At 38.5% G+C, this 288,358-nt stretch overlaps 2 protein-coding genes, 1 long non-coding RNA gene and 1 other non-coding gene across 5 annotated transcripts; all 4 read right to left on the bottom strand.

Annotated features, from left to right (window-relative positions):
• Positions 1 to 6,678: 6,678 nt before the first annotated feature.
• On the bottom strand, positions 6,679 to 18,545 carry C4H17orf58 (chromosome 4 C17orf58 homolog). Its single transcript, XM_043964681.1, has 5 exons — positions 17,964 to 18,545; positions 11,983 to 12,423; positions 9,816 to 9,899; positions 9,131 to 9,322; positions 6,679 to 8,238 (listed from the first exon to the last, which is right to left on the bottom strand). The coding sequence occupies exons 1-5, from the start codon at positions 18,040 to 18,042 to the stop codon at positions 8,048 to 8,050; spliced, it is 987 nt and encodes a 328-aa protein (XP_043820616.1). The 5' UTR covers positions 18,043 to 18,545; the 3' UTR covers positions 6,679 to 8,047.
• A 9,566-nt stretch (positions 18,546 to 28,111) lies between these two features.
• On the bottom strand, positions 28,112 to 28,184 carry TRNAR-CCG. The gene has a single exon. It is a non-coding gene; the product is annotated as a tRNA-Arg (tRNA).
• Positions 28,185 to 64,983: 36,799 nt separating this feature from the next.
• On the bottom strand, positions 64,984 to 66,659 carry LOC122753635. Of its 2 annotated transcripts, none has more exons than XR_006356295.1 (3): positions 66,543 to 66,659; positions 65,911 to 66,149; positions 64,984 to 65,408 (listed from the first exon to the last, which is right to left on the bottom strand). It is a non-coding gene; the product is annotated as an uncharacterized LOC122753635 (long non-coding RNA). The 2 variants fall into 2 exon arrangements; XR_006356294.1 differs by having other exon boundaries at positions 64,984 to 65,243.
• Positions 66,660 to 81,939: 15,280 nt separating this feature from the next.
• On the bottom strand, positions 81,940 to 276,679 carry BPTF (bromodomain PHD finger transcription factor). The gene is given in 43 exon segments (XM_044003306.1): positions 81,940 to 83,973; positions 85,737 to 85,923; positions 96,196 to 96,280; positions 97,737 to 97,929; positions 102,106 to 102,449; positions 111,796 to 111,819; positions 111,821 to 112,011; positions 112,464 to 112,557; positions 120,575 to 120,643; positions 120,645 to 120,801; positions 120,803 to 120,840; positions 120,843 to 120,962; positions 120,964 to 121,005; positions 121,007 to 121,262; positions 121,439 to 121,567; positions 121,700 to 121,814; positions 121,817 to 121,873; positions 121,876 to 121,927; positions 123,766 to 123,978; positions 129,441 to 129,454; positions 137,300 to 137,408; positions 138,490 to 138,641; positions 142,602 to 142,854; positions 144,373 to 144,415; positions 144,769 to 144,919; positions 146,030 to 146,158; positions 147,430 to 147,554; positions 155,045 to 157,433; positions 158,001 to 158,264; positions 161,451 to 161,586; positions 162,691 to 162,820; positions 170,124 to 170,255; positions 170,751 to 171,106; positions 171,646 to 171,833; positions 174,703 to 174,888; positions 198,202 to 198,390; positions 198,942 to 199,154; positions 206,031 to 206,254; positions 216,218 to 216,729; positions 216,731 to 216,796; positions 216,798 to 217,007; positions 217,009 to 217,043; positions 275,995 to 276,679. Coding segments are annotated over 43 exon segments (9,294 nt in total). The 3' UTR covers positions 81,940 to 83,936.
• Between the last annotated feature and the right edge of the window lie 11,679 nt (positions 276,680 to 288,358).

Here is a 288,358-nt window from a genome sequence, read left to right as displayed (position 1 = left end):
ATAGATATTTCATCCTAGACCTTGGATAAATTACTTAATGCCTCTGGGCCTTAGTTCCTCATCTGTGAAAAAAAAGAGTTGGATTGCCCAGTTTTGAAGGTCTGATCCAACTCTCTCAGTCTATGATCCTAGCTATGGCCTGTGTACAGGCACACCTGTGAGAGATGGGATAGCGATGCCGGGACTCTTGTCCTTTAGTCACTCAGTCGTATCCGATTCCTAAGGCACCATGGATCACAGCACTCCAGGCCCTCCTATCCTCCACTATATCTCAAAGTCGGTCCAAGCTCATGTTTGTGGCTTCCATGACACTGAGACTGTAATCACTCTTTAAACTTCAAAAATCCAAAATCATAGGAAGATCTGGAATAAATGGTAAAAGACAACACTTTGCTCCCCACCAATCACCATCCTAGAAACCAGAAATGGAAGGAGCACCTTGAGCATTCATCAGCAATGGAACTTTTCCTATCAAAAAGAGGAAGCTGGGAAGCGATCTTGGTACCATCCCAATATGCTCGAATAGTTTGGCTGGAGTACATAGTATAGTATTTGCAAAAGGAAGCAATATGAAATCAGTCTGGAACTGTGTAATGAAGCCAGACTGTGAAGGATTTTTAAAAATCCAATTCAGTTTTTTCAATGAACAGAAATCTACTTTCTTTCCCTCCTACTCTCTCTCCCTGCACATTAAGGGTTTTAAATACCAAGTTAAGGAATTTGTATTTTATCCTAGAGATAGTAATAAGACACTTAAGATTCTTAAGGACCTAGTCAGAGCTGTGCTTTAGAAAGATCATTTTATTTTATTTTATTTTATTTTATTTTTTAGTGAGGCAATTGGGGTTAAGTGACTTGCTGAGGGTCACGCAGCTAGTAAGTGTTAAGTGTCTGAGGCCGGATTTGAACTCAGGTACTCCTGACTCCAGGGCCAGTGCTCTATCCACTGCGCCACCTAGCTGCCCCTAGAAAGATCATTTTAGCAGCTATGTAAAAGATGGATTGGAAAGAGTCTGAGGACAGGAAAATCAGTTAGGGAGTCCAGGTAAACAATTATTGAGGTTCTGAACCTCAGTGACAGCCATGTGAAAAGAGGACAGAAGCAAGAGAGACCAAGGAAACAAAATGGCCTTGGTAATGGATTAGAAATGGATCAAGGGGCAGCTAGATGGCGCAGTGGATAGAGCACCGGCCCTGGAGTCAGGAGGACCTGAGTTCAAATCCGGCCTCAGACACTTAACACTTACTAGCTGTGTGACCCTAGGCAAGTCACTTAACCCCAATTGCCTCACTAAAAAAAAAAAAAAAAAAATGGATCAAGAGGGGGCAGCTAGGTGGCACAGTGGATAGAGCACCGGCCCTGGAGTCAGGAGTACCTGAGTTTAAATCCGGCCTCAGACACTTAACACTTACTAGCTGTGTGACCCTGGGCGAGTCACTTAACCCCAATTGCCTCACTAAAAAACAAAAAACAAACAAACAAAAGAATTGGATCAAGAGGGAGAGGGAAAGAATAAAATAAAATAAAAAATTTAAAAATAAAGAAAAAGGAGGGAGAGGGAAATGTCAAAGATGGATCTGGTCATGACTCTGGGTGATTAGAAGGACGGTGGAGCACTCAATAAAATAAGAAAGTTTGGAGGAAAGACTGGTTTAGGGGGAAATTTTAATGAATTCTGGTTCAGAAATGTAGAGTTTGAGATGTTTCTTTAGCTTCCAGGGGGCAGGCATTTGATGCTGCCAGAGAAGAATAAGCTTGGATATATATGTTTGGGCGTCATAGACATAACATAGACATAACCTCTAGAAGCTAAGATCACCAAGCAGGTGAGAAAAGAGAAGGCAGGACAAAGCCTGAGGGTGTTGTCACCTGTTCTCTGGTTGTAGACATGGGTGATGATCAGAATTGGAACCATTCACTACAGCAGATTGAACAGGACTTCATTCTCTTCAGTTCCTCTATTTGACACCAAAGAATTTTCCAGATGAGCAATTAGGCTCATATGTCAGCATATATGTACAGACACTATGAAATGAATTGCATCAGTCATAGCTGAAGGGCCCCTACAACACAATGCAGCAAAGAAGACTAAGGAGCAATCACCCAGAGAAGAAGAATACTGGGAGAGACCAGGGTCACAAAAGCTAAGAGAAAAAACATACCCAGTAAAAGAAATGATCAGCAGTGTCAAAAGCTGCAGACAGTTGGTCAAGAAGGATGAGGACTCAGAAAAAGGACATTAGATTTAGCAATTTAGATTGTTAGTGACCTTGGAGACAAAGCACTTTCAGTCAAGTGTTGTGATTAGAGGCCAGATTTTCAGGGCTGAGAAATGAGAGGTGAGGAAGCGGGGGCTATGAATGTCTTCCCTCTCCCGGCCCCCCCCCCCCACTTCCCTCACGAATTTTGCAGTGGAAGGGATTAAGGGAAGAGAAAAGTAAGATGATAGTTGTAAGAGATGGCAAGATGAACTAAAGAGGTTTTATGGATGAATAAAATGGCATGTTTGTAGGTAGCAAGGACAGATGGAAGAATGGAAGATAGGGAGTTAAGGTGACAAAAATACAAACTTCCAGAAGGAACAGAAGGGAATGGGATCGAGGGTACCAACTGACCTCTTATGCTAGATGGCCTCAGTTTTCTCAGTAAAATAAGAGATGGGGGGCAGCTAGGTGGCGCAGTAGATAAAGTACCTGCCCTGGATTCAGGAGGACCTGAGTTCAAATCCGGCCTCAGACACTTGACACTTACTAGCTGTGTGACCCTGGGCAAGTCACTTAACCCCCATTGCCCCGCAAAAAAAAAAAAGAGATAAGGTTCTCTGTTAAGAGAAGTTTCAGGAGAGTAGTGTATTGTAGGAGGCTTGAGGGAAGAAGAGGTCTGGAACAGATGCTTTGGGGAGTATGTTAGAATCATCAGAGAAGAATAAATTAACCATACCCCAAATCCCTTTGCTTGTGGTGTGATGGAAAGAGACCCAGGTGTCCCTACTTGCAGTCCAAGGTTGTTTCCACCAACTCTCTTGCTAGTATTTATATTGTGTAAGTTTTGCTAGAGGGCTTAAAAGGTCAGTCTAGTCATGTTTTCTAGTACTTTCCAGATACTTCTGCAAGTCTTTCAGAAGGAATGAGTAATAACAAACACTGTCAAACTAGTTAAATACTCAATTAAGACCTCAAAAGATTTGTGATATTTCACCTCTGCACCAAGGCAAATCAGTCCCCCCACCCCCCCAATACAACAATATAAACTCATTGAGGGTCATAACTGTTATTATTCAATTGTTTTCAGTCGTGTTTGACTCTCCAGCACCCCATTTGGGGTTTTCTTAGCAAGGACACTGGAGTGGGGCAGCTAAGTGGCACAGTGGATAGAGTACCATCCCTGGAGTCAGGAGGACCTGAATTCAAATCCATCCTCAGACATTTGACACTTACTAGCTGTGTGACCCTGGGCAAGTCACTTAACCCCAATTGCCTTACCCCCCCAAAAAAAACAAACAAAAAAAGAAAGGCACTGGAGTGATTTGCCATTTTCTTCTCCAGCTCATTTTACAGATGAGAAAACTGAGGCAAATAGAGTTAAGTTATTAGCCCAGGGTCATACACCTAGTAAGTGTCTGAGACTGGATTTAAACTCAGGGAAATGGATTACTATCAGTGAAAGGCAAAAGTTCATCAGAATATCTTTGTCATTGCTATTTGTACTGCCTTAATATACAACCTTGTACAATCCAAGTATGTGATGCAAACTGAGGTGCTTTTATGTAGACTGCTTTATACAGTCACTCAAGTAGTATTCTATTCATCTTGCAGAAGGAAGGACTTCAGCTGAGACTTTAAAGAAGCCAGGAAGCAGAGATGAGGAGGGAGAGAGTCCCATGAATGGAGTATAGCCAGTCAAAATCTTCAGAGTCAGGAGATTGAGTATCTTGTGTGGATAACATCAAAGAGGGCATTGGCATTAGATTGAAGAATAAATGGGAGGAGGGCAGCTAGGTGGTGCAGTGGATAGAGCACCAGCCTTGGAGTCAGGAGGACCTGAGTTCAAACCTGGCTTCAGACACTTGACACTAGCTGTGTGACCCTGGGCAAGTCACTTAACCCCAATTGCCTCATATACAACAACAACAAAACCAAAAACAAGAATAAATGGGAGAGATGGAAGGTGTAAGAAGACTAGAAAGGTAGGAGAGGGCCAGGTTATAAAGGACTTTAAATGCTAAACAGAAGATTTTAGATTTTATTTCTATTTGGAGGTAATAGGGAGGTACTGGGGTTTATTGACTAGGGAAATGACATTGTTAGATTTGCACTTTAGGAGGATTGGGGCTGCTAGATGGTACTGTGGATAGAAAGGCCTGAGGTCAGGAAGACTTATCTTCCTGAGTTCAAATCTGACCTCACATGCTAGCTTTGTGACCCTGAGCAAGTCATTTAATGCTGTTTGCCTCAGTCCTTCATCTGTAAAAGGAACTAAAGAAGGAAACGGCAAACCACTATAGTATCTTTGCCAAGAAAACCCCAAATGGGGTCATGAAGAATCGGATATAACTGAAATGACTAAACAACAACAACTTAGGAAGATCACTTGATTTTTGAGTGATTGGGTGGACTGGAATGAAGAGACTTGAGACAGGGAGATCGACCAGAAGCCAATGTCAATAGTCTAGGTGTGAGGTGATGAGGGTTTGCACCAGGGTGGTGGCAGGGTCAGAAGACAGAAGGGGACATATATGAAAGATGTTGAATGGGGGTGGGTGAGAGAGAGTGAGGAGTCAACAATGTTACCTAGATCACCAAACCTAAGTGACTGGGAGGATGGTGACAGTAATAGGGAAGATGGGGAGGGTTTGAGGGGGGGAAATAGTGAGTTCAGTTTGGGATTTGTTGAATTTAAGATTTCTCCAGGGGGGCAGTTAGGTGGCACAGTGGATAGAACACCGGCCCTGGATTCAGGAGGACCTGAGTTCAAATCTGGCCTCAGACACTTGACACTTACTAGCTGTGTGACCTTGGGCAAGTCACTTAACCCTCATTGCCCTGCAAAAAAAATAAAATTTTAAAAATTTTAAAAAAGATTTCTCCAGGATATCTAGTTTGAAATGTCTAATAAATAACCAGAGATGTGAGACTGGAGGTCAGGTGAGAGGTTGGGGCTGGACAAATAGATCTGTGGGTCAGCTACATGGAGATGTTAATTGAAACCATGAGCTAAAGATTTTAGCTCATCAAGTAAAATATTACAGAGGAAGAAGAGAAGGCCCAGAACAGACCCTTGGGGGGACCTCCTCGGTTAGTGGGTGTGACCTGGATGAAGATCTAGCAAAGAAGATAAAGAAGAGCAGGCATCTAGGTGGAAGAAGACCAGGAGAAAGTTGTATAGAGAAAACCTAGAGAGAAGAGAGTATCAAGGAGAAGAGTGTGATTGCAAATGTCAAAGGCTGCAGAGAGGATTGAGAAAAGGACATTAGATTTGTCAATTAAGAGATTTTTTTCTATAACTTTGGAGAGATCTGCTTCAGTGTGATGAGTTTGGAAGCCATACTGCAAAAAGCTAAGAAAGAGAAAAAATAAGTGGAAAGGTATTATAGGCAACCTTCTCAATGAGTCAGCCACAAAAAGATAGAACAGATATAGAACAATAGTTAATAGAGATGGATGGATCAAGTGAGGGAGGGTCTTTTGAGGATAGGGGAAATACAAATGAACATGTTTATGGGCAGTAGGAGCAACCAGTACATATCGAAAGACTGAAGATTAATGAGAGACTAGGGATGATAGAAGGAGTTAGGTGGTAGACCTGGAGAAAGGAAGGCTCATCTTCATGAGTTCAAATCTGACTTCCAACACTTATTAGCTGTGTGACCCTGGGCAAGTCATTTAACCTTGTTTGCCTCAGTTTCCTCATCTGTAAAATGAGCTGGAGAAGGAAATGGCAAAGCATTCTAGTATCTTTGCCAAGGAAACCCCAAAACATGAAGAGTCAGACACGACTGAAATGACTGAGCAACAACAGGGATGTTAGAAGAAGCATCATGCTGGAGAAGATGGGATGGGATGGAATCATTTGTGCATGTAGAAGGGTTAGCCTTAGCAAAGAGAAGCTCCACCTCATCATGTAAGGTAGGGCTGAAGGAGGCTATAGTGGCAGAAGGCTTTTGAATGATACAAGTTGAGGAACAGAACAGCAAGTTTTTAAAATTGCCTTTAAAAAGACTGACATTGGGGCAGCTAGGTGGCACAGTGGATAAAGCACCAGCCCTGGATTCAGGAGGACTTGAGTTCAAATCCGACCTCAGACACTTGACACTTACTAGCTGTGTGACCCTGGGCAAGTCACTTAACTCCAATTGCCTCACACACACACACACACACACACACACACACACACACACACACACAAAGACTGACATTAAAAATTCTATATTCATAAATCTGGAGTTTCTATAAGGTCAAATGAGTAAGTAATAATCCTTTTGAGAGCATCTCCTTTCATGACTTATTAGGCAATAATTTTTATATCAAAATAAATTTATTGTTCCATTGTTTTGATATCATCTTCATTTCCTGGTGTATCCCTCTATTCCCCACCAAAGAGCCTTACCTTATAACAAAGAAGAAGGAGGAAAAACCTAGTTCAGTAAAACTAGCCAACATATTGAGGAAGTTTGACATTATATGTAGTGTTCCACACTGAAGAAGTAAATAAATGCTTGTTGAGTGATTCACTACTAATTAATTAACTAATGGAAAAGCATTTGAAACTTTAAAATCCATGCAACTGGGCTATCATTCATGAATAGTCTTTCCAGGACTATTGGAGCGAGAGGAGGGAAAAAGGTGAATACAAAAAGTATGAAAAAAAAAATTGACAACTACACAAGATTTACTATTTTACAATCATAAACATGACACTATGTCTTTATTTTAAATTTTTAAAAAATTATATCTAATACACGCAAAATTAATTTTACCTCTTTTAGAAAGACAGTTTAGCACAGATGTAAATTATCAAAAGTGGCCAAGTATGAAAGTACACCAGGTATGTTTGTCCTATCAGAAATACTCATGTACATAAAATTTTGTTTAAATCCTTCAGTAATCTCAAAATTTTTTAAAAGGTGAAATTTAAATACTTATCCTGAGCACTGATTTCTTTGTACTTCCATCCTCAGAACCTGGGACAGTTCCTGGCACATGGCAGATTATTAAGAAGTACTTGACTGATTTGGGGATCTATAAAATCTCAAAAAAGTTTCATATTTATATTTCTTCAGGCGAGTCGATTTATTACTAGAGAAGCAGGATGGTCAAGTGGTTAGAGGATCAGGCTTAGAGTAAGGAAGAACTCGGACCTGGTCCTGCTTTTGAAAATAGTCTTTGCAACTAGGAGTAGGAAACAACCTCCCAATGCCCCAGAAAACTCTCTAAGACTATACAGCTGCCCATCAATCAGATGGCCAGAAGTTTCTCCACTCTGGGATCTCCCCGTACAGATGAAAACGGGAGAGCCCACTCTCCCAAAAAATGTATTGTTAAGTGATATTTGAGATGTAAAACTTGATAAGTTTAAATGATTTAGATAAGTTATGCCCCCCCAAAACGTTAAACTTTTAGAGTTCAATAAAAAGAAAATACTTTCTGTGAATTATTTTTCCTAGACAATCATAACATTTCATTTAAAGCAACAGAACACATAGTAAAAAATAACCCTAAAAAATAAGGTGAATAAGAAGCAGTAATTTATAAATCAAACAGGCCAGTTATCACAGATCTGTGAATCGCTGCTTTGTACTATATTTGTATACCTGCAATTGAACTTTAAAAAAATGTAGAGGCATTTAATATATTCAGAAACAACATGCTCAGCATTAGCAGTGCTGGAAGGAATACTTGATTGGTTCATAATTACTGAGCTCCAAGGGTTCCCAAGGAAGCGCTGGGGGCCCAGTCCAGAGAAAGGCTAGGCTGCATGAAGGCAGATGGCCTTCGAGTCAATGAATCCCAACAGAGCCAAGGCCTCCGAAAAGCTTTGGAAGGGGATTCAGATACACTTGGTATGAGCTGCCCTTTGGATTTTCTCATCCCTTTTGCGATTGAATCTTTTCACATAATTGCTGCTGCTCTTGAGTAATCCATCTCCAGGTCTTAGGCGCCCTTGTAACACCTGCAGCAGAGCTGTGGAGAGCTGCCTTCTCTTGTGGTAGATGTGACCCATTACTATATACCTGCTGCCTGAAAAAAGAACCAGAGTAGAAATGAGTCAGGCCAGATGTCAGCCTAGTGAAAAATGGTGGGAAAGAGAAGGGAATGTTCTAAGAGAAGCTAATAACATGATGATTGATTTGTCCAATCTCAGTGGGATTTTCTAAACTATGAAGACCTCAAAAGGAAAAGACCTGCTTAAAACTCAATTCTGAACCGTCTCAGTAGATTTTCCTCTTACTACCAATGGTGTTTTTTCATTTGCAGATTTACCAGTGATGGAAAGAAAGAAACATCTTTGCAGATGGGCTTTAAATGACACATACTCTCTAGTATATTGCATTTGGTGAAGAAACTGCCCATTTTTCAGTAACTGAAAAGTAGGGGGAGAAAACATGAAATGGTAGATAGCTTGCAGTACTTAGAGATGTGGTTGTTCAAATCCAGCTCCTGCCAACTTGGAAGCTAAGTGATCACTAGCAAGTCACTGAGTCACTCTGTGGCAACCCTCTAAGTTCTATATGTGGGTTTAGGTGAAGGGAGCTCTTACATCAATCATGTGCTCTCAGTGGTCACAACAGAAAGAAGATTCTGAAGTTTCATCCTTTCAGAATATTAAAACCCTGATATGAACTAAAGCCTGGGCAGCTAGGAGGCTCAGTGGCTAGAACACTGGGCCTGGAGTCAGAAAGACTCATCTTCCTGAGTTCAAATCTGGCCTCAGACACTTATTAGCTTTGTGACCTCGGGCAAGTCACTATATACTGTTTGCCTCAGTTTCCTCAAATGAGCTGGAGAAGGAAATGGCAAACCACTCTAGTATCTCTGCCAGGAAAACCCCCTAAAAAGGCCACGAAGTGTTGAACATGACTGAAGTAAGGCACTTATATACACAGGGTCACCTTTAGGGGAGTCTCATTACCAAATTTAAAATCTGCATATGGTTTATTGCAGCTGGAGGAATCCAATACGAGCACGTGAACTCTGAAGAAGAAGCCATCTGGAGTGATATAGAGGCGGTTTGTCTTGTATAGACCATGACTGTTGACCAGCAGAGAAACCAGCCGGATGCCTTCACCAAGCACTTCCACATCATGGACGATTCCATTCACTGCTACTTTCAAGATTTAAAAAAAAAAAAGTTTGAAGGGGGTGGGGAGAAAAAGCACAAAACTGATTTCTCCTTCCAGTCCCAGATTTTACAATGACCTCAACCAGCCCAAGCTTTCTGATAGTTGTCCCCCTTCTCCCCTTGATTCTGCTGGAAGACTGGCCTATCTTGGGCTGTCTTCACTTAAGCATTCACTTTCCCATCCTGGGACGAGTAAGGGACTGAACTTGGAATCAGGAAGACTCAGGTTCTAACACTGGCTGAGTGACCCTGGGCAAGTTACTTAACATCCCTTAGCCTCAGTTCCGTATTCTATAGAAGAGGGAAAATGCTGCTTTGACATTTTGTAAATACCAGTTACTATCATAGCAAGATGATGCTAGGTATGTTAGCCTTCTACTAGCCACCTGAGTAGGGCCCTGTACTGAAATCCTAAATCTTCATAATGCTATAGCCTTAAGGATGAGCAGGATTTGAAGGGGAGTAACCATGTTACCAAATTCACTCATGCAATAGAATTCCTTTTCATCCATATCCCATTTGCACTCAGTCTCACAGGTCTTCTCCATGTGGCCAGTATCTAAAAGGAGAGAAGAGAAGAACTATAAAAACAAAGGTGAGGGGCTGCTAGGTGGCGCAGTGGATAGAGCACCGGCCCTGGAGTCAGGAGTACCTGAGTTCAAATCAGGCATCAGACACTTAACACTTACTAGCTGTGTGACCCTGGGCAAGTCACTTAACCCCAATTGCCTCACTAAAAAACAAAACAAACAAAAAAGAAAAACAAAGGTGGATGAAGTTCTAAGCAGCTGAGTAGTGAAGGAATTCTATGAAGTGCTAGGCCTAGAGTCAGAAAGCCCTGAATTGAGATCCCACCCTAGACACTCCATTTGCTGTGTGACCTGGGGCAAGTCCCTTAACCTCAGTTTTTTCATCTGTCAAATGGGGCTAATAATACCACCTACCTCACAAGGATCTTGTGATGTTGAGATAATACATGTAAAGCACTGTGTGAGACATTATTTTTCATCCTTCTATTTCCTACACTGCCATTGTGTTTGCATTTTATTCTGAAAAGTTGCCATTTGGGTCACAGCTAAATTTAAGAGGATGCCCCCCCAAACAAATTTCCAGCTTCCTATAGAGTTAGCAGCATTTAGATCACCCCAGAGGGATGAGAGCTGGGGATTCACTACAATAGTGAAAAGAAGGGTTTTCAGGCATCTCTAGGCGCACAGATCACCACAAGTTCTGGTAATGCACCTGTGTTTGGAAGAAAAGGTGGAAGACTTTATGTATTGGTTGTCTGACAGTAAATAAGGCTGGGGGAGGGGGGGGGGGAAATTATCCTTATAGCCCAGAGAAGAGCAACAAGGTACAGACAACAACGAGGGACTGGAACTTTGCCACTAACTAGCCATGTGGACTTAAGCTTAACCTAGGAGCTGGATGGGACTTCTGAATCCATCTGGTTCATTCCCCTCATCTTACTGAACAGAAGCTTGGAGATGAAAAGTGACTTGACCAAGGTTACACATCTAGTTGGTGAAAGAACCAGGACTAGAAACCAGGTCTATTGATTTTTTGGTCTAGAGGGTTTCCCGCTAGACCCTACTTTCTGAGCCTCTTTCCCTCTGCAATGTTTGCAGAACCTCATAGGGCTGTGAGAAGGGTTATTAGAAATAGGATCATGATTGTGGAGGCACTTATCAATCTATCAAGCAAGCAACAAGCATTTAGTTATGGTCCATCAAATTGGGGGCACGATGATAGGTCTTGGGAATACAAAGACAGAAGCATAATTAATGACTTCGACCCCCCCCCCCCAGCTAATTACTTTTACTCTTGAGTGACAGAAAAATGAGGTTTGAAGGATTAAAGAATAATGGGAGGGAGCGGCTAGGTGGCGCAGTGGATAAAGCACCAGCCCTGGATTCAGGAGTACCTGAGTTCAAATCTGGCCTTAGAAACATGACACTTAATAGCTGTGTGACCCTGGGCAAGTCACTTAACCCCCATTGCTCCGCAAAAAAAAAAAAAAAAAAGAATAATGGGGAAGTGTCAGTTGGAAAAGGGAAGTCTCAGGGCAGGAGGGCTCTCTTCCAATATTTGAAGGGTTGTTTAGATGGAAGAGGGCTTAGCTTTGTTCTGCTTGGCTCCAGAGAGCAGAACTAGGTGTAGGAGGTACAAAACCACAGAGAAGTGGGTTTAGGCTTGATTTAAGGGAAACAAACATAAAACTTTCTAACAATGAGTTGTCCCAAAGTAGAATAGATAGGGGGCAGCTAGGTGGCACAGTGGATAGTGCACCGGCCCAGGATTCAGGAGGACCTGAGTTCAAATCCAGACTCAGACACTTGACGCTTGATCACTGTGTGATCCAGCAAGTCACTTAACCCCCATTGCCCCAACCAAAAAAAAAAATAAATAAATAAAAAGTAGAATAGTAGAAGTGTACTCCCTATGACTGGAAGTTTCCAAGTAGAGGAGTGACCACTAAGGACAGAGATGTTTTAAAGGGGTTTCTTGTTCAAGTAGGGTTGGTTCCCGTGATCCCAGAAGTCCCTCCCCATCTGAGCCAAGATGAAGCTTCTGTGAGCTCTTCCCCTCCCGCGTTACATGCACTTTGGGATCCTGGGTTCTGCAGGCCAGGTGGAGCTCACCTCTGCCTGGTGGGCGAAGGCGGGGTTGCTGATGACTGAGCCAGGAAGCCTTCGAGCGGTTGCTCAGGAGCTCTCCCTCCTGGTCCGGGCTGGTGCGTCCAGGAGAGTTGAGGCGCCCTTCAAGGGGTCGGCACTGGTCCTCCACCCACGCAGACCCAGCGCCAGAGAGGGGACGCCCCTGAGACCGCGGGACCGAGAGCATGGGCCAAGTCACCCGCCCGGACTGGCGCCGCTTGTTCACACTATTGTCTAGTAGCACGGCAGTCCCACCAAGGAGCCACGGGCTACCCAGTTCCAGGGCTCCGTCCTTGCGAGCCCCAGTGCTGTTCTCCATCCGAGGCCGGGGTCTGGCCTTCCTCCATTTGTTCCTCCAGGCCCCAGGAGCGTGGGCTCCCAGCGTCCCCTGAGCCCAGGTCTTCTCTATTGGGTATGAGAGAGAATCTGTGGAGGAAGAAGCAAGAGACTGTGCTGGAGAAGACAGAATCGAGAACCAAGAGATTGCACTGGAGAAAGGATAACTGAGAACCTAGAAACTGAGGAAACAGAAAACCAAGAAACTGTGGTGTAGGAGAGAGAACCAAGAGACTGCTGGAGAATACCAAAACTGAGGGAGAGTTCTGGATAAGGGAGAGAGATACTGGAGACTGTGTTGGAAAAGAAAGGGCTAAGAAAACAGGGAGGCAATGATGGAGAAGAGAGAACCCAAAACAGAGATTGTGCTGGAGAAGAGATTACCAAGAACCAAGAGTCTGTGATGAAGAAGAGAGACAACTGAGAATGTGCTGGAGAAGAGGTCATTCCTAACCAAGGCTCTACACTGAAGCAGGGAGAGAAAAGAAAATATCTGCAGGTAGAAGGCAGAAAGAGGATCTCTGCAGTGAGAGGAGAAGACAATCATTTCTAGGAAGAAAAAAAAGAACATGGTTTCTGCAGGTGTGTTCTAGAGAAGAAAGAACAGAGATTTTCTGAAGGGAGAGGAAAGAACAGAGAATCTGTCCTGGAGAAGAGTGGGAACAAAACCTCTGTAGTGGAGAAGAGAGAAACCAAAGGTGTGTGCGAAGAAAGAGAACAGAATCTGTGGCCCAAGAAGAAAGAAAACAAAGGGTCTCTTCAGGGAGAGGGGAGCACAGAGAGTATTTACTGGAGAAGAGAGAGAACCGAGAGTCTGTGATGGAGGAGAATCAAGAGTCTTGCTGAACAAGAAAGAGACTCTAGGACAGAGTGTGTCAGAGTGTGAAGGGAGAAGGGAACAACAGAGAATCTGTACTGGAGAAAAGAAAGAACTAGGATCTCAAGGAGAAGAGTGAAGCTGAGAGTTGGTTCTAGAGAAGAGAGAAAAGTGAGACAAGAATCTGAGCTGGGGTGAAGGGGAACAAGAGGATAGAGGGAAAGAACAGAATCTGTACTGGAGAAGAAAAAGAACTGAGAACTGTCCTGGAGGAGAGAGAAAACAGAGAGTCTGCCAGGAGAGGAGAAATTGAAGTGTGCGATGAGGAAAAAAAGAAGCAGAGGATTTCTGCACAGACGGGAGAACAGAGACCATCTACAGAACACATAGTGGGGAGAACAGAGAACTTGCTGAAGAAGAGGAGAGAGGTAGAAAGTGTGCTTAAGAAAAGGGTGACCAGGGCAGCTAGGTGTCTCAGTGGATAGAGTACCGGCCCTGGAGTCAGGAGTACCTGAGTTCAAATCCGGCCTCAGACACTTAACACTTACTAGCTGTGTGACCCTGGGCAAGTCACTTAACCCCAATTGCCTCACTAAAAAGAAAAAAAAAGAAAAGAGTGACCAGAGAGAAGAAAACAGAGGACAGAGAAGAAACAGCTAATCTCTTCAGGAAAAAGGAGAAGAGAGTCTGTGCTGGAGCAGAGAGAACCAAGAGTTTTTGTGGAGAAAAAGGAGAAAACAGAGACTACTGAATAAGAAGAGAATTTAAAGTCTCTAGGAGACAAAGAAGGGAAGAATATGAATCTGTGCACAACCAATCGACAATAAACATTTATAAAGTGCCTACTGTGTGCCAGGCACGGTGTTAAATGCTGGGGATAAAAAAAAAAAAGAGGCCAGTTCCTACCCTCAAGGAGTTTACAATCTCATCTCCCCTCCAGGCATTTTCTCTGGCTTTTCCCCTCTGCTTTGGAATACTCTCCCTCCTCAATTCCAGCTATTGACCTCTCTGGCTTCCTTTAAGTCCCACCCAATGTCCCACCTCCTATAGGAAGTATTCACCAACCCCATTTTTTTTTTATTTGTTTATTCATTCATTCATTTATTGGGGCAATGAGGGTTAAGTGATTTGCCTAGGGTCACACAGCTAGTGTCAAGTGTCTGAGGCCATATTTGAACTCAGGTCCTCCTGAATCCAGGGCCAGTGCTTTATCCACTGCGCCACCCAGCTGTCCCTCCAACCCCTTTTATTTCAAGTGCCTTCACTTTTAATTATTTCCTATTTATCCTAAATATAACTCACTTTGTAGATATTTGTTTGCATGTTGTTTCCCCTATTAGATTGTAAGGTCCTTGAGGGCAGGGACGGTCTTTTGCCTTTTTTTTTTTGTCTCCCTAGCTCTAAGTACAGTGCCTGGAACATAGCAGGTGCTTAATAAATGGAGAGACAGAGACAGACAAACAGACACATACACACACAGAATAGAGAGTCTGTGGAGAGAGGAATTGCTCTAATAGTTGCAGGGAGAAGAGGGAATGGATAATATGGACAGGGAAGGGGGAAAGAGCAGGCTACAGAGAAGAGAGGGGAAAAGACAGGGTATAGAACTCTGTGTATGGAGAAGGAAAAGAACCCAAAATCTGTTCTGGAGACATGAGAACATAGATTCTATCTGGGGAGAAGGCAGAGACCAAAGTGTAAGCTAGAAAGGAAAGAAGTGAAGAGAAGAGAGGGAGCCAAGTGTCTGTGGAGGGAGACAAGAGAATTAAAATTCTATAAAGAAGAGTGACAACTTAGTTTCTGCTGGAGAAAAGACAAAGCCAGGTCTTTGGGGAAGAAAAGAGAGATCCAAGGTTGTAATTGGGGAGAGGAGAGAGAATCAAGAACCTATGCCCACTATGTGACCTTGAGCAAGTCACTTAACCCTCATTGCCTTGCAAAACAAAAACAACTATGCCCAGAGAAAAGGAAGCACTAAATCCACAAGGAGAAAAATAGGGTACATGAGAGGCTGTGAAGGAAGAAATAGGGGCCCAGTCTTCTTATCAGTCAAGAAATAAGGTCACTGAGAACCTTCCACAAACTGACATTACCCTACCCTATGTCATCCCAGTTGCCCAAACCAGACCACTATGTAATCCCAAAACATATTGTTCTATCCCTTCTGTACTTTGCTTATGTGATACCCTGTGAAAAGGCAGCATGGTATAGTGGGTAGAGCAATGGTGTTAGATTCCTCTCTGATGCTCCCTGACTGAATGAGTCACTTAACTTTCCTTGATTCCAGTTTCTTCCTCGGTAAAATGAGCTCTAGCTCTAGACCTATGAACCAATGCTTGGAATCTTCTCCCTTCACCTCTTAATCTGTTCAATAGAATATCCAGATTAAAGGCCAAAGTAAAAGGGACTTTCTCCATGAAACCTTCTCTGATAGACTCTTCCCTCAGGGCCTACAAGTCAGGAATGACATTTTCTCCCTCAGACCTCAAATTACATTTGTTGTTTCTCCTCCATCACCTCACCTTCCCATAGCAGTCCTCCCTCAATTAAATCCAATTCAGTGGACATCACCTTGATGCTACGGTCCTCTTGAACAATGAAGGACAAACAACAACAACAACAACACCTTCCCACGGACTATAAGATTCTCAAGGATAGGGTCTTTTTTTGTCCTCATAGTTCCCATTGCAATTAATAAGTTCAAGTTAATTGATCCAATCTTCTAATGCAGTTATCACATAGAATATTATGTATTCTGGTCTGCCTTGTGTATGCTACATATATCTATCTTTGGTTCTCATTCCTCATTCTTAGAATGCAAGTTTCATGAAGGCAGGGACCCCAACTTTTCTAAAAGTCGGATCTCCCTCAGTGCCTAACATAAGTACTTAGTAAGTGTTTGTTGAAACACTAAATGAAACTTTCCAGCCTCTCTTAACTAGGAGCATTGGGCTATTCCAGATTTCCATCTCTGAGAGTTGCTTTTCTGACCCTTTTGATGAAAAATCTCACTGCTTTGGGCCCCTTCTGTTATACATCTAGAACATCTGCCTCCGTATTGACAGTTTGTCCAGAATGTTCAAAGAAAAAATGCCAAGGGTTGGGGGTGGGGAACAGTCTTCTACTGCTAGAGGGGCAGCAAACTAATTGTTTAAACACTCCTGACAACAGGGATATTTGGTTTTCCCATCCCTGCTAACAAGGTCATCTGGGACTCCACAGTGCCCTGTGCCCTTTGAGCAATACCAAAGGGACCTTTATTGGGATTTTTGCATCTCTCTTATTCAGAAACTATAGACCCAGAAAGGATCTACAAATCTTGTCTTGTCTTTCCTGAGACCCTCCTCTCCCTTTATTTTTTTTCTCTCTCTTTGGTGATTGAGAAAAAGGCCTCTAATGGTGTGTAGTAAACACCAAGAAATTAATGGTATTGGTGAGCAGACAACAGGCCAACTCTGAAGTTGATCAACTTGTCCTCCTTGATTACTCAATCTCATCTTCCCATTTACCTGAGAGACTAAGCTAAAGGCATAATAACTGATTTCTTTCTTTCTAGATATTTCTCTATTTCTTTCTCTTTCCTTTCCTCTTCTCTTTCTCTTTTTCCCTTTAACTATTTTTTGTGCTTGCTTTTGCATTCTTATCCCTTTAGTTTGAAATGTTAGGTGCCATAAAGCCCCTTTGCAACCTTCCCTTTGCAATCTTGATGTCTCTTTAAAATCATCTTTCCCTAGAAATACTTGTTGTAGTTCCTGTTTTCCAAAAGGGTCAATTTTAGCTCACTATGATAAATATTGTGCCAGGCACAGCTGAATAAAGCCTTGGTCTGTATCCAATTCCTTGCTATCAACTATCACCATCTGTTGTCATGAGAAAGATTGATATTTGGGTTAAACGCCACTAAACTCATTTAATTTCCATGTGGAAAAATAATCTAAAGTAAATTGCCCTGTGCAGTTACAGAAGCTATTTTTCCAGGAGACAGCAAATCAAAGGAAACATCCAAAGGAAAACAAAAACACCGTCCCCCCCAGAGACTGCCTCTGTCTGCCTTTATTGCCTGCATCCCATATTTTCATCTCATCCATGAAATGTGATTTTAAGGAGAGATGGACCCATCTCTTTGTGCCTCAGGTCTTCTCTGAGAACCAACGGGAAGAGTGAAGATGTTTCCGGATCTCTCCTGACTCTGCTCCCCTCCCACCCCACTTAACCCCTGCCTTCTGCAGACTTTGAGAGGAATTATTCTCCACTCTCCCTTGGTAGGATGCACCAGCTTCAGCCTGCAGCTGCAGACACCTCTCAGGAGGCTTCCCAGGAGGCTCAGGTATAGCTCTCGTCCTATTCTCAAGGCACACAGACAGCCCCCCCACCAAAGTCAGAGTCTGGGAGCGTAGCCGAGAGAGACGATTCGGGACAGCTCCCGCAGGGCCACCTCGGCCCGCCTGGAATGCCAGTCCTGCGTTTGCATGCTGTGCGCCTAGCCTGTGCAAAGGTCCCGAGAGGCAGGCGCTCGGCCATCCCTTTTGATCCATCAGGCTGCTGGCTCTCTGCTGATGGAGCAGCTACTTAACATGCAGGCTCTCCTCTGGCTCTCCCCACTGCTCTCTCTTCAGGTCATTGTAGTGGCGAGCCTAGAATGAGCATCTCTCTCCTAAGAGGCTGCCAGGGGAAAACACACTCTGCACACAGGCTGGGCTGAATTCTCAGGGGAACACAAGCCTGAAGTGAGCCTGCCCTTCCTTCACCTCCTCCTAACTCCTTGCTTCTCTCGCCCTCTCTCCCAGGGCTCTCTGCATCTCCCCCTTCTTACCTTTGCTCTCTGTCACTGGGGTTTCTGAGGAGGATCCAATGAGCAGACAGAGAAGCCAGAGAACTCTCTCTGATGGCATGGTGAAGACCACTTTGGCTGAATCCAAAGCTGAGCTTTCAGCCTTTGCTTTCCTCCCTCAATTCTCCACCCCCGTTCATGCTAATGAGGGGCAGCCTTTGGGGAAACTGGGAATCACTCACTGAACCGACCACTGGAACTAGAGTAAACTGCAAAGTGACCCCTCTACCTACCCTTTCTCCCCTCCTTAATGGGAATGGGCTCACCTCTTTTCCCCTTTCATTTTCAGTTGGACATAGATCCTACCCATGCTCTGAAGGAATGGGGGGAATCAGCTGGTTCTTTACTCAGACCTGAGGGTCTATTGTCCCTGCTCTATCTGGGGCAATGTGGTCCTTAAACCTCAGTGTCACACATTGCTGCTGCTCTGACATCTCTCCCACTATTAGACAGATACAGTTAGACAAGAAAGGATACATGGAGGCCTGGGCCTTGTCAAGCTTTCTGGCTTCTAGAAATTCAATGGTTTCCAGTCTCTTGGTAGCATAGGAACCCACAGATGTCTCCTGCTAAAAAAAACCCATCTCAGGGGGCGGCTAGGTGGTGCAGTGGATAAAGCATAGGCCCTGGATTCAGGAGTACCTGAGTTCAAATCCGGCCTCAGACACTTGACACTTACTAGCTGTGTGACCCTGGGCAAGTCACTTAACCCCCATTGCCCTGCCAAAAAAAAACCCAAAAAAAACAAAAACCCATCTCTCTCAATAGGGGAAGGTTCCACTAAATTCTATGCTCCTTAGACCTCTTGTGGCCTTTTACCCCCGGGATCAGAGAGATAGAACCCAAAAGGACTGAATCGAAATTCTTATTTTACAGTTGAGAGAATAGGCGCAGAGAGGCTAAATGACATGCTGAGGTAATATGGGAGAAGAGTTCAGTTTTGATGGTCATCTTTTATCAGAAGATTGTAGACATACTAGAGAATGCCCAGATGTCATCACTGGAATGTCGAGAGATACGGAAACCTCATATTGGATCAACGAATGAATGAATGAACAAGAAAACATTTATTAAGCTCTTACTATGTGCAAGCATCCTGCTAAGCACTAGGGATAGAATTACAAAATGAGCTATAAAGTTTAAACTGGCCAACTAGCTATCAGAATGGACACACCTAAGAAGTAACGGGAGATTCAATTCTATAGCAGGAAAGTCAGTTAGGCATGGCTACTACCTGAGCTAGGAGACAGAGATAACTCCAGAGGTCAGGACTATCATTCCAAAAGAACCACCCCCACCACTCCCACCCCCACCCCCAAAGGGAACTTTCCATTGTCAGGTGATAACCCCATCTATCCGCTATAAAACTTTTGCCTTTCTTCTGTTGGATGAGCGAGATGCATCTTAAGATCTTAAGATATCTCCTCCCCTCAAGTATTTGCTTTCCCTCTTGGTCACTTTCTCTAAGTGCCCAAATAAAAGACTATTTTATTCTAATTAGATTGTGTGTGAGAGGTGTAATTCTTTTTTGTTTTGTTTGGTGAGGCAATTGGGGTTAAGTGACTTGCCCAGGGTCACACAGCTAGCAAGTGTTAAGTGTCTGAGGTCGGATTTGAACTCAGGTCCTCCTGAATCCAGGGTCGGTGCTCTATCCACTGAGCCACCTACGTGCCCCAAGAGGTGTAATTCCTTAAAGAGGAATACCTAAGGACCCCCCACACCACTTATTTGCAATGATAGATGGTAAGTGGAACCACAGGGGAGTAGACTGAAACACCTTTTGCAGTAATGATGGCAATATTGATTCGATTATAGTTCTAGAACTGGAAAGTAGAAAGGGTGTGGGAGGCAGGGGAAGAGAGGATTTGACACTCAAATAGTAGCAAGTCAGCTGAGAATAGGGAGTGGGGAAAGGAGAGTTAAAAGTAAAGGGGGGGGGGAGAAGCTAGGTGTCGTAGTGGATAAAGCGTGGGTCCTGGATTCAGGAGAACCTGAGTTCAAATCCAACCTCAGACACTCGACACAACTAGCTGTGTGATCTTGGGCAAGTCACTTAATCCTCATTACCCCCCGCCCCCACACACACACACCAAAAAAAAAGTAAAGTATGGTTGAGACCTAGGTAAAGTAGTGAGCTAGTCAAGGAACCCACCAATCAGTAAAGCACTCCCCCCCTCCCCACCCCACCCCGGGCTGTCTGCCACAGAAGTTCTGGAACTGAAAGGATTAAGTGGTCAGGGCATAGTTTAGAAAAGACTATGGGAAGATAGGAAGGTTATTTTTGTTTGTAAAAATGAATTCTATTGCTATCCTTTGTTTTCACATCACCTACCTTCCCCTGCCCCAACCCTCTTTTTTCCCCCTCTCAGATTTTTCTCATAACAGACTTCTTTAAAAACAAAAGAAAAAAATAGCAAGACAATGAACACATTAAAAAAAAAACCCTTACGTTGCATACAGTGTTTTACATTGGCAGATCCCCACCCCTCTTCAAAAGAGTGCAGGTGGGTGTCTTCTCATATCCTTTGGGGCTTGGACTTTATAATTTTGAAATGTTTCATTTTTATTTTAAGCGTTTTCACATACCAGGAGGGAATAGACTTTTTTTCGGTTCTTCTTAGATGGCAGAACTAGGACGATAATCCTTGGAACACACAAACTATGTGACCATGGATAAATCTCAAAAGCTTTCAGCCTCAGTTATTTCATCTGCAAAATGGGGGTGATAATACTTGTATGACCAGCTTCATAGGGCTTTGTTGATTCAACAAATATTTATTAAGTGCCTTCTTTGTGCAAGGCTTTGGGGGTGGTCGTGTATCTATAAAGATAAAAATAAAACTATCACAGTCCTCAGGGAACTTAAAAAACATTTGTTCACCTGGAAAGTGCTTTAATAAATGTGAGCTTTTGTTACTACAAAGAACAGCGAGGACTATCTTACTTTTCTATGTGTATTTGAAGCAATTAGCATAGCACTCTGCACATAAGAAGCACTCAATAAATGCATCATTCATTCCTTCATTTCATTTAAGTGTTAGCACTTTCCCACTTTTAAATGATGCATTTATTGAGTGCTTCTTATGTGCAGAGTGCTGTGCTAATTGCTTCAAATACACATAGAAAAGTAAGATAGTACCTCCTCTCTAGGAGCTCAAATTCTGATGACTTTTAGAATGAAGAACTCCCCTGGCTGCTTGGTATTCAGGGGCCAGAAGATGCTCTGTCACCCTTGAAGCTCTGAAGTGCCCAGAAAGCACACCCAGCTGGAAGCAGGAAGGACAGCTTTGGAACAACCCATTTAGACTCCATTATGCTCCTCAGTGAATGACCTGGCCCACTAGCCTCTTTATCCAAAGGAAAATGTCCTCTAGAATAGACACGCTGTTCCTGTCTTTGGTTAGCATTTGCCTTGTTTGTAGCTTGATGTTGTTTCTCAGTGTAGGCATTCTCTGCCTAAAGGTGCTGGAGGGACACCATTAGGCTCCCTACTTGCCCTCTTCCATTTCCTCTGGGGCCCTCTTCCTGTCTTATCTTATCCCATCCCCCTGCCCAAGAAAGCAGAATATTCCTTGGGTACTGTACCAAGCACTTGTAACAGGAAAAAATTATTTCCCAGGTTGTGTGTGTGTGTGTGTGTGTGTGTGTGTGTGTGTTCATTCCAGTGGTTTTTGTTTCAGTGATTCCTTCTGTTCTACAGAATCCCTCCTCCCAGAGGCCATGGCAAAGGAGAGATCCCTCACACTTCATCCTATTGAAATGATATTTTTTTTTGTCGAGGCAATGAGGATTAAGTGACTTGCCCAGGGTCACACAGCTAGTAAGTGTCAAGAGTCTGAGGCTGAATTTGAACTCAGGTCCTCCAGAATCCAGGGCCAGTGTTTTATCCACTGTGCCACCTAGCTGCCCCCCTGAAAGGATTTTTAAAAAAATAAAATGAAATAAATGTGTATGCATCTTCTCAGCAATGTACATTCTTATGGTCTCCTGCAGTTTGGGCATGGTAGCTAGGATGAATGGAACTCATTGCTGAATATGCCTGTCTCCTAAAGTTGGAGAATTCCCTTTTATCATATCCACTCTTGAATTGGAGTTGAGATGTCTAGATTCATAAGCATTGATATTGATGAATGTATCTAATGGTTTCTCATATCCAGTGTTCAAACACTCTGCTTTTGGCCACCTTTGTGATTTGTTGCTTAGTATTTTCTCTGGCATTTTCAATAACCATTTGTTTTTCTACTGTAAATGCATTTGGGTCCTGAAAATTTCCAGCTTTGTGACTTGTAAATAGGTAATCAATAAAGACATGGGGCTGGTTGTCTTTTTAAAAAAATAAGTTTTATTCTTTTATTTTTATTTTATTTTATACAATTATTTTTTGTCCTTAGCAAATCAGCTTGTATGAACTTGGCACATTTGGCATATTTGTCCATATCCCCAATTCTGGAAAGTTGTCTGCGTTCCTGAGAAGGCTGAGAGATTGCAGTCATCCCCAGATACAAAGCTATGGAAGTTCAACAGACAAGTGGCATTTTACAAAGCTTATCAGAGGCTGCTTATTGCTTCAGACATTAAAAGGGCCTTTCCCAAACCAAGCAAATAGAGGGAAAAAAAACAAAGTGAAAATGGGAATAAAAGAAACTGCTAGCAAAGGGGAGGGGGGAGGGAGAGAGAAAAAGGACAAGAAAAAATAGTTCTCCATTCAGAGGAAAAATTTAGTTTGAAATGAGTTTACAGAACACATGGGGCTTAGGTTTGGGAATGGTATTTATTTCCTACATAGAAAAGAAATCTGGCCTCAGACACTTGACACTAGCTGTGTGACCCTGGACAAGTCACATAACCCTCGTTGTCCCATGCGAAAGAAAGAAAGAAAGAAAGAAAGAAAGAAAGAAAGAAAGAAAGAAAGAAAGAAAGGGAGGAAGGAAGGAAGGAAGGAAGGAAGGAAGGAAGGAAGGAAGGAAGGAAGGAAGGAAGGAAGAAAGAAAGAAAGAAAGAAAGAAAGAAAGAAAGAAAGAAAGAAAGAAAGAAAGAAAGAAAGAAAGAAAGAAAGATCATTAGCACAAAAACTCAGTTCACATGAACAAGACCCAGTTGATTTATATAAACATAAATAAACAAATATATATAGTCATCACTTCTTAACTGGTTTCACTCTCTTCCCTTCCCCATTTTTTTTTTTTGGTGGGGCAATGGGGGTTAAGTGACTTGCCCAGGGTCACACAGCTGGTAAATGTCAAGTGTCTGAGGCCAGATTTGAACTCAGGTACTCCTGACTCCAAGGCTGGTGCTTTATCCACTGCGCCACCTAGCTGCGCCCCCCCTTCCCCATTTTTACCTCTTGGTGACACTACAAATTCTACCCTCTCCCTTTTTCTCAAGTCCCTTGCCCCTATTCTATCACCAATCTTGACTTTCCAAGCCTCAGCCTTGTATCCACTCCCACCATTCTCTCCCATTTACATTCTGCTGAATAAAGCTGGGGAAAATAACAAAACTGTGCTGACTGGGGCCACTACAAATCTGTTACATAAACTGTCCCTGACTGGTCCCTCCTGGCAACAAAACAATCACTTTATCTATTCCTAATTGATCCATTGTCAATCTCACCAGAGTATATTTTCCAAATCTTTTTATCCACCTCCCCCTACCCTCTCAGCTAATAACCTTCCCTAACTGAATAAATTGAGGTCATTCTTTGAGATCTCCCTCTTCTACCTCCTGCCACCATCTCCTCCTTCACAACAATCTCATGTGGAGGGTTAGCCCTTCTCCTTAGCAAGACTAACCCCTCTATCTGTATATGATCTCATTCTGTCTCATTTATTCCAGATTGACCCAGCTAACATCCTTATTCTCTTACCACACTTCAATCTCTCCGTCTATTTCCCTATTGCCTACAAAGATGCCCATGTCTCTCCCATGTTTAAAAAAATCTTCACATCATGCATCCATCCATCCCTACCAGTTATCATTCCATATCTCTCCTACCTTTTATAACTAAACTCCTTAAGAAGACTGTCTGAAATTGGTATCTTTATTCCCTTTCCTTTCATTATCTTCTTAAATTTCTGCAGTCTGGCTTCTGACCTCATCATTTAACAGAAACTATTTCCTTCGAAGTTACCAGTGATATCTTAATCACTAAATCCAATGGTCTTTTCTCAATCCCCATCTTTTTAAAACTCTCTGAAACCTTTCACATTATAAATCTTGATTTTCTCTTTCTAGGTTTTCATGACACTTCTCTCCCAGTTCTCCTCCTATTTCTCTTACCACTCATTCTCAGTCTCCTTTACAGAATCTTCAGCCAGATCATATCTACTCATTCTAAGTATTCCCTAAGGTTCTGTCCAGGGCCTTTTCTCAGGGGTTGAATAGGTGGCTTAGTGGATAAAGCACTGGCTCTGGATTCAGGAGGACCTGAGTTCAAAGCTGGCCTCAGACACTTGACACTTACTAGCTGTGTGACCCTGGGCAAGTCACTTAACCCTCATTGCCCTGAAAAAAAAAACAAAAACAAAAAAACCAAGACTCTCTTCTCTTTACCCTCTATGCTATTTCACTGGGTGAAATATTTCACTATTTCATTTATCATGTCCCAAGGATTCAATCATCTTTAGCAGAGAATTTTCAGATCTAGTTATTCACCCTTAACATCTCGTCTCAAATCTCCAACTGTTTCATGGACATCTCAAACTGGATGCCCCATAGATATCTTAAATTCAACAGGTCTAAAACTAAACTCATTATCTTTCCCTCCCCCAAACCCTCTTTTCTTCCTAACTTTCCTGTTATTGTCCTGGGCACCACCATCCTCCCCCAGTCACCCAGGCTAACAACCTCTTTGACTCATCCTCTCTCCTTCCTATCTCCAAGCTGTTGCCAAATACTGTAGATTCTCCCTAATATCATCCCTTCTTTAGGTCCTCTTCTTTTCTTGAAAATGTCATTACCCTAGTGAAGGTCCTCATCACCTCAACATTTGGATTATGGTAATGACATTTTGGTTGCTCTCCTTGATTGAAATTTCTCCCCACTTCAGTCCCTTCTCCAATTCAGCTATCCAATTGATCTTCCTAAAGCCTGGGTCTGATCATGTCAGTCCCCTATTCAATATATTCCAGTTGCTTCCTATTACCTCTAGGATCAAATCTTCTGTTTGATATTTGAAGACCTTTACAACCTGGCTCCTTCCTACCTTTCCAGTCTTTCTTTCCTTCTTTCTTTTTTTTGAGAGGCAATGGGGGTTAAGTGACTTGCCCAGGGTCACACAGTTAGTAAGTGTTAAGTGTCTGAGGCTGGCTTTGAACTCATGTCCTCCTGAATCCAGGGCTGGTGCTTAATCCACTGTGCCACCTAGCTGCCCCTCCAGTCTTTTTTCATACTAACAATCCCACCTCACCCCAACATAATCCAGTGACACTGGTCTTCTTGCTGTTCCTCATACAAGACATTCTATCCAGTCATTTTTACTAACAGTCCCTCTCCCTTCTCATCTTCATCTCCTGACCTCCCTAACTTTCTTCAATTCCCAGCTAAAATGCCACTTACTACAGGAACCCTTTCCTGATCCCTCTGTCGATTATTTCCTATTTATTCTGTATAGGTTTTGTTTGCGCATTGTTTCCCCCATTAAACTCTGAGCTACTTGAGAGTTGGGGGGGGCGGGGCATGGGGTTTGTTTGTTTGTTTTTTGTCCTCTTGGGGCGATCCCAAGTGTTTAATGTAGACTCTGGCACAGAGTAGGCACTTAATAAATCCTAGTTGACTGACAGTCTCCAGTGCTTACCTAGTGCAGTAGCAGGCATGCAGTAAGCACTTAATAAATGCTAGCTGACAGTAGCCTATATTGTTGTCTGTCTGGTTACTGAAATTTGCAAATCAACCCCAAGCACTAGGAGGGCCTTAATACTTAATACTAATACTAATATAAACCCAAAGACTCCAGCTTCTGGGATAGGAACTCAGTATTTGACAAAAACTGCTGGGAAAACTGGAAGATAGTATGGCAGAAATTAGGCATAGACCAACATCTTACACCTTATACTAAAATAAGGTCAAAATGGATACATGATTTAGACATAAGAGGTAATACCATAGGTAAATTAGGAGAGAAAGGAATAGTGTACCTATCAGATCTTTGGAAAGGAGAACAGTTTTTGACCAAACAAGAGATAGAGTATATTATAAAATGCAAAATGGATGATTTTGATTATATTAAATTAAAAAAATTTTGTACAAACAGAAGCAATGCATCCAAAATTGGAAGGGAGGCAGAAAACTGGGAAACAATTTTTGAGGCCAGTGCTTCTGATAAAGGCCTCATCTCTAAAATATATAGGGAATTAAATCAAATTTATAAGAATCCAAGTCATTCCCCAATTGAGAAATGGTCAAAGGATATGAACAGGCAGTTTTCTGATGAAGAAACCAAAGCTATCTATTCCCATATGAAAAAATGCTCTAAATCTCTAATGATTAGAGAGATGCAAATTAAAACAACTCTGAGGTACCACCTGATACCTATCAGATTGGCTAAAATGACAAAAAAGGAAGATAATAAATGTTGGAGAGGCTGTGGGAAAATTGGAACACTAATGCATTGTTGGTGGAGCTGTGAGCTGATCCAACCATTCTGGAGAGCAATTTGGAATTATGCCCAAAGGGCGATAAAGCTGTGCATACCCTTTGACCCAGCAATTCCACTTTTAGGTCTTTTGCCCAAAGAAATCATGGAAGGGGGAAAGGGACCCACATGTACAAAAATATTTATAGCTGCTCTTTACGTGGTAGCAAGGAATTGGAAGTTGAGGGGGTGCCCATCAATTGGGGAATGGCTGGACAAGTTGTGGTTTATGAATACAATGGAATATTATTGTGCTGTAAGAAATGATGAGCAGGAAGAGTTCAGAGAAACCTGGAGGGTCTTGCATGAGCTGATGATGAGTGAGATGAGCAGAACCAGAAGAACATTGTACACAGTATCATCATATTGAGTGTTGACCTACTGTGATGGACTATATTCTTCTCACCAATGCAATGGTACAGAAGAGTTCCAGGGAACTCATGATAGAAGAGGATCTCCAAATCCAAGAAAAAAAAAGAAAGAAAGAACTGTGGAGTATAGATGCTGATTGAACCATATTATTTCTTTTGTTTTGAGTGCTGTTGTGTTTTTTTTCTATTTTGAGGTTTTGCATCACTGCTCTGATTTTTTCTCTTGTAACAGGATTAATGCAGAAATAGGATTAATGTTATTATGTGTATATATGTGTGTGTGTATATATCTATATCTATATGTATATGTATAGAGATATATAGATATAACCTATATCAGATTACCTGCTGTCTAGGGGAGGGGGGAGAGAGGGGAGGGAGGGAGAAAAATCTGAAATTGTAAAGCTTGTATAAACAAAAGTTGAGAACTATCTTTACATGTAACGGAAAAAATAAAATACCTTATACATTAAAAAAAATACTAATACTAATACTAGTAGGTGATTGTTGATTGGTTTATTTGATAGTCCAAACCAATATACCTTCAAAACTGTGAGCACTTTGCTGTTGATCCCAGTTAAGAGGAGGCAGAAACTTTTTTTGTCCTGCCAAAGAGAAATCTTTACTAGCTGCATTTTTGTTTTTACAGTGGCATGACTCTCCTAAAAACAGTTTAATATTGAAAGAAAGCCTCTGAACACCCTAATCCCATCCTGTGGAACCTCCCTGGAGGAGAAATTGGAAAAGTCAATTATCAGAAAGTTGGGAAGGTGTGTCTAATTAAACAACTAAGATTGAAAGTTCACGGAGAAGATTAGGGTCACCTTAAAATAACCAGTTCCAAATTCCATCTTTAAAAAATGCATTATGCAAATCTCAGTTTTCTGAATCTTGGCCTTAAATACCTCTTTTTTTAGAGTCAGAAGTTGGGTTTTGCTTTCTATACGGCTAACTGTATGAAGCAATGCAAAAGCAAACTGCATAATTAAAGGCTTCATAAATTTGGATTTACGATGTCTCTGAGGCTCTACTAGAATGGCAAAAGACATTTTAAGAACTCCTAAACTAAATGATATTTTAATAGACTAAATAACATTTTAAGAACCCAGGCCACAAAATAAGCGGGACGACCCAGATGGGACTCGAACCCACAATCCCCAGCTCCGGAGGCTGATGCCTTATCCATTAGGCCACTGGGTCACCACATTGCTTTCGATCTTGCAGACAACCCTTACGTGACGCCGTCAGTTCTGTCCACGCCTCTTGACGTTCGGTTTCCGTTGGCTCTCCCGCTCTAAGATCTCAGGACCACCCGCCCCCGCAGAAGCGGCCGCAGCGGGCGGGGCTGCTTTTGCTCCCTAAAGGCCGAGAACTACAAAGACCATCATCCTCTGGGGCGTCTAGAGTGTCGGACTCTTCCGGGCTCCAGGATAGGTGTCCCCGCCAACTGCCTCTGCCCCCACTTTTTCCGTAGCCGGGAGCTCTTCTTGGTTGTAGGCACGTCTTTCTTTTAAAGGGTAAAGGAAACGAAATATCGGAAGGGTTTTGGCCGCAAAAGGGAAGCCTCAGCTCCCTTAGAGGGCAATTGCCCAATTCCCCCCACTCTTCCTTACAAGCTGACCAGAACTCATACTGAATTTGGGTTATAAGACCTGGGTTCAAATTCTGATTGTGTGGCCCTGAACAAATTTCACCTTTGGACCTCACTTCCTCATGTGTAAAAAGCTAGAGGTTGGGCTAAAGTGATCTGTACTAAGGTCCTTCCGGCGCTAAATCAAACGTTCCTTCCCTCTCTTCATTTTAAAAACAAGCATTGATTGATGTCTTTTTTTTAATAACATTACCATCCCAGAGAGCCCCATATAACAAATGATATTTTAAGACGAAAAAAAATTTTTAAAGGGGAAAAATCAGCATAACTGATCAGTACATTGAAAGAGTCTGAAAATAATGTGCGATGCACGTACCATGCATACTTGTGGACCTCCCACAAAGGGGGTGGCAGTGTCTTCTCATGTCTCTTTTCTCCACTTTTTTTTTTGGCAACATTTTGACCTTTTCTTTTTCTTTTTTGGTTTTTCTTTTCCATTTACAATGTTGTAGTCATTGTGTATATTATTTTCTTGACTGTTTATGTTATCAATTTCCCTTGTTTCTTATTCTAAAGTCTTAGAGGTGAGTCACTTCCTTTACCACTTTCTGAGAGTGGGCAAACCCCACTTTCTGGGTTTACCATGGAGTCAATTACAGCCTCCACAGATACCCCAGGGCCAGGCCCAGCTCCCTAAGGGCCAGACTGGAACTGGACAACCTTGTGGTGGTCCCTACACTCCTCTGGAATTATTTTTATTGACTTGATTCCGTTTTGGATCTTGGCAAACTTACCTAAAATACTATACTTAGGCAGTCTCAGACGATGTTTCACACCCTATCCAATATGTCAGACACATTGTAAACGTTTAATCAATGCTTATCTATCATCTCAGGCATCTTGCCATCTGCTCTTCAGCCTCTTCCATCTTCCAACATCCTTTCTACCTCTTTCTCTGGAGACAATATTATTACCTAAAAGAGTGTGACAATCCATTGCCTTATGAGAAAGCCCCAGTTTAGATCTGTGGTGCCCCAGATCTAAACTCTCTTCCCTGCCTTCATATGTGTTGTGTCTCCCTAATGCTCTTACAGAATGTTGTTGTAGTAATATTGAGTAATGCAGCTCCCCCCTTCCCCCTCTCTCTGCCTTTCCCTCCTCCTTCTCCTCTCCATCTCTTTCCTCTATCCATGTAGGGAATCATACCTTTACCTGCTGGTTCTGTACCCAAAGGAATATAAATTTTGATTGCTTAAACCAAGGGCCTAGAGTTTGTTTTTTCTTTCTTTCTTTAAAGTCTTGAGTTCCAAATTATTTTTTTTTAAGTGAGGCAATTGGGGTTAAGTGACTTGCCCAGGGTCACACAGCTAGTAAGTGTTAAGTGTCTGAGACCAGATTTGAACTCCTGACTCCAGGGCCGGTGCTCTATCCACTGTACTGCGCCATCTAGCTGCCCCTTGAGTTCCAAATTCTATCCCTCTCTCATTCCCTCCCTCCCCTCTCCCCTCCTTGAAACAGCAAGCAACCAGTTTTGGTTATACATGTGCAATTATGTAAAATATTACCATATTAGTAATTTTATACAAAAAGACTCAAGTAAAAAAAAAAGAGAAAGAAAGCACAAAACATCATGCTTCAGTCTGTGCTCAGTCAACATCAGTTCTTCCTCTGGAGGTGGATAGTATGCTTCATCATTAGTCCTTTGGGATTATCTTGGATCATTGTATTGCTGAAAGTAGTTAAGTCATTCACAATTGCTCATAGAACAATAATGCTGTCACTGTGCACAATGTTCTCCTGATTCTGCTCATTTCACTATACATTAGTTCATAGGAATCTTTCCAGGTTTTTCTGAAATCATCCTGCTTGTCATTTCTTATAGCACAATAACATTCCATTACAATCATATACCACAGCTTGTTCAGTCATTCCCTAATTGATGGGCATTCCTTCAATTCCCAATTCTTAGCTACCACAAAGAGTTGCTATAAATATTTTTTTGTATTTTTTTCCTTTTCTCTTTTTCATAGAGTTTGTTAAGGACCATGCCTTAACCCTAAATCACTCTGACTCTCATAGATTGGCCAACAATAGGTCCCAGGCCAAGCCTCATTGGTGGATGTTTGGCCTTTTAATGGCTCAGAACAGAGTAAATATCAATTGCTTCTGTTTTGGCCAGAAACCTTAAGGGCCTTCTTCCCCCCCCCCCCCCCCCCCCCCCCCCCCCCCCCCCCCCCCCCCCCCCCCCCCCCCCCCCCGCCTTTCCTTCCTTCCCTCCCTCCTTCTTTACTTCCCCTATTTATTCTGACTAGGTAAAGGAGGCCATTCTTTGCCTCATTCCTTACCTAGCCTTAAGGGCAGCTGGCTCAATCAATAGAGCACTGGTCCTGGAGTCAGGAGGAACTGAGTTCAAATCCTAGTCTCAAACACTTGACACTACCAGTGTGCTCCTCAGCAAGTCACATAACAATGATTTCCTTAACCATTTGGGGCCATTTCTAGTCATCCTGATGTATATCTTGCCACTGGAGGAGAGCATGAAGCTGGTGACTACAGCCCTGCTTCACTTAAATCCAATTCACTACAAATCATGACATCATCTGCTGATGTCATGGTCCTCTTCTAGAACAAAGGATAAGCAACAACAACAACCTAGTAACTTAAAAAGGCCAACATCTTCCACGGCATCTGGGAACATCTCCACTCGTTCACATTTATATCTTGCCATTGAACCTAGATCACTCGGGAGGAGAAAGTGAGGTTGGTGACCGTGCACAGTTCTGCCTCACTTAAATCCAATTCACTGCAAGTCATAGCATCACCTCCCTATGTCATGATCCTCTTCGAGATTGAAGGACAAACAACAACAGTCTTCCTATTAGAGATAAATAATATCTGTCTACATAGAATCTGAGCACCTTGAAAACAGAGACTGTCATACTTTTGTATTTTTATTCCCAGCCTCTGGCACATTGTAGACATTTAATAAATGGTTTTCATCCAATCATTCTTTCACATGAATGCCTTCTGCTTTTATATCACATTAATTTTCAAGAGGCCTGATCAAACCAACCAACCCATTCAGAGTCTGATGGTAGGCTAAATATTCCACCTCTGCAGTGAAAGGAGATAGGTGCATTTTCTTCTTTATTATTATTATACCATATCATTCAGTTTTGTTCCTTTTAAACTGTTATAGTCAGGTGAAACTGACTATAGCTATATTATTTTCCTAGCAGGTATATTGTTTTCCTAATTTTTATTATTTTACTGTGTATCAGTTCATATAAGCCTTCCCATATTTCTTTGAATCCTTCATATTGGTCATTTCTTACATTGTAGCAAGAAATCCCATCACACTCATGTTCTCTCATTGAATTTATTTAGTTTTTGGTTTGTTGGGGTTTTTGGGGGTTGGGCAATGAAGGTTAAGTGACTTGCCCAAGGTCACACAGCTAGTAAGTGTCTGAGGCCAGATTTGAACTCAGGTCCTCCTGAATCCAGGGCTGGTGCTCTTTCCACTGTGCCACCTAGCTGCCCCCTTCTCATTGAGTTTTACCAGGCCTTCATATACAGCCTCTCAATTCCATGCCTAGTATTAACTTGAGTTGAAATGGAGACTACTGGCCAAGGCATATACACACAAACTATATAGATATAATTATGAAACACTTTTTACACAAAAACAGATTCAAATAATTGGAGAAGTATGAATTGTTTATAAGTAAAGTCAATATAATAAAAATAATTATACTACCTAAATTAATTTATTCAGTACCATACCAAAGGATTACTTTATTTTAAAAAAGTAATTAATTAATTTTTTTCCCCATTACATGTAAAGATAGTTCTCAACTTTTGTTTATACAAGCTTTCCAATTTCAGATTTTTCTCCCTCCCTCCCTCCCTCCCCTAGACAGCAGGTAATCTGATATAGATTTTATATATATATATATACACACACATAATAACATTAATCCTATTTCTGCATTAGTCATGTTATAAGAGAAAAATCAGAGCAATGATGAAAAACCTCAAAATAGAAGAAACAACAGCAAAAGGATTACTTTATTATAGAGCTAGAAAAAATAATAAAAAATTCATCTGGAGAAACAGTCAAGAATCTCAAAACATTTAAGGGGAATAAAGTGGGAAGTAAGAGAATCTAGCAAAGCCAGATCTCAAATTATACAACAAACTACGTCTAAACAATTCAGAACTTGATTAGGTACATGACATACCAAAACAAATGAGCACAAAAACCTAATGTTTGATAAACTCCAAAATCCCAGCTATTGGGGCAAGAACTCACTATTCTATAGAAACTATTGGAAAAACTGGAAAGTAGTTTGGCAGAAACTAGATATAATTCAATATCGTATACCACATACTAAGATAAGCTCCAAATGGGTGCATGACTTAGTAAGGGTGACATTACAAATAAATTAGAGGAGCAAGGAAGAAATTGCCCATCAGATCTATGGATAGGGGAAGATTGTTCTTGACCAGTAAGAGATAGAGAATGTCACATTTTACAATGGGTAATTTTGATCAGATAAAAGTAAAAATATTTTTGAAAAGTAAAACCAATGAGGCTAAAATTAAAAACACATAAATGGGGGGGAATCCTTGGAATAAGTTTCTCTGAAAAAAGGTCATTTCTAAGATATATGGGAACTGATTCAAATGTATAAGAAAAAGAGCTATTTACCAATTGATAAATGGTGAATGGATATGAAGGCGGGCAGCTAGGTGGCACAGTGGATAGAGCACCAGCCCTGGATTCAGAAGGACCAGAATTAATCCTATTTCTGCATTAATCCTGTTACAAGAGAAAAAATCAGAGCAGTGATGCAAAACCTCAAAATAGAAAAAAAAAACCAACAGCACCCAAAACAAAAGAAATAGTATGATTCAATCAGCATCTATACTCCACAGTTCTTTTTTTCTTGGATTTGGAGATCCTCTTCTATCATGAGTTCCCTGGAACTCTTCTGTACCATTGCATTGGTGAGAAGAATATAGTCCATCACAGTAGGTCAACACTCAATGTTGATGATACTGTGTACAATGTTCTTCTGGTTCTGCTCATCTCACTCATCATCAGCTCATGCAAGACCCTCCAGGTTTCTCTGAACTCCTCCTGCTCATCATTTCTTACAGCACAATAGTATTCCATTGTATTCATATACCACAACTTGTCCAGCCATTCCCCAATTGATGGGCACCCCCTCAACTTCCAATTCCTTGCTACCACGTAAAGAGCAGCTATAAATATTTTTGTACATGTGGGTCCCTTTCCCCCTTCCATGATTTCTTTGGGCAAAAGACCTAAAAGTGGAATTGCTGGGTCAAAGGGTATGCACAGCTTTATCGCCCTTTGGGCATAATTCCAAATTGCTCTCCAGAATGGTTGGATCAGTTCACAGTTCCACCAACGATTTTCCCACAGCCTCTCCAACATTTATTATCTTCCTTTTTTGTCATTTTAGCCAATCTGATAGGTGTCAGGTGGTACCTCAGAGTTGTTTTAATTTGCTAGATAAGATCATTTCATCCTCACCCAGAGTGATAGAAGCCATGATCCACCTGAGAGAAATGATGTCTTCTCTTTTGAAAATCAAGGTTAAGATATTCATAACCAGGGGCAACTAGGTGGTGCAGTGGATAGAGCACTGACCCTGTATTCAGGAGGACCTGAGTTCAAATCTGGCCTCAGACACTTAACACTTACTAGCTGTGTGACCCTGGGCAAGTCACTTAACCCAAGTTGCCCAGCAAAAAAAAAATTAAATTAAAAAAAAAAGATTCATAACAGGAAGAAACTCTTTTTTGGCGGGGCAATGAGGGTATCAAGTGTCTTGTTATGGGGGAAATGGGGTACGGGGTTTGGGTTAGGGATAGGGGTTCTTAGGAGTTCCTCTTTAAAGAATTACAGCCTCTTGCAGACAAAAGCAGTTAGAAGATGGCAGTTTATTTAGGGGCAAGGGAAGGGAAGAGGGGGGAAGGGAAACCATGAAAGAAATCCCTGGACTTCTCATGGGGAGATAGGTATGGAACAAAGCACGTGGCTCTGAGGTACCAATCTCCTCGAGAAGGAGACTGGAAGTAAGTGTCAAGGGAAGGGAGGGGAAGGGAAACCATGAAAGAAAGTCCTTGGACTTCTCATGGGGAGAAAGGCATGGCACAGAGAGAGTGGCTCTGAGATAGCAATCTCCTCAAGCAGGAGATAGGCAGGTACATTTATAGAGGACTGATGGGGGTGGACCATCTGCCTATGGAAAGTTCCTTTAGTGAGGGAGAACCATCCCCCACTGGTGGTGGCTTGAGGAGTTGGGTGAGGGGTGGCTTCGGATCTCTCAAGCCATCTCTCTCCTCTGGACAGAAAGGCAGCAGCCACACCCAAAGTTATCCCCCCAGGGGTAAGGGAGATCAGAATGAAGGGTGCAGGTCCCTAAGCTAGCTCAGTTGATCTGGTTCTGCTTATCTCTCTAGGTATATCTGTCCTCTGGTTTAGTTTCTCAAGGAGGAATTTCCTTGATGTACCCCAGAAACTGTACTCTGCACCCTCAACAGTCTGAATCTGCATTTGAACTCGGGTCTTCCTGAATCCAAGGCCAGTGCTTTATCCACTGCACCACCTAGCTGCCCCAGGAAAAAAACTCTTAAGGGGAAGTGGTTCAGGAAGGAACTGAGTGGTAACAATTCTGGAATATTAACCCCACACTGTATTTTAACATATTGTGATTTTTTTCCTTGAATCCCATTCAAGATTTCCTATAAATGTTTCCTCAAATTGTCTTACCACAGAGGATCATCCTAGAGGGCATGGGGAATGATGTCAATTTGTACAGCTTTCTCTCTAGGCTAGAAATGGCTTGGCTATAGATTGATAGTATATTCAATAAAAGTGTTTCGGGCAGACTTGAGCCTAAATCATAGATGTGGGAAAAATGGTTCCTCTTAGCTGATTGATTAGATCTGTCTGAGAAAACACCTACAGGTACCTGGGGAGTAGTTTCAGATTCAGCTGGGAGAATAGAAGCAGGTACTCAAATGCTAATATCCACAAATGGGGGTTAATTCAAATAGAGCACCTCCTCACAAAGGTTCCCAAGAGAAAAATCAAGGCAGAGGGGGTTGCTGCATTTGATTGATTAGCCAGCCAGCTCCTGCACATAGACTGTAACCCTAGAGGGAGGGGCCAGTCGAGCTAAGAGATAAAAAAGGCCTTAGAGCCTCCATTTTGTGGCTAGCTCTGTTAAGGGGCCTCCCAATCTCTTGAGAATGAAAATAAATGAGCCTTTGACACATCACCAACACTGAGTTTCAGAAATTATTGGAGCTCTATTTTCTCACAATAGGGTATTTTTTTATTGATGTATTTTTTTTTTCTTCATCAGGATCCAGAGTATCAGAAAGGCAGCATAAGTATAGAGGATACAGCTGGCATCAGGGCCAGGAAAACCTGGATTCAAGTCCTGCTTTTGACACATAATGACTATGTGACTTTATCTCCCAGTACTCTAGTCCATGATGCATTCTGAAACTATAAATTGCAGAGAAGGGGCCAACCTGGGAGAGGAAGTTTCTTTAATAGAAAGTTCCCTATACTAGTGAAATCACTGGACTCCTCCCTTTTTTCCTAATAGTTAGCATAGCATCTAGCATATAGATGCTTAATAAAATGTTTATTGAATATTTCAAAGAAAATACGGGGACTGTGCTGTTTCTTTATCTTATTATCTCCCTTCCTCTCCACTCACCTCCCAGATTGCATTTTTGGCTTATACCAGAAGTAGGCAAGTAGAGCATTTTCTTTAGAGAAGTTAGGTAATTGTTTTTCAAAGGCCTTCTTTGGATTTTGGGGGGGGGTGGGGCAATGGGGGTTAAGTGACTTGCACAGGGTCACACAGCTAGTAAGTGGCAAGTGTCTGTGGCTGGATTTGAACTCAGGTACTCCTGAATCCAGGACCTTTATCCACTGCACTATCTAGCTGCCCCTTTCTTTGGATCTTAGTCTCTATTCTATTCTATTCTTTTTATTTGTTCATGTCTCCTTCAATATCAGAAACAGTTGGCAAAGGATGAGAGTTGCAGGGATTTGGAGCTACTCTTCCCTGTAATAAAAAGGACAGCAGAAAAGATCATACTCACCTTTGTCGGAGTCCCAGGAAACCATCCCACCTGTCTCTCCAGGTGGGCGAGAGAAGGTTTTCTGGTCTTGGGTAATATGAGTTGTGTCCAAACATGGGAAGTAACTGAGAACAACGTGGTAGTTTTTTCATTCCTGATCTTCCCCCTAGGTGACCTATGGTGGTATTTTGGTAGAAAAGTGTTAAGATCAACTTTGCCCCCTAACTGGGCTGGGACTTGTGGGTTGGTGTGGCTGGCCGCCCCCTTTATCATGGCATCTGAGCATTTCTCTGAATCCGAGTCTAAATCAAGAAAGAAACACAGCCCAGAGGGGCAAAAAGGGTCATCTGATGTTCCAATCTACCTAGATAGCATAGGAGTCCCACGGGGTGTGCCAGAATCTCATCTATAGTGGGTAACCATAACTAAAAATGTAGATTGTGTCATGGGAGGATTATGGGCCCCGGTCACCCCAACAATTCTCTGGGGGGTTCAAGGAACCTTTTCCTTGAAACCTCAGGGTTTTTCCCTTGAAATCAAGTAGGCCTCTCCTTGAACACAATCAAGGACACACACACTCACCTAACGGAGATAAGCGGCACAGATTGAACTGAGCATGCTCCAGGACCATCACCCCACATTCCAGTCCTCCTAAGCATCTGGATGAGGTAATCCAGGAGAAGACCACCTGGAACCGCCCATCAGCAGACTGCTTAGACCCATCAGGACAAAGTTGACACCCACCACCAGATCTCTCACGAGGGATTCTTCCTACCACAGCGCAACGTGGGAAGACCACCAGCCCCTCACCCAATAAGAGACTCTTACCCACCCCCCATCTAAACCCTATAAAATGGCACCCCACAAGTCAGTTGGGGGGAAGCGTTTTGTTCTGGCAAAACCTTCCTCCCGGCCGGTTTCTCTTGTACCCCAATAAACCTGTTCTCTTATTCCTGATTAGGTCTTGTGTGAGAGTGTAATTCTTTACAGAGGAATCCTAAGGACCCACGTGCTTTCTCCTATCGCTCTCCCCATATCAATTGGAACCAGCAGAAGTTAATCAATTATACTAGGGATACAGTACAGGGTATTTCTGAACAACTGGCTGCAACTAGCAAAATGGCTTGGGAAAACAGAATAGCCCTTGATATGTTAGCAGAAAAAGGGGGAGTGTGTGTCCAATGCTGCACATCCCAAAATAAAAAATTATCCCAAATAATACTGCCCCTGATGGTTCAATAACTAGAGCCTTGAAAGGCTTAAGTACACTGGCTGAAGAATTAGCAGAAAATTCAGGGGTTGTCACCACCTGAATGAGATGGATGGAATCCTGGTTTGGGAAATGGACAGGTTTCACTGCCTCAATCCTCATCACTCTCATTATAGTGGCAGGAGTTTTATGCTGTATCCTTCCCTTCCTTGGAGGGTTAAATCAGAGGCTAACAGAGACTTCTCTCACAAAGGTTACTCCATTTGGGAAAGTAAAGGCAAACACTCAAATGCTAATATTCACAGATTTAGACCAAGAGGCAGAGGAGATATTCAATAAATGGAATGAGAGGAGCCCAATAGTCAAAAATAAAGAGGAGGGATTATGAGAAAATGGGTAGTTGTCTCTTCTCAATGGGGATATAGCAGTCAATCATACTCCTCCTGACCTGTTTTTAGGACAAAGGTCTCAGATCCCCTCCTCCCCCTTGGGCTAACAAAATCACATGGTTCAAGGAGTCCTGGTTTCAATAAGGTCTGCTCCTGAGTTGTGTCCATATAAGGAAGAACTGATTAGGGATGGGAATACTGCATTCCCATTCGCTAGTTTTTGTACATAGATTGTAACCCTTGAGTAATCGGACCAATGATGAAAAAGGGGATGGTCCATTCACGTTAGGGGCTAGGGTTTAAAACAGGGCCTGCGAGCCCCCTTTCTTTGCACCCACTAGCTGCACACTAGGGTTCCTCCTTCTCAGGGGAAGGAAATAAAAGAGCCTTTGTCACATCCTGCTGAATTCCTGAGAATTATTGAGAAGAGGATTGTTTTCCCTCACAGTTTGTTTATTCAATCATCCATTCATTTGTTTGTTTTTTGGTGGAGCAATGAGGGTTAAGCAATTTGCCCAGGGTCACATAGCTAGTTAAGTGTGAAGTGTCTGGGGGCAGATTTGAACTCAGGTCCTCCTGAATCCAGGGCCAGTGCTTTTTCCGCTGTACCACCTACCTGCCCCCTTGATCTATTTTAATTTCATTGTGTAACATAGTATTTTTCATATGATGAAGTCTTTAAGATGGGAGATTTAATTAATGTGATACAAAGTTTCCTAATAAAAAACATAGTTGACATGTAAAGGTTTGGAACACAGGCAATACACTGTTTAACATGTTAGCTATTGTCTTTACTTTAGGTATAGCATCTTTTTTCTGGAAATCTGATGAAAAACTTTGTTTCGGTTATGGGTTACTTCAAAATCAGAACAGAAGGAAGGCAACAACATTAGTAGAGGATAGATGGGGTGTCCACCTGATGTAGGCTGGAATTTGGGGTCAAATTGATTGTCCTAAAAGAATTACAAGACTCAGTGACTCAGTTTCCCAAGTTTTATTGCAATGCTGTGAGTGATCACAGGGAGAGTACCAGAAAAGTGGAATAGTATGAATAATTTGATTATCAGTCTCATAATAATAATCTCCACCTTGGGGAGGTACAAGGGAGGGCCTGTCCTACTCATTATAATATTCTCCACCTAGGGATGTTACAAGGGAGGGCTTATCCTAATTTGGAGTTCCTGGGGGTCCTAAGCCAACCCCCGAGGTGGTTACCTTTTTCAGTGGAGATGTGTTTTGGGGGTTTACACATCATAAGGTGAATCTGGGGACAAATTTGGCCTTTTCTGCACATGTCTCTTTCTAATTCCCATGGCTAGTTTCAAAATATAATCATTTTTCATTAGAATTTCTATAGGTTGTCTTTTTCCTTTATTGTTATTTTGACCTGACCCGTTCTGATCTGTTATGGATGTTGATCACTATGGGTATAAGAACCTAACATAAGTTATCCATTAACTGGGATCTGTCTCCCTTTCAGAGCTAATATCTGTATTAGAGCTTGGGTCTTATATTTTTCTATTAACCCTTTTTTGCCTCCTACATTACAACTGAAAATGGAAAGTTCCTTTTTGGAGTGGGGTGGGGCAAGCCTGGAAGTTTGTCATATTCCTGAGAATTGGGGGAGATTTTTTTAAAATGATAGTCTTGGGGCAGCTAGGTGGCGCAATGGATAGAGCACTGGCCCTGAATTCAGGAGGACCTGAGTTCAAATCCAGCCTCAGACTTACTTAAGACTTACTAGCTGTGTGACCCTAGGCAAGTCACTTAACCCCAATCGCCTCACCAAAAATAAACAAATAAATAAAAATAAAACCATGACAAAGAAATGATAGTCCTGACCTTTGGGGTTATCTGTCTCTTAGCTTAGTCAGGTAGTAACCACACCTAACTAAATTTCCCCGCTTTTTTTTTTAATCTCCCTTTACTTCTGAGGTGTCTGTCCCAATATCTAGTTGGTCAATCTAAACTTTAATAGTCCCTTGATTCCTCCATATGTGTGTCCTATTACCTGGTCATCTTTGGTTTTACTTCTCACTGGAGAAACTTCTTTTAAGTTATCCTAAGCCCCATGTCAAAAGGAAGAAGGAAGGAAGTGTAATGGTGGGAAATGGGGTATGGGTTGGGTTAGGGGTTGAGGTTCTTAGGAATTCCTTTTTAAAGAATCACACCGTCCTGCACACAAAAAGTAGTTAGAATAAGGTGGTAGTTTATTTAGGGGCAAGGGAAGGGAAGGGGTGGGGAGGGAAACCATGAAAGAAATCCTCGGACTTCTCATGGGGAGATAGGCACAAAGTATGTGGCTCTGAGGTACCAATCTCTTCAAGCAGGAGACTTGAAGGTACTTTTACAGAGGACTGATGGGGGTGGACCATCTGCCTGTGGAAAGTTCCTTTAGTGAGGGAGGACCATCCCCCACTGGTGGTGGCTGAGGAATTGGGTAAAGGGTGGCTCTCTTCAGGACACAAAGGCCACAGCCACACCCAAATTTATCTCCCCAGGGGTAAGGGAGACCAGAATGAAGGGTAGGAATCCGAAGCTAGCTCAGTCCGATTTGGTTCCGCTTATCTCTCTAGGTGTATCTGTCCTCTGGTTTAGTTTCTCAAGGAGAAGATTCCTTGATATGCCCTAGAGAACTTCTGGGTCTGCACCCCATGACACAATGAATTGGATTTAAATGAGGAAGAGCTATGCAAAGTCACCAGCCCCACTCTCTACTCTAAAGCCATCTGTGTCCAGTGACAAGATATACATCAGGATGACTGGAGATGGCCTCAGGATGTTTGAGGCTAGCTGGGTTAAGTGACTTGCCCAGGGTCACACAGCTAGTAAGTGTCAAATATCTGAGGTCAGAATTTGAACTCAGGTCCTCCTAACTACAGGGCCAGTATTCTATCCATTGTACCACCTAGCTGTCGCATGTTGAGTTTAAGATTCAAGTTAGATATCCAATTCCAACTGAATTCATGATAACTGCTAAGATCACAAAGTGAGAGAGTAAAGAGAGAAAATTAAAGAAGGACTGTGAAAGAGTTTTGGGGGATGCCTGTGGTTAGGGGTTGTAATGTGATGAAGAACCAGTAAAAGAGACTGAGGAGCAGTCAAATACGAAGACAACCAGAAGAGAGCAGAGTCACAATAACCCAGAGAAGAGAGAGTAACCAGGAGAAGACAAATAACAACGACAGCAACAATGAGAAAAAGCATTTATATAGTGCTTTGAGGTTAACAAAAGACAAATAATATATCATTTTTCCTCCACAACAACCCTGGGAGATGGGTAGGCATCATAATTAGCTACAAGGAGGCTAAGAAGGATCAGAACTGAGAAAAAGCCATGAGGTTTGGCAATGAAGAAATTACAGATAATTTTGAAGAGAGCAATTTCAGTTGCCTGATGAGGTTGGCAGCCAGATTGCAGAGGATTAGAAAAGAGGAAGAGGAGAGGAAGTGATACCACTTTGGATGCTTTTCATCTTTAGTCCTTTAGGGACTGTGACCTTTTATATTTCTTTCCATCACTTTAAGAATAGGGATGGAGGGGCAGCTAGGTGGCACAGTGGATAAAGCATTGGCTCTGGATTCAGGAGGACCCGAGTTCAAATCCGGCCTCAGACACTTGACACTTACTAGCTATGTGACCCTGGGCAAGTCACTTAACCCTCATTGCCCCACCAAAAAAAAAAAAAAGAATAGGGATGGACCTGTGATTTCAATAGTAAAGTGAACCCCCAGGCGAGAAAACTCTACTAACGTAGGAGCCCCTTCTGTAAATTACCATCCAAGAAAGTTGCCAATGGCACCAAGTGGCTTAAGTGACTTGTGTAGAGTTACACAGCCAGCGTATGTCATAAGTGGGACTTGAATCTAGTTCTTCTCTGCTTTGGGTACAGCTCAGCATTCACTATGCCATGCTACCTTAAGAATGTTGCTGTTAAAAGTGCCTGGCACATAGTAAGTGCTTAATAAATGCTTGTTTTTTAGCCCCTTCTACCTCCCTCTGTTTCATTTTCCTCATTTGTCAAAAGAGGAGATTGAATTAGATGGCCTTCAAGGTCAAATCTATCTCCTAAATGATGGTTTTATTATTCCACAGATCCAGAGTAAGAAGGAACTTCAGATGTGCTTTCATCCAACCTTCTCTTGACAAACCAGGGAACTTAGGCTGATAGAGAGGAAGTCATAGACAGTAATTGCACAAGGTGTTATTTGAAGTTGGGTTTTCTGACCCCAGAGTCAGGGCTTTTTCTACCCTACCTGAATGTCTCTTGGATCAGCCACAAACAGTAGAATCATCGAAAGGACAGTATCAACTTGTCTTTTATCTATATCCCCAATGCTGAGCACAAGACCCTAGATGGAGTAAATGCTGAATAAAAGTCTTCTAAGTTGTGAGACTCAGGCAATATTGTATGAGCCTCTGCCCCTCAGCATAAGGATGTTATGGGCCCAGGGAACCCCAGAAGTTCTCTGGAGCACATCAAAGAACCTTCTCCTTGAGAAACTTATCCAAAGGACAGACACACACCTAAAGAGATAAGTGGAACCAGATCAGACAGCTAGCTTCTGGACCTCCACCCTTCATTCTAGTCTCCCTCAGCCCTGGGGAGATAAGTTTGGGTGTGCCTGCTGCCTTTGTGTCCTGAGGAGAGAGATCTGCAGCCGCCCCTCACCCAACTCCTCAAGCCACCACCAGTGGGAGATGGTCCTCCCTCACTAAAGGAACTTTCCACACTTAGATGGTCACCCCCATCAGTCCTCTATAAAAATACCTGCCTATCTCCTGCTCGAGGAGAGTGGTATCTCAGAGCCACTCTCTCTGTGCCATGCCTTTCTCCCCATGAGAAGTCCAAGGACTTTCTTTCATGGTTTCCCTTCCCTTGCCCCTAAATAAACTACCATCTTATTCTAACTGCTTTTGTGTGCAAGAGGGTGTGATTCTTTAAAGAAGAGTTCCTAAGGACCTCAAACCCCTATCCCTTACCCCTTACCCCATTTTCCCCATGACAAGGAGAAAATAGGATTTAAAAAAAAAAATTTTTTTGTGAGGCAATTGGGGTTAAGTGACTTGCCCCAGGGTCACACAGCTAGTAAGGGTCAAGTGTCTGAGGCCAGATTTGAACTCAGGTCCTCCTGAATCCAGGGCCAGTGCTCTATCCACTGTACCACCTAGCTGTCCCAGGAATTTCTTTTTTTGTAAATAGTATTTTTTTTTCCAATTACACTGTAAAGATAACTTTCAATATTCATTTTTAATAAGTTTTTGAGTTACATATTGTTTCTCTCTCCCTCCCAAGATGGCAAGCAATCTGATATGTTATACATGTGCAATCATGTTGAACATGTTTATGCATTGGTCATGTTATGAAAGAAGGAACAAAAAATGGAAAAAACACAAAAATAAAAAAGCGAAAATAGTATACTTCAAAAAAAAGAATGTTGCTATTAAGATGGTCTTTGTTTTAGAGAGAAGTTTAGGGTTATTGGGGTAGCTATGTGGCAAAGTAGATAAAACACTGAACTTGGAATCAGAAAGATGTCTTCCTGAATTCAAATCCAGCCTCAGACACTAGCTGTGTGACTCTGGGCTATTCATACAACCCTGTTTGTCCCAGTTTCCTCATCTGTAAAATGAGCTGAAGAAGAAAATGACAAACCACTCCAGTATCTTTGCCAAGAAAACCCCAGATGGGGTCATGAAGAGTCAGATACCACTGAGAAATGATTGAAAAAAATTAGGGTCATTAAAAGAATTGTGCAGGCTTCCCATGATAATCCATCTCATTTTCTTCCTATTCAGTTATGGACCTAGCTCAGTGCTTATTTTCAGTATTTGTCCTAGATAAGTGTTCCTATGGACCATCCAAATGTCTGTTTTAGTTTATCAGAGAGATTTTGTACCTCCTTTTCCATTTGGCCAATTTGACTTTTCAAGCTGTTGACTTTTTTCTCATGTCTTTCCTGCATCACCCTCATTTCTCTTTCCATTTTTTCCTCTATCTAACTTTATCTTCAAAGTCCCTTTTGAGCACCACTATGGCCTGAGACCAATTGGTATTTTTCTTAGAAGCTTTAGATATAGGGGCCCTGATGTTGACATCTTCCTCTGAGGGTGCTCCTTGGTCTTCCTTGTTACTGAATAAACTTTCTATGGTCCTCACCTTTCTCTGTCTGCTCATCTTGCCTTTCTTTTACTAGACTTTTAGCTCCTTAAAGTGGGGCACTGTTTCCAGGCTGCAGTATCCCAAGCTTAAGAAGTCCCAGGTGGTATGATTTAAGGAGGATCAGGTTCTTTACTTGCCTGGCCTGTTCCCTGGTCCTAGATGACCCCAGACCAACTTGCTAATCAACCAGCCTTGTGTGTTGTGGTTGTTAGCTCTGACAAGCCTGTGCCCCTCCCCTACCTGGGCCACTGCTACTCGAGCCTACCTCCTGGTTCTCAGCAGGGGTGTAAAATTCCAGTTCTGCCTTAGCACCAGCATAGACCCCTGTAGTCTCCCCCCTCCCCAGGGCTCAGCCCACTCACCAGACTGTGAGCTTAGTTCCAGATGACACTGGCGCTTCAGCTGATTTAGAGGCTCTGGGGGTCTGCTTTTCTGGTGAGGTCTTCCTGGGACTGGATCTGTGTCAGGGTGACTGTGGGGTCGGGCTCGACTCCTGTCTCAGCACAGCAGCTCCCTCCTTCTGACCTTCCAAGCCGTTCTTGGTTAGAAGATGATTTCAGCACATTCTTCTGTGAGTTTTGCTGCTCCAGGCATTTTCCTATGGCGTTATTTGGATGTTTTTTGGAGCGATCGTGTCATGAGTTTGGGAGCTCACTGCCTTTCCTCCGCCATCTCTCTTGTAGTTTAGACAATAGACATTTGACATATTTGGTTTTTCTGGTTTGGATGGTTAGGCTATATATAATATAATATAATGTTATTATATTATATTATATATAATTCTCTGTTAAATTATGATGGAGTCATTTAGGAGTCTCTGCCAGGGCTTGATATCAGTATAACATCATCCACGAACAGGGACATATAAAGAAATCAAACTCTCCTGACACTTGGATGTCTCAACAAACATCCTTCATATTTCTGGCAAATACTTTTGGCCAGAGTAAATTTCTTTGTTTCATGCTTCCCTTGATAGTAAAAATCAGAGAAGTGTCAAAGTTCTTGTATCTTTCAAGGAATCAGATACTTTTTACAGATGCATGAGAAAGGCAGGAGAAACCTTTAAGGTGACATTTTGTGCTACCTGGTACCTTTTAACCTTGGATTCTGTAATATAATTTATATTACAACTACATGTAATCATTACATTGTGCTAGTCATTGTATAAAGCATGAGTTCTTACCCTGGGGTCCATGGATGCCCCACATGGTGAATAGATTTCAGGGGCTTCATGAAATTGGATGGGAAAAATTACGTCTTTTCACTGACCTCTAACTGAAATTTAGCATTTCTTTTTTTCTTAAATCATAAGAGTATTTTATTATTTTCCAGTTACATGTAAAGATGGTTTTCAACATTTGTTTTTAAGATTTTTAGTTCAAGATTTTCCCCTCCCTCTCTTCCCTCCCCCATCCCCAAGACAGAAAGCAATCTGATATAGATAACATATGTACAATCACATGAAACCTATTTCTGCATTAGTCATGTTAACATTTTTTCAATTATGAATGTAGGCAACAAATATTATTCTGGGGAGTCCACAGGCTTCAGTAGACTGCCAAAGTAGTTCATTACACATATAAAAAAGTTAAGATCTCTTTTTATAAATTCTGATTCTGTTCACTTTCTTGTAGATCATTTCATATAAGCCCTTCCAGGTTTTTTTCAATTTGTCCTTTTCATATTTTTTCTCTTAATATTTAAAAAAAATCAGGGCAGCTAGGTGGTGCAGTAGATAGAGCACCAGCCCTGGATTCAGGAGGACCTGAGTTCAAATCCGGCCTCAGACACTTAACACTTACTAGCTGTGTGACCCTGGGCAAGTCACTTAACCCCACTGCCCCCCCTACAAAAAAAATCAGTAAACATTTGTTTTCTCTCTCCTCTTCCTCCACTGGAAAAAAAAAGAAAATAAATCCCTTATAACAAATATGCATAATAGACTGCATTAATTCATAAAAATTTCCCCATGTTTTTCTGAAATCATACCTTGCAAAATTTCCTCTGGTGTAATTACATTCATATACAATACTTTTTTCAACCATTCCTCAATTGATGTCACCCCTTTAGTTTCTACACAATAAATGCCACTACAAATATTTTTGTGTGTATAGGTCCTTATTTAAATTTTATTTTCAAATGAACATTTACTTTCTCTCTTACCCAAAAAACAAATGACAAAATCAAAACCCTTTTCACAAACTTGTATAGTTGAGCAAAAATTTCTATATTGACTGTATCCAAAAAATACATCTCAATCTGTTTTTTTTTTTTTTATGAGGCAATTGGGGTTAAGTGACTTGTCCGGAGTCACACAGCTACGAAGTGTTAAGTGTATGAGGCCAGATTTGAAGTCAGGTCCTCCTGACTCCAGGACCAGTGCTCTATCCACTGAACCACCTAGCTGCCCTAATACGTTTCAATCTGTATTCTGAGTCCCTCACCTCTCTGTCAGAGGTGGGTAGCATGTGTCATTATGAGTATTCTGGAATTGTGTTGATCAGAGTTCTCAAGTCTTTCAAAGTTGTCTTTACAACTCTGTTGTTAATATATAAATTGTTCTCTGGGTTCTGTTTGCTTCACTTTGCATTAATTCCTATGAATTGGAGAAGGATTGAACAAGTTATGGTATATGAATGTACAAATCTTCCCAGGTTTCTCTGAAACCATCATTATTTCATACAGCACAATAACACTCCATCACATTCACAAAACATAACCTGTTCAACCATTTTCCAGTTCATGGGCACGCCCTCAGTTACCAGTTATTTGCCACCATGAAAAGAGCTGTTCTGAATATTTTTATACATATATGTTCTTTTCCTCTTTTTTAATCTCTTTGGGGTATAGACTGGGGGCAGCTAGATGGTGCACAAATAGGTGGGCAGTGGATAGAACACTGGCCCTGGACCTAAGAGGACCTGAGTTCAAATCTCACCTGAGATACTTACCAGTTGTGTTACCCTGGGCAAGTCACTTAACCCTAATTGCCTTAAACATCTGGGACCATCTCCAGTCATCTTGATATATCTACATCTACATCTGCATCTGCATCTGCATCTGTATCTGCATCTACATATATATATATCTTGACACTGGACCCAGATGGCTCTGGAGGAGAGAGGTTGGTGACCTTGCACAGTCTTCCCTCACTTAGATTTGATTCATTGTAAGTCATGACATCACCTCCATGTCATGATGAAGAACAGGGGTATCGACCACAGCTTAGTGATATGTCTCCCTCCTGGATCATTGCCTTGTTGTGGCAGAGTGGCTTGTGTAGCTCAATGAAACTATGAGCTTTGCCATGCGGGGTTATCCAGAATAAACAAGTCACAGAGGAGAGTTCTGACAAAAGGTGATCCACCAGAGAAGGAAATAGCAAACCACTTCAGTATCTTTGACAAGAAAACTCAATGGACAATATTAAAGTGCTAAAAGATCCAGCATCAAAAGATGAGCCCCTCAGTTCTGAAGGACCTGGTTCTCTGGTCTACGGGGTCATGAAGAGTTGGACATGACTGAACAACAACAAAAAGTGGTATGGCTGGATCAGAGGTTATGTGCAGTTTAGCAAGTTTCTGGATACAATTCCAAATTGTTTCCCAGAATATCTGAACCAATTTACAGCTCTACCAATCACTGTTAGTATTCAGTGTGCTTATCCTTCCACATTCCGTCCAATAATTATTTTCCTTTTTTTGTTATTGTTATGGGCCTAGCTTACCTCAGAAGTTCTCTGGGGGAAATCAAAGAACCTTCTCCTTGAGAAACTAAACCAAAGGACAGACACACCTAAAGTAATAAGTGGTACTGGATCAGGACTGAGCTAGCTCCAAGACCACCAACCTTCATTCCAGTCTCCCCCAACCCTCGGGGAGATAAGATTAGGTGTGTCTGCCGCCTTTGTGGCATGAGGAGGACAGAGATGACTTGAGAGATCCAGAGCCACCCCATACCCAACTTCCCCAGCCACCACCAGTGGGGGATGGTCCTTGCTCAATAAGGGAACTTTCCACAGTCAGATGATCACCCCCAGAAGTCTTTTTGTTTGTTTGTTTTGTTTTAGTGAGGCAATTGGGGTTAAGTGACTTGCCCAGGGTCACACAGCTGGTAAGTGTTAAGTGTCTGAGGCCAGATTTGAACTCAGGTCCTCCTGACTCCAGGGCCGGTGCTCTATCCACTGCGCCACCTAGCTGCCCCTCTTATTAAGCTTTTAAAGTTTAACACTGTACCAAGACTTTTGGGGGGCACCCTGTATATACTTCATTATAACAAATAATTGATCCCCCAATGAAGACACAAAATTACTTTCTCTTTACAAAATTATTTCTCGTATAGGTGTTTACTATAATCAGGTTTTTGTTTACATATTTATTTTCAGTCTGGTGCAGATATCTTCATATTATTTAATTGGTCCAGGGAATTAGCTCTTAAAAGAAGGGGGTTGGGCTTACATGATCTCTAAGAATCTCTTCCAACATGAAGATGCTTTGTCTCTACTTATTCTATGAACATTTTTAATTTAAAGAATTCACAAGAAGGGGAACAAATTCATTTTATGGAAACAGAAACCTAAACTATAGGGTCATTTTAACACCCTTCACACACGTCAAACAAAAACGAACTTGAATACATTATGTTTTAAATTATGACACCATCTGGTGAAACATGGTACTGCAGCCGAGAGTCTTGTACAAGTAGAATACAAAAGTTAAAAGAGAAAGTTTGTGAAGTAGAAAGAAATGCAGTCAGTGGATTCCAATGTCTAAAGGAAATGACTGTGTTTTAAGTAGAATCTGGAAGAGAGGAGAAAACCTAGAGACATCTGCCTTTGTTTGTCAATTACCAATGGACAACATGCCATTGGGTTGTTACTCTCCTGTCCTTTATTTTATGGGAATTTTTGTCCTTACAAACTTATTTCCAACTTTCTAATTAATATCCAGAGGAAAATAATGACTTGCTTTATAGCTAATTAAGTGAAAATACATCTATTCTGGAAAGCAGCTAGATAGCCCCAAAGCTGCTTTTTCTCTATCCCTGGTTCTAGAAATGGTTAGAATACCAAGACTGAAAGAGGTAGAGAGGAGCTACATGCACCTAGGTGGCTCAGTGCTAGACCTGGAGTGAAGAAGACTTGAGTTCAGATCTGACCAGATTGACTTACTATAACTGTATGACCCTAGGCAAATCTCTTTTTGTTTGTTTGTTCTGCAGGGCAATGAGGGTTAAGTGACTTGCCCAGGGTCACACAGCCAGTAAGTGTCAAGTGTCTGAGGCTGGATCTGAACTCAGGTCCTCCTGAATCCAGGGCCAATGCTTTATCCACTGCGCCACCTAGCTGCCCCCTAGGCAAATCTCTTAACCTGTCTGCCTCAGCTTCTGCATATGTAAAATGAGATAATAACAGCACCTACATCCTAGTGTTGCTGTGAGGATAATATTGTAAATTGATTTATAAAACTTTAAAGCCCTATATAAATTATTATTAGCTATTATTGGCTACTTTCTTATTTATAATGGAAATGAATCATTATAGAAAAGCATTAACTATGTATAGCCCTTGAGGTGTAAAGAATAGTTGTAGACTGAGGCTTACAAGTTTAAATCTCTAGAGTATTTTGCCCATCCCCTTCTCCAGTGTAAGTACCCACCTTTAACTAGGCTGCATTGTTCACCCTTTATTTTATTCCTCAGAAAATGTAGAAAATACATAAAGGTCCCATAGTAGCCCATTACTGATTGGTAAAATTATCTTTCCTCTCTAGCTGAGTTTCATCAATTTCCTACCTCCAAGGCCCTGCATTTCTTATCTTTGCATTTCTTGGTCTCTCTGTAGCATTTTTTACTATTAATCTCCCCTCCTCCCAGACAACTTTTTCTCCCTGGCTGAATTTCAGCCACTACTTCTCTGGTTGCTCCTCTCCTGTGAGTGAAATTTTCCCCAACCCTTAGAGTTAAGTGATTCAACTTCAAACGATTAGTTCTTTGAGTAAAAGAATGTGATTTAATATGCTTTACCTATTTCTTTAGTAACTGAAATTAATAGTAATGCAACAAATACAAATAGATATTATGTAATATGTTCTTATGTATTGTGAGCTTGTTCCTTGACCATCATAACTGATGTCCTCTGCCATTGTGTTGAAATGTTCACCAACGTACTAAAAATACTATCTTTTAAGCTGAAGGAGCCAATCAACATTAGAGATTGCTTGACCTTGGGAATTGGTGAATATTTTGGCTGCCTGCCAAACAAGAAGTTGACCATGCCCCTGTCTCCACACATCATGTTCACAATCTTGATCGTGGTGACTGCGTTCCAAGTTCTCATTTTGGTACCATTTGCATTATGCTATGGGGTTGCAGTGGGAGGAGTTGGTCTAAAAATAGTAGGGTATAAATACTTTTGAGCCTAGTAGGGGTATAAATGCCAGCCTTTGGCTCTACTCAGGGTCTTTGCAGGCTTACCCCTGCCAGAGACTGGCTTTATTGTGAGATAGGCCCTCTCTCAATAAACCTATTTTTTTATGGCTTGGAGACTTCGTTTTTCTTTTCTTCACCAGACTTATAAATCTTCACAACACTCCTTAGCAGGAGCATCACCTTTATGCAACCTACCATATGTGTGTATATCTGAGGACTCTGTCCCAGACCTTGTTCTCTTCTTTCTGGGTGATTTCATCAGCTTCCTTGGGTTCAGCTCTTAGCTTCAGGCAGATAACTGCCATATCTCTATTTCCAGTCCCTATAACTCTCCTGAAATCCAGCCCCATCTCTTCAACTTTATATCCCATAGGCACCTCAAATTCAACATGTCCAAAATAGAACACATTATCTTTCTTCTTCTGAACTTCCCTGTTGTTCTAGAGGATACCACCATCTTGCTAGTCACCAGCTTCACAGCCTCACTCATCTTAACTCCCTATATTCTAGAAGTTACCGAGCTGATTCAATCACTACAACATCCCTTGAATCTGTCCCCTTCTCTTCACTCATACAGGTACAACTCTAAGTCAGGCCAGGGTCACACAGCTAGTAAGTGTCAAGTGTCTGAGGACAGATTTGAACTCATGACCCCTCATCTATATTATTGCCATAGTCTTTAATAGTTCTCCCTTCCTCAGGTCTTTTCCCCCTTCCAGTCTGTCCTCCACACAGCTGCCAGAGTGATATTCCAAAAACTAACTTAAATAGCATTCACCTGCTCCAGAAATGCCAGTGGCTCTCTCTTGACTCTCAGATAAAAATGTGAACATCTTGATTTGAGTTTTAAAACTTCACAATCTGGCTACAGCTTTCCTTTCCAGGTTTACTGTGTATCATTTTCCTTCACTGCACTCTCTTGAAGGTGTCCATAGCACTTTTTTTTGGGGGGGGGCAGGGCAATGGGGGTTAAGTGACTTGCCCAGGGTCACACAGCTAGTAAGTGTCAAGTGTCTGAGGCCAGATTTGAACTTAGGTACTCCTGAATCCAGGGCTGGTGCTTTATCCACTGCACCACCTAGCTGCCCCTCATTGCACTCTCTTAAAAAACTACATTATATCTTCCCTCTTCCATCCCTAGAATATATTTGCAATCCTCACCTAGTTTCCTTCAAGGCTTAGCTCAAGTGCCAATTGCTAGGACAGCCTGTCCTGATTCTCCCCATCTCGCCCCACCCAATTCTTTCTGGAAATTGTGTTGAACATATTTTGTATTTAATTTTCTAGATATCTATGGTCCTACTCACCCCAGTAGACTATAAACTTCTTCTTTTTTTTTTTTTTTTTTTGCAGGGTAATGAGGGTTAAGTGACTTGCCCAGGGTCACACAGCTAGTAAGTGTCAAGTATCTGAGGCCGGATTTGAACTCAGGTACTCCTGTATCCAAGGCCCGTGCTTTATCCACTGTGCCACCTAGCTGCCCCAAACTATAAGCTTCTTGAGGGAAGGGACTGTTTTATTTTTGTCCTTGCCTCTCTAACACCTGGCACAGATTGATGCTTAATTAATGCTTTATTGAATTCCTAGTCCCCTAGATTCTTACCCTATGATTAGAACTCCCCTGAGAAGAGAAACAAACTTGGATAGGCTGACAGGGCAACTTTCTGAAATCCTGATGAATTTCACTTTCACCTCAAGGACCTAAATAAGCCTCCAAACACAAGTTGTTACACTAAAGATGAATAATATGGAATTATTTGTGAGAGCAGCCTAAAGCTCATGCTATTCAGGAACCTTCCTTCTTTTTCTAGAAGGCCAGGGTTCAGAATTCCCACCACTTGGCCATGTGCCTCCCTTTTTCTGGTTGGCATTATAAGCAACTCTTGTGCACTTTTGCCACTGCTTTTCTAGGACTCCAAATTATTCTAAGTCCAAGAGTTCTCAGTATTCCACCAGTGATCTGGCTGCTGTCATCTCTTGGACCAAGAGGCTATCTTTGGGGATAGTCATGAGGTGGTCAATTGATTCTTGGGCTAAGGTGGGGTGTCAATGGGTTGGCTTCCCCTTTTTAGTCCCTTATGGACCAAAGTTTACTCAAAGGTTTCTGGTGTTTGATTTGTACTCAACATTTTCTGAATCTATCCAAAAAAAGGAAAAGGAGGCTTACTGTGGAAATTACCCCTTTTGTATGGGACCATCACAATGAGGTGACTCCATTTCAGGACCATTCCTGCCCCACCTCCCAAATCCCACTAACCAGCAAATTCAGGTATGACTGAGTCTACAAGTGCTTGTAAGTCATTCCCCACATTTTCCCTAGGGAAAGTCAATCCTAGTCCCAAAGTTGTCCTATAACTTCAACAGGTTTATAGGGAATTCCCAGTTCATTCTCCTAGATAGTTAGGTTGTTTCTTTCACAAGTATCTTCCTGATAGAGACACAGATTCACTAAACATCAGAATTGATGATTGTGAATATTTAATCTGGGGCAGCTAGGTGGTGCAGTGGATAGAGCACTGGCCCTGAATTCAGGGAGGACCTGAGTTCAAATCTGACCTCAGACACTTAACACTTACTAGCTGTGTGACCCTGGGCAAGTCACTTAACCCCAATTGCCCTGCAAAAAAAAAAAAAGAATGAATGTGAATATTTAATCTGAAGAGCTGGCCTATTTGTTATCCCACTATTTCTTTTCAGTCTTCTCATAGATAGTTTGTAGCCCACTGGGAACCAGTCTGTTAACCAAGGGTTAGGAGGTCCATTTATTGGCCATCATCTTTTCTCAGTCCTAATTTCTTCTTGACTTATCTGCTTTATTTGACACCTTTGATCACTCCCTCCTCTTAGATACTCTCTCCTCTCTGGGTTTTCATGATACTGATTTCTCCTGGTTCTCTCCTTGTTCTAACTATTTCTCAGTCTCCTTTACTAACTTGCTACCAATATCTTATCCTATAACTGTGGGTGTTTCCCACAGTTCTGTCCTATGTTCTCTCCTCTCCTCTCCTCTCTTCTCCTCTCCTCTTTTCTTCTTTAGTAATTTATTTTGATTTGAGGACCGTACCTTTGGGCTGAGATTAAAGAGCCTTAGGTCCTCAGGGTCTTTTCTGCGTGAAGGGCTGGTGCCCCTCCCCCTCTGTTTCAGCTGAGCCAAAAAGCCCTGTGGGCTGAGACACCAGGTCAGACAGCTTGGGGGAGGGGGTCCCAGCTCCTTCTACCCTGAGAGGATCTATCCGAGAGATCCCAGGCTTGTCCAGGCTGACCTCTGGCGTAGCCCGTGCAGAAGTCCCTGGGCACACAACAGGGGGCATGGCCCCTAGAGCCCTGGGTGTGGTACGTACGAGACACTTGAGCATCCCCCCAGCCCCAGCCGCAGCCCTGGCTGGTGGATTAGCTTGGTGTGTGTGGGGGGAGCAGGAAGCCCCAAGATTTGAGTGGACAGAAGGAAGATATATATAGACCTGGGAGTTAGACAGCGAGGGGGGGCTGACAAAAGGACTGGTGGGGCTGACAAGATTAAGGAGGACTCTGGAGACTAGAGACGGCAGGGGGGCTGATGAGATGAATGGAATAGAGGACACTGGAGCACTAGGAGAATGGAAGGAGAAGTCGGTGAGAGAGAAACACAGGGGTTCAGCAGTGGCAGTACGGAGAGGAAAGTTAGACACAGGGGGATAGACAAAGTGAAAGGGGCTTGGAGTTAGAAGAAAGGAGCTGGGCAGTGAAATCTGAACTCTTCTCTCAACTCACAGAGTTACTTCAGTTCAGGCCCTGACCACCTCTCACCTAGATTATTATAGCCTGTTGATTCTTTTCTTTTCTTTTCTTTTCTTTTTTTTTTTTTTTGGCAGGGCAATGAGGGTTAAGTGACTTACCCAGGGTCACACAGCTAGTAAGTGTCAAGTGTCTGAGGCAGGATTTGAACTGAAGTCCTCCTGAATCCAGGGCCAGTGCTTTATCCACTGCACCACCTAGCTGCCCCTCACCTAGATTATTATAAACAACCTCATAACTGGTCCACTCTACAATCAATTCCCTATACTGCCATCAAAGTGATTTTCCTTAAGTATAAATCTGACCATGTTACTACCCTCATCAGTAAGCTCTAGTTCCTCCTTATTGACTCTAGGATAAAGGATAAACACTCCTGTTTATCTTTTAAAGCCTTTAACAACCCATTCCCCAGCCTATCTTTCTAGCCTACTGAATGTTACTCACCCTTCTGCATTTTGAGCTCCAGCCAAAGTAACTTTCTCTTTGCTCCTTGAACACAACACTCCACACCCCCAGACCCCCATCTCAATGCTTTTGCACTGGATGTCCCCCATCTCTTTTTCACCACTATCTCAAGCATCACCTTCTGTATAAAGCCTTTTCTGATCCCTACAATGGCTTGTGCCCTCCCTCTCAAACTCCTTAAAAATAATTTCTATTTGATCTCTTTATATATGTTCTGTACAGATGTGCATATATAATACATGTATATATGTATGTGTATGTATGTAGTATGAGAAAATAATGGGTTTGGGGATGCCCAGAGGCCCCCCTCGAGGGGATTTTATTAAGATTGATTGGATTGCGGCAGCTAGGTGGTGTAGTGGATAGAGCACCCGCCCTGGATTCAGGAGTACCTGAGTTCAAATCTGACCTCAGATACTTGACACTTAACTAGCTGTGTGACCCTGGGCAAGTCACTTAACCCTCATTGCCCTGCCCCCCCCCCAAAAAAAAAGATTGATTGGATTGACTTTGCTGATTGACTCCCTTGGAGTTAACTTGATTGGAACCACACCTACCTGAAGGTCTGGCCCTCAGGGAGTGTCTTCTCCAAACGCTGACCTCAGCACTTTCTGCTCATGGACCATCCTCAAGTCCAGTAAACCAATAGACTTGAATGATGCTAGCCAATTAGCTTTGAGCAGTGTGGAAGGGCCGCCTCTCCTCCGGACCCAGAGGAAGCTTCCACTCTCAGACAGGTTCTCAGACCCTGATGGAGGAGGACTTGGAGGAAGAAGCAGGCCGGGCTGACCTCTAGGCTAGATAGGCCTTTTCTTAACTTTCTGAGCCAAGTGTTCTCTCTTTACTAATACTTGGTATGCTTTAATAAATGCTTAATGCCCCAAACTGGTGTTAAAGCTTCTCATTTATAAGGAACAAATATATTAGAAACCCCAGCTCATTTTCCCTAAACTTGGGACAGAAATAAGGTGAGCACATATAATTTTAAATGCCACAGGAAATACACATACTTGTTTTTCCCATTAGAATGTATATCCTCATGAGTAGGGATTGTTTCCTTCTCTACAAAGGAAAGAACAAAAATAATAGGAAGTTGATGCCCAAGATAAGCTGGGTAACAGTAAGAGAGCATCTGGCTGACCTTGAGTTGAAGTCACTAGGTCCAGGTAAACTGCATCCTTGGCTCAAAAGAATTGGCAGATCTGGTTTCTGAGCCACCATTGTTGTTGATCTTTAAAATATCATTATAGGGGCAGCTAGATGGCACAGTGGATAAAGCATGGGCCCTGGATTCAGGAGGACCTGAATTCAAATCTGGCCTCAGACACTTAACAATTACTAGCTGTGTGACCCTGGGCAAGTCACTTAACCCCAATTGCCTCACCAAAAATAAGTAAATAAATAAATAAAGGAACACACACACACACACACACACACACACACACACATATATATATATAATACAGAGATTGTCCTAGCTGGGTAGTTTTAAGGAAGTATGTTAATACTATACAAACCAAGGGTAAAGGTTGTTTCCACCCATAACTTAGATGAACATAGAATGTCTTCTTCCAGAAGTACAGCACTCCTTCTTAGGAGATCTGTGCATTTGCAAATCCATCACACTACTCCTTTAAGAGGAAAACACAGCCACTAAATCATCTTGCCCAAATTTGCTTATTTATTTTATAGATGATGAAACTAAGCCTGTACACTATCTCTCAATACCATGGCTCTCTTCCCACCAAGTTCCAGACCTCTCCCTTGTGGTCAGAAGTGTAAATAATGAATTTTTTCCAGTCACTATTTCCCCCTTTGTATGAATCATCCCTAGGGGAGCTAGGTGGCACAGTGGCTAGAGTGCCAGGCCTGGAGACAGGGATGACTCGTCTTCCTGAATTCAAATCTGGCCTCAGACAACTACTAGCTGTACTAGCCTGGGCAAGTCACTTAACCCTGTTTGCCTTGATTCCTCATCTGTAAAATGAGCTGGAGAAGGAAATGACAAGTCATTCTAGTATCTTTACCAAGTCACCCCCAAACAGGGTCAAGAAGAGTTGAATACAACTGAAATGACTGAACAACAAAATGAATCACATCTGCAGTGGAGAGAGTTGCGTTCACTACCACTCCCCACTTTTCTTTTGGGGTTTATTGTAGTTGTTTAAGTTCTTTTTTGGGGGGGAGGGGCAATGAGGGTTAAGTGACTTGCCCAGGGTCACACAGCTAGTAAGTGTCAAGTGTCTGAGGCTGATTTGAACTCAGGTCCTCCTGAATCCAGGGCTGGTGCTCTATCCATTGTGCCTCTTAGCTGCTCCAGTTGTTTAAGTTCTAATTAGCTAGTGTTGAATTTGATTAGTGGTGGAACACAGGGTACTGAAGTAAACTCTGACTATTTACTATTAGGAATTGAGGTAGAAGACGTAGTAGGGTACAGTTGATTGAGAGAGCCCAGCCAAGTATTGTGATGATGTAATCAGAATTTAGGAGTCCAAATTCCTAATAATAGGTATCTTCATGACTTGGCTCTTGTACTGGAAACATATTGTGGTTTTTCTTGGAAATATTGTCACCTCTTATTTTGTGAATTTTAGCTGAGAATAATGGAGAATTGCCTCTGGAAGATGATCATTTTAAATCACATTGCATGCATTACTTATCAATCAATAGTTACATTTTATATGTCACCTATTAAACTCACTTTTCTGGATAAAATAAGAAGTATTATGTGGTAAGTATATCAGTAAGTTGCAAAAGAGAACAGTTGAAAAGATAAAAGCAGATATATATGTGTGTGTGTGTGTATGTGTATATATGTATGTATGTATATATGTGTGTATAGATATATATATACACACACATATATGTAGAGAGTATTTCAAGATAAAAATTATTGGGGGAGTGATTCTGGGAAAATGGTGGAATAAGTCAGGAAAATATCTGTGTCTCCTAAATTCCCCTACAAACAACAAAATAAAATAATCCCTCAGAGCAAACTTTGAGCAGCAGAGATAATTAAAAGTCCAGGGTAAAGCAGCCATCCACCTAAGACAACTTGGAAGGACCTTAGGGAAGACCTGATCTTCTGGGGGCTGGCTTGGTATGATTGAAGTGTAAATACCTCTGAGTAGATACTGCCAAATCATCAAACAACATGCTCTGGGGGCAGCTGTGACAGGGGAAGCCTCAGCTTCAGGAACTTTTGCCTCATGGACAGTATGAGGCTTGGACAGCTGATTAGGGGAAGATTGTAGGGCCCACCATAGCTTCTGGATGTAGAGCCTAGGTGCATTGACCCGACCTAGCCCTGGGCTGTGGCTGTGGCTGTGGGTGAGAAGGGAGGGACCAGCTGGTGAGTGTGGTAGCAGAGGGGCAGGGACCCTGTGGGCACTCTGAGTCTCTGTTTTTTGTTCCAGGGCAAAAGGGTGAGCTGAAGCATGCAGCTGTGGAAGGGACCACAGGGAACATGAATGTTTGTGGTGACAGTGTTGCTGGGGGGCACTGATCATGGCTTGGGGAAGAAAGAAATACCTGAAGTCAGGCCTCCAGTAGAATTCAGAAAACAGCAGCACAAAAAACCTGAAGCCTGAGATATCATCCCCCAAATCTCAGGACTAGAGCCTGACTTTAATACAAAGTTAACTAACATATAATAAATAAATAAATAAATGGATAATAGAGGATGATAATGATGATAATGATAATTAATAATAATAGTGCAAAAGAGAAGGGATCCAACCATAGATAGCTACTGTGGTGATAAAGAAGATCTGGGTTCAAACTCAGAGGAAGCTAGTAAAGTTAAAATAGCTACTTCTATCTCAAAGAAAAAAGCAAAATGGTCACAAACCCAAAAAGGTTTTCGGATAGATTTAAAAATTACTTCAAGGGGCAGCTAGGTGGCACACTGGCCCTAGAGTCAGGAGTACCTGGGTTCAAATCCGGCCTCAGACACTTAACACTTACTAGTTGTGTGACCCTGGGCAAGTCACTTAGCCCCAATTGCCTCACACACACAAAAAATTACTTCAAAAGTCAAGTAAGAGGGATTGAGGAAAAATTAGGGGGAAAATGAGAGTAATGCAAGAAAGTAAATCAAGAAAATTATGAAAAAGAAGTAAAACAATTAGAAAACAAAATTACTCCCTAAAAATTTGAATTGGGTAAGGGGAGACTAATGACTTTATAAGATACCAAGAAATAATAAAACAAAATCAAAAGACTGAAAAAATAGAAGAGAATATGAAATATCTCATAAGAAAAACAACCGACCTAGAGAACAGATTGAAGAAAGACAACATAAGAATTGTTGGACTACCTGAAATTTATGAAAAAAAAAATGAGTCTAGATATTATACTTCATGAGGTTATTTTTTTTAATTGCCCCGAAGTTTTAGGACAAGAGGGAAAAATAGAAATAGAAAAAAAAATCCACTGATTACTACCCGAAAGAGATCCCAAGATGAAAACTCATAAGAACATCATAGCTAAGATCTGAAGTTCCCAGGTCAAGGAGAAAATACTACAAGCAACTGAAAAAAACCACAAAAAACCCCAACCAATTTAAATACTATGGAGCTACAGTCAGGATAACACAAGATTTAGCAACTTCTACATTAAAAGATTGGAGGTAATAGAATAAATTATGAAGAGCAAAGGAGCTGGGCCTGCAACCAAGAATAACTTACCCTGCAAAGTTACATGTTATCCTGAATGGAAAAAAAATGGATATTTAATGAACTTAAGGACTTTTAGGCATTTGTGGAGAAAAGACCAGAACTAAATGGAAAATTTGACCTACTAGATGAAGAAGAAACATAAGAAGGTAAACATTAAAGATCAACTGTAACAGGACTTAATAAAGCCAAAATATTTTTAATATGGGAAAATATTAGCTTTAGTTATTAAGAATGCTTTCATTACTTGGGTAGCTTGAAAGAGAATATATAGATAGAATACTTGATGTTGAATTGATTATGATGGGATATGATCCTCAAAAATAAAACTGGGGAGAGAGAAGTAAAATGGATCTAATGATGTATGAATGGAATAACTGCTACACTGGATGCAGGAGTGAGTGAAAGTCTAATAGTTTTAGGACCATATTCTCATCAGAATTGGATTGAAGAGGGAATAACATATACATCTAAATAGGTAGAAAAGTTTTCTTAATTTACAGAGAAATAGGAGGGTGAGGGGAGAGGATAAGGGAGGGATTCTTAGAAGAGGTGCAGATTAAGGAAATAGTAGTTTGAGGGCTTATAGTATAAAGAGAGGGAGAGAAGGATAAACAGTGATGAAAAATAGGATAGAGAGAAATGCACAACTAGTGATTATAACTTTGAATGTGAATGGGATGAATTCACCTGTAAAATGGAAACAGCAGAATGGATTAAAAGCCAGAAGCTAACAATATATTGTTTATAAAAAAACACATTTCAAAATGAGAAATATGCATAGAATAGGCTGGGGAAGAATTTATTATGTCTTAGCTAATGAAAAAAAAAGCAAGGGTAGCAATCATGATCTCAGAGAAAGTTAAAGCTAAAATAGATTTAATGAAAGGAGATAAACAAGGAAACTACATTATGATAAAAAGTACCATAGACAGTGAAGTGATATCAATAGTAAACCTATAAGCACCAAATGTTATAGCATCCAATTTTTTAAAGAAAACACTAAGTGAAATATAGAAATATAAAACTATCTTTCTAGGTGATATGATGATACACTTGGATAAATCTAGAGATTCAACTAAAAAGTTAGTTGAAACAATTAATAACTTTCAGCAAAGTAGCAGGATATAAAATTAACCCATATATGTCAGCATTTCTATATATCACCAACAAAACCTAGTAAGAAGAGATAGTAAGAGATACACCATCATTTAAAATAACTCTAGATTGTATAAAATACCTGGGAGTATATCTGCCAAGAAAAACCCAGGAAATACATGAACATAAATATAAAACACTTTTTGTACAAACAAAATCAGATTTAAATAATTAGAGAAACATTAGTTGTTCCTGTTAGGCAAGGCCAATATAATAAAAATGACAATTCTATCTAATCTACTTGTTCAGTGCCATCCCAATTCAACTACCAAAAATTTATTCTATTGAGCTAGAAGAAGTAATAATAAAATTCATTTGGAAGAACAAAAGGTCAAGAATATCAAAGGAATTAATAAAAAATGTAAAGGAAGGAGGTTTAACTATAACAGATCTTAAACTATATCATAAGGCAGTAATTATTAAAACTATCTGGTATTGGCTAAGAAATATAAAATATGGGGCAGCTAGGTGGTGAAGTGGATAAAGCACCAGCCCTGGATTCAGGAGGACCTGAGTTCAAATCCAGCCTCAGACACTTAACACTTACTAGCTGTGTGACCCTGGGCAAGTCACTTAACCCCAATTGCCTCACCAAAAAAAAAAAATTTCTAAAAGGTCAAAATTATTTAACTGATTTATATTTAATACTATAAAATGCCCTATTTTCAGTTTTTATTTTTCCTCCTATATAGATTTTTTGTTTCCTTCTTACTCTTTTTTGTATCATAGTAATTGATATTTTATCATAGTATGATTGTGTATATATTGTATATTGTATACATATATCATATTTTTGTATGTTGTATATATATATATATATATATATACATTTATCATAGTAGAATTGTGTAGGACTGAGACGGGAAGGAGGTGTAAAAAAAAAAGAATTGTGTATATATTGTATCATAGTAATTGATATTTTTAAAATCAGGTAAGTGGGGCAGCTAGGTGGCACAGTGGGTAGAATGCCTGGCCTGGAGTTGGGGAGACCTAAATTGAAATCTGGTTTCAAACATTTAGTAGCTGTGTGACCTTAGGCAAGTCACTTCACCCTGTTTGCCTCAGTTTCCTCATTTGTAAAATGAGCCAGGGAAGGAAATGGCAAATCACTCCAATATCTTTGCCAAGAAAATCCCAACTGGGATAGCCAAGAGTCAGACATTACTGAACAACAACAAACCAAGTGAACTCTGGACATGATATCTATTTGGATATTCTAATCTTTAGGCATTTTGAGAACAATTTTCCAAAGATAAAAGGTAATTTTAATTCAAATCAACAAACATTTATTGAATGCCTATTTAGTGCTGAGGCACTGGGATAGGTATTAAAGATACAAAGACAAAAACAAAATAGCGACTACCCTGAAGGAGCTTATATTATCTGGGAGGAATACAATATGTAAACAGCAAATGCAAAGTGTATTCAAAGCAATGTGTACCAGGGCTTTGAGCAAGCCCAGATCACCTTTTTTTTTGGGGGGGGGGGGCTAATTTCTCTAGCATGTCTGAAGTCTAGAGTATCTAAAATAAAAAAATCCCAGGCAGAGAATTTCTCTAGGGGTCTCTACAAATGTGAAAGCCCAATTTTATCTCAGACAAGGTCCTACATATGACAATGACTATCTTGACTTCTACTGCCTGAACCCCACCAACTGTGTTCCCTTAATTTTAGGGGTCTCCTGCACCCCCTTCCTTTTAACCACTTAACAGATTAGTTTTTACAAAGGAATATTTACTTCAAAGGTATGGCAAGTACAAATGTACAACTTTCCCTCTAACAAGTGGGAGGCATAATCCTATTACCCTCCAGCCTTACACCACCTCATCCTTTGAGGAGGAGAAAGGAATTAGGTTCACAATTTAACTAGTTCCTAGATAGTACAATCCTACCAAGTTCTAAATCCAAAACTCCCTGGGCTTGCATCAGCAATCTGGCTCCTCAGGGCTTCCCTGCTGAACTGACTGCAACACCCACCCTGTACTCCTGCCTCCAAGATTGTCAAGGCTTGAGAGTCTGGGTTCAGGAACTCCACTGTCTGCAGCTAACACTTACAAACAAGGTGGATCAAAACCCCAAGCCTGTTTCTTGGGGTACCAAACCAATACAGGAACTGAAATTAGGAATCAAAGCTTTGCCCATGCCCTGTTCTACATTTTGGCCTGATTCTTCAATTTAACTAAACAAACACTAAGCTCCTATTATTCATAAAGTACTCTACCTGCAGATGAGTTCAGATAACTATTTATTTATCTATCTATCCATCTATCCATCTGTCCATCTATCTATCTGAGTGGGATGGGAAGTATACCCACGGACCCCTGTAATTGAGACTCGAGGAGAAAGGAGGCCAAAGCACTGATTTTATTTCTTTCAAAAGAAAGGTGTACCACACTCACTGGGACAACCAGGAGGTGTGACACACCGAGATTAGGAAACCAAGCAGTTTTTATACTCTTTACAGACGTCTAATTTGAGCAAAATGCGGTAATTGGATTAATACTGTATGTTCAGCAATAAATCTCTCTCCTGGGATGTTCAGCAATAAATCTCTCTCCTGGGTCAGAGTGCCCCAACCTCAGGGGTTCAACCATAGGTTATTTTGCAAAATTTCCTGTTTCAGAAACAATTTATCATATCTACATAATGTCTCAGTGCAGACCCTATGAAGTAATTTTAACGTTGATATGCCTATATTTAGAAAGGGGGATAGAGAAATAGGGGGTTTTAAGGGGCTTTAAGACTTTCAGATCAGATCACTAGGCCGAAGGGCGGGGCACTTTCTATCTCAGTGGAGGGTCATATCCCTATGTCCCTCTCATATCTATCTATCTATCTATCTATCTATCTATCTATCTATCTATCTATCTATCTATCTATCTATCTATCTATCTATCTATCTATCTATCTACCTATCATCTATCTATCTATCTACCTATCTACCTATCTATCTATCTATCTATCTATCTATCTATCTATCTATCTATCTATCTATCTATCTATCTATCTAAACAGCTATATCTCAGAAGTCAGAATAATTGACTGAATTGGAAGGCACCATAGAAGTAGGACAAGTAGAACAAACTCTCGTTTCTAATAGGCAACCCATCCACAGTATTCCTGACAGATGGTGTGAAAATTGGAATGACACCCCTTTCTGGGAGAGATATTGCAGGGAAGCTCCGGACATGAGGAGAAAGCATGTGACTTGGAAACCATGTGACTTTAGTGTCTGGAAGTTGCCTGGCATCCGGAAGTTACATCTATAGAACCACTCGTGGGACCTGTCAATCAGAGCTGCCAACCAATCAGCTTGGAGGTGTGTGTGTGTGTGTGTGTGTGTGTGTGTGTGTGTCTGTCTGTCTGTCTGTCTGTCTGTGTGTCTGTCTGTCTGTGTGTCTGTCTGTGTGTCTGTGTGTCTGTGTCTGTGTACGGCCCTGTTTCTGGTTTCACAAGGGGGATTCAGAGAGAAGCCCCTGAGGAGGGGTCTTTTCAGTTCTGGCACTTGGGCTTGGCAGGAGGTCGGAGGCTGGTTCTTAGAGATAGTTAGAAAGAGGCTATTTTACCTCTCTCTCTCTCTCTCTCTCTCTCTCTCTCTCTCTCTCTCTCTCTCTCTCTCTCTCTTTCTCTCTCTCGCTCCACTAACCCCTAATATACTTTAATAAATACTTAATGCCCAAAGATTGGTGCTATACGTTTTCTAATTTAAGGCAACCACTCATTAAATTTTAGATATCACAGCTAGAATTTTAAACCTTACAATGGTAATCCTGATTCCGGTTTATTACCTATAGTGACAAAGTGTTTATTCCCACACAATCTAAGCCCTTACACTGTTAGCTCTGCTTCTTAGAAAGTTTTCCTATCTGGAACAAAGATCTGACCAACAGTCATAGATCTTTAAAGGTCATTAATAACTGAAATTTACAAATCATTTTAAGTTCGAACAAATGCTTTTAAGCTTCTTAAGGGCAAGGAAAGTTTTATTTTAATAATTGTAGCTCCAGGATCACCACAGTGCTTTGCAATTAATGACATTTATTAATAGCCTACTTCCTATGTGCCAGACACCATACTAAATGCTGGGGATACAAAGATAGGCAAAAGGAAGATAATATATGAAAAGACATTTGGGAGCATGAAGAAATCCAGATGACTGCTCCTCTGTAGAGGTATGGGGGTCCACTGATGTGAAACTTCATATAGGTTGGTTTTGCTGTTTTTTTCCTCTTCTTTATAATTTTCTGTTTGATGATAAGAAATGGTTCTGAAAGAAGGATATGGGGGGAACACAAATGTTGGAGGAAGCTAGGTGGCACAGTGGATAAAGCACTGGTCCTGCATTCAGGAGGACTTGAGTTCAAATCTAGCCTCAGACACTTAACACATATTAGCTATGTGACCCTGACCAAGTCACTTAACCCTCATTGCCCTGCAAAAAAAAAGAAATGTTGTAAAAACAAAATACATCAAAATCGATTATTTTTAAAAAGAGAAATTATGCTTAAATCATCCTATAGTCTTCTCAGGTACTCCAAAGTAGGCCATCTTTTCTTGCCATGCTTAATCAGAGATCAAGCCCTACTGACTTGATCCTTTCAATTGACTGAAACTGGCCCTGGGGAGCTGCTTTTCTGATTGATGTGTGCCTCATTTGGCCTACAATTTCACCCAGGTCCCAGCCATACTTCACTTTAACCATCCTTTCCCCATCTTCTTGCTAGCCCACTTGCTATTACTTGGGTGGTTAATTCCCTTCTTTTCTTTTCTCTCCCTGACTCCCTTTCCAATATGGAGCTATTATTAAATCAAAGTATCAAATACTTTGAAGGGTATGTCACACTAGTTCTCTATGGCTCCACTGATCATTCTTGTAGCTTTCCAAATGAAAATACCCCTCCCTGGCCACCATTCCCTTTATATAAGTCACCTACCTCTGTTAGGTGCTAGATTCTAAAATGTAAATGCTTTGGGGGCTGGGACTGTCTCCATTTAGTATCTGTATCTCCGGTGCTTGGCACATAGTCAGAGCTTAATAATGTTTTCTAATTCATGTTTAGTCGATCCAGCATGAGAGGGTTTCCATATCTTTCACCATCCTGATGATGACTTCTGGGCATTCTTAGTATGTTCCCCTTCCTTCAGATCATGGGCCATGATCCAATCCTTCCGTCTGAAAATGAAAGGGGAAAAGAGGTGAGCCCATTCCCATTAAGGAGGGGAGAAAGGGTAGGTGGAGGGGTCACTTTGCAGTTTACTCTAGTTCCAGTGGTCGGTTCAGTGAGTGATTCCCAGTTTCCCCAAAGGCTGCCCCTCATTAGCATGAACGGGGGTGGAGAATTGAGGGAGGAAAGCAAAGGCTGAAAGCTCAGCTTTGGATTCAGCCAAAGTGGTCTTCACCATGCCATCAGAGAGAGTTCTCTGGCTTCTCTGTCTGCTCATTGGATCCTCCTCAGAAACCCCAGTGACAGAGAGCAAAGGTAAGAAGGGGGAGATGCAGAGAGCCCTGGGAGAGAGGGCGAGAGAAGCAAGGAGTTAGGAGGAGGTGAAGGAAGGGCAGGCTCACTTCAGGCTTGTGTTCCCCTGAGAATTCAGCCCAGCCTGTGTGCAGAGTGTGTTTTCCCCTGGCAGCCTCTTAGGAGAGAGATGCTCATTCTAGGCTCGCCACTACAATGATCTGAAGAGAGAGCAGTGGGGAGAGCCAGAGGAGAGCCTGCATGTTAAGTAGCTGCTCCATCAGCAGAGAGCCAGCAGCCTGATGGATCAAAAGGGATGGCCGAGCGCCTGCCTCTCGGGACCTTTGCACAGGCTAGGCGCACAGCATGCAAACGCAGGACTGGCATTCCAGGCGGGCCGAGGTGGCCCTGCGGGAGCTGTCCCGAATCGTCTCTCTCGGCTACGCTCCCAGACTCTGACTTTGGTGGGGGGCTGTCTGTGTGCCTTGAGAATAGGACGAGAGCTATACCTGAGCCTCCTGGGAAGCCTCCTGAGAGGTGTCTGCAGCTGCAGGCTGAAGCTGGTGCATCCTACCAAGGGAGAGTGGAGAATAATTCCCCTCAATAATTCCCCTCCTTGCAGAAGGCAGGGGTTAAGTGGGGTGGGAGGGGAGCAGAGTCAGGAGAGATCCGGAAACATCTTCACTCTTCCCGTTGGTTCTCAGAGAAGACCTGAGGCATAAAGAGATGGATCCATCTCTCCTTAAAATCACATTTCATGGATGAGATGAAAATATGGGATGCAGGCAATAAAGGCAGACAGAGGCAGTCTCTGGGGGGGGGACGGTGTTTTTGTTTTCCTTTGGATGTTTCCTTTGATTTGCTGTCTCCTGGAAAAATAGCTTCTGTAACTGCACAGGGCAATTTACTTTAGATTATTTTTCCACATGGAAATTAAATGAGTTTAGTGGCGTTTAACCCAAATATCAATCTTTCTCATGACAACAGATGGTGATAGTTGATAGCAAGGAATTGGATACAGACCAAGGCTTTATTCAGCTGTGCCTGGCACAATATTTATCATAGTGAGTTAAAATTGACCCTTTTGGAAAACAGGAACTATAACAAATATTTCTAGGGAAAGATGATTTTAAAGAGACATCAAGATTGCAGAGGGGCCCTGTAGAAAGAAATACTCAAAACTAAGGAGGAAAGAGTGGGAAAAAAAATAGCTCCAAAAATTTAGTTAAAAGGAAGGGGAAAGAGAAAAAAAGAATGGAAAAGGAGAGGAAGGAAAAAAGGGAGAAAAAAGGAAGGCAGGAAGGAAGGGAGGGAGGAAAAGAAAGAAAGAAGTCAGTTCCTGTGCTGGCCTGTCAGCCTAGTCTCTTGGGTAATGGGAAGATGAGATTGAGTAATCAAAAAGGACAAGTTTAGGGGTAGCTAGGTGGCACAGTGGATAAAGCACTGGCCCTGGATTCAGGACTCCCTGAGTTCAAATCAGGCCTCAGACACTTGACACTTAACTAGCTGTGTGACCCTGGGCAAGTCACTTAACCCTCATTGCCCTGCAAAAACAAACAAACAAACAAACAAAAAATGACAAGTTGATCAGCTTCAGAGTTGGCCTGTTGTCTGCTCACCAACTCATCCACTAGATTTGGTGAAAACTACTAATTTCTTGGTGTTCACATCATTGGAGACCTTTTTCTCAATCACTAAAGAAAGAGAAAAAAAAGTAAAGGGAGAGGAGGGTCTCAGGAAAGACAAGACAAGATTTGTAGATCCTTTCTGGGTCTATAGTTTATGAATAAGAGAGGTGCAAAAATCCTAATAAAGGTCCCTTTGATATTGCTCAAAGGGCATGGGGCACTGGACAACAAGGATGGGAAAACCAAATAGCTTTGTTGTCAGGGATGTTTAAAGACAGTAGAAGACTGTTCCCCACCCCCAGCTCTTGGCATTTAGTTTTTGAACATTCTGGACAAACTGTCAATAAGTCGGAGGCAGATGTTCTGGATTTATAAAAGAAGGGGTCCAAAGCAATGAGTTGTTTTTTTTTTTTATCAAAAGGATCAGAAAAACAGATCTCAGAGATGGAACTCTGGAACAACCTGATGTTTCTTGTTAAGAGAGGTTACAGGGTTGGAAAGGTTCATTCAGTCATTCAAAAAAACATTTATGTTAGGCACTGAAGGGGATACAACTTTTATTTTATTTATTTATTTTTGCGGGGCAATGTGGGTTAAGTGACTTGCCCAGGGTCACACAGCTAGTACGGGTCAAGTGTCTGAAGCTGGATTTGAACTCAGGTCTTCCTGAATCCAGGGCTGGTGCTTTGTCCACTGCCCCCTGGTTCTCTCTCTTCTCAAGCACAGTCTCTCTGCTCTGAGCTTTTCTACTCTCCATCCCAGACTCCATGTTCTCGGTTCTCTCCTCTCCAGAGGTCTCTCGGCTCCTTCTCTTCCTTAGTTTTTAGTTCTCTGTAGCACATTCTCTTAGTTTTGTTTTCTCCGACACATTCCTTCTCTACACAGATTCTCTCTCGTACCCAGTAGAGAGGTCCCGGGTTCAGGGGGCCTGGAGGGACAAGTGGAGCAAGGCCAAAGCCGGCCCCGGATGGAGCACTGACTAGCAAGGACGGATCCCTGGAACTGGGAAGCCCGTGACTAGCTACTTCACGGGGCGGCCGTGCCCATGGGACAATAGTGTAGACAAACCCCGAGGCTGGCTTCCGGGCATCCCCTCTCTGGCCCTGGGTCCGCGTGGGTGGAGACCAATGCCTACCCCTTGAAGGGCGCCTTAACTCTCCTGGATGCACCAGCCCCGACCAGGAGGGAGCGCTCCTGAGCAACTGCCCAAAGGCTTCCTGGCTCAGCTATCAGCAACCCTGCCTTGGCCCAGCAGGTAGAGGTGAGTCCCACCTGGCCTGCAGAACCCAGGATTCTAAAGTGCATGTAATGGGGGAGGGGAAGAGCTCACCAGAAGATTCACCTTGACTCAGACGCCAACAGGCTCAGAGGGGAGGGACTTCTGGGATCACCAGGACCAACCTTCCAATTCCTCTCAAAACTATTCAACTAGTAGCAGTTCCTCTTCATTTTAGAGACTTTGATTGTTGGGAAGGTTTTGTTTGTTTGTTTGTTTGTTTTTTGTTGTTGTTGTTGTTGTTTTGGCAGGACAGTGAGAGTTAAGTGACACGCCCAGGGTCACAGCTAGTTGGAAGTTGGATTTGAACTCAGGTCCTCCTGAATCCAGGGCCGGTGCTTTATCTACTGCGCCACCTAGCTGCCCCCAAGTTCACTTCTCTTTGAGGCAGTCTATTCCACTTTTCCTTTTGGGGAGTTAGTTTAAAATGAAAGAAGAAAAACATCAAGCTAAGCCCTCTTCTATCTAAACAACCCTTGAAATATTCGAAGACAGCTCTCTCTGAATCTCCCTTTTGCCAGTCTACACTTCCCATCATCTTTTTGTCATTCAGACCTCATTGCCTCTTTGAAAGTTCTACCCAATTTTTCTGTCCCTGTCACTAAAGACAGTAAAACTAATTAACTTGTTGGGACCAGAGACCATTAACAATTTTGTCTTTGTGTCCTCAGGCCTATCACAGTGTTCTGCTCTTGGTAGGAGCTAACTAAATGCTTGTTGTTTAATTGATAGATTAACTAGCACCTCCACATTCGATTTCACATTCAACAGTCGTCTTCACAGCCCTATGAGGTGTTTTTTTCTAGGGTTTTTTTTTTAGCAGCATGCTTAATTTTTAATTTTTTTTTTTTGGTGAGGCAATTGGGGTTAAGTGACTTGCCCAGGGTCACACAGCTAGTAAGTGTTAAGTGTCTGAGGCCAGATTTGAACTCAGGTCCTCCTGAATTCAGGGCTGGTGCACTATCCACTGTGTCACCTAGCTGCCCCAGCCCTACCAGGTTCTGCAAACATTGCTACCTCCATTTCATAGGTGAGGGAAAGCAGTCCTTGGGGTCTAGTGGAAAGCGTGCAGTCTCCCCCATTAGATTGCAAGCTCTTTGACCTCATCAATTGTCTTTTGTTTCTTTTTGTATCCCCAGCACCTAGCACAGTGTCTGGCACATAGAAAGGGCTTAAGAAATGTTTATTGATTGATACATCAACTAGCTGTGTGACCTTGGTCAAGTCACCTTTCATCTCCAAGCTTCTGTTCAATAAGGTGAGGGGAATGGACCAGATGGACTCAGAGGCCTGTCCTCTCCAGCTTCTAGATTAAGCTCAAGTAGTCCACATGACTAACAAGTGGCAAAGTTCTGTCTCATTTCCAGTTTCTCCTTGTTGTCTGGACCTTGTTGCTCTTCTCTGGGCTATAAGGATAATTTTTTCCGGCCTTATCGACTGTCAGACAATGCATAAATTCTTCCACCTTTTCTTCCAAACATGGGTGCCTTATCAGCACTTGTGGTGATCTGTGAGCCTAGAGATGCCTGAAAATCCTTCTTTTCACTATTGTAGCTGTAAAGTTGCTATCTAGCTATACTGTCTAAAATATCTAATGAGTGGTCACCAATAAATTAGAAGCTTTAGATTTTTAAGCATTTATTAAGGAGCATAAGAATTTGGGGAAGAGAGAGAGAAAGAGAAAGAGGCCTAGATTCAGCTATCTGTCTCAGAGAGCCAGCATTTCTGCTCCACTCTCCATGACCGTCCTGACGAAAAGAGAGAGAACCACCCCTTCTTCGTCCCACAAGCCTCCTGTCAAAACCGGAAACATCAAATGTCACTTCCTGACACCAAGGAACTGACCTCCCAAGTCACATGGCTTGCCCTCAGACACCTTCTCCTCATGGCGGAGCTTTCCTACAGTAACACTCCAGCAGGTGGTGTCACTCTAATTGTTACATAGTGAACCCCCAGCTCTCTTCCCTCTGCTAATACTATAGGAATCTGGAAATTTGTTTGGGGGCTGGTATCTTCTTAAATTTAGTTATGACCTAAATGGCAAATTTTCAGAATAAAATGCAAACACAGTGGCAGTGTTGGAAATAGAAGGATGAAAAATAATGTTTCACACAGTGCTTTACATGTATTGTCTCAACATCACAAGAACCTTATGAGGTAGATGGTATCATTAGCCCTATTTCACAGATGGAGAAACTGAGGTTAAGGGACTTGCCCCAGGTCACACAGAAAATGGGGTGTCTGGGGTGGGATTTGAGCTCAGGACTTTTTGACTCTAGGTCTAGCACTTCATAGAACTCCTTCACTACCCAGCTGCCTAGAATTGCATCCACCTTTGTTTTTATAGTCCTTCTCTTCTCTCCTTTTAGATACTGGCCACGTGGAGAAGACCTGTGAGACTGAGTGCAAATGGGATATGGATGAAAAGGAATTCTATTGCATGAGTGAATTTGATAACATGGTTACTCCCCTTCAAATCCTGCTCATCCTTAAGACTCTAGAATTACAAACATTTAGGATTTTAGTGCAGGGCCCTACTTAGGTGGGACTTGGTAGAAGGCTAACTTATAGCTAGTGTCACCTTGCTTTTAGGCATGATAGTAATTGGCATTTACATTGAACTTTAAAAAGTGCAAAGTGTGGAGGCAGTATAGTTAAATGGAAAGGACATTCATCTGAGAGTCAGAGGATCATTCAAATATATCTCTGATGTATAGTTGTCTTTGTGACCTTGGACAAGACACTTAAATTCCCTGGGCCTCAGTTTCCTTATTTGTAAAATAAGGGGGTTGGGGTAGATATCTGGCCTCTGAGATTCCTTCCAGCTCTCAAGCTGGAATATACATGATCTAGTTTGAGGTTCACACCAACCCTGTGAGATATTACTGGGTATTTTCTCTCTTATGCAAAATAAGAAACTGAGGCTCAGGCAAGTTAAGAGGTTTGCCCAGGGTCACAGAGCTAATTAGCCAGTGTTAGAGGAGGGATTCCTAAGTTCACTTCTTAGGAGCCAATCATGGATTCCTTCCAGCACTGCTAATGTTGAGGATATTGTTGGTTTTTTTTAATATATTAAACGCTTCTAAATTTTTAAAAGTTCAATTGCAGATATTCAAATATAGTACCAGGCAATGATTCACAGATCTGTGACTATTTGATTCAGAAATTACTGCTTCTTATTTACTTAATTTTTTAGGGTTACTTTTTTTTTTAAACCATGTATCATGCTGCTTTAAATTAAACATTATGATTGTCTAGGAAAAATAATTTACAGAAAATTTTTTATTGAACTAAAAAAGCTTTTCTGTTTTGTTACATAACTCATCTAAATCCTTAATGTCACTTAACAATATATTTTTTGGAGAGTGAGCTCTCCTTTATGTTTTTGTCTGTGTGGGGAGTTCCCAATGTGAGGTAACTTCTGCTAGTTTTGATTGACAGGCAGTACTGTAGTCTTAGAGAGTTTTCTGGGGCATTGAGAGATTAAGTGACTTTATCATGGTCACAAAACTAATTTTTCAGAGGCAAGACTGGATCCTAATTCGTTCTGACTCTATGGCTAATCTTTTTTATCATCCTGCCTCTTTAGCATTAAATATGCTAGCCCCCCCCAAAAAAAAAGTTAAACATGAAACTTCTTTTAGATTCTGCATGTCCCCAAATCAAGCAATCAGTCAAGTATCTATCTCTTTCTTTCTTTCTTTTTTTTTTGGGGGGGGAATGAGGCAATGAAGGTTAAGTGACTTGCCCAGGGTCACACAGCTAGTAAGTGTTAAGTGTCTGAGGCTGGATTTGAACTCAGGTCCTCCTGAATCCAGGGCTGGTGCTCTATCCACTGTGCCACCTAGCTGCCCCTCAAGTATTTCTTAATGGTCTGTATATGTTATGTACTCTGCTAGGCTCTGGAGATAGAAATACATAGAATTCATTGCTCAGGATAAGTATTTAAACTTTTTTTTTTTGCTACCTACAAACATGCCATTTCATCCCAAACTCCATCCTTGATACTGTCATTTCTTAAAAGCTAACATCCTCCATCTTGCTTCCCTTTCTCAATTTCATAGCAAAACACCTAAAAAAAGCCATCTTCATTCATCATCTCCATTTCCTGTTCTCCCACTCACTTCTCAGACCTTAAAATATGACTTCTAATCCTACCACTAAAACTGCCTTCTTCAAGGTAATTAACAATCTAAATGGCTAAATCCATTTTTTTTTTCTGAGTCCTTATCCTTTTTGACTAATCATCTGCAGCTTTTGACACTGTTGATCATATCTCCTACCGGATCCTTTTCCATCATGAGTCCTCTGGAACTTCCTTGTACTATTGTATTGGTGAGAAGAATCTAGTCTATCACAGCTGATCAACACATAATGTTGATGATACTGTGTACTTTTTCTCTTGGCTTTTGTGACACTGGTCTCTTCCATTATACCTCCTGTCTGATCTTTCCTCTATCTCCTTTGCTGAATATTTGTAGCATCCCTTAAACTATGCTGCAATTAATTTCAAGCCCCCTATACATATGTATTGGAATACATACATATATACTTACCATAAAAACATATTGTTTCCCCTGAGGAATGTAAGTTCCCTGAGGGCAGGGTCTAGTTTCACTCTTGTCTTCATATCCCCAGCTCCTAATACAGTATCTGGTACATGGTAGGTACTTAATAAAGGCTTATTGATGGATTGATTGTCTGATTTGTGGCTTCTACAACTTTTTTTATGATGTATATAAGGATATGTTTGGTTCTTAGGACTTGGTAACTACATGTGCCATCCTTCTTCTGGGGAATGTAAATCAATTGATATTGCTGGCTAGAAAAAAATATATACATACATACACACATACATATGCGCGCGCGCGCACACACACACACACACACACACACATTTATACAAATCCCAGTCAGTCAATAAGCATTTATTAAGCACCAACTATGTACCAGGCAATGTACTAAGTATTCATGATAGGAAAAGACACAAATACAGTCCCTGCCCCCAAGGAGCTCACAATCTCATGGGGAAGAGAACAAACAAATATGTACAAGTGCGCAGTATATGATATAAATAGGAAATGATGAACAGAGGGAAGGCACTAGAATTAAGAGGGATTGGAAACTGAGGTCTTTGCCCTTCTGTTAGGATCTTTGTGTTTTTGAAGGTTATTCCCCTTTCCCTTATAGAATTTGAGGTAGAATTCACATGTAGAACCTCAAAAGGAAAAGCCATGAGCACCAACACCAGAGACACTTTGATTCTCCCTTGAGTGGCCAAAGGCCATTCTCATAGCACTCCTCCTGTACTTCCTAGGAAGGGGAAGGAAAGGAAACAATCAACGTTTATGTAGCACCTACCAGGGGCCAGGCACTGTGCAAAGCATTTTATAAATATCTCATTTGATCTTCACAACAACCCTGCAAGGCAGTTGCTATTGTTTTGAGGAAACTAAAGCAAACAGAGGTTAAGTAACTTGCCCAGGGTCATACAGCTAGTAAATGTCTGCAGCTGGATTTGAACTCAGATTTTCTTGACCTGGGACTCTATACCATTTAATTTCTTCATTGTTTATACCCCTAGACCAGCAGAAGTCTCCTCCTGTTTTCCCTGATATATAACTTCACAGATGTGTCTATCTGGGTTCAAACACACATACATGGCAGTCGGGACCATAGATAAGAGCCTCCATATCCCTCTTGTAATTGACCTAGAGTAGATCGGGAAACATTCTGTTCTCATGTACTCATTCCCCTCAACCAGTAACTGTGATCAGTGTTCACAAAGCAGATATGGAACTAGGTAATAGATAATACTTTGCTCCCCACCATCACAAATTGAACTTTTTCCATCAAACAGAGAAAGCTGGGAAAGCATCTTGCCTGCCACCATTCCATGATCTCAATATGGACAGGGATTTGACAGACCTCCTGGGGCCTACAGTAGTACTCCCCATGGAGTATTTCCTTTAATAAATCCTATTTGGACATGTAAGTATTGTGTGGGATTCCCCGCCCCCCCCCCCCCCGCCTATTCCCTTCACTAGTGCCAATGCACTGACTAATCAGTCATCAGGATAGGTCTTTGGTGCCAAATATAGAAAATAAAGTGGGTGAAGTCACAAATTGCTTCAGTGAATGGCTCTAATCCAGATTGTCATCCATGTCCACAACCAGAGCATGAGTGAAACCAAAGCTCTGTCCTGGACTATTTTTTTTTTGGGCGGGGCAGTGAGGGTTAAGTGACTTGCCCAAGGTCATACAGCTAGTAAGTGTCAAGTGTCTGAGGATGGATTTGAACTCAGGTCCTCCTGAATCCAGGGCCTGTGCTTTATCCACTGTGCCACCTAGCTGCCCCCTGGTCTTTCTTTTCTCTTTTGTCTTGGTGAGCTAAGCTTCTAGAGGTTCACTCATGCTGATGACATATATGTATATGTATGTGTGACATGTATGCACACATGCATAGATCCATATACAATCCATATACATGCATACATATCCATATACACATAGACACACATATATACACAGACACATATATACATATACAATACCTATATAATAATACACATATACACATACATATATGTATATAAACACACACACACATATAATGTAACCAAAATCTACTAAGTGTCTGAGGCCAGATTTGAATATTCAGGAAGAGGAATCTTTCTGACTCCAGGCTATTGACTGTGCCACTAGCTACCCTAATTATAAATGCTACAAACTTACAAAAAACATTTGAAAGGTTAGTTTAAAATATCAGTGTTTCTTTTTATGTTCAAAATAATCACTTTCTTGTGTTCCCTATCACTATAGTCAATTTTTGAATTTTGTAAAACTTTGATCAGTTGCTGCTCTGTGACTGAAAGGATTGGATTTGTAAACTTAGACTTAAGGGCATCTAAAGAAAAAAAGTTTTGTGTTTTGTTGCATACTGTGAGAATTGGAATGGTACCCCTGCTGGAGAGATACTGTAGGAAAACTCCACCATGAGGAGACAGCATATGATTTAGAGACCATGTGACTTTAGCATCTGGAAGTTACATCTATAGAACCACCTGTGGGACTTGTCAATCAGAGCTACCAAGCTAATAGTGTGTATGTGTGTGTGTGTGTGTGTGTGTATATGTGTGTGAACAGCCCTGTTTCCTGTTGGAGAGGACGTTTCTGGGAGGAAGGAGCGAGCAAGCTCTCTTTGGCCTGGGACCTCGGTTTGAGAGGAGCTAAGATGCTGGCTCCCTGAGATAGATAGATGAAGGAATCTTGGCCTCTTTCTCTCTCCTCACCAAATTCTTATGCCCCTTAACAAATACTTAAAAGTCTAAACTCTTGCTAAAGCTTATAATTTATGGCGACCACTCAATAGATTTTTAGACAGTTTAGCTAGAATTTTAGCCACCATACAGACAGCAACTTTACAACACATAAGTTTTGATGTGAGTCCACAAGAAAATATCTAAAGGAGATAAATGAGATAACTAAGGTGACCAAACAGATTTCCCGTACTAATCTACTGCTCTAAGAAGATGTGATCCAGGGGCAGCTAGGTGGCGCAGTGGATAGAGCACCAGCCCTGGAGTCAGGAGTACCTGAGTTCAAATCCGGCCTCAGACACTTAACACTTACTAGTTGTGTGACCCTGGGCAAGTCACTTAACCCCAACTGCCTCACTAAAAACAACAACAACAACAACAACAAAAAACCCAGAAGATGTGATCCAGAAACTGTTCCATATGCTTGACAATTCCATGTGGTGCTCTGTCTTAAGAATTAAAAAAAAATTGGGGGGGGGGGCAGCTAGGTGGCGCAGTGGATAGAGCACCAGTCCTATTGTCAGAAGTACCTGAGTTCAAATCTGGCCTCAGACACTTAACACTTACTAGCTGTGTGACCCTGGGCAAGTCACTTAACCCCAACTGCCTCACCAAAAAAAAAAAAAAAAAAATAGGGGGGCAGCTAGATGGCGCAGTGGATAAAGCACTGGCCCTGGATTCAGGAGAACCTGAGTTCAAATCCAACCTCAGACACTTGGCACTTACTAGCTGTGTGACCCTGGGCAAGTCACTTAACCCTCATTGCCCCACCAAAAAACAAAAAACAAACAAACAAGAATTTAAAAAAATATATACATATATATATATATATAATTATATATATATAATTCAAAATTCACAAAAGTATTTAAGTGTAAACAAATTTTAAATATTTTTGACAAGTTTGTTGCATTTATATTTCTGAAGCTTAATTAAAGATTAAAACTGCACTAGGACTTTTGGGATGACAAACACACATATACACCCAACCTTATTCTCTCTCCTGAATCCCTGTTTCATATCATTAATTATCTGCAAGTTCCACAGAGATTTCAAATTCTACATTTCCAAACCAGAATTCATTACCTTTCCCCCAAACCAATCTGTCTTCCAAACTTTCTTATTTTTGTTGAAAAATTGCCACCATCCTTCCAGTCACTAAGACTCCCAACCTAGGAGTCATGCTTGACGTTTTCCTCTCCCTCATGCTCCATGTTTAATTAGTTGGCAAACCTTATTTTGACTTCTCAACATCTCTTGCTTCCATCCCCATAGACAATACCCTCATTTAGGCCCTCATCAGCTTGGCTGGACCTTCCAACTCATTTTCCTACTCCCAAATCTCTCCCTGCTAATCCATCCTTAATATAGCTGCTAAAATGATCTCCCTAAAGCATGACTATGCCGCCCCATTCCTTACTCAAGAGTCTTCAGGGGGCAGCTAGGTGGCGCAGTGGATAGAGCACTGGCCCTGAATTCAGGAGGACCTGAGTTCAAATCCAGCCTCAGACACTTGACACTTACTAGCTGTGTGACCCTGGGCAGGGCACTTAACCCCCATTGCCCCGCAAAAAAAAAAAAAAAAAAAAAAAAAAGAGTCTTCAGCGGCTTATTATTATTACCTCTGGGATAAAATGCAAACCATCAGTTTGGGATTTTAAAACCTCCAAGGTCATTCTAGACTTAACACTATGCTCTAGTTAAACTTGTATAACTCGCTGGACCCAGAACTTGGCATTCCATCTCCCATGGTTGTGACTTTGCATAAGCTGTCTCTCTTACACTGGGCCACCGTTGATTGGAACAGACTCATCTAGAGGTCATCTAGTCCAACCCTTAGTAGTACAGATAAGGAACTGAGAGGCCCAAGGAGGTTGTGATTGATCCAAGGTCACATAGGTAGTGGTGGTTGGGATTTGAACCCAGGTTCTCCAGTACCAAATCGACTGGATCTTACTTGGAATGTATTTCCTGCCCACCTTCTCTTAGAATCTCGATGTTCTTTCAAGGGTCAAATCAGGGGCTTCCTCCTCCAGCAGGCCTTTCCTGATCCCCCTAGATGTTAGCTTACTCAGCCTCCACAGATGATCTTCCTTTTCCATGTCTATTTATCTATTGTGTCCCCCAGAAGAATGTAAACTCCTTGAAGGCAGGACTCATTTTCCTACTTTCTTTGCATCTGCAGTGATTCCCACTGTGCCTTACACACGTGCAGTGCTTGTTGAATTCGACTGAACCTTTCTCAGCCGGCTTTCCACAAAGTGATCTGTAAGGTCACTATGAGCTCTATGGCATTGAGTAAAGCTTGTCTAAACTGCCTGCAGGGATCTAGACATTGTTAAGGACTATGACTGAAGGGTGCAGCTAGGTGGTGCAGTGGTGGATAAAGCACCGGCCCTGGATTCAGGAGGACCTAAATTCAAATCTGGGCTCAGACACTTGACACTAGCTGTGTGACCCTGGGCAAGTCACTTAACCCCAACTGCCTCACCAAAAAACCAAACCAAAACAATAATAATCAAGGACTATGCCTGAAGTGTAAGAAGATCTCAAAGTATGCAGGGCAATTTATACTAACATAGGATGGGTTTTGACATAAATAATGATACCATGATTTGGTCTCATGTAAGATGGCAGGATTTAATTGTACAGCAATAGGGTTCTGCTAACTTTTCTTCTAAGTTGGTCTTAATTCATTTTAATCAGTGCTTTGGTCTTATATTCTCTCAACCCTCCTTCAACATAGCACACAAAGGGTATGGAAAAGGATGACTAAATTTACTCCTATTCTCAATTGTTTTTGTTTCTGTGCTCTCTGAAGGATATGCTTGTATCCCAAGGACTAAAAAGCACTTTATATCCATCACCAATGAAACACTCAATAGCCTTCACGTTCTAATTCAATAGTACTATGTCTTAAGATATATTGGTTGAGGAATGTTTTTATAGGATCAAAGATCTAGAGCGAGAAGAGAACTCAAGAGTTCTAATTCTAGTCCAACCCCTCCCTTTAAGATGAGGAATCTGAGGCCCAGGGAGGCTGTGACTTGCCTAAGCTCTCACAACTAATTTCAGGGGTCTAGATCGTCTGACTCCAGAGTTAGCACTCTTTCCACTACAATTTCTTAGCAGTTTCCTATCTTGACATATATTTTATTGGAATTAATGATTCACATTCACCTTGAAGTCATTTTCCAATGTGAAACAGAGCAATCAACTATGGCCAAGCAACAGCATAGGTAAAAGTGGTTCTATGTAATTCTATGTATGTATGTAAATATAGACACAAATCATGTATATATGTGGCATATATATCTACACAGGCTAAATATTGCATGTAACTAATTTAGAAGTTTCTCTTCAGCTTTTTTATTTGACAGACATTAGACAAAATGAGTTTATCCTTTTTGCATAGTGCATTTTATTTCCCATTAGCCTGATGATGAATGGTGTAAACTCTCCTGTCTGAGGACCAGCCTAACTGGGTTCAGAGTTCTTACTTGTAGTCTGCCTGCAAGATGATACATTTTTCAGCCATGGAGCCTGTCAAAGACCATCTACGGATTAAACGATAGAGTAGCTGCTGTCAGTGTTAAGGGAAGGCATTGACAAAATTAAAGATGTATTTCCTCTTCAACAGAACACTATCAAAGTTGCATTCCAATGATATATATTTTGATATGGTTCTAATTTCCTGCTCATCTCCAGTAAAATGTAGACTTTCCAGCATTATCCTTCTAGCTTATTTACAAGATAAGAATGTCTTTTCTTTGGATTATGACATTAGATGGACAATCTGTAGAACTTGTAAATCATCGATAAAATATGTTGGAAGGGACTGCAAGTGAAAAATGAACTGGGCTCCAGAATCGAATAGATTGCATTGCCTTTGGGAAACTGTAACATTCTTCTACTGTCTCCATGCTTTTCCTTGAAAGAAAGGTTAAAAATACAAAAAATACCTCCCAAAAGACACCCCCCACCCCAATTCCCAAATGATATAGTAGTCCAGCATATCTTCCAAATTATTCCCTTTTAAGGGTTCCAGGATATTCAGACCACCAAAACCACTTTCATATATGGTGCTTTTCAGCAAAATATTTAAAATAGCCTTGCCCTTGATTTACTTGTGCTCCCATTTTAGAGCCTGTAAACTCGATGCTCACAGACAATATAGCTTTGTAGCCATCTTAACACGCACACACTCCAACTCTGTAATACTAATTTTATTAATGCCCAGAAAAATTGAAAATATGGCTGCGTTGATTCAGGCCCCACAAAGCATATGAAGACCTTGGACTTAGCAAATGGAAAAGGAGAGAAAGTCAAGGAAAGAAATTTTATTTTTATATTCTAGGAAGGCAATACAATGAGAAAAAAACCCCACACAACCCAGTGTGAGTCTAAGTACTAACCCCAGTCCATTTCAAATATAAGTAGAGATTTTATCTTTAGAAAAACATTTTTGAAAACTCATAACCAACTCTTGTTCCCTTTCCCCACCCTCACTAGCACCTGCTTTTGCCTGTAGGACAATCAACTAAATACAAATCTTGCAGATTTGGGTTTGCAGAAGAAACCTTATCAAAACTATGAAAATCATCTTTATGAAGTATTTAGTGAAGGAATTGTAATCATGTAAAATGAATATTCATAACTCCCAAAGTCATAAGTAGAAATATGTTTCACAAGCGTGGACTTCTGAGTGTACATTATACTACATGAAAGACTGAAAGCAAATTATCTATAGGACATTTTTTGGGGGGGGCAGGGAAATGAGGGTTAAGTGACTTGCCCAGGGTCACACAGCTAGTAAGTGTCATGTATCTGAGGTCACATTTGAACTCAGGTCCTCCTGAATCCAGGGCCGGTGCCTGGTGCTCTATCCACTGCGCCACTTAGGTGCCCCCTATAGGACATCTTCTTGCTCAATGGCAGAATTCATCCCAAAGTACAATAAGAAAAGCAGTTTTTGAAACAAGTTCCTTGTGATTCTTTTGGTAAGCATGTTTTTCAGAAACCCCTTTGGAAAGACTAAAATTCTGTAGTTGATAAATTCTATATTCTCCAAAATGCCCATGTATTCTATGATAATATAAAAAAAAGCAAAAAAAAAAGCATTAATACCATACCATTAAATACAGATTTGCCATTAATATATTCCTAGTCCGAGGACTCCTGTGAAAATTTGTCTGTTATGTACAATTTGGCATCATTGCCAACATCTACATAAACTATATCAGCGATTAACCAACCAGTGTTTCATTAGAAACTGCACCAAATCCAATGTCAAAAACATTACTTTATTTGTCTAGGATGAAATGTCCTATTAAGTACAAAAAATTACTCTTTAGAGTTTGCCACAATTATTAAAAACATAGCAATCTATTGCCTACGGGTAGGAAAGTTCTTTCTGAAACAAGTTTTAAATGATTAAGTCCATATATATATTTATATATATGAATAAATAGTACAGAAATACTGCGATGTGATGAGATGCAAAATAATTTCATAACATTAAAAACGTAGGATTCTTGCATCAGCAAATGCATACAATATGTAGCATTAAAAAAGTCGGACAACATAACCTTAATGCAACTACTTTTATCTTAATTATTTTAAGAAGCATAAACTTTGTTTTCACATTGAACAGTTTTCTTTAGTTTAAATGACAACATCTGTATAAACAAACAAAAATGAATGGCCTAATAATTATTAGATAAAATGAACCCCAGAATAATTTGTACACCTGAGCCTGTAATAAGAAAGAGTTTTGATCCATAGCTATGTCTTACACTTAGTTTTAGGGAACTAAGAACTGGAAAGGGTCTTGCATAGCGGGGGTGATATTAAACCTAGGGAAAGGCTTAAAAAAAAATATCAGGCAAACTCCAGATCTTAGGAGGACAAAGCTACTGTGAATTAGTGCAAAATCTAGTCATATTTTTGCAAAGCTGTCTAAGCCAAACAGCAGATTTCATTACAGCTGTTAATATAATGTAGAAAAATGCAGTGTGAGCACAGATCATTAAAAGCAAGAGAAACTTGCATGGAGAACAACTTCAGTTGATTTCACTTTCATTCTACCTTTCCTTCAACGAAAAAAATAAATACAAGCTATTCTACACTTAAGCAGTCTCTCATTCCTGTGGGACACTCAGCTTCCCACTATATAGACCTTAAGCATTCACTGATGCAGCAGGTATGACATCCCTGTTGCTTATTTTGAAGTGATAAGGAATTGGGAATGACAAAAGACAGGGCCACCTTCTTGGGGGAAACAGTCATATTTGGGTTTTTCTGTTCTTTATTGTCCTTTTGGAATCCCTTTCCACCCCACCAAAGCTTACAGTCAGTACCACACATTCAAAGACACTTCCATCTGTGGGAGAAAAATTATCTCCATTTATTTTGTTTCATATACATCCATATTTTGAATTTTTAATACAAAAAGAAAAAAATTAGAATCTGACAAATGTTTACAAACAAGATACCTTCAAATAGATTTTACTCATTTCAGTCTGGTGCAGAGTAAATGACAAATTGTACTGTTTTATTCAAGGCAACAGAGTCTGTAGTCCATGACCACTTAGCCCAACCTTTATGCAAGCTTAATTTTTATCTAGCATGAACAATAAACTCATTGTTGATTCCCAGTTTTTTGTGTATGTGTGTGTGTGTGTGTGTGTATTTGTGTGTGCACATGTGTACATAGCAGCTCCTTTCATAGAAAGAAAAGACATCTAGAGGTCTCTTGTACTTTTACCTACAGGAATCATGATAAGATACAGAATGGATTACATGTAACCGGGGCTGGATTTTTTTTTTTTAAGAAAAAATAATTAGCTGACAAATGAGGGCAGCAATAAAAAAAGCGTCTTTTTTGCAACAATAAATAAATACAGTCAAAGTTTTCTGTGTGACTTTAAACCAGCTTCTTCACTGAAGAGCAGACGTGGCATTTCCATGGAGTTAAAACTTGACTCCATTTATCTTTATTCTTGCTTTCTTTTTCTCTCTTTCAATAAACAAAGTTTTCTCGCTTCTGCCACAATAGTAAAACAATTTGATCTTGACAAGAAAATGGTGCTGATTTTGTTTTCCTTTGTCCGCTGGACAAAATAGGCCAAGAATATAATTTGACTGTTGTGACCAATAAAAACGAAGTTTAGGTCAAGTCTTGTCAGGAGAACCTGACTAAAAACATCTGGCTTCTTAATTTTAAACTTTTCAGATAACCAGATTCTTGCTGTGTTTTGCGTTAGGTTAACACGCTGAACTCTAAGAAGCTGTAGACTGCAGTTTGTTGTTATGAGACCTGCAGAATACAGAAAAAAGGGAACAATTAAGCACCCTTCATTTTGGAGAACAATGAGGCTCTAAGCCAATGCCAACCAAGGGGAAGCAGTCAATACTATGGAGACAATTGTTTTTGACATTCAGAAATGGTTTGGTTTTTTTTTAGCTTACTGAATTAAATTTTTTTTTACTGTACACTAAACATGATTTTTTTTCTGTAAAATCCCCCAAGACTTAAAAATATATTTTACTAATAAAAGTTACAAAATTTTTAGCCATAGGGAAAAAGACATTTACAGAAGTATCATCATTGTGGTTAAAAAATATGTACAAACTAATTTACATTGATATGGGTTGTTGGGGGTGGGGGAAATCTGAGATGTAAAAAAGAGCAACATTTAACAGTAATTAAAATCACATTTTTCTAATAAAAATTCAGACGATCTCCTTTCTAAACTTCACAGTTTTATTCACAACTGTAGTTAGTATGATGAAAATACTGTACAGAGTTTCCAGGACTAACTAAGCCAACATACTTTGTGTTGCAAGACTTTTTTTTTTTTAACACAGTATTCCCAGAATTTACAATAATTTTTTTAATACATTGTTCAACGTGGCTGCTAGGAAATGATTGTTTACTGCTATACATCTTTAAACATTTAAAAAATTCTGTTAACTAATCTGAACTTTCTGGAGGCAGGGTTTGAATTAAGTAAATGACATGGTACAATGAAAGAATGAGTGACCCCCAACATCCAGCTCTGATTCCAGTTAAAAAGTTCAGACTAAAGATATCACAATCTGTAAGAAAAGAAAGAACATGGATGGTGTAAATGAAGAAGCATAACAAAGAAAATGCAGTAATGAAAATAATGTGAAAAAACACTTAATGTTGGATACTATAAATGAAAAAAGTAGGGATGAGGGAATGGTAGTAGATGGCAGCTTGGTAAATCATTGAAATCCACAATTAGTGGAAGAGTTTCAATAAAATGATCCCTAAGGTCCTTTTCAATTCTAAAATCCTAGAAGTCTAAATATTGGTCATTCACTTACAATTTAAACTTGCTCATTCTCAGAGAAATTAGAACAGCTGTTTGTCTAGAACTTGAAATTAAGTGGTGCTTGCAACAGGTCTTCTTCACATTGAGGTTTTTTATTTCTGTTACCAAGCCAACATTTCCTCAAGTCTGCTAAAGGATAGAAACCACAACTACTTTCTAATGAAAAATGACTAAAACGGAATTGTGAAAAAGAGGAATCAAAAACAGAATGACTGAAATAATAGAATTGGATTTATTCAGGTAGTACAGTCAGTTCTGTAGTGTACATGGTCAACCCTAAATGCTGAACTATGCTCTTACTGAAGGTTTGGAAACTCTTTACAGTCTCTTTTTCCATTCAGAAAAAAACTGCCAGAGAACTCTCCCCAAAATAACCAGCTCCAAATTTCCCATTAGGTTTTCAATTCCTACTCACCAGTGCACACTAAATAGAATCAAAATTATGAAGGAAAAGAGAAGGAAGATTTAGGGGAGAATGTATCCCTGATTTTAAAATAAATCGAACTGAAGCTTTGTAATTTCTCCACATCTTTCCCTAAACTTGTTGGTCTAACTAAAATCTGGTAGTTACTTGCATATCTTTAAAATCTATGTTCACTACAAAGTGCCCTAGGAGCCAATTCCTTTGGGAGGCCAGCTCATGGTATTCTAAAGAGCTGATCTAATTTTGAGCATAAACAAATCAGAGACCTTAAAAAACTGGCTTGTTTTTGCTTACCTGCTTGCCTTGAATCCTTTTAATTTCTGTACAAAGAATGATTCAAGAACTTCTGCACACTGGTAAAAAGGGGAGTCACTCGGATTGTAGTAACGACAGTTATCAAAAATTTTGGTCATATCTGCCACAAATTCTGTCAGCTTTTTGTAATAACGCTTCTGTATCCTTTCTTCCATGGTTGCAAGATCTTAACAAACAAAAATATGAAATATTATTTTAAAAGACCCGAATATAAAAGTTTTAAAATATTACTAAACATGGTCCTAAACATTTCTTCTGGGTTTATTGTGGTAACTACATTTATTGCCCAGTAGGCATGAGAAAATGATGGGAGGGGCAGCTTAGGTGGCACAGTTGAATAAAGCACCAGCTCTGGATTCAAGAGGTCCTGAGTTCAAATTCGGCCTCAGACACTTGAGACTAGGTAGCTGTGTGACCCTGGGCAAGTCACTTAACCCTCATTGCCCCACGAAAGAAAGAAAGAAAGGAAGGAAGGAGGGATAGAGGGAGGGAGAAAGGAAGGAAAAGAAAGAAGAAAAGTTGAGAAATTGACAGGAAAGAGGGCTTTTCTTAAGATAGTTTGTCCTTTCAGAAATTATTACATTGCAGAGAAAATTACTCTAAAATCAACTAGGATAGAGATAGGTTCCCCCCTTTCAACAAAGCTTAATGTATAGAACTGACCTGAAAATTGTATTCTGGATTTCTATAGCCACAAAGAAAACTAAGTATTCAAAATTCATGTTGTGGGGTATGTAAAAGTAAAAAAAAAGTAAGTAAAGTAAAAAGAAAAGGAGAAGGGGGGAGTTGGCAGGTATTTATTGTTTACACAATAAAGCAGCTGATTCCAGGGAGTGTTTAGTGGTGCCTCCCTCACCTCTCCAGTGGATGGGACCATGGCCATTGTAACATCTCTGGAGGAGTAGGGTGGAGGAGGGCAGCCTGAGAACCCACCCAAGGGCTTCCCCAACAGACACGGGGCCTCTGAGCTTGGGAGCTGAAGGGTAGAACCTTTCAGTCCTGCCTCCCTTAGATACCAAGTAGTTAGCACCCAGGAGCCATTCTGCTCAAATCTTCCATCACTGCAATGTGTGTGAGCCAGCCCTGCTTAACTTGATAATAGCAAGCCTCAGATGAGAATGTAAACAGAGATGCAGGGCTCAGGAAACCCACTCCCCGAGGGTGTCCTTAAATGCTGACAAAATTTTGTTGTATCTGGCAACGTGGTTGTCAATGACCTCGGAAGGAACTATTTCGATAAAAAGGTGAGGGTGGAAGCCATTTTGGAAACAAGAGATTGAAGCTAGACTATGTATAGACATAGACACCTTTTAAAAACAATTTGACAGAAAAGGGGAAGACAGAAGACATTTGACAGTAACGAGGTAGTTGAAGGACATAGAAAAGTCAAAGGAAAGATTTTTTAAGTGTGTTAAGTTTTACAAATGTTTATAGGCACATGTGAAGGACTGGGGTGGGGGGAAGAGGGGGGGAGAGCTAGACTGATGTTTGTAGAAAGGCTTGAGGGAGTAGTGCCAAAAGCAGAGGTAGCAGGATTTGCCCAAAGACAAGAACAGACAGGAAGAGTGAGAGTAAGGACACCTCTTCCTCTATATAAAAGGGAAAGAGAAAAGGGGTTGATGCTGAGTAATTCTGAGAACTGGAAAAATGGACTTTTCCCTTAGACTTTAATCTTAGCTAACTTGGGACACTAAAATTCTCTAGCTCTTGCTTGGTACTTAAAATAGGTGAATATAAACCAATATATGAATATTGACAGTGGCAGTGAGATGGCACCATGGATATAGTGTTGGGCCTCAAGTCCAGAAGACTCCCTCTTCCTGAGTTCAAATCTGGCCTCAGACACTTACTAGCATGTGACCCTGGGCATGTCACTTAATCCTGTTTGCCTCAGTTCCTCATCTGTAAAATGAGCTGGAGAAGGAAATGGCAAACCACTCTAGTACCTCTTCCATGAAAACCCCAAAGGGGGTCACAAAGAGTCGGGTATAACTTGAAATGACTGAAAAACAACAAATGAATATTGAAATCTTAAGTCTAACAACTGATTTTTAGCACTTTTTGCCCCCTTTTCTGCCATTGTATCACCCTCATTGCAGAAGTAGAAAGAAAATGGACAAACCTGGCAACAAAAGCCTGTGTTTTCCTTTGGCCACGGCAGCCCATCCAACATAGAATTCATTACTGAATCACCCGCCACCCGGTGATGAGCCATCCCGTGCTTAGCTACACTACTCCTTGGAAAACAGACATTGTCTCTTGCCAGGAATTCTAGGCTTTCCTGCACAGTAAAATGGATTAGACCTTACCCTTTTCATGCTTAGCCTTTAAGAGCCCCAAGTTACCACCTTGATGAGGCATATCAGAAGCAGACTTTATAGAAGAATATTGGAAGAGTAAGATTAATTGCAAGGCTCTTGCCTTTTCTGATTTCTGACTTTCTTCACATTAATTTGTTAAATATGTGCATCAAAACAGTTTTGGTTTGGGGTTTTTATGTTATAAATAATTATGTTTTCTTTTAAAATCTTATAGTTAAATCAAAATAAGGATCATGAAACAAACAACCTAATTTTTCTCATTTTCTGTGTTCTGTCTGTCCTTAAGCTTCGTGAACACTAAATGTTACATTCCTTTCCCCTTTCTTTTCACAACTACTCAAATTCTTTAAAATTCTTCAATGTGGTTCTGTCCTTGGTCCTATTCTCTCTCAATGCTCTGCTGGCCCTCTTATGCAATCAACTATCACATATAAAAATCTTGATCTGCAGCAAAACCGAACAAGTCTCCTTAACTGAATCAACAAATATAAGCATTTAAAGACATCAAAAAGAAATGTACCAGAAGTTCCTCAAACACAAGAATCGAATCATTATACATGAAATCATATACTTGTTTATTCATTTTTAAAAATCCACTTTTATTTTTAGTTCTGAATTCTCCCTTTCTCTTCCCTTCTCTTATTGACTGAGGAAGTAAGGACAAAGCCTGCTACAAATATGTGCATTGGAAAACAAATTCCAGCATTAAAAGAAATAAATGTTATGTATATTAACTTTAAAGATTTAGTAATGGAGTTAGCCTATATATTCAATATGAAATTTGTCACTGTTTAATGTTATCTTTATGTTCATTTCAGTAAACATATTGTTGTTTTGAAGTTGTTTTATTCACTCTGAATGACTTCATGTATCCCCCATTTTTCTCTGAATTCAACATTATTTATCAATTCATCATTTATTCATATAGGATAACATTCAATTTTTGTATATAATGTTTTATTCAATTATTCCCCAAATTTGGGGCACATATATTATTCTTGGGTTTTTTTGCTATTACAAAAAAAATATTTTTTGTTCAGTTAAGTCTTACCCCTTTGTAAATAATGTGCTACAGTTATAAATCTAATAGTGGGATCACAGGGTTGAAGGGCACACATTTTTGTAACTTTTGTTATTCCATACTGTTTTCCAAAGAGATTAAACTAAGTCATTGCTAAATTAATAGTGCATTTATTAGTTTGTCATTTTTTCTAGAGGCATATCAGCATTCAATTTTGTTATATTTTATTACTGTTGCCCATTTGCTATGTTCAAAGTGATATATTTTTCTCTCAGAAATGCTCAATGCACAAGATTTCCTCTAATCTTTATCTTTCCTCTTCTATGCTGAATACGCTTGAATTCAAATCTTTGTTCTCTTATAATTTGTCATAAGTTAGAGCTGGTTAAGAACTTTTCCCCTACCTACAACTATCAAAGATATTCTATTCTCTTCTATTAAAAAAAAATCCATCTATTACCTTGCTTCTGCTGCATCTTCAAATGTCTGCCAGAGAATTTCTCTTGGATTTTCCACTAGTACCTCAAATTTTACATGTTCAAAACTGAGCTTAGCATCTTTCCTCTCAAATTTACTCCTCTAACTTCAACATTTTATTGGTGGTACCATAACTTACTCACACAAGCTCTCATGTGAAAAACATTGTAGTTATCACATCCAGTTGGTTACTAAGTCCCATCCTAGCTAGTCAGTATCAACCATTCTCTTCTTTCCCCAGGGGGTACTCGCATATATGCAGGGTGCTGCTGATGCAATTGCCCATGTGAAAAAGGTAAGGCAGCTTCCTGTTCACTTTTGATGGAAGTGCCTTGGATAGACTTTGGAGCATGTGTAGACATTCTGTAACTGTCTACGGTTGGGGAACAGCTAGGTGGCACAGTGGATAAAGCACCGGCCCTGGATTCAGGAGGACCTGAGTTCAAATCCAGCCTCAGACACTTGACACTAGCTGTGTGACCCTGGGCAAGTCACTTAACCCCCATTGTCCCACAAACAAAACAAAACAAAACAAAACTGTTTGCAGTCTTCTGGCCAGGTGGAGGACAGCAGCCTCTTGACTTGGCTGCTTTCTAAAATCCTTTTGTCGGCCTTAGCCTCTCTCTTGCCTTGACTCTTTCACTGACAGTATCCAGTGAGAGTCCTTGGGCCCTCTCTCTCTGAGGGCATCATGTGGGGCTGGGAATATGGTCCTCTGTTCTTTGTTGGCCCCAGTGTATCTTCTTTTGTTTAAGGTGAAAGGATGGTAGACTGATCATGTGACCACGAGAGTTTCAATGGTCAGAAGAGTGAAGGACAGGGAGTGAGGTCCAGAAGTCCTCTTCCTTCCTACTGCAATCCTAGTACTGTCTTTCAGTATCACCCCCAGAACTGATGCCATCCCAATTGGTCTTTTCACCTCCTCTCTCCCTGCTATATGTTCTTCATACCTGTGCCAAACTAATTTTTTTTTTTTTAGTGAGGCAATCCTGACTCCAGGGCCAGTGCTCTATCCACTGCGCCATCTAGCTGCCCCATAAACTCATTTTTTTTAATGACTTCTGCTCATGTAAAAAACCAAAAACTTTAGCAGTTCTATCCTGCCCAAACACAGTCTGGCCTTTCTGTTTGGCATTCTGCAATCTGTCACCACTTCACCTTTCTAACCTTTTCTCAGGTTCTTCCCCTCCACATATGCCAAAGTGGAGCACTCTTTGCCCCTCCAAATGTCTTGAATTTTTCTACCTCCATGTTTTGGTTCATACCCACCCCAGACTGCTAAATATTTACCTGTTCTTTTCTTTTCTTTTCTTTTTTTAGATTAAAAAAAATTATTTTTTGGCGGGGCAATGAGGGTTAAGTGACTTGCCCAGGGTCACACGGCTAGTAAGTGTTAAGTGTCTGAGGCCGGATTTGAACTCAGGTGCTACTGAATCCAGAGCTGGTGCTTTATCCACTGCTCCACCCAGCTGCCCCAACCTGTCCTTTTAAGCTCAACATAAATACTACTGTCTCCATGAGGAGAGGAGAGAAGAGAGAAGAAAAGAGGAGAAAAGAAGAGTGTGTTCAAGAGACTTTGTGAAGGTTTTTATTTTATGACAGACCTTGGCAACAGATTGTATGTGCGAGATGAGAGAATGAGGAATGGAGGAAGACACTGAGGTTGCCAGCCTGAGTAAATGGGAAGATAGAGGTGCCCTCAAGAGTAAAAGGGAAGGGGGTATGGGGAAAATATCATGAATTCAGTTGTGGACATAGTGAGTTTAAGATGTCTATGGGACATTTAGTTGGAGGTGTCTGAGAGTTGGATGCAAACCTGGAGATTAGCAGAAAGGTGCTATAGTTGGATATGTAAATCTGAGAACCATTAGTATAGAGATGTAACTGAATCCACAGGAACTGATGAGATAACCAAGTGAAGTACAACAGAGGGAAAAGAGAAGACGGCTCCTGGCAAAGCCCTGTGGGACATCCACCTATAGCAAACTATGAACTGGATGAAAATGCTGTAAAGGAGACTGAGAAGTGCTCAGATAGGAGGAGAACCAGAAGAGATTGGGGGAGACAAAAACCTAGAGAGAAGAGAGGATATCAAAGAGGGTGATTAATGTCACAGAATGCTGCAGAATAAGAAATAGGATAAGCACTGAGAAAAGGCCATTAGGTGTTGAGATCATTTTCCAACCAAAGATGGCTCGGAAGGTCTGAAGGAGGGAGCTGCTGTGCTGAGACAGGAGTGGAGCCCAACCCCCACAGTTGTGCTGACACAGATCCAGTCCCAGAGCCTCTGATGGTGCTGAGGCAGAACTTGGGTTTATCACCCCTGCTGGGAATCAGGAGGTAGGCTTGAGTAGCAGTGGCCTAGGTGGGGGAAGGGCACAGGATCAGCAGAGCTGACAACCATAGCACAGAAAGCTGGTTAATTAGCAAGATGAAGAACAGACAGAGAAAGGTGAGGACCACGGAAAGTTTCTTTAGTGACAAGGAAGAGCGAGGTACACCCTCAGAGGAGGATGGCATTGTCAGGGCCCCTATATCTAAAGCTTCCAAGAAAAATATAAATTGGTCTCAGGCCATAGAGGCACTCAAGAAAGACTTTGAAGATAAAGTTAGAGAGGTAGAGGAAAAAATGCAAAGAGAAATGAGGGTAATGCAGGAAAGACATGAGAAAAAAGTCAACAGCTTGAAAAGCCAAATGGAAAAGGAGATACAAAAGCTCTCTGACAAAAATAATTGCCTAAGAATTAGGATTGAACAAATGGAAGCTAGTGACTTTATGAGAAACTAAGACACAATAAAGCAAATCCAAATGAATAAAATAAGAGGGCAATGTGAAATATCTCCTTGGAAAAACATGGAAAAACAGCTGGCCTGGAAAACAGATCCAGGAGAAATAATTTGAAAATTATTGGTTTACCTGAAAACCATGATCAAGGAAAGTGCTTAGACATCATCTTCCAAGGAATTGTCAAGGAAAATTGCCCTGATAGTCTAGAAGCAGAAGGTAAAATAGAAATCGAAAGAAGCCACCGGTCACCTCCTGAAAGAGATCCCCAAAGGAAAACTCCCTGGAATATTATAGCCAAATTCCAGAGTTCCCCAGTCAAGGAGAAAATATTGCAAGCTGCCAAAAATAAAGAATTCAAGTACTGTGGAGCACCAGTCAGAATAGCACAAGACCTAGCAGCTTATACATTAAAGGATCAGAAGGCATGGAATATGATATTCCATAGGGCAAAGGAATTGGGATTACAACCAAGAATCACCTATCCAGCAAAACTCAGCATTATCTTTCAGCAGAAAAAATGGGACTTTAATGAAAAAGAAGACTTTCAGGTATTCATGATGTAAAAACCTGAACTGAATGGAAAAATCTGACTTTGAAATACAAGACCCTAGAGAACCATAAAAAGTTGGGGTTAGGTGACATGCCTAGTGTTGTGAAGTGGGTGGGTGTCTTGTTTCTGAGGCTGAATTGGGGTTGGGGTCCTCCTGGGTGCAGGGTGGAAGCTTTGTCCACTGTGTCACCTAGTTGCCCCATGATGACATCTTTAGGGTAAAATTGAGGGGTGAGAGGAATGCACTGGGGGATGGAGAAGGGGAGAGGTAGCATGGGGTGAAATCCCACATGAAAGAAACAGGAAAGGGTTTATGGAGTGGGCAAAGAGATGGGGGAGGAGCAGAGCAGTAAATGAACTTTACACTCATCAGAATAGGCTGAAAGACCTTAATCTCATCAAAGTTGGCCCAAGGAGGGAATAGCATACACACTCAATTGGGTGGAGTAATCTATCTAACCCTGCAGGAAAATAGGAGGGGATGGGGATAAAGAGGGAGAGGCAAAAGAAGGGAGGGCATATTGGGGGAGGGGACAGTCAGAAGCAAATCCCTTTTGAAGAGGGATGGGGTGAAAGAAGATAAATATTATGGGGAAGGGAACTGGATGGAGTAAAACAGTTAATAATAGTAATTGTGAAAAAGAGAAAAGGGGAGAAAATTGTACAAAAAATATTTATACTAACTCTTTGTGGTGGCTAAGAACTGGAAATCCAAGGAATGTCCATCAATTGGGGAATGACTAAAGAAACTGTGGTATATGATTGTAATGGAGTGTTATTGTGCTGTGAGAAGTGATGGATGGGATGATTTCAGAGAAACCTGGACAGACTCATATGAAGTGAGCAGAACTGGGACACTGTACAGTGACAGCAGTATTGTTCTATGAGCAATTGTGAACGGCTTCTCAGTAATGCAATGATACAAGACAATCCCAAGGGACTAATGATGAAGCATGCTATGCACTCCCAGAGAAAGAATTGATATTGACTGAACACCCCCCCCCCAAAAAAAAAGAGCACTTATGGATTATACATATATAACCTATGCCAGATTGGTTGCTGTCTTGTGGAGGGGGGAGTAATGGGAGGGAGGGAGAAAAATTTGGAACTCTAAATCTTATGAAAATGAATGTTAAAACTACCTTTACATGTAACTGGAAAAAATAAAATAAATGGAAGACAAAATAAACAAATAAATAAATAAAAGAGAAAAGGCCATTCATGTTTATTATCTAAAAAAAAAAAGGCTATTAATCTGGCAATTAAGAGATTGTTGGGGGCAGCTAAGTGGCACAGTGGATAAAGCACCAGCCCTGGATTCAGGAGGAACTGAGTTCAAATCCGGTCTCAGACACTTGACACTTACTAGTTGTATGACCCTGGGCAAGTCACTTAACCCTCACTGCCCCTCAAAAAAAAAAGATTGTTAGTAGTAACTTTGGAGAAAATGGTTTCAGATGAATGCTTAGGGAAGTGGAGGCAACTTCTCAAGGAGTCTAAGCACAAAAGCAAGGAGAGACAAGGCATACTATTTTGTGGGGATAGATAAGATCAAAGGGTTTTCTGAGGATAGGGTAGATGAGTATCTTTGTAGACATTAGGGAGGGGAGCAGACAGAGAGAGACTGAAGATATGTAAATAGGGTTGATAGGGGAGACTATCTGATGGAGAATATAAGAAGGATCGGGCTCATTTGTGCAGCACACAGAGGGGGTTGGCAAGGAGAAGAGCCATCTCATTATGTGAGACAGAGGTCAGGAGGAGATAGTGGCAAGAGACATTTAGATAGTATGAGATGAAGAGAAGGGAAGAAGAGCGACATTTTTTGTCTAATGAGCTTGATTTTTTCATTGAAATATAAGGCAAGCTGTCAGCTGAGAGGGTGGGGGAAAAGGAAGGCCAAGGGAGGTTTGAGGATGGATGAAAAGGTTTGGAAGAGTTGCTCTGGAGAGTGGGACGGTGAGTTGATAAGGGAGGTATAGTAGAGTAGAACTGCCTAACAGCATGAAGGGTCAAGTGAGGTTATATAAGATAAATTTAAGGTTGACCCAGTCAGTTTTCATCTTAAAATACAAACACCTTTGATAGGGTCCTGCGAATGCACTGACATATTGTCAACCTTTTTGTTTTCCCTTCCAAATGCTTATTTTGTAATTCTACCAACTGTCACGATTATCTGTAAACTTTAAATGAAACTCTTTTGAAGGGAGGTGATGTTTTGCATTGGTATAAGGAGTTTCCTCATTGGGAGTTCCTTATATACTGATGAAATCACAGTTCTTATCCAAAGAAATGGAAGAGATATTGTATTGTAATAACCAACTATCTGCCTCTTCTTTTAAGGTGAGAAAATGTTAAAGTCACCTCTTTCATTACATGGAAACTATAACACAATGCTGACCATTTCTGAGTATTATCTGCTGATGAGAATAAGTCCCAAGACTTCTGCTGACTTAGAAATTCACTGTGACCTTTACTTTACTGAATTTCCCAAATTTATCTGAGATGCCTAATTCAACTACAGATAATTTAATTCCATTATTTGGTTGTGTTTTTTTTTTTGCAGGGCAATGAGAGTTAAGTGACTTGCCCAGGGTCACACAGCTAGTAAGGGTCAAGTGTTTGAGGCCGGATTTGAACTCAGGTCTTCCTGAATCCAGGGCCAGTACCTTACCACTGTGCCATCTAGCTGCCCCTAATTCCATTATTTGAATTTAAGAGGGAATATCTCATCTATAATGCTAAATAAAACATACCTTCAGGAAGGTCTTATCTGAAGGCATTCTGTACAATTATTTTACAAAGCAAGTCTGAGGTCATTTTTTAAAACACCAATTTTAAAAAGATAGCTGAAGAAACTGACTTGTACAGGAGAAACCATTAGCATTATGCTAATTTTATCTGAAAACAGAGATATAGCCACAGAACCAATGCCACTTGAAAATTAGGAAAGCTACAAACTATTCTATGTAGACAACACTGCATTTATTAAAGTGCTTAGGTACAACTCAGGAGAAAAGCTTCAGTTATAGGGAATGCATGTGTTTGATCAGTTTTTTTTTTTTTGAGGGAGGCAATGAGGGTTAAGTGACTTGCCCAGGGTCACACAGCTAGTGTCAAGTGTCTGAGATTGGATTTGAACTCAGGTCCTCCTGAATCCAGGACCAGTGCTTTTATCCACTGCGCCACACAGCTATCCCTGTTTGATCACTTTTTACAAATTTGAAAACATCTCCTGTAGAAAGCAAGGAAGATGTTCACCATTTGATTGAAGCACTTACCCATTGGTTCCTTGATAACACCATAATAATCTGGTGCATCATTAGGATCCACTGGCTCTAGGAAAGGCCATGCCATCTTGTGAGCCTGGGAGGAAAAAGAGACACATTATCCGAGATAAATCCTGGTCCCCAGGTAAGCCAGGGCACTTTGTGATAGAGTGCATTTTATAGCTTGGATTTAAATCCTCATTTTGGCCAGAACAGAAAGGGATTTAACTGCCTAATTCTTATGATGAAGGATGCCTGTTCTCATCCTGACCTGACTGCACCTGGCTCTCTTCTCAGTCCCCACATTAGACAGTTACTGCATAAGAGGGATCTAAAATAGAAATAACACACATTTTGAAAGCAAATAATTAAAATTAGATATAATGGTGAAAATGATCCCATAGCTTCAAATATGTGAATTCACACTCCGTAACATATTTCTAAGCAAGTGGCTAAGTCTTCATTTTATAAGACACCAAAATTAGTAAGAGTCAATAAAAATATTTCTTAAAAAACAAAAATATCAATACATTCTAATAAAGAAGTATCAGGTAAAAAATTAGTACATGTTTATTTGGGGGTAAAATGTTTTATAATTGGTGTCATTTTCTGTTAATTTCTTGTGTTTGCTAAAGGATTTAGAAGTGATATTCAATCAATTATTATTTGACTGTTCTAATAAGAATGATCTTGCAAAGAAATTAAAAACTTTCGTATGTAAAAAAAAATCAGCTTTGTAGATATCGTCTAGTCATGTTGTGGAAATCTATTTTCTATTTCTAAATATCAAACTTATTTTTCACTACCATTCAAAGTCATGAAATGATTCCAATTGATCATTTGAAGCAGACTTGAAAAAAAAATATTTACTAAAGAGTCTGGTAGGCTCAGAGATATAAGAAAGAAGAGATCCAAAGGCTTTCTTGCCAGTAATTCTACCTAGGGAAGCACTGAATTACAAAGTTTCCTTCCCTAGGGGGATTAATTCAGTTTTTGAATTCTACCCTTGGGCCAAGTTGTCTTCAGTGGTTAGTAAGTATAAATTTACCTAACCCATTACAACTAGCCTGCTCCAGAGTGTTCTTCCCATATCATCTACCCAGGACTTTCCATTTAGGAATATATACTGTATTCCCCCCCCCCCCCCGCCCCCCTTCCAGTCCCCTCCAAAGAGTAGTGGAACCAAATCAATACTGCCATTGCCTCTAGGAAAGGCAAGGCAATCAAATGTTTAATTTATCATCCTAAAGATTCCTCAGACTAAAATGTTTTCCTGACTATCATTCCTGAATAAATATAGTCTGCTCCCATTTCCTCAGTGTGGAATAAGTTGCTTACTAAATGCTTTCCTTAACTCATTATCACTAATTCTATCACTGGTAGTTTCAGCCTTTAGCTGGATTTATTTATGGAACACCTTGCAAAGAAGCTGTGAGTTAAACAAGGTATGAGCTAAATAAAGAGCAGCTTCCTTTCAAGTTATGATGTCTGTAGGATGGGAGACCTGTTTTCAAATACACAGCGCCTCTATTTACTGTGCTGTCATTCCTCACCTGTAAGGAACGGAGCACTCGTTTTAATCCTTCATAATCTTTATCTGTCAATGGACTGAGTACTGTCATGGCATCCTCAGTGGATTGGCATTGTGGACAGACATACTCATCAATGAGATCTGCTTCACTTTGCAAAATACCAACACAGCGCCCATGATACCAATTTTGACATCGGTCACAACCAATGTAAAATCTGCAAGATGCAAAACAGAAATGTAAGTTCTAAGATGAAAGGACAATGCTTTTTACAATTGACTTAAATGAGTAATATATATCTGAACATGTACTAAGCATTAGGATATAACATAGCTCTAATATGGTTTTCATATTGGTTGAAGACTGACATTTATTTAAGAGCATGTTAATTTAGTATTTCCTCAGGTAAAAAAAAAAAGCAAGTAACTAAATTGTCAGAAAATAGTATTAGTAACATTGCCTTATGTTGGAGAATAGATTTAGAGAAACAAATTTGAATTTAATCGATTTTAAAGCTCAAAGTACAAAAGAAAGCTCAAATCTCTCAATGAATAAGATATCAAATGGGAAGCTATTGCTGGCCACCCAGCTGGCAGTCAGAAGCCTATAGTCTAATAACAGTCTCAAAGGCTATGCTCAAATTTTAATTTTTCTAATCTAAAGTAAAACACCATTTCAAACACTAATAAAATCCAAACTAGATATTCTTTTAAAATCTAGTTAATTTATATTTAGAAAAATCAAATCTACCTTTTAAGCTGCATATTCCCAATACATCTCAAACATTCACTATAAGGCAACATCAATTTTAAAAAGGGAGGGGGAAGGGAAGAGGAAAAAATAAAAACTGGGAAGGAACTTGTAAAAGGCGAATAATATATGCAAAATATCCTTCTTTTACATTGGAAAATAAACAAATAACCAGTCAGAGCAGTTTGTCTTCCTAAATTATCAAATAAGATTGCTCTTATCAGAACTCACTGTGACTCATCATAAGGTGTTCTGCAGATACAGTACAATTCCTCACTGCTGCCCTCTTGTGCCCGTTTACAATCATTACAGATGTACACATCCATTTTCTTAGCCTCCTTTTCTGTGATGCCAACACATTCTCCATGATACCAGTTAGTACAAAGATCACAGCCAATATAGAACCTAAAAGTATTCACAATGAAAATGACAATGTAATTGTCATTTTGAACTGCATGGCACTTTTATCCCTGTCTTCCCTGTTACTGATGCACTTTCTCCTTGATGGCTTTCTGTAATAGGTCAGACCAAACTTCCTGAATCCAACCATTCTACCCATGGAGAAAAAGCTACAGTATCTGACCCTGTATCTAATGTGGAAGTCGTCACTCATATCAATTTCAACAAATGCATGCTTTTCAGTAAAATGTTGGTCTTTAAAAAATGTACTAGAATTTTGGAGAAAACAAAAACAAAAACACAACAACACACTGATGATAATGTCTCCACTAACGAATGTGCATAAAACTGTAATAGGCACAAAACCCAAAGCCAAAGAATCAAACTTACATCTATCAAACCTATGCCACAGAAGCCATCACAATGTCAGGGCTATTTCTTAGATAGGTTTGAAAATGTATCTCAAAGTTAAGTTAAAAAATAGAGCAAAGCGCAAACACCATGTAGAAGTTATACCACTATAGAGAACATGCAGGGCAGTCAACCAGCCAGCTGTGTGTATGATACATACAGACAAAACATGATAGGATGGAGAAAAGTGGTAAGGAGACACGGTAGGTGACTTTGCCAAATATTCTAAATATGCAAAAGGAGTTTCATCTAGTCAAAATCACAGGCTCCTTACAATAAACTAAAAGAGAAGGACCATCTTTGGAGAACATTTTTAGATAATATGTGGCATGTAAATGCAGGCAATGTGCAACAAAAATGAAGATAATATAACAAAGTTACAGATTCAATTTAAAAACAGATGTGGCATTTGCATGACATGGTATGAAAATACTTATCTATTATTGTAAGGTATTTTATATTTGTTACAGGTACAGAACATATTTATGAACAAATGGTCACTCTCCATAACTTTTTGATACACTGATCCTAATAAAGTGATGTATTGGTTAACATTGGTAACTGGCAGGGTATAGAAAATAATCCCAGCCAAAGGGCTAAGTATAATTATGGTGAGGAGCACTGTACCCTGGATGGGAGTCGGGAAAACCTTGCTTAAAACTTGTCACTGAGTTTCCTCAGCTGCAAAATGGGGATAATAATCTCTACTGTAGACCATCTCACAGGGCTGTTGTAAGGACTGAATAAATACTGTATGGAAAAGTGCCAAGATGAGGTAACTAGTATTCTTGGGCACATTGTACCATTTGTCTTGGACAATGTAACTAGAAGAAAGGAACTAGGTGTCAAAGTCTGAAATAAGCTGCCTTTATGAACTGAAGACAAAAATAAAGGCTAATTCTCATCTCTCCTTTGCACTGCTCTTTTCTTTCATTTGTACAAAGATGTAGAGTCTTAAGGGAATTACTATACAGGATCTCCAGGCGCTAAATGTGCTGCTTCCCTGGCACTTTGAGAAAATTATGTTGGAAGCAAAGTTTTGGTAGAATTTTTCATTAAAATCTCCAAGAAGCGTTCTGTCAAAAGCAATAACCAAAAATGTAAAACCTAACAGATGTTAACCTTATTAAATAAACAAACTAACTCATTCTAACTAAAAAGTGGCATGAATGAACATGGCATAATTCAATGATCTTAATGATAAAGAAAAATGTGATGTATCCACACAAAATAAATGCAAAATAACTTTAAAGAAGTCATCATTCATGCGTACCTCATCTTATGCAATGCATTCTGAAATTTAAAATTTAATTGTGTGCTAAATAAAGTATTTAAAATGCACAAAGTGCTTTTCATTTACCTTTCTAAAGGTACAAATAGTCTTCCATTTTATATTTTAGAAATCTTTATTCATGGACTTTACCAGAATTTTTACAGAAGATATAGATAAGAGCCGCATGGGCTGAAAAGGTATGAAGGAGTTCCAATGTGCATGAATATAATAAGTATTGACACAGGAAAATCATAAATGTATCCAAAAAAATCAAATTTTCATTTTAATGGACTGGATTTGCTTTAAGTGAAGCACACCCATGCTAGACCAAAGGGACAAATTCATAGGGGTTTACTTTTCACATTGTACACCATACATCAAAGGAATGAAGATAATAAAGAATGAAGATGCCTATCTAGTCTCACCTAAACAGAAAGGGTTTAATGCCTAGCTCACAAGAATTTGTGGCCTGTTCTATTGGGAAGAAGGGCAGGGGGAAGGAAAAGTGAAGTAAAAAAAAGTATCGGTGATGTAGAATTTATACCTATTGAAGTAAAATCATTAGGAAGCATTACAAAAGCAGCTTTGTTTTTCATTTAAACATAATGCAGACAAAACAAGTTTAGAAATTATTCAGGTACAGAAAGTCTACTAAAGTAGAAACTATCAATGTTAATTAACTTGGTTCTTAAAACTTAAAATGATAAAATTTCTCAGCATAACTAAATAGATTTGAAGAGAGTATGCTAATTAATTTTTGCTTTATCAGATTTGCTTGACATAATAAATTACTACAACCAAAAAACCCTCTCGTCTACATACTAGCAGTTCAAGAAGAAAATCCAGATACTTTAAAAAATAGTGACAATTCATTGTATGAAGTATGAAGGACCTCCTCTAAACTCATTATATACCCCAAATCACAAGTTATACCTGTCCCTTTCCCCTCCACCAACCCAGCCCCCCACCTTCATTACCATTTTTCCAATTAGAAATGAGAAATATTCCGGAGTCTTTCATATTCTTGGGAATATATAAAGGAACAATTTCAAACTGCACTTGATAAACAGGAATTTTATAACAATAAAACAAAATTAAGCTACTAATATTATTATTAATAGTACCATTCCCTCACAGAATAGTACCAACTTTCAACAACTATAATCTGACAGTAAATAAAATGGACTTTAATCTCAAATGTAAGAAAAGATTACAGACATAATGCTCTCAATTTCAGATTGATCTCTAGAAGGACCTATTAATTTTGGAACTAAAATTTTACTTCAAAGGAGAAACGGATGAGAGAAGAGCATGGACAGTAGAATATAATGAAAAGACAAACAGGCTAATAAAAATAAGAATCATAACACAAAATCCTGAATTTGCTTTTTCTTTGTACAAGGTTTTGATCAGCAGATTAAAAAACCACATCGACAGTTTCACTCTTTTAAACTGCTTTCAAATATAAACTAATACTACTACCCCGGTCTCTAATTAACAGCTAGTTAAATAGATACTTTAAAAAAAAAAAAGAGAATTCAAAGAACTGGACCTACTCACTTAGACTCATCATAAGGCGTTTTACAGATACAGTAAAGCTTTGTGTCCTTCTTAGTTTCCTTTGAGGTAGTGGAAATCATTTTCTTTTTCTTGGATTTGGAAGCTGAAGACTCCTTCTCCTCATCTCTTTTTCTTTTCTGGGAAGATACAGGTATGGGCAATGTCGGAGTTGATGTGACATTGACCGAATGCTGTGGTGGAGGTGGTGGTGGTGGAGGTGGTGGGGTTGGTGGTGGAGGTGGTGGTGGAGGTGGGGTTGCTACTGCAGATATAGCTGCAGCCGCTGCAGCCTGTGCTTTCTCCTTTTCTTTCCTAATTTTATTGAGGTCTTTCTTTAGCTCTTCCTGTAGGAAATGAAATAGAACAAAAATGGTTATTAGGATCATTGAAATAAGTCCAGAGAAGACTCCATCTGCAATCCCCTTTGATTCCAATGTTCAAATGTTTTAGCCCAGGAGGAAGAAAAGTCCCTTTCTTACATCCTCCCTCTTTGCTGCAACTTAAGCCCATTTAATACTCTGGTAAGAATGTGCAATCATTAGAAAGAGAAAAATGATATGAAATAACAATGCTGAATCCCCCGAGTCACATTATTCTCATTCAAATGGCATATTTTCATTGGGTTGGAATCAATGACTATATTTTACATAATTATAGCTTCAAATAGTCTAAATTCAAATACAAGCAACTACTTCAGGGCATTCATTATTTGTGCTAGTTGGGGACCCAGCCTTATAAACATGAGTTATTTATGGCTCAGGAAAAAGGACAATGTACCTTGGTAGTGTTTTCTCTACTGACATGGTCTTTAGGCAAATATGGGCAGAATCCACTTTCTGTTTGGAAGCAATCCTGAAAACTACCTTGTCAAGCAGATGCTGCCTCTTTCACAAAATTACTTTGCATTTATTTGGTCTACCCCTCTATGTGCACATCTTGTCTCTTCCAATAGAATGTAAGCTCCTTAAGAACAGGGACTAGTTCATTTTTGTTTTAGTATCCACAGTGACCAGCATGATATCTGGCAAATAGTAGGCACTTAATAAATGCTTGATTGATTGCAAACCAGGATTATCATTAAATGGATTCCAGAGGAACAAGATTATAAACGAAGGTTTCATTTCTAGCCTAGGACATAGTATCAAATAAAAGAATATGTCTAGCAACATCATAGAAGTCAATATATAATTAACTTTTTTGCTTGTTTATAATAAACTTTTATAATTAAATGTACCTAATTACTCCAAATCTTAATAAAATGGACATAAATACTACAGATATTGATCCTATAAGTGGCTTCAAGGCATAATAAAGTACATCAACAGTATGAGCAAAACAAGTCAAATGTATTATAAATTTGACGCATCCAAAATAAATAAGCATCCTAGGACCACTATTAACTTTGTTCCTTTGGTCAGGACCTATGATTTTTTCAGGGTGGTTGTTCTTTCTACCTATGTAGATTAGTAACTTGTTGGTAATTTAAGAGTTTTAGCCAACTGCTTAGGTGTACTGAAAGGTTAAATCATTTGTTCATGGTTTCCTAGCCAGAGGCAGGCCTTGAACCTAGGTCTTTGTCAATCTAAAGCTGGCTCTCTCTATTACTTCATGCTGCCACTCTTTATTTACTTACTTACTTATTTTATTTTATTTTGGTGAGGCAATTGGGGTTAATTGACTTGCCCAGGGCCACACAGCTAGTAAGTGTCAAGTGTCTGAGGCCGGATTTGAACTCAGGTCCTCCTGACTCCAGGGCCAGTGCTCTATCCACTGCACCACCTAGCTGCCCCTGACACTTATTTATTAACTAAAATATTCAAACAAAATTTTGCTGGTCTTCTCTGAATTTAGGGAAATTATTTTGATAGCACCTATCTTTTGTAAAATAACCAATCTAGCAAAGTTTGAACTGATGCCTTATTTTTTTTCTCAATCAATTTGAAGGGTAGAAGGAGAAAACTAAGAAAGCAAAGAAGACTGAGGACTGGTCAGATAGGCAGGAGGAAATCTGGGAAAGAGCAGTGCAAGGGAGTGATAAGGGAGAGGACAGTATCCAGAAGGGAGTGGTGAATAATGCCAGGTACAGCTCAAAGGTCAAGAAGGAAAAGAATTCAGAAAAGGCCATCAGCGTTACAAACTAAAAAGCAATTTTGGAAAGAGAAGGTTTCCTTAGAGAAGCAGGGATGGAATCCACAGTAGAGGGAGCTAAATAAGTGGGTAGCAAGGAAGTGTGTACTCTTTCTAGACATTTAGCAATGACAGTGATGAAAGACATAGAATGAATGATAGCTTGAGGGATGGTAACATCAACGGAAAAAAATGGTTTTAGGATAGTCAAGAATGTTTGTAGGTCAGAATTTTTCCTCTAATGTAGCTTGATGAGAATGTCCCCTACATCAGCATTACTTTTTTTTTTTTTTGGTGAGGCAATTGGGGTTAAGTGACTTGCCCAGGGTCACACAGCTAGTAAGTGTTAAGTGTCTGAGGCCGGATTTGAACTCAGGTCCTCCTGAATCCAGGGCTGGTGCTCTATCCACTGCGCCACCTAGCTGCCCCAGCATTACTTTTAGTATAGTTTATATATCCTCCACTAAAAATCTTACTCTGTGCCCTACTGTTTTGGGGAGATGACCCCAGGGATAGCAAAGCTTATGCCAACATAACACAAGTTTTCATAGGTTTTACCAAAGCTTTAAAGCCTTCAAAAGTATGGGCCTGGTGAGGGTCTGCATGGATGAGGACCAGCATGGCTACAGAGTGAAGATTTTTTTTTTTTGGCCACAGCGATTCTCAAAGACCAACCTAAGTTACAGAAAAGCTGTGATCTCTGTTGATGGATGGAAGATCCAATAATAAAAATTACAGAACCTTCAGGTACTGAAATAAGTACATCTATAAATACATATTTTTGCTTTTAACAATCTCATAAAAGGAATGTGATTTAATTTGTAGGAGGTCAAAATTTGGAATGATATGGTAGCTACTACCAGCACCTGATGGCACAGTTGATAGAATGCTGGACCTGGAGTCAGGAAGCCTGAATTAAAATCTGGCTTCAGCTTTTTAACAGCTTTGTGATCCAGAGCAAATTAATTAACCTTTATTATCATCCTGGATTTTCTGATCCATTAAATGGGGATAATAGAACCTACCTCTCATCACTGTTGGGAGATTAAAATTAGGTATTTGTTACAACAAAAATGGAAAATATTGGGATGTTGGAGGGGATGTGGGAAAACTGGGATGTTAATCTACTGCTGGTGGAGTTGTGAAAAGATCCAACCATTCTGGAGAGTAATTTGGATCTATGCCCAAAGGGCTATAGAACCGTACATACCCTTTGATCCAGCAATACCACTGCTAGGTTTATTTCCCAAAGACATCCCAAAAAGAAAAAAGGACCTATTTGTACAAAAATATTTATAGAAGTTCTTTTTTGTGGTGGCTAAGAATTGGAAGTCAAAGAAATGCCCATCAATTGGGGAATGGCTAAACAGGCTGCAGTATCTGATGGTGATGGAATATTATTGTGCTCTAAGAAATGACAAGTAGGATGATTTCAGAAAGACCTGGAAAGACTTGTATGAATTGATGTATAATGAAGTGAGCAGAACCAAGAGAACACCGCACAGAGGCAGCAATGTTGTTTGATGAAGAACTGTGAAAGACTTAACTATTCTCTATAAAATACTTGGGAGTCTACTTGCCAAGACAAACCCAGGAACTCTATGAACACAACTACCAAACACTCTTCACACAAATCAAATCAGATCTGAATAATTGGGAAGATATCAATTGCTCATGGATAGGCAAAGCTAATATAGTAAAAATGACAATACTACCTAAATTAATTTACTTATTCAGTGCCATACCAATCAGACTACCTAAAAATTATTTTATAGAGCTAGAAAAAATAATAACAAAATTCATCTGGAAAAACAAAAAATCAAGAATATTCAGGGAAATAATGAAAAAAAATTCACAGGAAGGTGGGTTAGCGGTACCAAACCTGGAGCTTTACTATAAAGCGGCAGTCATCAAAACTATCTGGTACTGCCTAAGAAATAGAGTGGTAGATCAAAGGAATAGGCTAGGCACAGGAAACACAGTACTAAATGACACTAGTAATGTAGTGTTTGATAGGAACTCAGTATTTGACAAAAACTGCTGGGAAAACTGGAAGATAGTATGGCAGAAATTAGGCACAGACCAATATCTTACACCTTATACTAAAATAAGGTCAAAATGGATACATGATTTAGACATAAGAGGTGATACCATAGGTAAATTAGGAGAGAAAGGAATAGTCTACCTTTCAGATCTTTGGAAAGGAAAATAGTTTATGACCAAACAAGAGATAGAGAATATTATAAAATGCAAAATGGATGATTTTGATTATATCAAATTAAAAAATTTTTGTACAAACAGAAGCAATGCATCCAAAATTAGAAGGTGACGAGTCAGAAAGCTGGGAAACAATTTTTATGGCCAGTACTTCTGATAAAGGCCTCATTTCTAAAATATATAGGGAACTAAATCAAATTTATAAGAATACTAGTCATTCACCAATTGAGAAATGGTCAAAGGATATGAACAGTTAGTTTTCTGATGAAAAAACAAAGCTATCCCTATATGAAAAAATGCTCTAAATCTCTAATGATTAGAGAGATGCAAATTAAAACAACTCTGAGGTACCACCTGACACCTATCAGATTGGCTAAAATTACAAAAAAGGAAAATAATAAATGTTGGAGAAGCTGTGGAAAAACTGGAACACTAATGCATTGTTGGTGGAGCTGTGAACTGATCCAAACATTCTGGAGAGCAATTTGGAATTATGCCCAAAGGGCTACAAAGCTGTGCATACCCTTTGACCCAGCAATACCACTTTTGGGTCTTTTTTCAAAGAGATCAAGGAAAGGGGAGAGGGACCCACATGTACAAAAATATTTATAGCTGCTCTTTATGTGGTGGCAAGGAACTGGAAGTTGAGGGGATGCCCATCAACTGGGGAATGGCTGGACAAGTTGTGGTATATGAATGTAATGGAATACTATTGTGGGCTGTAAGAAACGATGAGCAGGAGGAGTTCAGAGAAATCTGGAGGGTCTTGCGTGAGATGATGATGAGTAAGATGAGCAGAACCGGAAGAACATTGTACACAGTATCATCAACATTGTATGTTGATCTACTGTGATGGACTATATTCTTCTCACCAATGCAATGGCACATAAGAGTTCCAGGGAACTCATGATAGAAGAGGATCTCCAAATCCAGGAAAAAAAAAAAAAAGAACTGTGGAGTATAGATGCTGAATGAACCATACTATTTCTTTTGTCTTTGGTGCTGTTGTTTTTCTATTTTGAGGTTTTTTGCCATTGCTCTGATTTTTCTCTTATAACATGACTAATGCAGAAATAGGTTTGATGTTATTTTATATATATATATATATATATATATATATAAATAAAACCTGTATCAGATTACCTGCTGTCTAAGGGAGGGGGGAGGGAGGGAGAAAAATCTGAAATTGGAAAGCTTGTATAAACAAAAGTTGAGAACTATCTTTACATGTAATGGGAAAAAAAAATGCTTTATTACAAATTTAAAAAAAAGACAATTATTCTCAACAATACAATGATCCAAGACAATCCCAAACGACTATTGATGAAACATACTATCCACCTCCAAAGAAAAAACTGATATTAATCAAACACAGACTGAAGCTTGCTATTTTTCATTTTCATTTTTTCCTGTACAAAATGACTAATATGGTCATGTTTTACATAACCATACATGCACAACGTATATCTGATTGCTTCCCGCCTCAGGGAGGGGAGAGGGAAGGGGGGATAAAAATTGGAACCCTAAAGTATAAATAAAAATTCTCATCACCCCAACAAATAAATAATAAAATTAGGTATTTGTAAAGTGCTTGGCAAACCTTCAAAAAAGCACTACATAAACACTAGCTATTATTATCATTCCTAAATATTTAATATAGAGGGTTGACAGAATAACCATCTCTTTCATCTACCTTTCCTTTTTGCTGTCTCTTTGCTGGTAGGTGTGTTGAAAGCAAGAGGGACATTCTTTTGCCTTAGTGACTTTGAGGGTGTTTATGGGCCAACTGTGTTGTGTCAGGTGACATCCTTGACTCATCTCTCATCCCCCTCTCCCCCCACTATCCAATCTGTTGCTAAGGCTTGTTACTTTTACCTTTGTAACATCTCTCACATACACCCCTTTCTCTTCTATGACACTGCCAGCACCCTGGTACGGGCCCTCGTCACTTCACACCTGGACTACTGCAACAGCATAGTATGGTACTGAAATAGTTCTGCCTGCCTCAAGTCTTTCCTCACTATACACTATCCTTTAATTAGCTGTCAAAGTAGAGCATGTCTGACAATGGAAGATGGGTATCTTGCTCAAAAAAACTCCAGTGACTCATTATTACCTTCAACATCAAATGTAAAACTTTCAAATTAGTTAAAATCAAAGCCTTACATAAATCCTCTTCCCTTTTATACTGTATTCACCCTTTGACACTGGGTCTCCTTGCTGTTCCTTGCACAATACTCTACATTTCCCACTTCTGGGCTCTTTCACTGGCTGTCTCCTATGCCTGGAATTCTCTCTCTCTCTCTCTCTCTCCCCTTCCTCATCTCCACCTCCTGGCTTTCTTCAAGTGCCAGCTAAAGTCTTACCCTTATGCAAGAAGTCTTTCCTGATCCCCCTTAATGCTAGTGCCCTCCCCTCTGTTGATGAGCTCCAATTTATCCTGTCTATAGCTTGTTTTTATATAGTGGTTTTCATGTTATTTTCCCCATTAGACTTTGAGGTCCATGAGAGAAGGGTCTGACTTTTGCCTTTCTTTGTATCTCCCCGGCCAGAGTGCCTAGCATATACTATAAATGTTTGCTGACTGACAGCTGCTTCAACTTTCTCTTTCTATCTAGTAAGTGTGGGTGTCCCCACAGTTGTGGTCTTCTTCCCTTTTCCCTGGGTGATCTTTTTAGCTCCTATGGGTTCAGTGATCATCTCTATACAAATGAGTCTCTGATGTCTATTTCCAGCATTATTCTTTCCCCTGAGTTTTGTAAACTATCTGCTAGAAATCTCTACTGCGTGTTCCATCTACACTTGAAATTCAAAATGTTCAAAAGAGGAATTCATTATCATACCCTTTAAAACTTGTCTTGTTTCTAAATCCCCCCATTTCTATTGCAGGCTCCATTATGGTTTTTTTTTTGTTTTTTTTTTTAGTGAGGCAATTGGGGTTAAGTGACTTTGCCCAGGGTCACACAGCTAGTAAGTGTTAAGTGTCTGAGGCTGGATTTGAACTCAGGTCCTCCTGACTCCAGGGCGGGTGCTCTATCCACTGCGCCACCTAGCTGCCCCGCAGGCTCCATTATGACAATCATCTAGACATGAAAGCCCAGAGTCATCTTCGAATTTTCTTTCTCCTCATTCCTCACATTACAAAGTACTAGTGATTCTATCTCCACAGTATCTCTTGTATCAAATTTTTTTTTTTTTGCTACCATCCTAGTACATCACGTCTTGCATGGACTATTGTAGTAGCCATCTACCTGGTCTCTTTGCTTTTAGTCTTTTTTTTTGGGGGGGGGGGGCACAGGGCAATGAGGGTTAAGTGACTTGCCCAAGGTCACACAGCTAGTAAGTGTCAAGCGTCTGAGGCCAGATTTGAACTTAGGTCTTCCTGAATCCAGGGCTGGTGCTTTTATCCACTGTGCCACCTAGCTGCCCCCGCTTTTAGACTTTTTAATGATTTATGGCATCTGTCATACAACTGTCAAAATAATCTCCCTAATGTATGATGCCAATTCTTTGTTCAAACTCCTAAAGCATCCCTGGGATCAAATACAAACTGCTTATCTAAGGTCTATGTAGTTTGTTCTGACCTATCTTTCCAGACTCTCTCTCATATATTCTAATTTCCAGTATATATTACTAGCTGATCCCTGAATTTCTTCTTACACTGTACATATTTATGCAGGATATCCCTTTATGCTTACAATGCATTTCCTCCTTATCTTTACCTATTTGAATCTTTTTTCTTCCTTCAAGGCCCTGCTTATGTAACACTTCTGCCATGAAGCCTCTGCTCATTCTCCCAGGTGAAATTGATCTTTCTTTTCTAATTTCTTATAGTACTTTGTTTACACATCTCCTTTGTCATCACATTCTATTTTGAATCATATTTATGTACATGTCATCCCTCCCATTAGACTGTAAGCTTCTTGAAGGTAGGGCCCAGGAGGTTGTTCATTTTTGTTTTCCTCATCCTTCTTATACAATAGGCTCTTAATATTTGCTGACCTAATAAGAGGAAAGATTCATTCAAGTTCAAAGTAGCAGTGTCAATTAACTTTATTCTAAATTGTTTGCCCCTAGACCTACAGAAGCCAAGAATATTTTGGAGGTTACAACATACAGACTTAAAAAGTGGCAACTTTTATCCTGTAAATTTTCACCTCAACCTTTTAAGAAGAAAAATTCACTAATGGAAAAGCTCTTAGAATTATCACAACAAAGATAAAAATCTAGGAACTGTAGATGTGTAAGCATTTAAAATGCAAGGCAAACAATCCTATTTCTTTTCTTCCTGAGCCTAGGAAGCATAAAGTGAATGATAGTAGTAACCCAATGTAATTAGCCATTTAGGAGTTGTTTTTAAGTTCAGAAGACTTCAGTCTGAATTTCCCCCCATAAACCAAAGGGAAAAAAAAAAAAAAGGTCATATGTACTTGGAAGGTATAATGTTTAAATGACAGTGAAGATAGAAAATAATTGTTCTTCATGTTTGTGGCAACATTAGGCTAATATCCCAAAGGCAGGAAGTTCTATAGAACCAGTTCAATTGTCATGATGTATATAAGCTGTTGATATTTTGAACATACCACCATATATACAATTAAGTGAATGTTGTTCCTCAAATAGTTACCTTGACAGGATATACACTTATTCCAATGACACTGCCACTGCTTAAAACACTTTGGGAATGCCCTCAAAATCGATACAGTAAAGGTGTAAGAAAAGCCAACTTATTATTATTATCATGGCTTGTTTTGGACATTTAATGCTAATTTGATAGCCAATCTAATTTTGATTTCTTTTCCATGAGCTATTTTGGGGGGGGGGGGGGGGGGGCAGGGCAATGAGGGTTAAGTGACTTGCCAGGGTTACATAGCTAGTAAGTGTGAAGTGTCTGAGATCAGATTTTGAACTCAGGAACTCCTGAATCCAGGGCCAGTGTTTTATCCACTGCGCCACCCAGTTGCCCTTGATTTCTTTTCAAACAGCTTTTGTCTATTTAAAAAAATTAAATCCACTGTCAAAGAGCAAGATTTGTCACCCATAAGGATATTCAAAAGAATGTGTAAAAGGCTCCCAAAAGAATTCAGAATGTTTTGACCACTAAAAGAATAAACTTCTGGTTTCAATATAATAAACAAGATAATTTTGAAGTAAGATGGCTGAAAGTCAATGGAATGTATAAGTTCTGTTATGTTAGTTAAAAGCAAAATTATTTTATAATTATACTCCTTACAGACTTAAATATTTAAGGAAACAAATTAAGTCTTAACTAAAAATTCAAGGTAATAGTTTACAAGATGGACAGATAGCTGACATAAAAGAAAATGAATGAAATCTCTTTCCTACCTGCACTTCTATTTGAAGATCCTTTGTCTAGTAGTGCTCTCTTTTTCAATATTTCAGCTTTGAGTTGTTCTTTATGCTTGAAGAGCAGAGCTGATAGCTTGGTAGCATTTTGCTTGCTACGCTTCTGTTCCACACTCTCTTCCCGTTTTCGTTTCTTAGCTGCCTGTTTTTCTTCTTTATCTATCTTATCCAAAATAAACTTCATCACCTGGTTACCAGACTATCATTCTAAGAAAAAATATACAAGGTATATAATGCTGAACCGACGGTCTACTACAGTAAAAATGCCCCAAGTACTTCAGGCACCAATGACTTTTTTAGGTGGTTACAGACAACATTATCTATTAAAAATTGTCTGGAAATATTTTAACATGTCTACAATAGTACTTCAATATAGCAAAGTTTATATGATCTCCAATTATCCAGTCATCTATTTTTATTATCTTGACATGCAATACCTTTGCCAACTAGCAGGGGCAACAATAGTTTATTAGTTTATAGTAAAAAAAAAAATTCACAAAACCATACCAAGAAGAATGGAATGAATTTTAGTCCAAACAGAAAATATATGAAAGGTATGCAACAATCAAAATGTGTTCTGGTGTGCTAGTCAAAAGGGAAGAAAGATGAATACTTTGCAGAGTAACCTTTTAATAATATTTAAAAACATTTTTCCTACCTCTGATTTTCTTCTCTTTCAGCTGGAGTCATAGTCTTTTTTTGTTTTAAGTGTTCTATCACAGCATTATGTTTCATCACCACCTTGAAGACAGGAAAATTTAACGAAATATTACATAATTAATACTAGCACTAGAAAGTTGAAGCACATAGAAGAGGTTCTTTTAAAAAGCATCGAGTTCTGTATAAGTATATTTTATTTAAACATTAATTTTTGAGGGGAGGGCAATGAGGATTAAGTTGACTTGCCCAGGTCACACAGCCAGTAGGTGTCAAGTGTCTGAGGTCACATTTGAACTCAGGTCCTCCTGAGTCCAGAGCTGGTGCTTTATATCCACTGTACCACCTAGCTGCCCCCTTAAACATTAATTTTTAAAATTTCAGCCTTTTCTCACATGAATAAAGGTTAAAATTTTCCTAATTAATAAAACTCAAAAATTAAATTGCAGACAATTTGATCTTGGTACTTACTCCTTTTGGAGACCCACTCTCCATTTTCATAAAAAATGGTTACAGTAAATTTTGCAGTTAACATGTGCCTTTGTAATAAGAGAAAATGTTTTTCACATTCAAAAAGATCTAACTACATCAAATTAATTTAAGCAAGTAAATACCACCCTGCTTCCCCCTCAAATGTCTGAAAAATTTAGGAATAAATTCACAAAAATACAATGAAAACATTACATATTTGATTTGTTCAGATATAGGCTGTACTTTGTACCAGAGTCAAAGTGAGAAGCAATGTAGTACTGTAGATTAGGCACTGGACTTGGAGTAAAGAAGACCTGGGTTCTAATCTTGCTTCAGACACTTAGTACATGTGTAACTCTGGGAAAGTACGTCCCTTCTCTGTGTCTGTAAAATGAGAGGACTGGACTTGATGGCCTATTCTTTTTTTTTTGGCAGGGCAATGAGGGTTAAATGACTTGCCAGGGTCACACAGGTAGTAGTGTCAAGTGTCTGAGCAGGATTTGAACTCAGGTCCTCCTGAATCCAGGGCCAGTGCTTTATCCACTGTGCCACCTAGCTGCCCCCAGATGGCCTTATTCTTAAGATCCTTCCTTCAACTCCCTATCATTTCAAATCCTACTTTGTTCTTTTTTTTTTTTGGCAGGAGAATGGAGGTTAAGTGACTTGCCCAGGGTCACACAGCTAGTAAGTGTCAAGTGTCTGAGGGCCGGATTTGAACTCAGGTACTCCCGAATCCAGGGCCATTGCTGTATCCACTGGCTACCTAGCTGCCCCATCAAATCTACTTTGAATGAAGCTGGTAACTGTACTCTTAGTACCAGACCCAGCTAAGCCTCAATGATTCATCCCCAGGGAGATTCTTTGAGGGCTGCAGGAGACTGGGTTACTATGTCTGCTACTGGGACTGGAAAGTAAGGAGGCAAATCCTTCCAGACCCAAGTTCCAGCTAATACCTGAAGGTGTTCCCTTGCCTGTCTAATCACTCAGAAAGAGAGATCTCACTGCAAAGCCCATCATTTCTCTCTTCTTCCCCTTAGGTGTCTAAGTCTGACTCAGGACCCATTGGGGTCATGCAGAGGGCATTCCGGGGGTGCCCCACCCCCAAGAGTCTGTACTGTGCTTCTTGGGCTCTAACTGTGCTTGAGGAATAAAGGACTCTGGGTTTGGTGTGGGCCAATAGGGCTCCCAAAAGCTCACCAGAAGAAAGTATTAGAAAAGAGGCAAGTGGTGCTGGTGAATCCTTCTAAACTCAAAGGGTTTTTCAAATTTTACACTAATCATGTGACTGCCTTAAGTGAGGAATGAGAAAACAGGTGTGTGTGTTTGGGGGGTGTGGGGGTGGAAGAGGGATGACTGAGAATGACCCATATGTTTAGCCTGCTCAGCCACAAAATGCTCTACCCTTCTATATGTCTGCTATTCTAAATTTCCCCCACATTCCCATGTTTTCCTTTAACTTATGATACTTTGCATTTTTGTAAGGCAGAAACAAATTTCCTGAAAAACTATTATTATTTTCCCTTCACACACAACCCTGTGAGGTAGGTAGTACAAGCACTATTATCCCTATTTAACCGATGAGAGGCAGCGTGGCATAGGATGTTGGTCTTGGGTATGGAATACCTGTGTTCGAATCTGACCTCTAACACGAGCTATGTGGTTGTGGGCAAATCATGGAACTTTTCTGAGATCAGGCAACTTGAAAACTTGTCTACTAAAACAATCTAAGAAACAACAGATCCCTGATACACTGAGCAATAAGAAACACTGAGGTTGAAAACATTAAGTGATTTGCTTTTGGCCGTTACAGCATCAGGTGGTAGAGGTGGGATGTGAATCCAGTTTTCACAACTACAAATCTGGCTGTTCCCAATGAACCATGCTGCCTATTTCCCCAAATAAAGGATTTTATTTTATTTATTTATTTTTTGTGGGCAATGAGTGTTAAGTGACTTGCCCAGGGTCACACAGCTAGTAAGTATCAAGTGTCTGAGGCCGGAATTTGAAACTCAGGTCCCCTGAAATCCAGGGCAGTGCTTATCCACTGCACCACCTAGCTGCCCTCCAACAGAGATTTTAAAAACATGTTAATTTTGATGACATTATTTTTTCAGAATACCACTATAACTACATGTTTCCTCCATTTTTGGAGTATGATCTTTACTTAGATAAATGTAAAGAATTACATGCATCTTTACACACAGCATTCAGCCTGATTCATACTACTCCAAACTTGTCTATTTATGGGAGATGAGGTTATCTATGTCTTAAGTAGTTTCAAAAGACTGATAAACTCTTCTGTGCCATCCACTTTTACAAATGGTGGTTTATTGACAAAAATTGGCTCAATTATTCTTTTCCAGATTCATTTAATGTTACTCTTTAAAAGCAAAAACCAAAGGAAAACAATCGCATTAAAGGTTTTAAACTACAGACATGAACACGATTATAGTCCCTCACCTATCTGTTTTAGGGAAGAAGTCTATTTCTATGACTTCTTTTCCTGTCTCCATCGCTTTTCCCATTGCTCAGAGTAGACCTTGTTATCTTTTCCCAAACTCATTCCCTTATAAACTTTTCTATTCCTGTTGAGAACACTACCCTCCTGCTCAGGTCTGCAAGGTTATTTTTGATGAGTCAAGCCAAAATATCTAAACAGTTGCCAAGTTTTATTGATTCTACTTCTATGAAACCTCTCCCCTCTGCCTCCTTTCTTCTAATAATACAGCCACCAGTCTAGTTCAGGTACTCACCCATTTCTTGCTTAGACTACTGCAATAATAATTGCTCTTTCTGCTTCAAGTCTCTCCCTTCTCCAAACTACCCTCCACAGGGCTGCTAATGTGATATTCCTCAAGCAGAGGGGACTGATGACTTCTTATTATTTCTAGGACTGAAGACAAATTTCTTACAGCCTGGCCTCCTATCTTCCATGACACAAACTACCCTTCCAGTCTTCCCTTCACAAACTCCCTTCTAGTCATATTTGCTTGCTTACCATATCTCCTTTGGTTTCTTTGCACAAACTATCCTCTTAGAATTCCTGGTTTCCTTCCCTCAACTTGTGTACCCGCTTTTTTACATGAGGCCCTTCCGGATCATCCTGATAGTGTCTTGTCCCCAAACTTACCTGTCTCTATTTTAGATGTAGTTTTGTGTGTATTATATTGCCCTAATAGAATGCAAGCTCCTTGAAGGCAGGAACCATTTCCTTTTTGCATTGTAATCCCCAGCACTGGAGTATATAAAAGGTATTTAATAAATGCTTATTGATAATTGAAAATTAGGCCAAGAAGGCAAAAGAAAAAACTGGAGTCCACACTCCAGAATGATTGATGTGCCACTCAATGTACAAAATCAAAGGAATGAATTATCTAGAAATATGTTTTAATGGAATCTTAAGGTAGTGAAATCTTGGAGGTAAATTATAAAGGAAGGGGGTTGGACTTGAAGAGTTCTAAGTCTTTTAGTGACTTATGATCATTCAGTGATCAAAAGAAGGCAGCAAAGATCTTTATGGCTAAACCGAAATCTCATGCATTGAATAGAATGCTGCATAAGATGGGGGAAAAAAATTCCCCCTTTTCGGTGACAATGTATATTTGTTACAAGAGTTCTGTATTCTTCCCTCCCACCCCTCCAAGGAAATAAATATACTGTAATTGAAAACAGAACAAAAAATAAACCTGTATTTCTAAAAGTAAAAAGACTGATTAGCTGTTCACTGACATAAATTAGGGCCTTCTGATAAGAGATGCTAAGCAAAAAACAATATGCCTAAGGAAGAACATGGCAAGGGATTAAGATTACCAAAATTCTTCTAATTCAGAAAGATCTTTGATCTTGTGGGGTAAGCCTCCCTACTAGATGTGTGATATATGGAGAGCAGCCCTGAAGTCAGGAGGACCTGGGTTTTAGTCCTACCTCTGTCATATAATTTTTCTATGACCCAGGGGTAAGTCACTCAACTTTTTAGTCTAATACAAAAGTTGAAGAGGAGGTGCTGATCATTCCTTAGAAGTTCCCTATATGATGAAATCATAAGTCCCTGTCTCTATCCATCGCTCTAAGTGAAACATTCTAAAACTTTGGCATTATAAACATTATTCCAAACATTCTTGTGTAACCAGGATATGTTGTATGAGCCAAAGAATCAATAAATTGATAAAATAAAGCAGCCTAAGAAATAAGGACAGATAAGCATCATTTTGGGGGGGGGGGGCCAGGGCAATGGAGGTTAAGTGACTTGCCCAGGGTCACACAGCTAGTAAGTGTAAAGTGTCTGAGGCTGGATTTGAACTCTGGTATTCCTGAACCCAGGGCCAGTGCTTTATCCACTGTACCACCTAGCTGCCCCCTCAATTTTTTTTTTAAAGCAGTCCATAGGATATAGCTATGATATTACTAGGAAAAAGAAGAATGAATACACTCTCCAGCTTTATGTAAAGGAAAACTGACCAGAAATTCTTGCCTAGGAAACTCAGGATTTATAATAAAGAAAACTATGAAATTTATATCCTTTATTCTCCTATGGAATGTGGTCTATTCATACACACAACTCTCACCCCTCTCCTCCAAGTCCGACTCTAGTTCTGCATGCCCCCTTCATTGTACCCTAATTTTTATCTTTAATATTCACAGAGACTTGGCTTCCTAGAGATAGAACACAAGGTTTGGCTACCTTCTATAGCATTTGCCGGCATCTTCTTTCATACCTCTCCCCCTATTCCCCCATGTCCTAGAAGGAGAGTAGGAATATTTGTCCTTCCACTGCTACTTCCAGAATTGACCTTTGTGCTGTCACTCAACCACCTCGCTTTCAGAATGACTTACCCAATAAAGGTCTGGGTGGCAGTTCTCTCCCACCTTTCTTAAGGAATTCAGTACCCCCTTCTTTTCCACTTCAACTCCTGTTTTTGTAATTAAGGGACTTCAACATATTGCTGATTTTTCCCCCCCAAACACCATTAATCTTCCAATTCTTCAGTGTCCTCAACTCCTACAACCTACTCCTCTATTCCACCTCTGCTGGTATAGTAGGGGTGGTCACATCCTTGATCTTATCATCACCCAAAAAGGGATCCATTTCTAGAAACAAAACCTCCCCAAATCCTTTAGATGACCATAATGCTACCATTCCATCTCTATGCCTATTGATGTCCTAAAATCAGTCTTCTCCCTCCCTTCTATGCCTCAGCACTCTCCCAGATCACCATACCTCTTGGTCTAATTTTATTCCCTATTTTAATTGGAGAATTAAACCAGTTTTACTTGACATTGTCCTCTACTCTCAAATTCCCTGCCCCCTTATCCTTGCTCATGCCTTGCTAAAGCTTAATCGAATTATACCCAGCACCAATCTCTCTTCTTTGCTTCTAGATGTGTATGAATGAAGCTTGGAGGAAATGATACAACTAAGATGATCTGGTCTGCTACAGTTTTATATTATCTACTCTCAACCAGGATATTCATCATTAAAAAAAAATTTAAAAAATCCCCTCCCCACTGATCTCTATCACACTCCCCACAGATCATGAGCTCTCATTGCAAGCCTCCCATGCAATGCCTCCACCTTTGCCTCTAATCTGAGGACTTATACCTTATACTATTAATCAGAAAAGAATCCATTTGTTTTGTTTCCTCTTTTTCCCTATTCCTATACCTCAAAATCCTTTGACATTAACCCCCATTCTCTCTTCCTTTCTACATGAGGCCTTCACCTGCTCGTCATCCTCTGATGAACAGGTGAATTTTTCTTTACCAAGGCCAACTCCTCTACATGTATTCTTGATCCTACCCCAACTTTTCTAGGAGATTGCCCCCCAATCCCCTTCCCGTCTTCAAACTGTTGATTCTCTCCTTACTGTCTACACACATCTTCAAGTCTCCCCAATCCTAACCATTATTTTATCCTATCATTCCCACAAGCTAATGTTTTATGTCTTTCCTCCTAGAAAAAGTCATTTCTATTTTCTACTCCCTTCCTTTCTTAATCTTCTGACCTCATCACTCAACTGAAATTTCTCTCTCCCAAGTATAATGTCTTAAATGCTAAGCCAGATGATCTTTTCTCAGTTCTTATCCTTCTCGTTGTCTAGATGTTAGGAACATGCTCCTCTGGGATACTTTTTGCTCTTTCTTGGTTCTTTTACCTGTAAGATTGTTCCTTCTCTTTTTGCTGATTAGATCATCCAATCTCACGCCACTCATGTACCCCAAAGCTTTGTCTTGGGCCTGATTCTCTTTTCTCTCCTACACTCACTTGGTGACTTCATCAACTCCTAAGGGTTAATTATCAACACTAGAAGATGACCACCTAGATCTAATATATCCAGTCCTAGTCTCTCTCCTAAGCTTGACACAACATGTCCTAATGCCTCTGCACAGTATTCATTATCTGTTCTCCAAAATCCACCCCTTTAATGCCTTACTTACTTCTGTCAAGGGTACCTCCACCCTTCTGCTCACCTAAACTCTAAATCTCGCATTTCTCTTCTGGTCCTCACCCTTCTTCACTCCACCAATCTGTTCATCACTGCCTTTCTTTATGGATCCTCAAACACAATGCTCCAGCAACCTCCATCTCTGTGCTAGCTGTTCCCCATGTCCCCTCTCTGCCTTCCCACCTTCATTTCTTGAAACCCCTTGTTTCCTTTAAAACTGAACTCCTTCCAAGCATCACCTATCCATACCAAGCCTTACCTGATTCTCCTCAGCTGCTAGGACACTTTCTCCTGGTTCCAGTTACCTTATTATATTTTATAGAGAAAGGTACATAGACTGGACTCCTGGATAAAGAATACTCCTTCTATTAATAAAAGGCTGACAACTTCTCTGCAACTTTACTTCTTCAGGTTGTTGTGAGAATAAAATAAATTTGTAAAAAACCTTTAAAACCATGAAGCGCTACCTAAATGCTATTATTATTATTATTATATCTCTTAAATAAACTCAACTTTAAAGTTCTTTACTAATACAAAACCGACTAAAAGTTGCAAATTTTGTGCAAATCTTTTTAATTATCCAATCTTTTTGTTCTCTTAAAAAGGAAGAAGTGATTTCCCAATAACACTGAATGCCTAGACATGGTTGCAAACAGTAAAAGAATCTGTTCACTTCTTTTAGGCAACTCAGCTCCTCACAAAGGTTAAAAGTATCTTTTTTTCAAATGTTTATAGGAGAGGGGAAGCTAGGTGGCGCAGTGGATAGAGCACCGGCCCTGGAGTCAGGAGGACCTGAGTTCAAATCTGACCTCAGACATTTAACACTTACTAGCTGTGTGACCCTAGGCAAGTCACTTAACCCCCACTGCCCCGCCAAAAAAAAGTTTATAGGAAAGTTGACGCCAAATAAATCGGACACATTTAATCTCATGAATAAAATATTACAGAACTATAATTCATAAGTACTATCTCTTTAAAAATACAAAATAAGGGGGCAGATAGGTGGCTGAGTGGACAAAGCACCAGCCTGAATTCAGGGAGACCTGAGTTTCAGTCCGGCCTCAGACACTGATACTTACTAGCTGTGTGACCCTGGGCAAGTCACTTAACTCTCATTGCCCCACCAAAAAAAAAAAAAAAAGGCCTGGAGGCACAAATAAAAAACAAGTAAACCCTTGTGACTCTACCTGTTTATGGATAATTTCACTTTGATTAGAAGCTTGGAGGGTATGTTCACGTTTAATTTCTATCTGCTGCTTGCTTCTTCTTTTGCTGTTGTTCCCTGAGTTGTTGAACTCTTTGCAATTGTTCTTGTTACCTGGCTGCTTGCACGGTGACCACATTCTGGATCTGGTGAGCCTGCACCGGGCTGGTTTGCTGAATCTGAATAGGTAACTGAAGTTTGATTGCCCAGAACAACACCCTGCTGAGCCTGTATCTGAGCCACAACCATGTGGACTGAATTTGAGAGAGAACCTGGACTTGTTGTTGTAGCTGAGGCACAGTAATGACTTGTGTCTGTGGCTGTTGGATTTGTAGCTGAGGACGGGATGAGGGGAGGGTTACAGTACCTTGAATTCAAAGTTTGTGTTGCTGGGAGAGTTTGTATGGAAGATTGAAAGCTGGGGCTGTGATGGCTGCTGTACTTGGGACTGAATCTGAACCGATGTATGTGGTTGAATTTGAACTGGCTGTGAGGCTGTTGTTTTGCACTGGGGCTTGACATACAGTGGGTCCATTGGATGAAGCTGTGGAAGCACTCGAGTTTGTGGTGGGCTTTGGACTCGAACAGGAACTGGCCCTTGGACCTGGCTTTGAGACTGACATTGTATCGTGACTGGAGTTTTATTTGAATGTTGGGGACAGGTTGTGATTCAGAAGTGATGGGGGATGAAGCTGTCGCTTGGGGTGGGACTTCAGAGTGAGTCCTGAGCCTCAGGCTGGGCTTGTGGTAGGGGTTGAGCTTGGTTGGGGGACTGGGGCCTGAGTCTGAGTTGGGGTTTGGGGCTGAGCTGAAGGTTGAACAGTCTGAGGTGGGACTTGTGGCTGACTTTGAGTTGGGGTGCTGAGCTGGTGGCGAGGGCTGGGACCCGGCTTGAGCCTGGTTCTGAGCTGACTGTGTGGTTTGTTTCTGCTCACTTGTAGCAGTGAAAAATACAAGACCAAACATTCCCATTATTCTAGACCATATAGCCAACAGATATTAACTCTAGAGAACTCACTGTTTTGGTTGCTAAGAGCTACCATTTTTACTTAGCTTGTTAGATGAGCAGATAGCAATCATAACTATTTCAGATAAGCCTAAACCCTACCTGATGTCGAGTTGGGAAACTGTTGTCGTAGTGCTGGCCGCTGTTGCTGTCGTAGGCAAAGGAGTGAAAAGAAACCGCTGAATGGTTCCATTTGGCATTGCCGCTTGCATTAATGTTGGCCTGGCCCTGGAATTACTGTTTTACCCCCCCCCCCTTGAGGGATCAGCTGCAGTGTCCAGTAGTTTGCCATTGTCCTTGAATTACAACAGTCAACCCCTGACTGCCACCCTATGAAAAAAGCACTCCATATAAATGCATATTGCTCAAAGAATAGGCTTACATGCTGATCATTTGGTTAATGGTATTATTTGTAATCAGAAATATAAATTGAGGTTACATGGGTATATACTGTGGGTGTTGGTTGGGAACTTTAAGAGGAACACAGGAATGAACACAAAATGCTTAAAAACTACCCCTCACACTTCCATAGATAGATAGCCTAGATAGATAGACAGATAGATATAGATATCTCTACACAGAGATCTATCTATTAAGAGAAAGAGAGTTCATACTGGAAGAGCTCAAGCTAAGAGAGAAATAGGTATTTTTATATATCTATATAATCATATGGCTCAGATTATAGACATGAGAGTTCCACAAAAGGTAAATATATCTAGTTCCAGGAACTATTCAATGATGACTGTATATCAAGGAATATGGACTAAATAACTTTGTATATAACCATCTATTTATCCTATAATTCAGCGATTCCTACAATTTCACCTCATTTTTCTATAGCAGAAAAATTAAAAATAAGCAGGAAAAGCCCCTATACAATATAGATGATTAAATATATGCACTAGAGTGTGCACAGATTTTACTTGCAGGAGAGCCAACCAAGTTCTCATTTGGAACCAATTCAGAGGTATTTTACACGCAATTTTTTATAAGTTTACAACGACTATAATAAATTATAAAGTACAAAGTGGGGGTGGGGTGGGAAGGGGGAGTGTGAAAAGCTGATATTCTGATAGCAGCAGAAAGTGATAGTTGTGACAGCAAGGGAAGCAGAAAAACTATAAAAAGTAGACATAAGGAAAAAAAAATCACAGCAGCTTTGGGAACATTTAATGTAGGGACAAACAGCCCAGTCCTATGCACCTCAATAGCACATCATTATTTCAGCACAGTACAATGCTTATGATGACCCAGGATTATCAAGGAAGAGTTGTTCATGATATTATGCAATACATTTCAGCAAATCTGCTTTTAACAATCCCACAAACATCATGAGATGCTTCAAGTCAACCATCTTCTGTCATGTAATATGGCTACTGGTACCAAAACTTCCATCCTGGGCCTTTACCTTCTTAATTGATGAAAGCTCACTCTATGATCCCAACCTTGGGGAGCAGAGAGACAGCACTCTTCCCTCTGAGAGGTCCTGGACCAGCACTCCCATCCTTAGCCACCACTCCTTTCTAGGTGTTGTTTCCCCCACCAAAAAAATGTAAGATCATTGAAGGCAGAGACTTTTGTTTTATTACACATAGTGCTGTTCAATAAATATCTCTTCAATCATTAGATAAAGTGATGAAAGATCAATAAAATTTAGCTAAAATACATAAATTTTGGAATGCTTAAAACACACGCAAGACAAGTCTATCCTTATGACAAAATTTGGTAGCTTTCAAATAATTATCTGAAGAGGCAAACAACTCTATTTTATTATTTCTATTCTAGAACTACAGGAATGAAGGAGTTGTGGGAGTAGGAAAAGACTTTTTATAGTCATCATTTTAATTGTTATAGTGTGTTATACTATTGCTGCTGCTACAACTACCCACCACCACCACCACTACTACTACATGTAATGCAATTCTATACTACTTCAAAGTCCACAATATCCATTCCACCTGCTTGCTCCCCCCCCCCCCCCCAGCCCTGTGAGGCTGACAAGGCAAACCCTATTTATTTTCCCCTCATCTACAAATGAAACCTCAGCTTATAGAGAAGGGTGGTATGGTGCAATAAAAGCTGGAGCCAAGAGACATGTGCTGGACCTGATGGTATTCTCTAGAGAAATAATATTTAAAGATGTTAAAAAGTAGTTCACATTATTTTACCTGGCCTTGTGTTAACTGAGTGAGTTGAGCCATTGTAAGTTTCACTTGTCCTTGCTGGGGGCCGAGGAGGCTGTGGGGTGGAGGATGTGGGGCTGTATATGTGGCACAGGTGCTCCTGTTGTTACAACCTTTTGTCCAGAGCTTGAAGATGCTGGCATTAGGACTAGATACTGCAGTAGAAACAGGCTGCCCCCTGATGATTTGGGTTACTACCTGTGAGTTTGACCTGTAAAAACAACAAATCATTAAGGATGCTAGAAATACATTCTGAGCATTCTGTTGTTGTTGAGAGACAGTATGACAAATTAGATTATTATATAGTCATTTCAACGTTCAAATAAGACTAACATATTATTCATCAAGTTATGCAAATAGTGACACTGATTTCTCTAATGCCAATGTTCCACTTAACAACCTAATCTATTTAAAGACTCTCTGTCCACCAATACTACATCCAGCTAGTGTCTATATATCTAGGAGTAAAGAGACATCTCCACAGGTACTATTAAGTCAATTCAAACAAATTGCAATCTAACTCTCTTATGGTATCCTAGGCCCCCATTTCTTCTTCCTTATTTTTTTGCAGGGCAATGAGAGTTAAGTGACTTGCTCAGGGTCACACAGACCAGTAAGTGTCTGAGGTCAAATTTGAACTCAGGTGCTCCCTGAATCCGGTGCTTTAATCCACTGCGCCACCTAGCGGCCCCATTTCTTATTCTTTTTTTTCCTTTTTTTTGGGCGGGGAAATGAGGTTTAAGTGACTTGCCCAGGGTCACACAGCTAGTAAGTGTCAAGTGTCTGAGGCCGGATTTGAACTCACGTACTCCTGAATTCAGGGCAGTGCTCTATCCACTGTGCCACCTAGTTACCCCGCCCCCCCCATTTCTTATTCTTAAAAAAACAAACACTTTTCACTGACCTTGTTTATTTTATATTCCCCCTTCACATTCTCCCCTCCCCAGCTAACCATGCCCTTGTAACAAATAAGAAAAAAGAGCAATTCCATAAAACTAATCAATATATCAAATGTAACTGAAATTTCATATGCCATTAGGCCATGCACTTAAGCCTTTTACCATATGCCCTGCCAACTCATACTGTCCTGATACTGAACCATCTGAACCAGCAATGGTTACAGGGGAGTGGATCTTCCAGAATTCCTACTCTAGGCTCAAATCTCTGCAATGAGTGTAAACTTATGGACCTCAGACCAGATTAGAGTATGCTTCATCTCCCATTCAGCCTGTCCAACCATAACAACTTCCATCTGCTTTGATGCTACATACACATACCTTAGTTTGCTAACCTTTTGCTCTGGAAATAATTCATCGAACAGCTTCTTTCTTAGTTCTTTACTATCACAGAAAAGGATACTATGAATATGTGGGTGCATATGCGACTTTTCATTTCTATCTCTGCACCTCCTTGGGATTTATGCTGTGAGATCTCTAGGTAAAAAGATAGGGGACATTTTGTAACTTTTCTTTCTTTCTTTCTTCTTTTTTAATTAAAAAAAAAAATTGGTAACTTTTCTTTCAAAGCAAAATTCCAAATTGCTTGCCAGACTGGTTGGACCAATTCACAGCTATACCAATTGGATAGCAGTGTGCCTGTCTTTTCACAGCCCTCCAACATTGATTATTTCCATCTTTGGTATTTTTCCACATTCCCATTTCTATGTTTCTCTGTATCTACTTCTAGAAAAGAAGAGAGATAAAATAGAAACTATCCTATTCAAAAAGGCTGGATTTAATATTCTTTACCTGCATTTTGTTGTTGTTGATCATTTTTTAGTCATGTGTGACTCTTTGTGACCCCTTTTGGGGATTTCTTGCAAAGATAGTGGAATGGTTTGCTATTTCCTTCTCCAGCTCATTTTACAGAGAAGGAAACTGAAAACAGAGTTAAGTGACTTGCCCAGGGACTAGTGTCTAAGGCCAAATTGTGGAACTCAGGCTTCCTGAATCCAGGCCTGCAACTTTAATCCACTGTATCATCTACCTACCTCTTCAGTTGCATTAATATAGAATAAATCTGTGACTTCAAACTAAAAGCACTTATCAAGTACCCAGCCTGTGCCATGCATCAGGAATAGATACAAAGACTAGAGTGAAAGAATCTTAGCTCTCAAGGAACTTACATTCCCTGGGGGATGAGAATATCTATACAAATAAGTATATACTACTTACACGGTGCACACACACACACACACACACACACAGCACGCACACGAGTAATTTTCTGGAGGGTGAAGGTCACTAGCAGCTTGGGAAGTGAGGGATTCATATCAGGCATGGGCAGAGTCAGGTGAAAGGTGTGAACATGGGAGATAGGAAGTCCTGTGGGGAAAATGACAAGGTTAGTTTTGGCTGGACTACTGAATATAAGAAAGGGAGTAATATTTAGTCTGAAAAAGTAAGTTGTGGGCCACATTATGAAAGGTTTTAAAAACTGAACAGAGAAACTCATCTTAAGAGTAACTAGAATTTATTGAATGACATAGTCAGATTTACACACTTTAGGAAAATTATTTTGGGCAACAGAACAGAGATGGGAGATATCATGTAGGTACTTCCTTCAGTGGTGAGGACTGCAAAGTCTTCTAATAACAACTATGGTTCACATTTATAATCTTTATGGGTTTATAAAGTGCCTATCTCACATTAGCCCAGTAGAGTAAATAGTATATTATCTACATTTTACAGATGAGAAAGCTAAAGAGCTTTTTGAGGTTAACTGACTTGCTTATGATCACAGAGCTACTAAGTAGTTTGAGTTTTTATTTATGAATTGACAAACATCAACACATTTTCCTAAAGCCCCCCCCCCAAGAAAAAAAATTCAGAAGAGAAGTGCCTATGGAATTAAGGACTTCTCTAAATATACAGATTGGTTTGTTGATTGTGTAGATTTCAAATTTAACATAGTAGTTCCAAGGACTGCCATGCTTACCTTTGGTCCCTTTCTGAACTTTTTTGTGCTAGTTTATTTCTGAATGATGCACTGTCGCTCTTTTCTTTTTTAGGATCTCAATACTATCCTAACAGCCCTGACCCAAAAATTCCCCCTCTTGGCCCCCCCTCCCCACCTGGTAACAAATAAGTAGATACCATGCAAAACAAATTCACACATTGGCCTTGTATCATCATTAATCTTCTGGAGTTAGGATTTACTTGTAAATTTACTTGACCCTTGTTTTCTTCATTTTTAGAGGTCCTTTATGATTTAACTAATGATTTATATGTTTTATTAACTAAAAAAAATTGCTTCTAGTTTTTATAAATCAATTTGGCTTTCAATTTGTATTTTCTTTAATTTTTTCAGAATGTCTATTTTGTGGGATTAGATGTTTAGGGTCATAAATTCCTTCTTCTCTTCCCCACCCCTGAACTGCTTTGGTTGCATCCCAGAGGTTTTGTTATGTAGTCTTATTGATGTAATTTACTTTAATGAAATCATGTTATTTCAATGATTTGTTCTGTGACAAACCATGTTTTAGAATTACTCGGTTTCCATTTATATTTGAAAAACACTTTGCTGGTTCTAATTTATTTTTCAGTGGTAGGGGAAAATATTTTTTACTATTTCTGTCTTTCTGTGTTTACGAGATACTTATGACCTGCTACATGATCAGATTTTGTAAATGTATTGTGCACAGCTGAGAAATATGTATATTTCATTCAGCAATTCCCCAAAAGTTGTTATTTCTAACTTGCAAAAAATCCTACCAGTTCTCTAATTTGCCTTTTTTGGGGGAGGGGATTGAGGCAATTGGGGTTAAGTGACTTGCCCAGGGTCACACAGCTAGTAAGTGCTAAATGTCTGAGGCTGGATTTGAACTCAGGTCCTCCTGAATCCAGGGCCGGTGCTCTATTCACTGAGCCACCTAGCTGCCCCCGGTTATTTCTTTAAGGAAGTCATGTTTGTAACTCTTTGCTTGTCTTGAGATCATTGGCTTTCTGTGCTTTTTAAAATCTGCCTGAAGAATAATAAATTCTGTATCCAGAATTTAAACTGTGGATCTTTATATTTCAAGTATGTTTCTTAAAACAAAACATGTTTGGACTCTCTAATACATTTCTGCTTTCTTCCTCTGCTTTTTGCAAGAGTTGTTTGTCACATTCATGTTTAGTTATGACTGCTAGTTGTGTTATTCCCTTTCCTCCCCCATCATGAAGTTCTTACATGTTTTCCTCTGACCTCCTTTACAAAGAAAGAAAAGTGGCACCATGAGAAAGTATTTTTATCAATAGTAGTAATTTATCACTGGAGTGGTTTGAACTTCCATCAAACCTAAACCCTGATGTGATTATTTACTTTCTGTTTAATCTCCCTGCTTATGACCAACCCAAATTCAAAGTTGATTTGCTTGTGACTATTCCCCACCCTGTCTTATACCACCCTATACCATGTCTTACTGTCTTATACCATCCCCTTCTTTTGTGGTGGGGCTAATGAGGGTTAAGTGACTTGCCCAGGGTCACACAGCTAGTGTCAAGTGTCTGGGGCTGGATTTGAACTCAGGTCCTCCAGAATCCAAGGCAGTGCTTTATCCACTGCACCACCTAGCTGCCCCCCAACACTTTTGCTGTCTGTTTCCTCCTAATGTAACATATTTCTATACCAAACTCTGTGTGGTGCTGAATTCTCTTTATCGGATTCAGCAAAAGAGTGAGATTATAGGATACCTGCTCCCCCGACCCATTCTTTCATGTTTTTCGTACTCTTCTCTCAGTATTCCATTTATATGAAATAGTGATTTCCCCCCCTTCTTTCTCATTTCTTCCTGTTTTCTTTTTGCCTTTCCCTTCCTACTTAAAAACACGGAAATAGAACGAAACCATATCACAAACCCTCTGATGATGTTATTTAACTTCTGTGCCCTTGAAGACAATAAGATTTCTTCTTCTTTTTGGGGCAGGGCAAATGAGGGTTAAATGACTTGCTCAGGGTCCAAACAGCTAGTAAGTGCAAGGGTATGAAGGCTGAATCGAACTCAGGTCTCTTGAATCCTGGGCCAGTGCTTTATCCACTCAACCACCTAGCTGCCAACAATTAGGAATTTTTTTTTTAAATCTTAAAGAATATTATTAAAGGCTACTAAACTAACCTTATCCCATTGCTTGCAACACAGTTGCTACTTAACAGATGCTTGATGGATGCAATTCAATTAAAGGTAGAGTTCTTTGATTGTCAGGACAATAGCCTTGGTAATGTGAGTCTACAGTATGCCAAAACAATAGGATTTCATAGAGACACTTATCCCTTCTCCCTTATTAAATGGAAACATTTCTTCATCTAGTCCCTTGCAATTGCCCAAATGTATTTACTATCTAGGTTTCTTTTGATCTTTTGTGCTTACAATTCAGAATTTCTACTATCTTTGTGATTTTTTTTAATCTACATAATTCCTTTATTAGGACTGCTGAACGTTTTTAAAACAGCCATTCATGATCAAAATTCTCAGGTTAATGAAAACCAATATTAAATAGGGTCGTTATGGTACATGTAAAAAAAGGAAAGAGATCTCATCAGCAGAGACCTCCAATTAGAGTAAATAAGGCAGTAGGCAAGGTTACTCATTGGTGGCCTGCTTTAGGTTAGGCTATCAAGTCGGTCGCCCTCTCGGGCTTCTTCTCATGCCTTGAGAAGATTTCTTCATCCCAGGGATGTACTTCTTGGGGTTTTCCTGTTACTCCATCAGCGTATCGTCAGTCCAGGTGATGCCTTTGTTCTTGTTGGCATCAGTGTAGGAGAGGCCTGGGGCCTGGCTGGCCTTGGGGCAAAAAGCCCACTCAGGTCGGGGCCGGTCTTGTGCTTTGCCCCTCTTCTCCATGGTGAGGCACTGGGCACACTTCTGCACAAAGATTCTTCTTGCCCCCCATGGTCAGGTCAGCTCAACCCGCAGTCATGCGCAACTTCGCTTGCTTACTCCTCAGCCCGTTGGCCCAACTCGCATTCCTCTGCCCTATCTTTGTGATTTTCATGAAGAATTCTTTAAAGACCTCTATTTCACTAACAATCTATTTCTCCCACACTGCACCCCCCAGAATTATACTGATTTTGTGAGTGTTATTCTTGGTTTTAAGACTTTTATCTTTGTGGAATGTTGTATTTTAAGATTTTTTTCTCTTTGCTATAAAGTGTTGGGCAATGCAGTCTGTGATTCTTTTGCACTTGGACTCTTCCTAGCTGAAGTATTTTTCTTAGAACTAGAAGTTCTGGATTTTGGCTATGAAATTCCTGGGTGTTTTCAGTTTAGTTTTTTTTTTTTTTAAAGGAGGTAACTGATGGATTCTATTTTTGATTTGCCCTCTAGCTCTAATAGATCTGAGCAGTTTCTTTTACGATTCCTTGAATTTGTTCAAGTTTTTTGTGGGTTTTTTGTCACAGTTTTTCAGGCAGTACAATGATTCTTAAATTCTCTCTCCTTTATCTGTTGGATTTCCAGGTCAGTTGTTTTTGATAGTAGATATTAGAAATTCTGTTTTATTTTTTAAAAATGGTTTAACTTTGTTCTAAGATTGCTTTCTGTTTCAGAGTCATCGAGTTCTGTTTTCTCCATTCTATTTTTTTCGAATCCACTTCTTTATGTAAAGTTTTCCATCTTCCTAAGCTATTTACTCCTTTCAATTCCTTTACCAACTCCCACCAAACTCCAATTTCATGCTTTATCCTCTCACATCATTTCTCCAAGACACCTTATAGTCCTTGAAGCCAAGGCATTTGTTCCAACTGAGATTCTTGTTTGTAGCTGTAGGATTGTTTCCTGCTAAGTTTGCCTTCTTGGGCTTGTCTTAGCTCAAAATTTCCTTCATTATGTTTAGTGTTTAATCTGTTTAATCATCATTTTCATCCTCAGATCTTAGATTAGGATTTTGGTTTTGGGACAGTTACTCTGGCACTATTAGATGGATTGAATAGGTCTTTTTTTTTGGGGGGGGGTGAGGCAATTGGGTAAGTGACTTGCCCAGGGTCACACAGCTAGTAAGTGTCAAGTGTCTGAGGCCAGATTTGAACTCAGGTACTCCTGAATCCAGGGCCATTGCTTTGCCACTGAGCCATCTAGCTGCCCCGAATAGGTCTTAATTGAGCTTTTCCCCTCTAGTCTGGATGCTGTGTTCAACTGCATAGGCTGGCTAGAATTAGGTCCCATGCTATGCTCCAATTCCTGGTTTGTCTCAAATCTCCTACTGATCAATTAGAGATAGTGGCCTTGGACAGTCTGTCTTCTTTTATGATCCCTAATAAGTTGATTTTATCCCTTTCTGTAGTTCTGAGAGGGTCCAGTAGAATACTGGAGATCACAATGATTACTGGTCTCTTGCACAACTCCCTTGGCATTAGTTCTCAGTTACTAAGTTAGCCCTGCCACCTGTTGTGACTCTCCAGCATTCTAACATAGATAGCTGGGCGCTGTTTTCCTGTGTGGTGACCCAGGGGTGCACTCTGGCTCCAGATCTCCCATTACTGGGTCTTGCTGTCTTCTGGCTTTCCTTCAGAGCATGATGAGCTAAGTTCAGGTCCATTTATGAGAGGCTGTTCTAAGCTGTTCTGGTGCAGTTACTCTCTTCCAGGTTCAGTGTTTGCCTGAAAAAGGTGAGTCCTTTCTTGGCACAGCCCTTCTACTGCCAGTGCCAGCTTATGGCTGGCTGCCTTTTGGTACATTTCAGGACAGGAAAGACCCTTACTTTAATTTGTTTCTTTTCTGTGGTTACCAATGCAACATTCAGGCTCTCCTTCCATTATACCATGCACTATCAATCAACATTATTAAGCACCTATTATGTGCCTGCCTTTTGCTAAGTACTGAGGATACAAATATGAATGAAAACAAGCAACCCTTGTCCTCGAAGAGTTTACAATCTAATGGGAAAATTACAATATACAAAAGGAAGCTGAAATGGAGGAAGAAGAGATACCAGTGCAGGGAGGATGGGAGAGTTTTGAAGAAGTCCAAAAGCAGTGCAGGTAATGGGAAAAGGGAAAAAACTTGCTGAGGTCCCTCTTAAAATAGAGGCCCTGGAGCTCATGCTCTGCCTTCTAGTCAAAGCAGCAGGAGGGTATTGATGAGTTAGTCACTGTATCACTGGATTATCTACTCTTTCAATAGTATCATTTCCCAGCTAACATTTTTTTTCATACTATATCATTGTAAAAGTAGCATACATACATCATCAACGGCACCCAGTTCTGGGCATTTTCTTTGGTTGTCTCCATGCTTGGAATGCTCTCCCTCTTCAATTCCACATAATGACCTCCCTGAACTACCTTTTTTTTGGGGGGGGGGGGGGCGGGGCAATGAGGGTTAAGTGACTTGCCCAGGGTCACACAGCTAGTAAGTGTCAAGTGTCTGAGGGCCGGATTTGAACTCAGGTACTCCTGAATCCAGGGCTGGGTGCTATTCCATTGCGCCACCTAGCTGCCCCCCCTGAACTACTTTTTAAGTCCCAACCCAAAATTTCACCTTCTACAGGAAAGCCTTCCCCAACCTCTCTTAATTCAGTTACATTCCTTATGTTAAATTATTTCTACTAACTCTGTATATAGCTTCTTTGATATATATCTACTTGCATGCTGTCTTCTCCATTATACTGTAAGCTCCTTGAGGACAGGGACTATCTTTCTGCTTCTTTTTAGCACAATGTATGCACATTCGTAGGCACTAACTAAATGGTCACTGACTGATTTTCTACAGCGTGCTTATATCCATGCACTGCCCTTTTTGGTAACCGATAATTTTTAATTTTTAGATATATGATTCCTAGCCTATTAACGTGACAGAAGAATACAGGAGTTAAAAGTATTAGGACTCTGGGCGGCTAGGTGGTGCAGTGGATAAAGCACCGGCTCTGGATTCAGAAGTACCTGAGTTCAAATCCAGCCTCAGACACCTTGACACTTATAGCTGTGTGACCCCTGGGCAAGTCACTTAACCCCCACTGCCCCGCAAAAAAACCCAAAACAACAACACACTACAAAATGTTAGGACTCTGGATCAGGAAAGCAGCTTGGCATCTTGAAAGAGCAATGAAATTCCTAGAACATTCTTGATCATAGTGTCTGCCTGAATACTACAAAAATTACCCTACAACTGACTGTCACCTATCACCATCTTGGACAATGGGCATTCTTCATCTAATTAGTCCTTTGTGTGTTAGGTTTCTAACTTTTAAGTGGTGATAGATTTCACTGAGGAGGCCTTTCAATATCTGGGGCTTGATGCAAACATCACTATGTTATTTGCAAATAGAATACCCGAAAGACCTTTACCATCTAAAGGAAATCCATTTTCAGGGGAATCTGTTCAGAACATCATTTGTGACAGTGGTGAATATCTCCTGGTGAAATTTGTCTTCCTGTTTTATGTTTTTGCTTGATATAGAGTAGTAGAGGGTGGCGGCTACGGTAGCACAGTGGATAAAGCACCAGCCCTGGATTCAGGAGAACCTGAGTCAATCTGTCCTGCCAGACAACTACTAGCTGTTTGACCCTGGGCAAGTCACTTAACCCTCATTTGCCCCGTCTAAAAACAAAACAAAACATAACAAAAAAAGTTATCGAGTAGCAAAACCTTTGTGGTTGCATCTATCAAGGCATCTTATATTAATGGATGCATGGGAGACATTTCTGTTGGAAGGGACCCTTTAGGCTGAATTCTTGCTGTCAAGAGTCAAATATTGCCCCCCCTCCCAAAAAAACCCCAAACCAACAGATACAGCAGGATACTGTATTTTCTATTCTTTCAAGGTCAATTTTATGGTTGTAAAAATGACCTGCTCTAGAAAAACTGAATATTCCTTCTCCACTGTCTTTTTATCAAATCAGGAAGATCTAAGCTTTAAAGTCACCTTATACACTTACAAGCTGTGTGACCTTTGGGAGGTGTCCACAAACTCCTATCAGTTTTAATATCCTCATCTCTAAAATGGAGATATTAGTTGAACCTGCCTCACACAAGTTATGAGCATCAAATGAGGTAATGTATGTTGTAATTTGGAAACCAATATTGAATTCTATGTAAATATTAGTCATTATTATTATTATTATTGCTGATACTCTCAACATTTTTTAGAGATGAGTAAGTTGCAGCAAAAGTCTTTCTCATTATTTCTGGGGTAATGATAAAATCTGTGATTTTTCCCCATTCTCTCCCCGACTTGTGTATCCTCCTCCTCCTCTATCAGGTAGTTTGAAAATAAGTCTGGATCTCAATGAGGTCCTAAGGGCCCAGAAGGAAGAAACCCTTCCTTTCCATGTCCCAATTACTTCCCATTTCTTACTAGGTACTGAATTATCCTTCCCTGGTCGATGCTGACATTCCCCTTCCCTACCCCCCCCCCCATCTTTGCCAGCCTCCCATTTCTGCTTGAGGTAACCCAGAGTCCTGTCTCACTGCAACTCTTGGGCTCACCTCACACTTCTCAATAATCGCTGGCTGCTCATAAAACTTGGATGTTATAAAATTAGAATCTTTTCAGTGCAATATTGAACAACTGGGCCTTACCATTTGCCCTACTGCTGTGCCTTCTAAATGACTGGGCACTACCATAAACCCTGCACCTGAATCTTTCTACATCTCCCCTAATTAGTACATGAAGGTAGAAACTGTCTTACTTTTAAATGTTTATTTTCAGCTTCTTGAACAGTGTTTAACACATGTGTGCACAATAGCAAATGTGTTTACATGCCATTCCTTCTTTTAGATATCTTGGGAAAATCAGTCCCTCAATGCTTTAAGAATTATGTCTCCTTCGGCATGAATTTCTTTTATGTGTACTTGATCTGGTCCAGCTACAATTTCTGATTCCATTTTAGGTGATCTCTCCTCACTGTTAGAATGTAAGCTCCAGGGGCGGCTAGGTGGCGCAGTGGGTAAAGCACCGGCCCTGGATTCAGGAGTTCCTGAGTTCAAATCCGGCCTCAGACACTTGACACTTACTGGCTGTGTGACCCTGGGCAAGTCACTTAACCCCACTGCCCCGTAAAAAAAAAAAAAGAACGTAAGCTCCTTAAGAATAGGGATTGTTTTATTTTTAACATGTGCGTGTATATATATATACACAGAGAGAGAGAGAGAGAGAGAGAGAGAGAGAGAGCGTGCGCGCGCACTTAACAGAGAACCTAGGATAGTGCATGTTTAATACACGCTTGTTGATAAGATTAGATCACATAGTGATCGGTACAAAGATATTATTAATCTACTAAATATGGCAATTTTGCTACCATAAAGATGAAAAGAGTTCATGATGCAGAACAAATCCATTTTTCATTTATTTCAACTTCTCCTTACAGTTTTATCTATAAATATTCATATAATGGTCTGGCTTAATTGGGTCTCAAGCTTTTTATAGATGAATTTTCTCTTGCATCATTTTTTGCTCTTCTACCAGATAATATTGCTTATACTCTTCCATGATTATCTATTATAATATTTCACAAGTAAGTTTATATTCTAAACCCATATTTCCTTTTAACTGCCAAGTCTTTTGCTTATTTCATGGTTTCTGAAGTCAAGTTGTATGCCCTTTAGGTCTCTTTATAGTAGTGATTACTTTATATCAGTTAAACTTTTATAGGAAATGGTTATAACTGGTTTTAATGGCTTTTGTTTTTAATTCAGGACCTATGATTTCAGCATCAATATCAGGTTGGAGTTGTAATTACATGCATCATATTTTCATCTTTACTCTTTCTTTTATCTGGGTGATAATTCTCATTTGCAATATAACAAGTATATGAGTACATATACACAGTTGATTCAGAAATGAAGTGTTAACCAATTGTTTCTTGTTTGTTATTATATAGCCAATTTCATCATTATGTGAAGTTTGGTGTTGAAATTTCATGTGTGTAAAGCCTCAAACCTTTGACTTGTTTCCTAATTCCAAACCATCTTTTCCAACATATTTTTCACTGTCCTCCTTGGTGACCATATTTGCTTTGAAGTTACCAAGTATCACTCTCTAAGTAGATCTGGTTTGGAGTATCCTGTCAAGTTAAGAGAATTTCTCTACCTCTTCACCATCTTCAATAGATCATAGAATCACAGCTCTTGCACTGGAAGGGACTGGTCAGGAGAAGCTAGGAGCTACCCTTCTACTTAGTGGCAGCTTCTCTATGCTTTCTGGTTTCAAGTATAGTAAAAATGCCATATTGTTATGTTTCAGTTCTTCCAGTTTGTATATCAGCTTGTTGGCCAATGGCTTTCATTTAAAGTACCGACAGTTACATGAATACATATAGATGATTTAAGAAGAACTGTGAGATTCTTAACTCTTCTTGGCTTCTTTTCTTCCACTTACACTGCCAATACCACCATGAAAAGACTGCAAAGGTTGAGCATCATTTTGTAATTTCCTGTGTTTCATGGGTCCCCATCAATGTACTGATAACAAAACTCTCTGTATTTTCCTAATATGGTCCTCAGATGACAGATACAGGCAGAGAGGACTTTAGAGATAAAAGTGCTTGGGAGGTGATCTAATCTGATTCCTTCCCCCTTTCCCCCCTTCCCCTTTTTATAGATAAGGGAATAGAGGTCCAGATATTCAGGTTAAATGACTTGCCTAAGGTAACTGGCAGTCTGTCATTGAGAATGTATATGAATTGAAGGCTTTCCAGTTTGGTAGGAAATGCCAGAGCTGAGCTAGCACTGCCTTCAAGGATTACGGGTCACCAATGACAACTTCAGCATAAAGAATGCTAGAGAAGTGGTGAACCTGAGTTGGGGAAGAGGGTATACACTTGCAGATGTGGCCAATGGCATTGCTTTGTTTTGCTTGACTGTACTTAACTGTTACAAGGGAAGGTCCTATCAGGAGAAGTGGGAAGGGGAAGTATTGGGAAATGAAAATGTCAAAAAGGAAAAAAGTAAATATACAACATTTAAAAAGGGGATAAAAAAGAACAGTAATAGTGGAACAACACTAAAAATAATCTTGATTCATGCACATGCTTAATGCACTGGAGTAGGACTGCTGTGGAGGCCTTGGGAAGAGCTGACTAAATAGATGATTTGATTTTTACAATCAATTCACACAAACTTTAAAATCTAGAGAGAACTAAATTTAGCTGGGGTGAGACCCACTAGATTAACTAAGTTTAACTGGAGGTTTCTTCTGGTTCTATTGCTATTTTAGCAAATATGAGTTCAATAGGAGTAGTTCCTCAGTATCCTTTCACATACCACTGTTGCCCCGTTCTTTCACTCTAGAAGAGATGGCAAGCAGGTAATGTTTTTCCAGCATTATAGTTAATTCTAAAACTATTTTATATTTGTAGATAGTTTATAAATCTTTTAATTCATTACAATTTACAAATTACTCATTATCATTTAACAGTACTTCACTCGATATCAAAATTTTGAAATTTAATAATCCAGCTTTTTTTTGAAGATCACAGTAGAAGCACTTAATAGAGAAATATTCACTCTAACTTGTAATTTTCTATTATGGAGAATGATCAGTAGTACAGAATATGACGGACTTCATATATTTAAAAATAAAAATGAACCTACTGGCTGGAAGAATACCTTGCTGTACCATCAGAGGTGTTCGAATAATTGTCTTTCCTAGGGTTGATTGTTGGAGTGGTGTTCTAATCACTGTCATACCAGGACGGATCTGAGTCCCTGTGATTACCTATCAATGACACAAAGGGGACATGAATTCAAATGTTTTTCAAGACTCAGGTATGTTGATTTTTGAACTCAAGATCTTCTAAGTATACTATGCTTGGTAAAATGTGAGAAATCTCTGGAGAAATGTCAGATGTCCCCAGATAGTACATTAATTTTTATTGAATACATTTGAATAATGTTTACATTTTTGAAAAATAAACAAACAAAAAAAGAAACCCCACAATTTTTTTTTTCTTCTTCTTCTTGATAAAGTGATTCTGTTGAGGATAATCTCAAATTTCCCAATTAAAACTATTTCATATAAAGTTCTTTTGTCACTGAGACACACACTAGTCTAATGTTGTAAAACCTGATGAAGGCCCTGCTCAAAACTACCCCTAGCTGCTAGGGACTATGGAAAAGCAACATGTGGCTCCCATTTTTCCTCTGGCCAAATTAAAGCTACCAGTTAAAGGAGCAAGATATTAAGTTTGGAAATCAGATGTTCCTTTATAGTATGAAAGAAGAAACTACAGAATGCATTAATTTAGTTTTGTAGTCAGAGCATTTTCAGACAAGTTTGCCTGATTAACCTTTCTATCCCATAGTTATCAGTGTCACAAAAAATGATATATCTGATATACATATATGTATACGCACATATGTATACATCAATTGCTTAATGAAGCATAGATATAATGTTGTGGGTTGTAATTTAAATTTTTATTTTTCAAATTCTTACTTGCCCACAGCATGTTTTAAGCACAGATGATCCAGTGCAAATTTGCAAGGCTATAATAAAAGGAAAATTTTCTTTTAAAAATTCCTTATTTAACACTTACTATTCAGAGGAACATACTTACTGATACTAAATGAAAGTCCATCTGGTCAATGGCTAGTGTTTAACTGTTTAATGATTAATGTCTCACATTTTAGAAATCTAACAAATAGAAGAACAGATTTTTCAGAACAATGATTTTTTCATAGATTAAGTAGTAATAGGTAAGGGAAAATGAGAGCCTGGGTTAGGCTACTCTGAAAAACCCAACCCACTGTGCCTGACCACATTTCAAAATGAAGTAAGCTCAGAAAAGAAGTCTTACCTGTGAGTTACTTGTGGTACCTACAGTGCCTGGGGTGTTTGGTCTAATAGTGACTGTAGCTGTTCTTGGCTGGAATGAAGTAAAGGTTTGCTGACTTGCACCTGTACTTGATGGAATGATACCCAGGACTTTCTGTTGAACCTGAACAACACCTTGAAAAAAATTAAGAATTCATTAACAATGCACCAGTGCTGCTAGGTTTCTCTGGAGTAATTACAAATTGGGAAGGTTAGAGTGGGACACATGGATTATGAGACCCAAGGACACAGAACAGAGGGAAGAAAATAAAGGCAAAACTATTTTACAAACACGAATTAAGGGTCTTCATGATTTTTCTTCCTTACCTCCTTGTGTTGTTGGCACATTTACAGCAACAATCTTGCTATTTGCAGGAAGCGGTAGTTTGGTAATTACTTTTCCTGCCATAGTAACTGGACTGCCTGTAATTTGGAACGTCTGACCTGTGCTGGCAATGGTTGTAGCAGATGTAGCAGCTGTGCTGGTGGCTATTAGGGTATAAGACATTCAATAAGTTTTAGATTTAAGATAACCAGCAATAAAGTCACTTCTAGGAAGAAGTTCCAAGGCACAAAATGATATATTTATATACTTACGATAAATTCTTGCCCTTTCATCTCTTTAAATATACCTTCTATTTCAATTTTAAATTCCATCTATTTAAATATTCCTTCTACTAAAGTAAATTTGGGGTTTCAAAAATTATGCCAATCAAGTATAAGCTTTGATAGATCCTACCAAGAGAGAAAAATCTGGTTATGGATGTGTCTGTCTTTAAGCACCAGCTTTACTAAATCTGGAGAAGCTTGTCCCAAGTGATAATTAAAAAAACAAACTGATAAAAATATGGTATGGAATTTGAAAATTTCCTTTTATTATTCAGGACTCTGGGCCATTTTTCTTACAAATTTTGGCTAACTGAAAGTTTGTCTCTTATTAAAATTAAACTTACCTGCCCAAAATCTAACTCATGAAAGAAGGGAAGATGGTTTGACACTCCTCAGATAGAAGTCAAAGGGGAGCCAAAGTGATTTAGTTATTTTATTTGTTAGCTCCCCTGTTTAACTGCTGAAAGAAGGATTTCCCTGATGCTGAGTCTTCTTGGTTATCTTGGTGACATGTAAATATTCTCTCTCAATCAGCCTTTTTGTGAATCCTCTAAATGTAGTTTAATCTGTAACTTTAGTTTACCTATAAAGTTTGTCTGATGTTATTTGTTTCCTTAGGGGACAACTTTTATGATATTAAAGGAAGCATGGAACTATTGATCTCTTTTCTCTTTAACTTTTATGGCAATGGGTAAAAGAATCTGATGTCATTTTGCTTATAAGAGGGCTTTGTAAGACTCCTAATAGTGGTTCAGGTTATCTCTGAGGCCTGAACCTATGCCTGAGCATAATAATAAAACCTAGGTTTTTACCTCTATAATTTCTGCGTTGTGGTAAATATATTTGGCAGCAGTTACCTACCACATGAACTTAGAGATAAGATATTTCTCCCATAACAAATACAAGGCTCCAAGTGCCACCTGTCTTCTTTTACTATTGCAATGAGGGTTAACAGAAAAAGTTTGCTAAGTATTACACTTTTTAGACAGTTTACAAACATTAATTTCAATTGGTGGTATTCTCAATTTGTGATTTTTGTCTAACAATGAAAAAGCTTACATGCTACTAGAGAAATCAAATCATATTAGTAACAACAATCTCACCGTATATTAAATTAGAAGCTCCAAAAAGTTGAAATTAAGTGAAAAGATAACATATAGGTTTCTCCTGAGAGAAGAAATTAAAGTAAATTATACAAGTGATTTCATCATATGACCAAAGAAATAAGAAACATTATTTCTTGAGACACTTAATCATCTCACTCTGTAGCTGTCATGTTCATGAACAGAAATGACCAGTCACTATGAAGATTACTGCAACTTACATGCCAACATCTGTGTAGAGGATAAAATGTTAGAGAAATTCTAAGAAGAACCTGACAAGCTCCTTCCAATTAAGTCAACAGAAAATTCTAAAATAAACAACCATACTTTGACAAGGGGCAAAGGGAAAGTTGGTGAAAATATATTGGAAAATATACGGTTTAGACTATGAAATGTCTAATGGCCAAAACCTTGCATACCACTTGGAAATAGACTCATATTCTCTCTCTCTCTCTTTGTCTGTCTGTCTTTCTCTCTCTCACACACAATTCTTTTAAAGAGAATTGAAATTTATTGCATGAAGCGAATATATCTTTGATAAAAATGTGAGAAGGGAAGGAGTAAGCTTTCATAGGAAATTTTTTACAGTGGATCACACCTTTACAATCACGTTAATGACTGAGGTACAGACAATATCCCAATGCTATTGTCTGGGTTTTTTTTTTCCGTTTGATTTAAAGAAAGCATTTGATTAGGTAAAGTAAGGTGCTTTACACACAAGAATCCATAAGAGATGTGACGACAGAGATTGCTTTTTCCCAACAACACAATAGTATCAACACCAAACCACTTCACCGTGATAGAGACCTGGATGTTCAACATCCAGGAACCTGTTCTCTAAAAAAGTCCAAGAAAAGGTTCTTGAATTAACGGCAAAGTATTCTAATATTGTTATTTGCACTAATTAGACTGAATGTAGAACCCTACAACCCCTCCCCCACAATGAAATCCACAGTGATATGAAAGACTGTGCTCAAACCAAAAGTAAGGCCTGCCTGGTAAATGGAAAGAGGGCTGACTGGATTTAGGACATGAATTCACATCTCAGAGCTCAGTCACTTATTACCTGTGTAACCTTGGGTAAGTCACTTAATTAATTTGTGGGCTTCAGTATCCTTGTCTGTAAAATGACATAGTCGGTTCTATATCCAAGATACTATGAATCATCCCAACAGAAAAACAAAGTGGTTGAAAACACAAAAACACCCTTTTATCCAGATTTTATGTGTAGCTGGATGGGCAGAGAATTAATGGATGGAAAAGTACTACCGCAGATAATGAGCTGGACTAGTTCACATGTGGGAAATAAGCACAGCTTGGTGCTGTAAAAGCCAATCCCCTTCCTTTAAGATATTGATACCATTTCAATGATAGTGGATGATTGTGAACCATGGAATGGCACAATCTCAGGAAAACACAAGGCTTCAAATTTTAAAAAGCAATGTACAATGACATAATTGATGCAGGCAGGCTATAGCATCTTACTAATGGGGCCCCTGCATGATAAAACTGCCTTAAAGAGAGTAGTATCAAGAATATGTATGGGAAGAAAAGACAACAGGCTGATTTACAGAGAATGAGAAACAACCAGTGGAGAGTTTGAGTGGTATAATGTTAACCCTGAAATATCAAAAGAACTCAAGACGAAGGCCTCTAAAATGCTAGCAGATTCCCACGGAAGGTTATGGGAAACCATGAGCAGAAATCACAGGAGTAGATTGGGTAAAAACTATAGTGCTGCAAACAGGACTCATACTTTTGAAATAAAAGCTCTTTCAAAATATCAAAGTGAAAACATATATGTTGGCAATGTAGTCAAAGAGAAAGACTGGGGCACGGCAGGGGGGGGGGTGCAGGGTGTTCTGCTAGCAGTACAATCTCAGGTATTACTACTCATCCTGAATTCTAACGATGATCCATTTGAAACTATGTTTATACAGACAAAGGCTTAGTTAGTCTTGCAGTTAGCTGCAAGTTTCTAACTTAAGTTTTGTGGCTACACAGACATGTGATCTTGAATAAGTCAAATTCTACTCTTTCACTTTTAAAATTCTTCCCAGACCTAACATTAAATGATTCATTGTGTTATAAATGAAATAGTGAAAGGGCAAGAGAAGGTATTAGCTAATATTTGAGAGACTACTTATGTTGGTGGAATATAAGCTTTAGTAGGTGCTAATAAGATAAGAAGACACTGAATGTGGGCCAGTGACAGAATGTGTCTGACATTAAGTACCAGCTTACTTAAATTTAGAGAGGCTTGTCTCTTCAAATAGTGCCTAGAGAAAGACAAAATTTCACATGATCTTTGATTTCAGTAGGCAGAGATGGAACATGTTTTTCAGAACTAAAATGAATCTTTCACTTAATGACAAGTGTTTACCTGAACTTGACTGGCCTTGTTTAACCCAGGTGGCAAATGTTTGGTGGAAGTTCTTGTTCTGCTGGAATGTCACTGTGGCTGGAGATCCAACCTTAGTTGTGAGTACCACTTTGGTTCCAGTGGTAACTGGGCCACTTATAGGGGCTACCACAACTTTCTGAGGGGTGGAGACCGCGTTGGTGGTATTGTTTGTTGTAGTAGTGGTAGAGGCTGCAATTACTGCTGGTAGCTGTTTCTGCTGCTCCAATCGTTTCTATAAAAGTTAGCAAAGGAAATAAAAATGAATAAGAGTTTTTTCTAAGTCAAAGATGGACTCATAAGTCCCCAAATTAGTCTTCTTTTTAAGCTAAGAAACTCAGTTCAAATACTCTTTTAAAATATCAAACAAATATGACCCATTTCCTATCTGATTCCTTACTTATTTTTTTAAAAGCAGGATCTACTTCAAATAAGAGAAAAAACTCAAATGATAGAAATTTTCTCCACATCAATAAACTCTTCAAAGTCTCTGTCTGAAAATAAACACTTGAAATTACAACTGGCATTAGTAATCTTATGGTCGACTGGGACATTCTGCTGTTCAATGATGAAATTTGCAGCAGGTTCCAGATGAAACTGCAAATCATATTCATTTAATTTCTATACTAATTTAACCAATCATAAAATGCATGCATATCTACAGCTGTTATTAGAGAATAAACCTGCATTCAACTAAACTGAAACATACAAAGATCATTTCTAGACTTCCTATTGTGCTCAAAAATCACTTTTAAAAGTGATTAGAAACAAATAAACGTCAGTTTATTTGCCCTAAATGGTCTGCTTCTTCTTACACTCTGATCTTTCAGACTGCTGGATCAACCAAAACACATACTTGTCCTATCTTAGTCACAATAAAATGCTCAAAGTTTCCAATAGCTTATTATTACTAGTTTGTGAATTCTTTGTGCTGTTAAAAGTATTTTTCAAGGTAACTGCTGTGCATGTTTTTATTTATATCAAGATAATTACTTTCAAAGAGATTCTAAAGATATACAAAACCAAAAAAAAAAATAATGAAAGTTGGAAAAATACTATTTTCATTTTGAAAGACAAAATTCCAAGAGGCCAACACATACACCTGGGATGAGAATTTATATCATTCCTGCTGGCAAACACTGAACTATGATATTCTCATAGTACCACAATCTGAATGAATAACTGTTGGCTGCTCAGTGCTGACCAAACAACGCTCTTGTAGTGAGAAAAAGCTAATTGATTTAGTAAGATTTTTACAAGCCATTTGGTTAATTTAGTTAGATGCTCAATAGACTACAGAATGGTTAAAATCAGGTATAGTAGTTTTTGTATGTTCTTAACAGCTAGAGAAACTGGGTCTTAGAAAACTACTAAAACAAAACTAACCTTGAAAAAATAGCAGGCTATACAAGAAAACAAAAACATTCTGATTTTGTACATTAGTCAAACAGATGTACATTAGTAAAACAACAAACTTCAGTACATCTCAAGGATTGTTTTCAGAAAGTGAATTTGAGTGTTCATTCATAAAAATAAATGGGATTATATATATATATATATAGCTTCAAACCAAACACCACAGTCCCAGTACTCAATGCTGTAGTTTGTATGCATGCATTTTGGGTAATGATGCAAATTCGTTGACAGGTGGGACTAGTAACAGCTCCCCCACCTGCTGGGCAGCCAATCGTTGCTGTTTTAGTTGAGCCTCCATTTGGGCCTTGAACTCCTCGGCCTTCTTCTGTTCACTAACCTTAGCCTGCTGCTCAACCGCCTGTGCCTTTTCCTTCTCCACTCTGAAGAAAAAAAGACAAAATATATCAGATCATTATACTTACGGGCTTCCAAAATTTAGTGCTATTTAGATGATCATAGAACAAAACTGCCAAACATTTAAGGATTTAAAAAATTCTACACAAATTAAAAATAGTACTATAATCAAAATGGAAAATTTAAGAAAAGCAGATAACTTGAAAGTATAAGCTCTAAAAGAACTAAATATGAATAAATATTTACCATTTTAGAAACAAATGGAATAAATTAACAAAAGCATACTTAATAAATTAAAATTGCAATTTTTTTATCGCAAAGTGATAGGATCTTTATATTTTACAGATTTTTGTGATCAACAGTTAAGTTTTCTAGTTACCTTTCTGCAAATGCCCGGATCTCCCATAACTCCAACTCCTCTTCTGCTACCCAAGTTTCAATTATAACAGGGCCTGTCTGCTTAGGTGTTTCTGGCCTCTTTGGCCTTAGCGCACTTGATCGAAGCCCTTTCCTCTGAGGTGTAGGTGTTTCTTTGGAAGGAAAAGAAATCAAAAGAAATTAAATGGTATAACTTTAAACACTGTCAGTGGAGCTTTTTTTGTTGTCAATACCTTGCACTCCTAATCTCGCATCTTTGTTCATTTTATTTCAAGAGTTTTCCTGGAATGCCTTCCCAAATCATTTTCAGCTACTGAAATCATCCCTATTCTATATGGACCAAATGAACTGCTCCTTCTCTTATGAAGTCTTCACTGATTACCTCCAAAGGGATGTAATCTTGCCCTAGCATTCTATATCAGGGCTTCTTAAACTTTTTCCACTCTTGACTCCTTTTTTTGCCTGAGAAATTTTTATGTGACCCTGGGCATATAAGTATATAAAATAGGTATACATAACCTTTTACTGTTGCCAAAATTTTCACAATCCCTACATTCAATTATATGACCCTATATGGGTTTGTGACCCACAGTTTAAAAAGCGAGGTTCTAGCGGCAGCTAGGTGGCACAGTGGATAAAGCACTGGCCCTGGATTCAGGAAGACCTGAGTTCAAATCCAGTCTCAGACACTTGACACTTATTACCTTTGTGACCCTGGGCAAGTCACTTAACCCTCATTGCCCCACCAAAAAAAAAAAAAAAAGAAAAAGAAAAAAGGAAGCTAGGTTCTATATCACTTTTACGTTACTTTAGTAAATATTTCTGTAATGTGACACTTACTTTTTCTGACATCCCCAAATATATTCCTGTTTCTTAAAGGTCTTAACATCTAATAAAATTTGACAATGACACATATCAATGTAATATCTCATCTCTGTTGACTTATCACTGTAGTATAATTCTTTTTATCTTCCATAGGGCCTGTGGCAAGATCTGTATATAAGTGCTCAAAAAAATGGGTCATATGGCTGACATTCTTCTGTCTTCTTAGGTTATTTACATAATGGGAATTCACTATAAGAATTAAAGCACTTATGTGCATATAAACTCATTTTTCTGTTTAAAATTCTTGTAAGAGTCACTTATCTATGAACAAATTATACAGAGATATTCATATGAGAGCTAGTGGAGAAAGTGAAAAAGTTGAGGGAAGTTAGGCCACCTAAGTACTTATGTACATTTGTTTTTTAAAAATTCCTTACCCTTTGGAGCCTCTGGAACACCAATGGGGCAGATGATTTTCCTGATGCAATATTCTGATCGAATACCATATGGACCAACATCTCTCCGCTTAATTATTTCAGTTGTTGTAATTTCTGTGTCTGATGTTTCTATGGAGATCGAATGCAGGTTAAAATTAATTACAATTTAAAATATAAAGAAAGTATTGCTTACTAAAAAGTCACCTCTGTGGTGTCTAGGGTGTGGAATGTTGCATTAACTGTCAGGGTTGATGTGTTAGTTATTTCTGCTGAGCTCGCTCTTGGTCTTTAGTTACCCTAGGAAAGTTCACTAGAGAGAGGAGGAACTCATTTGGAAATAAATATGATGTAAAACCAAAAGGTATACACTTTCAAAAGGAGGAATATCACTGAAAAGTCCAAAGGAAAGCCAGATGGAGTGGAAGGGAAGAACTGAAGACAGTGAGAAGTGGGGTGAGCTAAATTATAAAATACCTGACAGAGTTCTTATATGCTGCCAGTCTACAGATGTTGCCTGATGTCAGCCTAGGGTGGAACTATCACATATCATGGGAACCACCAGCTATTCAAGTTTTTCTATATATTGAATTCACCTCAGTACCCAGTCAACAATACTATACCAATCAATCAAAAAGCATTTATTAAGTGTTTACTATGAGCCAGGCACAATACCTAGCACTGGAGAGAAAAGTGACAAAAACAGTTTTTGACTCTCAGAAGATCAATATCTAATAGTGGAGACAACATGTAAATAACTAGGTCCACAAAAAAGATATAAAGAATACACAGGAGCTAATTTCAGAGGGAAAGGTACTAGCAGGTGTGAGAATGGAAAAGCATGAGGGAACAGAGTATTGTGTTTGAGGGAGAGCACTGGATAAAGTTCCTCAGGATACAGAGTGGTCAAGTCCCTTTTGGAGTAGTCATGTGAAACATTATTGTTCAAAAGCATGTGTATCATGAGCTACTCGATCACTGATGAAATGCTCCATGCATGTAGCTTCTGTCTCCTCTTTAACTGTGGACTCATTTCTAAATCAAGTGATGTTACCACAAGGCAACTGGTAGCAGAGAGGGAAGCAAAAAACCATTGGCAAAGTGAGGTATAAGGTTGGGTATGAGTATTCTAGTCTACAGACAAGTTTGACCTCTAGTAACAAGCAACTTTTCTATATGCATTGTTTTATATATCATAAATGAATCATGCGACAATTTGGATATAGATAGACCTAGAATTAAATAATACAATGCAAACTGCAGTTTATAAAACTTAGATATTTTAAAAATGAATAAGCATTTTAATTTTTAAAGCAAAAATAAGACATGCTTAAAATCAAAACCCATTGTCATTTAACTTTGACACTAAAGTGTAAACAAACAAAAATGTATAAATATACTACCTGTTCGAGTAGTCCCTCCCCCAGGAGGAGTTTTGGCTGCCATATCATCCCACCTTAAACTTGCCCAGAGTAACCGCAACATAAGACTTACTCCAGCCAATGATTTTACAGTCTGAAGTCTATATCTGAAATAAATGCCAAAGAAACCACAACATGTAAATTTCATGAAACTAAAGAGATTTCCAGTTCTTCCTAATTTAATTTAATTAATTAATTCTTTTGGGGGGGGCGGGGCAATGAGGGTTAAGTGACTTGCCCAGGGTCACACAGCTAGTAAGTGTCAAGTGTCTGAGGCCAAATTTGAATTCAGGTCCTCCTGAATCCAGGGCCAATACTTTATCCACTGCGCCACCTAGCTGCCCCCTTCCTCATTTTATTTAAGTAATTATAATTTAGTTTCTCAAACATTTTGGGCAGTAAACTTAACCCTGAAAACCAGGGGATTGACTTCTCTTTCCTTTGAACTTTAATACTTAGTATAATGTTAAACACTTTCAGATTCTACTTCACATTATATCTGTGTCAAATATTTTCCTATTATAATGACAATAAGTTCCTTAAGGGCTGTGACTGTCATCTAAAAAGATAATCCATCCTGGTGACTCATATAAATTAGATGATCAATAAATGTTACTGGATGAATCATACTGATTGGGAGTAGGCAAAAGGGTTCCTGAGTATGCCTTTACATAGAAAAACTCAAAAGGTTAACTTCCAATGCCAAAGGGACTTATGGTCCACATAAATTGATAAATCTGTTGTACAGTTGGCACAACACAATTTTATTCTATATTAAGATTTTACATATTTAAAATAGATTACAAAAAACGCCCCCAACACAACAAAAACTATAAAACAGGAAGACAGAAAAATTTAGAAAAGCAAACCCAGAGGAAATAAATGAATTTAGATCAGACCAAAGGTAACTAGAGTGGTAGTGAGAGGAGAATAAAATTGTCTGAAATATTAGTTTTGAGTGAAGAAAGTTGTCCTACTTGACTACTCTCAGCAATGCAATGATCCAAGACAATCCCAAAGGGCTAATCATGAAGCATACTATCCACTCCCAGAGAAAGAAGTGATATTGATTGAACAGACTAAAAAAAAAAAAAGAGTACTTGTGGATTGTACATTTATAACCTATATCAGATTGGTTGCGGTCTTGTGGAGGGGGGAGGAAAGGGAGAATTTGGAACTCTAAATCTTATGAAAATGAATGTTGAAAACTACCTTTACATGTAACTGGAAAAAATAAAATAAATGTTTGTTACCAAAAAAAAAAAAAAAAGAAAGAAAAATTAAAAGGTTGTCCTATACAAATTTTCTGAACTCAGTGAACTTAAAAGATCCATAGACATAATCTGTAGCCCTCTAATTCCTATCAACTATTGGATACCAGATAACCATAATGCAGAACAACATTAGTGTCTTGGGAGTCCTTAAAGAAATATTCAACTGGTTACTAATGGTGGTACAAAAGTGATTCTTGTTCAAGTAATTATTTGCATGCAAAATTGCTAAACATTTTAGGAAATTTTAATATGAATGTGAATTAAAGCAGTTCCTTAAACATTTATTTAAAAACAAATAACTACAATGAGCTTCATGTCATGAAGAGTTTAAAAGCTCTAAAAATTGAAATTATAGTGTCAACTATTGTTCACCTCCTTCTCCTTAAGCCCATTGTTGATTAATTACCTTGGATTACTTTGTTAGCTGCTGACAAACAGTTTACCAAAGAAAACATTGGAGGGAAAAACCCCCACATCATTTCCACCCTCACTAGAAAAAGTGGAAACCAGGGAAGGTTAGAGTGAGAGCAACTCTGCAGTAGCCTGGCTTGTTGGGAACAGGAAAAGTTAGGCAATGATAGAATCAACCAACCAAGCAACCAATCAACATTTATTAAGAGTCTACTATCTTCTGGCTACTGGGGACACCAAGACAGAAATGAAACAGTCCCTGCCCTAAAGGATCTTACTTTCTATTAAGGGAAACAACAAGTATTTATATAAGTATATGCAAGATAAATACAAGGCATGTTGAGGGACAAGTGGAAATTAGAAAAGCCTTGTGTAGGATATGGCATTTTTGAGCTGAGTTTTGAAGAACATCAGAGTTTCTAAGAGGTGGAGATCTTAGCAGAGTGCCTGGCAGACAGTTTGTACTAAAACTCTTGTTGATTGACTGAGATGAGGAAACATATTTCAGGCATGGGAGATAGCCTGTGCAAACACACAGAGAAAGGAATAAATAGGAAGACTTGCAAGCTTTTTCAGTTTAATTTAAGTCAAGTCTGCCCAGTCTAGCTCCTTTATTTTATAGAAGAACTAGACTAGAAGAAGAGTTAATAGTCTTTCAGAGATGGCATATCATCATTTATTCTCTTTACTGAGAGAAAAGACTATATTTGGACTCTTCTCAGAGCCCTAAAAGCAGAGAATAAGTCTGTTTTCAGGTCCTACAGCTTTGTGGTCCAAACCTCCCAGCAGGGGGCCACTCAGCACAGGAGGCTCTGAGGAGCCAAGGCTCCAGGGCCTTAGGCCCGTGTAGGGCCTGAAGAGGGGCCTGGGTTTTGTGGGAGTTGGGCTGGGCTGGGAGTTTGCCTTGAGGGTGACCAAGGTGATCCCCATGTAACTCGGAGCTCAAGTCCCAACTTGGGTTTAGCTTTGTTTTGAAAGGTTATGTTTACACAAGCACTGTTTAGCAGGGAATGGGAACATTCTTACTCCAGCATAGGGTTGGGGACTAGTGCCACAATCTGATTGGTCGATAAATGGAGCAATCTGATTGGTCAAACCCCAAGTCAGGTTTTCTTTCTTGAAGAGTTATGTACATTAACACAGCATTGTTCTGAGGAGGAGCCGACACTCTTGCCCAGAATAGATTATGGCCTGGTATTATGGTTTGTAAAATCTGATTAGTCGACTGGTCCCACCTGACTAGTTTCTACCACTGTGATGGGCCCACTTGGTTCAATCTGATTGGTTGTTATTGTTATGCCGCTGATAGGGAGAAGTATGTAAATGAGGAATAGTAAAATGCCTTAATGTGCTTGGTTGGAGGGGATCCTGAGGGGTATCAATAGAAGTGAGCAAGTTCACTTCAGTGCACTCTCCTGCACATACAGAAGAGTGCCCATCTTATAGAAGATGAATAAAGAAACCTTCCCCACCCCCCCCCCCCCCACTGCTGCCTGCTTGGATTCTTTGAGCGGGGACCTGCTAGCAACACTAGAGATGCCAATACTCAAGCTGCTAACAACTCGAGCTGCAACACTAGGGCTGTTAACACTGCGCAACACTATTTGAGCTGTTAGCTGCATTGTTACCCAAGCAAAGATATGGCTGGGATATCTCTTTTATGTGGGGATAAGGGTGAACTAACCACCTATAAGTCACACTTTCTTTTCTTCTCCATTAAGAAGCTGCTACCATTTAAAGGTATCAAAGCTGATTAGTAAAAATGGTTGTTGATGATTAGGAAAAAGGGATTTTGTTTGTCCTATGTACTTCCTATAACCTCAGATATTATCTGTCTAAATAGGCTCATTCAAAATAAAAATACACCTGCAACCTTAACACTTAGCACTTTAGTAAGTGGGGGCATTAGTTGGTGACAGCAAAAAAGGGACAGTGGAAAGAGAGGCAAAAGGATTGAGCCTAATTAAGGAAAAGGGCATTGATAGGAAGCTGGCATGGTATTGAAGTTTCATCTGCTCCACCTTTGTGTATAGGTCAATCCTGAAAATACCAAATCAGAATCACTTTGTGTCAGCAGAGATGCTAGAGGTTGTGAATTCTTGATCTCAAACCTCAGACATACATATCTTCATATATGAACATAAGAATGAATTCCAAAATCAACTCTAACTTGTAGATTATACTTGATTCAGCTTCACCTCCTCAGTACAGATAAATGAGAAATGGCATTTCTTTTAACTTCAGCCAATGAAGTAGTATTTCAAAGATTTCGTTTATCACAGACCTTAGGGTAGAAAGACCTCATGGCCACTCAATATACTCCATACTCCAAGGGAATCTTCTACTAAAACCTATTGTGTATAATTTAAGATTCTAGATGTGGATTCTAATCTGTTCCCCCAGTTTTGGGGGAAACTGACTAAAATCACTGATAAAACGAGTTTAGGTTTTTAAGGGTTTATTGAAAAATAGAAAGAAAAAGATTGAGAACAGAATTCCAACAGCCTGGCATTCCTATCTTTCCTCAAATTTCCTGTGAAGTCCTCTGCTGCCACCACCACCATCAAGTCAGGAACCTAAAAAAGCCAGAGCTCTCCGAGCAGGCTCTCTTTCCTCCTTCCTGTCTCCTCCCAGAAAATAGGAGGTTCCTCAAGTTGATTGGCTGGTAGCCTTGATAGGCAGCACCCATGAGCAAGCATCATTTCCTGACGCCAAGGAAAAGTCACATGGCCTTGCCCTCTGAGGCATTTTCCTCATGGCAGAGCTTTCCCACAGCAAGTCTCCAGTAGGTGGCATCATTCCAATCATTACACTATCATACAGCCTCTACTGCAAGATCTCCAAGAAAGGTCATTACCTCTTTTTGTTTGGTTGTTTTTTTGCGGGGCAATGAGGGTTAAGTGACTTGCCCAAGATCACACAGCTAGTAAGTGTCAAGTGTTTGAGGCTGGATTTGAACTCAGGTCCTCCTGAATCCAGGGCCGGTGCTCTATCCACTGTGCCACCTAGCTGCCTCGCCCCCCCCCCCCCCCCCCGCCAGTCATTGCCTCTTAATGTGGCCCATTCTGCTTTTGGACAGCTTTAATCACTAGTAAGTTCTTTTTGACATCAAATCCAAATTTGCCTTTTTTGCAATTTCTTTGTAACCCATTGCTTCTAATTCTGCCTTCTGGTGTTCCAAAGAGCAATTCTAATCCCCCCCTCAATATAAGCCTTTAAATATAGCTATCATGCTAAACTGGTAAGTCCTCTCTTCTCCAGGTTAAATAACTGTCATTCTTTCCATCAAGTTTCATATGAAATGGATGTTAGTCCTTTCAGTATCCCAAATGCTTTTCTGAAAAGTCTCCAGCTTATTTATATCCTACAATATTCCAGAGGCAGTCGACTGGGATAGAACATAGTCTTCCTTAATCATGGAAGTTAAGTCTCTATTAGTAAAGTCCAATACCCTAATCGCTTTCTTGGCTGACCATGTCTCGGGGCTATCGACTGATAACTGAACTTTCAGACCACTGAAATGTAGAGATAATTTTTAGACAAACTGCTATCTATCTCTATCACCTTGTATTTGTGAAGTTGATTTTTGGAATCCAACTGTAATTTATACCTAATGGATTTCGTCTTATTAGCTTCATCCCAATAGCTATCTAGTTAAGATTTTTTTGAATCTTCATGTTGTTATGTCATGTTTTAGTTGCCCCTCCCAACTTTGTGACATTTACATATGTGAAAGCATAAGATTACCCCCTTATCCAAGTCACTTGATGAAAATGTTAAACTGTACAAGGCCAAGCACCAATCTCACAGTGCATCCCCGGAGTCCTCCTGCCAAGATGACACCAATCCATAAGGTTACTGTTTGAGTCTGAACATCCAACTAAATCCATCTAACTGGATTATCACCTCAACCAAATCCCTTATTCCTAAGAATAGCCAGAAAAAATCTTTATCGAATGCTTTTCTAAAATCTAAGTAAACTTCATCTATAGATACCCCTGATTTACCAAGCTTATCAAATAAGGAAAAAATTAGTCTGGCATGACCTGTTCTTAATTTAAGATGTACGTAAAGGTCTAATGTCTCCTAATCACCTGGAAAGGAGAATGATGAAAAAGGCTTTACAATAAGGTAATAGAAATTACATAAATGAATATCAACTATCCCCCTAATTTATAATTTAACACAATATAAGGCTCTCAAAATTTGGCAACTGACAGTACTTATTTTGGGAAACTAAGAGAAACAGCATTCCAGCAGATCCAAATATTCATCTATGAGATTAGTAAGAACAATGTTTTGCCTCAACAACTGCCAGGTAGTCATTAAAAAAAAAAAATTAAAATATTTGTACATTTGTAACTTTTCCAGTGGGAAAGAGGTTACCTGCTGGACAGTCAAGGATACATTTTTGAGATCGTTCTCAATGAAGACAGCTGAAAAGTGCAGAGTAATCCTGCAAATCCATGAACTGTAATGAAGCTTTCCTTGATTCCCTGCAGGATTCTGCAAATCCTTCACTGCAGGCCCTGCAGAGAAATTGTACTTTTCAGCTGTCTCTATTGAATGTGTAATGGAGTGATGATATTTTAATCCAAATCAAAAGGCAAGCTATAAAAAAATTTGGTCAAGTAAGTATTATCAATTAAGAAAAGATGATATTAACAACTGAAATAAACTATAATTGTACTATATAGAGCTCTGATATGCACCTATTTTATGGTATTCCATTTCAAGAACTAGAGAAGTTCCAATGGGAAGGGAAACAATTAATACTTTAACTTATGAAGGAGAAAAAACATTTTTTATAGATGGGAGACCTACCTAATAACTTGCTCAAGCATCATTTAATGGAAGCACAGAGTTATGTACAAAAGCTTCCTTAATATGTACCCTGGTACCCTAGCATGTCTAACTGAACGATCAAAACTACATCAGTTTTCATTATTTAGACTCTACCCTTCTGAGTTTTAAGGAGAAGGGAAAGAAAAAGAGGTCAAGTTCATGTCATTTGACAAAGGAAAAAAGCACAGCAGCCAAGTGAGAGGGAAGAGCAGATGAAAGGTGTAACAGAGAGCCCTGGACTGGGAGTTAGAAGAAAGAAATAGTTCCAGCTCTGACACTTATTAAACATCTGACCTTAGGCAAATCACCCAAGCTGGCCTTAGTTTCCTCATCTTCAAAATGAAAGTACTGAGCTAAATGAGGTAATTTAAGATCCCTTCCAGCTCTAACATTTGATGAGTTTACAAACTTTAAAATCATGTGTGATAATCTGTCTTTAGAAACAACGTCTAGAGTAAGAAATTTCTAAACAAGAAATACTTCTGGAAATAAACCCCAAAGGAATCTAAACAGGCAAGAAAAATCTTAAGAGTTGTTTTTGAAATAAATGTTGGAGAACCTGAATGAGTGTTTATTGAGAAAAGATTTGGATGTTATTATTTCAGCATACTGATTTCCTTTTAATGATTCAAAAGCATTTTAATTTACTTTTATTCTTTTTATCCATTACTTAATGGAAAAAAGTATCAACTTTCAGAAATGGATAATAATTTGATTCTGTAAGAATAATTTCATCACTATACAAAACAAATGGCAGCAACCTGGGAGATTAAACTATGGAAGCAACTTAGCTTGACATTTCTCTTTTGCCCTCCTAAAGTGAAGCTGAGATTAATCTCCAGAGTTTCAAATATCCCGACCCTTCATTCAGCAACCTTTTTCTGTTTGTGAATGCTAGCTTTCTGGGTTTGCATTCTTTTAGATTATATTGCATTAATATTTCTAGGTTCATCAATTAAAATGTAGTTCTGTACTTCTGTAAGTCTAATTTAGTAACTCATTTATTCAAATGCATTTTTAAAATCCCACAATTACCCATGTCTCCAAATGCTTTTTAGAGCACATACCTCCATGTGATACCAAAAGTAGGTCTTGGAGATGGATACGGCCATATATCCACAGCAGGTTTTGCATTGTAATTAAAACAAGGTACCTCTCGGATGCCCCCTTTTCTGGCCAACTTTTTCAAGTCATCATTAGGCAAAACAAATATGCTCTTTTTGCTGCTCTTGGTAACAAACTTCCTATAGGATGGCAGAGCTGTACCAGAACGAGCCTTCTTAGGTCTGGAAAATTTCATTAGTTTTACTTTGTCTTTTGTAGAATACTCTTTGCTCACAGTCATTGATGTTACTAATGTGCCGCCTGGAGTGGTCAGCGAATCAGTGACTGTTGTTGTAACAACAGTTTTACTGTGTTCCTTCACAGAGATGACATCCACATTACTGCCAGGGGTAGGTGTGCTCAGTTTTGTCACAGTAGTAGTGGTGGTGGTTACGGTGGACATTGCACAGTTTTCAGTAGAGGAGACTACTGACTGCCTATCACCTTGGGAGGCCAATACCTCTGCAACTTTAAACACAGTTTTTGATTCGGTGGCCACAGTTGATGTTGTTGTGGTGACTTCTGTGATTACTGTTTTTCTTGTAGCGTTTCCATTACCATTTTCCATTTTGTTAGCAGGCAGTCCATTCTGATCATTGGAGTCACTACTTAGGTTAGACTCTTCGCCAGATGTAGTAGGTGATGGGGGTACTTTTTTAACTTCTGAGGTTTCAACCTCCATATTTTCTACTTGATTAATTGAGCTGCTCTCTTTACATGATGGTGAAGATGCTATGGAAGGACTATCAACAGAAGCAGCTTTTTCAATAGAACGGTGTTTTTCAACCAAATGTTGCATATTCTTGGGCCCTTTCACTGATGTTAGATTCTCCATGTTGCCTTGGCATTTACCATCAGTATCTGAAGAACTAAGCAAACATGATTTTGTGTTCAAGTTACTTTTTTCATTGAAATCTTCCATGATGACATCTCCATTCATGAATGGCTTTATAGGAGCTTCTTTAACAATTAATGGTTTGATCTCATGTTCAGGAATTGTTTTAATACTATTAACCTTTGGTTCAACATTACCGGTTCCTACCTTATTATCAGAGATCTCTTTCACGTATTCATCTTTGGAAAATACCTTAAATTCATTATCTTTCCCATTAAGCTGAAATGTAGTTGCTATTTCTTTCTCTCCCTTTTTCTCTGTATCTCCATTTTCACTATTCTTTTTGTCTATTATGTTCTTTAGATTTATTTGATGATGACACTTATTCACTGAGCTCTCTAATTTCTGTTCTTGACTTGGTTTTTCACCATTAGCTTCCATTATTTTACAGTGTAATACATCATCACTGGCTTTTTCTCTGGGCAGGTGTTCAAGAGTTTGCTTTTCAGTAGACATGTCTGAAACTGACTTCAGACCCTCAGGAACTTGTTCCTGATTCCCTATGGAGCATTTCAAATTACTTTTACGGCTGTTCTGAGCAGACGTATCATGCTCCTTACTGTCCTGAGTGAACACAGATTCAGAGGTCTTTTCCAAAGTGCGATTATTTTCAGAATCACATGTCTGTTTTCCACATTTTTCTCCTGAAGCTTTTGCTTCAGAGGTAGCGGGAACATCTGTGTCACAGGTATTTTCATGAACCACTGGTTCTGAAACACTTTCAGGAAGAGAAACAGTGGTATTTACTGGTAGGAAATTATTTTCCTTTTTAGTGGCCAACATGCTTTTTTCATCTTGACTAACCAGTTGGTCATCCACATTGAGGGTATCATGTTCTTTTGTTTTAAGCCTGTCTTGTTCTTGACATTTATCAGCAACTGCAGATTCAGATGCATCATTGAGGACAGAATTTTGTTTCTGGAAGTTTGGTTCTGTACTCTGAATGGAGACTTTTTCTAGTACCTGACCTTTTGTGGAATGTTTACTTGTATAAGTTCCATCAGAACCACTGATCCTAATAGTAGAGTTTTCATTATTTTGTGAACATTCTTGAATCAGATCTTCTGTTCTGTTGTTACTATTTGAACCGTGCATTTTCTCCTGATCAACCAAGTTGGCTTGACCCCCTTCTTTTGCTTTCATTAATACACGTGATTCAGCCATGCTTTTCAGGGGACCCATGGAAGTCTTTCCTTCCAACTTCATTTTTTCCAGGCGCTGTTTTTCTTCCAATGTAAACTGCTTAACTCTTCTTTCAAGTAGTCCATCTAATTTGGATGATTTTACTTTCTTTTTGTAACTAGTCCTTAGGTGAAAACCCTCACTGACATTAATTACATCTGCTTTAAAAGAATTTTCCTCAGATCTTGTGGATGAATCTGTTTTTACTTCATCTATCTCCATAGGCTCTTCCTTGATAAGCTTATTGCTTTCAGAATTAAGCATTTCTTTCTCATCTGTAAACCAAAAATATTCATATCAATACAGTTTCAGTATTAAAATGGATAAATAATAATGATATTTATGGATACAGTTTTACATTTTATATTGTCTAATTTTCTTTATTTTCATTATAGTATGAAATAGGCAAAATAAAAAATAAAACTATACATTTTCAAAATAAATACTTCAAGTAACTGGCATGTGAATACAATGTAGAATTCGGAAAACCAAATTCTTCAACAACTTGCTAATCCATTTATATATTATATATTATATAAATTAAGTCAGAATTTCATAGTTTTAAAATTCTACTGAATTTTTTTGCACCCACAGAAATATTTTCACAAAAGGATTATAAAGCAACCTACAAGCATTTTTTAAGAATCTATAATGTACTGTGTTAGGAGCTGGTTAAAAAAAAGATTCTTTTATTTTAAATTATCTTCAAGCTCACATATACTTTAAGAAAAACAATATTCTCTCCATATATAATAGATCCTTGAAATATATTTTTGTATGCATATGCATATGTACACATACTCAAAAATCTGCATTAAAAATACAAATAATCATTGTTATACCTTTTCCTTTTGCAGCAATGACATCTGAAGATGACATATCGACTTCAGGTTTTTCTTTAATTGTACTTTCCTCCTTTGTTTGGTCTTTCTTCTCAGAAATTTTTGTAGTTTCCATTTCAATTTGGTCTATTTCTTGTAGCATTTCTGAATCACCTGCTTTGCTTTTCTGAGGGTTGGTCTCCAATTTTACTTTTGTTGGACTGCGTGTTAAACTTTTTCTTTTATCTAGTTCACACTCATTTTCACCAGTGTCAAAAATTTTGGCTAGAAAGAACCAAATATTAAATGATGAGATACTACCAGTATTTTAATAATTATACACATTTATTTTTGTATATCTGGTATAATGACATATTTCTTTTTCATTGTGAATCAAAACCACATATATAGGAGGGCCTCAGTATTCAGTAACACATTAAAAGACACTATAATCTTAGTATTAAATACTCATAGACAAAATGAATTTATCTATCTTTAATTTTAAAATTTTATACCAAATAAAGTACATGGTTTTACAGTGCCCCCTCCTCCCCAAATCTCTAACACAGGCTTGGTCTTTAGCACAAGCAGAACAGTAGTGACTGAGTACTTGGTATGATTTTATTGAGGACAAGAAATTTTCTGTATTTAACCTAGGGACTAAAACTTTTTAACTACAAATATTCTCTAGCTTTTAACCTTCTATTTTTAAACACAAACATACTGTGGATGAGGTAACCTATCTTATATTTTGTAGTACAAGAATGCTATGTTCTGTTCAAAAAATAGCATAGTTGGGTTGTTTTGGAGGGGGGGCAGGGTGGAGGGCACTGGATATAAGAGAAGGGAATGGGAAGAAAATAGAGACAGAGGCTTGTTAGTCCCTGTCTTTAGGTGTTCTTTAGGTGATTTATAGTACTACTGTGTAGGCCCAGTTAAACCAATAAATACGAGGCAAATACAACTGACCTGAACCAATAATTCATAGTAAAGTGACATACTCCTCACTTGAAAGATTTCATTTAAAAAAGTAGCCTAGTCCCACTAAAAGAATCTTAAATTATGAAAAAAGGAAACCATTTTGTTCTACTGTTAGCCATTTTTGTATTGATGATGACTTAGATAATCAAAAAATGTTTATTCAATCAGTATATATACACTTAAAAAAAAAAAGTCCTTTCCTAAAGCTTAAAAATGAAAGCATATCCCTTTTTTTCTTGTGTTCTGCATGCTTAAAAATGGGTACATTTGCTTTGGCTATAACAGATAACTTCCCAAACATACAAATAAGCTCCTTTATAAATATTAAGTACTATATTATCCTTACTAAATCTATTAGTGTTATATCATATAGTAACTATCTACCACAATGGAAGTTTATTTACATATCATAGAAAAAGGGTATTCCACCATTGCCATCACTATAGCAGCTCAGTCTAGCTTGTCCCTTTGAATGACTTCCACATTATTGCTTCATCCACTGCTGCCACCCAGGAGAAGTGATGCTGGCACAAAGCATGAGTGGAAAGAATGCCAAAATTCAACTAGATAGAGCTACTCCACTACTGGGAATTAGGTTATGGGAAGTGAAGGGGAAAGAAAAGAGATAGGCTTGACAACCTTAGATAACCAGTTTATTATAATAAGTAAAATGTCACTAAGACAAAGACATTCAAAATAATATATCTCTTCATGACAAAAGAGAATATTTCTATGTGGTGACTGATTTTCTGGAACAGCTCATATAAGAAATTCCTATAAAATAATAAGAATCTGGATTATCCTTTAGACTGTAATGGATTATAATTAACAAATATTGCACACTCACTATTTACAAGACTCTGTGTCATGAAGTAAATTATAGCACTATTAAAAGACAAACAGATCATAATGTTTCCAGCATTGTAGTACACAAAATCAAATTGTCTCCACAGTTTCACCAAGACATTCTCTCTTGGGGCCAATTTAGTAGCTAGAGAACACAATACTGAGCTGATACCATCCCACCTGCTAATACAAGCCTAAAAAAGCTGAACGCCTTGTAAAATATTCTTTATACATAAATGTTAGCTAATTACATGATATAGCTAATGGTTTATTATAAAAACCACATTATAAAATATCATATTTTATATATATATTTATAACATACATATACAGATATTATGAAATCAAATAATAAAATCACACTGCTTACTAGGTTGTCATTAAATATAGTAACATTTCATTTAATGAGGATCTCTGTGAAAAGAACAGGGACATGTCGATTAGGTGTCAGAATGCTAGATGTTAGACAGGAAGACCTGAATTCAAATTTTGTTCAGCCACTTAACTGTGTGACCCTGAGCAAACTACTTAAAAAACAAAACAAAACAAAACCAAAAAAAAGCTCACAGCCTCAATTTCTTCATCTGTAAAATGGGAACAATAATAGTACCTATTTCAGGGTTATTGTGAGAATCAAATAAATTATATAAAGCATTTTGTAAACCTTAAAGCACTAGTTTTAGATTCAATGTTTAATGCTTAATCCTCAAATACTAGCTATTATCATCAGCTATTATACAACTTACTCCTCGATATTCTAGAACTTCATAATTAGCTACTTTGATAGAAATTTTCCTAAAATGTTCTATATACACACACCTTTTACATAAATATCATTTAATTTTTTCTTGTTAGAAATGTGACATTATAATAAACATTTATTATTATACCATGCAGGTATTATACCATACAGAACTCATGAAGTGTATAGGAATGCTGGCTCCTGTCTCTTCTACTTCACTGTCAGCTGTCACTTCTTGCACATTTCTAGCATTCTTCCCTAAAATGTTACAGGTCCACAAACTAAGTAGCTTGTGTTCTGTCCAGAAACTAAGAAGCTTGCGAGAAATAAATGGGGTTACAGTTTCTGAGGGGCTATGCTATGAGTCAAGTAAATAAATCAACCTGTGTCTTTGTGGCTGCTCTTAAGTCTTATTTGGCCACTTGCTGATTCTTCACTGTTCAGAGAAGTAGCATAAGAATAAATGAAGTGTCATTGGTACTTATGAACCCAGAAAAATTCTGTTTAGCTGACTTGGTCTTTAGGACACCTACTTATCTATGAAGCTTTACTACTCTCCTTCATCACATTTAGTAATTTTTTACACCATATGAACAAAATAAAATGAATAATTTTTTTGTTTTGTTTTGTTTTTTTTAGTGAGACAATTGGGGTTAAGTGACTTGCCCCGGGTCACACAGCTAGTAAGTGTTAGGTGTCTGAGGCCGGATTTGAACTCAGGTACCCCTGACTCCGGGGCCAGTGCTCTATCCACTGCACCACTAGCTGCCCCCTAAAATGAATAATTTAATACATGTTCTATTTAGAAAATAAACAAAAAACATTTTTACCTAAGACGTGGCTAATATGGTTTCGATAAATAAGAAATTAAAAGCATAGGAAGAATAATCTGAGTTACTTACTGTCTAATATTTTTCTGTAATTCACATTAGTATTTCCGGGCAATTTAGGGACAAACCTATGAACATGTGTTTTACTAATCCAACTCCAACCACCGTAGCCCGTTACTCTATATTCCTCTCCTTTTTGTTTCCAAACCTGTTAAAAATAGAATTATTTTGATCAAGCAACACAAATGACATATTTTATAAGGCGTTTGCATGATTTTTTTCTAAATAAGATCATATTCAGTCAGACATTTTCATCTAACTGGCTCTTTCACTGGGAATCTGAAAGGAAGAATATCACTTAGAAGCCATAGAAAGATGAAAAAGAAATGACTGGCTCCTTCTCAATAATAGAAAAATAAGTGTAGATACAAGGAGAATAAATAGAAAGTAATCTGATTCTGTATTTGTCATATGTAAATAAATAACTATTTCTTTCCACATATGAAATACTACATTTATAGTTACCCCAACAACTAAATCAGAGAATTAACTAATAACATAGTTTAAATAAAAAAAGAATTTTAAATGATCAAATATAGCTATTTAAAAGATAATTAAAAATGACTAAACAGTTATTTTTGTCAACTAATCAAAAGACTACATTAAAAACTTCCTAAACACTCAAATTATAAAACAGAAGGCTCTGAAACAACTAAAAATACTTTAAGATATTATTGATTTCATCATTTAATAATTAAATTGATTCTCTATCATATTCCACAAAGGCTGTTTCAAATCTCTTTTCCTTAAGCATTTTTCCCATCCTTTTTTCCCCCTTCCTCCCCCACCCCCAATCCTTTCAATAAAGGATCCCACATGTGACCAAAAAATGGAGGCCATTTCATCATGAGCTCTTCTCCCCTACTTGACATATCAAAACCTTGGATACTATCCTTTATTCTCTCTTTTTCTCCAGTCTGATGAACTGTGTTCACACTTTCTTTTTACCTCGGCCTCCCTAGTTTCTTTGAAAGTTCAGCTCAAGTGACAACTCTTACACAGGGCTGTTCATTCCTGATCCCTCTCATTGTTAGTGCTTCCTCTAACCCCTAATCTACCTTGTATTTATTTACTTTGTATATATTCGAATGTGTACATGTTGTTCCCCTAGATATAAAGAAAGGTTCCTGAGGGGGAGGGTCTGGTTTTTTTTCCCCTTTGTATCTCTGGTGCTTAATTTAGGGCCTTACACACAGTAGGCATTTAATAAATGTTTGTTGACTGATTGTTAAAAGATTTTAGTGAAGATTACCTGATGCTTGATTGGAAATGTATATTTCACCCATGTGGCTTGTTGCATTGTTTCTTCCTCCTCCTGTTTTCTTTCTTTTTTTTTCACTTTCTCTTTTTCTTCTCTTTCGATGGATGTCATTCTATGTAATCTAAAAAGCAGTATATTATTTACAAAATACCTTTTCAAAGACTTTGGCAGTTTGTGTATTTGAATAATAAAATATTTTAAATTAGTAATTCATCAGGAATATATTATCCCATTACAAATAACATTATTTCTAGGGAGAAGCTAGGTGGCACAGTGGATAAAGCACTGGCCTTTGATTCAGGAGGACCTGAGTTCAAATCCGGCCTCAGACACTTGACACTTACTAGCTGTGTGACTCTGGGCAAGTCACTCAACCCTCACTGACCCACCAAAAAACAAAACAAAACAAATAACATTATTTCTGGATTAATGCTATTAACCTCCACTAAAATACTATGGTGCCTCATTATGCTATAGAGGTGGCTCATGGTTCTTGAAGGCAATGTCATCAGACTATATTATGCCAAGTTCCAGCAATCCAGAAACATTTTGGGTATGATTCTGGCAACAACTTAGATTCTTGTCTAAAGACTGGCCATTGTCATAGGACGACCTAACAAAGGAGAGGCTCATTACCAACTTAGCCTTAGGATGAAGAACTTTTGGGCCACGGAAGTTCTCAAAGACAATCTATTAAGATATAGCAGAATTCCAGTGTTTCAGAGAAGGAAGCATTGGTGTCGATTAAGTTAGAGATTCTTGAAGTGTTAGAAACGTTTGATTAAAATGTTTTTGTAGATCAGAAATTATAGATAGGCACAAGCATTATTATACCCATTTAGAGATGAGGAAATCAAGGCCAAGTGGTTAAATTACTTGTTCAGGGACATACAGCCAGAAAGTGCTGGTGGTAATATTTGAACCTAGGCCTCTTCCAACTCCAAATCACTCTTTATACTTTTCTAGACTGTCATGATCTCTGAATTCCATGTTCTGGGCAGGATGATACTGAGTGGAGAGGAGATAGCACCTAGTTGATGCTTACATATATACACACATCCAATCCTTCACATACCACTTCATAGTGAGCAAAGTATATCATATTACTACTTATTCTCTCTTTTCCGGTCTCTGAGGAAGAGCCATCCCTAATTCCTCACTAATGCTAATTCTTCTGCCTGTGCTCTTGATCCCATCCCTTCCCAAGACACTATTGCAGAAATCAGAGACTTTCTTTAACTCTTTACTATCTACAAACATACTCAGGTTCCCCCCATTCTTTTTTTTTAAAAACCATTTCTTCTTTTTTTTTTTGGTTGTTTTTGTTTTGTTTTTTGTGGGCCAATGGGGGTTAAGTGACTTGCCCAAGGTCACACAGCTAGTAAGTGTCAAGTGTCTGAGGCCGGATTTGAACTCAGGTACTCCTGAATCCAGGGCCAGTGCTTTATCCACTGCATCACCTAGCTGCTCCCAGGTTCTCCCCATTCTAAAAACTTTCTTTGACCCTTTTATTTTATCTTCTCATTAATCCATTCCTTTTAAAAGTCTAAAGAACCCATTTCCTCATTGATCACCATTTCACTGACTTCTCAGAATCTGGTTTCCATCCCTATCACATAATCACAAAGGCTATCAATAATGCATTTACCAAGCCCATCAACCTTTTCCAGACTTTATTCCTATGATACTTCTGCAGTATTTGACATCACTGATTACATCCTTTATCTGGATATGCCAAACTATTTCTGTAGCTATTCCTTTAATGTTCATTGTCTTCTTCCAAACTCCTTATGACAGGTGTTCCCCATGGTTTTGTCTTGAATCTCCTTTTGTTACCATACTCTTTTCCCTTAGTAATCTCATTCACACTGAGAGAAAAGACCCTATTTAGACTCTTCTCAGAGTTCTGGAGACAGAGAGTGAGTTTAGTTTCAAATTCTGTGACCTCCCAGTAGGGGGCCGCCCAGCATACAAAGCCCTGAGAAGCCAGGGCCTCTGGGACTTGAGCCTAAGCAGGGCTTGGAACTGGGCCTGTGCTTTATAGGAACCAAACTAAGCTGGAAATTCACCTTGAGGCGCCTGAGATGATTCCCATGTGATCCCGGAATTCAACCCCCAACTTAAGTTTCGTTTCTTGAAAAATTATGCATGTTAACACAGCATTGTTCTAAGGAGGAGCAGACACTTTTGCCCAGAATAGGTTATGACCTGGTATCGTATTTTGTATAACTGGTCAAATGGTACCATCTGACTGGTTTCTAGCACTATGATTGTTCCACTCGGTACAAGCTGATTGGTTGTTACTGTCATTCTGTATGTAAATAGGAACTGTAATGTAAATAGAGGGATTGCAAAATACTATAATGTGATTGGTCTGGAGGGGCCCCTGGGTGGGTTAACTAGCTGTAAAGAATCTCACTTCAGTGTACTCTCCCGCACATTCAGAAGAGTGCCCATCTTTGTGAAGATGAAATAAAGAAACCTTCAACTATACTCTGCTGCCTGTTTGGATTCTTTGAGCTGCTAGCAACACTTGAGCTATATAACACTTATTCAAGCTGTTAGCAGTGTTTCTAACAACTCCCAAAGCTTCAACTATAACTACCTACATCTAAAGATTCCCTAATATAAATCTCTAGTCCTTATCTTTCTTATCTTTAAAATAATTTTCTTTATTATGAACCATCAACCAAACACAGACACTTTGATATACAAACAAAATAATCATATATGAAATGATAAAATTCTGTTATATAGTTTGCTTTCAAAGGTATATATTAAATACTAATGGGGTAGGTAGCTAGGTGGCACAGTGGACAGAGTGCTGGGCTAAGAGTCAGGAAGACCTGCACTGAAATGATGCCTCAGACCCTGTTTACCTCAGTTTCCTCATTGGTCAAATTAGCTTGAGAAGGAAATGGCAAACCACTTGAGCATCGCAAAGTAAACCCCAAATGGGGTCATAAAGATTGGGACACAACTGAACAATAACAAAATTAAATTTAAGATAATGGTAATAAAATTGCCCTGTATGTGTGTTCTCTTTTAAACCTTTTGTTTTCTTCTATATTTTAATTTCTATCATTACCCACTAACTCATGGCTTTTTCTCTTCACCCTCACCCTCCAACTCCCAAAACAGAAGATTTCCCTTACAACAAATACCTTTCTTCTAAGTTCCAAACCTGCATTTCCAACTGGCTATAGGAAATCACCATCTAAATGGATCAGTGTGTCCAAATCTCTGCTTAACTTCTCCCTTAAATATTCTCCTTCTTCTGATTTCACTCTTCTACCAATTGTAAGGGCTAAAATTCTAGCTGGTCTGTCTAAAATATCTAATGAGTGGTCACCAATAAATTATAAGCTTTAGCAAGAGTTTCGACTTTTAAGCATTTATTAAGGAGAATAAGAATTTGGTGAAGAGAGAGAGAGGCTTAGATTCATCTATCTATCGGGGAGCTATAGTTCTGCTCCACTCTCCACGAGAGTCCTGGTAAAAGAGAGCAAGAGAACCAGCTTCGCCCCCTTTTCCTTCCACAAGCAAACATCACTTCCTGACGTCAAAGAAAAGGCGCATGGCTTGCCCTCAGATGCCTTCTCCTCAAGGCGGAGCTTTCCTACAGTAAGTCTCCAGCAGGTGGCGTCATTCCAATCGTTACACAATGGAATCTCCATTTGCCCAGTCCATGTTTGAAAATTTAGTATTAGTTTTGATTCCTATCTCATATCCAACCAATAATTAAATCCTAAAGAGTCTAGCTCTGATTCTCTCAAATCCATCCCATTCTTTTTTTTTTTTTAGTGAGGCAATTGGGGTTAAGTGACTTGCCCAGGGTCACACAGCTAGTAAGTATTAAGTGTCTGAGGCCGGCTTTGAACTCAGGTACTCCTGACTCCAGGGCCAGTGCTCTATCCACTGCGCCACCTAGCTGCCCCATCCCATTCTTTTAATTTCTAGTCTCATTATTCTAGTTACAAATTTCCTAGACTACTGCAAGTAGCCTAGTAGGTCTTCCCTTTTTTACTTCCTCTTCACTTTCTCCCTTAATTCTTCACAGGACTACGCGTATTTGGTCATGTTACTCCTCTGCTCAATATTCCTCAATGAAAAAGTTTTGTACTCAACAGGCACTAAACCTTGTGTTTCTTAGTCTCACATTAAAGGCCCTCCAAAAGCTAGCACCACTTTACTTTTCTGGTCTAATAACAATAACAACAACTTTGTAGTTAATAACTAGTAATACTTGAAAGCTCTTTAAATGCTTACAAAGTGCTTTTTTCATGTCTCCTTGAGAAAGATAACATCCTTCATCTCCAGTTTACAGTTGAGGAGGTTGAGGCTAAGAGTATGAGAGGTGCCTAAGGCTAATGAATGAGGAGAACTGACATTCATAATTAATTTGTGAATACAAGTTCAGTGATCTTCTCAATATATTACCCTACTCTTCCATTTACTTTTCTCAAGCCAGACTGGCTCTTCAGAGATCTATCTTTGGCTACTTTTCTCCAACTTTATGTCCTTTCTTTCACTAATTTCATCCCTCTCAAAAGATTCAACTATAATTTCTATGTACAAGACTCAATTCTCTATTAAACAATTCAATATAGTCCCATACACTCTAGAATTTTCTGCCTTGTTTATTTTTTCTTTTCGGTAACTCAGGTACTCCTGACTCCAGGGCCGGTGCTTTATCCACTGTGCCACCTAGCTGCCCCTCTGCCTTGTTTATTAAGCTATGCTTACAATAACCTTCACTGACTGGTAAATTCTTTTCCATCCTTTAAAGTCCATAGACACATACCACTGAGGAAGTTTGTTTGATCTCAGCTGGTAGAGACCTTTCCTCTCCTCTGATGAAAAAAAGAACTGGGGGGTAGGAGCGAAGAGGGGAAGAACTGAAGGGGGAGCAATGTTAAAGTGGCATGTGACGCATATCAATCCATAATACCCATGACAGGGACCATATTTTAACTAAACTTTAATCTTCTCTAGGGCCTAGAGCAGTATCTCTGAATGAAAGATATTATTAACTGATAAATAAGGTTACCAGAACTACAGATTAAGTGGAAAGGTTTTTAACAAAAACTAAGGTTCAGGTGAGTCTAGATGACACAAATTGAATCTCAGTTTCAGTTCTCAGACTACAGATAAGTATCTCTGAAAATAATAAACATGATAAGCCTGGTTATTTCCCCACAAGTCTGTAGAAGTTTCCTAAGATCCTCCAAAAGAATCTAAATTCCTTAAGGAAAGGAGTTCTTTTTCATCTTCTCTTCGTATCCTCAAAACAGCACAGAGCAGGCTTTTAATAACTGCTTAATGGATTAGATTACTGGAGTGGAAAAAATGCTAAACTTGGAGTCACAGGAACTGAGTTTGGATTCTGGCTCTGTCATTTTCTACCTAAGTAAGTCACTTACTTAACTTCTACGAACCTCAGAGTTTCATTATTTGTAAAATGAAGAGGTTAGATTAGAGAGACCCTAAAGATCTAGATCCATGATTTCATGAGATAAAATAGATTAGGCATACAAATCATCTCTACAAGTAGAGCTTCAATAAAGCAAATGAAACAAAAAGTTGGGGATAGAGTAAGTAATCTGGGCAGGAAATCTAGAAATATATACAACGGAGAAAAATAGTAGGAACAAGGGATAACCTTTTTAGAAGAATAAATTTTTTTGCTCAGACTCCCCCAGCCCTACACGTACATCAGGTAACTATTCCATAAATCTGTAGTCTTATAAAGTTCCTGGGACACTGAGAGAATAAGTGACTTGCTTAGGCAGGGTCACAGAGCTGGCATGTCAAACTTGAACTCAAATCATCCTTACCCCAATGTCTATTCCCTATCCAAGCGAACATGCAGCCACCTCTCAAAAATAAATCATATTTATTCATAAGTTGTACTGTTTTCCTCAATACTCTCATTCTAAAAGAAGCTAGGGTAGGGTCTATACCTTAGTCCAAAAAAATAAGATGGAAGAGGAAAGCACAAGAAAACAGAAAACACTGTCTAACTCTTTATTTCTCTGACCCCATACAGAGGCAAACTGGCCATTAGCCCTTTAACATAAACCTCTGTCTTCTTTTCCAATACCAAAGGCCATTTACATTTAGGGGAGTTTCTGGCAGCCACAGCCATTGCTTTTTCAAAACAGAAAATAGGATGTCCCTATGTAGGAATTTTGTGGGGGGAAAAAACCCTAAAAATATATATTGTGTATTATATCACAGGTCTCAATTAGAATGTATGTCAAAGGTGATCTGATTTGGGGGGGGGGTGGCAGGGCAATGAGGCTTAAGTGACTTGCCCAGGGTCACACAGCTCCTAAGTGTCAAATGTCTGAGGCTGGATTTGAACTCAGGTCCTCCTGAATCCAGGGCCAGTGCTTTATCCACTGTGCTATCTAGCTGCCCCCAAAGGTAATCTGATTTAATCTGTATCTGAGCAAGATTACCTTCTATAGAATGTCTAAATAAGTTGTGATCCAGTAAGTGAAGGGCTCCAGTGACAGGATATCTCCTGAGGCATTCCACTTTTGGAAAATTCTAATTTCTTTTTCTTTTCTTCTTCTTCTTTTAATAATTCAGCATGGGGCAACCACATTTAATTAGGTTTTGTTTGTTTGTTGGTTTTTTTTTTTTTGGCAGGGCAATGGGGATTAAGTGACTTGCCCAGGGTCACACAGCTAGTAAGTGTCAAGAGTCTTAGGCCAGATTTGAACTCAGGTCCTCCTGATTCCAGGGCCAGTGCTTTATCCACTGCGCCATGAAAATTCTAATTTTTAATAAGTTTTTCCTCACATCAAGTTTAAACCTGCTTCTCACCAACTTCTACCCATTACTTTTATTCCTGTCCTTTGGTACCAAGAAAAATAAAGTGTCATTCCTCTTTCATAAGACACAAGGCTTGTTTAATGTAATATTGCATCTCCCCTTCCCTACCAGTCTTTCCAATGAGAAAGTTAAGCATGCTAATTTAGCAACCAAATTTTGCATATATTTTTGCATTATTTTTAGTCTTTGAATTTTTAAAAATAAATTTGGTTCACATAATATATCCAATTATAACATTCACCCAACATATTTAAAATCCTGTACACATGAAAAATATATAAATATATCTGAATATTTCATGCCATAATTTAAACATTTAAAGAATGCAAAATGTTCTGGGGCTGCTACTTCTAAGTATATTTAGATTAACAAACAATTTCTTTTGGGGGAGGGAATGCAAATTTGCCAATAATTTATTGGTCTTACACAACTAGGATGATTTAAGTAACATAAAAAGAATAAATTTGCGAATTGAAACATTTTTTCCCCCTCTCAGTCATGTTACTTTCCACTACTGACTACCCAGGATTACTACAGAGAATAAATTATAATTCATGTATCAGACAGGATTTTTTCCTTACCTGGTATGTCCTAAAGATTCTCGCCAGATTGGCAGCATGACAACTGGCTTAATGGCACATTCCAAAATGGCCAAAGCCAAAGCAAATTCTCTAGGTTTGCTACACATCTGAACGGCTTTGATCCAATTTGACCTACATTTTATAAAGAAGACAAACAGCTGCAATCACTTGACATTTTAAACAATGTATTCATAATTATATATAATTAAACAAGCACACCTCTATTAACATTTCCATTAAGCAGTATAAAAATAGTCTTAAAGTTTCTGCTTATGACATGTTATCTAAAAATTACACTCTGTTGGCAGACGCAATTAAAATTTAGGTACCATTTCTAATTTCATTCGCTAATGCAACAATTGTTAAAGATGGAGCATTATAACCATTTTGTATACTCCATAGGCAGACTTTGGAATGTTTGTTGGCTACATTTCTTTTTTTTTGTTTGTTTGTTTTTGTTTTTGTTTTTGCTACATTTCTTAACTGAAGTAAGTGCTAAATTTTAATTAGAAATTAACCAAAATATAAATGTGCTTTTTTTCCCAGTCCAAGTTCAAAGATGCCCTGAAATCTATGCAGACCCCAGGCTCAATATGGCAGCTGTTAGTTGACTTGAGTCTCTGTTACCTGTGAGAGGCCCAATTGGGATGCAGGAATGGTGCTGGGATGTTGTTTTCCAGCTGAATGATGGTTAACCTCAGGGTGGATATGGTAAGTACTTTAGACCCATGTACAGAACCATTCCATTTGAACTCTCCTGCTGGAGTCAAGCAAAATTTATGTGAAAGATGCCTTCTTTTATCATGGTCCTCTCTGTGCTGGTGTTTGTTCAGTGCAAAAGAATTGGTCGTGTACTGATTGTGGTAGACACGGTACTTCCCCTCTTGACCTAGCTTGAAAAAGTTGTTGATATTTCCTTTCATAATTATCTCCTTCTTGGTGCTCAGTCGTGAAATTTCTCCTTGAGAGTTAACTACCAGTACCTATTCGAGGAAACAGATGTGCATAAAAATATTTCATTAAAGTATACAAAATATATAAATTGATTTGACAAACTTTTTTCCTTTCAATAACCTGTAGTCATACATTCCGATCAAATATTAGGCAATAACCTATTTTAAATTAAACAATAAATTAAATTCAAATTGAGCAAATCCATGTAAAACACGAATAACCATACAGGTAAATTATGAATTCATAAGGGCAGCACTTCAAACTATTAATGTGTACTTTAGGTCAGTCATCAAACTTTCTTGAAGTATCTATTCAGCATACTGCAAATACTATACAGTATACTGTAAATAGCACCTCTAATTTCAAAGAAACCAAATTTACTTAAAGGTGGAAAAAGCAAATCAACAGCAAATCTATACAATCTACACAGAATTTTACTAATAAATTATATACAATATGATATATATGACAATGTATAATATAAAATAACATTCATGAATATTACTAAATGATAACAAGCATAAATGATAATTACTTTATAAAAATAATTTTTAAAAAAGATACACACCTCTCTGCCTTCCTTATATAACTTATTTGCTTCATGTGCAGCAGCAGCAACCTGTTGGCTCTTCAGTTGACTTAGCTTACTGTCTGGATTTCGTAATCTTGTGACCATCCGTGTTGAGCCGGGTGTACCTTTCCCTGTTCCAGGGGAATCACTTCTTTCTCCATTAGACTTCTCTGATTTGAAATCTGCTAAGAAAAAGTTAAGTAACTACATTTGGTAAAAAGCAAAAAGGGCTGTTATTTAAAATCACGGTTAATACAGCAAAACCTCACCCATTTACTAACTCAGCTATCTGGCACACAACTAAGAAAAAAAGAAAAAGTAGCCAAAAGAAGGCACCAAGTCCATAAAGGAAAGTTTATGTACTTTACTCATAGGCAAGACCCTTATTCATAGGCTCTTATTTTACACACGATTCCAAGAAACCTTAAGACCTGCTATCAGAGTTGAATATAGACTAGAAACACCAATAAGGAAAGGGGGCAGGGGAAGGTATGCTCTAAGCAAGCACACCTAAAGAAATGGCAGCTCCAATCAAGGAATACAAAGGAAAGTCTATAAAGAAAAAATAAGAGATGGCAGAGTAGGAGAGAGCAGTGCCAGCACTCCTCACAATTTCTCCAAAAAGATGTAGGGAAAAAAATCATAGTAAGTCATTTTTGTAGGTCAAGTTGGGCATTAGGGGACAGGCATCCATGGACACTGCGAAAGAATTGATGGGTCAAAAAAACAAATATATCACATAATCAACAGATAATTTCATTAAAGATACCCATAACAATGAGACAACATACCAAAAATTTCAGGATACAGCCCAAGTAGGGGAAATGTTATATATCTAACCCTTTCATCATTAAAGAGAGGAAAAAAAAAACCCAATGAGTTGGTAAAGGAAAAAAAAAACTTAGAAAACCAATAAATTAAAAAAAACATAATTAAATGCCAAAATAGAAGTCCTTAAAATCAGATTTCTTAACATGGAAAGAAAACCTGTTGAATTAAATAATTTGGGGGGGGTTAAGTGACTTGCCTAGGGTCACACAGCTAGTAAGTGTTAAGTGTCTGAGGTCGGATTTGAACTCAGGTCCTCCTGACTCCAGATCTGGTGCTCTATCCACTGCGCCACCTAGCTGCCCCTTGAATTAAATAATTTTATTTTAAAAAAAAGGAAAACCAAATTACTAGTATCAAAAAATTTAGAGTTCACAACAAATGAAGAAATAAAGGAAATTAATAAACTATTTTGTTCAATTACATGCTAATAAAACCAAAAAATATAAATTAAAAGGATAAATTCTTACAAAGATACAAAATGCCCAGAATAATAGAACAAGAAATTGAAGAGAAGTCAAATAACTCAGTCTTAGGGGGGAAAAACTGAACAAGCCATTAATGACCTCCCAAAGGGGAGAGGGGGGAACGTTAGGAGTAAATGGAGTTATAAGTGAATGCAAAAAACTTAAAGAAAAATTAATTCCAATATTACATAAGCTGTTTGAAAAAAACAGGAAAAGAAAAAACCAGCTCAATTCCATTTATGATACAAATATAGTCTTGATACCTGATCTAGAGAGAGTCAAAACAGAAAGAAAACTACAAACCAATACTGCTGAGTACTGATGCAAATATTTTAAATAAAATATTGACAAAGAGGCTAGATTAACCATATTACAAAGACTATATACTACAAGCAGGATGTATTTATACCAGGAATGCAGGATTGACAAGAACAAAAACCACATGATTATTTCAGAAGATGCAGAAAAAAATTTTGGTAAACTGAAACACCCATTCCTGTTAAAAACACTGAAAGTATAGGAATAAAACAAATCTTTCGTTAACATGATAAATAGTATTTATCTAAAACCAAGAACCAGCATAATATGTAATAGAGACCTTTCCAATAAGATCAGGAGTAAATAAGGAATGTCCATTATCATGACTAAATTTGATAGTGCTAGAAATTAGCTAGATATAGAGATATGACAAGAAAAACATAGGCATGGCCAAAGAGGAAACAAAATTATTGCTTTTTATAGATGTTAAATGGTTTAGTTCAGGAGACTCTAGAAAGTCAACTAAAAATCAATTGGAACAATTAACTTTGGCTGGATATATGCTGAACCAATATAAATCCTCAACATGTATGTGTATTACAACAAAACCCAGTAGAAAGAGATAGAAAGAAAAATTCCATTTTAAAATGACTACCAGATGTAGAAGAAAGTGTCTCTGCCAAATACAGAAATTATATGAATACAACTACAAAACACTCCTTATAAAAATAAAGTCAGATCTAAATAATTGTAGTGCATTATTTTCTCATGGTTAGGCCAGGCCAATATGATATAAATTATAATACTACCTAAATTGATTTATTTTCCAGTGCTAGGCCAATCAAACTATTAAGGTTTACTTTATAGAGCTAGGGGGGGAAATCATCTAGAGAAATGAAAGGTCAGGAATTTCAAGAAAAAGGTTTTGTTCTTCTTCTTTTTCTTTTCTAATGATGGGAAGAAGAGAGAGGTTTTCATTAACTGAAAAAAAATATGATTTTTTTAAAAAGAACAGATAAAAGGACTAAAAACAACAGAATCTACTATGTAGAGGGGAAAAATAGCCCTATATTCCTCAATAGGTCCTAAAGAAATCCTGGTATTAAATCCTGCTTTAATGCCAGAGACTAAGTCATGAAGATAAAAATTAAAATTTATTCTATAGACTCTAACAAGGTAAAGAAATGCAAAATGTATTCTGGAATAATTTCCACCCCAAAATACTTATTTTTTTTTAAAAAATGCTGTTAAATGGAAGAAAGTATATGAATTACTTACTAACCATAGTAAATTATTTTCTTTTAAATCCTTATTTCCATACATCAATTTTTCAGGTAATTTCCAAATGTTTATATCCTTCTCCAATTAACCCATCAATTAACTATTCCCTACATTCAAAGAAGGGAAAGTGATGTTGTAGATGAGTATTTTGGGGGTAAATGAGGGTATGTTGCTTTGTTTAATCTAAAAGTTTAGAATAAATGTGTTAAGACACTCTTACCTATTTCCTCTTGAACAGATAAAGGTGTATGAGATTCCCTTTCTCCATTTTCAGGATCATCAGATGTTTTAGTGAAAGATTCACTCTGGGAGGAATTTAGCTCACTGCTGCTGTTGCTGTTTTCAGTATAAGGCGGGTTGGGAACAGTAGCAGTACTATTGCCATCATTCAACTTGGTAGATTCTTCTAAAAATAGAATAAATAATTTTCAGATTGTGTAACATAGCAATAGTAACACTCAGAAGATTCCCTTAAATTTCTTTTAGGGATCCCACTACAAGGAGATTAAGAAAAGATGATTAAATATGACATAAGTGCAACATATGAACAGAAAGCTCTAAAATGAATGATTAACTTAAAATGTTTGCCTAGAACTTCTAATTATATACAAGGTTAGTTCACTGAAAAAGTTTCTTCATAAATGAATAAGTACATGCAATATGAATGTAAAACATAACAACAATCATTTGTAAATAATTTTTATTTACAAAAATATGACGAATATTCGGAGAAGCAAGAATGAATAAATGCCTAGAGAATTAATTTTGAGCCAATATATCAATAATTACATGCTGGTTTCTCTGTGAAACACTTCTAGGACATTATGAGTCACCCTATTTGTTAGTTTGCAGTTCATTAGTAATACTCTAAAAGTAAAAGGATATTTTAAATTAGCATCACTAATTTAAATTCAATGATGGGGGGGGGGCATGAGGGTTAAGTGACTTGTCCAAGGGCACACAGCTAGCTAGTTAAGTGTCAAGTGTCTGAGGCCAGATTTGAACTCAGGTCCTCCTGAATCCAGGGCCAGTGCTTTATCCACTGTTCCACCTAGCTGCACCAATTCACTGATTAAAAAAAAAAATTTATCCTGCTTATTTTGCAATATAAGACAAAACATCCAACAACACATTTTGAGATTTAAAAAAAATAAGTGACATTTATGCCACACAATATATAAAATGCATCAGTTTTCTCAAAAATGATTTAATTTAAATGGCAATATAATCCATTAAGTGCTAGAGAATTATCTGCTAATCTGCTATTATAGGATATGCAAGGGCAAAGGTTGTTTCGATATTGTGGCAACCACATGGTTTTTTGGTTTTTTTGCGGGGCAATGGGGGTTAAGTGACTTGCCCAGGGTCACACAGCTAGTAAGTGCTAAGTGTCTGAGGCCGGATTTGAACTCAGGTACTCCTGAATCCAGGGCCGGTGCTTTAACCACTGAGCCATCTAGCTGCCCCCCAAAGGTTGTTTCTAAACCAGACTGATAATTCCATTGGCATAGGTAATTTTCTTTCCATATGAAGACTAGCCCCTTTCTCTTCAGCAGTCTAAAATCTCAGAAAGTTGTTTGAGGCACTGAAGGATTAAGTGTGATTTATCAAAAGTCACACAGTCACTGTGGAATCAGAGGTAAAATTTAAATTTAGACCTTGAGTTCTGAGGCCAGATCTCTCCTGTATGGGACACTGTCTTTTAAGTTATTCTACCTGCATTTAATTCAGGATTATATGTATTCTTTTATGTCAAAGTACAGTTTCTCACCTACTAAAACTAATTAATACACATTATTGGAATATAAATTACTAGTAGAGGAAGTGTGGCACAGTGGACAGAAAAAGGGATTTGGGGTCAGGAAAAATAGGATTCAGGGTTAAATTCTGCCTCTAACATATATCGGCAATATGACTAGTAAAATCACTTTGACCTCTCAGTGCTTTATGCAACTTCCTAAGACTAACTATAAATTGTAAGGAAGATGCCAGCCTGCATCGAACAATCAACAAGCACTTATTAAGTGCTTACCATATGCTAGTCACTATGCTAGGTACTGAGAATACAGATACAAAGAATGAAATAGTCCCTACTTACAATGAGCTTACATTCTAATGGACAAACAGAAGTGTGTGTATACACAGACATGTATATATAAATGCATTTATGCATATATAACAATATTTATTCTGTCTGTGTAGCCACAGAATAAATATAAAATTAACATATGTATATATATGTGTGTGTGTATGTATTTATATATATATATATATAAAAATACACACACTGCAGTAGATAGTACTTGAGTTGTCTCTTAAAAAAAGAGAAGGAAGCTTAATCTATGGTGAGGAGAGCACACACCCTAGCTATGTAGAACAACCAGAGCAAAGGCCCAGAGATAGCAGATGGAATATCATGTGAAGGACAGAAAGAAGCCTATTTGGTTGGATCACAGAGTGTACAAGGGGGGGGGTTCTGGTCACTGAGGCTGAAGAGATAGGTTGGGGCCAGTAGATATGGAGCTTTAGGAGATAAACCAAAGACTATATTTTATCCTAAAGGCAACAGGAAGCCACTGGAGTTGGTGTGATTTGGGAGTCACATGGTCCAGATATGTGCCCAAGGAAAATTTGTTTGGCAGTAGTGCGGAGGTTAGGCTGGAGTGGGGAGAGATTTGAGATAGGGAGACCAATTAGGAGGCTGCTGCAATAATTGAGGCAAGAAAGGAAGAGATGTTAATGACAAGATTTATCAACTGATTGGCTATGTGGGGAGAGTGAGCATTCTATTCCAGTTACAAACTTGACACACTGGAAGGATGGTGGTGACTTTTGGCAGAAACAGGGAAGTTTAGAAGAGGGGAGAGTTTAGGGGGAAAGATAATGAGTTCAGTTTTAGCCAGGCTGAGCTTAAGATGTCTTTGGGACATCCAGTCTGAAATGTCCAATTGGCCTATGGGTGATGTAGAACTTAATGAAGATCAAGGGAGAGACTGGGGCTTGATATACAGAGATCTGAGAGTCACTGCCAAAGAGATGGCAGGTAAAGCCATAGGAGGTGATGAGGTTACCAAGAAAGAGAGTGTAGAGGGAGAAGAGAAGGCCCAGGACAGAACTTTGGGAAACACCCAAAGTCAAGGAGCTTGAAGTGAATGATGAGCCAGCAAAGAGAACTGAGGAATGATCAGAGAAGCAAAAGGAGAACCAGTAGAGAGTCATATTATAAAAACAACAGTACTGTCACTGAAGTTCTTATATGTCTCTTTGGGAGAGGCAATCTGGTGTAAAACACAGAACAATAAATGTGAGGTTCAAAGGAGTACTATATTCAGAATCAGAGAACTTAGGTTCAAATCTTTGCATTATATATTACTACACATACACCCACACTATATATTATATTACTTGAAGCAAATCATAAACTCTCTGGGCAACAAATTTCTCATCTGCAAAATAATCACGATAAACTAGATGACCTCCCTCCAACATGAAATCTGTGATTTTATGATCATAGGCCCCTAAGAACTAGGTCCAAATACCACCCCAGGCACTATGGTGTGAACACAGGCAAGTCACTTACCATGAATCTGTTTCTTCATCTGAAAAGTAGGAAAATAATGCCTATTGTACTCAACTCACAAGGCTGTTATAGGATTCAAAGGAAGTTAAGGTACGCAAAATGTCTTGCAAATCTTAAAAATCCTACCTATCTATATGCTCTTATATTTCATTTTTATAGATGTAGAAATTTTTTAAGTGTCCAGAGGGCATTTCATGAACACCTAAGAATACTTAGGGGAAATTAGGTCAGTTTTATTATGTTTCATCAGTACTCTCAAACCCCAGGTGAATTTAGAAAATCTACACGCTATATGTAACTGACATCTGGAAAAACTGCATTTATTTCCATAATTTCTGGGAAATTAAGCAAAACAAAACTTTTGTTAGTATGCTTAAATATAAATCCATAAAAAAGTTGTTGGTTCAAAATCTAAAATCCAACATTAATAGAACAACAGAGCCTGAGATTTGAGTTTTTCATTATTATAAAATAGAAGTACCCATAGTGTAGTGGGAAGGCTACAGTTCGAGTCTTGCTTTGGATCTGTACTGGCTATATGATTTGGGGTAAATCAATTAAGCCCTCTGTGCTTTAGAAAACTCTATGAATAGACATGACAGAGAAGTGTCAACATACACTGATGGAAGGAGGTTCCTCATACTTATGAAATCACAGATCTACTTGCTGGGCCCTATAAAATTGATGTCACTCAGGTTAGTTCTATGTGGAATTTGTTTCCCACTTTGTATCTTAAGCCAAATATTTTGAGCTTGAATGTAAGAAATATAAAACCCAAGTATTGGGCATTAGGGAATTAATCATCAAAACATTATATGCCCAGGGCAGCTAGGTGGCACAGTAGATAGAGCACTGGCCCTGGATTCAGGAGGACCTGAGTTCAAATCTGGCCTCAGACACTTAACAATTACTAGCTGTGTGACCCTGGGCAAGTCACTTAACCCCAACTGCCTAACAAAAATCAAACCAAAATAAAAACAAACAAAAAATATTATATGCCAATTTTTTTCCCAAAACATCACCACAGTATTCTTCTCTAACTCCTGTCTTTCAAGAAATGTATCTAGTCATCATTTGGTAGTCTGAAATCTGTTCATTTTTCTTTCCATAAGAATTTTGGGGGTATGATTTCCCAATTCTTCCTTTAGTACAATAACTTGTAACAAATTATTAAATCCTAAATAATTAAAATTTTAAAAGCTAAGAAAAAAAATCCTACTTTAAGAAAACTATTTAAAGAGTCAGCTCTTTCTGAATCGATTATACCATTAAAAGATATATCAGAAAATGTGCATACATATATAAGCTTTAGCAAATTCCTTGCCTTCTCAATGGATGGGGGTGGGGAAGGTGGATGGAAGAGAACCTGGAACTCAAAATTGTAAACAATGAAGGTTCAAAATTGTTTTTATATGTAATTGGAAAAAAGTAAAATGTGTTAAAACTTTTTAAAAAGGTGTATAACAAACATGGGGTTTTTGGAAGTGCCTGAATGATCTAAAATATGTAATTTGGAACCACTTCTTAATAGGAAATTTAGTATTTCCACAAATAGGAAGCATCACCAACACCATTCTACACAGAAAATATCTAAGATTTGTGATGCTTTAAAAATACTTCTATGATCCTTGGTCTTTAAAATTTAAGTTCTGGCATTTCTATTCTGCTACATTTGTGCAAAAATCACATATGATTCAAAAATACTACCCATACAAATTAAGACTTCTTAAAGGTAGAAGAGAAAAAGAAAGAACTATGCCTATACAGTAATTTTCTTTTTCTTAAAATAGTATTTTTTCCCAATTACATGTAAAGAATTTTTCTCCCTCCCTCCCTCGGAGCCAGCATATAATCTGATATAAGTTATACATTACAATTATTTTAAACATATTTCCACATTAGTCATGTTGTGAGAAAAGAATCAGAACAAAAGGGAAAAACCACAAGAAAGAAACAACAACAAAAGTGAAAATAGTATGCTTTGATCTGCATTCAGACTCCATAGTTCTTTTCCATCATGACTCTTTTAAAGGAATTAGCTTTCTTAGCAGTACGCTGATCTAAGACAAGTCTATCACAGTTGATCTTCACACAATGTTGCCATTAACTGTGTAAAATGTTCTCTTGGTTCTGTTCATAGATAGTAATTTTCAATGGTATTATAAGTAGTCTACTACTACTAAAGGGTAACAATTTTTCCCCTTTCTAATCCTCACTTCTTCTAATAGCCAAAGAAAGAAAAAATATAGTACACTAAGTACCAAGATGTATATACAGAGTAGGCTTAGCTTGAGAAATAGTGGAAAAATTTTGGAGTACAGAATAATAATTAAGATAGATCACATAGACATACTGTGCATTCCTTAAACAACAACAACTACTCATTACCAACGGATACTATACCCAAGAACTTAAGAAAAAGTCACAGAAACACCAATGAGGACAGGAAGGTAGCAGTAATTTGTCAAGAGCAGAATCTACTCTGCCGTATGCTTGCTATTACTGTCTAAAAATTTTTTAAATCTCACCACCCTGTAATAACAGAGTGACCAGGCAGGTGGGAGCAACCACCAAAATCCTGGTTTCCACCCTTTACTATCAATATGTCCAGTATGGGTCAGTATTGAGCTCCAACACTGGCACCTTCTAGGGACTGTATATGAAAGTCTCCTTCCCCTAGAATCTGGCGTTGTGTGGAAGCACAACTTACAGGGGCAGCTAGGTGGTGCAGTGGATAAAGCACTGGCCCTGGATTCAGGAGGACCTGAGTTCAAATCTGGCCTCAGACACTTGACACTTACGAGCTGTGTGACCCTGGGTAAGTCACTTAACCCTCATTGCCCCTCAAAAAAAAAAACCAACAAATAAATAAACAAACAAATAAATAGAAGCATAACACTTCATTGGAAGGGGGAGGTACAGACAAACCTATTTTTTAGGCCACTGACACAAACACCAGGCCTCATGTGGCCAAGGCCAAACATAGGACCAGGGCCTCAGACACCAGGCCAAGTATGTACAAAGAGCCAAGTGCATGCACTTGTATGTTCTGGACGTGTCAGCATCTTGGTATGACGCTAAGGAATTGGTTTCAAGTCTGAGTTTGATGTTTCTGACAGCTTGATTAAATCTTTAATGTCCTATACACTTAAATCAAAGTCCCTAGCTGGCTGTACCTCTCCCATATCCTGCCACCCCCTCTGCTGTTTAGAAGACAATAAGTAAGCTATCATCACAGGACCCTGAAGGTTGGAGGCCCCCTGTCACCTGGACTCCCCCTGATGTATGGCTAAGAAATGCCTCTTCTACCTCCCCTTATCCCTGTGATTCAGTGCTAAGGCTAAGATCCTCTTTTTCTACTACCAGTACCCACACTCTCAACACCATCTAGTGCTGACCAACCCTTTCCTAGTTCCTCTCTTTCTTTGCCTTTTTTTCCTTCATTTTTCCCACTCAATCATCCATTCAGTCATTAACAAACACCTCCTTCATCCTGGATCAGAAGACACTCAATTCTTCCAGACCATTCTAGAACTGAGTTGTTATTTATTCTCTCTTCATTCTCTCTCCTTCCCTTACTTCCTGTCTCTCCATCCCTCTTCCCTTTTCTCTTCTCTTTAGAATAGGGATTCTTAACTTGAAGTGAATGAACTTTTGTGGGGGAGGTAACATGAGAACTATTTCAATATAATTGGCTTTCATGTTTAATCCCATGTATCTTTATGCCTTTAAAAACATTATTCCAAGAAGAGGTCCATAGGATTTGCCAGAATGCCAAAAAGGTCCATGACATGAAAAAGACTGAGAATTCCTGCTCTGAAATCTCTCTTTTGGTGACCGTATTGATAAGCTTCTATGGGTTTAATTATCTGAATGAAGATGACCCCAAAATGTACCTATCCAGCCTAGTTTCTCTCCTGAACTCTAAATCTACAACACCAAATACACCTTTTTAATTTGAACTGGAAGTCCTGTAGACATCATAAACTCAACATGTCCAAAAAACCCTTTATATTTCCTACTACGCACTCATTTTACAAACCTCCCTATTTGTGTAGAGGGCACTATCATACTTTTAGTTATCCAGGGTTACAATTTTATAGTCATCCTCAACTCCTGAAACTTTCATTTTAAGGAAAAGACCAGGTCAGCCATGCTCATTTCCGCATTCTTTTCAGGTCTCTGCTGATTTTCAGGACTACTTTTTCCAACATAACCCAACAGCCTTCTCACCCTGGAGGATCCCTCAGCCTCTATGGCCCCTTCCTCTGATTGGTCAGTTTGTCCTGGAATCTCCATTTTATAGAGGCCCAGAGTTCTCTGGTCTCAGCTTTTTTCTCCACCTTGTCACTCCCTATCTTCTTGCTTTTCAGCTTCCTTTTATGTGTACTTTTCCCCCTTTAGAATATAAGACCCTGGAGATGGAAACAAGATGGCAGAATAGTTGGAAGAAGTACAGCAAGCTCTACCCTAACCTCCTTAAAACAGATCTAGAAAACACACCAGACCAAATCCTGATTGAAAATCCGAGAAAAAGACACAAAGTCATTTTTCAAGCCCACTTTGGCTTAAAAAATAGAAGTTTGTGAATCTGGGGACAGGGACTAGCCAGGAGTTTGCCATGTGGAGCACTCCAACACAGGGAGAGGCTGTGTATCAGGATAAGAAGAAAGCCCCAAACCATATGAATTCACTGTAAAGTTTAAGAACAGGAATCAAGTGGAAGCTTTGTTGCCTATTATACAGTTCTGGGTCATGGATCCAGGATGAACTAAGGAGAGAACTTGTATCCAGGCATAGCATTCTGGAGTAATGGCTGGTCACAGGTCCTAGGTAGCATACTGAGAAATAAGCAAGTTCAGAAACCAGCAGCAGCTAGCTGAGAGATAATTTTCTATAATTTTCTTTTCCCTTCCCTCCTGGGTGTTTTCCTCTTCCTCTCTTTTTCCATTTTTCTTTTAAGATGATCAAGACATAATGGAATAATTCTGAGGACTTCTGCCTAAGTAGAATACTCTACAACTCTTGATGACAGGATTCAGAAAAGACACATGTATTATCTCCCAATATTAAAATTTAAGCAGTTTATCTTTATTTAGGTCCTTATGCTTGTTTGCGTTTACCCTTTGTGGGGCAATGAGGGTTGAGTGACTTGTCCAGGGTCACAGAGCTAGTAAGTGTCAAGTGTTTGAGGCTGGATTTGAACTCACATCCTCCTGAATCCAGGGCCGGTGCTTTATCCATTGTGCCACCTAGCTGTCCCCTAAGGGAGAGTTTCTTAACTGTTAAATGCAGTTAATAGCAGCTACAGTACCTACCCTCATAGGGCTGCTGAGTGGAGCTCCTTTATAGCATGATATTAGCTATTATCATTACCACTTTCTATCTACATGGACCATTGTAACAACCTGACTTTGCTTATGGAATCCCCTCTCTCTAATCCATATTTTTAATTCTTTCTAAGGCACAAGTATTACCATATTACTCTCGTTTAAAAAATTTTCAGTGGCTTATTACTGCCTCTAAAGTAAAATAAAGATTTATCAACCTGGAATTTAAAGATTTCTATATGCCCATTCAGACTTCTTTTCTATCAAAGCTCTTCACACATTCTGTATTACAGCCAAGCTGGCCTACAACTGTTCCCTAGTTAGTAGGGAATTTCAACCTCTTGTGTCTATGAATTTACAAAGGCTAGCCTTCATGCCTGGAATTACTAAGTCAACTGAAAAGCTTTTTTTATATGAACAATATTCTAAACATACTTCCCTCATTCTGTATCTGTATAGTTGATTTTTTTTTCCACTTGAAACTGAGACTTTAAATTGATATCCTTAATACATTTACCTTTGTTAGACTTAGCCCATCAGTATATAATCTGTCAGGATCATTTTGGCTCCTGCTGCTGTAACAATGTGTTAGCTCTCACCCATCTCTGACTTATTCACATATAGGATAAACGTATGATGTTTGTGCCTTCATTCTAGTCACTGATGAAAATATAAAACAAAAGCCAGAGAACAGAGAACAGAACACTGGGGCACATGAACAGAAATGACCATCTAGGTAATTTAATTTTTCCAACAGCAACATTATCAAAGAAGTCAAATGACTTACTGATATTCGCATATACTTTATCTACTCTTGTTTGTTTGTTTTTTTTATTTTAAGTGAGGCAATTGGGGTTAAGTGACTTGCCCAGGGTCACACAGCTAGTAAGTGTTAAGTGTCTGAGGCCGGATTTGAACTCAGGGACTCCTGACTCCAGAGCCAGTGCTCTATCCACTGCGTCACCTAGCTGCCCCATCTCTTGGTTTTTGATAGTAACATTATCTTTTTTTTTTGGGGGGGGGGAAGGTGAGGCAATTGGGGTTAAGTGACTTGCCTAGGGTCACAGAGCCAGTAAGTGTTAAGTGTCTGAGGCCGGATTTGAACTCAGGTCCTCCTGACTCCAGGGCCAGTGTTCTATCCACTGCGCCATCTAGCTGCCCCAATAATAACATTATCAAAACATGAAATGAGGTTAGCTTGGCATGACTTATTCATGCTGGGAAGCCAAAATGACTCCAAGAGAGACACTAAGAAAATATTTCAATAACTTGTTACAGAATTTTTCTACAGATCAGGCTTACTAGTCTATAATTTTTCAGAATCTATCTTTTTAGCTTTAGTTTTCTCTCCAGTTTCCTCAAAGACCACTAAAAGTGGTTCAATGACTACCATGTCAAATTCTATTGGAATGCTAGAATGTGATTCATTGTGGCCAAGTGACAAACTCAGAACATTTAAGATGCTCTCACTGTCTCCTAATTTATCATGGGTGCAACTTCCTTGTAAAGAATTTTTCTGTAATTTTTTAGTCTAAAGTTTCTTCTCTTTGATGAAAGAAATGGAAATAAAGAAGAGGCTGGATAAGTGCTCTTTCAGTAATGCTTTTAACATAGTGGCCCATGTACCCCCATGCAATGGGCTTTTCCATTCCTTGTTTTTCTCACCACAAATGCAACTTAAAAGTTTTTTAAAAGGTAAACATGAAAGAGTAATAATAAGGGTCTCAATTAAGATAAACTATTTACATTCAAGTATGAGAAGAAGATACATGTAACTCCTAAGAACTTTATCATTATTAGAGCAGTTAAAAGGAATTTACATAGACAGAGAGAACTGCTACGAGTTGATTATGTTGGAATGATCTCCAAGAAAATGAAGAGGTGAGAAAGAGAGATGCACTGGGAGAAAGGAGAGTAGAATGGGAAATTTTTTCTCACATAAAAGAGGCATGCAAGGAAAGGCTTTTAAAGTGGAGAGGAAAATAGGGGCAAGGTGGTAGGCAATGAAATCTCACTCCCATCAGAAGTGGTTCAGAGGGAAGAATAAATATACACACTCAGTTGCATATAGAAAGGTAACTTACCCAATAGGGAAATAGAAGGGAAAGGGGAGATAAGAAAGGGGAGGGCATGATAAAGGGGAGAACAAATTAAGGGAGGCAGTGGTTAAAAGCAAAATAGATTTTTGAGGAGGGACAAGATAAAAAGAAAGAGAAAAGAAACAGAAGAAAACGAGATGGAGGGAAATACACAGTTATTAATCATACTGTGAATGTGAATGGGATAAGCTCACCCATAAAACAGATACAGATAGCAGAATGGATTAGAAACCAAATTCTAACTATGTTATTTACAAGAGACACACCTGAAACAGAAAAACACAGTTAAAATAAAGGGCTGGGAATGGCTAAACAAGTTGTGGTATATGAATGTAATGGAATACTATTGTGCTGTAAGAAACGATGAGCCGGAGGATTTCAGAGAAACCTGGAAGGACTTACATGAACTGATGCTAAGTGAGATGAGCAGAAGCAGGAGAACATTGTATAGAGTATCAACAACATTGTGTGATCAACTGATCAGACTTGGCTCTTCTCAGCAGTGCAATGATGCAAAACAATTCCAAAGAACTCATGACAGAAAATATTCTCCACATCCAGAAAAAAGAACTGTGGACTCTGAATGCTGATTGAACCATGCTGTTTCTACTTTTTAGTTGTTGTTTTTTTTCCTTCATTTTTGAGGTTTTTCCCTTGTGCTCTGATTCTTCTTTCACCATATGACTAATGCAGAAATATGTTTAACGTGATTGTACATATATTACCTATATCAGATTACTTGCTGTCTTGAGGAGGGAGGAGGGAAGGGAGGGGGGAGAAAAATTTGGAACTAAAAACTATGAAAACAAATGTTGAAAACTATCCTTACATGTAACTGGAAAATAATAAAATACTTCTACAAAATAATTAAACAAACAAACAAATAAATAAAATAAAGGACTGGAGCAAAATCTAATATGCTTCAGCTGAACTTAAAAGCTGGAAGGGATGAGGAAAAAAAGGTACACTAATGAACTGCTGGTGGAGGAGTGAACTGGGCCGACCATTCTGGAGAATAATTTGGAACTAGGCTCAAAGGGTTAAAAAACTGTGCATCCTCTTTGACTCGGCAATACAACTACTATGACTGTATCCCAAAGAGATCAAAGAAAAAGGGAAAGGACCTATATGTACAAAAATATTTATAGCAGCTTCTTTTTTTGTGTGGCAAAGAACTGGAAATTGAGGGGATGCTCATCAATTGGGAAATATCTGAACAAATTGCGGCATATGATTGTGATGGAGTACTATTGTGCTGTGGGAAATGATAAACAGGGTGATTTCAGAAAATATGGCAAGCCCTATATAAGCTGATGCAAAGTGAAGTGAGAAGATCCGAGAGATCATTGTACACAGTAACAGTAATGTAATAATGATCAATTGTGACAGACTTGGCTGTTCTGATCAATACAATGAACCAAGACAATTCCAAAGGACTCATGATGAAAAAATGCTATACAATTCCAAAGAGAAAGAAGTTATGCAGTGAGTGCAAACTGAAGTATACTTTCCCCCCTTTCCTTATTTTCCTATGTATTTTGGAGGAATATGGATAATATGGATTATGTTTTGCATGATTTCACATGTAAAATTGATATCATTTTGCTTGTGTTCTCACCGGGTGAGGGAGGATTGGAAGGGAGAAAGAGAATTTGGAACTCAAAATTTAAAAATAAAAGAATACCAAAAAATAAAAAAGTGGAGGTGTTTTTGGTTTTGTTTTTTAAAGCACTTTTAGAATGTTTTTGTGTGAATACTTGCTTATTCTGTGTCTTAGTCTTTGTGTATCCTGTCTTGGCTATATGCTTCCTGCTTGCATCTTGTGAACATACACTTGTAGAATATTTAGCTCATGTCAACTGGGAAGCTCCTCTTTCTTTTTTGCAGGACAATGAGGGTTAAGTGACTTGCCCAGGGTCACACAGCTAGTACACATCAAGTGTCTGAGGCCAGATTTGAACTTAGGTTCTTCTGAATCCAGGGCCAGTGCTTTATTCAGTGTCACCTAGCTGCTCAAGCTCCTTCTCTTTCACTAGGATGATTCTAAATTGTATTTTGGGAATTATTTTGAGATATTCTTTGTCATCTTCCCTTTTATATGACTAAATAAATACCTATCTCTTTTCTAAAGTTTTAAGTCTTCCTAAGTCTAATATATACAGTGTCCCAAAATCTTTTTTTAATTGTTCTTTTTTGTTATTCTTTATTACCTTTTTTAAAAAAAAACATTTTAATTCAAAGTTTTGAATTCCAAATTTTATCCCTCCCTCTCCATAAACATGTACATATAGGTCATTTCCCTTTTTCTTTTATCGCTTTGGGGTACAGACCTAATAGTGGTATGCAGAGTTTTATAACTTTTGGGGCATAATTCCAAATTGCTCTCCAAAATGGTCGGATCAGTTCATAATTCCAGTAACAGTTTTATATTATTATATATTATTTACATATATATAGTAATATTTATAAATATTACTATTTTCCTCATCCCCTCCAGCATTTTTCACTTCTCATAGTTGTGAGGTAGTAATTCAAAGTTCTTTTAATTTGCATTTCTCTATTCAATAATGATATAGAGCATTTTTTCATATGACTATAGCTTTGATTTCTTAGTATGATAACTGCCTGTTCATAGCCTTTGACCATTTATCAATTGTGGAATAACTTTTTTTTAAAATAAATTTTGACTCAGTTCTGTATATATTTGATAAATGAGGCCTTTATCAGAGATACTTGTTACAAAATTCACCCCCCACCTAATTGTCTGCTTTCCTATTAATTTTGGTTGCACTGATTTTGTCTGTGCAAAATCTTATTAATTTTACATAATCAAAATTATCTACTTTATATTTTTTAAAGCTCTCCATATCTTCTTTGGTCCTAAATTCCCTTTATCCATAATTCTGACAGATATTCTTAATCTGTTTATGGTATCACCCTTCATGAGTAAATCATGTACCCATTTTAGTATATAGTGTGAAATGTTGGTCTACACCTAGTTTCTGCCATGCCATTTTCCAGTTATCCTAGCTGTTTTTGTCAAATAACAAATTTTTGTTCCAAAAGCTTGGATCTTTGGGTTTATCACACACTATATTACTATGGTCATTTAACTATAATGTAATTTGTACCTAATTTGTTCCACTGATCCACTACTCTATTTCTTAGCCAGAAGCATATTGTTTGAGATCTCATATGACTGAACCACCTTCTTTAAGTTTTTTCAATGATTCCCTTGATATAACTGTGCTTTTAATCTTCCAAATAATTTTATTAGTTTTTCCTAGCTCTTTAAATAATTTTTTGATAGTTTGATTGCTATGACACTGAATAGATCAATTTAGGTGCAATTATAATTTTTATTATATTGGCTCAGCCTACCCATGAGCAATTAATATTTTCCCAATTGCTTAGACCTTATTTTATTTCTGTGAAAAGTGTTTTATGGTTGTATTCATATATTTCCTGTGTTTGTCTTGGCAAGTAGACTCCCAAATATTTTTAAATGTCTATGGTTATTTTAAATGGAATTTCTCTTTCTATCTTTTGCTGCTGGACTTTCTTGGTAATATACAGAAATGCTGATGGCTAATTTGGGTTTATTTTGTATCCTGCAACTTTGCTAAAGTTGTTAATAATTTCAAATAGTCTTTCAAAAATCTTAAATTAACTTAAAACTGAACTAAAATTTTGGAACATACTGTATGTCATGCATAACATTTCCCTCCTTTGTTATCATGAACTTTAAGTTGGGGGGAGTCTCGGGCAGGGGCAGGGGAACACCCAGGGTGGGGAGAAGCATTAGCATACCAGAGCTTGCAGCTGCAGTACAACAGAGACCCTTCTCACAGTTCCAGGGCAGAAAAGAGGGCTTCTAGTTGCTCAAAGACCAGAGCACAGCCCAGGAGACCAGATGACAAGCCAGGAGAGTCACAAACATACCTCTCCTTAAATCATACCACCTTGGAAGAACTGACAACTTATAGGTCCTTAGAAATATCACTGAAAACAGGTGCAAAAAACCTCTGAAGCTTGGGTCAGTATGCACTCCACCCGGGAAGCAGAGCCCTACTTTAACAAAAGATAAAAAAGATTAAGAAACAAGCTGGGAAAATGAGCAAACAACAGAAAAAAAGTTCTGACCATAGAAAGCTACTATGGTGACAAGGAAGATCAAAACATCCCCTCAGAAGATAACAAAGTCAAAGCTATATCCAAAGCCTCCAAGAAAAATAAGAATCAGTCTCAGGACAATGAAAGGGCTCAAAAAGGACTTTGAAAATAAAGTAAGAAAGGCAGGGGAAAAATTGGGAAGACAAAGGAGAGTACTGCAAGAAAAATCATGAAATAAGAGATACACAAAAAATACTGAAGAAAATAACTTAAAAAACAGACTAGGCCAAATGGTAAAAGACATACAAAAAGTCAATGAGGAGAAGAATACCTTGAAAAGCAAGACTGTCCAATAGGAAAAAGAGGCACAAAAATTCACTGAAGAAAAAAACTCCTTAAAAAGTAGAATTGGCCAAAAGGAAAAAGGAGGTAGGAGGTACAAAAGCTCCCTGAAGAAAATAATTCCCTAAAAAATCAGAATTGAGAAATGAAAGCTAAACTTTATGAGAAATCATGAAACAATAAAACAAAACCAAAAGAATGAAAAAATATAAGGCAATGTGAAATATCTCATTGGAAAAACAACTGACCTGGAAAATAGATCCAGGTGGGGCAGCTAGGTGGCGCAGTGGATAAAGCACTGGCCCTGGATTCTGGAGGACATGAGTTCAAATCTGGCCTCAGACACTTGACACTTACTAGCTGTGTGACCCCGGGCAAGTCATTTAACCCTCATTGCCCTACCAAAAAAAGAAAAGAAAAAACAAAAATAGATTCAGGAGAGAGAATTTTAAAATTATTGGACTACCTGAAACCCATGATCAAAAAGAGTCTTGACATAATCCTTCAAGAAACTATCAAGGAAAACTGCCCTGATAACTCTAGAACCAGAGGGTAAAATAGGAATTGAAAGAATCCATCAATCATCTCCTGAAAGAGATCCCAAAATGAAAACTCCTGGAAATATTACAGCCAAATTCCACAGCTCTCCGATCAAGAAGAAAATATTTCAAGCAGTAAGAAAGAAAACAATTCAAGTACTATGGAGCCACAGTCAGGATTTAGCACCTTCAAAGTTAAAGCATCAGAGGGCTTGGAATATGATATTCCAAAGGGCAAAGGAACTGGGATTACAACAAAGAATCACCTATCTAGAAAAAGTGATTGTTCATTCTTCAGGGGGGAAAATGGGCATTTAATGAAATAGAGGACTTTCACGCACTTTGGGGGCAGGGGCGGGGTAATGAAGGTACAAATGCCTTTCAGGCATTCTTGATGAAAAGACCAGAGCTGAATAGAACTTTTGACTTTCAAATATAAGACTCACGAGAAGCATAAAAAGCTAAAGAAGAAAAGGAAATCATAAGGGATTTTTAGGGTTTGGGTTTTTTTTTTTTAATTTTTAAATTTTTTTTTAGGCAATTGGGGTTAAGTGACTTGCGCAGGGTCACACAGCTAGTAAGTGTTAAGTGTCTGAGGCTGGATTTGAACTCAGGTACTCCCGACTCCAAGGCCAGTGCTCTATCCAATGCGCCACCTAGCTGCCTCATAAGGGATTTTAAAAGGTTAAACTGTTTACATTCCTACCTGGGAAGAAGATACCTGTAACTCATATAACTTTCTCATTATTAGGATAATTGGAAAGGGTATGTATGTATATACATAAACACACATGTATATATACGTGTGTGTGGAGAGAGAGAGAGAGGGCACAGGTATTAGTTGAATATGAAGGGATGAATATAAAATTATGGGGTGAAAGAAGAATGCTCTGGGAGGCAGGGAAACTAAGAGGGGGAATGGGGTTAAATTATCTTACGTAAAAGAAGCAAGAAAAGACTTTTACAGTGGAGGGGAAGATAAGGGAAGTGAGGGGCAGTAAGTGAACCTTACGCTCCTCAGAACTGGCTCAAAGAAGAAATAACATACACAAGTCAATTGGGTATAGAAATCTAACCCTGCAGGAAAGTAGGAGGGGAGGAGCATAGGAGGGTATGGGGTGGGAGATAGAAGGGAGGGCAGATTGGGGGAGGGGTAGTCAGAAGCAAAACACTTTTGGCGGTGGCAATGAGGATTAAGTGACTTACCCAGGGTCACACAGCTAGTAAGTGTCAAGTGTCTAAAGCAGAAGCAAAACACTTTTGAGGAGGGACAGGGTGAAAGAAAATAGAATAAGTGGGGGTGGGAAATAGGATGGAGAGAAATAAAGGCAGCAATAGTAACTGTGAACCAAATTAAAGTAAGTTTCTCTGATAAAGGCCTCTTTCTCAAACATATAGAGAACAGAGTAAAATGTAATAAAATAAGAGCTGTTCCCCAATTGATAAATTATCAAAAGATATGAACAGTTTTCAGATGAAGCTATTTATAGCCATATTAAAAAAATGCTCTAACTCACTATTGATTGTAGAGATAGAAATTAAAACAATTCTGGGGTACTACCTCATACCTATTAAATTGGCTAATAGAACAGAAAAGGGAAATGACAAATACTGGAGGGGATTTGGGAAAAATGCACTGTTGGTGGAGTTGTAAACTGATTCAACCATTCTGTAGAGCAATTCGGAACAATCCAAAGGGCTATAAAACTATGTATACTCTTTGCCCTAGCAGTACCACTACTAGGTCTGTATCCAAAAAGATATAAAAAACAAAAAGAAAAAGAACCTATAAGTACTGGGTGAATTGTGGTATGTGATTATGATGGAATACTACTGTGCTATAAGAAATGATGAACAGGATGCTCTCAGAAAAACCTGAAAAGACTTCATGAACTGATGCAAAGGGAAATGTACTGTGTATAAAATAACAGCAATATTATAAGATGATGAATGACTTAGCTATTCTCAGCAATACAATGATCCAAGACAACTTTGAAGGACTTATGATGAAGATTGTTATCCATCCCCAGAGAAAGAACTGATGGAATCTGAATACAAATTGAAGCATTTTTTAAACTTTTTCTTGAGATTTTTTTTGGTCTGTTTTCTTTTACAACATGACTAACATGGAAATGTTTTAATGATATAACCTATATCAAAATGCCTGCCTTCTTAAGTTGGGGACAGAGGAGAGAGAATTTGGAACTCAAAGGTTTTTATCCCCCCAATCTTAATAGTATTTTATTTTTTTCCAGTTACATGTTTTCAACATTTGTTTTTATATGATTCAGTTCCAAATTCTTCTCCCTCCCCTCCCCAAGACAGAAAACAATCTAACATAGATTATATATGTACAATCACATTAAACATGTTTCTACATTAGTCGTGTTATGAAAGAAGAATCAGAACAAAAGGGAAAAACCTCAAAAACAAAGTAAAAATAGTATGATGATTCAATTCACATTCAGATTCCACAGTTCTTTTTTTCTGGATGTGGGGAGCATTTTCCATTATGAGTCATTTGGAATTGTCTTGGATCATTGTATTGCTGAGAAGAGCTAAGTTTATAATAGCTGATAATCATTATATAATGTTGTTGACACTATGTACAATGTTCTCCAGGTTCTGCTCACTTCACTCAGCATCAGTCCACTTAAGTCTTTCCAGGTTTTTCTGAAATCTGCCTGCTCATCATTTCTTACAGCACAATAGTCTTCCATTACATTCATATACCACAACTGGCGTAGCCATTCCCCAATTGATGGGCATCTTCTGAATTTCCAATTCTTTGCCACCACAAAGAGAGTTGCTAGAAATAATTTTGTACAAGTGGGTCTTTTTTCCTTTTTTATGATCTCTTTGGGATACAGGCCTAGAAGTGGTATTACTGGGTCAAAGGATATGCATAACGCCATAGACCTCTGGGCATAGTTCCAAATTGCTCTCCAGAATGGTTGGATCAAGAAGTTTTAAAATTAGACGTTAAAATTGTTTTTAAATGTAATTAGGGAAAAATAAAATATTTTTTAAATGACAGTCACTTTCTCCCAAGGATCTGGAGTAGCAGTATCTTTTAGTACTTTAAATTCAAAGAGGGAAAAATCTCAGTAAAATACTGCAAGAACTGCCTGATGCTTTTTAGTTGAGAAACTCTTCTCATAGATACAAGTAGCTGATGACCTCAATTATAGCATCATGGATTTAAACCTGGAATGTACCGTCAGTTATCTGATTTTATTTTACAGAAGAGAAAACTGAGGCTCAGAGAGTGGAAACTTGCTCAAGCTATACAGGTAGTAAGCAGCACTATTTTACTTGGTAACCTCATCAACTCCCATGAATTCAATTATAATCTCTATGCTGATAATTCTCAGATCTACTTATCCAACCACAGTCTCTCTCCTAACTTCCAAATACTTTCTTCAGATTTAGGGCCTCTCAAAGTAGATCACCAACATAAATCTTAAACTCAGCAGGTCAAAAACTCTACTCATCTTGTGAAATCACACCTTTTTCAAAGTAAATTTCTATAATCATAACTCATATTTTTTTTTCCCTTTTTGCAGGGCAATGAGGGTTAAGTGACTTGCCCAGGGTCACACAGCTAGTAAGTGTCAAGTGTCTGAGGCCAAACTTGAACTCAGGTCCTCCTGAATCCAAGGCCAGTGCTTTATCCACTGCGCCACCTAGCTGCCCCCCATAACTCATATTTTCTAAGAGAAAATTATTTTTCGGGTCCAAGCAACTGAGAAAAAACTCTTTCTTAAATTAAGGACTGTTTTTAGGGGTAATTTGATATCTTCATCTATGTGTGATTTATTCAAGGGGGAAAAAAGCATCCTCTCAAAATAATGTCTACAAGAATCATTAAAAAGGTCAAATGAGAAAGGCAGAAAGTCCTCGTTTTGGTTCCTTACTGGTTCTGTCCTCAGTTCGCTTTGCTGGCTCATCATTCACCTCAAGCTCCCTGACTTTGGGTGTTTCCCAAAGTTCTGTCCTGGGCCTTCTCTTCTCCCTCTACATTCTCTTTCTTGGTAACCTCATCACCTCCTATGGCTTTACCTGCCATCTCTTTGGCAGTGACTCTCAGATCTCTGTATATCAAGCCCCAGTCTCTCCCTTGATCTTCATTAAGTTCTACATCACCCATAGGCCAATTGGACATTTCAGACTGGATGTCCCAAAGACATCTTAAGCTCAGCCTGGCTAAAACTGAACTCATTATCTTTCCCCCTAAACTCTCCCCTCTTCTAAACTTCCCTGTTTCTGCCAAAAGTCACCACCATCCTTCCAGTGTGTCAAGTTTGTAACTGGAATAGAATGCTCACTCTCCCCACATAGCCAATCAGTTGATAAATCTTGTCATTAACATCTCTTCCTTTCTTGCCTCAATTATTGCAGCAGCCTCCTAATTGGTCTCCCTATCTCAAATCTCTCCCCACTCCAGCCTAACCTCCGCACTACTGCCAAACAAATTTTCCTTGGGCACATATCTGGACCATGTGACTCCCAAATCACACCAACTCCAGTGGCTTCCTGTTGCCTTTAGGATAAAATATAGTCTTTGGTTTATTTCCTAAAGCTCCATACCTACTGGCCCCAACCTATCTCTTCAGCCTCAGTGACCAGAACCCCCCCCTTGCACACTCTGTGATCCAACCAAATAGGCTTCTTTCTGTCCTTCACATGATATTCCATCTGCTATCTCTGGGCCTTTGCTCTGGTTGTTCTACATAGCTAGGGTGTGTGCTCTCCTCACCATAGATTAAGCTTCCTTCTCTTTTTTTAAGAGACAACTCAAGTACTATCTACTGGATAGTGCCTTTCCTGACTCCATCCCAGCTCCCTAAGTGCAAGTGATTTCCCTCCTAAACTACCTTGTTTTAACTAATCTTCAGGTATTTATATGTGTTAACTTTATATTTGATATAGATATAGGTATATAAATACATATACATGCAAATATATACACACATCTATATGTGTGTGTGCGCACGCGTGTGTATCTTATTTCTCCCATTAGAATGTAAGCTCATTGTACTAATATTCCCCGCACTTAGCATGGTGCCAGGCAAATGGTAAGCACTTAATAAATGCTTATTGATTGGTTGATTTTAAGTAACACAATGTTAGGAAGGTCTTTCTTATATCAAGTCTAAATTTGCCTCTGCATTTCTGTTCATCACTCTTAATTATGTCCTTATAAGCTAAGACAATGTTTGTACTCCACTAAAAATTCCACATCTCTTACTAACAAATTATTATTCAGCCACTTATCCTATCTTGCACTTGTAAAGTTAATTTTTTGAATCTGAGTGTATAGCAATATTTATCCCTAATTAGATTTCAACATATTAGATTTGGTCCAATGTTTTAGCCTGTCAAGATATTTTTGAATTCTAACTATGTCATCCACTGTGTTAGCTATCTCAGTTCAACTTTGTGTCATTTGCAAATTTGTTAGATATATCATACATGCTTTTAGCCAAGTAATTGATAAATATGCTAACAAGCATAGGGTAAAACAGCTTTAGTAGAGTTTCCAGGGATACCTTCCAAGCTGACATCAAACCATTAATAAATCTGTAAATGCTTTGCTAATCTCAACTAAATCCTCAAATTCTGCCTACTTGCTTCCCTGGCTTCCTTTAAATTCTAACATGCTACCTTTTTTACTAAAATCCTATCTTTCCCAATTCCTCATAATTCTAGTGCTTTCCTTCTGTTTATTATTTCCTATTTGTCCTGTATATACCTTGCTTTGTATATATTTGTTTACATGTCATCTCCCCATTAGACTGTAACCTCCTTGAGGGCAGGGACTATCTTTTACTTCTTTCTCTACCTCCAGTGTTTTGAACAGTGCCTGGCACATAGCAGGTACTTAATAAATGTTGATTTGGTTGACTCTAGGGAAAGTATATCGATATCATTTTACTTATCTATCAACCTAGTAACTGTAACAATTGGAATGACACCATAGCACATATACTAAAATTGGAACGATACAAAGAAAAACCGCATGGCCTTGCCCTCAGAGGCCTTCTCCTCATGGTGGAGCTTTCCTACAATAAGTCTCCAGCAGGTGACGTCATTCCAATCGTTACATAACCCTGTCCAAAAAGGACATGTGTTTAGTCTGACATAACACATTCTTCATACGCTGGCTCTTTATGATTACTTCTTTTCATATATGTCCATTAACTATCCTTTTATGAATGTTCTAGACTTTTGACAGGGGAAAAAGTCAAGCTTATAATTCTATGGTTTACAGAAGACTGTTTCATCTTTTGAAAAGTGAGTCATTTGTCCTTTTTAAGTCCTGTACTTCTTGCCCATACTCCTTCATCTTTCCCAGATCACTGAGAGAAGGGCTCAGCAATTACCCCTGCCAGGTCTTTCAGTTTCTTGTGATGTAGACTGTCTGGGCCTAGTGATCCGACCTCAGTGAAGTCAACTTTTACTAGCTCCCTACTTATCTCACATTTTAACTTCCCATTAGCCATTTTTGTTCTATCTTTTCTAGTTCAAAAACATTCTCCTCGATAGAGAATTAAAAAGAAAAATGAGAGCTTAGAGATAAGTCCCCCTTAAGTACTAGATCATGTCTCCATACCAAGCTTGTGATCTGATTCTTGAACTCCTTATCTAATTTCTATTTCTGTCCAGTCCAATAACAATAAAGCTTTCATTACTGGCTCTGTTAATATGTAACACAACAATTTCCACCATGCTCTTCTTTTCCAGGTAATAGATTCCCTCACACAAACATGGTTGCCTATACAATGCTTTTACAGTCTCTCCTTTCACCTATTCCGTTTCTTGTGAATAAGGTGAAGGTTGTTCAAGTCATAGGCTTCCTATCCCCTGCCAAGTTTCAGTGATACGCGAGTGCTCCAATTTATCTCCTTGAATTATGATCTCTTTTTGCTTGTCATTTGTGTGTTATTCATACTTCTGTGTATTTACATTTAGATATCTGAGGCCATGTCAGGAGCCACCGTTGGCTCCTCTTCTGTACAGTCTGGACTCTAGCTACACAATCCAAATTCATCCTATGAAAGGATAAGCATCTCTATTGCTATTCTTCCCACACTACAGGTATGCTCTATGATATCTATCCCGATAAATATATTTGACAGTGAATTAGTGAAAATAAATATTTTAAATGTAATAATTATATAATAGCATAATTTTAATGAAAAGAGCTTAAAGTAGTGGCAAGTCTCACATTTTTTCCTAAGCTAAGGTCTCTTTGTAAAAATTTAAGGTAGTAAAAATAGTTTGTGACATCTTTGTATTTTTGTGCTAGTATCCTGGTTTGAACATTAAAAAGAAGTACCCAAGCACATGCAGACACAAAATTGATTAGTTAGTAGATTAAGAACTAAAAAGGTTAAATATAGAGCTATTAGTATGCCAATGATTACTTTGATGATGAAGGAATATGTAAATGATTATAAAATTAAAAAATAAAACGATAATTATAGTAAAATTTTAAAAGCATGAATGGCCATAATTTCAAGCACTAATTATAAAAACATTATTGAACTCTAAATGTTAGGTGACAACACAGCAGTCCAGGATGGCACTATAAACAAGGAACATGAATAAACAAGTGCTGTAGGTGGTTTTTAGATGACATTCAAAATTTTTACTAACCAACACCCCAATGCCCTCCCCATTACAGAGGCACTGATACATTGCCCTCTGTACCTGGTACATCCTGGGGTAGCTCAGGAGCCACCTTCTTCTCTGCCATGTTGTTGCTATCATGAGTTTCTGAGGGGCACCCCATTGTGCTCTTCCCTTCAGGGGGACTAGTCTCTCCTGAAGAAGTATTTGTTGTGTTGTCGCCAGTATTTGTTGACACAGAGTTACCTTTATCCCCAACATCTTTTGGCTCTACAGTAAAATGCACAACAAAACTTTAAAGATATCCTTTAAAATTCCTTTGGTAGGACTGGCCACACCTAAAGAAAATGAACTGCTGAAAAATGTAATATCAATGATCCACACAATTCTCTACTGACCAGTTTGTGGCAATTCTGTTGTACATTATTTTAACAACAGATTGTTCACATAAAGTCAACACATTCAAGAAATTAGCACAACAAATACAACAAAAATGAGCAAATCATTAATTCTTTTAACATTATAGATGTATCTAATCTGTTAGAATAATATTTTATTTTTTACAACATACCTCATGAAAAGGAAATGCTGGCCTGAAAAACTGAAGGAATTTTGAGCAGATATAATACATCTATATTACTTATTGTTAATTATTATATATGAAAAACTTAAAATGTCTAAGTTCCATCAATGTAATTTTAAGTGGTTATATGCTATAAAAAACAATATATTCATTATAAATTCTTCAGGTAAAAAAACCACACCTATGCTTTATATATAAAACTTTTTGATAGCTTTTTAAAACCAAGTAGTTTATTTACCCTCTGGTTTTCCTTTCTCAGAATCACCACCAGATGTTTTTTCTTCTTTGTTTTTTTCCTGGAGTTGATCTGAAAGTTCTTCCTTGCTTTTCTCAGAATCTTTTTGGCTATTATTTTCCGATTCATTTTTGTCCTTGTCTGCTTCTTCTGGAACTGGACTTTTAGCATCTTCAATGTCACCTTTTTTGGATTTGGTAGCTTCCAAAATTTCATCTATACAGTAAAGAGTTCAAAATTTTAAACTCGACACATTAACCATACACAGAAAACACTGAAGGCTTTGTTTTTAAGAAAATGTTAAGAAATCAACCTAAGAAAAGCAATTACTAAAAGCTGAAAATCACTGATACAAATCTTTTTATGCAATTGTTAGTTTGTAGAATTCTCATATAAGTTACAGAAGGGGTAAAAATGTCTATTAGTGTTAGGAAATGTCAGTACTTTTCAGGAAATAAAAATTATTAAATATCCATATACAGAGTGTCCGAGGAAGTTTTAGTTCAGTTTTAAATTTTTAAAACTTTAAAAGCCAAAAATTACACCAACACTTTTGGGATACCCTATATGAATGTTTTTAGACACATATACAAAGTGTCAGTTTGTAAATATACTACTTAATTCAGTCACCTTTCTGCCAAGGTAAAGATATTAACTACAAACTCTATTTTCATTGGGAATAAAAACACCCGAGTAGAATATATTCCTAATTCCTGAAATTGTGGTAAAATTGTTTGCTTTAAGGCAAATTTTTAAACGGTCAGAAATATAAGGAATAAAGCCCTGAACAGGAATAAACAGACCTTGATTCCAATTCTTCTGTGTTCTTATATAATCCAAAACCCCCATGAGCCTTGTTTTTTTTAATCTGTGAAATCAGAAGGTTGGATTAGATAATCTCTAAGGCTCCTCAAGGAGCCTTAACTAACATTCTTTAATTCAATTATTTTTCTGTCACATTTCAAATTATCATTGGTATTATGACACCATGACAGAGAATTCAGGAGGTGTCTAGAAAGGATCATGGAGTTAAGGGTTGGAAGGGCTTTCAAGATGAAGCAGAAATGAGCATCATTTAATGACATTAGAAAGTAACCTCCCTGAGGGGAGGTACTGTCTTTTATTAGTTGTATTTTGCAAAGTGCCTAGCACAGCAGAGGTACTTAACAACTGAGGCCATGTCAGGAGCCACTGTTGGCTCCTCTTATGTACTTGATGGAGATAAAGTTCTTAATATATGGAAATTAGACTTGATGGAGATAAAGATATGGAAACTCCTATTTCAGTTTTTAAAGGACAATCATAGATTGTATTGACTCAAAAAATTGTTAACATCCTTTCTGCTTCAGCTATCAGAGAAAGCAAAACAAACTATAATTTATAAATATAATTTATATTCATCTGTTTGTAAGACTATACTGGATGCCTTATAAGTAATAAATATATTAATTTTAATTAAACAGGCTAGACTGAAATTTCTATAGAAAACCTGCTGAGGCAGCCAATCTATTTGAAGATTGATCTAGTCCCAGTATGTTTCACTCCAGCTTTCCCTACAATCTACAGAAATAAAAAGTATAATAACTAAATTTTAAAAATATATTACTATATTATATCTATGATAATATTATATATCTACTACAAACCTATTATTATTATTGTAGTAGTAGTAGTAGTAGAAGTATTTATATATCTATTACCATTTCCCTATCACTGTAATTTAGGAAAAGTGCCTACTCACTTCATTCTTGGGGGGGGGGGAGGGAGCAGGGTGGTGTTAAGTGACTTGCCCAAGCTCACACAGCTAGTAAGTGTCTGAAGCCAGATTTGAACTTGGGTCTTCCTGACTCCAGGGGCTGGTGCTTCCCCCCATTCTTTTTCTCAAAAGCCTTTGTCCTTCACCCCCAAATTATTCTTTTTTCAGATTCTCTTCTTCTAACATATCATTGTTCTTTCCCCTTCTTCTAACTCTATCATAATCAAACAAGAGTTTACAGTCTGTGAGTAATCACAACAGATTGTTTCAAACATTATTTATACATTGCTAATAGATATGAAATTTTAAAAGTACTATCTCTCTGCAAACAAGTTCAATGGAAACCTGCCTTAATGAAAATGTTCTGCATTACTTAACTATAAATATCTCAAATCAGGCCAGGGTTTCCTTAAGATATCCTGCCATTCTTTACTCTCCCCTATAAGTTTTAGTGAACATGAAAATTGATAAAAGTACAATTTTTACAAAAAGTCTGCTTATTTCTTATTTTAGTTTTTTCCTCTTTGATCAATCAATCAATTTCATCTAATGCTGTTTTATCTTCATTTATATCAATGATTCTGAAACTCAGAATATAGGGAAAGTTTCAAAAGGATCAGGAGGTATTTAAAATTACCACCTAAACACTGACTCACTTGGCAAAGTCTCAGTGTCAGAATGTTGATACTCTTTCCTTTCTCTTGCTTCCACCTATGCTCTGACCTCCTATTTATAATAGGTTAGGTTCCTGGGATATAGAAGAGGGGGCAGAGCCAAGGGCCAAATGAAGATCATGAACAGACAGGTCATGATTTCAAACTCAAGAAACTCCAAAAAACACCAAGATTCAAACTTAGGAGACTTTGGTGCTTGTCCCAGGTCAGCATAGCTGTCACCATGCCCAAGTGGGACTAAATGACATCTATAAACTTTCTGAGCACTTAAGGCTATTAGAAAATGTGTTTGCTATGCTTTATTATTCCACTCTACATCTCACTGCAAAAACGTCAAAATTTATAGAATTTTAAATATGCAAGACATGGGACATAGTGAACAGGGGTCAAAAAGAATTCTTGGGAGAGTTATGGCATGAAACCACAAATTTCAACTGTATGTAAATTGAAGGCAATTAATGAGGACAAAAATAAATTCCTAATTCAAACAAAATAAACCACTGTAAAACCCAAATGCCAAAAGTAGGGTTAAAGCTTCCTTATTTGGATGCAAACATATATTCTGGCTAGATATTTCCTAATGACCACAATATTTTCTAGATTAAGAGATGTCAAATTAAAAATGTGAGGTGAAGTTGTATTTTCTGAAATTATTCTGTAGCATCTGAATTACTAAAAATTTTAAGAAACTTAAAAGTTTTTAAGGGAGCATATGACTCTGAGAAAGAACTTAAATTCTTTATTAATCCCTAAGTGAAAAGAATATTATTTGCTAAACAAACCAGAACCTAAATGAACAAGGTGTTAATAGCCAGTAGCAAACGTTTTACTGGCCACGTGCATCTTAGAAGTCTCACTTTTTATTGGGGGTACACCAAAAGAAAGGGTGGGAGTAAGGAAATAATGTTTGTTCTTTCATAAAATAAACTTGCAGGCTAGTGAAATACTCAAGAATACAGACTGCTGTAAAATTTTGCTACTTTAGTTAATTCTTTTAAGAGAGGATGCAAAGTATTGCCTTGGAGACAAGAAGACCTGGCTTCACATTCTGCCAGACCAACTGTAGAAAATTGGTGATGTAATCATGGGACAATCACTTAACAACACAGTACCATAGGCAACTATCTAACATCATACATTGCAAGCAAGTTGCTGATCTTTATTAGTGAAAAGGAGTCAGATCTTTATATGGTTACAGGTATAGATGGAAAAAAAATTAATCAATTGAATAACAATTTCACGTCTCCATTTTCCCAATGCTTCAAATTCTCAATAGTTCCTAAAAAAGTACTTATGTTTTTGCTGAGTCAAAGGGCTAGCTGCCCCATACCAAGCTGCCTTACTTACTGGGACTGCCATCTATTGATAAAAGAGGAGAGTAAATTCAAGCTACACAGGAGGAGAAAAAATTGTTAGTTTGTATTTTGGCTTCAACCTGGTTTCTAGGAACATATTTTGGTGGGATCTGGAACCAAATTTTTTTTATTGTTTCTGGATCTATTTAGATGAATATTCTGATGAACCTATTCTACTCTTAAAATTGATTACTGTAATTGAGAAGACAGCTTTTTACTTTTTCTGATTTTTAACTACTTGATTCCACTAATCCTGTTCTCTTTGCTCTGGGAAACCAGCCAAAGGAATTCTGACCTCCCACTTAAAATCAAGACTCTTCAGAGTTATCCCTCAACAGTAAGCTAAACTTCTTTTAAGTTGCCAAAGCAAAATTTTCAAATATTTGGTTTGAATTAAAAAACTGGTTACACCAATTACAAATATTTTTTAAATTTTCAACTGATTTAAAACCAGTTCTTATAACACATGATTTCAAACTGGTGATCAAAAATTCTATCAATAGAGCACCAGCCCTGGAGTCAGGAGGAACTGAGTTCAAATCTGCCCTCAGACACTAACTGTATGACCCCGGGGAAGTCACTTAACCCTTACTCCAAACTGAAAAATTTCTATCAGTAAAGATCCAAATAAGAAGAGATTCAATATTTGTGAAAGAGCATGCTTATTTGCAATTCAACAAAAAGAATACTCTTTGGCCTTCTGTCCAAATTATCCAAATTTAGTTGTAAACATGTTTCCAATGCTAAATGCATTTCTATTTACTCCTGTAACATGAAATTAATGAAATGGAAAAAGTATTAGTTAAAATTTGGAGGCCCAGAAAAAGAAAGTGATTTATTTCTTATGGCAAAATTTGGAAGACAGTGATAAAATTTTCATCCTAAAAGCAAGGATTATTATCCTTGCTCCACAAAAGTAAATTCAGAAGCTAAACTATATGGCTAAAGACAAAATAGTTCTAATTCTTAGAATGATATTATGAAGATAAGAGAAATTATATCATTACTATGAATTTTCTGTTGACTCTAAACCAATGTGGGAGACTATATAAGACAGTGTAAAAGAGCAATGACTGGAGTTGGAGGACCTGGGTTCAAATACCACTTCAGACATTTAGTAGCTGTGAGGCTTTGAGCAAGTCACTTAATCTCCAAGGACTCCAGTGCTTCATCTACTGCATAAAATGAAAGAATTGGACGGGTCACCCTCTGAGGTTCCTTCTAACTTCTAGGTCTATGACCTATGATAAAAGCATTTACAAAAGGAACTTTTTAAATGTTTCAAAACAAAGCCAATTTATATTTGACAGTTTTCTAAGGAAAATGGTGTGCTACTAGTTCTATTTTTTATTAAAGCAGAGAAATACTGTCTGGTTACTTTGAAAAACGCTCACACTGAGGGACAATATGGAGTGAAGACAGTACAAGACTTAAGAGAATCTGGAGTCCTAAGCTTTACCAAGCCACCTAAGACAATGACTGATGGGGATGGTCATGGGAAAGTCACACTCTCCTGAAACGCAGCTTTCCATCTGTCCCAACAGGGACAGTAGTAGTAGTAGTGTTGTGAGAAATGCACGTTTACATGTAAATTATTAGTACTATTAAAATTATGACTTTTTGTTCTTTTCATCGAAGTATGAAACATACCCTTGATGACAACTACAATAAACACTCTTTTAAAGTAGCATAAGCTACACAGAATTCTTTCCAGTTAAAGGGTACTTTTCATACATTACCACATACATCACAACAGTCTTATAAGGTAGACAGTAAGAATTTGAAAATAGGCTTCATGTTTCCCTAAATCTGGCTTATAGAAAACCTAAGCTCCATATTATCACTCTGATAGAATAAAATAGAAATAACAAAGTCAAAGAATAATAACAGCTCTTTATAAATTTAGAGGGAGCCTATATTTGGAACAATATAGTAATAAGCAATATTTTATAGATGGAGGCTCTTAGAGATTGAGTTGTCATAGGTCATAAAGCTACTGAGTGGTCAATCTAGATCTTTTGACTCCATGTCTAGTACCCCAAAGGAAATAATGAGAGCCACTATTTGGTTCTAATGATGATATTAAATGTAACCATTCATTTATAAATAAATAAATATTTATTTATTTAGAATTTTCCCCAAGTTACATGTCAAAACAAATTTTCACTTCAATTTTTAAAAACTCTGTGTTCCAAATTCTCTTCCTCCCTTCCTTCCCACCCCTCCTTAAGAACTCAAGCAATTCAGTGTTATACATGTGCAATCATGCAAAACATTTCTACATTAGAATTAACAAAAAAAATTATACTTCAATCTGTATTCAGATACCATAAGTTCTTTCTCTGTAGATGGACTATATTTTTCGTAAGTCCTTCTGTTAGCATCCTGCTCATCATTTCTTACAGCACAGTAGTGTTTCATCCTAATCTCATCCCACAATTTCTTCAGCCATTCCCCAATTGATGGGCATCACCCCAATTTCGAATTCAACCTTTTTGTAATCATCCATTTAAGAAATATAACCACTCCCCAGAAGGAAAATGGTAGGAAATTTTCAGAAATAAACTTCAGTTACCTTTGAAATGTATTTATTGAGATTTCACATGTACTCCTCAAAAAAAAAAATTAGGCATAAAATATCTGAGGATAGATTGTAGCTCACAGTCTACTGAATGAGTAACTAAATATCCTAAAAAAATAAAAGATCAGGGCAGCTAGGTGGCGCAGTGGATAGAGCACCGTCCCTGGAATCAGGAGGACCTGAGTTCAAATCCAGCCTCAGACACTTAACACTTACTAGCTGTGTGACCCTGGGCAAGTCACTTAACCCCAACTGCCTCGCCTAAAAATGAATGAATGAATGAATGAATGAATAAAAGATGAATCTTTGGGTTTCTATCTAAACTATTCCAAACATAAAAATTTAGTTGTAAATATATTATTTAGTTTTCCACCAATTTCTACTTGTTCCCATTCCAATGTTAGATGCTAAGCATATACATGATGTACAGATGAACAGAAACAGGTTAAAAAAAAAAAGAACAATCTCAAGATTTCACACAACCTTTACATATAATTTAAAGTAATAATTACAATTAAAAACCATTTATAGAGCATCACTAACTACCCAGACATAATACAAGATATAGTTTTATATAATGTCTCATCTACATTGTTAATAAGGGAGAAATACCAAGTTATGTGATGAAACAAAGGAAAATACTTGAATGTTTCTTATATACTTTCAAGTTTTATAATGAAAATACATTACCAATAGGTTTCAAGTGTAACCAACAAACTCTCTTACCATTTGCGGCAGCCAGGAACGATTTGTTACTTCCACGTGCTTTATTAGTCAGGTCTTCAGTTATATCCATATGTCGATGAATTTCTTCACGCATTTCTTCTAAAGTTTTACAAAGCTCAGCTTCCCAATAATCTTTATCTAGGCAATCAATTAATTCTGCCAACTGGACCTTTGTGCTATAGTACCAAAGTTTCTTATCCTTTTCATTTTCTGAATCTTCCTCTCTGTAAGAAAAAAATGTAAAATGCGCTCAACATACACATTAACAACATACTTATATGGTAGTTTACTTATCTAGCAAACCTCACCTTATCTTTGGAAAAGTAGAAAGGAAGCAAAAACAACAACAAAATAGGTGGGGGAAGACCCTCAAGGGGCAAGAAAACATGACAAAGTCCATGAACTTTTTATTTAATAACCGACCCAGTCCCGCACTAAGAACCTGTTTATTCTTACTTTACACACAAATCTAACAAGCTTGACAAACGCTTTTCAAACCTACAGAAAATTAGAAGTTAAAAATAAGCAAAAGAGAGGAAGACAGAAGAAAGCAAACTGACAAAAAAAGTTAGTCTCTGAGACTGACAAAATCCTAAATAGAAGATGCTTAAAAAAAAACCTCTGCAATCTGCTATGTACAAATAATCCTACACACCTCAATAGCCAATAGCTTCTAATGTTTCTAGCAACCCTAAGCCATCAAAAATAGATTTATTTAACTTGATGATTTCCATCAAGATGGTTAAAAATTTTAAAGCTTTGGAACCTTAAAGGAGCATGGGAGAAGAGATAAGCTCCAGTTATTGGAAAAAAGAAAGATAAGTAAAATTCTTCATTCACCAATGATTATGTATAAATATACATACACATAGTAACATAAATAGAGGGGTGGCTCTCACCTTGGGATAGTAGTATCCATCCCTATAAGCACATACAGACTTTCTTTAACAAAGTAAATTACAGTCTTGTGCCAGATTCACAGAAGCATTTGCAAAATATTTTCTTCTTTTCTGTGGTAGGAAGGTAGTGAATAAAAGATTATTTAGAAGGTCCTCTAAGTTTAGATCGCTCAACATTTTTTTGGAAAGGAAAGGTGAATTAAGTCAAACATTCAACAAAGCAGTGTTAAAACTCCAAAAAGGTTAAGATTCAGTAGCTTAATGTACTAAATCAGCCACATTCGTTTTTGGCTAGATCAACACTCTCTGAAATTGTCTCCTTCTTTCCATATTAATTCAATTGTATTCTGTTAAAAATTTTTTTTACTTCAATTGAAAACATCAAATTTGGCCCCAAGGAAGAGTTGAGAAAATATGCTTTTCTCCCTTTCACTGCAGAGGTGGGGACCAAGGGTGTAGATCCCTGCATCTGCTGTTAGACCTGGATAATATATTGTGGGTCACTTTTGCCAAACTATTTTTTCTTCTTTAAGAATCTTTATTATAAGAGAAGACTTGATGGGTAGGGGACAGGAAAGAGAAAGATCTGGAAATGAACATGATAAAAACAAGAGCCATGAAGGACTAAAAAAATTATGGCACTAATCTTTTGCTATTTTTTTCTTCTTCACCATTCTACATTTCATTTTCTGACAGCTATTCCCAATAACCTCTTTATGACTAGGTGGGATTAACAATGGGGTTAATGTGTGACTATTCATATTTGTATTACTATTAGCATTAAATTACACAAGAATAATTTTATTCCTGCCCTATCAACTCATGACCAGCCCTTTTAATAATATAGGTATACTGCAAGATTTTAAAAAGCAGTATCTGTCAATTTACCAAATTGTCTTTATCAATCATTATATTATTTAATTTATTATGTTTTGCAAAAGGTTCCAGAAACTAGTTTTTAAAATAAAAAGGGATGGCATGGGTCAAGAAATAGATTCTAGGGGCTTCTTGGTAGTGCAGTGGATAAAGTACTGGTTCTGGATTCAGGAGGACCTGAGTTCAAATCCGGCCTCAGACACTTGACACATACTAGCTGTGTGACCCTGGGCAAGTCACTTAACCCTCACTGCCCTGAAAAAGAAAAAAAAAAAGAAATAGATTCTACACTTAAAGCCCTGCTCACAAAACCAAAAATATTCAAGAAATATATAGAGTCAATGTAATCTAGTGGGAAAAGCACTGCATTTGAAGAGAGAGGGCCAGAGTGTGAATGCCAGCTGTGCCACTTACCATCTACCTGTGTGACCCTGGGCAAGTCGCTTAACCTTTCTGAGTCTCAGTTGTCTTATCTGTAACATGACATGGTTGGAACTAAATCATCCCTAAGGTCCCTTACAGCTCTAAATCTATAATCCCATGAATCTAGAGAAGAATAGGATAAGTGGCCAACAACATTAAACAAACAATTATTTGTTGAAAACATTTATTAGGTTTTATTTATTTACAGAACTAGGTTAAAAACAAAGAAACAACCCAACAATATAGAACTAGGAAGTACCACTGAATTAAGGATGAGAAGGTCCAGGCTCTAGCCCCTGCAAGGCCAATTACCAGCTATATGACTTTAAGTAAGGCACTTAATCTGAGACCGAGTTTCCTTATTTATAAATCTGAAATAATATCACTTATCTGCCCTACCAACCTCATAAGTTTATAACAATCAAATGAGAAACATATGTGAAAGAGCTTCGAAAACTTAAAATTGCCATGAAAATGTAAAATTATGAAGCACCTAGAATAATACTCTGAACGCTATGTGCATTTAATAATGCTTATTCATTTGGATTTAAATGAGTTTGATATAATTAGGTATTATTTTTCAAAGTTCCATATTTTTCCAGCATTAAAAAGGGGGGGGTAATATATATATTTCAAAGAGAAAAGTCAAAAAACCTCTAAAAATGGTGACAAATTCTGACTGAGAATGATAATGAACATGGTTTTATTTTATGAAAGATAATTTTTTGAAACTTTTAATTTTCCTTAGACTAGACATTCAGTATAATCCTAACATTAAAATTTTAAAGGTCCAAATATAGAAGTAAGGCCTTAAAATAATTTTGAAGGTAGAGAAGAGAAAAATATGTTAACAGTAAGTACCAAGGATGCTTTTAACTTTAATGATTCTTTAAGTTGTGAATTCATCCACCAGCATGAGTTGATTTTTTTATTTCCACACTTTATAAAAACCAATTAAAAATATAACTATAAATAATCGTCTAAAGATCAGGATCACTGAGAAAAGAGAATTCAATAAAAATATTAAATAAACATTTACTTGATGATTTCGAGACAAAGATAAGTAGGAACAGTCTCTGTTCTTAAGATCACTAATTTTATGTAAAGGTCAAAGGAAAGAGAGGTGTATGAAACGACATTAAAGTTGCAAGCACAAGTGCCTGGAGAAACTATAATACCAGTAACAGAAATAGGAAGTGGGAAAGAAAAGCAGATTTAGGAGAAAAATTTCCTTATTAGATATGCTGACTTTAAGAAAAGTGGGGGGCAGCTAGGTGGCGCAGTGGATAGAGCACCGGCCCAGGAGTCAGGAGCACCTGAGTTCAAATCTGGCCTCAGATACTTAACACTTACTGTGTGACCCTGGGCAAGTCACTTAACCCCAATTGCCTCACCAAAAAAAAAGAAGAAGAAGAAGAAGAAAGTGGGATATCCTGAAGATGCCTGGTAGGCAACTAGAAATGCAAATTCAGTCCTTCAGTAGAAAGGTCAGGATTATGGTAATATACTTGGGAAGAGATCATATAGCATCAAGGACAGGTGAATTGGAAAGACCTAAGATACCACAAAGTCCAGCCCACTCATTTTAGCGATAAGCAAACTATGAGCTATGACTGCAAAGCTTGATTAGTTGCAGATCCCAGACTAGAATACAGTTGTCTTGACTGCCATTCTGGTGCTCTTTAACACCAGAAAAAAGGATGAGCTTCCTTATAAAAGGAAGATCTTCCTACAAGTCAAGGTTTTGGGAAACACCAGTCTTAAAGGGGCAAGAGGAGGAATCAGTACCGGAGACGGAAAGAACAAATAGCTAAGGAGGATAACAAGGAAAATGCAAATTCACAGAAGCTACTGAAAAACTATGAAGTACTGGGCGGTCCATAGTGTTAGATACTGTGGAAAAGTAAAGAAGAATGATTATAAAGAGGCCACTACATTTAAAAATCAAGAGGTCACTGGTGAAATTAGTTAGACTGGAAGTCAGAATTTGAAGGGCTGAGCAAATGACTATTGAGGAGTGGCACAAATGGTGACTATACCTTCCATAAGTTTTATAGTGAAGGAGAGAAGGAAAGAAGGACATGAATGTCAGGGTAAAAGGAATGTTTTAGTATTTTTTTAAAGGATTAAAAAAATGGGCAGCTAGGTGGCGCAGTGGATAAAGCACCGGCCCTGGATTCAGGAGTACCTGAGTTCAAATCGGCCTCAGACACTTACTAGCTGTGTGACCCTGGGCAAGTCACATAACCCCATTGCCCTACAAAAATTAAAAAAAAAAAAGGATTAAAAAAAAAAGACCTGAATATATTTATAAGCAAAAGGGAAGAGACATAGCAAAACTGAAAAGGAGAATAGATTTGGAATCAGAAGACATGGCTCTGATACTTATTAGTTATGTGACCTTGAGTAAATCACTTCACCTTTACCAGCCTTGGTTTCCTAAGGTGAAAAGAAGGGATAATTACTAAGGTTCCTTTTAACTCTAACAGCTCTATTTTATTTCCCAGATTACAGATGACTTCCAGCAAAAGGAAATGGCAGGAAAGCTAAGAGATAATTAATAGGGACTTCCCCAAAATGGGGAAGGGAAGGCAATAGAGGCACAAGAAATAAAAGACTACAGAGATAGAAGCAAAAATAAAGATGACCCAAAACACGTATCTCAAAGTTAATTCGCCCTCTTAAAAAAACAAACCTAGGGGCAGCTAGATGGCGCAGCGGATTAAAGCACCGGCCCTGGATTCAGGAGTACCTGAGTTCAAATCCAGCCTCAGACACTTAACATTTACTAGCTGTGTGGACCCTGGGCAAGTCCACTTAACCCCATTTGCCTCACCCCCCCCCCAAAAAAGAATAAATTAGAGAATGTTCAAACACAGATAAGGAAGCAAATCCACTCCTTAGTTTTCAGATGAAAAGACCAAAAGTTCAGAGTTTAAGCAACTTGCCAAGGCCACAAAACTTAGTTTAGTGGCAGATTTCTATTAGATAGATTCTCTTATCTCCCAGGCCATCTTTTCCACTGTATCAAGAAGAAACAATGGATAGCTTTACTGGCTTTAAATAATCACAGAATCTCAAATTTTCAATTTTTGGTTTGTTTGTTTTTTTTAATTTTTGGCCGGGCTATGGGGGGTTAAGTGGACTTGACCCTAGGGTCATACAGCTAGTAAGTGTTAAGTGTCTGAGGCCGGATTTGAACTCAGGTACTCCTGAATCCAGGGCCAGTGCTTTATCCACTGCACCATCTAGCTGCCCCACTTTTTTGGGGGTTTTTTTTTGGGTCAATTTTTCATGCATCATTATGTTCCATCCTCATAGGCTTCTAGGAGGGGCAGCTATGTGGCACAGTAGATAAAACACTGGCCCGCCCTGGATTCAGGAGGACCCGAGTTCAAATCCAGCCTCAATACTTGACACTAGCTCTGTGTGGACCCTGGGCAAGTCACTTAACCCTCCACTGCCCTGCCCCCCCCCAAAGGTTCTGGGATCCTAATGATTTGAATATTTCCTCCAATAATAAAGATCACAATCCATCCCTGCCTGTCCATCCTGTGCAATTTACTGCCTGTCCTCTCATAAATTCAATGATAGGTTCACCCAATATGATGGGGGCCCTTCTTGCTTTCTCTCAATATCAAAATCATACCAACAATTAGGATATCTACCTCTCTTATCATGTGACAGTATCTTTTTTTTTTTTTTTGCAAATTTCTCTGGATGACTCCTTTATTCTGGTTTTCTTTGAGATACTCATTACTTATATAGTCTACTCAAATCTACTCTAGTATCTTCTCAATTTTTAACTCCTTCAAAAATTCTGTGTTTCATGTCTTGTAGCAAAAGGCAGAATATTGTTGCTAAAAAAAGAAAGGCTTTATTCTGGGAGGAATTTGAAGTTATCAAGTGAGTTTTGTAATTTCTTTAAGACAATCTGGGGCAGTAGATGGCGCAGTGGATAGAGCACCGGCCCTGGATTCAGGAGTACCTGAGTCAAATCCGGCCTCAGACACTTGACACTTACTAGCTGTGTGACCCTGGGCAAGTCACTTAACCCCAATTGCCCCGCAAAAAAAAAAAAAAAAAAAAAGACCAATCTAACTGCTCTCCCTCTTCCTACCCTAGTTTTGGACTCAACTTGTCCATTGGTACTAGTCCTAGGACATGCATACTGATTAGCAAACTCTACAGGTTATACATCTAAATGCATATCATAACCTGGGCAATAAACTTTCATCCACTCAGTTTTTCCTATGTGGATAGTAAGGCCAAACTCTTTTGAGTGGTTATTGATCTCTTCTAGGAGGCAGCAGCTAGATTTGACCAAGTATAAATCAAGGAGGACACATGCTAGAGGCACCGAGAAATTGATTCACAAGGAGAATCTGAAAGGTGCTGGGGAAAGATGACAAAGTTATGGAAAAAGTCTCAGGCTTTATTAATAATAAAATAAAGCAACATATATACTTACTTTCCCACTATACTAAATTTATTAAGAAAATAAGCTACAACACACATCAAGGGCATCTTCAATAGGAACCTATAGGGAACAAGCAGCTATCACAAGAGGTATTTCACAGGGGATCACAACTTTACCATCACACTATTCCCTGAAAGATCATTCAAGGATATGCAATTCTACTGCTTTTTGATCATTTAAGAACAAAACAAACATTTGATTTGGTTGAACAAAACACTGGCTCTTATTCATGCATCAAAATTATCTGAGATTGTTTAAAAGATCTTACAAACAAAGATAATCTTCAATAGGCTTCTGATCCTAAAAATCTTGTGAGGCCAAAGGAATTTGAAAAAATAACTGAAAAAATCAAAGTTGAAAAGATATTTTCAGGGCAGCTAGATGCCCACAGTATATAGTGAAGTCGCTGGAGTCAGGAAGACTTGAATTTAAAATCCAGCCTCAAACACTTATTTAGCTATGTGATCCTGGGCAAGTCACTTAACTTCAACTGCCACCAAAAGAGAAGAGAGAGAGACAGAGACAGAGAGAGAGAGATTTTCTATGAATGGTAGGATTTTCCGACTAATCAACAAGGGTCCACTATACATCAAGCATGATAAGAAACTAAATGAAATGCTTGTCTGCAGAGGACACTGTGCCTTTTTTCCAATCAAGGTCCAGAACACTAAAACTATGAATTATTAATTCAATCAGTTTTTGTTTTTATTTCATTTTACACAGATTGGACCCATGCCTATATCATAACTTTTTACCCTTTTGCTTTGGGGTTTGTAGGCTCTTAGAATTGAATAACATGTCTTTATAGAGATACAAAAGATGGAAAGCATATCAATGTCCTTCCACATAGTAATGGCAAATATTCTAAATAATTCACATATGAGCAGAACCCAGGAGAACATTGTTCACAGTATCAACAACACTGTGTGTTAATCAATGTGATAGACTTGACTCTTCTCAGTAATACAAATGGTCCAAAATAGTTTCAAAGGACTCATGAAGGATAATGCTCTCCAAATCCAGAAAAAATGAATATGGAATCTAGATGCAGATTGAACCATACTATTTCTTTTTTTTGTTTTTCCCTTTTTCTCTGATTCTTTTTCATAGCACGACTAATGCAGAAGTATGTTTAATGTGAATGTACATATATAACCCTATATCAGATTGCTTAGCTGTCTTGGGGAGGGGGGAGGGAGAAAAATTTGGAAACTAGAGATCTTATAAAAACAACTGTCGAAAACAATCTCTACATGTAACTAGAAAATAACAAAATACTTTTATGACTAAATAATTCAAATAGTTTAAAAAAAAACTTTCACTAAAAGGTTAGCAACGTACCACAAAAGGGCATTTAATATTATTTGTAAACGTATCAAATCCTTAAATTTACTATGGCCAACAATATGGGCATTAACTCTTACAGAATTAAAAGTGTGTTATTTGATGCTACATAGGCAATAGACTTTTTTTTTTTTTTTGAGGGGGGGAGAGGCAATTGGGTTAAGTGACTTGCCCAGGTTCACACAGCTAGTAAGTGTTAAAGTGTCTGAGGCGGACTTGAAACTCAGGTCCTCCTGAATCCAGGGCCAGTGCTCTATCCACTGCGGCCACCTAGCTGCCCAGCCAACAGACTATTGACGTAAGTACCCACACGAATATAAATAGCAACTAAACTGAAATTACCAAGTTTTGCATTGTGTTATTAGAAAACAATTTTTAAAAATAACATCTATATTTTAGGAACAAATTTTTCTTTCTAAAAAACAGGAGACCATAAGGAAACTTTTTTAAAAACAGGAGACAAAGTTTTTATGAAAATGAATTTAATTTAAAATATTAACTAGCATATACATTAATTCTTTACTAGTTTCTCTTTTCCACAATCCAAAAGCCTATGCCAGGTTTTTAGCTGCCTTAATGGGTAACTTCCTTAAGTCTATATGAATATAGAATCCAAAGCGTCTGAATTTACCTATGCAGCTGAAATGTTTCAATATTCTCTTTTCTCTGCTTTGCATAAAGGTTGGTTTATTTTGGGGGGTTTTATAAGGAAGTGTCATTTTCCCGAAGTGTCTTTTAGTTTATTTTTACTTTCCTAAATATATCCTTATCTGAAAATCTGAAAATCTTTTTCTATAATGCTAATGACAAAAGAATTACGAGTATTATTCTTTATTACAGACTTGGACACTGAGTCCATTTTGGGGGGTGGCAGCAATGAGGGTTAAGTGAGTTTGCCAGGGTCACACAGCTAGTAAGTGTCAAGTGTCTGAGGTCGAATTTGAACTCAGGTCCTCCCTGACTCCAGGGCTGGTGCTTTATCCACTGCACCACCTAGCTGCCCCCTAGAGTATAATTCTTATTTTAAACTTTTAATTTATAGAAAACATATAAGCAATAAAATCATGAAGAATGGAAGGTGAAAAATATTGGGCTGATTCCTTAACAGTTACTGGGGGCTCCATGTGTTCTCCTTTTAATTGTCCTTCCCAGACTCTTCCATTCTCCTTTAGTGGATTTCAAGCATTGTGTTGGATTACTACTATCTCAGACATTAATTCTCCCCTTTGCCTTCTGCCCCTTGAGGTGCTTTTGCAGCACAATGTCTAGTAGTTTGCAACTCCAAGTCAAGTATAATCACAGATTTTGAAGCTAAAGAAATCTTAAATACTATTGGTTTAACCCCCTCAGTTTATAAAAGAAGGGCAACCCGAGACAATGAAACTTTGTGGAAATTAGCAAAAAGGAGCAGCTTATTAAATAAAGGACTTTATTTACTCTTAATTACCCTCCATGGTAATGGAGAAGAAAGAAGAACACAGAAATAGGCGATTGAGACACGACACAAACTTGAATTACTTTCAAAAACTTCCTTTGGGTCAACTTTTTACTTGTAGCTTTCTGTAGAAATGATGAGTGTGCATGGAGAGGAAACATTCAAAACTAACTATTTTGCCTTTTTAGTGATTGCATCTCAGTCTCTGTCTGTCTCTCTCATTCACGCGCACACACACACACACACAAATTAGGAACATAAAAAATGATTAACCATACTTTTCTTGCCATTTGTAAGAACATGGTCATATACCTGAAATGAAAAAGTTTATTTCTATCTTCCCTGTGCTTTCATTTTTGCACTGCTACTGCTTTAGCTAAATAAATGTGGAAACAAAGCTAAGAATACCTTATTGTTACTAATTTTTCTCCCCTCTAAAAGGAAAAAAACACCTCAAAACAGAATATTTTATTAAGAGAACATCAAATACATCTAAAAAAATAGAAAACAAAATAAATATATAAATTATTTTATAGCTACAATACCCACCATTTGGCTACATAGCCATTGTACCTAGAAAACATTTAACCTTTATAATAATACTAATGATTATTATACATTATTATACCAAACCTTTGAGTTAAGGAAATGCAACTTTACACCAAAGCCTTTTATACAAAAACAACACAGTATTGTTATTCAGACTACACCTACATTGTAATATACTTACATAATGAGTCTTCTGTTTAGAAACCAGTATTTCCTCCGACTTCTGTCATATCCAATAGGTTCATGTCGAATATATGGTTTATTTTTTTGGATTTCAGCAACACAGTCAGTTACACCAGGTACCTTGTGTGCCACACAGACCTCACACTGCCATTCATCCTCTGGTACCTCCTCAAGAGGTGGTTTCACACATTCTAAATGGTATACAGCTGAGCAAGTTTCACAGCAAAGCAAATCCCCAAGTTTGTGACAAACCCTACAGTGGTCATCATATTGTATCACCCCTTCAGACATCAATTCTTCACGAGCAATGTTCGTTGTAAGAAACTGATCCACTAAAAACTGCAGAACTTTGATTTTATTTTGTACTGGTCCGTAAGGATAGTCCTCTGCTTCTTGATAAGGAAGAACATGATGGTACTCCTTGTCACTCTCACAATACACCCGCAGAACCTCTGGCCATGTCATTCCATCTATGAAATATAGTGTGGAATTAACACTATCTTTAGGTCAGCAGGTCCAAGGTAGTATTTGAAGTGTCTTCTTCACGTAAAACTGCTTTCAAAAGCACTACATGCATCCTCTGCCATAAGTGTGCACTGCTCTTGACTTACAAGAGCAGCACAGAAGTCCTCCAAAACGAAAAGGAGATAAGCGTTTTTTAAACGGTGCCAACGTTCGCAGGACTCATAGATGGCTATAACATTCATTATATGCTCATTGGGCACCATAAGTCCTCAGAGGATTTTGGAAAATTCAAGAGGTGGGATATCTTTTTCTTCCAATATTGTGAGAACGAGGGCGATGTACTCTCTGTCTTCTTCTACCTGTAAAATCAATTGGGATAGTTACAAATCAATGTATTATATATTTCCTAATATCTAGGGATCTTCCATCATCCTAAGTCTTATGACTGAAAACAAATCAGCTTCCTATTTTCTAGTAATTTCAACATTATAAATAAGCAGGAATTTATTACCCTAACTTTTACAAAATACTTATCAGAATTTACTCATTCCAAATTAGAAAGGAAAATTTTAGTTAATAGGAAAATCCTGCTCAGCAGACAGGTCTTTCGCAATCCATCTGGCATTTCCCCTTACTTCTTTTTTATTTTTTTAATTTTTTAATTTTACTTTTTCCCCTTTCCTCTAGTGCCTTTCCTCTGATAATACTTCCCATTTACACTGTATATTGTATGTACTTAGTTTGTCTCTCCCATTAAAATTGGTGAGCTCCCTGAAAGTAGGCTCTTTAGCTTTCTTTTGTATCCCCAGACCTGAGCACGGTGACTGGCACTAGCAGGTACTTAATAATTGTTAAAGACTCAGTGAATTTGAAAAAACAAGGCTTACAAAGTTAAGTTCATAATTACTTTTTTAATGAGAAAATTAAAATTATTTCCTGCACATACAAAAAATGGCTCAAGAGACATTCTTCTATGAAAAGACTGATATGTTCACATAATGAAACAAATCCTCCATCAATCACAAGAATGAAACAAAATGTCCTCACTTGGATTAAAACAACCAAAAACTGCTAGGGAAACTGGAACAGTTCATCTGCGTCAGGACACTTGGGCTTAGGACCTAAACACCATACACCCTTTTTTTCACAATACATTCTTAAAGGATATGGAGACCTTAATATTAAAGATTCATACCTACATACACAAATCAAAAGAGAAGCGGATCATTATACCTATTCACCTCTAAGGGTAAGAGAAGTATTCTTAACCAAAAAAAGGATAAGATAATCACAACCCGCCCCCAAAACAGATAACTTTAATTACAAGAAACCAAAGGCTTCTGCACCCAGATAAACTTTATAGCACCTCAGATCACAGGAGTGGAAATGGCTGAATGGAGGAAAAAAAACACCCTTCTATAATATTTCTCTGATAAGGGGTGTGTGTGTGTGGTGTGTGTGTGCAGCCGCGCACCACGTCGCACACACACATCTGTATCTCTATATTGTCTAATAGCCATTCTCCAATAGATAAATCTTCAAAAGAAAAATTTCAAAGTATTTATAGCTACAGGAAAGAATGATCCAAGTCACTATTAATAAGAGAAATACAAATCAAAACAATCCTGCCATCAAACAATTCACTGCATATCCTGCAAAATTGGCAAAAATAACAAAAAAGGGGCAATAGTTAATGTTGATGGGTTGTGGGATGACAGGCACAATAATATTGTTGGTAAAGCTGTGAAATGCTCCAACCATTTTGGAAAGCAATTTTAAATTATGGAAATAAGTGCCTAAAATGTCCATACCCTTTGAACTAGAGACCCATTACTGGACTCACCGCTCAAATAAGCTACTGATAAGAACAAAGTCTCCATATATACCAAAATATTATAGAGGCACTTTTTGTGATAGCAAAGAATTGGGAAGAAAATAGATATCTGGAAACAAACACTGGAGAATTGCTAAACAAACTGTGGTACATGAATGAAATGAAATATTACTTTGTTATAAGAAATTACGTATAAGATGATACAGAGAAGCATGGAAAAACCTACATGAACTGATGCAGAGTGAAGTAAAGAGAACACCCCCAAACCAATATATACAGTAACTACAGCAATATAAATGGGGGGGGGAGAAGAGCCACACATCCAAAAAAAGCGAATATAATAAAATTATAAAGATCAAACAGGACTCTAATGAAGAGAGATAAGAAGATATTCCCAGTCCACTCCGTGGGAGTGAGAGTTCCACAAGTATTATAGATTATACATCTTCAAATTTTTTTCAATGCATTGATCAGTTGTGACACAAATTTTTCTTCTTTTCTTTAAAAAATACTATTTGTTTATACCGGATGGCTCTCTGAGAGGGTTAGAGGAAGGGCTAATAGGGAAAACTTTGAAGAATTTATACATAATTTTTCTATATGTAACCTACATATTTATAACTATATATATGAGTACATATATATGTATATGGATATCTACAAGATTATGATATTTTACTGCAGAGATTTACTTTCCTTTTGCTAAAGGTTAGACCAATGTACATAATTACATTTCTAGAAGACATGTGGAAAAGATGTTCAAAAGACAAAATTTAGGTAAAGATCAGGTAAAAGCCTGCAACTAAACCTTGGGTCAAAAAAAGAAACGGGTCCCATAGAGAAAATAAATCCTTTATGGTGCTATTTAAACACATTCTTCTGGAACAGAGGTAAACATTCTATCTTCTGAAAAATAAAACGTCTAGAAGCTTGAAAATCATTAATTAAAAATCATTGATTAAATCATACCAGAGCTTTCTCTTCTCTGAGATAAACAATCCTACTACTTTCAACTTTCCTTATATAGGATCTTGTTTTCAAATCTTTTTTGTGGCTCTCTTCTAAACAAACTATTCCTAAGGTTAAAATTATGACAGTTTACACATAATAATATAACACATGAGGAAATGAACAAATTCACATAGGAACATAACAGCAATTCTTTAAAGTATTTTTTCTTACTAATTAAAAAATTTTCCCCTCCTCCTAGATGACAAATATAAATGCATATATGTATATGTGTGTGTATACACAGACACAGACCACACACACACACACACTTTTTTCTTTAAACACAAATATTTTCTAAGGAAATCACATCTCACTTTATAAAGGATAGAGCTGGACATAAAGGACCTAAGTTGTAACCCTGACTGTGCCACTGTGTGACTTAAACAATTGAGACAATTTTCCTTATCTGTAAAATGAGAGGATTGGGACAGACGGATCCTTTCCATCTTTGACTAATGATTTTAAGTCAGTGTAGAAAAAAATGCCCTTTTCATATGATCACACATTTACAGCTGGAAAGAGTAGTTTAGTTCAACCCCTTCATTCGCTATCTGAAAAACTGAGGCCCAGAAAGATGAAATTACTTAGGCCAAGGTCACACACACCAGTAGTTGATGTGGAGCTCAGATCCAGGCCCTCTGACTCCACATCTAGCATTTTTTCCCCCTATGCCATACTGCCCCACCCCATAAATTATTAATTATATTTTATCCTCATAAGAAAATCATTCGATCCAACGAATATCCTCCTAGCTCACTCCTCCCCCATTAAATAAACAAAAAACTTTTCCCCCTTTGTCTCCTGGTATATTATATGGGAGGTTCTCTTCCCATCTTTACTTAACATTATTTTTCCCTGCTCTTCTTCAACTGGACATATCCCAAGATTCAGTCCTCAATACTCCTATTTTTTCAGCATTCCCTTAAGCCACATTCATGGCTGCAATGCCTGGTATAAGAGGAAACGAATGCTAGATTTCTAGTCAAAAGAGTATGTTCAAGCTCTGACTGTCTTTGTGAGTTTTGGTAAGTCACTGAATTCCCTGGAGTTTCCTGAGCTATAAAATAACAGGATTGTACTGGATGATCTCTAAGTTACATGACAGCTTTAATTCAACTCTATGCAGAATATTCTCTCCTAATCACCAGTCCATCACCTCCAACTGTCTACTGTGCATTTCCATGTGGATATTTTTCCCAAAATAGTTTCTTCACCATTTCTCTCAATGATTTTATCATTTTTCCAGTCACATAAATCAATAATCATACATTTCATAAGTACTTTTTAAGTCAGACATGATACAAAGTACTATAAATACTAATATAAAATAAAGCAGATTCTGCCCATAAAGAACATATATTCTACTGGAATTGAATTCTAGCCTCAAATCCTAGCAAATCATCTTACAATACTAGCCATATGCCAAGGTCACAAAGATTCACAAGCAGTACAGTGCTTAATAAACCCAAAGCCTCCAGATACTAGGTAAGGGACTCATTATTTAACAAAAACATCTGGTAAAGGGGAGACTGGCAAAGATGACACAGTAAGAGTAAGCAATACAGTTCAGCTCTCCTTCACAACTATTCCAACAAAGCAGTAATGCCAGACAAAGTAGCAAATGGGAAATCCAAGAAAAAACTAGTCAGTCTTCCAAGACATGTCCAGCCTATAGAAATAGCTAGAGGAGAAGGCCAACAGAGAGCCTTCCAGCAGTCCAGGAACTGTTTTCCTTCTGCAACTGTGTTCGACGGCAAGAAGGGGAGAAGTGGGTACAGATCAAAGTACTGATCCTGTATGCTGTTCAGGAAGCTGGAAGCTGGAACAAGTGCCATCCAGCTAGTAGCTGTGCTGGTCAGCAACTAAGGGTGAGTGTCAGATCCAGCAAGGAATTAAGGGAAACTGTTAACTAGGAGCTCATCCCTGGATTGAGGCAGAGTACTAGAAAAGAGCAAGAACAGAAACTAGCAGCAGCTGTGTGGCACTGACTTCAAAGGAGGGTCCCCAATCCAGCCAATAGCTCTTAAATTGAAGCAATCAACTGAGTGTGCTATGAAAAGGAGATCAAACTAAGGAATAGTTTACAGATATGCTATGCTGTTCTTAACCTGGAGAGCTCTCCAGTTAGCTCACAGTAATCTATTGGAGCTCCAAAAGGGGCAAGTTGTGTCACCAAGAACCAAACCAGGATGAAGAGTTTGCAAAGTTCAGAGCAAAAGGTCAGCATAGAACAGACACCACTTAAGGTGCCGGGAAAGTTTTAGTTTCCCCATCTAAGATGTCCCTGAGAGGCTTGAAGAACAGAATATTCAAAAAATCATCAGAAAGACCCCAGAGGATACAAATTAGGCCCCATCCAAAACCCTTTAAAAAAATCTGGACCAAGTTCCATCTGAAAGGTATTATGAGTAAGACACAAACGCAGATGAAGAGAATGAATCCAAAATATTTACAAGAAAAATCTCAAAGAAAAATACAGCTTGGATAAAAAGTTCAACTAGAATTCCTAAAAGAGATAAGAGTTGGGGGAGGGGCGGAGGGTGCCAGAGGAGGGAAGACTGAGCTAAGAATTTTCTTTATAAATGAAATGAAAACACTACAGGAAAGAAGTAGGGAAAGAAGAGCACCAGAAGGGGAAACAGCAACAAAAGAAATGAAAGCTATGGTGGGGAAAAACTGGAAAGAAAATCAACAATTTGGCATAAGAGGCATCAAATCTTTCCCAAGCAACAGATATCTTGAAATTAGAATGGACCAAAAAGAAGTTAATGATTCCAAGAGACAACAAGAAATATTAAAACAGTCAAGACATTAAGTATAAGATATCTCATGTTTAAAAAAAACTGATTTGAATAACAATCTATGCGTTGTTAATCTGATTTTTTTGTTGTTACCCTCAAAGGCAAGCCTAAATAGTCTAAACGTCTTATTTTTTTAAATTACAAAGCAAACTATCAATATCTTTAAGAACCAGAGGGCAGAAATAGAAAGAATCCACCAAACACCTCATGAAAGAAATAACATAAAAACTCCCAGAAACATAGAGCCAAAATCAAGGGCTTTCAGATCAAAGAAAAAGTACTATGAGCAACCAGAAGAATTTGACCAAGGACTTAGAAAACTAGACAGATCAATTACAAGAAGAAGCAAAGTGAAAATAAAAGATTTCATCAATCACATCCTAAAAGAAACTCCAACATAAAACTCACTAAAATGTCATAATAACCCAAATCCAGATATTTCATGTCAAAGCAAAAATACTCTAAATAGCCAGAAAGAAAAAATTCAGGCACTGAGAAGCCACATTCAGGATCAAAAAAATTTGGCGATTGTCATCATAAAAGCATGAAGAGTTTGGAGCATGTTTTTCCAAAAGGCAAGGGCTACAGGCATAGGGTCAAGAATAACAACCTATGAAAACTGAGTATAATCTTTCATTGAAAAAAATGGATTTTTAATGAAATAGAGGACTCCCAAACATTCCTGATGAGATCAGTGCTGTATAGAAAATTTTGAAATATGATTAAGCAGAACAGATTATACAAAGATGAAGTCTTTACTTTCTAAGAAGGGGAAATGATATGTGTTCCCTTAGAATTAATGTCATCAAAGATGACAGGAGATAATAAGAGAGGGCCTGAATGGTTTTGTTACATCTTAATGATCTTAAGAAAGGAAAGGTTAGGGAGAAGAAATTCACTAGGAAAGCAGGGATGAGGGTATTATCTCATCCCTGTTTCAAAAGTAGAATACTATACTATGAACAAGGAAAAGGCAGGGAGAGTGAGTATCACTTAAACATCGCTTTCATTTGAATTGGTCAAAGGAAGGCAGAACAGACAATATATTTAATGTAAAAATACATTTATTTACCAGGGTAACAGAAGAGAAGGGGAAAAGGGGGAATAAAAAGGATAGATTCAGAGAGGGATTAATCACAAACAAGACAAACTCTTATGGAGGGCAGATCAGAGAGAAGAGTCTAAAAGAAAAGGTAAGAACTTAGAATGGGGGGGGAATATGTAGTGGGCTAAGGAGAACAGGGAAGAGGAAATAGATTGCTTCAAGAATAGAGCACATTTTTCTCATCACCGGCACTGTAAAAAGTGGAAGGAAACAAAAAAAGAAAAAACATGAGAATAGGACAGAGGGAAATAGACAATAATTTTAACTGTAATTGTGAATGAGATAACTCACCCCATAAAATGGCAGAAGCTAACAATGTTTGAATAAATCATTTACAAGAAACAGACTTGAAATATAAAAATTCAAGCAAAGATAAAATAAGGGCTGGAATAAAATCTATTATGCTCCAGCTGAACAAAAAAAGCAGAGTTAATAATCATGATTTCTGACAAGGAAACAACAACAAAAAAGATGATTAAACGAGATAAACATGGAAACTACACTATGCTGAGAAGTATCACAGACAATGAATTAATAGAAATAATATATTTGTGTGTGTGCATATGTATATAAAGTGAAAATCATATCATCGAAACATTAAAAACGAGTTACAGATAGAATCAGAAAGGAAAACTATACAGGTGGAGGACCTCAATGTACCCCTTTCAGATTGAGACAAATAAAGAATAGAAAAGTTAAGGATATGTAAAGAATTTTTGCAAAGTCAGATATTATGAAGAATATTTTTGGGAACGGTTGAGTAGAAACAGAAAGGAATATACACACACATATATATATATACACATACTTATTTCTTTTCATCTGTGCATTGCACTTTTACAAAAAATGACCATGTATTCTTACAACTATATGCAAAAATATTAAATACATCCTTTGCTATCCTCAAAGCAATAAAAATTCTATTCAAAAACAGGCCACTGAGAAAAGGATTAAAAATTATGTGGAAGCTAAATTACCTTATCCTAAAGAATGTTTGGTTCAAAGAACAAATCATAGAAACAATAAATAGTTTCATCAAAGATAATGACAACAATGAGAAAACATACCAAAATTTTGGGATGCAGCCAAAGCAGTCCTTAGCGGAAATTCATATCTCTAACACTTTCATCAATAAAAGAGAGAAAGAACAGATCAATGAATTGGGCACCAACTAAAATATCAACAATTTTTTAAACCTAATCAACACTAACATAGAAATTCTGAAAATCAAAGGAGATATTAATAAATTAACAGTTATAACAACTAGGAGCTGTTTTTTTCAGAGGGAAAATTAATAAAAGACATGCCATTAGCTAATTTGCTTAAATAAAGGAAAGAGAAAGATCAAATTACCAGTATCAAAACTAAAAAAAAAAAAAGTTACACAAGAAATGGAGAAGCAAAGGGAATTATTTAGAAAAATATTATATGCCCAGATTAGTAGAACAAGAAACAGAGAATTGAAATAAACCAATCTTGGAAAAAAGAAATTGAACAAGTCATAACTATCAAAGGAAAAAATATCTCAGGACCAGATGAATTTACATGCAAATTCTATCAAATATTCAAAGAATGATTAATTCCAATTTACATTAACTTCACAATAACAGGAAAAGGGATCCAAACAAATTTCTTCTGTTATGAACACCTAAACCAGGAAGTCAAAACAGAGAAAGAAAAACTAAAGACCAATATCCCTAGTGAACACTGATTCAAATTTTTAAATAAATATTAGCAAAAGAAATGACAGTAACATAAGACAAAGATGAAACGCTACGACCAGCTTGGATTTATACCAGAAATTCAGGGTTGGTCCAATATTTAACAACAATAAACATACTAAACCATATCGATAACAATAACAAAAAATAATAATTGTATCTACAGATGCAGAGGAAGATTTTGACAAATTACATTATTGATTTCTATTTTAAAACACTAGAAAATATAGGAATACATGGACCTTTCCTTCATGAGGTAAGTAGTATATATCTGAAACCAAGAATCAACATTATATGCGAGATAAATCAGAGGATTTCCAGTAAGATCAAGGGTGCAGCAATAATGTCGATCATCATCACTACTATATGATAGTACTAGATTACACCCTCCAACACTACATCCTCTCCCTTCCACCAGCCCTTGGGGAAAAGAACACCAGGGCCACCTAAATCAGGGAGACCCAAGGCTGAACACAGATCCAGAACCAGGTCAGACTACCAACTAGAGCTGCCAGCTGATCAACTTCCCACCATCTCCATCAATTTCCCACAGAAAGAATAAACTGAAACCCAGTCTAGCACCCTGTGTAACATGCCCTGAAGACTGTGAGGTTCTGTTCCAATCTGCCACCTTCTATGACTCCTTCTGCTTCTTCTGCTAATGTCTCTATTCCCTGTGAAAATTTCTCAGAGGAGAAAATTGTCCTCTGATCCCTTCCTCATACTCTCATACCCATGCACCTCAATCCAATCTTACCCATGTCCCATTACAATTATGCCCAAACCTTCCACTGTGCCCTCTGGAATTCCCCTTCCATAGAAAATGAACTGTCCTTCATTCTGGATGTCTTTCATACTTTTTTAATCTCTTGGTCCTCTCCAAGATGCAGTTTCTCTACTGATGCCATCACAAGTCTTTCTCTTCTCTCCAGTATAGGCTGTACCTTTTCTCACACTCCCAACACACTGGTCCTGAAAGGGGAATGCAATACTTCTTGCTCCCAACTGTCATGTCCAGATTTTCCCTTTGCCTTTCTTCACTTTGTAATCTTTCCTCTTTTGAAGTCCACACAATTAAAATATTCCACCCAATCCAAATTAAGATATATTTAGTATAGCAACTCCCAGGTCACTCTCACTGCTTTTTCAACTAATTTAGAACCTGATTCACCATCTTCTTCACCTCCCCAACTCCTGCTCTTATAGTTGGAGAATGTAATATTTACTTAGATGCTCCCTTAAATGCTCTAATCTCTCATTTCTTCGACTTCCTTAAATTGCATGAATTACTTCATTCCATCTCAGTCATACACTGGGATGGTTACACATTACTGTTCCACTTTCCTGCTACCCTAATGAGTCAGCTAAGACATGTTGTAGCTGTGTGTCCCTAGACAAGTTATTTAATCTATTTGCCTCGGTTTCTTCATCTGTAAAATGGGGACAATAACAGCACTTACTTCCCAGCATTGTTGTGAAGATAAAATGAAACAATAATTGCAAAGTGTTTAGTTAGCACAGTGCCTGGCAAATATTAAGTATTATATAAATGTTAGCTATTATTATTATTTATTAGAAATTGATATTCTCACATCTGACCATAGACTCTCCTCTCACAAATTATTACATTTCTCCCAATTATTCATCTCTTTTAAATCTCTATTTGCCATCAACACTGCCAATCCCTCCAACCCTCAGTATGTTCTTAGGCCATTACCCTACTCTGGCTTTACTCTTCTCCAACCTCAGCCAAATAGTTACCACATTTCAACTCTACGCTTTCATCCACTCTTGGACCTCTACCCTAATGCTGTTCTTCTCTTGTCAAACCTAGATTGCTCCCTCTATGAACATCATCAACAAGATGTTGAACAACATTAAAAGAAATTCCACAACCACGTAACTTTATGTTATCCAATCTCACTTAGGTTCTCCTCACTGCTGCAAAAAACTCCTTTTAATCCTCCCTCATAGAATGTTTATCTTATTCCCCACAGAAGTTATTCTAAACTATACTATTGTGCTATAAAAAAAGACAAAGGAGAGTGCTTTCAGAAAAACCTACTTATATGAACTGATACAAAGTAAAGTACGCAGAACCAGAAAAACAATGTACACAGTAACAGCAATATTATAAGGATGATCAACTATAAAAGATATAGCTACTTTGACCAATACAATGATGCACAATTCCAAAGGACTCATGATGAAACATGCTATCTACCTTCAGAGAGAGAACTGGTGAAATTTAAGTGCAGAGTTAAGCATATTGTTTTCAGATTTATTTTTCTTGCCTTTTTTTTTTTTTTTGCAACATGGCTAATACAGAAGTATGTTTTGCATGACTTCATATGCATAATGGTAGTATACTGTTTGTCCTCTCAATGGGTAGGGGAAGACCTGGGAGGGAGAGAATTTGGAACTCAAAATTTTGAGAGTGAATGTTTAAAAAAAATTTTTTTTAAGCTACTCCAAACCTCTTCCTTCTTCAAGACACCCATACCCTCTCCTCCACCCTCTCAGCTAGGGATCTGGGGTTTTTTTTTGTTTTGTTTTATATAGAGAAAAAAGTGAGGCCTATTTAACATATTGTTTCTCTTCTTCCCTTCTCTCCATCTCAAAACCTCTTGGGATCATCTCCCACTTTCTTCTTTCTCCCAGTCGCTGACAAAAGGAATTTCCATGGTCAACTGGCATCCTGTACATGTGCATATGATCCCATCTCCACCCATCTTCTCCAGTAAACTGTATTTTCAATCATGTCCTCCAATTACCTTCTCCCTATCAACTGGTTCCTTCCCTACTGTCTATCACAATATGCCCCCATCCATGTTTCTCTCATCCTTAAAAAAAAAAAGTCTTTACCAGACCCTATAATTTTGTATTCATCTTATAAAATCTCTTCTCCCTTTCTCAAACTGCTTTTAAAACTTTCTTTCTTTCTTTCTTTTTTTTTTTTTTAAAGACTCCACATCCTCTCCTTTTACTCACTTCTCAACACTTTGTAGTCTGGCTTTTTGCCTTATCATTTAACTGAACCTATTCTTTCCAAAGTTTCTAATCACTTCTTAGATTCCAAATCTAAAGATCTTTTCTCAGTCCTAATCCTTCTCAATCTCTCTTACCCAAATAATTGGAGAAACAGTAATTTCTCATGGGTAGGATGGGCATATGTAATGAAAATGTCATTGTATTAATTAATTTGCTCACTGAGAGTCATACTAACAAAACTACCAAAGGATTGCTTTATGTAACTAGAAAAAATAGGAACAAAAGGTCAAGAATCTCAAGGGGATATAATACAAAGTGGGCAAGGAGACCTAGTGGTAATAGATATCAAACTGAATTACAAATCAATAATTATCAAAAAAAATTTGGTACTGGTTAAAAATAGAGAAATTAATCAGAAAACAAATTGGGTACACTACAAAATAAAGAGACCTGAAATGAACCTAGTAGCCTAATAGTTAGATAAACCCAAAGACTCCAAATACTGATAAAAGTACTCACTTTTCAACAAAAATTGAATAGCAGTCTGGGAGAAATTACATATAATCCAACATCTCATACCACATACCAAGAAAAGCTCCAAACAGATAAATGATATAAACTTTAAATGTTATATAATAAATAAGAGGAGTGGAGCAGCTAGGTGGTGCAGAGGATAAAGCACTGGCCCTGGATTCAGGAGGACCTGAGTTCAAATCGGGCCTCAGACACTTGATACTAACTAGCTGTGTGACCCTGGACAAGTCACTTTACCCCCATTGCCCCACAAAAAACAAAAAACAAAAAACAAAAACAAAACAAAATAAATAAGAGGAGCAAATAAATTACCTTTCAGAAGAATTCATGACAAAACAAAGGAAGGCGCATTACGGAAAATAAAATGGGCCGATTACATAAAATGTATGTTTTTGTACAACCCAGGCAGCTAAACTTAGAAGGGAAACAATTAACTAGGAAAGAAAACTTGAGACAAATTTCTCTGATAAAGGTTTCATATCCAATATATGTAAAGAACTGATTCAAATTTATCAAAACAAGAACCATCCTCCAATAGACAAATAATTTAAACAGTTAATTTTCAAAGGAAGAAATCCACACAATCAACTATAAGAAGAAAAATGTTTCCAGAATACTAATAATTAGAAAAAATACAAATGAAAGCATCTTTGAGGTTCCACCTCCCACTTTCCACATAAGCAAAAACGACAAAAAGAGCCATGAGGAAAACTCAAAGACTTAGTCCAGGTTTTCTGGAAAACAATTTGAAGTTAAGCTCAAAAAGTCACTAAACTGTTCATATACCAATTGACACAGCAAAATCACTATGGATTTTTTTCCCCAAAAGATCAAAAAGAGAAGACATTTGGATGTACAAAAAAACAAAAACACCTTATAGTAGCTCTTTTTTTTTTTTTTTGGTGGCAAAAGTCTGGAAACTAAAGTAGTGCCCATCAATTGGATTTACCCCCTACAAATTACCCATCAATGGCTAAATAAATTATGTATGTTATATGAATATAATGTAATATTATTGTGCTGTAAGAAATGATAAAATGAATGGCATCAGAAACTGGTTAAAGACTTGCCATGAACTGATGCAGAGTGAAACAAGCCGAATCAGAACAGCAATTTACAAAATAACATTATAAAGGAATATGATTTTGAAAAACATGAATTCTGACCAACCATAATCACAAAGGGGTAATGATAAAGCATGTTACCACTTACTAACAGAAAGGTGATACACATGATGCACAATAAGACATACCTTTTTAGAAGTGGACAACGTAAAATTTGTTTTGCCTAATAATACACATTAGTTATAAAGGCTTTAAGATTTTTCTTCTTCCTTTTTCCCCTTAGATGGATAGTAAGGAGAGGTGATCAGGGTAGGGTGTGGGGGGGGGGGGGAAACAGAAAAAGAAAAGAAAAAAAAAGGCACACCAAGGCATCTTTTTTTTTTTCTTTAAATGTACAGAAACTAATAGAAGGAAGGTCAGAAAGAAAGACACACAACTAGGGAAAATTGAACATTTACATATTTAATTTAGAATCTGGAATTTCACATACAACCTTCTGTTATAATGTAAAAAAAATGAAAGGCTCATTTTGTTGAATTTCTTAAATTCAGTCTTTCTCTATACTTCTTACATTCATCATTTTCCTCTCTCCCATCGCTGTCACTCTAATTCAGGCCTTTATAACCTCATATGTTCATACTATTAACAGTCTCCTTACTGTTTTTCTTATCTCCAATAAATTCTAAACATTGGCAACATGTCAATCTTCTTCAATTTCATTCTCTTCCCCATCCCTTCACCCATGATCATCTTCAATGAGCTCCCCGATGTCAACTGGACAAATTTCAAACTGCTAATATCTAAGACCCCTCTACAATCTAGCCCATTGCACTCTGGCTGCTTCCCTGCTGTCCTACAAACATGGCCAGGTCTTGGCCACCACTTTCACAAACCCCTCACTCCATTGGTCCATACCCACTAGCTATTATTCTACATCTCTCCTCCCTTTTGTAGCAGCTATGCGATACAATGGACAGAGTGCTGAGCCTGGAGTCAGAAAGATGAGTTCAAATCTCGCCTTAGACATTAACAAACTGTGTTTATACAAGTCCCTTAACCTCCTGTCAAGTTTCCTCAAATATAAAATGGGCATAATAATAACACCACCTCCCAGGGTTGTAAGGAAGAAATGAGATAGAGGATATCTGTAAAGTACTTAGCAGTGCCTGGCACATAATAGGCACTTTCCTCCTGGCTTTCTTCTTTTCTGCCTGGCTAAAAATCCATGAGGAGGCCATTTACAACAGGTGATACCACTTCCTTTCCTTCACTCTCTTCTTAATTCTATTCAGTATGCTTCCAACCTTATTATTATACCAAAACAGCTCTCTCCGAAGTAAGCAATAATCTCTAAATTGCCAAATTTAATGGCCTTTTCTCAATCCGCATCCTTCTTGACCACTCAATAGCCTTTCATTCTACTAATACCTTCTTCTCCTTAAAATATCTTCTATGTTTTTGAGACACTGCTGCATCTTGGTTTTTTCCCTATGACTACTCCTTAGGCTTTTTTGTTTGGGGGTTGTTGTTGTTGTTGTTGTTGTTTTCTTTTATTTTTTTTTCTGGATTTGCATCCAAGTCTCACTCACTAACCCTGGATGTCCCCCAGAGGTTCTGTACTGGGCCCTCTTCTCTTGTCCCATGAATTAAAATATCATCTTTTCCCCAACCTCTCCCTCTTCTTAACTTCCCCATTACTGTTGTCAACTTGATCTTCCTAAAATTGTTAACCAAAAATAATATCACAAGTCCAAGAAACACTGAATTGCAACTGGATTTATTATTAAGAGAAAGGAACGTGGGGTGGCTAGGTGGCGCAGTGAATAAAGCACCGGCCCTGGATTCAGGAGTACCTGAGTTCAAATCCGGCCTCAGACACATGACACCTACTAGCTGTGTGACCCTGGGCAAGTCACTTAACCCCCATTGCCCCACAAAAAAAAAAAAAGAGAGAGAGAGAGAGAGAAAGGAATGTGCATATGGAACCCCTGGCCAGGGCAAAGAGTTCACAATCTGAAAAGAAGCTTGCATATTTATGAAATTGCAACAAAGAGAAGAGAAACAGAACTCTCCACCTAAATGGGAGTGGCAGGTGAGGGAATAATTAAGATGGCCAAAGCAGCATTCTTTTCCTTTGGGAACTGCTAGACTAGGAAGATATGATGGTTCTGCTTACATACAAGGGTCTCAGCTGCACAAGCAGTTTCCCAGTCTAGTGAAGACTGACCCACACTTGTCTTTACTCCCAAGGACACATAGAGAGTCCATCTTGGGGTGCAAACAACAAATTAAGTCAGCTCAGGGAGGGTATCATCCTTGACTCGTTCACTGCATACTCTGGGGTTTAGTGCTTCTGGAAAATATGGCAACTCAAAAAGACAAGTTCTGGGGACCTCTTAAAGCACAGGCCTGACCATGTCAATCTCTTATATTTAACAAACTTCAATGGCTCCCTATCACCCCCTGGATCAAAAATACTTTTTTTTTTTTGGCTTTTTAAAGTCTTTCATAACCTGGCTCATCCTTAACTTTTCATTCTTCTTACACCTTATTTACAACCTCATTTCCAAAAGACTGATGATGAAGCATGCTAACCATCTACTGACCTAGAGAGGTGATGCACAAGGAACAGAATGAGACATTTTTTTAGACATGGCCAATGTAGAATTTTTTTTGTCTGACTATGCAAATTTGTTACAAGAGTTTGGTTTTTCTTTTTTTTCCCCAATTGCAGATGGGTGAGAAAGGGAGGAATAAAGTAATAAAATAAACAAAAAGAATGAAAGGGGGAAAAAAGGTCGCTGGCACGGTTAAAGGTACAGAAGAGAAAAGATGGAAGACCAGAGTCAAAGACAAGTAAGATAGCTTTGAAAGTTAGATGTTTGTTTTATTATATATTTAAAAGAAAAGAAAGGTGCACATAACAAAGATCTGCAAGTTTATGGGCAATTCTCCTATACCATCTATCTAAACACACACACACACACACACACACAAAACCTATCTATAATTACTGAAATGCCCATGTTATTTGATGTTTACTAAGTTCAGGAAAAAAATAAAAGCAGCAATTAAAAGAGCAACTCCTGTCCCTGAGTGGATAAGGAAATAACTGTGTGCAGATCAATAGCCAAGATTATTGGGTATTTTCTAATACAACTCCCACATTAAAAGGTTGTTCAGTGATGTTTTATATCAGTCAACAAAATTAGTTTTACAGCAATTCATTCCAAGTGGCTGAGATTTCAGCAGCAATGATTATGTAATATACGTTCAAACAAGATCAGATTTGAGTTAGCACATGCTGAATCTCAAGGTGGGTGAGATCTGCCACCATAACTGTGATCTGGCATAGATTCCTAACATAAATGAGCTGTTATTTTTCTGCTTACTGTATCTGAATGTGAAGCACTAACTTAAAGTTTAAAATCTCCCTTTGGAAGTTAAAAATACCATAACGTTATTCTCTTTGGTAAATACAATTATAAAAAAGCAAAAACCTGCAACTTTTTTTTTAATAATTCGAAACCAGTTATCATAGCCTGAAATTTTCAACATTTAAATTTTCTTAAATTTTTTTCTTGTTCTCAAGACCTAAATAATTCTAAATATGATAAAATAAGGAAATCATTTGCCATGGATAAAATATGATATATCTGGTCTTCTTTTCAGAAAGAATGGCTACTGTCTTGGAATAGTAAGTTGAAAAAATATTTGAATTTGACAACTTTATAATTTAGCTATAGGTAATATAAGAATTCTCTGGTTTGTCAAACGAAACATTAAAAAATTTTATTATTATTAGTAAATTTTTATTTCTGTGAAATGGAATTTTACTGCTCCCAATTAGTAGTTTAAAAAAGAATCACAGGGCAGCTAGGTGGTGCAGTGGATAAAGCACTGGCCCTGGATTCAGGAGCACTTGAGTTCAAATCCAGCCTCAGACCCTTGACACTTACTAGCTATGTGACCCTGGGCAAGTCACTTAACTCTCATTGCCCCACAAAAAAAGTCTTAAAAAAAAAAAAAAAGGAATCACAAGTGTATCATGATCCAATGACACCATTCTTTGAGAAACCACACTTATCAACTCACCCATAACATTAATAATATTATGGTTGTTTTTATAAGTTACAAATATTACTTATATTGTTGGCTGCAGGTAGTACCAATGTTTCTTGTGACTAATGCTTAATTTTACACTTAGCATTTCAATAAGTAACTACCTTTTATTGAAAGCAACCAGTACTTTTTATGTCACAGACATATTTTTTTAAAGTTGCTTTTTTCCTTATTTAAAACATATAATTGTCTCTAGAAAAATTCTTATCTTGCCTATGTTCTTCATGTACCTTTGTATGATGTCATTTCTTTTTATTAGGATTCATACTAAAGCATTCATACAAAGTAAACAGAAGTCAATGTCAATAACAGTGCTTATAAATCCAACAGATGAAGTATATTGTATTTTTTTATTTTTTGTCTTTGTTTCTGTATTTCTTCTACTCAAAATCTTTCTGGTATTTGTATTAGTTTCAGCTGCTCCAGAAGTATATTTTTTTTTCTTCAAACTATTTGTATTTTTATGTATCACAAAGGGCTATCATTTCACTCTAAAACTTAAAGAAAATTTAAATGTTGAAAATATCAAAGTCTGCTTATTTTCTACATCTATCATTTATCGACAGTTTCCTTAATTAGTACACACATGACTGTCAGTCAATAAACATTAAGAACCTACTATGGTTTGGTTTGGTTTTTTAAAGAACCTACTATGTGCCAGGCACTGTGCTTGCTAATTGCTGGTGATGCCAAAAAAAAAAAAAAAAGGTGGGGGGAGCCCCCAAGGAGCTCACAATCTAACTGAGGGTGACAAAAAACAAAATAAGTACAAACAAACTGTATACAAAACAAACAGAAAAGTAAGAAAGGGGTGGCACCAGAATTAAGATTGTAAAAGACTTCCTGTTAGAAAGAAGAAAGGATTTTAGTTGGGACTTAAAGGAAGCCTCTTGCACACATTTTATATAGATGAGAGAGTAGGCATATAAGCTGGGAGTAATTGGTGGTTTGTAGAACACTTTTCCTAGTATTATTAAGATCTGAAATTCCCTCTCTTCCCCTTCTGGTGCTTTTAGCATCAGATTCCTTAGAAGAATAGACATAAAATATAATTCATTGTGGATAGAGCACCGGCCCTGCATTCAGAAGTACCTGAGTTCAAATGTGGCCTCAGACACTTAACACTTACTAGCTGTGTGACCCTGGGCAAGTCACTTAACCCCAATTGCCCCGCCCCAAAAAAATATATATATATATATAAATAAAATTCATTAAGGAGATGCATGATACAAAGAGATAAGTTGGCAATGTGAAGACACAATGGATGACAAGTAGAAAGCCAGAGTGTGTTCTCCTAGTACCTACATGTCAGAAAAAAGCAAGAAAGGCCTCAAACACAACATGCTGGGTGGACTTAATGTGGTGAATTTAAGAGAAGACATGGATGGACAGGATTCACAGAAAACAAGTAGGCAAGGATGGGTTGTAACCAACACCACTGGAAGGAATATCTAATGTGATGAGACCACAAATATATTTCAAAATAAAAATAAAAACTCCAAAGTATTTTATGAATATCTGTGCAAATTAAATTATTTTTGTTGTATGCTCAAGATTTGTTTGTATTGTTACAAAAATTGTAATAAAAATTACAACTAGCTTCTCAGCAATACAATGATCCAAGACAATTCTAAAGAACTCATGATTGGAAAATGTTCTCTACATCCAGAAAAAACAACTGTGGATTCTGAATGCAGATTGAACCATACTGTTTCTGGTTTTTGTTTTTTTAAGGTTTTTCCCTTTTGTTCTGATTCTTCTTTCACATGACTAATGCAGAAATATGTTTAATGTGATTGTACATATATAACCTATATCAGATTGCTAGAATCAGAACAAAAGGGAAAAACCTCAAAAAAAAAAAAACCAAAAAAACAAACAGTATGGTTGGGGAGAGGGGAGGGAGTGGAGGGAGAAACTGAGTGGAGTGGAGGGAGTGGAACTAAAAAGCTTATGAAAACAAATGTTGAAAACTATCTTTACATGTAACTGGAAAGTAATAAAACACTTATGGTTTTTAAAAAGTTTTTTATAAAATAAATGCTTAAAAAAAAGATATAGAGGGGGCAGCTAGGTGGCACAGTGGATAAAGCACTGGCCCTGGATTCAGGAGGACCCGAGTTCAAATCTGGACTCAGACACTTAGCACTTACTAGCTGTGTGACCCTCACTTAACCCTCACTGTCCCACAAAAAAATAAAAATAAAAATTTTTAAATAAAAAAAAATTAAAAGAGATATATAGAAAAAAATTACAGCTAGGAGGAACGGTGGAGAGTTTTCTGAACTTGGAGTAAGGAAGACCTGAGTTTAAATCCTGCTTCACACATAGGCAAGTCACTTAACCTCTCTCAGCCTGAGTTTCCTCATCTGTAAAATGGGGATAATAATAGCACCTACCTCACAGAGTTGGTGAGGATCAAATGAGATAATATAAGGGCACCTAGGTGGCAAAGTGGATAAAGCACCGGCCCTGGATTCAGGAGGACCTGAGTTCAAATCCGGCCTCAGACACTTGACACTTACTAGCTGTGTGACCCTGGGCAAGTCACTTAACCCTCACTGCCCTGTGCCCCCCACAAAAAAGAGAGAGAGATAATATATATAAAATATTTTGCAAACCTGAAAGCATTATATAAATGTTAGCTATTAGTATTCTTATAAAATCTTTATTTTATATGAATAAAATATGGCATTATTTGGGTAGATTATCTTAAGATAAGTATGGGGGCAGGACGTAAAAACTTTTTTGTAAAGGTCAGGGCAGCTAGATGGCACAGTAAATAAAGCACTAGCCCTGGATTCAGGAGGACCTGGGTTCAAATCTGGCTTCAGACACATGACACTAGCTGTGTGACCCTGAGCAAGTCATTTAACCCTCATTGCCCCGCCCCCCCCAAGAACCTATAAAAATGCAAGGTCATCACTACATCACTTGGAACCCATTGCAGTGACCTCAGCCAATAATTTATTCCTCATACTCAGTGGCTCCCTCCTATCGACTGACCATCCTCTACCATCTCAGCTCCTTATGGCTTACCTCTACCTTTATCAGCTACCTATTTAATGTGAGTTAGTGACACTAACTGAGCCTATTCTGCAGATTCAAGCACAATTGAACCTACTTCTGTGCCTCCTGAGTTTAATTATACACTAATCCTACCTTTCTAACCATTAAAAGCATTTACTAATCAATTATTATAACTTCCATAGAAAGATGTTTAGGAGATTAGCTAAGCCAGTTATATTTACTAAAACTATGCTTTAATATAAGATGCACCATGGCCATTTGGAAACAAGGGTTTGGGGTGCAAGAATACTGTCAAGCACCCACTTTGCCCTACAGATACATATCAGTTTCACTACAAGACTAGATAAACATTGTAAATGAGGTGAATCTAAGTGGTGGCCAAGGTTTGAATACAGTGTTTCATTTCTCATGAATTAGTCTAAAACTATTACCACATGCCTTAGTAGCTAAATCTAAAGCACAGGATCACAACAAAGTTAGTCTTAAATACATTACAGTGGAAAGGATGTTGGATTTAGATTTCATTCAAATCCCTCCTCTGGCACTACTTGTGTGACTTTGGGTTAAGTCACAACCACTCTAGGTCTAGTTTCTTTACCTGTAAAAAGAGGGAATTGGTCTAGGAGGCCTCTGAGGTCCTTTCCAGCCCTACATCTGTATCACTGATTAAATTCTATTCCCCAAATTTATGAGCATGAAGGGAAAAACTTTCTAAATCTGTTAAATATTTTAGAATATAAAAGTTCACGTGATTTTTAAAATCATGAAGATCCTGAAACCTGTAGTAAAAATAACTTAAAGGCACTACAGAAATTTTCATATATACAGTAAAATAAAATACATTTACCATCAGTCACAAACAAAAGGTATCTCCATACATCGAGAATGGGACTCTATTTTAAATGGACCTTACCCCCTTCCCTTCCAAACAAAACAAGTACATTATGTATCGTTGGGGGATAAAAGTGTTCCATCATTGAGAACAAGAACATAACAACAGGGGGCAGCTAGGTAGCCCAGTGGATAAAACACCGGCCCTGGATTCAGGAGGACCTGAGTTCAAATCTGGCCTCAGACACTTGACACTTACCTACCAAGTCACTTAAACCTCATTGTCCCCCACCCCACCCCGCAAAAAAGCTCTCCCTCCCCAGACCTACCAAGTTGTATTGTTCTGACCAGGAGTAAATTATCCTCAGAGGGGAGGGGTACTAAATGGATCCACCTCCAGTGGTGTGCTCTAAATCTAATTTCCTCAACTGTCAAACCTCTTAGGTAAGAAATTACTCTTTCCACCTGAACAAGTCTGAAACTTGGTAAAGAAGATTACTGGAGAAAATAAAATGTCTGATTTCAGAGACAGAGGTGGGACCAAAAGGCTCTACCTACTACAACACACCTCTGTGTCTGAGACTGTTGGTTTGACTTTGCTTTATAAGCAGTAATCATTTGAGAGAGTATAGATACTCAGAGTATTTGAAATTTAACTTATGAAAAAAGGGTTGGTATTTAGCTACCAACATTCCCCAATGTCTTCTTTTTTAAAAAAAAAGTAGTTAAAATCATTTATGCATCTGTTAAAATTCTCTTCCTCATATACAATGACCTATATATCTACTCCCCTTGCCAGTAGCCTTAGAGAAGCCTGTTATCACCACTAATTAATTGTAAGCCTAACAGTGTCTCCCACCTTCACTTGGTACTCTTTAATATATATGCTTCATATAAATGACAGATATGCATTCAATAGTTATATAGCCTTTCTCTGTTAAAAGTCTTCAATGGCCTACTGTCTAACAAGTCACTAATCCAGGACTGGTGGTCTTCGAGTAGTGGGAAGGGAGGTACTGCCATTCTTATCACTCTGGGGCTTACCTGCTCACCAGTGACAGCTAGTGAGTGGCAGCTGCCGCTGGTGATGGTGGCAAAAATGATAGGGCCCTTCTTTTCAGTGATGACTGTGAAAGTGAAGCTGGAGGAGAGTCACTGACCTTCCTATTCTCAGGGCTCTTAGGCTTAGGGTCCTGGACTATCCCCACCAAGATCTGAGGGGAAGGGGGTGCTCAAGGTGATGATGGTGGTTTTGACCAGGCTAGTACATATGCTGCCTCCTGGTTCTCTCTAAGTGACTTACTGTTTCAGCTAGGCTAGAATGAGTGAGTGAGTGAGTGAGGTGTGTGTGTGTGTGTATTTCCCTAGTACATGTGCATCTAATGCATTATAAGTTGCATTTGCGTCTTATCCCTCTACCTTACCATAAAGAACTAAATGTTACCTAGGTTTATATTTACCCAGTATACAGCACAATGCTAAATGTTTACCAAATGAATATATAACTTTTATTCATTGATTGAGGAACAATAATAAAATGGTCATTTGGAATCAGATTTTGACTGAATTAGGGGGTTCGTACACACACGTTTTACACACAGATATATTTAATTTATGTAAAATATATTACATTATATCCCACTATCCTCCATTTTCCTTGTTCTTTTCTTCCTTAGTGTTTTACTTTTTTGCCTATCTCCTCCTAATGTCATGGAAACAACAAACAAAACAAAACAAAATTAGGAACTAAAAAACACAATTATAAAAGACATTTTGTGATCTTGTGAATATAAATAACTTTCCTATTCTCAAGTACTGGTCAGATTAGTATACAAGTAGATATGAGATGTAATGATTGGAATGACGCCACCTGCTGGAGACTTACTGTAGAAGAGGTCTTTGAGGGCAAGACCAGGAGTCTTTTCTTCGGCATCAGGAAGTGACAGGGGCTAGTGGGAGGAGGAAGGAAGAGACTGGCGCTCGGTCTCACTCTCTTTCCTTTGGACTCTGGTGGAGAGCGGAGCTAGAAATGTGCTCTCCCTTTAATAGATAGGAATCTAGGCCTTTCTCTCTCTCTTTACCAAATTCTTATTCTCCTTAATAAATGCTTAAAAGCCTAACTCTTGCTAAAGCTTATAATTTATTGGCGACCACTCATTAGATATTTTAGACAGTTTAGCTAGAATTTTAGCCCTTAACAGAGAGTACCTACTAATTTTGGATGCTGTGAGATTCATAGTAGAGACAGCTTTCCAACCTAGAATTCAAGATGGGATTTTGCAGTTAAACGTCTGATGTCCATAACAACTAGCAAACCTTTCATGACCTCCTCAACAGAGACTTGCTGTTGCTACATTGAAATTTCCTTGAAGAGAGAATTACTCCATTTTGGGTCCTTTAACCCCCAGAACCTGAGAGAATGCCACTTAGTAAACCCTTCCTGACTATCAGAATCAGGGATTTCAATGATGTAGGTAGTCCCTTCCAGCAATGCACAGGTGCACTCAGCGACCACTGCATACTTCTGATACTGAAGGACTCTCTTGAATTGTGCACATGGGAGCACCCAGCCTGACAGAACCCTGCTTCCATACAGCAGATATTCTTATCCTGGGGCCCATGAGCTGGTCTTAAAAAATATGTTTGTGGAGCAGCTAGGTGGCACCGTGGACAGAGCACTGGCCCTGGAGTCAGGAGGACCTGAGTTCAAATCCGGCCTCAGACACTTAACACTTACTAGCTGTGTGACCCTGGGCAAGTCACTTAACCCCAATTGCCTCACTTAAAAAAAAAAAACCAACAAAAACAATACAATTGGTTTCTTTTTCAATCCTATGTATTTTACCATATGCATCTAAAAACATTCTGAGAAGGGATTCACAAGATTACCCAGAGTACCAAAGAACTCCATGACTCAAAAATGTTTAAGAATCTGCTCTAGGGATTTTTTTCCCTCTTAAATTTGTTATATCTTCTGTTTTTATATCAGTTTCATTTCCAAATATATTTAGGTGTTTTAATATTTCATGGATACCAGGTACTATTAATCATCTTGTGATAAAATAATGGGATTTCACAGATACTCAAAGGCCCACCTGGAGATTAATCTAAACTGATTGAATTAAGTGAGAGTGATTGACTGCTGATTAGCCTACTTCAAGTTAACTAGATTATAAACACACCTGGCTAGTCCTTAAGAAGGTATTGTTCCCAGAAGCTAAGGACTTTGAACTTAACAAGTGGATTTGGATGATGCTAACTAATCCAGCTTGAAGCAGTATGTAAGGATCACCATGCTCCAGAGCTATAAAAAGCTTCCACAATCAGTTTGCTGGGGAGTTCGTGCCAGGCTGGAACTCTAGGCTATATATTCTTCACCCAAAGAATATTGCTAGAAGACTGTTAGATCTTTTTTCCTTTTAAAATGATTTTTAGAGGGGCAGCTAAGTGGCGCAATGGATAGAGCACCAGCCCTGGAGTCAGGAGTACCCGAGTTCAAATCTGGCTCAGACACTTAACACTTACTAGCTGTATGACCCTGGGCAAGTCACTTAACCCCAACTGCCGCACTAAAAACAAAAAAATAAAATAAAATAAAATGATTTTTATGACTCTTCAAGATAATAGAACAAAAAAGATGAAATGAAAATTGAACATCTTAACATCTAAATACCCAGAAGGAAAATACGCATTAAATGATTTTTGTATATTTAAATAAGTATTGAGAGGGAGAATGAATAACCATTAAAATGGTCCTCTAAGTCCAATTCTAGTGTGAACTGTGCACTGTGTATCATACTACAACTCTATTATGTTTGACAAAAGGCAAATTTTTTAAACTCTGAGGTACCACTTTAAACCTATCATGACAGAAAAGGAAAACGACAAATGCTGAACAGCATATGGAAAAACTTGGCACACTAATGCACTGTTGGTGGAGTTGTGAACTGGTCTAACTACTTTGGAGAACAGTCTGCAATTATGCTCAAAGGGCTATAAAACCTTTGACCCAGCAATAGCACTACCATGTCTATATCCCAAAGAGACCAAAGAAAAGGTAAAAAGGACCTATTTGCACAAAAATATTTATAGCAGCTCTTTTTGTGGTGGCAAATAATTGGAAATCAAGGGGAATGGTTGGACAAGTTGTGGTATATGACTGTACTGGAACACCCTTCTGCTTTAAGAAATGATGAGAAGAGGGGCAGCTAGGTGGCACAGTGGATGGAGCACCAGACCTGGAGTCAGGAGGACCTGAGTTCAAATCCAGCCTCAGACACTTAACACTAGCTGTGTGACCCTAGGCAAGTCACTTAACCCCAACTGCCTCACCCAAAAATAAAAAAAGAAATGATGAGAAGAGTGGTTTCAGAAACACCTGGGAAGACTTATACGAACTCATGCAAAGTGAAGTGAGCAGAACCAAGAGAACAGTGTACAGTATATTAACAGCAATACTATAAGGATGATTAACTGTGAATGACCTAGCTTCTCTGATCAAGAAAATGACCCAAGACAATTCCAAAGGACCCATGATGGAAAATTCTATCCACCTCCAGAGAGAAAACTAATGAACTCTTAATGCAGAAGGAAGCGTACTTTTTTTTTTACTCTATATTACTATTTTATTTTGCTTGTGGGTTTTTTTTTTTTGCAACATGGCTATGGAAATATGTCTTGCATGACATTTACTCTATATCAAATTGCTTGTCTTCTCAAGTAGAGGGGAAGGGAAGGACAGGCAAGAATTGCAAAAATTTTTAAATGATTGTTAGAAAAAAATTAGTACCTTTCTTCCTATCACTGATCAGTGCTGTAGAAGCCAAAAAGGTTCAGGCCTGGACTGAAAACCATTGGTTGTCATGATCAAGGAATTCATGATTTAATGATCAACTACATGAGGTTCTCCACACTAAGCTAGCATAGTCCTTAGATAACAAATATAAAATATGCAGCCAATATTTTTAGGAAATTGGGGTTATGGGCACAGATAAAATATTCACTAATACCTCCAGATTAAAAAGATGAAGAAATAATGAAAGCTATAAAAGATGAAATCATGTTTACTCAAGAGACTAAAGACACCCATGGCAACTTATAAAGAGCCCAAGAGAATCTCCTAGAGCACTCAGCAAAAGCAACTCGCCCAAAGGTCACAAAGCCAATATGTATCAGAGACAGGACTGGAACTCACACAGGTCAGCTCACTTTCTCCATAATGCCATGCTGCCTTTCATTCTTGCTGTGACTCTTGTAAAACATTTGAGGGAGAGAGTTGACAGTTAAAATTAATTTTTGATTGGCCATTTAAATGCAATTCAAATGATAATGTAAATGTATCCTCTTTCCTGTATTATTTTCTTCATTTTTACAATTTTTTTCAAGTATAGCAGATCTTTTATTTTTTTTTTCACATTGATTTTTTTTTTTTTAGTGAGGCAATTGGGGTTAAGTGACTTGCCCAGGGTCACACAGCTAGTAAGTGTTATGTGTCTGAGGCCGGATTTGAACTCAGGTACTCCTGATTCCAGGGCCAGTGCTCTATCCACTGCGCCACCTAGCTGCCCCTCACATTGATATTTTTTTTTTTTTTTTTAGGCAATGGGGGTTAAGTGACTTGCCCAGGGTCACACAGCTAGTAAGTGTCAAGTGTCTGAGGCCGGATTTGAACTCAGGTACTCTTGAATCCAGGGCTGGTGCTTTAATCACTGCGCCATCTAGCTGCCCCCCCTCACACTGATTTTTAAAAACTTTGTGTTCTAAATTTGCTTCCTCCCTCCCTCCTCCACCCTCCTTATGAAATCAAGCTATTCAATATAAGCCATACATGTGCAGTTATGCAAAACATCTTTACTGGGGCAGCTAGGTGGCGCAGTGGATAGAGCACTGGCCCTGGAGTCAGGAAGACCTGAGTTCAAATCCGGCCTCAGACACTTAACACTTACTAGCTGTGTGACCCTGGGCAAGTCACTTAACTCCAATTGCCTCACCAAAAAAACCATCTTTACATTAGTCAGGTTGTGAAAGAAAATAGACAAAACAATTTTAGAAAGAGGAGCTAACAAATAAAATTATACTTCAATCTGTATTCAGATACCATCAGTTCTTCCTCTGTTGATGGTCTGTTGATGTTCTTCTGCTATCCTGCTTATCATTTCTTTCACGGTTACTATTGCTAACTGTATTACCCTCCATCCTATTCCCTCCCCTTGATATTTACTCTATTTTCTATCTTCCTTCACCCTATCCCTCCTCAAGTGTTTTGCTTTTTTACTGCCCCCCTCCCCCAATCTGCCCTCCCTTACTTCATTTCTCCCCCCCTTATCCCCTTCCCCTCCTACTTTCCCTCCGTGCAAAATATATTACTACACCCACTTGTCTCTCCTGTATTATTACCAGTTATTTCTATATTTTTCTATTTCAAGGAAGATAGTGTGTAGCATGCTATGGAGCTAGGTTCTGCCACTTATACCTATGTGACCTTGGGCAAGTTACTTCCTCCCCTTCCCCCCAGGCCTACAGTTTCCTCGTTTTAAAAATGAGAGCTGTACTAGCTGGCCTCAGAGGTCTACTACTCAGCTCCTCCTCTGAGAAGCACTAGCACTTTCCAGCACAGGAGAGCAAGGAATCTGGTCACAATTCCAAGGTCAAAACGAATGCTACCACATGTGGCTGCAGGGGAGCAAGGTCCCTGCCTGGGTAAAGAGCAGAGCACAGGTCAACCCAGCAGTGACCAAAAGAAACGAAGAATTCACTGAAGAGAAATACTACTTAAAAAGCAGAATAGACCAAATAGAAAAAGGTATAAAACCTCACTGAATAAAATAATTTCTTAAATATTAGAACCAGGCAAATAAAAGCTAATGACTCCATGAGACATCAAGAAACAATCAAACAGAGTCAAAAGAGTGAAAAAATAAAGGAAAATGTGAAATATCTCTTTGGAAAAAACAACCAACCTGGAAAGTAAATTGAGGAGAGATCATTTAAGAATTACTAGACTTGTGGAGAAAGCACCGGCCTTGGAATCAGGAGAACCCGAGTTCAAATCTAGCTTCAGACACTTGACACTTACTAGCTATGTGACCCTGGGCAAGTCACTTAACCCTCACTGCCTGGCCAAAAAAAAAAAAAAAAGTTTATCAAAGAAAATTGGCCTGACATTTTACCAGAGAGTGAAATAGAAATGGAAAAAAAAAATCCACCAATGAACTCCTGAAAGAGATCTCAAAAGGAAAACTCACAGAAATATTATAGCCAAATTCCAGAGCTACCAGTTCATGGAGAAAATATGCCAAGCACCCAAAAAGAAACAATTCAAGTATCGTGGAGGTACAAAACTTAGCAACTTCCATATTAAATGAGGAGAAAGCTTGGAATACAATATTCCAGAAGGCAAAGGACCTAGGATTACAACCAAGAATAGCTTACCTAGCAAAACTAAATTTTCAGAAGGAAAAAAACACAGAGATTTAAGGAAATGGAGGACTTTCAAGCATTCCTGATAAATACAATAGAGCTAAATGGGAAATCTGACATTCAAACAAGACTCAAGAGAAGCACAAATGTGAAAAAAAAATCTTAAGGGTCTAACCTGTTTACATTCCTATATAGGAAGATGAAACCTGTAACTACAAAGAACTTTATCATTACTTGGGCAGCTAGAAGGAATATACACAGACAGAGGGCACAAGTGTGAGATGAATATAATGGGGTAATCTAAAAAAAAATTTAAGGGGTGAGAAAGAGGTATGTACTTGGGAGAAGAGGAAGGGAGAGTAAGAATTGAGAAAAATTATCTGACATAAAAGAATCACATAAGGAAGAGTTTTCACAGTGGATGGGAAAAGGAGAAGGGTGCAGTGGTGGGCAACACTCCAACCTCACTCTCATCTGAATTGATTCAAAGTGAGAATAATAGACACATTCACTTGAGTTATAGAAATCTATCTTACCAAACAGAGAAGTAGAAGGGGAAGGGGATAAGAAAAGGGATGGGGGATAGAAGGGAAGGCAATTAAAAGAGGCAGTGCTGAAAAGCAAAACAGACTTTTGAGGAGGGAAAAGGCAAAAAGAGAGGCAGAAGGTTACATAGGGGAAAAAATAGGATGGAGGAAAATACACATCTAGTAATCATAACTGTGAATAGGACAAACTCGCTCATAAAATGGAACTGGATAGCAGAATGGATTAGAAACCAGAATCCAACAACATGTTATGAGAAACACCCTTGAAACAGAAAGACACACAGTTAAAATAAAAGAATGGAGCAGAATCTATTATGCTTCAGCTAATGTAAAAAAACAAAACAAACAGTAGCAATCATGATATCAGATAAAACAATGGCAAAAAAGGACCGAATTTAAAGAGATAAGCAGGAAACTACACTGTGCTAAAAAGTACCATAGGAGAAATAGAATTTGGAACTCAAGACTTTAAATAAAAATGTTTGTTATAATTTTAAATAAATAAAAGTGTCAAAGACAATGAAGTAATATCAATATCAAATATAACTCCACCAAATGGCATAGCATCCAAATTCTTTCCTTCTTTTTTTTTTGGTAAGGCAATTGGGGTTAAGTGACTTGCCCAGGGTCACAAAGCTACTAAGTGTCAAGTGTCTGAGGCTGGATTTGAACTCAGGTCCTCCTGATTCCAGAGCCAGTACTCTATCCAGTGAGCCACCTCGCTGCCCAGCATCCAAATTCTTAAAAGAAATATTAAATGAATTACAGGAGGAAATAGACATTTGAAACTATACTAGTAGGGGACTTCAACTTTCCCCTATCAAAACTAGATAAATCAAACCATAGAATAAATAAGAAAGAAGTTAAGGAGATGAACAGAATTTCATAAAAGATAATGGACCTCTAGAGAAAATAATAGGAATAGAAAGGAATATATATACCTTTTATTTAGTTGTTCAAGGCATATTCACAAAAAGATTGACCCTGTATTAGGATATTAAAAACCTCACAAGTGGGGCGGCTAGGTGGCGCAGTGAATAAAGCACCAGCCCTAGATTCAGGAAGATCTGAATTCAAATCCGGCCTCACACACTTAACACTTACTAGCTGTGTGACCCTGGGCAAGTCACTTAACCCCAATTGCTTCACTAAAAACAAACAAACAAACAAAAACAAAACCTCACAAGCAAATAAATGCACTAAAGTAGAAATACTAAATTCATCCTTTTCAGACCATAATGCAATAAAAATTACATTCAGTAAAGAGCCATGGAAACACAGATTACAAATTAATTGGAAACTAAATAGTTTAACCCTAAAAAATGAGTGGGTTAAAGATAAAATCATAAAAATAATCAATAATATCATTTAAGAGGATGACAACAATGAGACAACATACCAAAATTTGTAGGATACTATGGGGAAAATTTATGTCTAAAAGCTTACATCTCTGATTCTTCTGTCAAAACACGATGAATGTGGAAATATGTTTAACGTGAATGTAGATATATAACCTATATCAGACTGGTTGCTCTCTTATGGAGGGGGTAAGGGAAGGAGGAAATTTTGAAACTCAAAATCTTATAAAAACAAATGTTGAAAACTATCTTTACATGTAACTGGAAAAAAATCAAATACTATTAAGAAAAAAATACAACAACAAAATAGAGAAAAAGCAGATCAAAGAAATCATCATTCAATTTTTAAAAACTAGAAAAAATAAAAATCTTCAATGAAATACCAAAATGTAAATCCTGAAAATCAAAGGAGAGAATAATAGAACTGAAAGGTTTTTTAAAAAAAAATCCCATCATTGAACTTTTTTTTAATGGGGGGGCAAGGCAGTGAGGGTTAAGTGACTTGCCCACAGTCACACAGCTAGCAAATGTCAAGTGTCCAAGGCCAAATTTGAACTCAGGTCCTCCTAAATCCAAGGCCAGTGCTTTATCCACTGTACCATCTAGTTACCCCCACCACCACTGAACTTTAATAAATAAAAATAGAAACTATTTTTATGAAAATAACAACAATAAGAAAACAGAAAAACCATTGGGGTCAATTTGATTTTTAAAAAAGAAGAAAACATAACCTCAACTGCCCTGCAAAAAAAAAAAAAAGGAAACCAAATTACCAGTATCAAAAATGAAAAGGGTGAATGCAATATCAATAAAGATAAAATAATTATTAAAGCTCTTTTGTCCATTTATATGCCAATAAATCTGACAATCTACAAAAATCTTACTACAAGTACAAGATGGAGGAGATAGGGTTAGACAGCATTTGGAAAAGGATCTGGGGGTTTCATTATGTTACCAGCATGCTATGAGCCAATAGTATGATAGAGCAGCCAAAACACTAAAGGTAAATGTGGCCTCAAGCTATCTTGCAGAGAGATGCAACTCTAAGCTTTTAGGGAAGATAAATATTTATAAAACATAAACTGACTAGATTAACATAAGAAGAAATAGAATACTTAAATAACCCTATCTTAGAAAAAAAATTGAACAAGCCATCAATAAGCTCCCTAAGAAAGAATCCGGGGGGCAGCTAGGTGGCACAGTGGATAGAACACTGGCCCTGGAGTCAGGAGTACCTGAGTTCAAATCCAGCCTCAAACACTTAACACTTACTAGCTGTGTGACCCTGGGCAAGTCACTTAACCCCAATTGCCTCAATTAAAAAAAAAGAAAGAAAGAAAGAATCCGGAGGATCAGATGAACTCACAAGTGAATTCTAACAAACATTTAAAGAACAATGACTTCTAATACCATATAAACTATTGGGGGCAGCTAGGTGGCGCAGTGGATAAAGCTCTGGCCCTGGATTCAGGAGGACCTGAGTTCAAATTGGCCTCAGACACTTGACACTTAACTAGCTGTGTGACCCTGGGCAAGTCACTTAACCCTCACTTCTCCGCAAAAAAGTTTTTTAAAAAGAGAAAAAAGAATACTATATAAACTATTTGGGGAAATAGGTAAATAAAGACTCCTACCAAATTCCTTTTATGACACAAATATAGTAATGATACCTAAACCAGGAAGAGCAAAAACAAAGTAAGAAAACTACAGACCAATTTCCCTAAAGAATACTGATGCAAAAATTTTAATGAAATACTAGCAAGGAGATTACAGCATATATCACCAAGATAATACAATATGACTAGGTGGGATTTATACCAGGAATAAAGAGCTGGTTCAATATTAGGAAAACTATCAGCATAATTGACTATATCAATAACAAAACTAACATAAATCATATAATTATCTCAACAGACACAGAAAAGGCTCTTGCCAAAATACAACACTCATTCCTATTTTTTAAAAAAATAGAAAGCATAGGAATAAATAGAACTTTCCTTAAAATGGGCAAGCATTGTCTATATTGGGAATAAGATGAAAGCCTTCCCAATAAGATCAAGGGTTAAGCAAAGATGTCAATTATCATCACTATTATTTAATGTTATTCTAGAACTGCTGGCTATAGCAATAAGAAAAGAAAAAGAAATTAGAATAGGAAGTGAAAAAAAGAATAGGAAATGAGGAAAATAAACTATCATTTGGTAAATGATATGATGGTACAGTTAGAGAGTCCCAGAAAATCAACTAAAAAACTATTTGAGGGCAGCTAGATGGCACAGTGGTTAAAGCACCGGTCCTGAATTCAGGAGTACCTGAGTTTAAATCCGGCCTCAGACACTTGACACTTACTAGCTGTGTGACCCTGGGCAAGTCACTTAACCCCCATTGCCTGCAAAAAAAACCCCAACCAAACAAAAAAAACTATTTGAAACAATTAACAACTTTAGCAAAGAATAAAAAATATCCTGCCGGACATAAAATAAATACACATAAATCATCAGCATTTCCACATATTATTAATAAAGTCCAGCAAGAAGAGACAGAAAGAGAAATGCCACTTAGAATAACTCCAGATAATATAGAATACATGGGAGTCTACCTGCTAAGACACAATTACAAAACAGTTCACACATATAAAGAAGATCTAACCAATTGGAGAAACACTCATTGTCAGTAAGCCAAGCCAATATAATAAAAATAAATAATTCTATCTAAATTAATTTGCTTATTTAGTACCATACCAATCAAACTGCCAGTTGTTTTTTTTTAATTTTTGCAGGGCAATGAGGGTTAAGTGACTTGCCCAGGGTCACACAGCTAGTAAGTGTCAAGTGTCTGAGGCCAGATTTGAACTCAGGTCCTCCTGAATCCAGGGCCAGTGCTTTATCCACTGCGCCACCTAGTTGCCCCCCAATTTTTTTTTTTTACACAGCTAGAAAAAAATAAGAAAATTCATCTGGGGAAAAAAAGGTCAAGAATATCAATGAAAAAGAATGTGAAGGAAGACAGCCTAGCAGTACCAGATTTCAAACTATTTAAAAGCAGTAATCATAAAAACAATATGGTACTGGCTAAGAAATAAAATGGTTGATCAGCGGAATCAATTAAGTATATGATACATAGTAGTAAATGACCACAGTAATCTAGTATTTGATAAACCCAAAGATCCAAGCTTTTTGGACCTCTTCTTGTTCATTCAGTCAGTTTTGTCCAAATAACATGCTATACCCTTCTAGCCCTCACTATCTCCCAAAATGTGCCCAAACTCATTTTCATTGCTTCCAGAACACTATCCATCTCATTATCTGTTGTTCCCCCTTCTCCTTTGGCCTTCAATCTTTCCCAAAATCAGGGTCTTTTCCAACAAGTCCTGTTTTTTCATTATGTAGCCGAAATATTTAAGCTTCAGCTTCAGTATTTATCCTTCCAGTGAATAGTCTGAATTAATTTCTTTAAGTATTAACTGATTTGATCTCCTTGCTGTCCAAGGTACTCTCAAAAATCTTCTCCAGTACCATAATTTGAAAGTGTCAATTCTGTGGTGCTCAGCTTTCCTTACAATCCAACTCTCATAGCCATACATTACTATTAGGAAAACCAATGGATCTTTGTGAGCAAGGTGATGTCTCTGCTTTTTATTATGCTGTCCAGATATGCCAGAGCTTTCCCTCCAAGGAGCAAGTGTCTTTTGATTTCATAGCTGCACTTGGCATCTGCAATGACCTTTGAGCCCAAGAATATAAAATCTGACACTATTTCCATTTCTCCTCTCTCTAATTGCCAGGGAATGATGGAACCAGTTGCCATGATCTTGGTTTTTGTAATGTTAAGCTTCAACCAGTTTTTACACTCTCCTCTTTCATTCTCAAGAGGCTTAATTCCTCTTCATTTTCTGCCATTCAGAGTGGTATCATCTGTATATCTGGGATTATCTGGGATTGTTTATATTTCTCCCAGGAATCTTGATTCTAGCTTTTTATTTGTCCAGCCTGGAATTTTACATGATGTACTCTGCATATAAGTTAGATAAAGTGACAATATGCGGCCTTTCCAAATCTTAAACCAATCAACTCTTCCATGTTCAGTTCTAACTTCTTGACCCACACATACTTGTTTTTTTTTCTGTAACTCTTTGCTTTCTTCATAATCCAGTGAATGCTGGCAATTTGGTCTCTAGTTCCTCTGCCTCTTCAAAATCCAGCCTATACATATTGCTGAATCCTGGCTTGCAAAATGTTAAGCATAACCTTTTTTTTTTTTTGGTTTTTTTGGTTTTTGTTTGTTTGTTTGTTTGTTTGTTTTAGGCAACGGGGGTTAAGTGACTTGCCCACGGTCACACAGCTAGTAAATGTCAAGTGTCTGAGGCCGGATTTGAACTCAGGTACTCCTGAGTCCAGGGCCGGTGCTTTAACCACTGCGCCATCTAGCTGCCCCAAGCATAACCTTTTTGGAGTGTGAAATGAGTGCAATTGTTCAGTGATTTGAACACTTTAGAAATGGGACATAAACTGATCTTTATAAGTCTAGCGGCCATTGGTTGAATTTTCCAAATTTGCTGGCATATTGACTGAAGCACTTTAACAGTATTATGTTATAGAATATTAAATAGCTCAGCTGGAATTCTATCACTTCCATTAGCCTTATTGTTAGCAATGCTTCTTAAGGCCCACTTGACTTCATTCTCCAGGATGTCTGGCTCTAGATCAGTAACCATACCATTGAGGTTATCAGTGCTATTAAGATCTTTTTTTTGTATAGTATATTCTGTATATTCTTGACACCTTTTCTTAATCTCTCCTACTTCTGTTAAGTCCCTACCATTTTTGTCCCATGTCCCATGCCCATTTTTGCATGAAATGTTCCCTTGATATCTCTGATTTTCTTGGAGATCTCTTGTCTTCTCATTCTATTATTTTCTTCTATTTTCTGCATTACTCATTTAAGAAAACCTTCTTATCTCTCCTTGCTATTCTCCATAATTCTGCATTCAGTTGGGTATATCTTTCCCTTTCTCCTTTGCCTTTCATTTTCCTCCTCTCCTCCATTATCTGTACAGCCTCATCAGACAGCCAATTTGCTTTCTTGTTTCTTTTGGATATTTTTTCTTGCTATCTCCTGTACCATACTGATCTCCAGTGGATCACCTTTTGTCTGAATTCTCCACTATGTCCTGCCTCTCCTGGGTAACCCTACACGGCATAGCTCATTGTTTTACTGAGCTAGGCAAGCCCCTCCGCCGCAAGACAGTGATCCTGGAGGGGAGCTTTTGAGATTAGAATTCACTACTTGACAAAAATTTCTGGGAAAATTGGAAAGCTGTTTAGCTGAAACTAGGTCCAAGATAAGGTTAAATGGGCGCATGATTTAAACATAAAGGGTAATAGCATAAGCAAACTTGAGGAGCACTGGAAATTTTATTTGTCAGATAAGGGAAGAATTTATGATCAAACAAGAGATGAAGATCATCACAGGAAGTAAGATGGATAATTTTGATTACATTAAATTTTAAAAGTTTTTTGCACAAACAAAACACTAATGCAGCCAAGATTAGAAGGAAAACAAGAAATTGGGGCTGTGGTGGGGGAAGGAATTTTACAGCAAGTTTCTCTGATAAAGGCTTCATTTCTCAAATACATAGACTACGGAGTCAAATTTATAAATAAACAATCTCCAGTTGATAAATGATCAAAGGATACAAACAGGCAATTTTCAGAAAAAAATCAAAATTATCAATAGTTATATGAAAAATGCTCTAAATCACTATTAATTAGTTTTTTTGCACAGTAAAACAAACAAGAGTGGTTTAACACGACAGAAAAGGAAAATGACAAATGTTGGAAGGGCTTTGGAAAAAATGGGACACTAAGGTACTGTTGGTATTGTTTTGAACTGGCCCAACTATTCTAGAGAACAATTTGTAACTATGCCCAAAGGGCTATAAAACTCAGCACAGCCTTTGACCCAGCAATACCACTCCTAGGTCTATATTCCAAAGAGATCAAAGGAAAACAAGAAAAGACTATAGCTACAAAAACATTTAGAGCAGCTCTTTTTGTGGTGTTAAAGAATAGGAAATTGAGGGGATGCCCATCAATTGGGGAATCCCTAAACAAGTTGTGGTATATGATTATGATGGAATTCTGTATTATATTGGAATATTGTTTTCTAAGAAAAAATGAGCAGGATAGTTTTAATAATACCTGGGAAGGGGGCAGCTAGGTGGTGCAGTGGATAAAGCACCGGTCACGGATTCAGGAGGACCTGAGTTCAAATCCGGCCTCAGACACTTAACACACTTACTAGCTGTGTGACCCTGGGCAAAGTCACTTAACCCTCATTGCCCTGCAAAAATAAAATAAAATAAAATATAAATAAATAAAATAATACCTGGGAAGACTTATATGAACTGATACAAGGTGAAGTGAGGAGAACCAGGAAAACATTGTACACAGCAACAGCAATTTTGTACAATGATGAACTGTGAGTGACTTGGCTATTCTGATTAATCCAATAATCCAACACAGCTCTGAAGGACTTATTTAAAAAACAAAACAAAATAAAACAAAAAACAAAAAACCTATCCTTGAGAGATCTAATAGAGTCTGAGTGCAGATTGAAGCAAAATTTTTTCACTTAATTTTTTTCTACTTTTTCTTTTTCTTTTTTTTGACAACATGGCTAATATGGAAATGTTTTGCATGACTTCACATGTATAACTGAAATTACATTTCTTGCTTTCTCAATGGGTGTGGTAGGAAAGGGGAAGGGAGAGAATTCAGAACTCAATTGTTAAAAAAAATTTGTTAAAAATTAAGAAATAATAAATACTTAAAAAAAAAAAAAAAAGAAAGCAAATGGGGCAGCTAGGTGATGCAGTGGATAAAGCACCGGCCCTGGTTTCAGGAGGACCTGAGTTCAAATCCAGCCTCAGACACTTGACACTTACTAGCTGTGGGGCCCTGGGCAAGTCACTTAACCCTTAGTGCCTGCCCCCCCCAAAAAGCTAGAGTTGGTTTTATCATATGTCCAAAGCCAATAAAAACCAATTTCTTGAGATTTGATTATTTCATATTACAATACTAATGACAAGTATTTTCAAAAAGACCGTGATGAAAGTAATTGTGGCTGATGTACCAACATCAGTGGCAGGATAAATAGAGAAATTCCTATCAAGAACATGAATAGATCCTTCAAAGTAAATCAATATACATTTTTAACACATGATGACTTCAATTTAAAGGTCTAAATGGTTAAGGATGGTGAGAAATGAATTAAGGATGTCGGAATGTGTTAGGAATATGTATTAGGAATAAGGAATGAGAAAGGTGAAAAAGATGAATCTATTGTACACAGAAGCTCCATGTCTTGACATCATGAATACTATATTCGAGAAAAAAATCAATAGGTACCGGATAAGGGAAATTACCCCACAAAAAATGAAAACGACTATATTTTAACAGACACAAAAAACATATTATGGATGAGGGAGGTGTCCCTTTATCAGCTGTGTACAGTCAAACAGATACCAAAAGTATCTGAGAAAAAAAAAGATGATATACAATTGAAACAAGTAAACCTTTATGTATTTAAATAAGTTACTAATAATGAAAAATGGATGTCATAATATAAATGACATTGCACTGCCATTTTCTATACAAGTTTTGATAATGTAAATCATTTGCCATAACAAGAAAAACAAATTTGCCTATAAAGCATCTTAGTCAGCAATCTTTGACTTAGTTGCCAAGAAGAGATGACAGCCAAAGACAACACTGATTTAGAATATAAACTAATTTGCAAAATCTTACAAAGAAGGCTGATGGAAGTTATAAGAAACATCATTTTATAAAGCAGACAGAAAAAGCACAGCAATTTTTTTTTTTTGGTGGGGCAATGGGGGTTAAGTGACTTGCCCAGGGTCACACAGCTAGTAAGTGTCAAGTGTCTGAGGCCGGATTTGAACTCAGGTACTCCTGAATTCAGGGCCGGTGCTTTAACCACTGTGCCATCTAGCTGCCCCAAGCACAGCAATTTTTAAAAAAGACTGGCAAGAGAACCAACTAAGTCAAGTCATCTTGTGGGAATTTAAGGATGAAAACAGGACAACAAACAGAAAAAAATGGGAAAGAACTGTACAGATTTTATGATAAATTGTTTTCACTATCATGGACAAAAAAAGCCAACACACTTGAACTCTAACATGACAGTCTCAAGTGTGTTTAGATGAGGAAGAAACTTGCCCTAATGAGAACAAATACCAAAGATGAGAAAGCAGGTGGATTAAAAACAAGTACAAGGGGCAGTTAGGTGACGCAATGGATAGAGCACCGGCCCTGGAGTCAGGAGGACCTGAGTTCAAATCCAGCCTCAGACACTTAACATTTACTAGTTGTGTGACCCTAGGCAAATCACTTAACCCCAATTGCCTCACTTTAAAAACAAAACAAAACAAAACAAAACAAAACAAAACAAAACAAAACAAAACAAAAAAAAGTACAGGCTGAGAAGATCCATGCTAGAAGCAACACAACTGTGAAGGCATCGAACAATCAATTCACAATGTATTTAAAGGTAAAATGAAAAAAAGGGGGGGGGGAGTCTCAGACCTTATTAATACAATAAAAGGTCACCCAGAAAAACATCAACAACCAATTATTTAATTATTTAACTGTTTCCATCTACACAAAATCTTTCATGAGTTTCATCTACACACACATCAAGGATGTGCTCAGAGAGGTATACACTTGGAATAGGTATGATGTAGGAGGCAAAAAGGGGTTAACAGAAAAACCTAAGATCCAAGCTCTAATTCAGATATTAACTCTAAAAGGGAGTTAGACCCAGTTAATGGATAACTTATGCTAAGTTATTGTACCCACAGTGATCAGTACCCATAACAGGAACAGAGGGAGAGAGGCCATGATGACCTTAGACAAAATGACATGGGTATAGAAATTCTAATGAAAAATGGAGATATTTTGAAACAAGGCACAGGAATCTGAAAGAGACATGAGCAGAAAGGACCAAATTTATCCCGAGATTCACCTTATGACCTGTAAACCCCCAAAACACACCTCCGCTGAAAAAGGTACCTGCCTCGGGGGTTGGCTTAGGACCCCAGGAACTCCAAATTAGGATAGGCCCTCCCCTGTAACTCCCCAAGGTGGAGAATATTATAATGAGTAGGACAGGTCCTCCCTTGTACCTCCCCAAGGTGGAGATTATTATAATGAGACTGATAATCAATTTATCTATACTATAAATATAACTGTCTTTTCTTTCACTATTCGAGATACCTTTCCACTATTCAGGTTCTCTCCCTGTGATCACTCACAGTATTGCAATAAAATTTGGGAAACTGAGTCACTGACTCTTGTAATTCTTTTGGGATGACTCACAATCAATTTGACCCCAAATTCTATCCCGCATCAGGTAGATTTTTAGAAGTGATACTCCACACAATACACCACATCTTTACCATAACATTGGGGAACCTAGCATAGAAGACAGAACGAACTCTAGCAAGAATGGGTATCAATACCTCACAAAATATAACAGGAATTTTCAGGTCTTATCAGAACTTAAATTTTTGATATGGCAAATTCTTGCCTTCATTTGACAAAAAGAGAAGACCTGTGAGTTAAAATTAACTTCACCTCACAACATTAGGTGGCTATTGATACAGAACAGTAACTCTAGAAGCATTACATTGCAAGGGAAGTGTGTTGTCTTCTTTAAAAGCCATTGATGGAAAACCATCCTGGACAAGACCTGGGTTATACTGTCAAACATCTGACAGAAGACAAATGATCATTCCAATAGAATCAGGTTTCCTGGTTCTTTCACATAAAAACAATATATTCAATATCTTAACTCTGATTACTTTTTGTAAATACTTAATAGATGTTCACAAACTTAATGCAATCAAATAAACGAAATAAGGGGGGGGGTCAAGTAAAACTATAAAATCCAAGTGAAGTTTTGATACAGAAAAAAAAAACAACTTTATTTTCCTATATAAATCCTTTGTCTTCAAAACTTCATTATTTCTTCTTTTCGTTTGAAAATCTAAGTGCTCCAGAAGTCATACCTAAAAAATATTTCTGAAACTTAATTTGAAATTGTATTACTACTTAATAAAGAACATTTTTGAAATTGTATAATTCAAGAATGTCTATCAGATGCCTGAAAATGGAAAATAATTTCTTTAAAAATATGAAAAGTTTAAAAACTAAGCACTGGCTACTAGCATTTTTTCTAATCCTATGGCAGGGTTCTTAGCCTGAAGGTCTAGTACCTGTTTTTGGTTTTTTTTTGTGAGGCAATTGGGGTTAAGTGACTTGCCCAGGGTCACACAGCTAGTGTTAAGTGTCTGAGGCCGGATTTGAACTAAGGTTCTCCTGACTCCAGGGCCGGTGCTCTATCCACTACACCACCTAGCTGTCCCTAGTACTTGTTTTTTAGAAATATTTTTGATAACGGAATTTCAGTATACCTGGTTTCCTTTGTAATCCAGTGTTTTATTTTATGCATTTAAAAACATCATTCTGAGAAGGGGTCCATAGGCTTTACCAGATTGCCAAAGTAGTCCCTGACCACAAAATTTTTGACCCCCTGGATCCAGTCATGTAAGCAGGAGTATGGGGGTTTCAAGTGAGAAAGAGGAAACCAAAGGTAACTGGAATTAATCCCAGTAATTAATTACTTAAACACCTTTTTCTTGGCTAAAAGCTACCAGTGACCAAATTAGTTTAGGAAAGGCTGATCTGACTCAGTCTCCTTATTTTATAGCAGAGGGGAAAAACAAACACACACCAAGACTTAGAGAGAATTAAGTGTCTTGCCCAAGGTCATAAATTCAATTCAGCAAGCATTTATTTAAGTGCTAGCAATGTGCAAGATACTGCTATGCCTGGGGATACAAAAACAAAAAGGAAACAACAGTCCAGGCTCTATAATCTTTGTGTGGAGAGAGAGGGAGGAGAGAATAAGTATGGAAGTAAATACAAAGTAGGTACAAAGTAATTTCAGAGAAAGTGCTGATAACAGAGGTGAGGAGTAGGAAAATGTAGAAGGTGGCTCACTAAGCTATGGTTCAAAAAGAAACTAAGGTTTCTTTGAGGAGTACAAACTAGACATAAGGGACCACTTGTGGAATGGCATGGAGGTAGTAGATGGAATGTCATGTATAGGAAATAATTATAGGCAGCCAGTAGGACTGGAAGAGAGTATATTCAAAGGGAAGTCATATGAAGTAAGGTTGGAAAGGTAGGGGGGAGTCAGATTGTGGAAGGTTTTAAATGCTAGGTGAGGATTCTGAATTTTATCCTAAAAGCAAGAGGATGCCACTAAATATTTTTGAATAAGGGAGAGTGACAGATCTGTGTTTCAGCAATATCAATTTTTGTGGAGGATGGCAATCTTCCCGTTGAAAGGTGATTAAGGACAAGAAAAGAACAATGATAGAAATTGTGTAAATAAAGAGAAAGGAACAAATGTGAACTATTGTGGAAGTAGAAATGATAAGACTTGACAATTAATTGGTTTGGGGTGGGTAGGAGAGGGAAGAGTCAAGGATAACTCCAAGGTTACAAAACTTAGTGACTTGAAAGAATGGTGACCATCAACTGAAATAGTGAAATTTGGAGTGGTAGACAGAAAGGGAATATGAGTTTGGAAAATGATACAAAGCTAATGAATACATCTGGAACCAAAATCTGGGTTCAGAAAATTCTATACAAGGATTTCAATTTATGGGGTCACAGTGAAGAGAGGGTGAAAGCTGAAGTCAGGCTCATTTTCAAGACATTTTCCTGAGTTCAAATCTGGCCTCAGACACTAACTAGCTGTGTGACTTTCTTTTTTTTTCCTTGAGGGGCAATGAGGGTTAAGTGACTTGCCCAGGGTCACACAGCTAGTTAAGTGTCAAGTGTCTGAACCCATATTTGAACTCAGGTCCTCCTGAATCCAGAGTCAGTGCTTTATCCACTGTGCCATTTTTAATTTTTTTTTTTTGCAGGGCAATGAGGGTTAAGTGACTTGCCCAGGGTCATACAGCTAGCAAGTGTCAAGTGTCTGAGGTCAAATCTGAACTCAGGTCCTCCTGAATCCAGGGCCAGTGCTTTATCCACTGTGCCACTTGCTGCCCCCTCAGCTGTGTAACTTTCAAGTCAGTTAATCCTATTTGTTTCAGTTTTCTCATCTGCAAAATGTGCTGTTAGAAGGAAATGACAGACCACTCCAGTATCTTTGCCAAAAAAAAAAAACAACCCCAAATTCCAAGACTGGAATTAAAACTACAAAAAAATCCTGAAGTTATTAATGTGATGGGTATATCCTGCAAAGAACATGAGATGGTTCCTTCTTTTCTGAAATTTATATCTAAAAACCAAAGTGACAACAGCATTTCTTTTTTTTGTTTGTTTGGTTTTTGGGGGTTCTGTGGGGCAATGAGGGTTAAGTGACTTGCCCAGGGTCACACAGCAAGTCAAGTGTCAAGTGTCTGAGGCCAGATTTGAACTCAGGTACTTCTGAAACCAGGGCCGGTGCCTTATCCACTGCACCACCTAGCCGCCCCTGACAACAGCATTTCTAAAAGCGTGGTCATGGATCTCTAGGAGTCCTTAAGAAGAAAACTGTTCATAATAATGTTATTTACTTATTAAAATATTTTTCCCTTCTCCAGATTTTCTTCATATACTTTAACCAAAACAACATGTCACAAAAGACAATGAAGCAGGGGCAGCTAGATGGCGCAGTGGGGGGCAGCTAGGTGTTGCAATGGATAGAGCACTGGCCCTGGATTCAGGAGGACCTGAGTGCAAATCTAGCCTCAGCCACTTGACACCTACTAGCTGTGTGACCTTGGGCAAGTCACTTAACCCTAATTGCCCTGCCCCCTCCCCCAAAAAAGATGATGAAGCAGATTTGAGAAGAGAATTGTTTCTTATTAAACCAAATACTAGTCTTGCAAAAATATGTAAAATAATGGCCACTTTTCTCACTAAATTTTTATTGTTTTGGAAAAGATAATTATATTTCATAACAATTTTTATGTAACTGTGTAATGGGTCATTTTAATGAATTAATATTTTCAAATTTATCAGTTTTAATTTCTAATATGGTAAATATCATCATGCATGTATGTGTATATGTATGTGTGTGTGTATATGTATACACACTATAAACAAAAGCTCTTTGAGGTCCTCATTAATTCTAAGAGTGGAAAGGGATCCTAAGACCAAAAAGTTTGAGACCCAATGGTAAACTGGTACAGATTTGGCACCCCAAAGACTAAGGTTGGAATCCTACTTTTGACAATTACTAATTCTGTTACCCTAGGCATGTCACTTAATTGCTCAGGTCTGACAGTTAAAATCCAGGAATAATAACAGCATCTACCTCATAGGGCTACTGTGAAAATTAAATGAAATATTATACTTTTAAGCACTTTGCAAACCTTAAAATGCTATATAAAAATGCTATCTGTGTACATTGTCAATTAGTCAATTTTTCAAACTAGATCAGATTTACAATTTTGCTTGAGTAATTTAGGAAAATTTCCCCAAATAAGGCAAATGTACAGGTTTCCAACAGAGGAGAACTACAGCAATCACCTGGATAATGCAGGCCAAAATGTGTGTACACCTCAAATGTATAGACACAGATTAAAAAATAGCATTCAGTGGTAACAGTGCTGGCCTCATGATCATACTGAGTTCAAATCTTACCTCTTACACTTTCTAGCTGTGTGACCTTGGTCAAATCATTTATCTTTTGGGCCCCAATTCCCCCACTTGAAAAATGAAGTCAATATCTTCAAGTGGAAAATATAACCAAAAGGGAAAATAATGAATGTTGGAGGGGATGTGGGACAGCTGTTGGTGGAGTTGTGAAAAGATCCGACCATTCTGGAGAACAATCTGGAACTATGCCCCGAGGGATATAGAACTGTGCATACCCTTTGATCCAGCAATACCACTGCTAGGTTTATATCCCTAAGACATCCCCCAAATGAGAAAAAGACCCATTTGTACAAAAATATTAATAGCAGCTCTTTTTGTGGTGGCTAAGAATTGGAAATCAAAGAGATGCCCATCAATTGGGGAACGGCTAAACAGGCTGTGGTATCTGATGGTGATGGAATATTATTGTACTGTAAGAAATGACAAGCAAGATGATTTTAGAAAGGCCCGGAAAGACTTGTATGAACTGATGTATAGTGAAGTAAATAGAACCATGAGAACATTGTGCACAGAATTAGCAATACTGTTTGATGGACAAACTGTGAATGACAACTATTCCCAGCAATACAATGATCCAAGACAATCCCAAAGGAATACTGATCAAACATACTATACACCTCCAAAGAAAGAACTGATATTGACTGAACACAGACTGAAGCATGCTATTTTTCACTTTCTTTCATTCTTTTCTCTTTTATTCAAGTTTTCTTGTACAAAATGATTAATATGGTAATGTTTTACATAATTGCACACATGTAACCCATATCTGAATACTTGCTACCACCTCAGAGAGGGGGAAGGAGGGATAAAATTTAGAACTCAAAATTATAAATAAAAATGTTTAATTATAATAATAATAATAATATCTGCAGTTGTTAAAGAGTTGTTTGTTGTGGTATCAAATGAGATTATGTATGTAAAGTGCTTTACAAACTTTAAAATGCTATGTAAATGTCAACTATCGGATATATATATGTATATACATATATAAATATATGGAATTCGTTTTTATTACATGTAATTAATTTTGTACCCCCCCCAATACAGTGTAGACTGGTCCTTAGATGAGAAGGGAAGCATTTTATTGACTGAGGAAACCAAAATATGTGAGAAATTTTTTGATGTATTGGCAAAAATTTAGGAAAAATACCCTTTTTTCAAGCTAAACCTTACTATAGCACTATTAGGGTAGGGAACGAGAATATAAAAGAGAAATTCCATGTGTATTTAGTATTTGAATTCTAAAGATACCTGATTCACATGAAGAATAAAGTATGATAAGAATATTCTCATACCACTTTTGTATCACGTTTATAAAAATTCAGAACTGATAGAAATTAGAGCCACTAGCTCATTATACTTGGCTCTAATATACCAGTTCATATTTCCTTGCAGGCATATTAATTCAAAAATTCAAAAACAAAAATGTAGAAATGGAATAAATACATGGTTTCTTAGTAAATCTAGAGGGAATTTAACAATAATAATTCTATAGAATATACATTATCGGTCATCAGATAGATGCATTTTTTTCTCTGACCAAAAAGGGTGGAAAAAGATTTTTGTAATTGAGAAATAGGAATACTTGGTTAATTTGATCAATTTGTGGCATACTAGTACCTTAAAAATCAGTTCATAAATATAGGTTCAAAATCTTTCAACCTAGGATTCTCCTTTGGCATCTTATTTCACCAACCTCCTGATTTTAAATGTCACATGTCCTCTATTCTTGGATCAACACCTGAACCTAGTCCTTAGCTTAATGTCATACGAACAGTGACAAATTTTTAAAAATTAAGTATATGTTGGCTGCTACTAAGATCAACAACTATGACTTATGAATATCAGAATGAGTTCTCACGGATAAAACAGGGTCCCTGTTTTTATTTTGAAAATTCTGCAGGTAAGCACACAATTCACTGAACTGGGAACTTCAGAGGAAGAAAAGACTATCAGTAGATAGTCAGAGGTAGCCCAGAAGGTGCAGGCCCCCTACCCAGACGAAGGCAAATGAAGAGCTGAAGGTCTGGTATCCTTGCCTCGAATTAGGATTTGAGCCAACACAGAGATTCAAAGTAGTTAGACAGAAGGAGAGGAAGACAGAGTGGACTAAGGTATTTGAGAGGAAGAGATAAGGGAGGCAGGAAATGTTGGCCTTGTTTCACCTTATTCCTCCAGTGGCTCCTTACCCTCTTTCACCCTATTTTTTTCTAGATTTTGCTTTTTGTTGATTTCTGCCTAAATTTTAAAAAATATCATTTTACACATCAAGCCCTTTAATAGACTTTTTCTTTGTTTTCACTAGCCTAACCTATCTCTGTTTCTCCCTCTCATTCATGTACACATACCATATCCCATCCTCTCCTACTGTAGTTCTTTTTACCTACACATCACCAGATCTGTGTTCAGTAAAATAATGTCATTCTAAACCATAGTGCTCTCAGGTATTATTTTATGTGGCTATTCCCTATACCTGTCTCCTCTTTTTCTCCTGATTCATTTATAACTTAAAAGAACTTCCAAGGTGCAGTGGATAAAGCACCAGCCCTGGCTGGATTCAGGAGGACCTGAGTTCAAATGCAACTTCACATACTTGACGCTTAACTAGCTATGTGACCCTGGGCAAGTCACTTAACCCTTATAGTCCTGCAAAACAAACAAAAAAAGAACTTCCAATGAACCTTTTCCAAATCAAGATGTACACTAACAAGATAAATCACAGGATCGTAGAGCTAGAGCTAGAAGAGACCCCAAACCAGCTAGTTCAACTCTCATTTTAAAATGAGGAAACTGAGGTGGGGCATAGGTAACTTGCCCAAGGTCACACAGGTATAAGTGGCAGAGACTACATCTGAACCCAACTTGCCAGCTCCACAGCCAGTATACTATACACTGCCTCCCTTGAAATATAAAAATATAGAAATAACTGGTAATAATACATCTACATTATCACTTAAATGGCCAATCAAAAATTAATTGTAACTGTCAACCCTCTCCCTCCCTCAAATGTTTTTACAAGAGTCACAGTAGGAATGAGAGGTGGCATGGCACCATGGGCAAAGAGAGCTGACCTGCATGAGTTCCAGTCCAGCTTCTGATATATAATGGCTTTGTGACCCTGGGCAAGTCGCTTTCCCTCAGTGTTCTAGGTGACTCTCTTGGGCTGATTATAAGTTGCCATGGTTCCTCTTGGGTTGTTTATAAATCGCCAAGGGTGCCAATGACATCAGTCATAGACCCAGTCCCTCTCCCTGACCCAAGCAACAACCAACACTGATTCATTTGAACTTCAGCTTCTTTCCCTTCAGTTCAATATTCCCTGGAGGTGCCGGAAAATAATGAAATGGCCAAATATGTCAGAAACTTAAATTTAGAATTGAAAAGGGCCACTTTGGTATCTCAGTACACCTTAAGTCCATAAAAGGAGAAATGCTAGAGAAGCTATTTCTAAAACTGTGGCTAGAAAGTCATACCATTTCCCCTCAGATCTGGATTCTTGTTCACCCTTCAATGAAATATCAACTTTTCAAATCCCAAGACTTGAATATATGTGCATGAAATGCCCAACCCATCTACCTATAAATATGGACAGCCCAAAATAGAAAATAAATTAATCAAACAAAATGTAAGAACATTTGTTGAAGTTCAATTTGGTGTTAGTCATGGAGCTAGCTGCTGGGGCCCACTATACCACCTGTTTGCTTGCCAATATGGAAACCAAAAAGCTCTACTTGACTCCAGGTGCAGGGATCTTAAAGAATAGAAATTCTTACAGAGAAACTATCTGCGGCAGCTGGAGAGCTGGAGGAAATTCTTCAAGTCCCCCTGGGGCAATCAAAAAGGAGAGATTCCTTGACCGTGCAGTGGCCCAAACAGTTCTACTCTAATTTAGGTTAAATCCCAATACTCTTCAGATTTTTACCATAGTCTTTTGAAAACAGTTTCATTTATATATCAATGATTCACATTTTCTTCACAATCAGGTGAAGTGTCCTATGTAATCCCCTTCTATTAGTTGTTGAAGTTCAGAAAAAAAATTTTTAAACTTTAAAAAACCCAATATATTATTCATCTCCTCCTTGATATTCTTTCCTCTCTGGGTTTTCCTAACACTCTTCTCTCCTGGCTGGCCTCCTACTGGTCCTTCTCAGTCTCCCCATACACATAACACCCCTAACTTTAGATGTTTTCCAAAGTTCTGTCCAAGGTCCTCTCCTCCCTCTATGAGGGGTTCTTAAGCTTTCTTATGTTGTGGACACTTTTGGTAGCTTCATGAATTCTAAGGATCCCTTCTCATTATCCATTATCACAAAATAATGTTTTCAAAAGCATAAAATACATAGGATTGTAAATTAAACCAATTATATTTAAATAAAGGTGTATCTTTTGTCCCATTCCAAGTTCATGGACTCCCTGAAATCTCTCCATGGAACCCTGGTTAAGAACCCTGGCTCTGTGTTCTCATTCAGTAACAACATCAGCTCCTTTAGATTTAACTATCATCTATATGCAGATCTCTATAGATCCAACCCCAGCCTCTCTCCCAGCTTCAGTGCTACATTACCAATTACCTTTTGGACATTTCAAACTAGATGCTCCCTGAAGCTCAATGTCTAAAACTGAATTCATTATCTTTCCTCCTAAAACTTCCCCTCTTCCAAACTTTCCTATTTCTATCTAAGGCATCACTATATTTTCAGTGACTTCCACATCTGCCACAAACTTGGCATGATTCTGGACTATTCATTCTTCCACAGTTCACATATTCAAACAATGCCAAATTCTGCTATCTACATGCACAATATTTTAAATCCCCCTTCTCTCCATTCACACAGCTACAACCTTAAGTTCAGATCCCCATCATCTTTCACCTAAGCTTACTCCAACAGCCTTCTGAAACCTGGTCACCCTACCTCAAATCTTTCCCCACTCTAGTCCAACATACACAGTGCTAACAAACTAATTTTCCTAAAGTATAAATCTGACCATGTGACTCAATCAACCAGCCTCAACTCACAGGCTTCCCACTGCCTCTAGGATAAAATATAAATTCCTATATTTAGCTTTTAAAGCCCTACACAAGTGATATCAAACTCAAATAGAAAAAGGACCACTAAATTGTACATAAGGATTCCTGCAGGCTGAATACTGACTTATAAAACCACATATTAATGTTGTATTTTATTGCATTTTTATTTTGTTAAATATTTCCCAATTACATTTTAATCTGGTTGGGGCAGGCAATACTCAAGAATGCTCCAGGCCACTGCTGGCACATGTATGTTTGATACCTTTGTTCTATACAGCCTGGCTCCAAACTATCTTTTCAGACACTTTCTTTCACATTATTCTCCCTCCCATACTCTGGGATCCAACCAAACTGGCCTTTTCTTTCTTCTTCACTCAAGATAATCCATCTTCTATCTCTCTATCTTTGCAATAACCACCTCCCCATGCCTGAAATGTATTTCCCTCCTTACCTCTGCCTCAAAGTCTCTCTCTTCCTTTAAGATGATGCTCAGGCTGGGCAGCTAGATGGCGCAGTGGAGAGAGCACCAGCCCTGGATTCAGGAGTACCTGAGTTCAAATCTGGCCTCAGACACTTGACACTTACTAGCTGTGTGACCCTGGGCAAGTCACTTAACCCTAATTGCCTAACCAAAAAAAAAAAAAAAATGATGCTCAGGCACCAACTTTTAAAAGATGCCTTTCCTTATTAATGAACCAACTTCCCAACCACTTTGTAGTAACTACTTTGTGTTTGTGTGCGTATGTTGCATATATTCACATGTGTATTAACATGTGTGTTTATGTGTATACATAGGTATAGATGCGTATGTATAGAGATATAGACATATATACACACACACATATATTTGTTGCTGTCTATTTTTGTTGACTCCCCCATAAGAATATAAACTCAGTGGGAAACAAGGCTGGTATGTACATCTATCCCCAGTACTGAGCACAGAGCAGGTACCTGAAACAGAATAGATACTTCATAAATACTTACTGATTGATAGAGTATCCCTTTTCCACCACATAGGAGCTTCCATATCTCTTGTTAAACAGATATTTTCTTTGTAATATTTTTTGTTTCAGTAGGAATTCACCTAATTGATTCACTACCCTCCACACGACACTGGCTTTTCCAAACCTTTTCATTCTTCCTTAAGCCTCCCAGAGCTTTCCCTACCACCCACCCTCTCTGCTGAGAACCTTGCTTCATATTTCACTGAAAAAAGGTATGCCTTTTACTGAGAATTCTCTCTTTTCTCCTCCTCCCCACTCTCTGGCTTAACTTCAATCTCTACTAGCTGCTTTTCTACTGTCTACAAACACACCCAAGTCTCCCTCATTCTCAAAAAACTCACTTGATCCATCTGTCCCTGACTGCTATCATCCTTTCTATAGCTCTCCTCCTTTTTATAGCTAAACTCCTTGAGAGGAAAACTGGGTGGCACAGTGCAAATAGACCACTGCCCCTGGAGTCAGGAACACCTGAGTTCAAATCTGGCCTCATATACTTAATAGCTGTGTGACCCTGGGCAAGTCACAACTCCAATTGTCTCAAACATGTGGAGCCATCTCCAGTTGTCCTGAGATATATATCTAGCAACTGGACCAGATGGCTCTGCAGGAGAAAGTGAGATAGGTAACTTTGCAAAGCCCTCCCTCACTTGAATCCAATTCACTACAAGTCATGACATCATGGTCCTCTTCAAAAAGGAAGGACAAAAAACAACAAATAACCAACTCCTTTGAGGAAACCATCTAAAATAGGTACCTCCACTTCCCTTCCTCTCACTTTCTTTGTTCTCCTCAGTCTATCTTCTAATCTCATCATTCAATTGAAACTGCTCTCTCCAAAGTTACCAATGCCAAATTTAATGGTCTTTTCTCAATCCTCATCTTTCTTGAGGTTTCTGTTGACACTGTTGATCAGCCTCCTCTCATTTACACTCTCCTCTGAGTTCTTCTTAACACTTCTCTTTCCTGGTTCTCCCCCTATCTATCTGACCACTCCTTCTCAGTCACCTTTGCCAGAACTTCATCCATTAAGAGTGGGCACCCTCCAAGGCTCTGTTCCTAAGCTTTCTTCTCTTCTCCCTCTATACTATTTACTTGGTGATCTTATCAGCTCCCACAGAATTAATTATCATCTCAATACAAATGATTTTCAGGTCATTTTATCCAGTCCTCTCCTAACTTACATTCTTGATTCTCCAACTGCCTTTTGGACATCTCAAGCTCAATGTACCATATACACAACGTGTCCAAAATTGAACTCAATAACTTTACCCCTAAACCAACTCCTCTTCCTAATTTCCCTATTGCTGCTGATGTCACCACTATCCTCCCAGTCACCAAGGATAGGAATGCAGGTGTTAAGTTCAATTCCTCATTCTTCTCTCACCTCTTATATAACCAATTTCCCCCCCCAGGTCCTGTCTATTCTACCTTCAGGACATCTCTTGTATACAACCTTCTTCTCTCCTCTGACACTTCCACTATCCCAGTGCTGGCCCTCATTGTTTCATGCCTAAACTATTACTGCAGTACCCTGCTGGTTGGTCTCCCTTCCTCAAGTCTCTTCTCAATCCAGTCCACACTCTACTCAGCCATCAAGGTAAACACTCTCACTATTCAATAAAATCCAGTAACTCCCTATTAGTTCCAAGATCAAATATAAAATCCTCTGTTTGGATTTAAAAACCCTTCATAAGCTGGCTCTTCCCTACTTTTCCAGTCTTATACTTTACTTTCCTCTTCACATACTCTATGATCCAGTGAAACTGACCTTCTTGGTTGTCCTCACACAAAACACTCCACAACCTGACTCTATACTCTTTCAATAGCTACACCTCATGCCTAGAATGCTCTCTCTCCTTGTGTCTGCTTCTTGTATTCCTTCATGAATTGGCTAAAATGCAACATTCTGCAAGAAGTCTTTAGCCATGGGGGCAGCTAGGTGGCACAGTATATAGAACACTGGCCCTGGTATTCAGGAGGACCTGAGTTCAAATCCAGCCTCAGACACTTGACACTTACTAGCTGTATGACCCTGAGCAAGTCACTTAACCCTCATTGCCCTGCCCAAAGAGAGAGAGAGAGAAAAGTCTTTAGCCATCTTCCATAATACTAGCCTGTCTGCCTTTCATGTTAACCTTTCCTCTGTTGATTATCTTCCATCTACCTTGCATATTACTCTGTTTGTACCAGCTGTTTAGACACATTGTCTCCCCCAGAAGGCTATAAGACCTTTAAAGGCAGGGATCATTTTATGCTTTTATTTATATTCAGTTTTACACAATGTCTGGCACATAGCAAGCATTTAATAAATGCTTGTGCAATTGTTGGTCAGCTACTGGGGATACAAAAACAGAAACGAGATTCTCTTGTACTCAAGGAGTTTGCATTCTGTTGGCATTATATCTTTGAAATATCTGATCTTGGGGGCAGCTAGGTGGTGCAGTAGATAGAGCACCGGCCCTGAATTCAGGAGGACCTGAATTCAAATCTGACCTCAGACACTTGACACTTACTAGCTGTGTGACCCTGGGCAAGTCACTTAACCCTAATTGCCTCACCAAAAAAAAAAAAAGAAAAAGAAAAAAAAATCTGATCTTTTCACTTAAAAATTTCATGATAGCTCCAAAAATTCAAATGATGCTAAATATAAGTTCTAAAGCTACTATTTTCTATTTACTCCTAATAGGAACATAGATGTACACCTGGAAGATCATCTAATCCAAAGCTTCTTAAACTGTAGGTAACTGTATTTGTGGGTCAGGAAAAATTTGGCAACAGTAAAAGGTTATGTATTTTATATACATATATACCCAGGGTCATGTAAAAATTTCTCAAGCAAAAAGGGGTCACTGAGTGGATAAAGTTTAAGCCTTGATCTAATCCATCATCCAATCCATTCTGACTTCAAAGATCATCCATCCAATTCACTCCAAATTAGGCCCAAAAGACTTAAATAATTTGCCCAAGATAACACAGATGGTAAGTAGCAGAGCTGAGGGCTGAGGTTTGAAGACAAACCCTGACACCAGATCCCAAGATCTTTCCACTATATAAATGCTGTCTTAATTCAACAAATTATATGTGCAGGCTACTGTACTGGGTGCTAAGGGACAGATACAGTTTAAATCTGACAAAGTACCTGCCTTCATTGAACAAGGTGACAAAACACAGACAAAAGACATCATAAGTGCCAAAGCAATGTGTAAACCTGTATCAACTGAAGTCACAGGGCTTGGGGGCATGGGTAAGAAGAGAAGAGGAGTAGCGCAGATGGACAAGCAGTTCAATTTGGCTGTGGGATTAACGGGGAGTCATGCAAGCCTAGAAAGGGGAACACCAAGTCATAGAGAACCCTGAATGTCAGAGTAGGGAATCTGAATTTTATTTCAAAGGCAACAGGAAGCGCTTAAGGACTTTTGAATAAAGAAGTGAGTGGTGTGATTAAATGAAAGATTAATATGACAATGGTGTTTCCCTTGGATGGGAGGGAGGGACTGAAGGCCAAAACACTGCTTAAGAGGCTATTTTCCAAAATTCCAAAAGAGTTAAAGATCTGTATGACAGGGATAGCAGTAGAATAAAAAGGAAAAACAAAACAAAACACCATTACAAGAAATCTTAAGGAGGGTGAAAAAAAAAAGACGTAGGACACAGATAAGAAAGACTTTAGATACTTAAAATATCCACGGTGAGGGGGCAGCTAGGTGGCGCAGTGGATAAAGCACCGGCCCTGGATTCAGGAGGACCTGAGTTCAAATCTGATCTCAAACACTTGATACTAGCTGTGTGACCCTAGGCAAGTCATTGCCTTGCAAAAAAAAAAAATATCCATGGTGAATTTAACTGCAAACTTTGTTATAGATAACACAGAAATGTTTTTTCATTACATCTAAAATGAGACCGTGGTTTATTTTAGTACTCTTATCAGTACGCAACATATGCTTGAATGCTAATAAAAAGTTAAATAATTATTTTTAAGTCCTGTACATATTCATTATTTTTTCTTACTTTACTTTTAATCATTTTTGAAGATTCTGAAGAATTGTACATATATAAAACAGTCCAAAAGTTATTTCATTGAGTCATAGAGATAGAATGGCATTTAGAAATCATGTAGCCCAAGTCCCTCATTTTATGAATGAGAAAACTGAGGTTTGGAGAAGTTAAATGACTTGTCTAATGTCACACTGATAATAAGCAGGCATTCAAAATGGAGGCCTACTTATTCCAAATTCAAAGTTTCACCAGTGATTATTTGTGGTTATGTGCCTAGAATTGTACTAAGAATGGTGGAATAGAAAAAGGAAGTAGGAGTTACACCCCATACCTTCCAGCAGTAGTTTACAATCTACTTGAGGAGAAAAGACCACTAAGCACCAAACAATTAAATCCCATAAAATGGTATATAATCTAGAACTGAAGTATGTGCTTCTGAACATAATTATGAATAAAATTGGAGTTTACTGAAGGAAGTGATGAAAGTGGGTGTATCATGATTACAGAGGACCAATGAGAAGAAAGCTACCCCACCTTCTGACAAAGTGATAGACTCAAATGGCCAACCGAGACATCTCTTTTTGAATATGGCCAATTGTGGGAATTGGCTTTTTGTGATCATGTATACTTATTACAAAGGGTTTTTTCTTTTTTATTTCTTCAACTTGGGATAGGGGGAGTTAAGAGGAAGAAGGTGAATAGGGAAAAACATTGCAAAAAAAAGTTAAAAATGAAGTGGGCTGCTGCAGTCAGAGAGGCATCATTGAAGAAAAGGGGGACCTAACTAGAGCTCTAAAGGATTTGGTTAAATGGAAAGCCCATTCCAGGTGAAAAGTCTTACAGCTTTTGCTAGGATTTATATTCTAGGCTGTCTCTCAGCTAACTCCACAGACAGATCTGCAAACACAGGAAAGCAAAGAGAGCCACAAGTGTGGCGGTACACATACAGGAGGAAAAATGGGATGAAAACCAGATAGAAAATGGAGCTCAGAATTCCTAGCCAGAGTATTCTATACCCTTATGGATACTCACATAAGGTCCTTTAAATATATCCCTACATTTTCATAGCATGACTACTGTGAAGACAGAAAGGCACAAGGCTGTCAGACAATGTCCTTCCCCAACCCCTCGAGAAGAGAAACAAATCTAGGGTTCATAAAGACATACAATGGCTAATATATACATACAGATGTTCATAAGAGCATAGATCTGCAATTGTAAAGAAGTTTATAGTTAGCTAATCCAATTCAACCCTCTCATTTTACAAATGAAGAAACTGAGGCCCAGAGAGGTCAAGTGGTTTGCCTACAATCACACAATTAAGTAGCAGAGCAGGGATTTAAGTACTGCTTCTCAGACTCTACTTTTTCCACTGTACTGTGTTGCTTCTGAACTTATTACAGCTGTTGAGGCCCTACAACTCTTTGGCTCTTCAAACACTTTCTACCACTATTGTCTTCTTGTACCTTCTAAGGCCTACTTCTTCAGGGACATAAAATTAGCATATGTCTAAGGGGGAAAAAAAAAATCACCAGAAGTACACCAAGAGAATCCATCCTATATTATTAATGTCAGGAGACATTAATTCATTAGGGGACAAATACTTATCTTAGTATAATTCAAACTACACAAATTATGAATTTAGTAGCATCCTGTAATTTATGGGCTTTAGACAGGATCCATAATTGAATAAATTTGGAAATGCAATTGGTTAAAACTGCAGAATATGGGTGTTTCCAAATTAGAAATCAATCCAGATAACTGCCAGGTCTGGGTAAGAGCAATCAAACTCCAGTACCCAATTATTTAAAGAAGTTTCTCACAGCTCTCTCAGATATCATGTCCTTTGGTTCCTCTTTTCTAAAAATTCTGATACTCTGAATTACAAAATTCACTGCATGGGTTTTCAACAACTCCAAACACACTGGATACAAGAAACATTTCACTTCAAATAGAATTGAATAAATATCAGCTAGAGATTAATTTCAGAGTATATATCCTAACTTTGCCAAATATGTATTCAAAGTAGTTTTTAATGTATCCCTACTGTAAAAGTTTATTTTGAAAGTTTCCTATGGCACAGGCTAAGTGTAGCAGAAGGGTAGTAGGTGTAGTGGAAATAGAATCACAGCATCTGGGTTCAGTTCCCAACTACAGTACTTAGTACCTGGATGATCTTGGTCTTCCTCATTTGTAAAATGAGGGAATTGGATTGTCCTTTTTATCTCTAAATCTATGATCAAAAAAGAAGCACAAATTGTCCCCTCACTTCTCCTAGTCAATGTTCCTAGGCTTGATCATTTCTGTTTCTAGTCTCAACAATCCCTTATGGAGGCTAAATCTACATCAACACTAATAACTGTGGTATGGGAATATAGAAATTTACTATTTTCTGTCTACAAAAGAAAAACACTCAACTGCTATTACTGAGTTTTGGATTGGTGACTGAGAAAGCAAAACAAGTAACCTTAAGCAATTCTTTGGCAAAGCCTTACCATGAAACCAATTCTACCTGTGGATGACTGTCAGTTGATTTCCTTTACTAACCATTTCTTCAAATAAAAGTTTTGCCTTTAATTCTATTCTGCATAAATGCTGCCTTTGTTCTTAACTCCCCCAAAAGTCTATTTCTCCTTTAGAAGTTTTAGAAATACAAAATATATCCAAATCTCTCACCGATATTTCTCCAAGTATTCTGAAGGCAGCTTATCCAATAATCATTAAAGAATGCAAAAATCTGACTACTTTTCACTCAGGAGGTAGAAGCAGCAAGATATGTAAAGCCAGTCATTTAGCACAAATTTGACATGCAATTACTCCTCCTTTATTAAAGTGAGGTCATTCTATTTAGAAATAATCTGCTTCAAATTCAAAGCATTAAAAATCAGATACCATATCCAAAAAAAGGGGAAAAATCTCTAGGAAGTACTATAGCAATTGTGCTATATTCAGACCATTCACTCATCGAACTTTATATTAAAAATGAAAATTATATTGGTATTTTAAACAAGTTTTCAAAATTCAAAACAAATACATTACAGGATTATGGTACCCACTGTAAAATGATCAAAACTTTTACGTTAAATAGGCTGAACTAACAGTCTGTACCAAGTACAGACTTTAACTATTACCATATGAAAAAGCACACAACATACCAGTGAGTTTAAGACAAAGTTAAAGTGGATAATGACATTTAACATTAATTAAAGGGAGTAGATTTAACTCCTTTTTACTTAGCCTACAAAAATAGGAGTTCGAGCAAGCTAAAACTGCCTTGCCAAAATGTCAGCTCTAAGAAACTTTCCCCAAAGGAGTGTTATTCAGTTGTGTGGTCCTTAACAGAAAAAGGCTAAAGAGGGAAGAGGGAGAAGAGTAGAAGGGAGAGGGAAAGGGGGGTGGGGAGGGAGAAGAGGCAGGGGGGAGAGAAAGAGACAGAGAGACCTGTGATTTCTTTTTTTTTTTTTGAGACCTGTGATTTCTTAAGGTGAACGCTGTTATTCCAGGAGTTGCACGTCAACTGACAAAATTGAAAATTTGCACATCACTAATATCTTCAAGACATAAATGCTTAATATTTACTGCTTCCTCTCAGTCAAAGAAACAAAAAGAAAAAGGTCATTTTCTTGCTTCCACACAAGAAAGAGCATCTTTAAACCAATCAAAGAGATTCTTTAGAAGCAATATAAATATGTAGATCAGCTAGACGAACAGCCATATGCATAATTATCCAAGTATCATAAGCTGAGAAGTCAAAACTTTAGTTCTTCATACTACTTGAATATTTTAATCTATAAACACTGATAAAAATAAAAGGCACCTTATTCTTGTAAGTTAGTCATATTTCTTATGAAATTTACTTGGGGAGGGGGAGTCTTTTAAAAAGAAACTAATTGATTCCAATTGCCAAAATCACATAAGAAAAACAAGGCAAGTTGCCAGTAAAAGTCTTAAATACATTTTTTCATAACTGAGTAAACTGCATCTATATTATTTAGCACAAAGTTACAATTGTGATTTTTAACTAAATACATTTCAGCACTGGTCTGAAGAAAACTTCCTTGAGAAAACAGGAGAGAATGAGTTACCATGGAGTAACCTATTACAGACCTAGGGTGAACTTTACTTTCAAACTCAATAATATCAGGTGAAAACAAATCTACATTATAATAAATCCTCCAATTATTGTTTTTAATTGATTCAAAAGTTGATCTTTAATATTTACTTTAAATCATCAATTCCATCTTCTGCAACAGGTGACATGAAACTCTACTCCCCAAGGAACATGGGGTGAAATAAACTGGGAGAGACTATTGTCATTTGGGATTTTACAAAACTGAATTTCAACTAATCGTACTCTTTTAGTTTGAATTTTATTTTTTTTAAAGCAGCCACCTAACGGCAACTGTTGCATGTGCCCATTAACACACAAAGAATGAAAACAAACATACGTATGGCTAATTAAGGTTTCCCCCAACAACACAAGTGGTCCAACTAATTCCTTGAGACAATTTCAAAACCACACAAAGCAAGAAATGTGAAAAGCAAAAAAGCACGGGTAGAAACAACATTATTTACATGTTTACACCCTAAACAACTTCCTAAGATCTCTTCTGAGAGATGATACTCTAACACTAAAGAGAATTCACATTAAGCCATGCAAAGTGGCTTGCTACACAAGAGGCTTCTTTACCTCAAAAAAAAAAAAGCAAAACAAGTATACTTTTAAAAGAACAAAAGGAAGGCAATGGCTACGTGTATGCCTAAATCTCAATTCTGCCTTGTGCACTAGCTCAATTTTTTTTTTGGGGGGGGGGTGTAAAAGTGGGAGAGGGAGACAGAGTGTGGCCTGCAAACTGCAACAATGCAATCTCCATTTTGAACAATGCACCTCTTTCCTCTTGTAAATCTAGTTTTTTGCCACTTGATGTGCAATTGCATTTCCCCTCTCTTTGGGGGTGAGGTGGGGGGGGGGTGACGCTAGAGCAGGATGCACAGTGCAAAAGAGAGACAGACAGAGAGTGAGAAAGTGTGAGTGTGTGTGTGTGTGTGTGTGTGTGTGTGTGTGTGTGTGTGTGTGTGTGTTCGGGGTGGAGGGAGTGGAGGGGGGGGGGGAGAAGGTGGAGAGTGGGAAAGGCAAGCCCCTGATGCAGCTGGGCTGGGTGGATACCTGGGGTACTGCTGTAGGTGCTGTGGCTCCTGAAGCTGCTCTCGGTGCAATAGCTGGCATCGTCGTCGTCTTCCATTTCCTCGGGATAATCGGAGTCATCGTCGTCGTCCTCCTCCATAATATCCTCCTCCTCCTCCTCCTCGGAGTCCTGCGTCTCCTCGGGGTCCCCCTCTTCCTCCTCCTCTTCCTCGGAGACCATGTCCTCGTCCTCATCCTCCTCCTCGCTCTCGTGGTCATCGTACACCACTTTGCTGATGCTCCTCCTGGACGGGGTGGCCCGGGCCAGGTGGCCGCCGCCGCCGCCGCCCCCGCCGCCGCCCCCGCCTCCAGCTCTGCCTCCCCCGCCTCCTCTCCCCCCCCGGCCCGGGGCGCCGGCGCTGGGGCTGCTGCTGGGGGGGGCGGCCGGCGGCGGCGGCGGCGGCGGCGGCGGCGGCGGCGGCTTCCTCCGGCTACCGCCGCCCCCCCTGGGGGAGCTCAGCCGCGCCTTGGGCGCCACCTCCGCCTGGGCGGCGGCCCACCTGCCCCGGCTGCTGCCTCGGTGCCGGGAACGGAGCCCCCCGATGGGCCCGGCCGGAGGCGGCGGTGGCGGCGGCGGTGGCGGCGGCGGCGGCGGGGGAGCCGGGGCGCCGCGCTCCGCAGCGCCTGCCGCGGGCTGCTTGGGCGGCCTGCCCCGCCTGCCCCTCATGTCGGAGCCGAGGAGGGAGGGAGGGAGAAGGGAAAGCCGAGGGGGGGAGGGGGACCGGCCGAGGGGCGGCGGTGGGGAGCCGCTGGGGGCGGGGTGGGGAGCCCCGCGGGGTCGGGGCGGGGGGGGCCCGGCCGGCGGAAGCGGGTGGAGGGAGAAGGCTCAATCCGAATTGCCGGCGCCCCGCTCCCGATCGCCTCCAGCCGCCATCTTGTTTCTTCCCTCTCGCTCGGTGACTGGGGGAACCGACAGCGGCAGCAGGCCTGGAGCGCGGTCACGTGAACGCCCCCGCCGACGAGGCCGAGGCCGACGCTGCGCAGTCGCCTCTAGGGGGAGCGCGGGAGCCTGCAGCCCGGGCCCGGCCAGCTGGCGGGGGCGCGCAGAGGGGGAAACCCGGGTAGCTTCGGGGCCCGTGGCGTCTGGGGCGCTGGGGGCCCTAAAGGACAGGAACAGGGGGAGGGGAAGTAGCGAGGTATTAAAAACGAGGCCTACCCCTCACGTTGACGGAGACCCAGTCAGGAAGAGATCATCTGGATTATTGGAGTTCTTCCCTCTCCTGTTCCCCGCCTTCCCACTCCCCCATAGCTGAAAAACACAAGAAAAGGGAAAACCCCAAATTAAAGTGGTGGGGAGACCCACACACACACACAAAACACTGGAGCCAAACTAGATTTGGAACTCGGACGCTGGGAAGAGCTGGAAGGGGAAAGGGGGAGGAAGTAGGAGAGGGGGAGGAGCAGAATTTCAGCCTGAGAGACACTGAGGCTGGGAATTGGGCAGCACCAGAGACAGAGACCCTGGGAGAGAGTGCCTGCGGACGGGAGAGAAGGCTTGCGTGCACCTCAGGGAAAGCTGGGTCCTGGAAAATCCTATCACTGCACCCCAATAACAACAACACCAGGAACCCCGCCCCAACTTGACCCAGAGGGCTTGCTCCAAAGTAGCATTAAAGGCGACTTCAGAAATAAGGGCTGTACTTGGGAGACACCAGCCCTGCTGTCCCAGCTCTATCTAGAGTTTGACAGCTTCAGTCCGAGAGTGCCTTCCCACTGCAGCCAGCGCGCACCGTAGCAATAACCCATATTGATTCCCCTCCAGTTCCCCATACAGTTAGACAGAAGTGGTTCCTGAAGTGCTATTTAAACTTCAAACAAACTTCCCAATGCCACCCTTGTACTGTTGTTTACTCCTAACGTTTGAAGCTTTCATTTTTAAAGACTGCCACCTATTAATTTTCTTTTTAATTGGGCATATTCAGGGTTTAGTGTAATATTGTATCTTAATTACATTACAATAGTATTCTGACACTAGCACACAAGCCGAATCACAATAATTTGTAGGCCACTGAGGTGCATAAGAACTGGACGCTTTCTGAGGTAGTGAGACAAATCTTAGTATATTTATGCCCCTTTCCCCCAGTGGATCTGTGGCAAGGATATGCAAGGTACCGACATACGCAAACCTCCACTATTCTGTGAGTTGGCCCAATTAGGGATACTGGGGAAACACCCTAACCTTTATGAGCAGTGCAGCCGAGGATCATTGGAAGGAGGGAAAAGATCGAAGTTCCATATAGGTTTCTCCCAGACTCCGAGCCTCCCTACAATTCTGTCCTTTTAAGTTGCAAGTGCCCCCCCCCGCCCCCCGCCCCGTAGCATTCATAAGTTAAACTTTCTTAGCTGATATCTGAATAATCACCTAAGAATTAGGTGCCATTCAGCTGAGACAGCAAGAATGGGATATAGAAGAAATATGTGGGAGGAAAAGGGTGATGATTTTTAAAGCATAAACTTTACTGGTTTCACAGTTATTTTTTTTTCTGTTTTTTTTTCCAGTGAGGCAATTGGTGTTAAGTGACTTGCCCAGGGTCACACAGCTAGTAAATAAATGTTAAGTGTCTGAAGTGGGATTTGAACTCAGGTATTCCTGACTCCAGGGCCGGGGCTCTATCCACTGCGCCACCTAGCTGCCCCTCACAATTAATTTTTTAAAACTTAATAGTTTAAAATAGGCCCTTAATATAATAAATAATAAAACAAGGCCTTAATAGGTCCTGATTACACTACTCAAAAGTCACCTGGCATGTCATCTTTGACATATGATAGAACCATCATCACAACCATTAATAATCAACCAATTCAACCTTACTATATCCCCGTTGCTGTGCTCAGTGCTGAGGATTGTTTCAAGAATTGTAAGCTCTCAAGGAGCTTGTTATAGTAATGGAGGAGACTGTATATGTTGTACCTCCTAGAGAGGCCTCAAGTTTGTAGTTGGATCATCAAAGTGGTGGCTCCTACCTCTGGTTTTTGGTATAACCCTATGGTTGGCTATTCCTACTATTGTTGCTCACAAAACCTGACCAGTGTGTTTTCCTTTAACAATCAGCCATAGCAAAAACAGCTGGTGCAAAATATTCCTCAAAAAACAACAACAACAACAAAAACTTGGAACACTCATCAACAGATTCACAGACTCAGGTGATATGGAGGCACAAATTTGAAGAACAATAATAATGAGGAACACAATTTGTGAAGTACACAAATGGGGAATACACATGGTGAAGGCAACTCATAACTGGAACTGTGGCAACTTGTTGTCATTTCTCTGTTTACTCCTCACGAACTTCATTGTGGGTGAGAAATTCATGAAGGTTGGGATTCTGTAATGCTAGGATAAACTGGCTCCCTACAGAGCATATCATCTCTGATGGATGAGTACTCAACTGGTCTTGCTTCTCTTGCTTCTTGGTGTCTAAAAACTAAAAATGAATGTCTACAGGCTTTGAAAAGTGTATTAGTTCCTCCTGTAGCAGTTGATGGGTATGTGGAAAAATGAATGTTTGGTTAAAAATCTGAATGGACCTGTAACTCCCCCAAATCCAGATTATCAGCCTTTTACCATTCCCGATACCACTCCTTGATGGGCGGCTGTCGTCTTCACCACCTCCAGCTTGGCTGGAATGCTATACTATACTATTTTAGAAAGGACAGAGGCCTTTACTTTTGAATTATCAGTAAGCTCCAACTCTGCTCCTTCAGGACATTGGCTCTGAAGTTTATCATCTCTTGGGCAGGAGGTAGAAGAGTTATAGCCAGGGATAATCAATAGCCATCTCATACTAGGGCTGATTATTAAATTTTCAATATGAGCCTTTATACCTCAGAAACCAGCAAAGGATTTGTTTTTGTCGATTATCTAGACTTAAGAAAGTGATGAGAAAAACATTAATAATGCAGATTAAACTTATATATGGAACATTCCACTCCATTACACTCCATCCCACCCCACCACCACCACCACCAAGGACTAGTTATTAAATATTTACCAACACAATGCTGTATATAGCCTCTCCTTTTGACTACTATTCCTGATTCAGAGTTGTGCTCTTTCACTGAGGGACCTCACCCTAACTTATGGTGACCAGCCAGTTGTTCAGGTGTATCTGACTACATTACCACATGTCCATGGGGTTTTCTTGGTGAAAATACTAGAGCAGTTTCCCATTTCCTTCTCCAGTGTGTCCCCATTTTGCAGATGAGGAACTAAGGCAAATAGGGGTTAAGTGACTTGCCCAGGGTCACACAGCTAGTAAGTGTGTGAGGCCAGATTTGAACTCAGGAAGATGAGTCTTCTTGTCTCCAGGCCCAACACTCTTATCTGCTTCAGCACCTAGCTGCTCTAACCAACCAGTCCATTTCCCAAAACTGCATTTCTGTAGGTTAGGCCACAGTCAGTCTATAACCATGTAGCAAATAATCACCAAATAGTTCTAGGGTTTAAGGCTTCCCAGTTTGGGTTGTTTTTTTTGTTTGTTTTTTTTTAGTGAGGCAATTGGGGTTAAGTGACTTGCCTGGGGTCACACAGCTAGTAAGTATTAAGTGTCTGAGGCCCGATTTGAACTCAGGTACTCCTGACTCCAGGGACAGGGCTCTATCCACTGCACCATCTAGCTGCCCCCAGTTTTTGTTTTTTAGCTCTAGTTTCCTCCTGTTAGTCCTTGGAATGAATGGCTGAAAAAAAAAAGGTACTGAGTTAGATAGTTTGTGACCTGGAGGCAAGTTCATTGTCTCTGCTGACTCTTCTTATTCTTCCTGACCTTTTCATGTACAAAGAAGTTCAAAGCCCAAATCCTTTAAGACATTTGAACTCAAGAAGATGAGTCTTCCAGACTCCAGGCCCAGAACTCTATCCACTGTACTACCTAGCTGCCTGTTAAAACATGTAGAATGATTCTATTACATTTTTTTGTTTGGTTGGTTTTTGGGTTTTGGTGAGGCAATTGGGGTTAAGTGACTTGCCCAAGGTCACACAGCTAGTAAGTGTCAAGTGTCTGAAGCTGGATTTAAACTCAGGTCCTCCTGAATCCAGGGCCGGTGCTCTATCTGCTGTACCACCTAGCTGCCCCGATGCTATTACATTTGAAAGACGCTTATTCATATCTTATGTCAATCAATATTTATTAAGTGCCTATTTAATAAGAGGCACTGTGCTAAGCATTGGGCATCCAAGAAGGAGCAAAAGACAGTCCCTCCTCTCAAGGAGCTTACAATCTAATGTAAGATATAAAATGAAAACCAATATATGCTTAAGCTATATACAGGATAAATAGGAAATAATTAATGGAGGGAAGGCAGCAGAATTGAGGGGTTGGGAAAGGCTTCCTGTAAAAGATGGGATTTTAGTTGAGACATAAATGAAGCCAAGGAAGTCAGTAGATGGAGTTAATGAGGGAGAACATTCCATGCATGGTGGGGGAGAAGCAGAGGAAGTGTCCAGAGCTGAGAGTGTCTTATTTTATTCATGGACATTTCATGTCTGTCCTCTGGCCCCTTACAGCCTTCATTTTTGCTGTTGTCTTCCATAAATATATAAGTAAGCAGATACAGAATAAACATAAAGATATAAATAAATATCAACTAGTTACATAAAGGTTGTGTGGGAGAGAACTAGCAATTGGGAGGAATAACTATAACTCATGGTAAATGTTGGTTTCTTTGCTTCTTTGGTCGTCATTTGCATAATGTGCTCCAATACCTCAGTGTTATATGTACTAAGGATTAGCTTTTTCTAATTTTTTACCTTTAATAGTGTCTAAGGATGAAGTTATTTATTTTGTGCTTTCCTGGGTAATTTTCCTTATTTAACTTTCTTATGTTTCTGTTCGTAAGGGTATTTGCAAGTTGAATGATCTCACATCTAACATGCATGTTTTTTTCTTTGCAAAAATGTTTCAAATTCCTTTCTTTTATTGAATATCCATATTTCTTCACTGATGATTAGGTTCAGATTTTTAGTTTATTTTGGATTGCATCTTGAGCTTCTTTGCTTTTCTCAATATGTTCTTCTATTCTCTTCTATGGTTTCCAGTGGGTGAAAATATTCTCATGTTATTCTAATCTCCTTTCCTTTACATCTTATGGTATTTATTCTGTTTACTTCTTTGTCATTGACATTGTTAAATTTAACTACTGTGTGTCTTGAAGGATGAAGCATAGCTTATTTTTTTTCAAGGAGTTCATCTATAGATTCTTTCAATTAGCACTTTGTTTTATTATATTCAAAAGTTCTAGGAAGTTTTCTTTTATTATTCTTAGCATTATGGTGGTCAGGCTTTTTGACTTGTCATGTTCTTTGGAGGCTTACAATCCCTACATTGTCTCTATGGATCCTGTCTTTGAGAACAATGTATTTTGCTTGTATAGATGGTTTTCATTCTTTTGACGTTATTGCTTTTTGCTTCTTTCAGGTAATTCTTCACTTCAATATATGTATATTCCTAATCTATTGTCTCTTTCACTTCTTTGGACTCACCCCTGTGAACTTAAGTTTTTATCTTCTGCTAATTATTTCTGCTGTGTAGGCCATACATTTTGCCATTTGTTGCTGCCTAACTTATCTCAAGATTCTGATTTCTTTCTTGTCATTAGGTATCCAACATCCTGCTATGTTCCATGCTCATGGGAATCCACAGAATTTTGTGTTTCATCAGGCATTGTTTTAATTTCCTTTTCTAGCAATATCTTTTAAGGATATTTGCAATCTTTTAGATGTCTCGTTACTCATATTCCCCTCTAATCTAATTGAATATTTTAAAATTATAATTAAAATTAATTAAATCAAATATTTAGATACTAAATTTAAATGAATTAAATTAATTCTTTGAAATGAAATTTAAATTTAATTTAATTTAGTCAAGAAGGAAAGATCTACAATTTATAGGAGCTCCAAGCTAAAAAAAAAACACAACAAACCCCACACCAACCCCAAAAAGGGTTATTAAGCTAAAATTAATTAAAATTAATTAACTTAAGATTGAATTAAAATAAATACACTTGCTATTGATTTATCTTCTTGTGCTCTAAGCTTTTAACTGAATTCCTCCTATGATTTTTAGTGGTTTTATTATTTTTTCCTGTCCTTTCCTATTTTTCTTGTCCTTTTGTGACTGTTTCCCTTTGATTCAGTGTTTATTCCCAGGACTGGATCTCAAATCTATTTTATCTGTCTCCCACTTTGGGGGATTCACTTTTCTTTGGTCTTGGTCCCTGTCATGAGAAGCTTCTGGGGGAGAAACTTTCCCTCAAGTGGATTCTATTCTCCTTTATTCCTCCATTGCAGCCCAACATGCTGGGCTCCTGCATCAGTTACCTCCATTCTTTAATTTTCTGAACTGAGTCAGTGTCTACAGCATTTTTCAGTCTCGGAAGAGATCAGAATGGGAGTTGTAGGTTTTCTGCCACATTGGGGTTTTTAATCTAGGAGACTAGCCCAGGCAGAAGTTAAGTACTGCCTACCTCCAATCCTTTATAGATGGCTGGGCAGAGTCAAGATCATATTGTAACAAATGAGTGGAGGAGCAGGAGTGATGTGTGTCAGCAAAGAGGGAAATCCTTGAATGACTCTCAAAGCACAAGGTTGTGGAAGCTGATGAAAAAAAGGGTGTTAGGCAAATTAAAGTTTAGCATTCTCCACTATTAATTTATAAGAATATTACCTTGATGATCTTCCTGCTTTTTGGAATGGGGAGAGGAGTTAGTGGAGACTGGAGAAAATGTTTAGTCTTCCATCTTCTTGGACACTACCCCAGGACTAGCTAAAGTGACCTAATAGCCTCTAAAGAGGCTATTATATATAACCCCCTGGAGAAGACCTCAATTTTCCCAGCAATGTTAAAAGACAGGATATCCTAATTGAGTTTCACTTCAGAACCTGAGTCTTCTGCTGCTGACTCAGCATTAAGACTGAGTGAGACATGTTCTAGAAGAAAACTTTTATAAGAGGCTTGAGAGAGGTAGACAACCTCTAGAAAGGTAAACTCAAAGGAAGATGTAACTGTGGAATAATACAAGGATCATGCTCCCAGTTGAATTCCTTTGTGTGTGTACAAAGTCTTGTTCCCTGTGACCCACTGTGTTCTGAGTGTAGGAACCAGATGGGAGCACCAGAAGCAGTTAATACCAAGAAAATTAAAAGATGGTGAAAGGGGACCCTCTCACCCCTGTAAAGGACTGCAGAGAGAGAAACACAGAGGAGTTCCTAGCAGAACCGGTACAGAAAACATTGTGAAGGCTCTCAGTGCTAAAACTACAAAACCTATTGGAAAATCCCATTCTGAGATTTTATTTTTCTTTTTCAGATTTGGAGATCTGATATGTTGTTTGTAGATCTTTTCTTCTGAATGAAGACCTGACCTTGATACATTGTTGCCAGATTTAAAGGAGGTCCTCTTAGAACTTTGCATTTGAAAATTGCTCCCCCTGTGCAAAGTTTGAAAATTGCACCCACACCCCACCATGCAATATTTGAAAATTGCATCCCTTATGCTTTACAGTCTTTTGGATAATGGGAGCTTTTACTGCATTACATTCAGTTTTACTTAGCACAAAATAAAACGTGCCATGAAGAATAGAATTTTCTGGCATTAAAACATATATTCAAAAAAATAGCAAAAAGTATTCTTCATCGTACCATCCTCCATGCTGTGCCTTGGAACTTTGCCTAACCCTAGTCCCAGGACAAGGCTTTCACTGAGTAAAATTAAGAGAAAGCAAGCAAATCCTAACTATAATATAGATTCTTCCACAGGCATCTCAACACATAGCATACTAAATATATCATTATTGTTAAAATACAGAAATGCCTTTTGGAAACGTGTAACAGGCCAAAACTTCAGCAAAGTTGAGCATCATGAGGGGCAAAGACAGAAACATTGAATGTTCAAGTATAAAGGAAGCATTCTACACCTTAGAAAGGTTTCAATGTCTTCACTGCATATGAAAGAGCCAGCAAAGACAATAAACTTGCTCCAAAGCACAAACTACCTCCAAACCTTTGTCCCCCTTCATCTGTGTAAGAATTAAACAGGAATATGGAAAATATATCTAACTGGCTGATCAATTTGTATTTGAAGCAAGAAAGATCGTCAAACAGGAGAAGCTAGCCCCCTTTCATCAGGTCCTGCCTGGAGATGGAAAACTTCAGATCCAAGATCCTGAGGGATTTGAATATCCTGGGTTTCCCCAAATCCTAGGGTAAGGGTCATTGCCCTTGCTAAAGGAGAACAGTAGCACTTCAGCTGAAGAGTACTGCAACACTGAAGTTTTACATGGCACAGTAATATCCAGGTAAACTAGAGGCTGGGAATAATAATATACCCATTGAATACCCATTGAAGAGCAAGTTCATGAATCCAGTGGAGAACCCATCTAGCAGAGGTGCCACAGCCTGCAAGGAACAAACCATCCAGCAGAAATGCCATTCTCTGTGAGGAGCAGAATACATAGAAGCAGAGATTCTTCTATTACTGGCACTAAAGCCCTCCTCACAATGAGGACTTTCTGGAGAAAGATTGAATGTTGAGGGGCAGCTAGGTGACTCAATGGATAGAGCACCAGCCCTGGAGTCAGGAGGACCTGAGTTCAAATCCAGCCTCAGACACTGAACACTTACTAGCTGTGTGACCCTGGGCAAGTCACTTAACCCCAATTACCTCACACACACAAAAAAAAGAATGAATTTTGAGGCTTTACTGTTCTGGAGTTAGGAGTTTCCTTGGCTACATATGTTCCCTACATGTGTGCCTTACTATATTATTATACTTCAAATTCATCCCCACTACCAGGTTTTGTGTGTGTTTATGAGAGCATGTGTCCCAAGGCAGCAGAGATCCTTCTGTAGACTCAATTTCCAAGTGAAAGTTCAAAAGGGGAGGAAGGAAGTAGTCAAAGGAGGGGCTTCATGTTAATCCTATTGATTAAATAAAAGTATAGCTGAACACAAGAGCAACTGCATCATTGAACCCATAAGTGTTTCAGGTCCAGCCTCAAAAACTCTGAAATTCCTGTATCAGATCACAAGCTCCTGTTCCATCTCTCCCTATGTCTTTTTTTTTTTTTGGTGAGGCAATTGGGATCAAGTGACTTGCCCAAGGTCACACAGCCAGTAAGTGTTAAGTGTCTGAGGCCGAATTTGAACTCAGATCCTCCTGACTCCAGGGCCAATGCTCTATCTACTCTGCCACCTAGCTGCCCCTCTCCCTATGTCTTCTTTTTTGTGTGTGTGTGAGGCAATTGGGGTTAAGTGGCTTGCCCAAGGTCACACAGCCAGTAAGTGTTAAGTGTCTGAGGCCGGATTTGAACTCAGGTACTCCTGAATCCAGGCCCGGTGCTCTATCCACTGCGCCACCTAGCTGCCCCCTCCCTATGTCTTACATCTATTCATAGTCCTCATCAGGACCTCTAATTCTATTCTTAAGTACTCTCTGATCTAATTTCACTTTATTTCCTTCCCAATCTCACCTCTACTCTTGAATTCCTTGCCTCTTGGTCCTACCCATGCTCAAGTCTTTTCAAACCCCAATTCTGTCCCACCTTTTACCTCCTCTGCTCCTGTTCATGTGTTCTTAAATGGAACTGGAAGAACTCATGTAATAGAGCCAAGTGTATATTATATGTTCGTACTAACAATTCTCCATTGAGACCTTAGCACACGTCAGTCCTTGTATAATTCTTTAAGTGATTTTCTATTCCACTTCCCACTGAAGCTGTTCCAAACCTCCTCTCTTCAAATTTCCCATGCCACCCTCTCCTTAAGCGTCTCTCAAATGATGATCTGAATATATTTTATTTTTGTTTAAAGTTCTTTTTGCCATGAATTTCATCCTCCTTTTGCTTCATCTTAAAATACTTTTTCTCCTCTCCAACCAGCCTTCTCCTCAACCTCTTCAGTAATCACCTTGCTGTCTACACCAGAGACCATACCCTGGAGAAATCTCTATTGATTCCTTTCCTGCTGCCTACAAATCTGCTCAAGTCATCTCCATCCTTAAAAACCCTCATCGGAGCAGCTAGATGGCACAGTGGATAAAGCACTGGTCCTGGATTCAGGAGGGCCTGAGTTCAAATCTGACCTCAGACACTTGACACGTACTAGCTGTGTGACCCTGGCAAGTCACTTAACCCTCATTGCCCCGCAAAAAACAAACAAACAAAAAACACCCTTACCAGATACTACCATCACCTCAAATTATTGTTCTACATCTCATCTACATACCCAACCCCCTAGAAAAATATACTATATTTGTTCCCACACACTTTCCTCTCACTTGATGATATTTAGCCATTTGCAGTCTGGTTTCTGACTTTATTACTAAACTGAAATTGCTCTTTCTGAAACTACCAATGATCTCTTAATTGCTATATCTAAAGGCATTTTCTCATTCTTTTTTTTTTTTTTTTTTAGTGAGGCAATTGAGGTTAAGTGACTTGCCCAGGGTCACACAGCTAGTAAGTGTTAAGTGTCTGAGGCCGGATTTGAACTCAGGTCCTCCTGACTCCAGGGCCGGTGCTCCATCCACTGCTGCGCCACCTAGCTGCCCCTACATTTTCTCATTCTTAATATTTCTTTACCTCCCTGCAGGGGGAACCCTCCACTTTCTTGATTACTCTCTCCTGGATAGTATCTCCTCTGGGTTTTTGTGACTTCTCTTTCTTGCTTCTCTCTCTCTCTCTCTCTCTCTCTCTCTCTCTCTCTCTCTCTCTCTCTCTCTCTCTCTTTTGCAGGGCAGTGAGGATTAAGTGACTTGCCCAGGGTCACACAGCTAGTATCAAGTGTCTGAGGCCAGATTTGGACTCAAGTCCTCCTGAATCCAGGGCCACTGCTTTATCCACTGGACCATCTAGCTGCCCCTTCTTGCTTCTCTTTTTGTCTAATTACTTTTCAGTATCTTTTGCTAGTTCATTATCCATATCACACCCTCTCACTTTGGGTGTTCCCCAAGGCCCTGTCCTAGGCACTCTTTTTTTTCTCCATATTTTCTCATTTGGTGACCTCATCAGCTCCCATGACTCATAGATGATATATCCAGCTCTAGTTTCTGTCCTGAGTTTCATTTGTGCATTTTCTTTAAAAAAAAAAATATTTATTTTTTTAACATTCTTTTCTTCTTAAATTTTGAGTTCTAAATTTGCTTCCTCTGTCACATATACTCCACCCACACTGAAAAGACAAACAAAATTATCAATTAATTATACATGTTAAATCATGCAAAGCATTTCCATATTAGCCATGTTGCAAAAGAAAGGAAAGAAGGGAGGAAGGGAAAGAAAGAAAGGCAAAGTTATATTTCAGTTTGCACTTGGAATTAATTTGTTCTCTCTCTCTCTCTCTGAAAGTGTATAG

This window comes from Dromiciops gliroides, chromosome 4 (genome assembly GCF_019393635.1).
Source record: "Dromiciops gliroides isolate mDroGli1 chromosome 4, mDroGli1.pri, whole genome shotgun sequence".
Lineage (NCBI taxonomy): Eukaryota > Metazoa > Chordata > Mammalia > Microbiotheria > Microbiotheriidae > Dromiciops > Dromiciops gliroides.
Note: the sequence above shows the minus strand (reverse complement) of the source record. Positions and strands in the feature narration are given on the sequence as shown.

Excerpts from the sequence above, each read along its gene's own strand:
- C4H17orf58 (XM_043964681.1), bottom strand. The coding sequence starts at position 18,042 with ATGCCATCAGAGAGAGTTCTCTGGCTTCTCTGTCTGCTCATTGGATCC. Across the intron at positions 12,424-17,963 it reads CCCAGTGACAGAGAGCAAAG|ATTCTCTCTCATACCCAATA; the intron begins GTAAGAAGGGGG and ends CTTCCTCCACAG. Across the intron at positions 9,323-9,815 it reads CTATTGCATGAGTGAATTTG|CAGTGAATGGAATCGTCCAT; the intron begins GTAACATGGTTA and ends TCTTGAAAGTAG.